This window comes from Stegostoma tigrinum, chromosome 25, assembly GCF_030684315.1.
Source record: "Stegostoma tigrinum isolate sSteTig4 chromosome 25, sSteTig4.hap1, whole genome shotgun sequence".
Lineage (NCBI taxonomy): Eukaryota > Metazoa > Chordata > Chondrichthyes > Orectolobiformes > Stegostomatidae > Stegostoma > Stegostoma tigrinum.
The window spans coordinates 51,097,454-51,385,811 of NC_081378.1; the positions used below are offsets into that span (position 1 = coordinate 51,097,454).

Genomic DNA, 288,358 nt, shown 5'->3' on the forward strand with positions numbered 1-288,358 from the left:
CCTCTCTCCCTCCCTCCCTCCCTCCCTCCAGTACACACCCTCTCTCCCTCCCTCCCTCCCTCCAGTACACACCCTCTCTCCCTCCCTCCCTCCCTCCAGTACACACCCTCTCTCCCTCCCTCCCTCCCTCCCTCCCTCCAGTACACACCCTCTCTCCCTCCCTCCCTCCCTCCAGTACACACCCTCTCTCCCTCCCTCCCTCCCTCCAGTACACACCCTCTCTCCCTCCCTCCCTCCCTCCAGTACACACCCTCTCTCCCTCCCTCCCTCCCTCCAGTACACACCCTCTCTCCCTCCCTCCAGTACACACCCTCTCTCCCTCCCTCCAGTACACACCCTCTCTCCCTCCCTCCCTCCCTCCAGTACACACCCTCTCTCCCTCCCTCCCTCCCTCCCTCCCTCCAGTACACACCCTCTCTCCCTCCCTCCAGTACACACCCTCTCTCCCTCCCTCCAGTACACACCCTCTCTCCCTCCCTCCCTCCCTCCAGTACACACCCTCTCTCCCTCCCTCCCTCCCTCCAGTACACACCCTCTCTCCCTCCCTCCAGTACACACCCTCTCTCCCTCCCTCCCTCCCTCCAGTACACACCCTCTCTCCCTCCCTCCCTCCCTCCAGTACACACCCTCTCTCCCTCCCTCCCTCCCTCCAGTACACACCCTCTCTCCCTCCCTCCCTCCCTCCAGTACACACCCTCTCTCCCTCCCTCCCTCCCTCCAGTACACACCCTCTCTCCCTCCCTCCAGTACACACCCTCTCTCCCTCCCTCCCTCCCTCCAGTACACACCCTCTCTCCCTCCCTCCCTCCCTCCAGTACACACCCTCCCTCCCTCCCTCCCGTACACACCCTCCCTCCCTCCAGTACACACCCTCCCTCCCTCCTCCAGTACACACCCTCTCCCTCCCTCCCTCCAGTACACACCCTCTCTCCCTCCCTCCCTCCCTCCAGTACACACGCTCTCTCCCTCCCTCCCTCCAGTACACACGCTCTCTCCCTCCCTCCCTCCAGTACACACGCTCTCTCCCTCCCTCCCTCCCTCCAGTACACACGCTCTCTCCCTCCCTCCCTCCCTCCAGTACACACGCTCTCTCCCTCCCTCCCTCCCTCCAGTACACACGCTCTCTCCCTCCCTCCCTCCCTCCAGTACACACCCTCCCTCCCTCCCTCCCTCCAGTACACACCCTCCCTCCCTCCAGTACACACCCTCTCCCTCCCTCCCTCAGTACACACCCTCTCTCCCTCCCTCCCTCCCTCCAGTACACACGCTCTCTCCCTCCCTCCCTCCCGTACACACCCTCTCTCCCTCCCTCCCTCCAGTACACACCCTCCCTCCCTCCCTCCAGTACACACCCTCCCTCCCTCCAGTACACACCCTCCCTCCAGTACACACCCTCCCTCCAGTACACACCCTCTCCCTCCCTCCCTCCAGTACACACCCTCTCTCCCTCCCTCCCTCCAGTACACACGCTCTCTCCCTCCCTCCCTCCTCCAGTACACACCCTCTCTCCCTCCCTCCCTCCCTCCAGTACACACCCTCTCTCCCTCCCTCCCTCCCGTTCTCTCCCTCCCTCCCTCCCTCCCGTACACACCCTCTCTCCCTCCCTCCCTCCAGTACACACCCTCCCTCCCTCCCTCCAGTACACACCCTCCCTCCCTCCAGTACACACCCTCCCTCCAGTACACACCCTCTCCCTCCCTCCCTCCAGTACACACCCTCTCCTCCCTCCCTCCCTCCAGTACACACGCTCTCTCCCTCCCTCCCTCCCGTACACACCCTCTCTCCCTCCCCTCCCTCCAGTACACACCCTCCCTCCCTCCCTCCAGTACACACCCTCCCTCCCTCCAGTACACACCCTCCCTCCAGTACACACCCTCTCCCTCCCTCCCTCCAGTACACACCCTCTCTCCCTCCCTCCAGTACACACCCTCTCTCCCTCCCTCCCTCCAGTACACACCCTCTCTCCCTCCCTCCCCTCCAGTACACACCCTCTCTCCCTCCCTCCCTCCAGTACACACCCTCTCTCCTCCCTCCCTCCCTCCAGTACACACCCTCTCTCCCTCCTCCCTCCCTCCAGTACACACCCTCTCTCCCTCCCTCCCTCCCTCCAGTACACACCCTCTCTCCCTCCCTCCCTCCTCCAGTACACACCCTCTCTCCCTCCCTCCTCCCCTCCAGTACACACCCTCTCTCCCTCCCTCCCGTACATACCCTCTCTCCCTCCCTCCCTCCCTCCAGTACACACCCTCTCTCCCTCCCTCCCTCCCTCCAGTACACACCCTCTCTCCCTCCCTCCCTCCCTCCAGTACACACCCTCTCTCCCTCCCTCCTCCAGTACACACCCTCTCTCCCTCCCTCCTCCCTCCAGTACACACCCTCTCCTCCCTCCCTCCAGTACACACCCTCTCTCCTCCCTCCCTCCCTCCCTCCAGTACACACCTCTCTCCCTCCCTCCAGTACACACCCTCTCTCCTCCCTCCCTCCTCCAGTACACACCCTCTCTCCCTCCCTCCCTCCCTCCAGTACACACCCTCTCTCCCTCCCTCCCTCCCTCCAGTACACACCCTCTCTCCCTCCCTCCCTCCCTCCAGTACACACCCTCTCTCCCTCCCTCCCTCCCTCCAGTACATACCCTCTCTCCCTCCCTCCCTCCCTCCGTACACACCCTCTCTCCCTCCCTCCCTCCCTCCAGTACACACCCTCTCTCCCTCCCTCCCTCCCTCCAGTACACACCCTCTCTCCCTCCCTCCCTCCCTCCAGTACACACCCTCTCTCCCTCCCTCCCTCCCTCCAGTACACACCCTCTCTCCCTCCCTCCCTCCCTCCCTCCAGTACACACCCTCTCTCCCTCCCTCCCTCCCTCCAGTACACACCCTCCCTCCCTCCCTCCAGTACACACCCTCTCTCCCTCCCTCCAGTACACACCCTCCCTCCCTCCCTCCAGTACACACCCTCTCTCCCTCCCTCCCTCCCTCCAGTACACACCCTCTCCTCCCTCCTCCCTCCAGTACACACCCTCTCTCCCTCCCTCCCTCCCTCCAGTACACACCCTCTCTCCCTCCCTCCCTCCCTCCAGTACACACCCTCTCTCCCTCCCTCCCTCCCTCCAGTACACACCCTCTCTCCCTCCCTCCCTCCCTCCAGTACACACCCTCTCTCCCTCCCTCCCTCCCTCCAGTACACACCCTCTCTCCCTCCCTCCCTCCCTCCAGTACACACCCTCTCTCCCTCCCTCCCTCCCTCCAGTACACACCCTCTCTCCCTCCTCCCTCCCTCCAGTACACACCCTCTCTCCCTCCCTCCCTCCCTCCAGTACACACCCTCTCTCCCTCCCTCCCTCCCTCCAGTACACACCCTCTCTCCCTCCCTCCAGTACACACCCTCTCTCCCTCCTCCCTCCCTCCCTCCAGTACACACCCTCTCTCCCTCCCTCCCTCCCTCCCTCCAGTACACACCCTCCCTCCCTCCCTCCAGTACACACCCTCTCTCCCTCCCTCCCTCCCGTACACACCCTCTCTCCCTCCCTCCCTCCCTCCAGTACACACCCTCTCTCCCTCCCTCCCTCCCTCCAGTACACACCCTCTCTCCCTCCCTCCCTCCCTCCAGTACACACCCTCTCTCCCTCCCTCCCTCCCTCCAGTACACACCCTCTCTCCCTCCCTCCCTCCCTCCAGTACACACCCTCTCTCCCTCCCTCCCTCCCTCCAGTACACACCCTCTCTCCCCTCCCTCCCTCCCTCCAGTACACACCCTCTCTCCCTCCCTCCCTCCCTCCAGTACACACCCTCTCTCCCTCCCTCCCTCCCTCCAGTACACACCCTCTCTCCCTCCCTCCCTCCCTCCAGTACACACCCTCTCTCCCTCCCTCCCTCCCTCCAGTACACACCCTCTCTCCCTCCCTCCCTCCCTCCAGTACACACCCTCTCTCCCTCCCTCCCTCCCTCCAGTACACACCCTCTCTCCCTCCCTCCCTCCCTCCAGTACACACCCTCTCTCCCTCCCTCCCTCCCCAGTACACACCCTCTCTCCCTCCCTCCCTCCCTCCAGTACACACCCTCTCTCCCTCCCTCCCTCCCTCCAGTACACACCCTCTCTCCCTCCCTCCCTCCTCCAGTACACACCCTCTCTCCCTCCCTCCCTCCCCTCCAGTACACACCCTCTCTCCTCCCTCCTCCCTCCAGTACACACCCCTCTCTCCCTCCCTCCCTCCCTCCAGTACACACCCTCTCTCCCTCCCTCCCTCCCTCCAGTACACACCCCTCTCTCCCTCCCTCCAGTACACACCCTCTCTCCCTCCCTCCAGTACACACCCTCTCTCCCTCCCTCCCTCCCTCCAGTACACACCCTCTCTCCCTCCCTCCAGTACACACCCTCTCTCCCTCCTCCCTCCCTCCAGTACACACCCTCTCTCCTCCCTCCCTCCCTCCAGTACACACCCTCTCTCCCTCCCTCCCTCCCTCCAGTACACACCCTCTCTCCCTCCCTCCCTCCCTCCAGTACACACCCCTCTCTCCCTCCCTCCCTCCCTCCAGTACACACCCTCTCTCCCTCCCTCCCTCCCTCCAGTACACACCCTCTCTCCCTCCCTCCCTCCCTCCAGTACACACCCTCTCTCCCTCCCTCCCTCCCTCCAGTACACACCCTCTCTCCCTCCCTCCCTCCCTCCAGTACACACCCTCTCTCCCTCCCTCCCTCCCTCCAGTACACACCCTCTCTCCCTCCCTCCCTCCCTCCAGTACACACCCTCTCTCCCTCCCTCCCTCCCTCCAGTACACACCCTCTCTCCCTCCCTCCCTCCCTCCAGTACACACCCTCTCTCCCTCCCTCCCTCCCTCCAGTACACACCCTCTCTCCCTCCCTCCCTCCCTCCAGTACACACCCTCTCTCCCTCCCTCCCTCCCTCCAGTACACACCCTCTCTCCCTCCCTCCCTCCCTCCAGTACACACCCTCTCTCCCTCCCTCCCTCCCTCCAGTACACACCCTCCCTCCCTCCCTCCCTCCCTCCAGTACACACCCTCCCTCCCTCCCTCCCTCCCTCCAGTACACACCCTCCCTCCCTCCCTCCCTCCCTCCAGTACACACCCTCCCTCCTCCCTCCCTCCCTCCAGTACACACCCTCCCTCCCTCCCTCCCTCCCTCCAGTACACACCCTCCCTCCCTCCAGTACACACCCTCTCTCCCTCCCTCCCTCCAGTACACACCCTCTCTCCCTCCCTCCCTCCCTCCCTCCAGTACACACCCTCTCTCCCTCCTCCCTCCCTCCAGTACACACCCTCTCTCCCTCCCTCCCTCCCTCCAGTACACTCCCTCCCTCCCTCCCTCCAGTACACTCCCTCCCTCCCTCCCTCCAGTACACACCCTCTCTCCCTCCCTCCCTCCCTCCAGTACACACCCTCTCTCCCTCCCTCCCTCCCTCCAGTACACACCCTCTCTCCCTCCCTCCCTCCCTCCAGTACACACCCTCTCTCCCTCCCTCCCTCCCTCCAGTACACACCCTCTCTCCCCTCCCTCCCTCCCTCCAGTACACACCCTCTCTCCCTCCCTCCAGTACACACCCTCTCTCCCTCCCTCCCTCCCTCCAGTACACACCCTCTCTCCCTCCCTCCCTCCCTCCAGTACACACCCTCTCTCCCTCCCTCCCTCCCTCCAGTACACACCCTCTCTCCCTCCCTCCCTCCCTCCAGTACACACCCTCTCTCCCTCCCTCCCTCCCTCCAGTACACTCCCTCCCTCCCTCCCTCCAGTACACACCCTCTCTCCCTCCCTCCCTCCCTCCAGTACACACCCTCTCTCCCTCCCTCCCTCCCTCCAGTACACACCCTCTCTCCCTCCCTCCCTCCCTCCAGTACACACCCTCTCTCCCTCCCTCCAGTACACACCCTCTCTCCCTCCCTCCCTCCCTCCAGTACACACCCTCTCTCCCTCCCTCCCTCCCTCCAGTACACACCCTCTCTCCCTCCCTCCCTCCCTCCAGTACACACCCTCTCTCCCTCCCTCCCTCCCTCCAGTACACTCCCTCCCTCCCTCCCTCCAGTACACACCCTCTCTCCCTCCCTCCCTCCCTCCAGTACACACCCTCTCTCCCTCCCTCCCTCCCTCCAGTACACACCCTCTCTCCCTCCCTCCCTCCCTCCAGTACACACCCTCTCTCCCTCCCTCCCTCCCTCCAGTACACACCCTCTCTCCCTCCCTCCCTCCCTCCCTCCCTCCCTCCAGTACACACCCTCTCTCCCTCCCTCCAGTACACACCCTCTCTCCCTCCCTCCCTCCCTCCAGTACACACCCTCTCTCCCTCCCTCCAGTACACACCCTCTCTCCCTCCCTCCAGTACACACCCTCTCTCCCTCCCTCCCTCCCTCCCTCCAGTACACACCCACCCTCCCTCCGGTACACACCCTCCCTCCGGTACACACCCTCTCTCCTTCCCCATCAGGTACACACCCTCTCTCCCTCCCTCCCTCCCTCCAGTACACACCCTCTCTCCCTCCCTCCAGTACACACCCTCTCTCCCTCCCTCCAGTACACACCAACCCTCCCTCCGGTACACACCCTCCCTCCGGTACACACCCTCTCTCCCTCCCCATCAGGTACACACCCTCTCTCCCTCCCTCCAGTACACACCCTCTCTCCCTCCCTCCCTCCAGTACACACCCTCCCTCCCTCCCTCCCTCCCTCCAGTACACACCCTCTCTCCCTCCCTCCCTCCCTCCCTCCCTCCAGTACACACCCTCTCTCCCTCCCTCCCTCCCTCCAGTACACACCCTCTCTCCCTCCCTCCCTCCCTCCAGTACACACCCTCCCTCCCTCCTCCCTCCAGTACACACCCTCTCTCCCTCCCTCCCTCCCTCCAGTACACACCCTCCCTCCCTCCCTCCCTCCAGTACACACCCTCCCTCCCTCCCTCCCTCCAGTACACACCCTCCCTCCCTCCAGTACACACCCTCCCTCCCTCCCTCCAGTACACACCCTCCCTCCCTCCCTCCCTCCCTCAGTACACACCCTCCCTCCCTCCCTCCAGTACACACCCTCCCTCCCTCCCTCCCTCCAGTACACACCCTCCCTCCCTCCAGTACACACCCTCCCTCCCTCCCTCCAGTACACACCCTCCCTCCCTCCCTCCTCCCTCCAGTACACACCCTCCCTCCCTCCCTCCAGTACACACCCTCCTCCCTCCAGTACACACCCTCTCTCCCTCCCTCCCTCCCTCCAGTACACACCCTCTCTCCCTCCCTCCCTCCCTCCAGTACACACCCTCCCTCCCTCCCTCCCTCCAGTACACACCCTCTCTCCCTCCCTCCCTCCCTCCAGTACACACCCTCCCTCCCTCCCTCCCTCCAGTACACACCCTCCCTCCCTCCCTCCCTCCAGTACACACCCTCCCTCCCTCCAGTACACACCCTCCCTCCCTCCCTCCAGTACACACCCTCCCTCCCTCCCTCCCTCCCTCCAGTACACACCCTCCCTCCTCCCTCCAGTACACACCCTCCCTCCCTCCAGTACACACCCTCCCTCCCTCCAGTACACACCCACCCTCCCTCCCTCCCTCCCTCCAGTACACACCCACCCTCCCTCCGGTACACACCCACCCTCCCTCCGGTACACACCCACCCTCCCTCCGGTACACACCCTCCCTCCGGTACACACCCTCTCTCCCTCCCCATCAGGTACACACCCTCTCTCCCTCCCTCCCTCAGGTATACACCTTTCCCCCAGGTACACACCCTGTCTGTCTCCCTCAGGTACACACCCTCTCTGTCTCCCCAAGGTACACACCTATCCCTCATTTACACACCCTCTCCCTCAGGTACACACCTATCCTTCAGGTACACACCTATCCTTCAGGCACACAAATGTGTCTCATGTACACACCCTCTCTGTTTCTCTCTCTGGTACACTCCTATCCCTCAGGTACACATCTATCCCTCAAGCACACACCCCCCACTCAGGTGCACACTTATCCCTCATGTACACACTCTCTCTCTCTCTCTCTCTCTCTCTCTCAGATACACAGCTATCCCTCTGGTACACAACTATCCCTCATGTAGACACACACACTCTCACTCTCTCTCTCTCTCTCAGGTACACACCTATCCCTCAGATACTTACTCACTCAGTCACACACTCTCTCTCTCTCTCTCTCTCTCTCTTTCCCTCCCTAGGGTACACACCTATCCCTCTCTTACTCCCTCCCTCAGGTACACTCACTCTCTCTCTCCCTCCTTCCCTCAGGGGTCCACCTCTCCCACTGGCCCGTTAATTGCAGGCACGCCCACATGCGCAAATGTGGAACGTGATTGGCTGTTGCTTGGAGGGCTGGATCAATCGGCGCTCTGATTGGCTGATCAATGCAGGTGGGCGAGACCTTCGCTCCGCGCGAACCAATTAGAATCAAAACAATTGGCGCGAGGAGCAGAGACTCAGTTAGTAATCTGCCTGGATACCGGGCAATATATCGGCTATCCTGCTCAGAGATATCCCGAATATTTCTAATACAAGTGCGCAATTTCTAGAATCAAGAAGCACAAATTAAAAATTAAGAAACTGCCACTTAAGTCCGAGATGAAGACGATTTTTCAAATTTATCTGTGGAAGCTGTGTCTTTTGAGCATGTTCAAGTTTGAGATTAACGGCTTCCTGATGACCAATCCTGTACAGGGTTATCCTGTTGTGGGGGGGAAGAAGGGATTTAAGTGCTCAGTCTGCCATGATAGTATGAAAGGCAAGGCAGCCTCCATGGGCTGAATGGCCTACTCTTCCTATGTTCCTACCTGCTTTCGGGTTAAAATATGCATTCTCCATTCCAGATTTATATTATAAGCTCCCTGATCTCTGGAAAGAAAACACCCTCTCCCTCTCCATCAGGTACACACCTGTCCCTCAGGTACACACGTTCCCTCAGGTACACACCTATCCTTCAGGTACACACCCTCCCTCAGGTACACACCTATACCTCAAGTACAAATCCTCCCTCAGGTACACACCCTCCCTCAGGTACACACTTATCACTCAGGTACACACCCTCCCTCAGGTACACACCTATCCCTCATGTACACACCCTCCCTCAGGTACACACCTATCCCTCATGTACACATCCTGCCTCAGGTACACACCTATCCCTCAGGTACACACCCTCCCTCAGGTACACACCTATCCCTTGGGATAGGGGCTGTTTGCCTTGTAAGCAACAACAGATTTACAGTCAATGAACGATGACTTGCCCAGCTCCAATCTATCGGAAGAGAGTGTCCATTAAGTCCAATCTTGTTGCTGCATCTGATGCTGTACCACACTTTCACTGTGATGGTAATGTTCCTTCTGCTTTCCAGAGACATATTTGGCCAAATTTTAACAAAAATCAGGTAAGTGTCAATTCTGAGTAGTTTCATGAAGGGTTTCTTCTCTGCCAACTCTCATGTGTATCTTAAGCAATTCTACAGTCCTCATTTTATGCTCTATGTTAGATGCCCCACCAGCACTGTGCTCACATGGTCATTGTCTCACCATTGATTGGAAGTATTCACCAGTTCCAAATGGATTTCTGCCACCAGCATCATGTATAAAACTCAGCTGGGTACACTGCCAGCTAGAATGGCCCTTCACTGTACACACAGCGAGAGGGTAACAAAACAGTAAAGCTCCTGAGGGCACATCATGGCACAAGCAAGGCCATGCTGGAAGTAGGATCTCATAATTATGAATCATCACCCTTCTGATCAACTGTGGTAGTAACTGAAGCTGCAAGAATAAAGCGTGGAATCAAACCCAGGTCCCTGGGGTTGTGAGGCAGCAGTCCCCATACCATGTTAGACCCTGTCTAAAGGAGTGCTACTTCTTGCCTATGTTCCAGCACAGACTAACATCTTGCCTTAGAATCATAGAATCCCGACAGTGTGGAATCAGGCCATTTGGCTCATTGAGACAACACCAATCCTCTGAAGAGTATCCCTCCCAGACCTACCCCCCCCCCCATCCTATCCCTGTAACCCTGTATTTCCCACGACCAACCCAGCACAAGAGCTGACGTTTCGAGCCTAGACTCATCATCAGAAAAGGGAGATGGGGAGAGGATTCTGAAATAAATAGGGAGAGAGGGGGAGGCAGACTGAAGATGGATAGAGGAGAAGATAGGTGAAGGGTCTAGGCCTGAAACGTCAGCTTTTGTGCTCCTAAGATGCAGCTTGGCCTGCTGTGTTCATCCAGCCCCACACTTTGTTATCTTGGATTCTCCAGCATCTGCAGTTCCCATTATCTCTGATCACAATTTTAACCTCACTGCAAAGCCTCTCCTAGGATGCCTAACCTGAAGAAGTTACCCTCCTCCCTCCGGCCCAACCTCAGGGGATCTCTCTCCCACTGTACCACCTATCTTCTCCTCTATATTCAGTCTGCCTCCCCCTCTCTCCCTATTTATTTCAGAATCCTCTCCCCATCCCCCTTTCCTGATGAAGGGTCTAGGCTCAAAATGTCAGCTTTTGTGCTCCTGAGATGCTGCTTGGCCTGCTGTGTTCATCCAGCTCCACACTTTGTTATCTTGGATTCTCCAGCATCTGCAGTTCCCATTATCTCTGATCTCCAATCCACCTAGCCTACATATTTTAGGACTGTGGGAGGAAACCAGAGCACCCTGAGGAAACCCACACAGGCAGAAGAATGTGCAAACTCCACACTGACAGACAGTCGCCCAAGCGTGGAATCAAACCCGGGTCCCAGGCATTGTGAGGCAGCAGTGCTAAACACTGAGCCAACATGCCACCCATTGTCATTTTTCAACTTGAATGCATTGCATGCAGTAAGTCCTTCAAATAACCGTTAACATTGACTTACTAAACAGAAAAACTGAAGAACGAACAAGAACAAATGTTGCATTTGCTTTTGGAATGAGTAGTGGCTGTTTGCCTTGTAAACAACAACAGATTACAGTCAATGAACAATGACTTGCCCAGCTCCAATCTACCGGAAGAGAGTGTCCATTAAGTCCAATCTGGTTGCTGCATCTGTTGCTGTACCACACCTTCACGGTGACAGTAATGTTCTTTCTGCTTGGAGTCTTCATTTCCTTCCTCCAGCTCTTCCTCCCAGCCTCCTCTGCCTTCCTGCTCTCCCAGCTCTCCAGTGTCTTTTGCATTCCCTTTCTCCCTGTGATGTTGACTTCTCCTTTCCCCCAGGTGCTGCCTGGCTTGCTGTGTTCTTCCAGCCTCCCATCTGTCTACATAGCAAAAAAAAGTTGATGAACAATGGCATTCATTTAAGTAAACATTTCATGGTTTACAACAAGGTGAGAAAGAAGAATTGTAGGAAGCCAATAAACGAACATGGTTAACCAGGGAAGTTAATGATAGCATCAAATTGAAAGAAAGAAACATATAATGTGTCAGAGATAGCAAGAACTGCCGATGCTGGAGTCAGAGATAACACAATGTGGAGCTGGAGGAACATAACAGGCCAAGCAGCATCAGGGAGCATCAGAGCATCAGAGGTCCTGACCCGAAACGTCAGCTTTCCTGCTCTTCTGATGCTGCCTGGCCCCTGTGTTCCTCCAGCCCCACACTGTGTTATCTCAACATATAATGTGTTAAAGATTGGCAAAGGATTGTAAGGATTGGCAAAGTTTTAAAAAAAAGCAAAAGATGATCAAAAAATAACAAACAGGGAGAAATTAAGCTTTGAGAGTAAACTTGTCAGTAATATAAAAAATAATGGTAAAAGCTTCTTTAATTATATAAAAAGGAAGAGAGAGTCCAAAGTGAACATTAAGAAAATAAGACTGGGGAAATGATAATGGGGTATTAAGAAATGGCAGAGGAGTTAAAGAAATACAAAACATCAATCCTTGTGGTTGAATACATTAATAGCATTCCAAAAATACTGAATAAGCAAGGACAAAATGTGGGGATCAAATGGAAAATAAATACAACAACTATAACATGAGAAAGAATAATAGAGAAAGTAATAGAGCTTAAGGCAGATAAGTAGAATTCTTTACCATGCGGGGTTGTTGAGGCTGAGTCATTAAGGATATTGAAGGCTGAGATAGATTTTTGATCAGTAAGGGAATCAAGGAAAAAGACAGGAAGATGGAATTCAGGATTATCAGATCAGCCATAATTTCATTGAATGACAGATTAGACTCGATGGGCTGAATGGCCTGCTTCTATTCCTACATCTTATGGTCTTGTAGCCTTGTGGCAAAACAGAATTACTGTGATGCTGTAGTTGGTTCGCTCACTGAGCTGGTCCATTAGTTTGCAGACGTTTCATTACCCAGCTGGTAGTGATGAAGCGCTGTTGAGTTTTCCTGCTTGTTATTTAAACTCTGGGGTCCTTTGGATTTGATTACCTCATTTCCGGTTTTCCTTCTCAGTGGGGTATATGTAGGGTCTAGTTATATTTGTTTATTGATTGCCTTCTTGGTAGAGAACCAGGCCTCTAGGAATTGCCGTGCTTGTCTCTGTTTGGCCTGTTGTAGGATCCTGGTGTTTTCCCATTTGAACAGGTAGTTCTCCTTATCCGTGTGAATGGAGATGAGTGAATATTGGTCGTGTCTTTTTGTTGGTAGTTGGTGTTCACGGATCTTGTAGCCAATTTTCGTCCTTTCTGTCCAATGTAATGTTTGATGCAGTCCTGGCATGATGTTACCCAGCAGGTTAGTGAACTAACAAACCACCTCAGTGGGCGAACCAACCACAGCATTCACAACCCAAGCTACAAATCTACTTAAGAACCTTAGAAACACTGTGAACCTGTGAAGAGACTGTACAAATACTGAAGCAGTCCAGGTCCAATAAATGCTGCCCCAGCCATCAACAACCCTGTTCAAGAAGGGGAGTAGAGACAACCCTGGTAATTATAGACCAGTGAGCCTTACCTCAGTTGTTGGTAAAGTGTTGGAAAAGGTTATAAGGGATAGGATTTATAATCATCTAGAAAAGAATAAATTGATTAGGGATAGTCAGCACGGTTTTGTGAAGGGAAGGTCGTGCCTCACAAACCTTATTGAGTTCTTTGAGAAGGTGACCAAACAGGTAGATGAAAATAAACCAGTTAATGAGGTGTATATGAATTTCAGCAAGGCGTTCGATAAGGTTCCCCACAGTATGCTATTGTACAAAATGTGGAGGAATGGAATTGTGGGAGATATAGCAGTTTGGATCGGAAATTGGCTTGCTGAAAGAAGACAGAGGGTGGTAATTGATGGGAAATGTTCATCCTGGAGACCAGTTACTAGTGGTGTACCGCAAGGGTCGGTGTTGGGTCCACTGCTGTTTGTCGTTTTTATAAATGACCTGGATGAGGGCGTAGAAGGATGGGTTAGTAAATTTGCAGACGACACTACGGTCGGTGGAGTTGTGGATAGTGACGAAGGATGCTGTAGGTTGCAGAGAGACATAGATAAGCTGCAGAGCTGGGCTGAGAGGTGGCAAATGGAGTTTAATGCAGACAAGTGTGAGGTGATGCACTTTGGTAGGAGTAACCAGAAGGCAAAGTACAGGCCTAATGGTAAGATTCTTGGTAGTGTAGATGAGCAGAGAGATCTCGGTGTCCATGTACACAGATCCTTGAAAGTTGCCACCCAGGTTTACAGGGCTGTTAAGAAGGCATACAGTGTTTTAGCTTTTATTAATAGAGGGATCGAGTTCCGGAACCAAGAGGTTATGCTGCAGCTGTACAAAACTCTGGTGCGGCCGCACTTGGAGTATTGCGTACAGTTCTGGTCACCACATTGTAAGAAGGATGTGGAAGCTTTGGAAAGGGTGCAGAGGAGATTTACTAGGATGTTGCCTGGTATGGAGGGAAGGTCTTATGAGGAAAGGCTGAGGGACTTGAGGCTGTTTTCGTTAGAGAGAAGAAGGTTGAGAGGTGACTTAATTGAAACATATAAAATAATCAGAGGGTTAGATAGGGTGGATAGGGAGAGCCTTTTTCCTAGGATGGTGGTGGCAAGCAGAAGGGGGCATAGCTTTAAATTGAGGAGTGAAAGATATAGGACAGATGTCAGGTGGTTTCTTTACTTAGAGAGTAGTAAGGGAATGGAACGCTTTGCCTGCAACGGTAGTAGATTCGCCAACTTTCAGTACATTTAAGTCATCATTGGACAAGCATATGGACGTACATGGAATAGTGTAGGTTAGATGAGCTTGAGATCGGTATGACAGGTCAGCACAACATCGAGGGCGGGAGGGCCTGTACTGTGCTGTAATGTTCTACGTTCTATGCTCTAACAACCACATCCCATGAATGAATTAAAAACAAAAGCTCTGAATAAGGTGATGATGTGTTTAAAAAAAAGTAAATCAGATTTGCAGAGATAGTAGGAACTGCAGATGCTGGAGAATCTGAGATAACAAGGTGTAGAGCTGGATGAACACAACAGGCCGAGCAGCATCGGAGGAGCAGGAAAGCTGATGTTTTGGGCCTAGACCCTTTTCATTTTCTGAAGAAGGGCCTAGGCCCAAAACGTCAGCCTTCCTGCTCCTCCGATGCTGCTTGGCCTGTTGTGTTCATCCAGCTCTACACCTTGTTAAATGAGAGATGCAGTTAGCCTCCAAGTGAGCATCAAAAAGACAGAATTGTTGAAGAACATTTTTTAAATTAGTGTTTTAAAGGATTTCTCCGTGTCATGAAGGGCAAGTCATCAGACACTTAGGCAAGCATTGAACAAGCAGCAATTGAAGTGATTAATTTCAGGGGGTCAGCTACCTCAGTTGGCTGGGTAGTTTGTTTCAGATGTAGAGTGACGCCAACAACATGAGTTTGATTCCTGTACAGGCTGAGGGTCACCATGCTTCAGGAGCTGTGTCTTCTCACTGATGAGTCAGTGAACTTTCATTAGTGAAACAGACACCATGAGTCTCTTGTAAACAGTAGAAGCATCAGGAGGAAGATGATTGAACAGCAACACTCTGACCGGCGTAAGAATCAGAAGGATTATCTCATCAAACAGTGAACTGGAGTCACTGAACTGCCTTCAGCCTACATGGTACTACTTGCAGTAGACAGTGATTTTTGTTAGGCGGGATATGGTCTCCAACACGTGGGAGAGAATCATCAACTGGATCCAACTGCTCTACATCAACATTGTTAGTGCAGTCTCGATCGATAGGTGGGAATCAGAAAGTTTCCTGAGCAGACCTGGAGTTAGGCAGGACTGCCCACTCTCTCCTCCTGCCTTGTTTGCGTGTTGAGCCTTTTGCCGAATCCATCAGGAAGGACATGAGCCTGATAGGGGTGACTATTCTAGACAGCAGGGGCCTGCAAGTTAAAGCCTCCTTGTACATGGATGACATCACCATTTTCTGCTTGGATCCACTGTCAGTGCGCAGGCTCGTGAGCATCTGCAACCCCCAGTGTAAACTGGACTCAGGAGCGAAGGTAAATCGAGGCAACAATGAGGCCATGCTCTTTGGGAACTGGGCAGATCAATCCTTAATCCCCTTCACTGTCAGGCTGGACTACCTGAAGGTGCTGGGTATTTGGTTAGGAGGGGCTAGGGCGTGCAGCAAAACTTGGGAGGAGTGTGTCACCAAAGTGAAGCAGAAGCTGGTCTTTTGGGAGCACTGGTCCATCTCTCTTATGGTTAAAAACCTGTTCATCAGGTGTGAGGCATTGTCTCTGTTGTTGTACATGGCATAGGTATGACCCTTTTCCCAAACCTGCAACCGTTGCAGTCACTGAGCCATCTTCCAATTCATCTGAAGGTCTAAGATGGACTGTGCCCGCACAGGCACCGTGTACAATGCTCTGGATAAGGAGGTGGATGAATGTATCCAATCACCTTTGTGTGTGTCTACATCAAGCTGTGCACAGCAAACACCACTGTGTATTAAGGTTCTACCTGTCCCCGGTGTTGGGAAGGATGGGACTGGCCTCGTTGCTGTGAAATGCTCCGAGTAGTTGGGCCATTCTGTATCATCCATCCTTCCTGGAGGAATTTGGAAAGGAAAACACCCTTGACCACAAATCCATTAGGAAGTGTTCAGCATGTAGCATCCTTGAGATTCTGAAGGAAAAGGGGAGGGTACATCCTGTTGCATGGTTCCCTGAGCAGACTGTCAAAGCCATTTAGTAGAATGCCTCATTAGAACATAAGAACTAGGAGCAGGAGTAGGCCATCCGGCTCCTCGAGCCTGCCCCACCATTTAATAAGATCATGGCTGATCTTTTCAAGACTCAGCTCCACTTACCCGCCCACTCACCATAACCCTTAATTCCTTCAAAAACTTACCTAGCCTTGCCTTAAAAACATTCAGTGAGGCAGCTTCAACCACTTCACTGGGCAGGGAATCCACAGGTTCACAACCCTTTGGGTGAAGAAGTTCCTCCTGACCTCAGTCCTACATCTGTATCCTTTTATTTTGAGGCAATGCCCTCTAGTCCTAGTTTCACCTGCTGGTGGAAACAACCTCCTTGCCTCCACCTTATCTATTCCCTCTATAATCTTATATGTTTCTATAAGATCTCCCCTTATTCTTCTGAATTCCACTGAGTACAATCCCAGTCTACTCAGTCTCTCCTCATAATCCAAACCTCTCCACTCTGGAATCAACCGAGTGAATCTCCTCTGCACCCCGCCCAGTGCTAGCGTATCTCTTCTCAAGTAAGAAGACCAAAAGTAGAAGACCACCCTTTGAGGTCTTTCTGCCAAAGTATAATGACGTTCTGTTCAGGTATTGGACCCTCTTAAAGCCTCAGATATTATGGAAGTATAATTTTGTATAAGTAAATGCCTTTAGTTTGTTCGTTCTCCCTATGAAAAGACTGTCAAGAACCAAAATATTTCAGTGACTATTTATGTACATAAAGACTTTTTTTATGAATAAAATTTACTTTTGTAATTAAAGTTGTCAGTACATATACAGTGTTCTGAGATATAACAATCAATGGAGACACACTGACACACACAAGAGTCCTGCACAGTCTGCGTCATTCAGTCAACTCACTTTGAGTTCGAAGTTTCTTCATTGTCCCGTTAATTATTACTTTTATCCAAGCAGGCTTTTCTTTTAAACACTTTGCTGGTGGAGCCCTTTAGACGAGTCGTGGCATTTGAAGGCTCGGTGGGAATTTCCGATCTGTCAGCTCCTGGATCAAGTCTCACTTTGTCTGGAACGGGAGCGAGTGCCTGGGAGGGAACTGCAGAGTGAAAACTGGGAGAAAGTTCAGGGAGAAGGATCCTGCATCAGGGAGGGAGTGTGAGGGACTGAGAGAGGAGGGGATAGAGAGAGGAAGAGGGTGAGAGGTAGAGAGAGCAAGGGACTGAGAGAGAGAGTGAAGGACAGAGATTGTGAATGTGTGTGTGTGAGAAATGAGTGACAGAGTGCGTAACACTGAGGTTCGAGGAACTGCGTGTGAAGGAGAGGCTGAGGATGCGTGTGAGGGATGTAGTGAGTGAGAAAGTCCGAGGGATTGAGGGAGAGGGTGTCATTCTGAGGGTGTGAGGAGGTGAGGGGAAGATTTGAGGGTTTGAGGGGGTGAGGAAGTTGGGTGTTTGACTGGTTGTGAGTTTGAGTGTGGTAGAGTTTGAGGGTGTGAGGGTGTAGCTTTGGTGTCTTCTTGGGAGCTTAACCTCCCCTCACCATGCCGTGCCAGTGCAGGTTACTGGTGAGGAATGCAGCCCAGTTGGTGCAGGTCAGTGACAGTGGGGCCCAGTTCCTGGGCAAGGCTGAGATGCAGAGACTGGCCGTGATCACTGGGGGCAGCATTGTCGTCAATAGGTAAGAGCTTGCATGTGCACACTCACACACCCACCTCACTCACACTCGATACCCCTCTCGCACTCACCCCCTCACGCTCACACTCAATACCCCTGTCTCACACACACACCTCTCTTACACTCAATAACCCTCTGACAAATTTACCCCTCTGAGGCTCACACTCAATAGCCCTCTCCCTCACACACACCGCTCATACACATTTACCCCCTGTCAGTCACACTCAATACACCTCTCACACACATCCCTCTCACCCTCACACAAACCTCTCACACACTCACCCCTCTCACACTCACACTCAATACCCCTCACTCACACACAAACACTCACACACACATATTTCTCTCTTACACCCACTACACTCACATACTCTTTCTCTCTCTCTCACACCCCTGCCCCATGTATCTGCCTCCAATGAGTGATGGTAGTTTTCTGATCTCACTTTCCAGGGAAGGTGTGATTGAGGCTGTGGGGCCAAATGAGCTGATCCAATCCGAGTATAAAGGAGTTACATTTGACCAAGAAATCGATGCTTGTGGGATGTGTGTGCTGCCAGGTTAGTCTCTTGGGGTAGTCATATTTAATATTACCTTCACAGTGATGACATCTTCACATTCAAGAGTTTCTTCATGCTGTCTTCTTTTTTTCCTTCAAGGTCTGGTCGATGCTCACACTCATCCTGTATGGGCTGGAGACAGAGTTCATGAGTTTGCAATGAAGGTAATTTCATGAAGAAGATGAAACAACAAGTATGCAACCCAAACCAGCACGCAGGGCTCCAAACAGAGCGCAGGGCCCCAAACCAGAGCGCAGGGCCCCAAACCAGAGCACAGGACTCCAACCAGAGCACAGGGCCCCAAACCAGAGCGCAGGGCCCCAAACCAGAGCACAGGGCCCCAAACCAGAGCGCAGGGCCCCAAACCAGAGCACAGGGACCCAAACCAGAGCACAGGGCTCCAACCAGAGTGCAGAGCCCAAACCAGAGCACAGGGCACCAAACCAGAGCGCAGGGCCCCAAACCAGCACGCAGGGCCCCAGACCAGAGCGCAGGGCCCCAAACCAGAGCACAGGGCCCCAAACCAGAGCGTAGGGCCCCAAACCAGAGCACAGGGCCCCAAACTGGAGCGCAGGGCTCCAACCAGAGTGCAGAGCCCAAACCAGAGCGCAGAGCCCAAACCAGAGCGCAGGGCCCCAAACCAGAGCACAGGGCCCCAAACCAGAGTGCAGGGCCCCAAACCAGAGCACAGGGCCCCAAACCGGAGCGCAGGGCCCCAAACCAGAGCACAGAGCCCAAACCAGAATGCAGGGCCCCAAACCAGAGCGCAGAGCCCCAAACCAGAGCGCAGGGCCCCAAATCAGAGCGCAGGGCCCCAAACCAGCACGCAGGGCCCCAAACCAGCGCGCAGAGCCCCAAACCAGAATGCAGAGCCCCAAACCAGAACGCAGGGCCCCAAGCCAGAGCGCAGGGCCCCAAACCAGAATGCAGAGCCCCAAACCAGAGCACAGGGCCCCAAACCAGAGTGCAGAGCCCCAAACCCAAGTGCAGGGCCCCAAACCAGAGCGCAGGGCTCCAGCCAGAGTGCAGAGCCTAAACCAGAGCACAGGGCCCCAAACCAGAGCGCAGGGCCCCAAACCAGAACGCAGAGCTCCAAACCCAAGTGCAGAGCCCCAAACCAGAGTGCAGAGCCCCAAACCAGAGTGCAGAGCCCCAAACCAGAGTGCAGGGCCCCAAACCAGAGCGCAGTGCCCCAAACCAAAGCGCAGTGCCCCAAACCAGAGCACAGGGCCCCAAACTGGAGCGCAGGGCTCCAACCAGAGTGCAGAGCCCAAACCAGAGCGCAGGGCCCCAAACCAGAATGCAGAGCCCCAAACCAGAGCGCAGGGCCCCAAACCAGAGCGCAGAGCCCCAAACCAGAATGCAGGGCCCCAAACCAGAACGCTGTGCCCCAAACCAGAGCGCAGAGCCCCAAACCAGAGCACAGGGCCCCAAACCAGAGCGCAGAGCCCCAAACCAGAGCGCAGAGCCCCAAACCCAAGTGCAGAGCCCCAAACCAGAGTGTAGAGCCCCAAACCAGAGTGCAGAGCCCCAAACCAGAGTGCAGGGCTCCAAACCAGAGTGCAGGGCCCCAAACCAGAGCGCAGTGCCCCAAACCAGAGCGCAGAGCCCCAAACCAGAGCACAGAGCCCCAAACCAGAGCGCAGGGCCCCAAACCAGAGCGCAGGGCCCCAAACCCGAGTGCAGAGCCCCAAACCAGAGCGCAGGGCCCCAAACCAGAGCGCAGGGCCCCAAACCAGAGCGCAGAGCCCCAAACCAGAATGCAGAGCCCCAAATCAGAGCGCAGAGCCCCAAACCCAAGTGCAGAGCCCCAAACCAGAGTGCAGGGCCCCAAACCAGAGCGCAGTGCCCCAAACCGGAGCGCAGAGCCCCAAACCAGAGCGCAGGGCCCCAAACCCGAATGCAGGGCCCCAAACCAAGGCATAAGCCTCTGAACCAGAGTCCAGGCCCCCCGAACCAGAACATTAGGTTAAAACCAGAACACAGGGCCTGAACGAAAACAGAGGACTCAAACCAGAATGCAAGCTCCAAAATAGAGCATGGATTCCAAGCCAGAACATGGTTTAGGCCTGTTTAGCTGTGCTAGGCCCGTTTAGCTGGGCCAGGCCCGTTTAGCTGGGCCAGGCTTGTTTAGCTGGGCCAGGCCCGTTTAGCTGGGCCAGGCCCGTTTAGCTGTGCTACACCAGTGAGAAAGGACAGCAGCTGTCACTGGCCGAAGTTCACCTCAAAGACACTGTGACTTGGTGGGAAAATGGGACCATGCTACCCTCCATGAGCGTCAGCTCTGAGCATGTTCTGTACAAGAGTCATTTCGGACTTGAAATGTGAACTCAGTTTCCCTCTCCATCGATGCCGGCAGACCTGCTGAGGTTTCCCACCATTTTAATTTCAGATTTCTGGCATCTGCAGTATTTTGCCCTCATTTTGCTAATATTTAGCGAATTGAAAATGCGTTAACTTGTTTTCAATTTACACACAAGCTGACTGGAGCATCCTACATGGAGATTCACAAAGCTGGAGGAGGAATACACTTCACTGTTGAACACACGAGGAAGGCATCAGAGGAAGAACTCTTTGAGAGATTGAGAGGGCGGCTCCAGCGTATGGTCCGAGCGGGGACTACGCTGGTGGAGTGCAAGACCGGCTACGGCCTGGACCTGGAAACCGAGACCAAAATGCTGCGTGTGATTGAGCGAGCCCGAAGAGAGCTCGATGTCAGCATCTCCTCCACGTACTGTGGTGCTCATTCTGTGCCGAGGTAAATGTGTCATCCTGGTTCACGTGAAGCTGATCATTTCATCTGCCACTTACAGGAGGTCTGTATAATGTTTGCAGTACTGCCATTGGATGAGAAATTAACAGTGGACCTGCCTTTTGTTCTAGTTATCATATAACATACAAAACATTATTACAGTTAAGATATAATAATGCAGATCAGTCACAATCCTAACATGAAGGCAAACCAAGGTGGAAGGGCTGAATGGCTGATAAAAACACAGAAAGTAGGACCAGAAGTAGGCCATTCCACCCCTCAAGCCTGGTCCGCTATTAAATTCCCTACTCCATTTCCAAATTACCCCCACCCCTTCATCCCTTTAGCCACAACAAACTACAATATCTACTTCTTTCTTGAAAACACAATGTTTTGGCCTCAATCACTTTCTGTGGTAGTGAATTTCACAGGTTCCCCACTCTTTTTATCCTCACCTGAGTCCTAAATGTCTTACCCTTTACTCTTGAACTTTGATGCCTGATTCTGAATTCCCCCACCATCGGGAACATCCTTCCTGCATCTAACGTGTCAAAGACCTGTTGGAATTTGATAGATTTCCAAGACATCCCCCCTCATTCTTCTAAACTTCAGTGAAAATATCCAAACCGACTAAAGCTCTGCTCACACTCCAGTCCGGCCATCCCAGGTATCAATTTGGTAAACCATCACTACACTCCCTGTACAGCATTAGAGCCTTCTTCACATACGGAGACCAAAACTGCACATAATACTTCAGGCAAGGTCTCATCAATGCACTGTATAATTACAGCAAGACATCCGTGTTCCTGTTCTCAAAATGTCTCATTATGAAGACCAGCATACAGTTTGCCTTCTTTGCAGCCTGCTGTACCTGATGCTTACTTTCAGCATCTGGTCAAGGTCTTGCTGAGCATTCCTCACTCACAACTTACAGCCATTCAAATAATAATTGCCTTCCTAGTTTTGCTCCCAAAGTGTATAACCTCACATTTTTCCACATTATGCTGCATCTGACATGCTATTGCCCATTCACTCAGACTGCCCAAACCACACTGCAACATCTCTGCATCCTCCTCAATGCTCACCCTCCCTCCTGTTCCTGTAATACATATCACCAATTCCTGATGAGGTGATGTGGGGTGATAAGAATGAAGGAGCTTTCTCTCGCTTTTTGATTGGTGACCATCAGTCCCACACACAGGCTGGGATGTTTAAGGAACGTTTGGAGTTTTTCACAATGTGATTTATTTATAGAGCCAGAAAGCAGTTACTGCTCCATGGAGATCCACAGCACAGAAAAGAGGCCCTTCAGCCCATCATGTCTGCACTACTCAAAAACAAACACCTAAATTCTAATGGTGATAATGGGATGAAGGGTCTAGTCCGAAACGTCAGCTTTTGTGCTCCTGAGATGCTGCTTGGCCTGCTGTGTTCATCCAGCTCCACACTTTGTTAACCTAAATTCTAATCCTGTTTTCTGGCATTTGGCCCATAGCCTTGTCTGTCTTGGTGTCACAGGCCCACATCTAAATGTTTCCTTTAATGTTGTGACAGTTTCTGCATCATTTTTCCATCCCTACAGGCAGCGAGTTCCAGATTCAAACACCTTCTAGGTGAAAATGTTTTTCCTCACATATCCTATAAACCTCCTGCCCCTACCTTAATTCAATGCTCCCTGGTCATTGATTCCTTCACCAAGGGGAAATGTTTCTTCCTGTCTACTCTATCTGTGCCTGTCATAACTATATACATCTCAATTGTGCCCTCTCCCAATCTCCTCTGCTCTGAGGAAAACAATCCCAGTCTGTCCAATCTCTACTCGTAACTAAAACTCTCCAGCCCAGGCAACATCCTGGTAAATCTCCTCTAACCAACTCCAGTGCTGTCACATCTCCCCTAGAATGTGGATTCCAGAACTAATGTCCACAACAACCAGATTTGACTAGTTAAGATAGCAAGTGACTTTCTAACTAATCATAACTTCAACATGCAAAAATGTTGACAAGAATCAGGAGCAGGCTATTTGTCCCCTTGAACGTGCTCTGCCATTCCCATGAGATCAAAATGACCCAACTGTGAACAAAAATCAACATTCCCACCTATCCCTGATAAACTTCCACCCCCTTGTTTGCCAAAACTTTTGGCGTTTTTGGTAAGGCAGACAACAGCAGAGGTCATAATGGTAGGGTCATGGTGAATGTTTGTCAGTGTATTGAGTATGGGAGTTGGGAGGTGGTGTTGCAGTAATACAAGACATTGGTGGGCCACTTTTGGAATACTGTATTCAATTCTGGTCTCCCTGCTATCGGAAAGATGTTGTGAAAGTTGAAAGAGTTCTTACCCATTCTGCCAGCCCATTGATATAGTCTGCCAGTTGGTCACTTTTTTTGTTTGCATTCTTTCCTAAACCCCTGCATAAGTGTGAACAACTCCACATTTTGGTGAGATGGGCAAGGGCAGGTCTTGCACAGTTAATGGTAGGGCCCCGAGGAGTATTATCAAACAGAAACCCAGGGGGTCAGATGCATAGTTCTTTGGAAGTTGTGTCACAGATAGACAGGGTGGTGAAGGAGGCATTGGCACACTTGCCTTGATTGGTCAGTGCATTGAGTACAGAAGATGGATGTTATGTTGTGGTTGTATAGGACGTTGGTGAGGCCACTGTTGGAGTACTGTGTGCAGTTCTGGTCGCCCTGCAATGGGAAAAATGATATTAAATTGGAGAGGGTGCAAGAAAAATTTACAAGGATGTTATTAGAACTGGAGGGTTTGAGTTGTAAGGAGACGTTGGATAGGCTGGGGCTGTTTTCCTTGGAGCATTTGAGACTGAGGGGAGACCTTACAGAGGCTTTAAAGCCATGAGCAACATAGCTAAGTTGAACAGCAAAAGCCTATTTCCTAGAATAGGAGAATCCAAAATTGGACGGCATAGGTTTAAGGTGAGGGAAGAAAGATTTAAAAGATACCTGAAAGGACAGCTTTTTAACGCACAAGGTGGTATGTGTATGGAATGAACTGCCAGAGAAGTGGTAGAGGCTGGTACACCAATAATATTTAAAAGGCATCTGAGAGGGTACATGAATAGGAAGGGTTTAGAGGGCAAGGGCCAAAAGCTGGCAAATGAGACGAGGTTAATTTAGGATATCTGGTCGGCATGGATGAATAAGACAGAAGGAGCTGTACAACTCTATGACTAAAACTCCAGAGGGCATAATTTTAAGGTGAGAGGGGAAAAATTTAAAGGGGACCGGAGGGGCAACTTTTTCCACGCAGGAGCAAAAACAAAGTTACTGAAAAAACCCAGCAGGTCTGGCAGCATCTGTGGAGGAAAAAACAGAATTAATGTTTTGGGTCTGGTGACCCTTCCTCAGAACTGATGGTGGCTGGGAAAATTTCAGCTTATATGTAGAAAATAGGGAGCGAGTGGGGTAGGGAATAAACGATAGGGTAGAGCCCCAAAGAGAGAGAAAGACAGTCGGATAGACAAAGGAGTTGCTAATGATCAGGCTGGGAGGGTGAATAGTTGTTAATGGGGACTGTTAGTGACTAACAATAGGGGCTGTGTTGTGGCAGGCTGTGTGGTAACACATGTGGTTTCACGCAGACTGTGGTTAATATGTGGAATGAACTGCCAGAGGAAGTGATAGATGCAGGTACAGCATTTAAAAGATTTGGACAGGTGCATGAACAGGAAATGTTTAGAGGGGTGTGGACCAAGTGCATGCAAATGGGGCTAGTGTAGTTTGGGAAGCCTGGTTGGCATGGACAGAAGGCTAGAATTTCTGTGCTGTGTTACTATATGACTCTATAACTGTATAACTGTTACCAGCCACCCTTTAATAGTCTCTGTTCTAAAGGGAACAACTCCAGCCTCTCCCCAGATCTCCCATTTCTGCTGCCACCCTCATCAAACTCTCCCACAGCCTTTCCAAAGTCTTGGTATTCGTCTGAAAAGTCCGGTGCTCAGAATTCAATACCATACTCGAGATGAGATTAGGCTATAGGTTTTAAAGATTAACATAACCTTTTGTGTCCTCTGACTTTAAATTTGTATTGCCAACGACACTGAGAATTAGAGATAATGGGAACTGCAGATGCTGGAGAATCCAAGATAACAAAGTGTGTAGCTAGATGAACACAGCAGGCCAAGCAGCATCTCAGGAGCACAAAAGCTGACGTTTCAGGCCTAGATGAAGGGTCTAGGCCCGAAACGTCAGCTTTTGTGCTCCTGAGATGCTGCTTGGCCTGCTGTGTTCATCCAGCTACACACTTTGTTACACTGAGAGTTAGTTTCTTTCAACAGATTTCTCTCCTTGCCTTGCTGCCTTCTAAGATGTAACTAAATAATCTCTGGGATCTTACTCTTCCTTCTCACCCTTTAAAATTGTGCCGTTTTGTTTACAATGCCTATCCTCAATCCTCCTAGAAAATGAATCAATTCAGAGCTCGTTTACGTGAAATTTCTCTGTCACATTTCTTCCCCATTTCACCAGTTTGTCCCAGTCCTCTTAAAGTCTGTTGCAATCCTCAAACTGAGTTTTGGGCCAGCTACAAACTTTAGAATATGTATGAACCCAAGTTACTCATATACAGCTGAAAATAAGACACATTTTGTCAAAGGATTTCGAATTAGATTCATCAGGACATTTACAAGAATTACGAACTACAAAGGAGATGAATGTTTAATACTGTATGAGAAGAGAATGCTAATTGATAGGCAAGTGGACTGTGATGATTGAGACATTACTGTGGAGAATGCACCAGTTAGGGGCAGCATAGGTAGTTCCGTGGTTAACACTACTGTCTCATAGTGCCAGGTACCTGGGTTCGATTCCAGCCTTAAGCAACTGTGAAAACTCCACACAGACACTCTCCCCATGTCTGTGTGGGTTTTGTCTGGGCGCTCCGGTTTCCTCTCACAGTCCAAAATATGTAGGTTAGGTGGATTGGCTAAATTGCTCATAGTGTCCAGGGATGTGCAGGCTAGGTTGGTTAGCCATGGGAAATTCAGGGTTACAGGGATAGGGTAGGGGGATAGGTTTGGGTAGGATGCTATTTGAAGGATTGGCTGTGGACTGGATAGCTGAATGGCCTGCTTCCTTACTGTAGGGATTCTATGAGTTGCATCATGATTGACAATTAACTTCCAAGTTTTAGTAAAATGCGTTGATGCTGATTCACTAAGGTATTTCCTTGAGAAATGATCCAGAGAATAGGCTGTTTTGTTGAGTTGAACAAGTGTAGTGTGCGTACAGACGCTTCCTGTCTGCAAAGAACAGAACCCTGCTCATTAACATTTGTAGCATCCAGTACACATACGTTCACTGCAATGTAAGCCTGACTGGCAATTTCAAATTGGCCACCTGCATAATTCTTAGCACACTCTGGATTGTTTCACAGACAATGTCCAATTGTAGAATCACATCTAATCGAAAATCAAACAGTAACTCTAAGTCTCATTCATTTTTCCACGACATGATTATGATATGACAATAAATGAGGCAGAGGTTTTAATTTTAAACTGTAGAAGAACATAGGACTGTAATGAAAGTTCCTGCAGTAAATGTGATGTCTGTACACCAGAGGGAAGACCCTGGAGGAAACAGTGGATGATATCATCAAAGTTCAACTCCCCAAACTGAAGGAGATGATGGCAAACGGTGAATTTCACATCGATAACATTGATGTATTCTGTGAAAAGGGAGTCTTTGACCTGGATTCCACCAGAGCTATATTACAGGCTGGCAAAGAGATGAGACTCCAGATTAATTTTCATGGTGATGAGCTGTATCCGATGCATGCAGCAGAGGTAAGGTTGGACATTCAGTGGAAGCCTGTGATAACATGGATGTTATTGTCCAAAATATGAATTGCAAATCTGTTCCAGTGCAGGAGAAGTTTATTTTTAATCAAATCAGCGAGGTTTGATGCAATAGTAGTTAATTAATCTGTTTCAGCAATGAAGCAAATCAAGCATCAAAACAATTGACCCGATTCTTGTTCATTAGGCAGAATTAATGCTGTAAAGTATGCCCCTCACAGATCAATCAAAACTGGACACCAAACCACAGAAAGAGGTTTTAGACCAAGCGATAAAAAGTGGGTGAACAAGGTCAGTGTGAAGGAGAATGTTAAAGGGGAAAAGAAAGAGTGAGAGTCTGAGAGGTTCAGGAAAGGGAATTCTAGAGCTTGGAGGTTTCATAGCTGGCAGAGGTGAAGTGGGAAACGCTGGGGCTGGGCAGGAAGCCTGAACTGGAGGGCATCAGAGATCTCAGAGAGTTATGGTGCTGGAGAGAGAAAAAAAGAATGGACTTGGAACTTAGGAATTCAAAGTGGGAGTGAGCAATTCAGCCCCTCAAGCCCACTCCACCATTTCACATGAACTGTGGCTGACCTTGTCGTGATTTCAAATACACTCCCCTCCCTGCTGCACATAGTCCTCTATCCTGCTTTTCAACAAGAACATATCTATTTTTTTAAATCTGTTGGTTGATTCTGCCTCCACTGCGCTCTAGGGCAGTGAGTTCCACAGATTCTCCTCATCTCAGTTTCTCACTCTATATCGATGACCACTTGTTCCAGACTGTCCCAGAAAAAGACCACCTGTTCAACGCCCACCTTATCAATCCCTTTTAGCCTTTTATATACCTCAATCAGATCCTCCCCCCTCTCATTCTTCTGAACTCTCGTGAGTATGAGCCTAACCTACTCAACTGTTCCTCATACGACAACCCTGTTGACTAGTGGAGCAGGCTTGATGAAGCGTACAGCCTACTGCTGATCCTTTGGCCTTAATCGGACAGTGTGGGAGGGATGAGAGAGATGATGATGGGGTGGAACTATGTAGAGGAAGCAAACACATGGAAACTGAAGCTATCTTCTCTGATGTTACAAAGGGGCAGTATGTAGATGCGATAAAGGAGAGAGTAGACAGTAGTTAAGGTATAGGACAGAACGAAGCAAAAAGTAAAGCAACTTATTTGACCCAACAAGAGAATTAGAAGCTTCTAGGATAATATACGTAGATCCCTTGAATCCTTATGTTCCCAATGCAAGGGAGAATCAATGGGGATATCTTTAATCAGAAATGATAGCTACAAGGAAAGTCATGAGCTGACAGCAGCCATTGCTCCCATACTATCTGTCCCTATTTCAGTTTGGTCTCTTCCTTCCTCACTTCAGGATGTTCTTAGTGATGCTGTGGATTCTCGGATATCTGGTGTTGTTGTTGTGATGAAGGGTCTAGGCCCGAAACGTCAGCTTTTGTGCTCCTGAGATGCTGCTTGGCCTGCTGTGTTCATCCAGCCTCACATTTTATTATCTTGGATTCTCCAGCATCTGCAGTTCCCATTATCTTTGTTGTTGTGCAGTGCATCTTTATTAAGGCTCATTGACACAAACGATGGCCTTATGAACACATCAGAAACTTTCATTGAAGAATTTGCAAGTTATGATTTCAAGAAAGGTTTTTGGTGACTGATGGCCAGGGTGGGGGCCTCGATTCCTGTAGAGGTCCTTGGTGGGGCGGGGGGGTGGAGGTGCAGTTTGTATTCATTTGACCCTGTGCTGAGATGGTGCTGTGAATTAATGCTGGATGGGGATTTCCAATGCAGCACGGCCTGTACCTAATACATTTGCCTTCCTCTCCACAGCTTGGTGCTGAACTTGGTGCTCTCGCCATAAGTCACTTGGAGGAAGTGAGTGATGCTGGGATTGCTGCCATTGCAACTGCAAAATCATGCGCTGTGCTCCTCCCGAGCACTGCTTACATATTGAGGTATTGTGCGTCTGAATGGGTTGGGGGGAATAGAAAGATCGATGAGTAGAGATTCACAAATCATTAAAAATGCAAAGGCAAGTTAACAAGGTGATAAAAAAGAGAAGCAAAATAGGGGACATAATTTCTGTAGAAACAGGTGTGAAAATTTACATACATAGGTAGTTGGCACTTGGTAATAGAACCAGCACACGTTTGATGGGACAAAGGGCCTGCCACTGCCCTGTAACAAGATAATAAAATGTGAGGCTGGATGAACACAGCAGGCCAAGCAGCATCTCAGGAGCACAAAAGCTGACGTTTCGGGCCTAGACCCTTCATCAGAGAGGGGGATGGGGGGAGGGAACTGGAATAAATAGGGAGAGAGGGGGAGGCGGACCGAAGATGGAGAGTAAAGAAGATAGGTGGAGAGAGTGTAGGTGGGGAGGTAGGGAGGGGATAGGTCAGTCCAGGGAAGACGGACAGGTCAAGGAGGTGGGATGAGGTTAGTAGGTAGCGGGGGGTGCGGCTTGGGGTGGGAGGAAGGGATGGGTGAGAGGAAGAACCGGTTAGGGAGGCAGAGACCGGTTGGACTGGTTTTGGGATGCAGTGGGTGGGGGGGAAGAGCTGGGCTGGTTGTGTGGTGCAGTGGGGGGAGGGGACGAACTGGGCTGGTTGAGGGATGCAGTAGGGGAAGGGGAGATTTTGAAACTGGTGAAGTCCACATTGATACCATATGGCTGCAGGGTTCCCAGGCGGAATATGAGTTGCTGTTCCTGCAACCTTCGGGTGGCATCATTGTGGCAGTGCAGGAGGCCCATGATGGACATGTCATCAAGAGAATGGGAGGGGGAGTGGAAATGGTTTGCGACTGGGAGGTGCAGTTGTTTTATGCGAACTGAGCGGAGGTGTTCTGCAAAGCGGTCCCCAAGCCTCCGCTTGGTTTCCCCAATGTAGAGGAAGCCGCACCGGGTACAGTGGATGCAGTATACCACATTGGTAGATGTGCAGGTGAACATCTGCTTGATGTGGAATGTCATCTTGGGTCCTGGGATGGGGGTGAGGGAGGAGGTGTGGGGACAAGTGTAGCATTTCCTGCGGATGTGGACTTCACCAGTTTCAAAATCTCCCCTTCCCCTACTGCATCCCTCAACCAGCCCAGTTCGTCCCCTCCCCCCACTGCACCACACAACCAGCCCAGCTCTTCCCCCCCACCCACTGCATCCCAAAACCAGTCCAACCGGTCTCTGCCTCCCTAACCGGTTCTTCCTCTCACCCATCCCTTCCTCCCACCCCAAGCCGCACCCCCCGCTACCTACTAACCTCATCCCACCTCCTTGACCTGTCCGTCTTCCCTGGACTGACCTATCCCCTCCCTACCTCCCCACCTACACTCTCTCCACCTATCTTCTTTACTCTCCATCTTCGGTCCGCCTCCCCCTCTCTCCCTATTTATTCCAGTTCCCTCCCCCCATCCCCCTCTCTGATGAAGGGTCTAGGCCCGAAACGTCAGCTTTTGTGCTCCTGAGATGCTGCTTGGCCTGCTGTGTTCATCCAGCCTCACATTTTATTATCTTGGAATCTCCAGCGTCTGCAGTCCCCATTATCACTGCCCTGTAACAGTTCAGTAATCTTGGTTAAATTGTCCTGATAGCCCTCTAGAAAGCTCAGAAAGTATACAGAGCCATGAGGCAGGATGCAGCAAGGATAGTCAACATTAGACTAGAGCAAGCAGCAGGATCATCGGATAGAGGTCTTTAGTTTTGGGAAAGTGCTTGATAGAGTAGATCCAGAGACCAAGTGGGCAGTGGATGGGGCAAGTCCAAAATTAAAGGCCGTGAGTATGTGACGGTTCTAATGAACGGGCAATTCAAGAATTATTTCTGTGCCCAGAAAATGGTGGCAATGTGAGACAAGGAGGCATGGGTACATTTCGAGAGGAGGTTAGAGGAGTGTGTGAGGGAACAGGGAAGAGAAGGAGATGCTGACTGGGTGAGCTTAAAGGAGCTGTGAGAGGACACTTGTGGAGCAGGATAAAGGTGTACGGCTGGCAAGGTGCCCTGTGCCCTTCACTCTGGCTGTCAGCCGAAGGAAAGCCAAAGCTCACTTGGTTCAATAACCCACTGGGAACATCCAGCTCACATCACTTTGGTTTTCAATTTCTCTGAACCCCACAGGTCCCACACCTCATCTGAGGTCTCCTTCCATGTTGAGGGGCCTCCAGATTCTTACTTCTCATGTCCTGCCTTATACTAGCAACCTGCTTATGAGAGGCCTCGGAAAGGTGCCCCTGTTAGAGGTAATACTGAGGCTCCCCTCAGTGCCTCCTCAGTCTACCAGCCAGGATTTGATTCATGTCTGACCTGTGCCACCTGTCAGGTGCCTACATTGCTCTTCCCAACTCATGGAGTGTAGGCTGTAAAGGGTTTTAATTCACACATACGCTCCCTGCACTAACAGCAGGTGTCCATGAGTGAGAGTACTCAGTTCATCCAGTGGCTAAACACCTCAAGGGAAATGATCAAAGTTGAACTGAAAGCTTTAGGTTGACCGACTCTCAAATCCTCTCCTGTGACTGGGTAACGTTAGGGAAGCCAAACAATCATTTAATTCCCCTTCGTCTTCGTCACCTTATCTTTTAATACTTAATGTAACGCATGACCTTAAGCCAACTGATAAGGAGAATAGGCTGGCATTTTTATAGCACTGGGTGGAAGATGAGGATGTATCATAGCACTTTGCCAACAACGGAAGAATTTTTGGCATGCAGTCACTGGCACACTTTGGAGCCAATTGGGCACAACAAGCTCCCACATCTAGGACTGCGATAATGATGAGGTGAAACTGTTTGAGAGGGAGTATTGTCCCCAGTTCACAGGGGACCTTTCTCTGTGTTACTCTGAATGTAGTCATGGGGTTGTGGAGGAAAAGTCTCAAGACCCTGAGAGGGCCTGAATGGTGAGGCTCACTCAGTGAGGGAGCAGCTGCTCCCTCAACCAACATGTGCCATCTTTTAGTGTTGATGGAAGGAAGCGAGAATCAGCCAGTTCCCCTCACCCAAGGCCAGTCCCTAGTGATTGCAGGAGGTAACTGTGTGTGGAATAAGTCAAACAGAGCAGGACATCTCCTCCCCACTACACGCTCCATCCTTGGCTGGCCTCAATGGACAGGAGAATTTTGGGAATTGCGCCATTCAGAGTTCTCCAAGGGGGAGAGAGAGGGGCAGTTATGGCTGTCCCCCATGACTTGAGCTCAGGTGTGACCAAAGTGCCCAGAAATAAATCGCCATTTTGGCAAGATGCTAGAGAGCACCAACACTCACACCCCAACATGATTCATTCTCAGTATGGCTGTGTGGCTGGATCACCTGGCATTCTTTGCCCAGTTGCCCTGAGAAGTTAGTAGTGAGCTATCTTCTTGTGCCACTGCCGCCCGTAGGCTGTAGAAGCGTTCACCATCCTGGTTTCGAAGGGAGTTCCAGGATTTGACCCAGTGATGACGGAGAAAGAGCCAATGCATTCAGGATGGTACATGGGCCAGACGGGAACTTGCACGGCCTGGTGTTCCCATGTATCTGCTGTGCTTGTCCTTTGAGATGGTAGAGGTCAGTGGTTTGGAAGGTGCTGCCTGAGAGTTACTCTGTGAGTTACTACAGTGAACCTGGTACACTGCTGTTCCTTGTAACTGTCGGGTTCAGTAGTCAGCATGTTACACTGTAGGCAGCTTCTACAGTGTCCCCTTTAAGATACAGGACACGGTGCAAAATCATTTAAGCTACCATGTAATCAAATGAGTAGACTGCAGACAGCAAGAGGGGAGGCCAGTCTAACAATGCTCCACCAGTGGAAGGATGGGGCACTCAAGAGTCGTTAGTAATGTCCTGGATGGTGTCATCAATGTACTTGCAGTGGCTGGAGCCAATGGGATTGGCTTCCAGGAATCCTGGAAGAGAGGGTTGTACGTATAGGGTGGGAAATTCCAGGTTCCACACACATGCTTATGCAGAGGCGCGTGAACACACACAGACACACACACACACACACATAGGCACACACACACACACACACACAGACACACACACACACACACACATAGACACACACACACACACACACACATGCACAGACACACACACACACACACACACACACACACACACACACACAGACACACACACACACGTTCAGGTACAGGCTACACAGCACCAGTTTTTTGATATATTTTTAGTAGGCAAGGAACCATAGCCTAGAAAGGAGTGTTAAGATCTCTCTCCAGTAGAGAGAGGCAATTGGTCATGTGCAGCTTCAGGGTAATGTACCACAAGTGTGGGGCAAGGTAAGGAAACAGGACTTTCATAATCTACCGCAACCAGTACAGGACTGAACCGCCACTGTTGACATTACATTGTTAATAAGGATGAGTAGGCTATTTGACCCAATGTGCTTGAAATTCATTCGGATCATGGATGGCCTCAGTATCATCTCTCCACATTATTGCCAGATCTGGTATCTGATACCTTCATGTCCAGAAATATAAAGTTGGTTGGAATGTTTCACACTAAAGAGATTCAGAGGAGATCTGGCTAACACAACATGTGCACAATGCAACAAAAACAAAAACCTTGTCCGCCTTCCACAGGGACCGTTCCCTCCGGGATACTCTGGTCCACACTTCCTTCACCCCCAACACCTCCCCACAGCCCTACGGCACCTTTCCCTGTAACCGGCAAAGGTGCAACACCCGATCATTTACCTCCTCCCTCCCCAGTATCCAAGGGCCTAACCATACCTTCCAGGTGAAGCAACGCTTCACCTCCGCTTCCCAGAATCTAGTCTACTGCATTCGCTGCTCACAATGTGGTCTCCTCTACATTGGGGAAATGAAGCATAGACTTGGCAACTGTTTCGCAGAACATCTACGTTCTGCTCGCAAAGAAAGACGCTGAACTACCTGTTGCCTGTCACTTCAATGCACCGCCCTGCCCCCTGGCCAACATCTCTGTCTCTGGCTTGCTGCAGTGTTCCAGTGAAGCTCAACGCAAGCTGAAGGAACAATACCTCATTTTCCGCTTGGGGACCCTACAGCCCTCCGGACTCAATATTGAGTTCAATAATTTTAGGGCCTAAACTCTCCCATGTCACAGCCCCCACCCCCCTCACACACCAGGCCTTTTTACCACGTAGTCTGCCACTATACACCCCCTGTTGTTAGTCACTAACAGTCCCCCTTAACAACTATTCACCCTCCCAGCCTGATCAAGAGCAACTGCTTTGTCTGTCCGACTGTCTCTCTCTCTCTTTGGGCTCTATCCTATCGTTTACTCCCTATCCCACCCACCTCCCTATTTTCTGCATACAAACTGATGTTTTCCCAGCCACCATCAGATCTGAGGAAGGGTCACTGGACCTGAAATCTTAACTCTGTTTTCTCCTTCACAGATGCTGCCAGACCTGCTGAGCTTTTCCAGCAACTTTGTTTTCGTTCCTGATTTACAGCATCCATAGTTCTTTTGTTTTTTATGTGCACAATGCAAAACGTCTATGAAAATGAAGCTAATGTTTCTGTGTGTGCATGTCTGCCTGTCTCTGTCCGTATGTGTGTGGGTGTCCGTGCTTGCGCGCGTTTGCATGTATCTCCCTGTGTGTGTGTATCTACCTGCAAGTGTGTGTGTGTATCTGTTTGTATCTACCTGTGAGTGTGCATGAGCGTATCTATATGTATGTATCCACCTGTGAATATGTGTGTGTGTGTTTGTGTGTATGTATCTACCTGAAAATGTGTGTGTGTGTGCGCGCATGTATCTATCTGTAAATGCATATGTGTATCTACCTGTGCATGCGTGCATGTGCACATGCATGTATCTACCTGTGAGTGTGTTCTCATGCCTGTGTCTGCCTGTGAGTGCAAGTGTATGCATGCAAGTGCGCACCTTCCTATGAGTGTGCGCGTGCATGTATCTACCTGTGCATGGATGTATCTACCTTTAGGTGCATGTGAGTACATGCATGCACGTGTGTGTGTTTGTGTGTGTGTGTGTGTGTGTGTGTGTCTGTCTGTCTGTCTGCGTCTGTGGACTATTTGTGATGTAAATTTGTCTTATGACTGAGGACATTGCCACATTCTATTGCCTCTGGCAGTGTTTGTGGGAGATGATAACTTATCAGGAGTTTAAGACTGCATGGGTTATAGGTGAGCTATTTAGTCAATATTTGTCCACATAGTAAACAGGTTTTGCTGTTTACTATGTCTGCCAGTTCTCGGACTCTGATAAATATTAAATATGAAGCAGAGAGTAATGCTCTGTTGAGGTAAAGCTCACTGACCTTAACAGGCATGTGGAAACTCTGAGTTTGTTCCATGCAATTTTTTTTACTGTTAGTAAGTAGTCACCTGAAATTCTGTGGCCCACGATGGAGGAGTTTTGCAATTATTGGCAGTGTTAGTGAAACGTTACTTAAACTATAAGGGGGATGCTGGTGTGAACCATGAGGTGTATAACTCTGATATAATCCCAGCTCCCATGGTCATAAAATCCATAAACATCTACAATCCCACATAGCCCTGTTGAATGCCCAGAGTCCTAGAGTCTTCAGAGTCCTTCTCTGGCCTGGAGCCCCAGCTGCCAGGCCTCCATTAGACATAGGCCTCGTTTTCTCCAAACCTGATTCTGTTATTTCCTGTCAAATTAACTTTTGTCTTGGGTGGTTTCTACAAATCAATTACTATGTGGCTGGCTCAGCGGTTAGCACTGCTGCCTCACAGCACCAGGGTTCGACTCCACCCTTAGGGGGTGACTGTATGGAGTTTGCACACTCTCCCCAAGTCTGCATGGGTTTCCTCCCACAACTCAAAGATGTGCAGTTTAGGTGAATTGGCTATGCTAAATTGTCTGTCGTGTTGAGGGATGTGCAGACTAGGTGGGTGAGCCACGGGAAATGCAGGGTTGCAGGGGTGGGTGGAGGGGTCCTGAGGGGGGTGCTTTTCGGACGATCAGTGTGAATTCAGTAGGCCAAATGGCCCGCTTCCACTCCGTAGGGATTGTATGATTTGTCAGCATTTACAATGGGACCTGCCTATGTAAACATGTCACAGGAACTAGACCACACAAAGCAGATATTGAATGTGTCTGTAAGATCAGAGCCTGATGTATCTATGATCTCTGTGTACAGCAGTATTTAGGTATTAATATCAAATAAATAGGGATGCTATGATGTTTAGGCCTGAAGACAGTCTTTGATGTTGCTATCTCCTCAATCAGTCCATAAAGTTGGTGTGGCACCAATCACAACGTCAAAAGAGGAACGGGCCCTGATCACTACAAGATGAAAAATGCTACTGTGTTGGTTGGTATGATACAACAACAACTTGCATTTGTAAATCGCCTTTGTTTGGGAGGAACATTCACCTCAAATTGGATACCAAGCTAGAGAAGGGGATATTAGGAGGGGAGGCTAAAAATATCCTTGGGGGCAGATCTTTTGCAGGAAAAGGGGGAGGAGAGAGAGGCAAAAGGGTTTCAGGGGAGGGAAGTTCAACACTCTCAGCCGCTAACATTGGGGTGACAGGATGGCAAACTGAAGTCAGCGTATACTGGAGGGGACGTTAGAGTGCTACTGGTAAGCGATTTAAAGCTTATGCAATGTAAAATCATGTTGATAGTTACATTTCTAAAATGTTTCCAGGCTTAAAACACCACGAGCTCGAGACATGCTTGATGCTGGAGTGATTGTTGCTCTTGGTAGTGACTTTAATCCCAATGCATACTGTTTCTCAATGGTAAGTAAATCCATTATGTCATTATTTGATCCAGTGCCTCTGTAATAAACCTATAGCTTTGACCTGGAGACTTTGAAGTGAAAGACCCCATATTTGTCCGGTATTTTTTTCCCAACATCGGGAAGGACTTGTGTGATTTGGAAGTGTAGTCAATGTCATATTGTAGGTAACACAACAGACCATTTTCACGAGCAAAAAGCTTTCTGAAAATGCAGCTTGTCACAAACAAACCCCAGTGAGGTTCCCCAAGTTACAAACTTTTCAGACAGAAATACCCCAAATCGTTAAGCTCTGGGGGGAGGGGGGAGTGGACTGATTCCCACTGCTCCCTCAGCCGGTCACGATAAGGTTTGGTTTAAAAGGACTCCTCTGTGCGAATGCCTTTCTCCCCGACCAAATGAACTTATGTTTCAAAAAGAATTGATTTAACTGGGCTCACTAGAGTTAACAAAAGTGTGAGGCTTATTAGTTTCTACGTGAGGAAAGTATTAATAACACATTGGGAATAAGAAGAGGGTCTCAGAAAAAGGTAAAATTTAAAAGATATAAACAATCTAAAAGATTTAATATTTAATATCTAATATTTAATAAATTAATATTTAGTATTTAATAAAAACCTAAACAGTTTAAAAGATATAGACAATCTCTCTGGGTTGCTCAGGAAAGGTGGACGTGGAGCATTGATAGTTGAACAGGCATTTTTGGGATTTTAGTTTTCACAGGTTAGTTGATATCCTTTTCACTCTGTTTCCTTTCAATGGTGGTTACTTAGCAGCATTCAGAGCAAGAGAACCCTTCTGTCTTGTCTTCTGACATGTTACCTACCTAATTGGCTACTAGTGTGCAGAGTGAGAGATTGCTAGATCATTGCATTAGAGAATCGGACAGTTCAGGACCAGGCTCTTTGGCTCTTTGCTGCAAAAGTTACACTAAATCTACAGTCATCCCACTTTCCTGCACTAGTCCCATAGCCTTCAATGTTATAACATTTCAACTGCTCATCCACGTACTTTTTAAAGGTTGCAAGATTTCCCACCTCAACCACCCTCCCAGGCAGTGTGTTCCAGATTCTCATCACCCTCTGGGTGGGAAGAAAATAGTTTCCTTGAACCCTTCTAACCATCCTGCCTTTCACTTTAAAATTATACCCCCTTGTTATTGACCCTTGAGCTAGAGGGAACAGCTGCGTTTTATCCAAGCTGTCCATGCCACTCTTAATTGTAGACACCTCTAACAGGACACCCGCCCACCCCCAAATCTTCTGTGCTCCAAAGAAACCACCCCATGCTTATCCAGCCTCTGCTCATTGCTGAAATGTTACACCCCATCCTGGTGAGAGAAAGCTGAAATTTCTGGAGAAACTCAGTAGGTCTGGCAGTATCTGTGGAGAGAGAAACAGAGTCAATGTTTTGTGTCCAGTGACCTTCCACCAGAATAGATAGTTAGGAAAGGGTGGTGAGTATGTTGATGATGGAGGTGGGGATAAAGGAGTCAGCAGGCAGGTGGAGATTGAGCCCAGAGAAAGAGAAATAAAGTGAGGCAGACAAAGGAGTGGCTGATAGTAAACAAGAAAAGGGGTTTCTCCTGTTATTTTCCTGTAAAATCCAGCAGTTGGCTCAATCATGCCCAACCTTTCTGCATTTGAAACACACAGGCTTCTTGGCCTCATGTTTCCCTCAACATTGACTACATTAACTGTGAAAACTGGGCGGCATGGCCAAGTTGGGCTGAAGGACCTGTTTCCATGCTGTAAGTCTCTATCTTTCTACTTCCCTCTCCCAAGGGTGTTCAATTTTCCGTCACACCCCATCTCTATCAATGAGTGGCACTCATTGTGGCTAAGGCAGGGCTTCTTCTGGGACAAGGGTTTATGGGAAGTGATGACCTCGTGGCAGTTTCACTGGGCTGTTAATCCAGAGACCCAGATAAAATTCTGGAGGCCCAGGTTCAAATCTCACCATGGCTGATAGTGGAATTTGAACCCAGTAAAAACATTAATTAAGAGTCTAATGATGATTGTGAATCCATTGTTGATTGTCGGAAAAAACCCACCTGGGTTCACTAATGTCCTTTAGAGAAGGAAACTGCCCCAGCGGCCCCAGACCCAGAGCAACGTGGTTGACTCTGAACTGCCCTCTGGGTAATTAGGGATGGACAATAAATGCTGGCCTAGCCAGCAAGGCCCTCAGTCCCTTAATGAATTTTTTAAAAACTTCAAACCACTAACCTGTGTGGCTTCCTGCCTGGACGCAGTTACTCTTTCGAATTGTATCAGGGATAATGGGAACTGCAGATGCTGGAGAATCCAAGGTAACAAAGTGTGAAGCTGGATGAACACAGCAGGCCAAGCAGCATCTCAGGAGCACAAAAGCTGATGTTTCGGGCCTAGACCCATGGAATGGCTATGGCACTAACTGATGCACAGTTAACATCAGCTTTTCTACTGCTACGTATTCAGTGACACTCCCTAAGCAAGAGGGAGTAAACTTCATGCGCTCTCCCTGAAACGTTAATCTGCTGAGGCCAACGTTGGGCTGGCCATTTAACTGCTGTAATATCGGCTGGAAAGAAATAAGGAAGATTTCTACCTCTGCCTCCAAAAACCTAGAAATTGAATGAACAGTTTGAGCCAGTGTTGTTTTAGTTCACACTCCTTTTCCACACATTTTTCCTGAAATTCTCTCTCTTCGCTCCCTACTCTTTTTTTCTCCCTCTCCCACTTCTCTCTGTTTCTTCTTATTTTTTTCCTGAAATACTAGTTTCTGCTGCTCCATTTTTAATCTCTTTATGGCATGGTGCGTCAGTGGTTAGCACTGCAGCCTCACAGTGCCAGGGACCTGGGTTCGATCCTGGCCTCGGGCAACTGTCTGTGTGGAGTTTGCACATTCTCCTCGTGTCTGTGTGGGTTTCCTCCGGGTGCTCTCTTTTCCTCCCACAGTCCAAAGATGCGCAGGTTAGAGTGGATTGGCGATGGGAAATTGCCCGTAGTGTTCAGGGATGTGCAGACTGGATGGATTGGCCATGGGAAATGTAGGGTTACAGGGGTGGGATGGGATGGTGCGCCTGAATGGGATGCTTTCCACAGGATTGATGTGGACTCGATGGACTGAATGACCGACTCACATACTGTAAGAATTCTATGAACTCCTATTCTACCTGATCCGTTTCATCATACGCCGTTTCCACCTATAATCTCTTTGCAACATTTTGAGATTTCTGACTTTTGGATGACATTGTAGCAGTCCGACATGGTTTGGAATTAAAAGGATAAAAAAAGTCTCAGATTTGCGATCCATTGTCACGGATTCTTCCCATCCAGAGCCAGCAATCCGTGTTTCAAACATACGCAGCCTTAGCTGTGATTTCCAGTGATAATAGAACTGCAGATGCTGGAGAATCTGAGATAGCAAGGTGTAGAGCTGGATGAACACAGCAGGCCAAACAGCATCAGAGGAGCAGGAAAGCTGACGATTTCAGCCTAGACCCTTCTTCAGAAACTGGGGAGGGGAAGGGGGTTCTGAAATAAATAGGGAGAGAGGGGTAGGCAGATAGAAGATGGATAAAGGAGAAGGTAGGTGGAGCCTAGTGCATTTCATGGATCGTTCATTGATAATTTCGCTTCTTTAATTTCTGCTGGTTACACATGTTGTAATTTCCCTGGTAGCCAATGACCATGCACCTGGCATGTGTCAACATGAGGATGTCGATGAACGAGAGCCTGGCAGCTGCCACCATCAATGCTGCTTATGCCCTGGGAAAATCCCACTCTCACGGCTCCTTGGAGGTAGGGAAGCAAGGAGATCTCCTCATCATTAACGCACCAAGGTATGTCATGTACAGAAATTTCGCTCATCCAAACGAGCTGGCTGGTGACAGCATTCAGCAAACTTTGTTTAACCGTCAGAGATAATGGGAACTGCAGATGCTGGAGAATTCCAAGATAATAAAATGTGAGGCTGGATGAACACAGCAGGCCAAGCAGCATCTCAGGAGCACAAAAGCTGACGTTTCGGGCCTAGACCCTTCATCAGAGAGGGGGATGGGGAGAGGGAACTGGAATAAATAGGGAGAGAGGGGGAGGCGGACCGAAGATGGAGAGTAAAGAAGATAGGTGGAGAGAGTGTAGGTGGGGAGGTAGGGAGGGGATAGGTCAGTCCAGGGAAGACGGACAGGTCAAGGAGGTGGGATGAGGTTAGTAGGTAGCTGGGGGTGCGGCTTGGGGTGGGAGGAAGGGATGGGTGAGAGGAAGAACCGGTTAGGGAGGCAGAGACAGGTTGGACTGGTTTTGGGATGCAGTGGGTGGGGGGGAAGAGCTGGGCTGGTTGTGTGGTGCAGTGGGGGGAGGGGACGAACTGGGCTGGTTTAGGGATGCAGTAGGGGAAGGGGAGATTTTGAAACTGGTGAAGCCCACATTGTTTAACCGTCATCTTGTTACATGCCCTCTCGATAAACCGGCAATTACCGGTCAATTTCTCTAAATAAAGGTGCGAATGTAAAGGTTCTTTGACAGTACGTTATATTCAAGGCAAAGTTGCATAAGTATTCAAGTAATTTATGCTGTAAAATAGCTATAACAGTGATGTGTTTACCCCTGCAGTACGTTTCTAGCATTTAGAGCGTACGCCCCCTTGAATATCCGGCATATTGACCAACCGGCACATTACCTAGTCCGTAGTTGCCGGTTAATGAAAGGTTTGCAGCAATTACAAGTTAAAGAAAAGGGTAACGAGAAATTGAACCCTGTTAAAGGGAAATGTAAGATTTCTCACTTTTAGAGCTAATTCTCCCTGTCTTCACATTTCATCTGGAACTGGTCTGTGTTCTGCTCTTTGTTACCCCTCTAGTGAAATGGACTTTGAAACTTAAACTTCTATTCTACAAATCTTTAACAATTTCAGAGTACAGTTTGCTGAACATTTGTTGCTGGAATTTAGAGAAGTAGAGGAACTCCTCCGAATTGAAGAACAACTTCATATAAATGATCTGCAAGAATGACAGAATTGTTATAGTGCAGAAGGAGGCCATTCAGCTCATAGCACAACACTAGCTTTTCAACTGAGCATTGTTACTGAATAACAGAGATAGTAGGAACTGCCGATGCTGGAGAATCTGAGATAACAAGGTGTAGAGCTGGATGGACACAAAAAGAAGGGTCTAGGCCCGAAACGTCCTTCCTGCTCCTCTGATGCTGCTTGGCCTGCTGTGTTCATCCAGCTCTACACCACGTTACTGAATGCCAGTCTGCTTTCCCCCCACCCCCATCCCTGCACACCACTTCTATCCCAGTAATTAGCCAATGTCATCTTGAATGTCTCAATTAAACCTGCCACCACCACATTTCCAGGCAGTGCATTCTATTCACTAACTACCTACTGAGTGAAGGGTTTATTTTTAAATCGCATATCACCTTCCTTCTTTTGCACATCACTTTAAATCTGTGCCCTCTCGCTCTTGTTCCTTTGACAACCTACTCTGTCCGGCCCACTCATGATTTTGAAAGCCTCTATCAAATCTCCTCTCAACACTTTTCCCTCCAAAGAGAACAGACCAAGCTTCTTCAATCTATCGTCAAAACTGAGGTTTCTAGAACCATTCTTGTAAATCGCACTGTGCACACTCCAATGCGTTCACATTTTCCTCTAATGCGGGGCTCACACTGTACACCACACTCCAGCTGAGGTCTAACAAGTGTCTTATACAGCTCAGATATTGGCCCAAGCCTGGACATTGTCCAGATCTTATCACATTTGAACATGAACTGCTTCAGTATCTGAGGAGTTGTGAATGGTGCTGAATATTGTGCAATCATCAGCGAACATCCCCGCTTTGGACCTTATGATGGAGGGAAGGTCTTTGATTGCAGTGTTATAATCTTCATCCTAAATTTCCATTCCAGTGTCAAAATTCTCTATTTCTGTCTGTAATCCCCACTGCTTTTCTGCAGTTGTTTCCTCATTTAAACTCACCCAAACCGTTGGTCAGCTATTCTGGTAGAACATTACATGATTTTTCGTCAGATTCTGCTTTAAAATCACTCTCATGTTATGCCTTGTGGAGTTTCCTTAAGCTATAGGTGCTATATAAATAAAAGTTGCTCTTGCTGATACTTCAATTGTTTAAATTATTGGGTAATCCAGATTTGAAATGGAAAGCTCGGGATTATGTGTGTGTAATGGTTAGTGCCCAGCTTGTGATAAGGGAGACTGGGATTCAAGTCACTGTGGCAAGGCCATGATTTTAACTGTGGACCAGTGGCTGGCACAATCCAGTCTGAATCAGGAGATTGTGAGTTCAAGTTGCACTCTTGGTGTCAGTGCCCAATTTATAATAATTACAGGAATTAATAGCTTCATGCATGCTGAATTAAAGTGTTGATCTCTCCTATTGTCTCAAACCACTTGAAAAATTGCACTTTATACAAAGGCCCATTCCATAGTCTTGTTTACAGACTGGTGAGCAGATTGATTACTCATTATCTATGATTTCTTCTCAAGGTCAATGTAAAGAAAGAAGAGAGAGGGGTCAACTGGGGAAGATCTCTCTGCTGGTTATAGTCAAACTTGACACATAGGAAGAAGGTTGTGGTCATCTGAGCTCTGGGACAGCTCTGCAGCAGTTTCTCAGGATAGTGCCCTATGTCCAACCATCTTCAGCTTTCAGAAGTGGGGATGTTTGCTGATATTTGCACACTGTTCCCCACCATTCACGACTCCATGTTCAAATGCAACAAGATCTGGACAATATCCAGGCTTGGGCTGACGAGTAGCAAGTAACATTCACACAACACAAATACCAGGCATTGACCATCTCTAATAAGAGACAATCTAACCACCATCCCTGGACATTCAATGGTGATCTGATCACTGAATTCCCCCACTATCAATGTCCTGGGGGTTACCATTGAGCGAAAGCTCAAAGACCTCACATTTCTAACAGTATTGTGGGTTTGCCCACAGCATATGGACTGCAGCAGTTCAAGAAGGCAGCCCACCACCACCCTCTCAAAGGCAATTACGGACGGGCAATAAATACTGGCCCAGCCAGTGACTCCCACATCTCATGAATGTATTTTTTTAAATGCTAGACGCACTTGGATGACAGATGTTGCAGAGCAGGTACAGACAGACCATAGTGGGTGTATGAAGATGATACAAGTGTGGCATTTAAGGACTGCATATCTCCTGCAGGAGTAGCTGACAAACATCAGCAGCTACCAATAGTCCAAGAGGATGAACCAATGCCTCAGTGGGGACGACTCCTGCTTCTGATGAATTGAGACGATTGTATGTTCAAGTCCCAGTTTAGATGATCAAAAAATCAAGGTTGGAACTTCAGTGCAGTTCTTAGGGATTACTTCAGATGACCCTTTAACCAGGGACTTATCCACCCCCTTAGGTGGATGTACCCTGGCACCACGCAGAAGAAGAAGGGCAGTGTTAAGACAGGTGACCGCACTCATATTTATCGGCACCAGAAAAAGCAGATTCTCTGGTCATTTTCACCCTGGTGTTGATGGGGTGTCGCTTTTCCCATTTTACAGCAATAAGTTATGTTCAAAGCATTTCCTTTGCTGGAAAATGCATTCGGGAGACTTGTGGTTATAAAGGTGGTATATAAGTGCACGTCTTTCTTTATAAGAGTTACAAAATCTATAATATGCCAACAAACATAGCTTGTTATTTTTGCTCCTTTAGGGCAGAGCAATATTTTCGTTATGTTTTATCTGTTAATTGTTACATCTTCCTTTCTGGATCTAGGTGCAGTTTTCTTTTTTACACTTTGCTTCAACATCTGCAAATGCAGCTGATGTTTCCAAATTAAAGCTGTAATTGAGATTCTTTTGAAAGCTGCGGTGTGATTCATACATTGTCAAAGTAAATCCCTGTCTTTTGTTTTTAAGATGGGAGCACTTGATTTATCAGTTTGGAGGTCATCAGGATTTAATCAAGTGTGTCATCACCAAAGGAAAGATTGCATATGAAAATAGAAGCTGCCTGGATTATTAGCAGTTTTGTTTTTAAATGAGCAGCTAAATGATGTCAAACAATTCCGCAGGATCTGCATCCAGCGTATGAGCAGCTAAAACAGATCACCAACTAATAGCACCTTACCTGGTCTTTCATTATTTTGTTTGTTACTTTTTGTTCATTTTTGGCTTTGAGCTGTGACCGGTGAGCGGAGAACTGAAGGTGGCCTTTACACTGTGAGCAGCAGCTTATTTTAAAATAAAATGGAGAATGAGCTGGTATGTATTTATGAGGCCAGGCCTAGAGGATAATTTAATTGCAGGTTGATTCTTGGTCAAAGAACATTTAAGCCATTTCAGTTCTAGGGATACATTATGCTCAGAAAGATGGAAGATGTTGAATGTTAACGGGGGCCTCTCAGTGGGGTAACCTGTTAAAGAAAGACAGCCAAAGTTTGAATTGGTTTTTGAACTGTTTATGATAACAATTGAGGCTATGCAAGCTGCAGGATGAAGGTTCGGTTGCTCCCTGGTTATCCTCCCATTTTCATGTTACTGAAAGTTCAGAGAATGTAATCTCAGATATAAGAATTGAGTGAATATTCCTTAGAGCTTACTGGATGCTATTTGCATGAATCAGCATCTTCAGAGGCCAAGAAAGATACGACCCCATGTGCCTGTGAGTTTATAAATTGTGGAATCCGCTTAAGTGAATTGGATTGTTTCCTTTTGATTTATCCCTTAACTTTGTCTATTAGTCTGTCTAACTTTGTGTGAGAGTGGTGTCTAAAATCAAAGAAGATTGGGTTTATATCATTAACATTAATTAGATTATCTCATCTAACTTTGCTCTGCTCAAGCTACTGTATTATTAATAAATTGTTAAGTATTTTATTTATGCTATAAAAGTGGTGTCTAGTATTAGTTTATCACAATGTTTGGGACCAGTTATTTAAAAAGTATGATTAGTAGCCATTGGGATTAATTTTGAGGGTCACTTGAGTATATGAATTTTACTGAGTTGTAATTCCAGGGTCGAGTAAGCTGATTTCTTTTGGCTATCCATCTCCAGGTCAATAGCAAACCTTGTTTCAAGTTTTGGAGTGTCTTTGTAGCAAGTCCTAAATCAAGGCTACAATTAATTTGTAGGATCTGTGCTCAAATGTATCACAGGAAATATCTTAATGATACGTTATTAATTCAAAACTACTCTATCCTTTCACTGATAAGCTCTTAATTCAATGTAACACTGCAGGAAATTGTATTTCAATAAACTATTCGTAGAAAATGAACAAAAACTTCTTCCTGGATTTTGTACCTGGATTTTGTACCTGGATTTTGACAATCACAAAATTAGAGAAGGGTTAGGATGCACTAGGAGACCATTCTGCCCACTGTGTTTTCACCAGCACTCTGGGCATTTTGCCTTCATGCTAACCTCCTGCCTTTTCCCCCATATCCCTGCACATTATTTTTATTCAATAATCTTTCAATACCCTCTCGAAGACTCATTTGAACCTGCCTCCACCATGTTTCTAGGCAGTGCATTCTAACTACTTGCTGAACGATGAAATGTTATCTCAACTGACATTTGCTTCACTTTAAATCTGTACCCTGTCCTTTACAAACATCTCCCTGTTTACTTAATCCAGAACACTCCTGATTTTGAATGCCTCTGTCAGATCTCCTCCTAACCTCTCTCTTTTCTGTGAGTGTGGAATATGCTCATTCTGCAGCTAATCACAGCCAGTATTAGCACCAACTAAACTACTGGCTGACGGCACCTTGTGGTTTGACAGCACATCCCTGGTGACTGAGAATTGTCAGTTACGAGAAGACATATTCCTGCAGATTTCGTCACCTGAAATCCCTACCTGTAATCGACCTGTTGAGACCAACTATGACCACCCCACCATCTCTGATCTTTGAAGATATTCAAGGGCATCAGAAAAAGTGACAATTATTCTTTATGGCCCTCGAATTGACTGAAGCCATGTCCAAGAAGTGAATCTTACTCCTGGAGATAGTAGGAACTGCAGATGCTGGAGAACCTGAGATAACAAGGTGTAGAGCTGGATGAACACAGCGGGCCAAGCAGCATCAGAGGAGCAGGAAAGCTGACGTTTTGGGCCTAGGCCCATTCTAGTTCTGAAGACGGGTCCAGGCCTGAAACGTCAGCCTTCCTGCTCCTCTGATGCTGCTTGGCCTGCTGTGTTCATCCAGCTCTACACTTTGTTATCTCACTCCTGGAGACTGGTTTGGACAATTGGCAACCCAAATGATACCTTATAGGCCAGACCCAGCTGGGGAAACAGCACCGACTTTCCTGATTTCCAAATTGTCTTTTAAATGTTGTAACTGTACCTGCATCTACCCTTCCTCTGGCAGTTCATTCCACATTCAAACCACCTTCTGTGTGAAAAAGCTGTCCCCTAGGTCCCTTTCAGATCTTTCTCCTCTCACCTTAAAAATATGCCCCCCCCCCCAGTATTGAACAACGCCACCGTGGGGAAAAGACCTTTGTTAATCACTTTATCTGGGTCTCTCATGATTTTATAAATCTCTATAAAGTCACCCCGCAATCTCTGATGCTCCAGGGAAAAGTATCTCAGCCTCTATCAAACCCTCCAGTCCTGGCAACATCCAGGTAAATCTTTTCTGAGCCCTGTCCAATGTAATAATACCTTTCCTATAGCAGGGAGACTTGAGACGTACACAGCATTCCAAAAGTAACCTCACTAACATCCTGAGCAACCTTCCAACCCCTATACTCAATGGTCTGAGCAATGAAGGCGTGTGTTAATGCATATTGATCCTTATTTGTCCTGGAGAAAGTGGTAGTCAGCTGCCTTCCTGAACAACTGCAGGCCTTGGGATGTAGGAACATCCACAGTGCAGTTGGGAGGTACGGTGAGAGGAGAGTGACATTCCTTGACAGCAAGGCTGCATTTGACCAAGTGCGGCATCAAAGAGCCCTAGCAAAAGTAGAATCAATGGGAATCACGGGGGCAAACTCTTTGCTGCTCTACCCTGTGTTGTCTCTGATTCCAGCATCTGCAGTTCTTGCTATCACATGGGAACAACATAATCTTCAAGTTCCCCTCCAAGTCACTTGCCATCCTGACTTTGAAATATATTGCCATCCCCTCACTGTCACAGGGTCGCAATTCTGGCATTCCCTCCTTAATGACATTGTGGGTCAACCCACAGCAGGTGGACCACAGTGGGTCAAGAAGGCAGCTCCCCACCACTTTCTCAAGGGCAACTGGTGCAGGTAATAAATGCTGGGCCCAGCTAGTGATGCCCACGCCCCACAAGTGAATGAAGAAAACACTTCTCACCTCCTTTAGCAATGTACACCTGGGAAGGTCAGTCCATTGACATAAAAGCCACACTTTTGCAAGGTGAAGGGAAACTTAACCATTGTGTTTATTATTTGAATGATGCAGTGAGTCTCTGGTTTTTCTCAGTTAGTTCTGTCTTTCCAAAAATGAGTTGCATTCAGCTTAAACAGAGAGCAAAAACTTGGCAATTGCTTGTGAATGAATCAGGGTTAAAGTATATAAGGTGAAATGAGAAATTAAGTTCAAAGTTATTTTCAGTAAAACCTACAGTGATCTGCATTCTTCTAAGGACAAGAATGGCCAAACATAACATGGACAGCTCCCTTCACAACACACACCTAAGAGCTGTAATCCTGGGCACCCTGAGGACCAGCATAACAGTGCAGTGCTAGGTCAGAGAAATGAAATGACATGTGTTAATGGACCACTATCTTATTACCTTTCTAAATGCAGTATCTTGATCAAACAGATCGGCCGACATGATTAATAGTTCATCTGGGGTTTTCAAGACTTTGGATCAACAGTCTTCCTTGGAAAGTGTTAATTACATTGTGGTAAATCTGGCCAGTTTTCCCAGAAAGGTGGCATCACATCCAAAACAGAAGCAGACTAGTTAAGAATTTTGATTTGTCGGTTAAGCTGGTTGCATGTTGAGACTCAACCCAATGACTTTATTATAACTGAATGCTGTGATGAAACTTGCCTCTGAGGAAGTCTCAACGGCAAATAAAACAATGAAGAGATTAAATGCAGAAAACTGTACACTCCAGTTTTCAGTCTTAGATGACAGAAGAGAAATGAATTGGTTCTCTTTAGCAATGCCTCATGTTGCCAATCTTCCAGGTGTCTATTTATGTAGGCAGGGCTTCTTCATGTTCTTAGTGGGAAAGAGTAATAACTGTTGGCCTGGGAAGTGAAAAAAACAGAAAGGGGTGGTTACAAGTTAGCCTTAGCTGCAGAAACATTGCCTATAAGCTATAGGCTATGAGATATGTAGGATATAGAAGCCATGGATATAGGGTTGCATTTATCTAATATTCTAAATGGAATCCTATAGAAGGGAATTCTGAGAAACGTTTGCATCGAATATTATGTAGGTAACTGTCCCCTTTGAGACAATGTCTGTTTGACAAAGGCCTTCACTGAGCAAAGTTTTAAGATTGACCTTGCTGGCATAAAGAAAACGTTAGAGAGAAAAGACATTTCCGAAATAAAGAGGATTGACACGAGTCATCAGTAGTTAGATTGTTTCACAATGAGAAGTAGAAAAAAATAATTGGAGTGACATCTGTTGGTCAGTGGAATTACAAAGAACATGAACAAAAATCATTTTTTGTTGCAATTCTACATTTTTTTGCAGAAAGTAGTGGGAATATGAAAGTTTGATTATATCACTTGAAATATGTTCATTAGTTTTGATCCAACTTGATACACCTACACTCCATTCTAGTTTTGGCCCAATGCTGAATCAGCCAAACAAATAACTTGGCAGAAAGGTTCGCTCAGACAGCGAAGCATTCCTGAAAGGATCAGGATCACTATCCAATTATTGTTAAAAATCACACAACGCCAGGTTATAGTCCAATGGTTTTATGTGAGATCACAAGCTTTCGGAGCACCGCTCCCTCATCAGGTGCAGTGAGGGGAGAGTACACAGATGCAGAGCTTATGGGCAGAGAGATCAAAGGATCATACAACTGGTCTGAGTGGAGTGAGCAACCATAAAATTGCTGATGGAGAACTCTGTTGGAAAGGAGATGCAAGTTTCAATTGATTAAGATGCAAATTCCAGAATCTGTTTCAAGACATTGCCCTGAGGTAATTAAATATTTTATCAGCATCTGCCTAACTTTCCAAACTTCGATGAGGTGGAGATTCAAAAAGGTGACATCTCAGGTCAGACACTGAATTGTAGATATGAGGCCTTGTTCAGAATTTGTCTCTGAATTTTAATTTGGAATCAGGTTGGTTTTATTCCAAAAGCAGGAACTTATGAAAAGCTGACTGCCTGTAGTAACTACAAATTTGAACAAAATAGAATGTACTTGCAAATGGACAAACATCTTGGATGAAATTATTCACCCCACAGACTTATATGAATATATATGTATGTGCATGTGTGAGAGAGAAAGGTGATGCTATCAAAGCAGGTCAGTAAGGAAGACTTTACAGGTACAGAAGCATGGCTGGATCACCTGTATTGGAACACGAACCCAAGATCACAGTTGAAGCTGTCTTTGTAGGTATAGAATTTGGCTATCAGTCGCTGCTCAGTGATTCTGCGTTGTTGTGTATCCTGAAGTCCGCCTCAGAGGACACTTCTGTGAAGATCGGAGGCCGAATGCCCTTGGCCTTTGAAGCGTTCCTCAAAGAGAGGAAATATCCCTGTCTGGTGATTATTGTGCAGTGTCATTGCATCTGCATGGTCTTGCCAACATACCATGCCTCAGGGCATCCTTGTCTGCAGCGTATGAGATAGACAACATTGGCCGAGTCATATGAGTATCTGCCATGCTTGTGGTAGGTGGTGTTCTCACATGTGACAGTATATTTGTTCACGTACAGAACACAACTCACACTTCTCCAACATCACGCATGGTAAAGCATCAGTTGCACATACAATCCCTAGAGTGTGGAAGCAGGCCATTTGGCCTATTGAGTCCACTCAGAGCCTTGGAAGAAGAGCATCCCATCCAAACCCAAACCCCTACCCTAACACTATCGTCCCACATTTCTCATGGCTAATCCACTCTAACCTGCACATTTCTGGACACAATGGGCAATTTAGCACAGACAATCCACGTAGCCTGCAAGTCTTTAGACTGTGGAAGGACATTGGAGCACCCTGAGAAGACTCATGCAGAGACAGGGAGTACGTGTGAACTCGCCCGTGGGTGGAATTGAACCCTGGTCCCTGATGCTATGAGGTAGCAGTGCTAACCACTGAACCATCGTGCTACCCACAGCAATTGATTTACTGGAACCCCTCAAGACAAAGTGCACTATTGACAGGAAATAACAGAATCAGGTTTTGAAAGAAAAAGGCCAAATGCCATATTTTCCTGAAAGGTCAGGAAGTATATATGGTGAAAAGCCAACGTCTTTTTTTTGTAGGATAGGGAAAGCCCAAAACTAGCTGGCATAGGTTTAAGGTGAGAAGGGAAAGATCTGAGATCCGAAAGGATCTGAGGGATAACCTTTTCATGAAGAGGGGGGGTTTGTGTGTGTGCATGCGCGTGTGGAAGTGGAACAAGGCTACCAGAGGAAGTAGTGGAGGCTAGCACAATTACATTTATTGACATAGATAAGGTGAATAACCAAGGTCTTTTCCCTGGGCTAGGGGAGTCCAAAGCTATAGAGTATATGTTGTAAGGTGAGACGTAAAAAGATTTAAAAGGGACGTGAAGGGCAACATTTTTACGTGGGGATGGTTCGTATGTGGAATGAACTACCAGAGGAAGTGGTACAGTTACAACATTTAAAAGGCTGGATTGGTGCATGAGTAGGAAGGATTTGGGCCAAATGCTGGCAAATGGGACTAGATCAGACTGGGACATTTCCCTGGCATGGACAAGTTAGGTCTGCTTCCGTGCTATATGACTATAAAGGTGAATTACAGTTTACAAACATCCATCTCGCACATTCAAATAACCTTCTGTTGAAATTTTCTATAGATTCTGTTTCCACCAGCTTTTCAGGTTCTGTCTTCCACATTATAACAACTTGCAATGAAAAAGAAATCAGGTTTTTATGTTTTTGTTCTTTGGTTATGGTCTCTTCTGGCATTGGAAAGAACATTACCCTAAAAAACTCCATCAAAGCCATCAGGATTTGGAACACTTCTGTCAAACCTCCCTTGCCCTTCTTGATAGGAGAATAATCCCAGTTTCTCCAAAACCCTGCACATAACAGATATCCCTCAAACACAAAACGTCAGAGAAATTTAGCAAGTCTGGCAGCATCTACGGCAGGAGAAACGGAACTGAAGTTTTGAGTCTGGTTTGCCTGTTCTTCAGAACACTTCACAAGTCCCTCAGCCCTGCAGTGGAGGTTGTCCTGCTCCAAGGAAATACCAAGGCACAACTTTACATATGATACCTGGGGGGATCTCTGCACTGTTTGCTCAGCAAAGTTCTGAGGCTGCATTCCCACTGTCTCTCAAACAGAATGATGCCAATTATCAAAACCACTGGTGCCAGTTAGGTAAAGAAACATTCTATAAAAGATAAAAAATGATCACCAAAAACAAAATTGAGGAAGTTGAACAAAACTGGACAAAGAAGCAGAGCAGGGTAATATTTAAAACCTTTATTTTTTGCATTGAATTTTCTTAAAAAGGCTGTTGTACTGGTGGGACGTGGTGACACATTCCTCCATTAATATACCAGTAATACACAAGTGGCATCTTTAAAAGTATCAGGCAGGGAGCACTGACATTCCTGAAGCTATTCCCCAGAACTCTGGAAAACTCAGGCAGACTGCTGTTGTTAACCTTTGTTACTTAGGTATCACATTACAGAAGGGAGCCACATCTTCAACAATTTAATCACACGTAAAATTAAAATGCATTTCTGTTAGCTTGTAAACATCACTTTTAAAAATTGATCTGCACAGTTGTGTAAAAATGTTACAGAAAGGTTTACATAGAGCTCTAAACTGAAAACACAAAGTACTGAAAAACCTCAGCAACTTCCATCTGTTTCTGTCTCTGCACTGTTGTATTTCTCCATCACTTTCTGTTATCATTTCAGATTTATGGCATCTGTGGTATTTTTATGGTGTATGTTGTGCTCGTGTGGTAGTTCACATCAGGTGATTGCCTGAAGCAGACTGTGGATTACACTATTCAATCCGCGCTTTCTTGTGGGGAGACACTGGAGGTTCCAGGCTAAAAGCGGTTGGCGAAATGGGCCTAGTCTCTGGCAGGTTGGCAGATCTGTATTTCTCAATATAAGGGTGAGCCACCTCCCACACCTAAAAGGGAGAAGAAACCTAAATCAGTAATAGAAGCAAATCCAATCACTGCTCAGCAAAGCGTAAAGACACAAACACAGAAATTGCTGCAGAAGCTCAGCAGGTCTGGCAGCACCTATGAACAGAAAGCAGAGTTAACGTTTTGGATCCAGTGACCCTTCACCAGAACCAATGGTAGATGGAGATGGGGTGGGGGAAGAAGTAAGCGAAAGGTGAAGATGAAGCCCGGAGAGGAGGGGGAGGGAGAGAGAAGAGAGAGAGAGAGAGAGAGAGAGGGAACGCAATCAGGGAGACAAAGGAATGGATAAAAGTGAGCTGGGGAGAAATGAAAACTGTTAATGCAGACTATTAGAGGATGAAAATGGGTTGCTGTGCTTAAAGCAGACCATGTGCTGGCCAGGCCTGGTGTGGGGTGGTTGGGGTAAGGAGTTGGGAGGTGGTGCTCAGGCCCTAAAAGTACTGAACTCAATACTGAGTGCTGAAGGCTGCAGGGTCCCAGGTGGAAAATGAGGTGCTGTTCTTCCAGCTTGTGCTGAGCTTCACTGGAGCAAAACAGCAAGCCTGAGACAGAGATGTTGGCCAGGGAACGTGGTCGTGTGTTGAAGTGGCAGGCAACTAGAAGCTCAGGGCCATTTCTGCAGACAGAACACAGGGGTTCTGCGAAAGTGTAACGATAGTTGGATTTTTCTTTCAGGTAAAAATTTGCCCCAAAACCACAGTAACTGCACCAAATCAGTCAAACTCTCAGGTAGGTTCCACCAATCATTAGATGATAAATGTTTGAGGAATTATGCTGACAAATTTATAATGTAGTACACTTGGTTGCAACAGGGCCATGTATGTTATAACAAAGAGGCTTGTTCTTTACAGTTAGAAACAAGTGATTCTTGCACTGAGATAGCAAGAACTGCCGATGCTAGAGTAGAGAAAGCACAGTTTGGGACTACAGGAACACAGCAAACCAGGCAGCATCAAGGGAGCAGGAAAGTTGACGTTTCGGGTCAGGACCCTTCATCAGAAAATACACACATTGTGCCTGTTTCAACTGAACAAAACGGGCAGCAGCCATTGGCTAGTTCATTTCACAGGGTATCACCCTGACCAATCAGAATCAACCTGTTGGCTTTAAAATTGAAACAAAACCTGGGTCTTAATTGTCAATTAACTCCAAGTATCCACCCTCATGATTACCTGAGAAACTGAAAATCTGCCTGTTCAGTCTTAAAACATATTCAACAATGGAACATTCATATCCGTCTGTGGCAGAGGATTCCAAAAAAATTCAAAGCTAAAGCATTTCCCACAAAACAATTAATTATACCTGAGATAATGGGAACTGCAGATGCTGGAGATTCCAAGATAATAAAATGTGAGGCTGGATGAACACAGCAGGCCAAGCAGCATCTCAGGAGCACAAAAGCTGACGTTCTGATGAAGGGTCTAGGCCCGAAACGTCAGCTTTTGTGCTCCTGAGATGCTGCTTGGCCTGCTGTGTTCATCCAGCCTCACATTTAATTAATTACACCTGGTTGGGAAAGCGGTTAAGGAGCAGGAGACAGAGTGGGGACAGTGGGCATGTAGGCGATCAGCAGAATGCTTTCTATCACTAGCACTTATATCTTACAGCCCGATGCTTCAGGCTGCAAGTCGATGATTAAAGTGTGGTAGAAGCTTGTGGAGTTCTTTCTGTAAATAGCAGTAGGTGCAAGATAAATTGTTTTCTTTATTCTTCCTTGGAATGTGGATTTCATTGAGAATGTTATCATTTGTTATATGTCCCTCATTGCTCAAAGTGCAGTTAGAAGCTACCCATATTGCGGTGGGTCTGGAGTCACATGTAGGCCAGACCAGGTAAGGAAGGCAGATTTTCTTTCCTAAAGGACATAGACGGTCTTTATGATCAGTTACTGAGACTAGCTGGTAATTGCAGATTTGTTACAGAATTTAGGCTTCACCAGCTGTTGTGCTGGGATCTGAATGCAGGTCCTCAGTACTTTAGCCTATAGACTAAAAGATTATTTGTCTAGTCACATAGCCAACACACGACCACCTCTACTACATTTTTAATTTTAAGACTGTACATTTTAGAAGTGAGGTTGATCGAATTTTACCCCATATTAAGTGAATTGGGTCTAAAGCGGATCTGGAGACTTATTATAGGGCCGAGCCCTGATCTGACTGAACAAGCAAATGGTGTGAAGGAGTGAGAGACCATCTCCCACTCTGTGTTTCGAGGAGGAGCAACAGCCTGCAGTAATAAGAGTCCTGAGATAATGGGAACTGCAGATGCTGGAGAATTCCAAGATAATAAAATGTGAGGCTGGATGAACACAGCAGGCCAAGCAGCATCTCAGGAGCACAAAAGCTGACGTTTCGGGCCTAGACCCTTCATCAGAGAGGGGGATGGGGAGAGGGAACTGGACTAAATAGGGAGGGGGAGGCGGACCGAAGATGGAGAGTAAAGAAGATAGGTGGAGAGAGTGTAGGTGGGGAGGTAGGGAAGTGATAGGTCAGTCCAGGGAAGACGGACAGGTCAAGGAGGTGGGATGAGGTTAGTAGGTAGCTGGGGGTGCGGCTTGGGGTGGGAGGAAGGGATGGGTGAGAGGAAGAACCGGTTAGGGAGGCAGAGACAGGTTGGACTGGTTTTGGGATGCAGTGGGTGGGGGGGGAAAGAGCTGGGCTGGTTGTGTGGTGCAGTGGGGGGAGGGGACGAACTGGGCTGGTTTAGGGATGCAGTAGGGGAAGGGGAGATTTTGAAACTGGTGAAGTCCACATTGATACCATATGGCTGCAGGGTTCCCAGGCGGAATATGAGTTGCTGTTCCTGCAACCTTCGGGTGGCATCATTGTGGCACTGCAGGAGGCCCATGATGGACATGTCATCTAGAGAATGGGAGGGGGAGTGGAAATGGTTTGCAACTGGGAGGTGCAGTTGTTTGTTGCGAACTGAGCGGAGGTGTTCTGCAAAGCGGTCCCCAAGCCTCCGCTTGGTTTCCCCAATGTAGAGGAAGCCGCACCGGGTACAGTGGATGCAGTATACCACATTGGCAGATGTGCAGGTGAACCTCTGCTTAATGTGGAATGTCATCTTGGGGCCTGGGATGGGGGTGAGGGAGGTGGTGTGGGGACAAGCGTAGCATTTCCTGCGGTTGCAGGGGAAGGTGCCGGGTGTGGTGGGGTTGGAGGGCAGTGTGGGGCGAACAAGGGAGTCACGGAGAGAGTGGTCTCTCCGGAAAGCTGACAGGGGAGGGGATGGAAAAATGTCTTGGGTGGTGGGATCGGATTGTAAATGGCGGAAGTGTCGGAGGATAATGCGTTGTATCCGGAGGTTGGTAGGGTGGTGTGTGAGAACGAGGGGGATCCTCTTGGGGCGGTCTCCATCTCAGGCAACCAGCTTGTAACTGATGTCCATTTCAAGCCCACCGACTCCCACAGCTACCTAGAATACACCTCCTCCCACCCACCCTCCTGCAAAAATTCCATCCCTTATTCCCAATTCCTCCGCCTCCGCCACATCTGCTCCCACGATAAGACATTCCACTCCCGCACATCCCAGTTGTCCAAGTTCTTTAAGGACCACAACTTTCCCCCCACAGTGATCGAGAACGCCCTTGACCGCGTCTCCCGTATTTCCCGCAACACATCCCTCACACCCCACCCCCGCCACAACCGCCCCAAGAGGATCCCCCTCATTCTCACACACCACCCTACCAACCTCCGGATACAACGCATTATCCTCCGACACTTCCGCCATTTACAATCCGACCCCACTACCCAAGACATTTTTCCATCACCTCCCCTGTCAGCTTTCCGGAGAGACCACTCTCTCCGTGACTCCCTTGTTCGCTCCATACTGCCCTCCAACCCCACCACACCCGGCACCTTCCCCTGCAACCGCAGGAAATGCTACACTTGTCCCCACACCTCCTCCCTCACCCCCATCCCAGGCCCCAAGATGACATTCCACATTAAGCAGAGGTTCACCTGCACATCTGCCAATGTGGTATACTGCATCCACTGTACCCGGTGTGGCTTCCTCTACATTGGGGAAACCAAGCGGAGGCTTGGGGACCGCTTTGCAGAACACCTCCGCTCAGTTCGCAACAAACAACTGCACCTCCCTGTCGCAAACCATTTCCACTCCCCCTCCCATTCTCTTGATGACATGTCCATCATGGGCCTCCTGCAGTGCCACAATGATGCCACCCGAAGGTTGCAGGAACAGCAACTCATATTCCGCCTGGGAACCCTGCAGCCATATGGTATCAATGTGGACTTCACCAGTTTCAAAATCGCCCCTTCCCCTACTGCATCCCTAAACCAGCCCAGTTCGTCCCCTCCCCCCACTGCACCACACAACCAGCCCAGCTCTTCCCCCCCACCCACTGCATCCCAAAACCAGTCCAACCTGTCTCTGCCTCCCTAACCGGTTCTTCCTCTCACCCATCCCTTCCTCCCACTCCAAGCCGCACCCCCAGCTACCTACTAACCTCATCCCACCTCCTTGACCTGTCCGTCTTCCCTGGACTGACCTATCCCCTCCCTACCTCCCCACCTACACTCTCTCCACCTATCTTCTTTACTCTCCATCTTCGGTCCGCCTCCCCCTCTCTCCCTATTTATTCCAGTTCCCTCTCCCCATCCCCCTCTCTGATGAAGGGTCTAGGCCCGAAACGTCAGCTTTTGTGCTCCTGAGATGCTGCTTGGCCTGCTGTGTTCATCCAGCCTCACATTTTATTATCTTGTAATAAGAGTCCTGTAACTGCACTCCTGTCACAAACCCTTCATTCAAACCTCAAAAGGCCTGGACATACAGCAAACTCCTACTGAGCACATTGGCATAGTGCCATGGAAATGGCAATCTGTTCAAAACAAAACCTTGATATTTAATTTTATTAAATTAGTCAACTAAAAATGCCTTTAAAATGAAGATATTTCCTAACCAAGTTCTGATAAACGATCAAAACAGAACGAGGGGCTGGAATGTTATTTTGAATGTATTTTCCTGGCTCAGTTGTTAACGATTAAATGGTCTTATCTAACATAAACACCAACTTGCCTTTTGTTCCACCAATAATCGATGGACAACATCAATATCTGGTGCCATGAAACGATCTTTAATCCAGGGTCTAGAAAGGAAAGCAGTTTGAATAAAATAAAAATGAACCATCTGAACAGGAATCTTTCCAGGCACAGGATGTTGCTGGTTTAACCGTACCTCACCACCGTGCGGACCAGGTCGTAGACCTTTTCCAGGGGAGTTGTCGTCTTTAAGGGCCGTAAAAACTCGATACCCTGACATGCTGTCAGAAGTTCTATGGCAAGCACTGAGTGAAGCAAAAAGACTTGATTTAAATCATGAGAAATGACTAACTTTAGACATACACTAACCATCAAAATCAAAAATTTTAATGGACATTAGGACTAGAAACAGAGAGGTAAAGAGGTTCCATGAACATCTCCATCCCAATGTCAGGGAAGTGCTGAGTAGATGACTCATCTCTGAGCAAATGATAAGCAATAGGAATGGTTAGCACTGCTGCCACACAGCTCCACGGACCCAGCTTTGATTCCAGTCTCAGGCGACTGTGTGTGGAGTTTGCATGTTCTCCACGTGTCTGCATGGGTTTCCTCCAGGGGCTTCAATTTCCTCCCACGGAGATGTGCAGGTTAGGTGGATTGCCAATAATGTCCAGAGATGTGCAGGCTAGGTCGATTAGCCAGGGAAATGTGGGGTAATGGGGATTGGATGTGATGACGTTCGGAAAGTTGGTACAGACTTGATGGGCCAAATGGCTTCTTTCTGCACTGTAGTATTCTATTTCAACCTTCCCCTGTGCTTTCTACCCTCACTGATACCAGCCTTTAGCCAACCCAATTCGTTTCGTGTGAAATCAAGAAACAGTTGGAGAAACACTGGATACTGCAAAGGCTTTACTACTGGGCGGCATGGTGGCTCAGGTGGTTGGCACTGCAGCCTCACAGCACCAGGGACCCGGGTTCGATTCCAGCCTCGGGCAACTGTCTGTGCAGAGTTTGCACATTCTCCCCGTGTCTGCGTGGGTTTCCTCCGGGTGCTCCGGTTTCCTCCCACAGTCCAAAGATGTGCAGGCTAGATGGATCGGCTAGGCTAAATTGCCTGTAGTGTTCAGGGGTGTGTGGGTTATAGGGGAATGGGTATGGGTGGGATGCTTCAAGGGACGGTGTGGACCTGTTGGGCTGAATGGCCTGTTTCCACACTAAGGAATCTAATCTAAGGATCCTGACAACATTCTGGAAATAGTATTGAAGAGTTGTGCTTCAGGACTTTCCGCTTTGTAGACAACCTATTCCAGTACAGCTATAACACTGGCATCCAGCCAACAATAAGGAAAACTGCCCAGGCATGTCCTATACACAGAGCCAGACAAATCTAGCTGAGCCAGTCTTCTTGTGATTATTAGTAAAGTGACAGAAGGTGTCATCAAGTAGCCCCGGTCAGCAATAACCTGCTCAGTGACAACAAAGTGTGGAGCTGGATGAACACAGCAGGCCAAGCAGCATCTCAGGAGCACAAAAGCTGACGTTTCGGGCCTAGACCCTTCATCAGGGAAAAAAAAGGGGAGGAGGGTAACTTCTTCAGGTTAGGCATCCCTGGAAGAGGCTTCGCAATGAGGTTAAAATTGTGTCAGAGATAATGGGAACTGCAGATGCTGGAGAATCCAAGACAGAAGGGTCTCGGCCTGAAACATCAGCTTTTGTGCTCCTGAGATGCTGCTTGGCCTGCTGTGTTCATCCAGCTCCACACTTTGTTATCTCGGATTCTCCAGCATCTGCAGTTCCTATTATCTCAGATCACATTTTTAACTTGCTCAGTGACATCCAGTTTAGGTTCCAACATGGCCACTCAGCTCCTGACCTCAGGATTGATCAGGTTGGAAATGTTGAGATATCCTTTACCATCAAACACTTTGGTGAGGGTACAGCACATGCCAGATCATGGAAAGCACCATCTCATCAAACACAACCAGCGCATGTACAGCACAGGCTGGATACGGCAAAGGTCCAGCTACACCACCCCAACTAACAGGATTGTTACAGCACAGGGACGATATAGAGCAAGGCTTCTTCCAACATCCTTCTGCCAAACACACCTTGGGCAAGGAACAGCATTGTGAAATTACATAGGTCAATTAACGTCTCCCCTACACAGTCCCCAAACACTTCCAGGACAGACACGGCACTGGATTAGATACAGAGTAAAGCGTGCCCTACACTGTCCTACCAAACACCCCCAGGGCATGGTCAGCACAGGGTTAGATCCAGAATAAAGCTCCTTCTATACTGTCCCCCATTAAATACTCCCAGGACTGGGACAGCAGGGGGTTGGATACCCAAAGTAATGTCGATCTCTGTATTTTATCAAAGTTAAACATTTTATTATGATTCCCTGTCAAAACAACAAGATCATGTAGAACCTGATGTTAAAAGTCGAATATTGGTTTTGTCAGGCAGGAACATTCGGGGGGTGTTGTCCTGTTCAGAGCCCAGTGTGCCACACATGTGACCAACTGTACCCCTTAGTAATTCTGCCAAGCAAAACCCACCCTGTTTGACCTGAAGCTGAGCTGCAGTCCTCCTTTCCCAGAAATTTTCAACAGCATCATGTTTCATCTGTTTCTGCTCCAACTCCTGCTGTACCCCATTGCTCAGATAAGCTCTTGTAAATTCCATGCTCCCATCTCACAAAGTCTAGTGGTCATTTACAACCAGTCTCCTGCTTTTTCCCCATTTCTCTGCTGAGCAGGACGAACAGAGGGATCTTGGGATAATTATTCCCAAATCCTTGAAGTCAACATAGCATGTGACTAGGATAGTTAAGACAACATATAGGACACTTGCTTTCATCCATTGTGGCAGAGTACAAGAGCGAGGAGATAATGTTGCAGTGTGCAGAGCGTTGGTCAGGCCACAGCAGGAGTACAGTTCTGGTCACCTCACTACAGGAAGGATGGGATAGAGAGGAAGTTCATCAGGATGTTGCCTGGGATGGAGAAATTGTGCTGTAAGTACAGACTAGCTAGGCTTGGATTGTTTTCTTCAGAGCAGAGAAAACTGAGGGGGGCATGATTGAGGTGTATAAGATTATGAGGGGTTTGGACAGGATGAGTAGAGAGCAGCTGTTTCCCTTTGGTTGAGGGGTCAATCATGAGGTGGCACAGTTTTAGGGTAAGGGACAAGGATTCAGAGGGGATTTGAGGAAAATCCTCAGCAAGTTGTGGGAATCTGGAATGCAATGCCTGGGAAGGTCCTGGAGGCCAGAAACCTTTAAAAGATATCTGGATGAGTCATTCAAATATTGTAACATTCAAGGATGTGGGACAAGTGCAGGAAATTGGGATTAGGACACTCTTAGTGGTAGTTATGTCAGGGGGCCTTTCTGACTCGTGCCCCGACTCGTGCTTTGACCGTGTCCTCCTGCGTAATTTCTCTTCCTGTTCTGTTGCACCAGTGTGCAAGGTCTACAGCACTAGCATTAGGCTACTCTCTAATACCCTGTTCTTAAATGCTCTCCACCAATGCCCCCAAGCTACAAATGCCTCCCAACTGTTCTTTCCTCTTCCCCTACCTCCTTGTTCCTGTTAATTGTCTGCAATTTTAGAATCTACACGACAGGAGAGACCTTGAGGCAATGGGAGAATGAGGATTTCAACAAGCAACAGTGTAGAGACAGAGGGGTTTGGAAACCTGCAATACAGTTCCAAATGCGTTAGTGAGGTGGACTCCATGGTTAGAGGGGTTGACATGATTTATTTTGACAGCTCAGACTGAACAAACACAGAGTGTGCTGGAGGAACACAGCAGGTCTGGCAGCATCAGTGAAGAGAAAACAGAGTTAATGTTTCAAGGCAGTCCTCAACAATTTATTGGCTCCCTGATGTTGGGGTACATAGCACATTTTACAGCAAAGGTTGCAGGTGGCACATAGCTCATCACAGCAGCCCCTGTGGTGTCAAAAGACTATTACTTGATGTTTTGAGGAGATGTTTAGCTGCTGTCATTGTCTATCCTTAATTGCCCTTTGTTAGGCTACCACTGAGCTGTGGGGTTTGACATTTTGTATTCTGTACCCGGAAAGTTAAAGCAGTAAAACTTGTGAATGACATATATTGTTCCAAAGATGGTGGGAACTGCAGATGCTGGAGAATCCGAGATAACAAGGTGTGGAGCTGGATGAACACAGCAGGCCAAGCAGCATCTCAGGAGCAGGAAGGCTGATGTTTCGGGCCTCGACCCTTTTCTGATGAAGGGTCTAGGCCCGAAACATCAGCTTTTGTGCTCCTGAGATGCTGCTTAGCCTGCTGTGTTCATCCAGCTCCACACTTTGTTATCCCTATATTGTTCCAAACCTGTTTTTATACCTCAGAACAGAGCTCCAGGACATATGTTCCCAAGTCTGAAGGATTTTTCCCTTTTTTCTCCCCCACTAGGTAATGGTCTATGTCCAGGTTTGGATGCTGTATGACAGAGGGAAGCAAAATGACCCCCTGACATTTTCCAATGGTGATGCTGGAAGATTCTGAACCACTTGCTGCGGCGAATTCAGTAACCAGCAACCACTATCTAATGTGTAACTAGGGATACCCTCACTGGGTAAATGCCTCAGTTTACACAGAGGTCAAATATCTTAATGAAAAACTGTAAGGAATCAACACAACAATCAAAAACAAAGCCATTTTGGCTCATTTGTTACTTATCTTACAGATGGGAATATTGAATTGTTCTCAATATCTACCAATGTACAGAACCCTTGATAAGGGAGTCTTACCTTGCTCAACGTGCTCAATAACTCTCAATGCTTTCCTGGCAGCCCATCCGCCCATGGAGACATGGTCCTCAGTAGCAGCACTGGTGGACAGAGAGTCAATAGAGGATGGGTGACACAGCACTTTGTTCTCGGACACTAGGGAGATAATGAGGGTTACTTCCAGTTAACCTGCTGGCAAACTAAAATGGCAGCACTGGAGATTCAAATTTTCAGCAGTAGAAAAAGATTCACTCTTTCACACTCTGTAAATCAAGGAATAAATTATTTCCACTGAGGTGACTGTTACAAAAGCTTGCTTCTCCCTTTCCTTGTCACCAGTCAATCTTTTGCCCTTATAAATTATGCCCACTATTACAATGGAAATTCCTAATGTAAGCTTTTCAGGTTGTAACTTTGGGGTAGGTGAAAAATAGTGGTATTTTTGTTGGAATGTTAATCCAGAGAGCCAGTTAATGTTTTGGGGAGCTGGGTCTGAATCCCACTATGGCAGATGATGCAATTTGGAATCAGTAAATGAAAACTTCTAAATGAAGAGTGTAATGAAGACGATGAATCCACTGTCAATTGGTGGAAAAATCCATCTGGTTCACTAATGTCCTTCAGAAAAAGAAACTGCCATTTTACTTGGTCTGTTCTATATGTGACTCCATACCCACAATGTGGTTGTCTCTTAACTGCTCTCTGGGGAATTAGGGATGGGCAATAAATGCTGCCCGGCCAGCGACACCCCCGTCCTTTGAATGAATAAAGTAAGGTACACATTGCCAACACTAGTAGACACTGTACAGCCACCATTTCATACCTCCTAGAGTGCGAGCAACTCTGAGCTACCTTAATGCTCAGCCTTTCCACTTCACCTGAAAGCTACATCTGGTTCTTGTGTGGACCAGCACTACAAATCATTTCACTTACAAATGAAAACAGCTAATTCTTATCTAATTTCATGTCTTGCAGACTTCCTGTTCACAGGCCTGTTGTCATGGTTGTCTGTCAGTGTTTACCTTTGCAAAAGTAGGATGTCGATATTTTCTGATATTATATCCCCAATCACAGACCATTAGGTGATTGGGTGGACTGAGATTCCAAAGTTGCTGTTACCATTTTGTGTGTTACATTAAAGCTTGGACTCAGCAACTGTGTGTGTGTGTGTATGTCAGTGACATTCTTAGTGCGGTCACCAAACGGTCCCTGCCACTTTGGGCTTTACTGATGAAGATGGAGCAGCAACCATGGTGCTGTCAATCCCACATCATTTACATCTGGTCAAGTTGTAGGAGTAAGTGTCCCACCCTTCTGGGATAAAAGAGATGAGGTTTGTGGAGATGTAAAGACAAAGGAGCTTCCCAAATGTGCCCTTTTACTTCAAGTCCATGCAAGTGCACTTAGAAGATCGAGTGAAGGGACTTTTGTTTAAAAGGATGCTGAAAGACCCACATAGTAAAACAGGGAGAGGGGTCCCTGCTGAAGCCAAACAGAGCTTGAGGACTGCAACTCTTCCCAAAATGCACTGTAGTGTCAATGTGACCTGGGATTTTCAGTTGCTCGAAGAAGCCAACAGGGAATGCCTTTCCTCTAGATTAGTACATTAGTTGTCTGACTATTGTTCATTCAATGTTGATGATAGTTTGTTTTTACAAAAAAAAACTTTAAAATGTTACATCATGTTGATTGGGAAATTCTGCACGTCAGTCAGTTGGGAAATTCTCTCTCTCGTTAAAAGTTACTGGTCTCTATAGGGAACACAATAAACATTCGTATCTGTTTTTGATCTCACCAGTTCATCAACAGATGTTGTAAAATGATAAATTCATCTGCACACCTCACAAGTATATGTGTATTACAGACCCAATGATGTGTCTGTTACTTGGGTTTATTCACTGTCAAAAACACAAGCTTGTGCATCTCCATTTACCATTAACCACATGATCTGCACTGGCACAAGGAAGCAGAGAATTACATGATAGCTCTACACTTCCTCTCTTTTCCTCTACGTAACAGTCACAAACCGGGTTATCTGATCATCTGTCACACTGTGTTTGGGATAAGTTGGCTGCCGAGTTTCCTACACTCCACCAGCACCAACACCTCAAAAACATCCTCACTGACTGCAAGGCACTTTGGGATGGCTGGAAGTCTTGAAAAATGCTACCGAAATGCTAGGCTTACCTTCTTTCATTCCCTAATGAATATAATGATATTGAAAAGGAACTACAAACACATGCCTAAACAAGAAAAGGAAAACATTAGATTCCGAACACATGGCATTTTTATATTAATGCAGAACATTTAGCTCCAATAACATGGGTAACAGTATTCCACCGATGAACTGCTGAATCCTCAAACTCTCTTAACGCAGGTCTGTAGCAATGTTGAGAAAGGCTCTCTCTTTGCTGCATACATTATGTTAAAGTTTGTCATTGTGTTTTCTGATCTGCTGTTGTAGGCACTGTACTTTTATGGCTGTTCTTGTTGAGTTTCTGGTCAATAATAACCACCATCCACACCCTCCCGCCCCCGCCACCCTCCCATGCTCACCAACCCGGATATTGATAGTTGGGGGATTCAGTGACGCTGAAACAATTGAATATCAAGGAGGGTTAGATTCTCTGCTGTTATTGGAAAGGGTCATTGCCTGGCATTTGTCTGGCGTGAATGTTAGCTGTCACTTGTCAGCCCAAGTTCAGTTTTGTCCTAATGGACCAGAATTGACTGAACATCACTGAATAGCTGATTGGTCATTAAGTGCCGCTTTCAGCACTGTCAATAACATTGTTCATTTCCTTGCTCGGACCTTTGAGCATAGGACTTGGGAACGTGTGTTCAGGATGTACAGGACATTGGTGAGGCCTCTAACAGAAAGACTATTATTAAGTTGGAGAGATTCAGAAAAGATTTACAGGATGTTGTTGTGGGTGGAAGGTTTGAGTCAATAAGGAGAGGCTGGGCCTTCTTTCTCTGGATTGTAGGAAGTTGAAGGGTGACAATATAGAGGTTTATAAAATCATGAGGGGTACAGATAACGCGAATGGTAGATGGCTTTTCCCTACGGTGGGGGATTTCAAGATTGGGACATATTTTTAAGGTGAGAGAAAAAGATTTAAAAAGGAAATGAGGGGCAATTTTTTTTTAAACCCAGAGTATGGTCCATGTGTGGAATGAACTACCAGAGGAAGTGGTGGATGGAGGTACAGTTACAATATTTAAAAGATATTTGGGATAAGTACATGAATAAGAAATATTTGAAGGGATATGGGCCAAGCACAGCCAGATGGAACTAGTTTAGCTTGGGATTAAGGTCGTCATGAAATGGTTGGACTATGGGCCTTTTTCCATGCTGTATGACTCTATGAATAGATTGAAAGGGCAGTATATGGGTCAATTTGATTTGTGGTGTTTTCTTTTTATGGACTGGATAATTGGGCAATTTTCCACATTGACAGGCAGATCCCAAAGTAGTAGCAATTCTGGAAGGATTTGAGCGGGGCATGGCCAGGTATTGAACAAAATTCCAACAGAATATTTATTACACATTGCGTGGGTTTGGATATCCTGAAGGCCTTTTTCCTGGTTTATATTCAACGTTCCAATTAGTCCATGTGTTTGGGATGCTCCACTGAGTGAACACCGGATCAGACTCCTATACCTGCCAGTCATACAGCACAGATTCAGACACTTTGGCCCAAATCATCCATGCCGACCAGATTTTCAAAACCGAGCTAGTCCCATTTGCCTGGATTTGGCCTATATCCCCGTACCTGTCCAAACATCTGTTATACGTTGCAATTGTACCCACTTCAACCACCTCCTCTGGCAGCTCATTCCATACAAATACCACCCTCTGTGTGAAAAAGTTGCCCCTCAGGTCCCTTTTAAATCTTTACCCTCTCACCTTAAACCTATGCCCTTGAGTTTTGGACTCCCCTACCCTGAGGAAAAGGCTGTGACTATTATCACCTTATCTATGTCTGTCATGATTTTATAAACATTTATAAGATCACCCCTCAGCCCCTCTCTCTCACACACACTCACACACACACACACACACACACACACACACACACACACACACACACACACACACACACACACACACACACACAAAGTACAGCCCACTGACTATCAAGTTCCCACTCACTCTGGACATCCAACTAATGAAACAGCCACACATGCTGGACCTGACTGGAGTGACATACCCAAGGCAGCTGCTGTACAGTGAGCGATCATGAAGCCTGAGTTCAGACCTCCCTCATTAACCAAGAAGGCAGGCAATTCACTCAGGGATGGGTTACACAGTCTCTCAATCCTCCTCTCACTGATAGCAGCAAGCTCGTGAACACCAATCGCCAGGTAGTCCAAGGCCTGTGAGATAACAAGAATTTCATTGATTCTGGGAGTGAGATGCCTGGTCTGAAACCAAACGATGTTGCTTTCTCACCTCTGCCTGGCATCTGATATTCTTTCGCCACTGAAAATTAATTGAATGAAAACAAAATGCATTCTTGTCCACATTAATACTTGTCATGATTTAAAAAATGTGGTAAAGTAATGAATATCTCCATAGAAAATGACCAACCAGCACTCTTCTCTTGCAATGTATAAATGTGGTTCTTCTCTTTATTTTGGTATTCTTATAAATTGTCCTGATGAGAAAAACTTCAACAAAATGTCTCTTCTTTCAGCAAGAAGTTCTATCTCAGTGAATGACTAATTAATATCCGTAATAACTATGGACTGTCCGTGTCTTAGAGCTTTATCCATCATTGGGAAGCTGAAGAATGACATGCAGGACCTAAATTATGAAGTTTAAAAAGAGTAAAGCATGGAAGGTGGCCATTCAGCCCACCTTCCATGTATTGTCGCCCTGTAAGAGCTATGCAATCAATCCCACTCTCGAGATTTTTCATCATACCCTTTCAGTTCTTCTATTGAAATGCCAGCTTTTATAAATTTTCTCTCCAACTCCAGTCAGGCATTGCACATCCCAGCTTCTGGATGAAGAATGTTCTCCCAAACTGTCTCCTCATTCTTCTCAAGATGAAAAAAATTGTCTGACCAACTCTTCCAGTGAAAATTATATTCCGGTTAAACTCCATTGAGCCTATTTCTAATTCAGAATGCCTGAATTGCTTTTCCCTGAACTTTATTCTGTTATTCTGAACTTTTCTTTCTTCATTTTTCTAATTTATTCCTATTATTTGTAAATGCTGCACTTTTATTTCTTCATTTTTTGAATTCTCTTTCCCCCTAAGAATTTGTACTGAAGAATCTGAATCTACATACCTTTGTACTTAAGATGGTGCTATAAATGCTGACTTTGTAAACTTTTCACTGTACTGATTTGAGTACGTGACAATAAAGCCAATTCTAAATTCTAATTTTTTATTCCAGCAATTTTGGTGAAGCAAAAATCTTACTTTTGCAGGATATTCTCCATGAAAGTTTCCACCAGAAATAGTTTCTCCTCTTTCTGCAAACACCATCTTAATTAAACAAACATATTAAGGTGTATAACTTCTGGAGATGAGAGTCACTGGGAGCCTAGTGCTAAAGCCAGACATATCCAACCACAGAATTAAATGTTGCACTGAGTCACTTCAAATGAATTTTATTTTCTCTCGGCACAAATCAATCCCAAAATCATCCCTGGGCACTATGGCCAAGCCACCTAGCCTGCACATCTTTGGAATGTGTTAGAAAACCACAGCACCTAGAGGAAACCTGCACAGACACATGGTTAATATGCAAGTGCCACACAGACAGTTGCCCAAGGTTGGAATTGAACCTGGGTCCCTAACACTGTGAGGTAGCAGTGCTAACCACTGCGCCACCATGCACCTCACATTGATTTGAAACCACTGACAATGGAAATGTTGAATAGCAGCTGTGGAAGAGAGAAAACGAACCAATGTTTCAGGTCTGTGACCTCACACCAATTCTCATTCTGACATACTGACTGCAGAACATAGGTTTTCTCTTCATTCTTTCATCACTGCAAGCTGCTGTTGGCTCGCTCTACAGCAATCACAACGTCACTTTTCACAATAGACCTCAGAGGATGCAATGTGCCTGATTCAGCTAAATCCCTGATTACAATGGACTCGAGTCTTTAAGCACTTCAAGCTGCCATCATCCCATTACAACAAACAATATTGGTGATGGTCTATTAACAGTTTCTCCAGTGAATAACGGTCAGATCCCTATCATGTGTAAACTCAGCAATAGCTTGACACTAAAGATCAGGACAAGGAATCTATCAGAACTTGGCCATCATATATGGTGACTAATAGTTATTATGGTATGACTGAATAACTCTATAGTATTCAGAGATAGTAGGAACTGCTGATGCTGGAGAATCTGAGGTAACAAAGTGTGAAGCCAATGAACACAGCAGGCCAAGGAGCATCAGAGGAGCAGGAAGGCTGACTTTTTGGGTCTGGATTTCCAAAGAAGGGTCTAGACCTGAAACGTCAGCCTTCCTACTCTTCTGATGCTGCTTGGCCTGCTGTGTTCATCCAGTTCCACACCTTGTTAACTCTATAGTATTGCAGTGATTCTCCCAATGGTCTGTAACAAGCAGCATCAAGGGGGTCAAAGATCACTGGGGGTAGTTGGGAGCTCAGGGCACATTAAGAACAGCCATGATCTTATCAAATGCTGGAAGAGGCTCAAAGGGCCGAATGGCCTATTTCTGTTCTTAATTCCTATTATTCCTCCCTGCTAGATTTACCTTTGATTGGTGGCTCAGTACATTAAAGCTTACAGTCAGCCTTTTTTTTTAAAACATCAAGTACCATTTACCTCCTCATATGTCATTTATCTCAATGAACATCCTTTACAGTAATTGGCTCACCTTATCTCTGCCCTTCTTTTGTTGTCTCTTTGGGCTACATGCAGAGTTGACACAGTATACAAGAACAAAAGTTCACAACATACTACACTAAACTCACAAAGGATACCGGGTTATCTGTTGCACTGTTAATCTCAGTCTCAATGATAGTTTTCACAAACGTGATCGTGTCATTCACCACGCCATGCACCTGTAAAGACAAAGCTGAATTAAATCCAAACAGTGTCAGCAACCGCTTGTTCTAGGTCAGTACTATAAATGCTTCTTTTTAAAATGCTTTCATATGTGCAGTGTTTTGACTTAGCCATCGCTGTACAAAGCAACAACGTGCACAGATTATGACCAAGGCAAATACGCTGGTATTGTAGATAACAAGGTGTGGAGCTGGATGAACACAGCAGGCCAAGCAGCATCAGAGGAGCAGGAAGGCTGACGTTTCGGGCCTAGACCCTTCTAGGCCCGAAACGTCAGCCTTCCTGCTCCTCTGATGCTGCTTGGCCTGCTATGTTCATCCAGCTCCACACCTTGTTATCTAAGATTCTCCAGCATCCGCAGTTCCTACTAACTCTGGTACTGTACTTGGTATTGTTGGTGCAGTCCCCTTTTTGGAGGAGACAGTAAACTTGGGAAACGTCTGTCCTCTCAAAAGATCCCATGGCACTAAGTTGTTCCCTATGGTGTCCTGGCCAATATTTATCCACTAATCAAAGTCCTAAAAACAGACTGTCCAGTTGCTATGACATGGTGCCTATTCCTAGCAACTGGCCCATAGGGTTTCATATGCATCACAGTGACTACTCTACAAAAGGCACTGCATTGACTACAGGGACTGTGAGGTTACAAAATATGCCATAGAAATTTAAAACTGTCTAACAGCAGAAAACAGAAAGAATCAGGTCAACAACAGCATTGTGGAACACATAATCTAGTTCCTTGTGGTTTAAAAATGTGAATTATTGTCGACAGGGTGGTGGAGGTACCATCTGGCATGCTTGCCTTCACTGGTCAGAGTATTAAGTGCAGGACATCATGTTTTAGCTGTACAAGACATTGGTGATCCCACTTTTAGAATAGTGCATACAATTCTGATCTCCCTGCTAATAGGAAGGATGTGTTAAACTAGACAGGGTACAGGGAAAAGTCTACAAGGATGTTGCTACGCCCAGAAGGCTTGAGTTACAAGGAGAGGCTGGGACATTTTTCCCTGGAGCGTAGGAGGCTGAAGGGTGACCTTAAAGAGGTTTAAATAAAATCATGAGAGGCATGAAAAGGGCGAATATCCAAAAACTTCTTCCAAGGGTATAGGAGTCCAAAACTAGAGGGCACAGGTTTAAGGTGAGGGCAGAGATTTAAAATGGATCTGAGGGGTAACCTTTTCACACCGAAGGTGACGTGTGTATGGAATGAGCTGCCAGAGGAAGTGGTAGAGGCTGGTACAATTACAATGTTTAAAAGTCATCTGGATGGGTACATTGATAGGAAAGGCTTGGAGGGATTTGGGCCAAACGCAGGCAAATGGGACTAGTTCAGTTTTAGAAACCTGATTGGCATGGACAAGTTGGGATGCAGGGTGTTTCCACGTGGTACGACTCTGTCTATGACTCTATAACTGCTGGCCTGAGCCTATAGTGGCAAAGGAGTCAGATGGGACTCCAACAGGTTCCAGGGAAGCATCGGGAGGTGCCTACCTGCGGGCAACAGCGGAGGGTGTAGGCATCCTGAACACGGTCACAGAACCGGTGGCTTTCTGTGAAGGGAGCACAATGTTACAGCAATGCGGAGACAAAGCTGCCCGAAATAAGCTGAAAAATCACCAATGGCCCCGTAGGTGGGAAGAGCTCACCTGCTATTTCTGAGGGATGGTGATCAGAACCCAGCAGTGACCGGAATCGGAAAGCCACCTCCATCTGGCCAGGATGAGGACGAAGTTCATGAATGTCTAAAACACATGGATAACAGCAGACTCAACACCTAACACAACCAGTGGTTGACAATTGTGTTCGATTTGTACAGAGGCCTCTATGGCCTGTCATCAAAAGCTCATTGAAGAATGCAACTAGCCATAGATCCACTGGATCTCATCGTAGTTACATTAGCACAATGTATGTCATATTGCTGAGCTTGTTCATTCAGATGTATTGCACTCTCTTTGCTAACGTGGGCAACAATCAGTGCAGTGAGAAAGGAATGGCTAGGAGACAGCTTTCCCTGAGCTGTGCAAACAGGCGGTATAATAGCTCACTAACGTAAAGGTCTTAGTGAACCTCTGTGCTGTTTAAGATCAATCTGTGGCCATGCTCCTGCACTTCTGTGGCCATTACACATCCTGGGGCAGAACTTAAACCTGGATTTTGTGGCCTGAAACATAGGGACTCTATCTTCTCCCAACAGACCCTCAGGGGCCAGGGGCTAACAAGGGGCCCCTCTATGATGAGGATAATGGTCTAGCTGTGGAATGGACATTGGCTGGTATCTTTATTTTAGAGCATTCTGGGACCTAGGTGTGTGTCAGTACTACGCATTTAAGAGCAATGTATTCTGTGTTGTTTCTCTTAGAGAGATGTTGTCACGGGGTGCAAGAATATCTGCTTCAGGAGCAGTGGGTAAACAACCTGGGCTTATCCCTGGGTGTTTTATTTTAAATGCAACAAAGGGAGCATGAATGGGCAAGGTCAGACCCAGGAAGGTTTTCAGTTAGAAGGAAGTTTCCTGCTGCTGGTACTGAAACTAAAAGCTTTAGTTCCAAGCTGCTAGGGTGTTAGAAAGTGAAGCTTCCTCTTAAAAATCAAACAGGGCAGATTATTTCTTTCCTCTGCACTGGAGAGCAACGGTACATGAGAATCAGAACTGTCTTGCCAAAGGGCATGCTTGTGGGATGCTGCCTATATTGAAACAGTTGATGATTAGTTGTTAAATTGTTTTTAGTCAGTCATTCTTGGAAGTGGACATTATTGGCCAGGCCAGTACTTCTTACCCATCCATGATTGCCCACAGGGCATTTGCGAGTCAATTACATTGCTGTGGTCTGGAGTCACATGTAGACCAGACCAGATAAGGATGGCAGTTTCCTTCCATAAAGGACATGAGTGAACCAGATGGGTTTTTCCAACAATCAGCAATCATTTCATGATCATTAGACTCTTAATTTTTTATTACATTTTTGTTTTATTTTTAATTCAATATTTTTTATTCTATTCAAATTCCACCATCTGCCATGCACAGATTTGAACCTGGGTCCTCAGAGCATTACCTGGGTCTCTGGATTAATATTCTAGTGATAAAACCACTAGGCCATCGCCTCCACCTTATCTTGTTAAGTATTTCTTGTTAAGATTGTGCAAATTTTTATTTGTTAGTTTAACTGAGTTGTAAGAATAAAGTATGTGTTTGATTAAATTGTAGTGGACCAATTGAATTACATCTGGAACACAGCACCTTACACTTGCTTTTAAATAAATATAAAGTTTAGGGGCCAGGCTATCTCCTTACAATACTTTGATGGGAGGGGAGGGAGGGAGGGAGGTCTGGTCTGGTCGAGGAGTCACTGGCAAAGCCAAATGTTTATTACAGGTTATCATGGAAGAACATCATACTTCAGGCCATCTTTAATAAATAAAGGTTGCAGCAATAATGAAGCATTGTAATTGTGTGACACAGAGTGCTGTAGAAGGTTAGCTCAGTATGTATTGAGTGTGTGTGCAATGTCTCAGCCCAGGAGTTAAAAGCCCACAACAAAACATTTGCTGCCAATGATCACTCACCACTATCGAAGGCTCTGGTGGTGCCTTTCAGAACTTCCAGGGTGAGAGCTGCTATGATATCTGCCTGTCTGGCTATCGCCGTTGCTCTCTCCACTGCCTCTGCACCAAGCGACGTGATCATCTGAGTGCCATTGATCAGGGCCAGTCCCTGTGAGAGAAACCAGCATGTCTCACAAACGGCAACACAATAGAGCCACATACACTGCCGCTACAGTAAAGGAGCCGCCAAGCAGGTAGCATCAATAACCCTTAGACTCAACAGTAACAGCCTCTCCGCAGAGACAGATTTACTAATCAACTTGCTTAGAGAAGATATTATACACCTCTGAAGCAGGTGAGACTTGAATGTGGGCATCCTGGCTCAGGGGTAGGGACACTGCCATTGCTCCACAACAGCATGAACAGAACAAGTGGGGAACTGGGCAAAGTTCACAATTCATCATCATTGTCAGTGCCCGTGACCCAACCCCCGGGGTTCATCCCCTCGTACTATCCCAATGTTACTCAGAGGGTATCCCCTCATTCGACGTCAGTGTTCTTTACTGAGCGCCTTGCCACATTCTCACCAAGTGATACTCACAGGCTCCACTCCCTCATTCTAACTCACTGTCAGGGTCTCATCCCTCATTCTTCTTCAGTTTTATTCATAGTGAGCCCGCCCTCATTTTCCCTCAGGATCACTCACAGGGTCCACCTCCCCCCTTTCCAAGATATAATTGGAAAGTGCTGTCGCAAACCAGACACAGGGCACAGCAGAGATAAAACAATGTGTGGCTGGAGGAATACAGCAGGCCAGGCAGCAGAGGAGCAGGAAAGTTAATGTTTTGGGTCAGGACCCTTCTTCAGAAATGGGGGAGGGGGAAGGGAGCTCTGAAATAAATAGAGAAAAGAGGGGTGAGGCTGGGGGAAGGTAGGTGAGATGGTGATGGGTGAGTGCAGGTAGGCAGTGGTGGGGATTGGTCAGTGATGTGGGAGGAACGGATAGATGGGAGAGAAGATGGACAGGTTGTGTCAGGTCAAGGAGGCGGGGATGAGTTGGAGGGTTGCTCACGGGATGAAGCTGGGGGGTGGGGGTGGGGAGATTTTGAAGCTAGTAAAGTCTATATTGAGTCCATTGGGCTGTAGGCTCCCGAGGCAGAACATGGGGTGCTGTTCCTCCAGTTTCTGGGTGACGTTGTTGTGACACTGCAGGAGGCCCAGGAAGGACATGTTGTCGAGGGAGTGGGAGGGGGAATTGAAATGACCAAACCTGCCTCTCATCCCCGCCTCCACGACCAAGCAGAACCTATCCATCTTCTCTCCCATGTATCCACTCCTCCCACCTCATTGACAAATCCCCACCACTGCTTACCAGCACTCTATCACCATCCCACCTACCTCCCCAGCCCCACTCCTCCTCTCTCTATTTATTTCCCAGCCTCCTTCCCCCTCCCCCATTTCTGAAGAAGCATCCTGACCCAAAATGTCAACTTTCCTGCTCCTCTGATGTTGCCTGGCCCGCTGTGCTCCTCCAGCACTACACTGTTATCTCTGACTCCAGCATTGGCAGTTCTTACTATCTCACAGGGTACAGCAGAGTGTGATAGGACTTGCAATACTGGTGCAGGTAGAGAATGTTGGAATTAAGTTCTGTTATATTTCAGGGACAGTTTACAGACTATATGCTCTGTGTTGGGGATCTTTTGCCTAATTCAGCTTGATATAGACAAAACCACATTTGTAAAGCTGGGATTTTACTGAAATTAATTAGTGGACTGTCACCAGAGGCTGGTGCTTGAGGGCACCTAGTTCGGTAGTGTCTGCCTGTCGTACCACCTGCCTCAGGCATATCGGAAACATTAACAAATTGAAACAAATCCTGTTTGGTACAAACACACTCTCTGTCACTGCCCAATCCTGGAGTGGGAGCTGAATCCAGTGCTTCTGTCTTAGAGACAGGGACAATACCCATTGCTCCACCAGAGCTCCTCAAGATTGAAGATTTGAGATGATAGATAGGAACTAACTTGCTCCTGTCTAGGGACTGAACAAAGTCTGGAATAAAGGGTACAAACTCCCAATTAAAGGTAGGCCATTCACAGTGATATCATAAACTACTTCCGAACTCAAAGGAGAGGCAACATTTAGAACTGTCACCCACACAAAGCTGTTGAGCTTTTCTGCAGGGGATGTGGTGAAAACTTATACTGGACACTGATGGTAATATATTAAGGGCGAACAAGTTGTGCCAGGATAATGTTAAGACCCAGACAATTTGATGTTTATAAATAATAAGATAGTCATGATCTCATTGAATGGAGAGACACTCTTGAGGGCCTGAATGGCCTTCTCTCTGAATTCCAGTGGTAGGGATGTAAAATGATCAGCAGATTCACAATCACTTGCTTTCTGCTCTGGGCCAAGGTCAGTTCATATTCTCTCTTGAGATATGGGTGTCACTAGATAGGCTAACTATTGGATTCCCACCTACAGTTGCCCTTGAGAAGGGGAAGAGTGATAATTTTCTAAGTAAGGGTGGTGAGTGGCTTGGAAGAGAACTTGCATCCATTACCCTTGTCCATCTAGATGGAAGTGGTCACCAATTTGGAAGATGCTATCTAATGTAGATTTCTGCAGTGCATCTCGCAGACAGTACACACCACTGCTACTGAGCGTCGGTAGTGGATGCTTGTGGATGTGGTATCAATCAAGCAGGCTGCTTAGTTCTGGATGGTGTCAAACTGGAGTGTTGTTGGAGCCACACCATCCAGGTAAGAGAGGAGTATTCCATCACATTCCCGATTTGGTGCAACTCCAACATTCTCCGTTGAATCAAGGTTGATCCCCTGGCTTGATGGTAACGTCAGGCCTTGAGGTTGCACATTGTGCTAGTGCACAGTTCTGCTGCTGTTGATGGCCCATAACATCTCATGGATGGCCAGTCTGAGTTGGTGGATGTGTTCAAAATCTGTCCCATTTAGCATGGTGATTGTGTCATACAACATGGTGGAGGTTTTTCTCAAAATGAAAGTGGAACTTGGTCTCCACAAGGACTGTGTGGTGGTCACTCCTTCTGATACCGTCATGGACAGATGCATCCACAGCTGGCAGACTGGTAAGGATGAGGACAAGTGTGTTTTCCCCTCTTTTTGGTTTCCTCACCACCAGCCAGAGACTCAGTCTAGCAGCTAAGGCCTTTAGGACTCAACCAGCTCAAGCTGGTACTGCTGCTGATGGACATTGAAATCCCCCAGCCAGAGTGCATTTTGTGCCCTTTCCATCCTCAGTGCTTCCTCTAAGTGTTGTGCAACACGGAGAAGTACAGATTCATCAGCTGAGGGAAGACGGTACGTGGTGATCAGCAGGTGGTGTCCTTGTCCATGTTTAACCTTAAGACATGAGACCGCAGGGTATCCAGAGTCAATGTTGAGGACTCCCAGGACAACTCCCTCCTGTCTGTATACCACCGTACAACCACCTCTGCTGGGTCTATCCTGCTGGTGAGTCTGGACATTTTCAGGGATGGTGATAGAGTTGGTGTCTGGAACATTGTAAAGTACGATTCTGTGAGTACGACCCTGTCAGGCTGTTGCTTGACTAGTCAGAGACAGATCTCCCAATGTTGTCACTAGCCCCCAGACGCTGGTCAGGATAACTACCAGCAAGCTCACAATTCTTTGCTTCAGTAAAATATTGCTCCTAAGGTTTGAAAAAAGTGTTTTGAAAGTACAATGAGGAACTCCCCCCACCCCCACCCCACCCCACCTCCCCCCTTCAGTTCTTTGGTTTCCCTCGTCACTCATATACCTGTCAGGTCAATGGTTTACAGAAATAGCCTTCAACTGCAGGCAATATTTGCACAACACCCAGGTCAACCCAGCTTAAGCCAAGCTTCAGCAACAAGTGACACTCGAGAATGAGATTTCCTGGGATGTCCTGTCATCATTAGAGAATACTGTGAGATGCTCAGGCAAAACCATGCAGTTGGAAATGCAGGTGGAGAGAGAGGTGCTGACCCACTATGCCCCATCTCAAATCTGGGCCATTTGCAGCCTGGCACCTACAGGGACAGAGAGTTCAATGGCACAGGCAGGGGCGGTGGGGAACAGGTACAACAGCTGCCAATATTCAATTGACTGCCTACAGTCTCTCATCAGCAACGCCCAGCACCTGTACACTGATCAGTGAGAGACCGCCCAGGTCCAATGTTGCTGCAGACCAGGATTCCTTCAGCTATGGGAAATGGTGGAATTATTAGACCCCTTCCCAATCTCCAACACTTCCTCCCCCTGTCAACATCATTGGGCTGCAGAGCAGCAGGGGCGCTGCAAGTGTCATTTCTGCTTGGGGCTCCGAGCATTCAAAACATGGACAGTGAACAGGGACCAGTCCTGATTCTCACACTACCCCCACCCTCCCCACCCCACACCACACACACAGACAGACAGTCACCACAAACACCCTGGACACAGATACATAAGTTACATTAATCATAGAATCCCTACCGTGTGGTAACAGGCCCTTCAGCCCAACAAGTCCATACTGAACCTCAGGACATCCCTTCCAGATCCATTCCCCTGTAACTGACTTAATCTACACACCCCTGATCACGATGGGTAATTTAACACAGACAATTCACCTAATCTGCACATCTTTGGACTGTGGGAAAAAACCGAAGCACGCGGAGGAAACCCACACAGACATGGGGAGAATGTGTAAACTCCACACAGACAGTTACCCGAGGGTGAAATTGAACCTGGGTCCCTGGTGCTGTGAGGCTGCAGTGCTAACCACTGAGCCACTGTGCCACCCCTAGCAGAACTCTCAAACCCGTTTGCTGTCTAATTCGGCACATTGATACCTTTCAGTTAAACAGCTTTTAGCCAGTTAGCTGCCAGCTGCAATCTCACCCAGATTTCCAAAATTCGGACTTTTCCCCAGCTGATCTGTAATTCAAAAGGATTTTGGATCAGTCTAGTCACACATTATAATGTACAGCTGGAGGGCACATGGGACAGGCCAGAGGGAGGAACACTACCGCTTCACCAAAAGACCCTTCGATTTGTATTCTACAATGAGTTTTCAGTGCACACACTCAAGTTGAACAAACAAATAATTTTATGTGATTTTACGTAATGGTTAAAGTTATATTCCCCTCAAGGTTGTACCAGGGCACACCTTCTCAAATGTGCACAGTTGATGATAGTTGTATTTTGGCCAGTTTATACCCTACTGGCTTCTCAAAGTTACAATTCCAGACTGTATATGATAAACCACACCCTGGTACAATATGAATGCAGTGTGACTCTAGTGTTCGTTGTGCAAAACACTGGCTCACAAAGTTCCCTCTTACAGTAAATTCTGTAACAGATTAGAATTCTGTATTCTGAAAAAAATATGGAGATTTATTGCCATAGTCATTGGTTAAAAGGCAAAATCAACCAGTGTTAACTATGGCTTAGCTGATAGCATCCTTGTTTCTGGGGTCAGGTGAACAGGTTTACCGTCACATGGTAAAGACAGGGTAAACAAAGGAAGGATGTTCCCAAAGACTGGGGAGTCTAGAACCAGGGGGTCACAGTTTCAGGACATGGGGTAGACTATTTTGGACTTCGATGAAGAGAAATTTCTTCTCTCACAGAATGGTGAGCCTATGGAATTCTTGGGGCACAGAAAGTGACTGAAGTCAAAACCTTGAATATTTTCAAGAAGTTAGATGAAGTTCTTAGGGCTAAAGGGAAAAAAGGATATGAGAAGAAAGTGGGAACAGGGGATGAAGTTGGATGATCAGCCACAATCAGATTGAATGATGGAGCAAGGTTGAAGGGCTGAATGGCCTACTCCTACTCCTACTGTTTCTAAGAGGAAAGCAGTGCTTTTTCAAACATCTCAACATTTGTCTGTAGGCTTCTCATCCTGCAGTCAGACTTCCTTCCAAGTTTGGAATCTGTTTCATCCAAAACTGTGCCAACTGGGAATGAAAATATTTCCCCTCCTACCTTGTATGGATTGATCTCTGGTTACTGATTTACCTGACAGTAGAAATAAGGTTTGTTTTCCCTCTGTTTGCTCGCTTGAAACCTCACATTGTGTCGAAACCCTTTATTTGTAGCACAGTTGGCAAAGGTGTCACAGCAGAGGGCTGTCGGTTCAAGCCGTCTCGTCTAGTGACCTGAGGGGGGAATTCCAGGCTGATCAATACACCCAGTGCATTAGCAAGGGTCTACAGCAGTGTTGGAGCTGTTAAACCAAGATTATGCCTGCCCTTGGGTGAACATAAACTTCAAGCAACATTTACACACTAATGATACTGGGAGCTTGCTGTGTGTAAATTGACTACCAGGTTACCCACTATACATCAGCAATTACAATTCAAAAGTAGTTAATTGGTTTTAACATTTTGGCAATGGCCTAATGTTATGAAGTCTACTGCATCTAAACACAGGCTCCTCCTTGAAGCAAGCATCAGTAGATCAGATAAGACTATTTGCCCACCAGAAAAGCTCCTGAAGAGATTACTGCCAGTTGTAGAGAGATAGAGAGCAGTCAGAAATACAAACTCTGGGATTACCTCTTTTGGTTTCAGTGAAACAGGTTTCAGCCCATGTGCTTGTAAAACCTAAAGAGAAGGAATTCTGTTATTATGGCAGATATTTCCAAGAGGGCTCTTGAACTGAATGTGTAAAAGAGTACTACATTAGGGAACTTTTCACAAGATACTGCTGTCAATTCAGGTCAGCACTTAGTGACTTAAATCTACACCATGTAGCAGCCAGGCTGAATACCTGCCCAAAAACAGGATTCATCTCAAAAACAGGAGCTGAGGGCATTGCAAAAATACAGAATGGGTTCATTTTCTTGAACCCAATTCAGTTACCAATGAGCCCAGCTTAGAAGGTCGTACACTAGACTCAAAATATTAACTGTTTCTGGAGTTGTTGGTTCACTCACTGAACTGACTGGTTTTTGTGCAAACATTACGTTTCCCTTTTAGGTGACATCTTCTGTGCTGTCTAGCCTGTTTCTCTCCGCACAGGTGCTGCCAGACCTGATCAGTTTCTCTAGGATTCTGGATTTGCTTTTGTCTAACAGGATGGAGGCCAGTCTGACTGTCAGCTCGATTAGCCAGGAACTGTTGGAAATGTAATGGGTCATGATTTTTTGGCCATCATTTGTAGAGATCGGAGCAGCAATTTTAACTCTGACCTCCTAGTTGGGGCGGGGGGGGGGGGGGGGGTGCACGGTGTGGAAGGGGTGAGAGTTTGGGCAGTTAAAATATGACCAGGTCTTTCTGACAAAGTCTCACCCACCACATCTTTAATGGCCAGGAGAATCCAATCACAACGAAGAGACAAGCACAGCATTTTTCAACAGCAGGGGTGATAGCAAGTAAGAATACCAGAGCAATGTTGTCTATGAAGAGTTCAGGATTTATTGTGCTAATGTAGAAATAAGACTAGGATATGACGTTAGAATGAAAGACATTGGGTTTGCCAGATGGAGACTCAGTAATGGAGAAGATATGGGAGAGACTCGAGCTACAGAATGCTGGCATGGAGTCACCAAGACTAAACCATAGCGGGAGCCAGGTGAAATCTTTCCTTTTTCATTCATTGGAAGTGAGCATTTTCAGACATTTCCAACATTTGTGTCCCATCCTCAGTGCCCTTGAGAAACATCTTGAAAAACATTAAAATACTTGTAGATAAGTCCCCATGGCCTAATGGGACCTATCCAAGGATACTGAGGGAGGCAAGGGAGGAGATTGAAGGCTTTGGCAGAGACCTTTGTCTCCTCCTTTGTCACAAGCAATGGTCCAGAAGATTGGAGAATACCCAATGTTGTTCATTTGTCTAAGAAGGTGAACAGGGATAATCCAGGGAATTGTGGGTTGGTGACCTGGACATCAGTGGTACGGAAATTATTGGAGAAGATTGTTAGGACACGATTTACTCCCATTTAGAGAAGAATAGACTTATTAGGGATAGTCACATGGCTTTATGTAGGGGAGGCTTTGTCCCAAACTTGATTGAGTTTTTTTCAGGAAGTGATGATGATGATTAATGAGGGTAGGAAAGTGGATGCTGTTTACATGGACTTTACTAAAGCATTTCACAAGGTCCCTCTTGGAATGCTGGTCCATGAGATGAAGTCTCACATGCCCATCTTGCCAACACACCTTGGATTCCAAAATTGTCTTGGTCATAGAAGATTGAGGATAGTTTTGGAGGGGTATTTTGTGACAGGAGGTCTGTGACCAGTGGTATTGTACAAAGATCAGTGCTGGGATCTGTTTGTAAAAGTAGGTGACCTGATTAGTAAGTTTGCAGATAACACAAAAATGGATGGAGTTGTGGATAGTAAGGAAGATTGTCAAAGGATACAGCAGGAAATAGATCAGTTGGAAAGCTGGCCAGAGAAATGGCAGATGGAGTTTAATCCAGAAGTCAAATACAAGGGGAAAGTGTGCATGAAATGGCATCACCCTTAGGAGCACTGATGCACAGGGGGATCTTGGAGTGAGAATCTGTAGCTTCCTAACAATGACAACGCAAGTGGATACGCAAGTAAAGGAGGTGTATAAGTATGCTTGCCTTCATTACTCTGGGCATTGAGCATAAAAGTTGGCAAAGGACGTTGAACCTGTATAAGACTTTAGTTAGGCCACATTTGGCATACTGTATTCTGTTCTGGTTGCCACATTATAGGAAGGATGTGGAGACTTTGGAAATGGTGCAGAAAAGACTTACCAGGATGTTCCCTGGATTGGGGTATATTAACTATAAAGGAAATGTTTGACAACTTGGATTATTTTTGCAAGAGCATTGGAGGCTGAGAGGGTGACCTGGTGGAAGTGTATAAAATTATGAGGGGCATGGATGGGGGGGGATAATTGGAGACTTTTCCCAGGTTGAAAATGTTAAATAGAAGGGGGCATAGGTTTAAGGAGAGAGGGGGAAAATGTCTAAAAGGAGACGTGTGAGAAAAGTTTTAAAATTACACAGAAGGTGGTAGGTGCCTGGAAAAGGTGCATAAGGAAGGTGGAAGAAGCAGATACAATAGCAACGTTTAACAGGCATATAGGAAAACAAATGGACAAGCAGGAAACAGAGGGATACAGATCATGTGCAAGCAGTTTAGAAAGGCATCATGGTTGGCACTGACATGATGGGCCAAAAGGCCTGTTCTTGTGTTGTACTGTTCTACATGTTCTATGCACGATCGAGAAGGGGCGAATAAGGGTACCAGTTGGTTGGTTTTGATGAGTCCTACTTTTTGTGGACAGAAGACAGCTGATCAATTTGCCTTTCACTGGGAATATCGTTGTGTTGTAACTGCATGGAATAGCCTGGTTAGGGGTACAGTAACACCATCAGCCTTCATGTTGTATTTTTAGACATAAGTCAAGGCTGCCACCAGGACAGGACTGAGGGAGCCATCCTGCAGATCAGACATTAAAAGGCAACACTTGTATGTCTGGTTGGTGGCCGTGAATGATTCCAAGACAATGGTTCAAAGAGCACGGGGAGTTACCCTCAGTGCCCTGACCAATGCCTGTCCCCGAACCAACCTCAGTATTGTAGTCACATAGTAAGGAATGCAGATGCTGGAGTCAGAGATCACAATGTGGAGCTGGAGGAACACAGCAGGCCAGGCAGAGAAGCAGGAAAGTTGACAGTCTGAAGTGGACAACCCATGCTCCTGTTATGCTGCCTGGCCTGCCCTGCTCCTCCAGCTCCACACTGTTGTCTCAGTATTGTATTGATGCTTTGGGAGTTGGCTCTGCACAAACTGACAGCAGCTTTTCCTACATTCCAACAGTGATTCCAAGTCAAAAGGAGTTAACTGGCTGCAAAGCACTTTCAGATGTCTGTTGGTTGTAAAGAAAACTATATAAATGCAGATCTTCCATTTTGTTTCATCCAGTGTCTCCAACCATTTCATCAGATCACGTGGGGTGAGCCGAATTGGTTGAACACTGGTAAACTAGAAAAGGGTGCAGAAAGATTTACAAGGATGTTGCTGGGACTGAAGGGTTTGGACTGTAGGGACAAGCTGGACAGACTGGCGCCTTTTTCCCTGGAGTGGAGGCCGAAGAATGGCCTCAGAGGTTTGTAAAATCATGAGAGACATAAATAAGATGAACAACCGAGGTCTTCACCACCCACGCGCCCCCCCCACTCCTCCGCCACAAGGGTAAGGGAGTCCAAACTGGAGGGCATAGGTTTAAGGTGAGAAGGGAAAGATTTAAAAAGGGACAACTTCTGCACACAGAGGGTGGTGTGCATATGGAACGGGCTGCCAGAGAAAGAGGTAGAGGTGAGTACAATTACAACAATTAAAAGGCATCTGGACATGAATAAGTAATATTTACAAGATGATTATGGGCCAAAAGCAGGTTAGTGGCACTCGTTCAGTTTACTAAACAACCTGGTCGTCATGGATATGTTGGAGCACAAGGGTCTATTTCTGTGCTGTACGACTGACTGTAATGCTGGCGGCATCTGGAGCAGGCCAACATGCACTTCTGGCTGAAGATTGTTGCAAATGCTTAAACTTTTGCACTAACGTGTTGAATCTCACCCATCATTGAAGACAGGGCTATTTATGGAGCGTCCTCCTCCAACAAGTTGTTGCTTTATCCAATACCAGTTTTGGCTGGATATGGCAGGACTGCAGAGCTTAGATTGAATCCATCGGTTGTGAGATTGCTTAGCCCTGTCTGTGATCTGCTGCTTGTGCTTTTTGACATAAAGCTAGTCCCTGTATCGTTGTTGTTTCTTTGCAGAATCACAAGGTATAGGATCTTCAGTTCCTGTCAGGCTTAGTGACTGTGAAGCAAAAACAAACTGTTGGAAAATCTCAGCAGGTCTGGCAGCATCCGTTGGAAGAAATCAGAGTTAACGTTTCAGGTCCAGTGACCTTTCCTCTGAGCACAGTCATTCCTGTATTATTGCTATGGATCTTAATGTACACATCAGATCCAAATGCTGTTAAACTATCGTCAACTATTTGAGAATCAGAGTCAGAGTCATAGAGTTGTACAGCATGGAACAGATCCTTCGGTCCAACTTGTCCATGCCAACCAGTTATCTTAAATTAATCTAGTTCCATTCGAAAGCATTTGGCTCATGTCCCTCTAAACCCTTGCTATTCATATACCCATCCAAATACTTTTTAAAATGTTGTCATTGTACCAGCCTCCACCACTTCCTCTGGCAGCTCATTCCATACACACACACCACCCTCTGCGTGAAAATGTTGCCCCTTAGGTCCCTTTTAAATCTCCCCCTCCCATCTTAAACCTATGCCCTCTGGTTTTGAATTCCTCTACCCTGGGGAAGAGACCTTGTCTATTTACCCTATTCATGCCCCTCATGATTTTATAAACCTCGATAAAGGTCACCCCCTCAGCCTTTGATGCTCCACGGAAAATAGCCCCAGCCTATTCAGCCTCTCCTTACAGCTCAAACCCTTCAATCCTGGCAACATCTTTGTAAATCTTTTCTGAACCCTCTCAAGTTTCACAACTTTTCCTATAGCAGGAAGGCCGGAATTGAATGCAGAACTAAAATTTTAATAACCTTAACACTGAATAAAATAAAAAGGAGAACTCACGTATTTGGCATCTGCCCAGCCACTTTTGGGTGACCACATTTTGCCTTCACCCATCAGCCCCAGAGCAAGATGGGCAAGGGGAGCGAGATCGCCACTGGCACCGACTGTCCCCTTCTCTGGGACGTAGGAGAGGCAGGAAGCTACAGGGGCAGAACACATCAAGTTAAAATATCCATTCACCGTAGCCCAATGCATACAGTTATTCCAAACGCCTCTTCAAATACAGCCTTCAATTTTTTAACATCAGTATTCTTAAAATTGCCACAGATGATCCCAAAGCTCTATTTATTAGTTCTTGACATTTAATGCTCTCAAACATTTCACACTGTGCACTGGTAAAGAACAATTGAGACCAATTTTCTCTTTATGGATTGAATTGAATCCATGTCCTGTCACATAAAGTGTTCCAAATCTAACCACTCAAAAAGGTTTTCCCTCATGTTCTTCCTGGTTCTCAATCATTTTCAGTCTGTTCCATTGAAGATATATCCTCCTCTTTCACGATTTTGAACAATGCAAATTTCATCATCAAATCACCTTAGTCTTCGCAGCCCCCCACAACATAGCATTGTTGCGGTGATAACATGGGCTATCTGTGAGCGACATTCATATTCAGCTCTCTGACCATCTTGAAACTCTCATGTCTTCAGTACAGTAGGATATCCAGAGTTGGCCAGGACATCACTGTCTTATTGGCCCTCACCAGCAAGTGGTCCTGGCAGGAACCATGTGAAGACAGGGACTCTGTCTGCATCCTAACCTTAACGTTAATAGGAGCCAATCCACAACACTCACCAATGTACCCACACCGTGAGCAGTCAGTGCCCCACACTTATCAATGCACCCACATGGTTGATCAGTGTGGGGCACTGACTGCCTAACTATCTAACCCATGGTGTAGATACTTAAGACGGGCTGGGGTCACATGTAGGTCCAGACCTGGTAAGGACAACAGATTTCCTTCCCTAAAAGAACATTAGGGAACAAGATGTTTTTGTAACAATTTATGATGGCTTCACGGTCACCGTCACTGAGACCATTCATTGAACTCAAACTACACCAACTTCTTGGGTGGGCTTTGCAGCCAGACGCCTAACAGCATTAGTCTGGGCCTATAGATGACTGTTCCAGTGACATACCACCACATCATTATTTTCCCTATATTAGGGAACAGAGTTCCATAAACAGCCATAACCCATCACAGATTAACCTACAGTACCATGAGTTAGTCATCCAACATCAAGGATCCCATAGCAATATCAGTTAATACTCCAGCATAAAGTGTTATCAAACAGCAATGGAGGAAAAATGTTCAAGGAACTGGATTTAATCCAGGATCATGAGATGTAATGCATCAAAACTAAGGACAATCCAGCACTGGCAGATGATAATTCAAACATTCAGCCGCAAACTCGTAATGAAGTCATTTTATTTTTTATTACAGCAGCCTAGAGCAGTCCTCCCTGTAAATGGCACTGATAAAACCAATATGCATTGCCCATCCTGAAACTGTCCCTGGGGAAGGTGGTATATAGCTGTCTCCTTTAACTGGTGTGGTCCATGTGCTGTACCTGCACCCACACTGTTGTCAGGGAGGGAGGATTTTGACCCATTCCAAATGGAAACTGCAATAAAGAAACTTATTTCAGTAAAGGCTGGGATAGCAGCTGTAAAAGGGCAAAGGGGGGGAAACATTTCTGAAGTGTGTTCAGGAGAACACTCCAGGTTAGCCTGTTTCTGGGTAAAAGACGACATTATTGGGTCTGGCTCGAGAAATGAGGTGGGTCAACTGGATCAACTGTCAGCAAGAAAACAGCAATCACCACGTCATAAGATTCAGTTTAGCTATAAAAGGTAGGCTTGAAGTAGTTAGTCGGGGGAATGGGAACCTGAACAAGGTCAGGCTAATAACAGGAAGTAAACAAGCCACGAGGGAGGGTAGAAAACAAGAAAAGCAAAATTCAGCCAAGTGCACCTCAAATGTAGAATATCAAAAGATGACGTGAAGATATAATTGTTACGATAGAAACATGGCTGCACGGTGACCAAGATTGGGAACTGAATGTCCAAATTCATCCAGCTTTTAGGAAGGGAAGTCAAAAAGGAAAAGGATGTGGAGGAGCTCTGATAATAAGATCAGTATATTAGTCAGGGAGGATCTTTGATTGAAAGAACATTGTGTGGATTCTGTTTGGGGTGGAACCAGGAAACAGCAGGTGGCAGCAGACATTGGTTGGAGGTATATGTTATACTTAAAAGAGAGTGACAGAGCGCGTGTGTAAAGTGGATGTTTCCCCTTGAGGGGGCAATCTAGAACAAGGGGCCTTAGTTTGTGGCAAATTTAAAATAGATGAGGAATTATTCCTTTCAAAGGATCATGAATCTGCAGAATTCACTACCTCGCAGGGCAGTGGACGCCAGTATAGATTAAATGCAAGGAGAAGGTAAACATTTTTACTTAACAACTGGTTAAAGAACTATAGGTGGCGAGCAGGGAAATGGAATTGAGGCCGAGAGGTGACCAGTCATATGATGTGAAATGATGAAACAGGCTCAAGAGGCTGAATTGCCTATTCCTGCTCTAGTTCTTACATTCTTGAGGCTGAGCAAACTGGGCCTGTATTCTCTCGAGGAAAATGGCAAGTAACATTCTTGCCACACAAATGCCAGGCTATTACCATCACCAATAAAAGACAATCTAGCCACTGAATCCCCCACTATCAGCAACCTTGGGGTTACCACTGACCAGAAACTCAACTGGACTCGCCACAAACACAGAGCAAGTCAGAGGCTAGGAATACTGCCATGAGTAACTCACCTCCTGTCTCCCCAAAGCTTGTCTGTCATCTACTAGGCTCAAATCAGGAGTGTGATAGAACACTTCCCTCTTGGCTGGACGAGTGCAACTCCAACAACCCTGGAGGAGCTTGACACCATCTAGGACAAAGCAGCCCATTTGATTGGCACCACATCCACAAGCATTCACTCCCTCCACCACTGCTCAGTAGCAGCAGCGTGTACTATCTGCAAGAGGCACTGCAGAAATTCAGAGATCCTTAGACAGCACCTTCCAAATCTACGATTGCTTCCATCTAGAAGGAGGACAGCAGATACATGGGAACATCAGCACCTGCGACTTCCCCTCCAAGCTGAAACCATTCAGGCTTGAAAATATATCACTGTTCCTTCACTGTCACTGAATACACAGCACATGGAATGCAGTGGTTCAACAAGGCAGCTCACCAACACCTTCTCAAGGGGCAACTAGGGATAGCCCAACTAGTGACACTCATATCCCACCAATGTAAATAAAAAATGACCCCACCACAAAGTCTCTCAATCCTCTCAGAAAAAAACTTCCCCTTAATTCTATGGTTAAAGGCTGATTCCCTTAGACGGGAAAATTTGCACATTACCATTAAATGCCTGGATCATTTGATTGAGGGTCTCCAAAGAGATTCCACTGTAACCCTTCGCGAGGACATTGATTCGGAGAGCCAGCAGCATCCGGGATCTCTTTGGGGATAAGGGTTTACCGACACCTAATGGGCAGAGTTAGCAACAGATCAATTAACCACATGGATGTGAAACAGAAACATTGAACAGTCTATTAGAACTTTGAGTTGAATGGCCCATACCAGCAGAATGGGAACGGACAAGGTTTTCTTGGAGTTCTCTGGATGGAGAGCAGAGAAAAGATTACACATTGGAGCAATCCTTTATTTTCAGAATAAATAAATAAATAATCATTATTTCTACATTTTGACACAGGGACAGCAAGTTGTAAAATGCTTTCCCAAGTTGTGGGGAGTCTCAAATCCCTGATCCTGAGTGAGCTGGGGAAAAAAAAAATTCAGACACAGATTAGTCTTCAGAAAGACGGAAACCATTATGGGGTTTGGAATTCCAACTGTGTCATCTTCCAGAGTATGTGGGAAGGTGGCGGGCCAGAAGTGGGAACAGGTCATTCAGCCCCTTGAGAGTATTCCACCATCAAATGAGATCGGGGTCTGGTGGGCTCAGATGTCCGGCCTCCAAGCAGTCCTCAGTGTCCACCATTACCATGGCAACACAGGGTTTTGGATAAGTTCTTCTAGGACACAGAACTGTGGGAACAAGCCCTGGGAGGAGGACGGTACCGTAAGGAAGAGGAATACAATGACCGAGATTCCGAGATGTAAAAGAGAGTGTTTTAATAGGCACAGAAGTTTCTTGGAAGTGATCCCACTCTTTATGGCTGGCTAGGGTTTTGGAGCATCGGTTTCACTTTGAGAGAATTTACAGGTTGGGCAGCAACCATTTCAAGCATATTCCTAGCCTAAGGCCACGAATGACAATCATGAGAGTACGTCTGTAAGGTTAGGGTTTTCATTTTTTAAAGCCTCCAAAGAGGGCCACAGGATCAGACAGAATGCTGGTTTGATACCCAAAGCTGGTATTAGTCTGTACTGATTTTAAACAGCAAGTCAAATCCAGCAGGGTGTGCAACTACATCCCATCACCGTGCTGACAAGTAGTTCTGGCTAGAAGTGTTGAACAGAAAGGTACAGAACCAGATCCACATTGGCTACAGAGAGTTAATACGATCAGCCATTCACTCATAAAACAGTAAAACTCACTTGAGCTTGTTGTGCGGGATAACAGTCCGAGCAAATTTCCCAAAGCCTGTAGTTATCCCATAGACAACTGAAAGAAGGATGGAGGTCAAAAATATCATTTTCTTGTATTGTGCTGGGCTGTTACGTTTTATTAGTACAATAAGTAGCAAGTGCAAAAGTGCAAAACTTTATAACAGAATTCAGTCAGAAAGGTAAACCGGTTAAACTCTTGCAAAATATCTGGGAAGACCTGTGTTTGGATTTAATGGGTCCTCATTATCATTCAGCCACCCTGCTGCCTCGGTTTTCTCTTTTTCAACATACCTTTATTTTCTTTCACAATGCTTTCCAGAAGTAACCTTGACTGTTTGATCCTTTCCTCTGCTTCCGCAGTTAGCTGGGGGAGGTGGGAGAAGGTAAGGTCAAGACACTGTCATTCTGCTGATCTGGTCTATTGGAATCCAAAACTATTAAAGCACACATCCAATAAATACTCTCACCTTGATCTTGTAAAGTCCTCTTCCCAACTGAACTAGATCTTCTATTGTTAAATGTTTTCCATCTAAACAAATATACTGAAAGAATGTATTTTTCCTTTAGAAACGTTTGATTAGCACTGAGCAAAGTACGAAAACAGAAACATTGAAAATAGGTTCAGATATAGTAGGAACTGCAGATGCTGCAGAATCTGAGATAACAAGGTGTACAGCTGTGTGAACACATCAGCCATTTCTGAAGAAGGATCTAGTCTTCCTGCACCTCTGATGCGGCTTGGCCTGCTGTGTTCATCCAGGTCTACATGTTGTTACATTGAAAATCTGTGCAGGATTAGGCCATTAGGCCCTTCAAGCCTGTCCCATCCTGCAACGTGATCATGGCTGATCATCAAAACTCAGTCCCTTGTTCCTGTATTCTCTCCATGCTCTTTGATTCCCTTAGCCCCATGATCTATTTCTAACTCCTTCTTGAAAACATTCAATATTTGGGCTTCAACTGCTTTCCATACCAGAGAATTCCACAGGCTCACCACTCTCTTGGGAAAGGGATTTCTCCTCATCTCAGTTCTAAATGGCCTCGCCTGTATCCTTACAGTACAGCACCCTGGTTCTGGATTCCCTGGAGCAGAAACATGCTTCTTGTATTTCCCCTGTGTAATCCTGTTGCTTTATCCCTAAGAGATTCCCCCTCATTCTTCTAATCTCTAGTGGACATAGTTCTAGCCGATCCAGTCACTCTTCATACGTCAGTCCTGTCATCACAGGAATCAGTCTGGAAAACCTTTGTTGCATTCCCTCCATAGCTAGAGCATCCTTCCTCAGAGATCAAACTGCACACAATTCTCCGTGTGTGGTCTAACCAAAACTCTGTACAATTGCAGCAATATGTCCCTGCTCCTGTACTCAAATCTTCTCACTATGAAATCCAACATACCAACTTTACTGAAACTGCATACTTACTTGTAGCAACTGGTGTACAAGAACATCCAGGTCTTGTTACACCTCCCACTTTTCCTCAACTATCACCATTCAGATAATAATTCACCTTCCTGCTTTTGTTACAAAAATGTATACTCTCACAAGCATCCACATTATACTGCATCTACCATGCATGTGACCACTCACCAACTAGTCCAGACGTCACCGAAGCATTTCCGCATCCTCTCAGTTCATCCTCCCACCCAGCTTTCTACTGAAAATATTACATTCAGTTCTCTCATGTAAACTATAACTATAAATTGTAAATAGCTGGGGTCCAAGCTCTGATCCCCACCAGTCTGCCATTCAGAAAATATCCCAGTTATTCCTATTCGATTTCCTGTCTGTTCACCTGTTCTCTATCCCTTTCATTACAGTGACCCAAGCACTTCTCCGACTGTCAACATCAGGCCAACTGTAATTCCGTTATATTAGAGATCAGCACCTTTTCACATCGGGTTAAATATCAGCTTCAGTTATGACATTTCAAGGTTTGACTTTCCAACGCAGTACAGTACCTGTGCTCGGCACCTCTGTAGCAGAAAGCTCTCATTATAATGTGAACAGATACTATAACCTCTTAATTGGAACAATCAAAACCAACCACCATTTGAAAAGGACCATTGTACATTGTGACAGTGCATCAGGCTTTTTTTTTTCTTTATTTATTCATGGGATAAGGCCAGCATTTATTGTCCATCCCTAATTTCCCTACAGGGCAGTTAAGAGTCAACCACATTGCTGTGGGTCTGGCGTCACATGTAACCAGATGAGGTAACGATAGCAGTTTCTTTCCCTAAAGAGCACTAATGAACCAAATGGGTTTTTCAGACAAACAGCAATGGATTCATGGTCATCATTAGACTCTTAATTCCAGATGTTTATTGAATTCAAATTCCACCATCTGTCATGGCAGGATTCAAACCCAGATCCCCTGAACATTGATAACAAAGTGTGTAGCTGGATGAACACAGCAGGCCAAGCAGCATCTCAGGAGCATAAAAGCTGACGTTTCGGGCCTAGACCCTTCATCAGAGAGTGGGATGGGGAGAGGGTTCTGGAATAGGGAGAGAGGGGGAGGCGGACCGAAGATGGATAGAGAAGATAGGTGGGGAGGGGATAGGTCAGTCCAGGGAGGATGGGCAGGTCAAGGAGGCAGGATGAGGTTAGTAGGTAGGAAATGGAGGTGCGGCTTGAGGTGGGAGGAAGGAACAGGCGAGAGGATGAACAGGTTAGGGAGGCGAGGACGAGCTGGGCTGGTTTTGGGATGCAGTGGGGGAGGGGGAGATTTTGAAGCTTGTGAAGTCCACATTGATACCACTGGGCTGCAGGGTTTCCAAGCGGAATATGAGTTGCTGTTCCTGCAACCTTTAGGCGGCATCATTGTGGCACTGCAGGAGGCCCATGATAGACATGTCGTCTGAGGAATGGGAGGGTGAGTTAAAATGGTTTGCGACTGTGAGGTGCAGTTGTTTACTGTGAACTGAGCGGATGTGTTCTGTAAAGCGGTCCCTAAGACTCCGCTTGGTTTCCCCAATGTAGAGGAAGCCACACCGGGTACATTGGGTACAGTATACCACATTGGCAGATGTGCAGGTGAACATCTGCTTAATATGGAAAGTTCACTTTGTTATCTTGGATTCTCCAGCATCTGCAGTTCCCATTATCTCTCCCCAAAACATTACCTGGTCTGCGGATTAACAAACTAGCAATAATGCGACTAGATCATTGTCTCCACTAATCATCTTAAATCCTTGCAGGCTGGAATTTTGAAAATTGCACTTTTGAAATGTTTGAAGGAGAGTGATTTAGAGAAGTTAACCGACCAAGCAGGAACTGTATCTGTTGACAAGAGCACTGTATGTCCTGACTCTATTATCAAGGCAAGAGTTCCTAATTAGCATGAGTTTTATGTGTTAAGACTCTTCTTCAATTCAACTGCAGTAAAACTGACTGTCACCTGCTCAGTGTGAAACCATTCTAACCTTATTCAACCCTAAACTCAGTTTAACTTCTCACATATCATCCATTACCTAGATCACTTTACCTCTAGCACTGGCTCCCTTCACCTACTCCAAGTTCCAACGCCCAGCAGAATGTCTCCTGGTTTCTGTCCCTCTATAATCCAGTCTGAAATGTAAACTGTCGACATATTCTGGTCCACCAGGAAACTCCCTCACCTTCTCACTCTCCTAGTTAATCATCACTGACTCCGAACCCTAGGTTGGTCATAACATTTTTTCTGTCTATGACTCGATCCCCGAATCCCTTTTACTCTCTCATCTTCTCTCCGCGCCAAAGTCCAGAAACTCTGATTCTTCCCCAATCCCTTCAAAATGCATTTGACACCACTCACTGAAATCTCTTCAAGAAGTTCCTTTATTTCCTTTTCTATATTTTAATGACATCTCAAAAACAGAATTTGGGACCGATTTCATCAGTTTTCCTAATTCCTCCCAAAGGCCAAAGTCCCTTCCTTTATTCCTTGTCATGGTATCCCTCTTCCTGTGTTAAGGACTCCATTTCCAACGTTCCTTTCCTTTCAAAGAGGCAACTCTCAAAACTAGAGCCATGGAAGGGAGCCATTTGGCCCATTGAGTCTGCACTGTCCCATCCTAGAGCACCCACCCAGCATCTATGAAGAAAGAGAAAGAGAGAGAAACTAAGTGAACATTTGAGATTTGAGGTCACAACTACAAGACTGGACGATATACACAGGAGCAGAAATTAGGCCATTCAACTCTTCAGGTCTGATCTGCCAGTCAACCATGGTTGATAAGGTTCTCAACACCATTCTCCCACTTTCTCCTCATTACCTTTGATCCCCTTGATAATCAAGAACCTAATCTATCTCAGTCTTTAATATACTCAAATGACCTGGCCTCCACAGCCTTTGGTGGCAGTGAATTCCATAGATTCACCACTCTCTGGCTAAAGAAGTTTCTCCTTATCTCTGCTCTAAAGGGTCTTCCCTTTATCCTGTGGCCATAGTCTTGTGTCCTAGTCTTTCCTGCCATCTTCCTAACGTACACTCTCTCCAGGCTGCTCAGTATTCTGAAAGTTTCAATTAGATTCCCCCTTCATTCTTCTAAATTCCATCCAGTATTGACAGAGTTCTCAAACGTTCCTCATATGTTAGGCCTTTCGTTCTCAAGGATCTCCTCTGGACCTGCTCCTGGGACAGTACATCCTTCCTGAGATATGGGGCCCAAAACTGCACACAATACTCTAAATGTGGTCTAACCAGAGCTTTACAAAGCCTCAGAAGTCCATCCCTGCTTTTATATTCTCATCCTCTCAAAAACGAATATTAACGTTGAACTTGTCTTCCTAACTATCAACTCAACCTGCTAGTTTACCTTAAAAGAATCCTGGACTAGGACTCCCAAGTCCCCTTGCACTTCACATTACTGAATTTTCTCCCCATTTAGAAAATAGTCTATGTTTCTATTCTACCTACCAAAGTGCATGGCCCCACAATTTCCCATGTTAGCAAGTTTTGAGAAGATTTGTAGCTCAGGTTGAGGTTCTGGATGTGAGTTTGCTCACTGAGCTGGAAGGTTAGCTTTTAGACATTTTGTCACCATTCTAGGTAACATCAGTGAGCCTCCGACGAAGCTTCATTGGAGGCTCACTGATGATGTTACCTAGAATGGTGATGAAACGTCTGAAAACTAACCTTCCAGCTCAGCGAGCAAACTCACATCCATTTCCCATGTTGTATTCCATCTGCCACTTTTTTGCCCCCCTCCTAATCTGTAGATCCTTCTGCAGCCTCCCCGCCTCCTCAATACTATCTGTCCCGCAACCTATCTTTGTATCATTTGCACACTTAGCCAGAATGCTCTCAATTCCTTCATCTACATCATTAACGTGTAAAATGAAAAGTTGTAGTCCCAAAACTAACCCTTGTAGAACACCACTAATGACTGGCTACCAGCCTGAGAAGGACCCTGCTATCCTCACTCTCTGCTTCCTCCCAGACAGCCAATTTTCTTTCCATGTTAGCACCTTGCCTCTAACACCACAGGCAGCCTCCCGTGGGAATCTTGTCAATCCAAGCAGATAACATCCATTGGCTCCCCTTGGTCTAAACCGCTCATCATCTACTCAAAGAATTCTAGCAGATTTGTCAGACATGATCTCACCTTTGCCCTATTTTAGCATGCACTTCTAAATATTCAGAAATCTCATCCTTCACAATGAACTCCAAAATCTTACCCATGACCAAGGTCAGGCTAATCAGCCTGTAATTTACTGTCTTTTGTCTTACTCCATTACGTTAGCGATTCTCTAGTCCTCTGGCACCCTCCCTGACTCATTATTCCTGGAAGATCACCACTAACACCTCCACTGTCTCTTCAGCCATCTCCTTAAGAACTCTGGGGTGTAGCCCATCTGGTTGAGGTGATTTACCCACCTTCCGACCCTTCAGTTTTTCTAGCACCTACTCCTTGGCGAGAGCCACCATACTCAACTCTACTGCCCCAAACACTTGAATTTTTGGGATGTCACTCGTGTCTTCCACTATGAAGACTGACACAAAGCACTTGTTCAGTTCCTCTGTCACTTCTTTCCCATTACTACTTCTCCACCGTCATTTTCCAGCAGACCAAAGTCCACTTTTCCCCCATCTTTAGATATCTAAAGAAACTCTTGCAATCTTTTATAATACTAGCTAGCTTACTCTTATATTTAAACATTCTCCCTCCTTATTTCTTTTGTCATTGTCCTCCATTGGTCTTTGTAGGCTTCTGAATCCTCTGGCTTCCCACAAACCTCTGTCACAAGGTATGCTTTCTCTTGGTTTTATGCTGTCCCTGAGTTCCCTTGTCAGCCATGGTTGCCTCATCTTCCGTTTAATATACTTCTTTCTGCTAGGGACTAAAACGTTGCCGAGTCTCCAGATTGCTGCCAGAAACTCCTGCCGTTGCTGTTCCACTGTCTCTCCTATTAGGCTCCTCTCCCAGAGGATTCTGGTCAGCTCAAGACTCTGTAGTTGCCTCTATTCAACTGTAATACCATTATATCTGATTCCACCTTTTCTCTCTCAAATTGCAGGGATATTTTATCATGTTATAGTGACCGTCCTAGAGGTTCCTCCACCTTAAGCTCCCTTATCATCAAGTCGGCTTCATTACACATCACTAAATCCAGAATTGCCTGTTCCCTCCTGGCGTATAGAACATTACAGCACAGTACAGGCCCTTCGGCCCTCAATGTTGTGCCGACCCGTCATACCGATCTCAAGCCCATCTAACCTACACTATTCCACGTACGTCCATATGCTTGTCCAATGACAACTTAAAATGTACGTAAATTTGGCGAATCTACTATCGTTGCAGTATCGTGTCCCATAACCTGACTATTGATTGGAAGCGTGTATATAACTCCAATTACGTTTTTTTCTTTTACATTTGTGGTTCCTCAACTCTACCTAGAGATTCTATATCATCTGACCCTGTTATTGTTTCTTCCTCTTGATTTAATTTCATTTCTTACTAATAAGGCATCCCACCCCCTCTGCCTACCAGCCTGTCTTTTTGACAGGATGTATATCCTTGGATGGTTAGCTCTCAATCCTGATATGCTTGCAGCCACATCTCCATGATGCCTACCACATCATACTTGTCAATTTTGATCTGTGCCACAAGCTCATTTACCTTATTTTATATACTATGTGCATTCAGATACAACACCCTCAGTCCTGTATTTACCATCTCTCTTCTCAGTGCCATCTGAGCAAGGGGTCTGGGTGGAATAATTACAACGACGGTCTGTGATTGGAGGGACTAGGTTACAGGGGAAATTATATTCCAGGGAGAAAAATTGAATAATAAAGAGGTGAGAAAAGAATGTGACAGGAGCAAGCGTGCTATTGTGGGAAAGCAGAACTCAAAAAGTGAAACATCAAAAGAAAAAGAAACAAAATGGGACAGAGTTTAGATTCTGAAATGGCTGAGCTCAGTATCGATTCTGGATAGCTGTAATGAGCCTAGCAATGAGATGAGGTTTTGCTCATTAAGCTGAGAGGGACCCTGACTGGAACAGCACAGTATGTTGAGGACAGAAAGGTCAGTGAGAGAGTGAATTGGAGAATCCAGGGGTGGTGGGTCTGGAATCCTCTCCCTTGGACAGCTGTCGTAACTCAGTCATTAAGGAGGTTCTAGACACAAATCAACAGGTTTCCAAAGACTAATAACATTAAGGGATATAAAAGGTAGCAGGCAAAAAACAAAAACATGCAGAGATCATGCATGATCTTTTTGAACAACAGATCAGGTTTGATGGGCTGAATGGCCAACTCCTGTTCCTATTCATGTGTTTATTATGAAAACAACAGGTTGCTGGAAGCCAGGAGCAAGCTTGTGGGCAGAACAGAGGTGTCACTAATATTTAGTCTCCCTTTCCAGTGTAGCAGAGACCACACTGGCAGCAGAGAGTACACCAGAGCAGATTGAAAGAACCATCTCTGCTTCACCCAAAACGAGTTACAGCATTTGAGTAGAGAAGTATAGTGAGAAGGAGATGGAGGTACAGTTTAACAAGGAGTGGATCAGAGACAAGACTATTGGTCACTGACTGAATGATCCATTTGGAACTATTTAGGCATTCCTGGCCATGATTCCACATTCTAATGTCAGTCAATCCAAGGACATCCAAACTGCTGTCCTGTTCCTAAATTATACAAAGATCAATTCATTCTCATTAATCACATCAACTCATTCTTCACTCCCTTTCCCCAAATGCTGGTCTACACTGTCTCAACTTCTGGCTCTCTTCCTACCAGTCTGTAAATTCCTCCAGCTTTAAAACCCTCAAAAGATATTTGCACCGCTCTGAATCTAGCGCCTTGAGCATCCCTGATTGTCAGCACTCTACCATCAGTAGTCATATCTTCAGGTGCCTAGGTTCAAAGTTCTGAAATTTCCCCCAAAACACCTCTCTTTCCTGTTTTAAAATGCTCATTAAACCCCATATGACCAGGGTTTGGTCAACCCTAATACTGCACGCAATTCAATGATGCATTTTTCCTTTATAATGCTCCCCTAAGAAACACCTAGCCTTGTTACATACCACATAAATACAAGTTGCTGTTTCTATAATACAAAATGCAAATTGAAAACTGGTTAGAATAAAGATAATAAACTACTGCAGATGTTGGAAATCTGAAACAAACACAGCTAATGCTGGAGAAACTCATCTGTGCCGATGCTGAAGTCACAACAGATTCTATATCTCTGCAAAGGCATAGCCAGCCCTGTTGAGTTTCTCCAGCATTCTCAGAGTTTGTATGAAAGTTAAAACATATTTCCTAAGTGCTGAAAGGGACTGAGAAGTGGCAATGAAGTTAAAGCTGTGATGAGCATGAGCAAGAGCAAAACATGTTTACTTCAGTTGGCTCCTGGTACTTGCTGTATCTGGGCAAGTGACTGGTTAAGGCATTTCAAACCCTGTTGAAATCTTCCATTCTTCCAGCTAAAGCACTGGAAACATTTATGGAAAATGCAGGTCACGTTTCCACCAAGTTAGCAGTGGGACCAGCTCTGAGGAGTTGCAGACACTAAAATCACCCTTTACTGCCCACCCACCCCATCTGCTCTCTTGGTGGCAGTAAGAGGGCACCTTCTGGGAGGGTGTCCTGAGCTTCCAAAAGGCACTATATAAATGCATCTCTTTGTTTTCAATGTAAGGATACTGGTGAATCCTCTCAGGCTGAGAAGGGATAAACTCTGGAGACATCACATCTTCTTCAAGCACTGGATGTGTGTGTGTGAGAGAGAGAGAGAGAGAGAGAGAGAGAGAGAGAGAGAGAAACTGAGATTAGTTCCTTCATCACTCAGTGCAACAATGAATTGATGAACGTTTAATTGAATTAATGAGCTGACTTGTTGAGTCTTTGGTAACAAAAAAAATCCCAAAAGAACCGCGGGTGCTGTTGCGTCAGGAACAAAAACAGAAGTCGCTGGAAAAGCTCAGCAGGTCCGGCAGCATCTGTGAAGAAAAACATTCAGAGTTAATGTTGCGGGTCCGGTGACCGTTCCTCAGAACTCATCCATTGGTGAGTTGGTTTATTTAAGCAAGTGAATCAATTATCAAGTGGGTTCATTAATTAGTGATTTAATTAATTACTGAACTGATTGTAATACAAAGTTGATTTGTCAATTAGAACTAATTGAATTATCAGTGAGTTGATTAATTACTGAGTTGATGGGTTCCGGGCAGTGAAGCTCTAACCCAGCTCTGCCCGTTTTCTTACCGATCTCGATAAACTCGTTATCCTCCAGCACATCGTGAACTACATCGTCCAGGTCTAACGAGCCAAGTCCCTGACAACGGCGGACCACAAACCGGGGGCTGGAGCCGGCCTTTATGCCGCCGCTGTCCGGCTTGTTCTTCACATAGCGGCGGATCGCCTCTGCGGCCAGCCACGCCACATTGACCGAGGTGTCCTTACAGGGCACGGTCAGCCACTCACCCCGGACATGTACCGTGAACCGGGCCATTCTGCACGACCTCCGCCCTCGGGACGGGACCAGCACTAACCCCCCCCCCGGACCATGTGTGAGATCCCCTTGGAGACCACTCCCCGCCCCCCATTGGGCAAGCCCCAGACGGGCCGCGCCCCCACCACATCGGTCCCGCCCCAATTGGCACGCCCCAGACCCGACACGCCCCCTAAGGTCCCAGTCCCGCCCCAATTGGCACGCCCCAGACGGGCTACGCCCTCTAGGACCCAGCCCCACCCCGTTGGCCCGCCCCGGACAGGCCACGCCCCCACACCCCTGCCTCCATTGGGCAAGCATCTGCCAAGCCCCGCCCCTACAAACCAGGACCCGCCCCTCCCCTCCAAGCCGGACACCGCCAGACCCGCCCCCGCTCCCCTCACCGCCCGGGCTAGCCCCTCTCTTCACACGCGCACACAGTGCCATCCAGGCTCCAGTCCCACCTTTCTTCCGATCCCTCCTCCAGAGTCAGCTCCTCTCCCCTCCCTCCTTCAAGCATAAAAGATCCAGCCCTTCGCTCAGAGCCAGCCAAGCTTGGCACAATGGGAACAAAACGGCACAAAAGCTGACGTTTCGGGCCTAGACCCTTAGGAAACGTCAGCTTTTGTGCTCCTAAGATGCTGCTTGGCCTGCTGTGTTCATCCAGCCCCACACTTTGTTGTCTCGGATTCTCCAGCATCTGCAGTTCCCATTATCTCTTGGCACAATGGTAAATGTGTTGATCCTGCCAAGCCCTCCTTATCTACATCTGGGTGTAGTCCCAAAATTGGGAGAATTGCCGTAACAGCCTGACATTGTCTGTAAGGTATGACAATGTCCCAGACATCATTGTCTTGTGAACGTAGTGCTGTAGCGTTCAGCTGTGCTGGAAGTCCTCTAGATACCCCGAACACCAATGGCACTAGGTTAAGCATGGACAATTCTGCTGATTCCTCCCTTGCTGCTGAATCTATATAGCTCCATGTTGAACAACACTTAAATGAAACACAGAAGACCTGTTGTCTATTCCTCCTTTGACATGTTAGACAACTCGAACCAGAATCTTATGAATGAATTTGCCCAGATATCCCACAATACAGTAGTAGTCAACTCACTATAAACACAAGCTGGTACCAATGCAAAACAGTCCCAATTTTATTATGAAACAAGTTACAGCAACTTTTACTCCAAAACAATACTATCTCTAATCCTTACAGAGATAGTAGGAACTGCCGATGCTGGAGTATCTGAGATAACATGGTGTGAAGCTGGATGAACACAGCAAAATTTTCGTTTGGTTTCCCCGATGTAGAGGAAGCCACAACGGGAACAGGGGATACAGTATATCACATTAACAGATGTGCAGATGAACATCAGTTTGATGTGGAAAGTCTTCTTAGGGCATGGGATGAGGGTGAGGGGAGAGGTATAGGGGCGGGTGTAGCACTTGCTGTGTTCACCCAACTTCACACTATTTCTAATCCTATTCAGCCCCTTAAGTTTACAATACTTCCCAAGTCTCTTGTAAATTTGCGCAGCTGTGCTCTCTCCTCTGTGGAACTTTGAAGCTGTTTTCTCTCTGCCTTTAGCTATGCTGGTCTCCTCAGCAGTTCAAGAGATTTGTGTGCAGGTGAATCCTGTTTTTGTACCTTTTTGATGAATGGCCTAGGCCCGAAACGTCAGCTTTTGTGCTCCTGAGATGCTGCTGGGCCTGCTGTGTTCATCCAGCCTCACATTTTATTATCTTGGATTCTCCAGCATCTGCTGTTCCCATTATCACTTTGTACCTTTTTGGATGGTTTTCTGGAATTTCCTATAGTTGGCCATTCAGGGAGACACATATACTATAGACAAACAGGAGGTTGGAAGAACACAGCAAGCCAGGCAGCATCTGGAGGAAAGAAGCAGCCAATGTTTCAGGTATTACCCTTCTTCGGGACTGGATGTGGGATTATGTTGTGGTGTCAGGAAGGGAGGGTCAGAAGGTGGAATGGAAGGGAGGAGGTGGAGCTGGAAGAGTTTGTGCCCAACTCCACACCAACCAGTTCAACCCACCCAGTACCTTCCCCATAACCTAAAAAATGCATCACTTGCCCTTACACCACCTCCCTCACCACCATTCAGGGCCTAAACTGTCCTTCCAAGTGAGACAGAGCTTTACCTGTACCTCCTCCAACCTACTGCATCTGGTGCTCCCGATGTGGTCTTCTCTACATCGGTGAGACCAAACGTAGACTAGGTGACCATTTTGCCAAGCATCTTTGCCTGGCCCATAATGCTTCGTCAAAACCTGAAGCTTCATTGAAGGCTGCACTGATGATGTTCCCCAGCACAGTAATGAAACATCTGCGGAGCAATAAACCAGCTCAGCGAGCTAACCAAACTCAACACCCACAACCCACGCTGGAAATCTACGCCAAAACCTCAGTCACCTCCCCATGTCAGGTCTCCGCCCCACTCCTCCTCCAGCATTAATGTCCTTGGCATCCTCCAGTGTTGTAGTGACTCAGAATGCAAACTTGAAAAATAACACCTTATCTTCCACCTGGGCATCCAACAGTTCAGAAGACTCAACATTGAATTCTCTAATTTCAAATAACCTTCCCACCCATCCCTCAGATCCCTTTTCAGCCTCACCTCCTCCCTTCCATTCCACCTTCTGACCATCCCCTCCAGCCACCAACCAGACTCGTCCCTTCTGTTGGCCAACCAGGTTGTACCTACTACCAATGTTCACCTATCACCACCATTCCAATTCCACCTCTACCCCCACCTCCAACCACCACGTTCATCTGCAGCTCCTCCTACCCCCAAAGCCGGTCCTGAAGAAGATTAATACCTGAAATGTTGACCGCTCCTTTCTTCCAGATGCTGCCTGGTTTGCTGTGTTCTTCCAGTCTCCTGTTTGTCTAGCTTGGATTCCAGCATTTGCAGTTTTTTTGTCTCAGGACACATATAATAGTTTGAAATATTGTCAGTCATTTGGATGGCTTGCTACTGTTAGTTTCTTTGTGTAGCAGGACCTGGTACCCATCTTGTCTGGGTTTTCCTTTGTTTGGTGGATAAGTTGTTGGGGGTGTCCGTCCAAGATAACTTGCCTTTTACATTATACTAATGTCATTAGCACCTGGCTGCTGTATCTAGTGTGTGAGTTTTATGATTTCAGAGTCTTGCTTGTCTAATCTATCCAGCATCCCTTGCTGTTTGGCCAAGTTAGCAATCTATTTATGTTTTAGCAGCCTGCGGGCTGCTACTTCCAAGGGCACAGAATGTACTGTAGGTGGGATTTCAATGTCCACCACCAAGAGTGGCTCAGCAGCAGCACTGCTGATCGAGCTGGTGGGGTCCTAAAAGACATAGCTGCTGGACTAGGTCTGTGGTGAATGGAGAGGGAATCAACAAGAGGGAAAAATATATTTGACTTCATCATCACCAATCTGCTGACTGCAGATGCATCCCTCCATGACACTATTGGTAAGAGGGACTACTGCACAGTTCTTGTGGAGATTAAGCCTTCACATTGAGAATACTTCCCATCATATTGAGTGGTACTATTACCATGTTAAAAGGGACAGACTATGAACAGATCTAGTGGCTCAAGCTTGGGAATCCATGCGGTGCTATCGGCCATTTACAGCAGCAGAATAACACTCCAGCAGAATCTGCACTCTCATGGCCCGGCAAATCTCCCACTCAACCATTACCAACAAGCCAGGGCATCAACCTTGGTTCAATGGAGAGAGCAGGAGGGCATGCCATCAGCAAAACTGTAGGCTCTTGTACATTTTATCCCACTCCCAAAACAAAATGTTATTTAAAAATCAATGAAGTCAGACAGATTGATTGAAGAAGTCTATATTAATATTGACATGTTAATTAAATCGTGCTGGCTGATTGAGTTATGGGCACAAATGGACAACATTTTATTTTTTTATTTATATACCTGTCACTCCAATATTGACACACAAAAAGAATGTTGTAGGCAATTTTGTCAACACCTTATAGAGACAAAGAAAGAAAAATGGCATATGCTGCAATCAAAAAAAAATTGAAAAATTGAGCAAGGCTTACTGACAATGTGTCTGCGTGAACAATAAAAAATCTGACCAACATTCCCACATTTGCATGCTGCGCAAACATTTAGAGTGCCACATTGCATTGTTTCTAGATTTCCAGAAAGTTGTTCGGGAAGTTGAACATGAAAGGCTGCTTTGACTATTGAAGGTTTTGAGTAAGTCAGTTCAGTGAGAGATTTGGAAAAAAAGTGTTTCAAAGTAAGAAAGCTCCAGCCTCAAATGTTGGTCTGGGGGCAGGCACTGGGTTAGGTTATTAGAAACTGGTGACAGAGCCCTACATTTTATCCATATAAAGTACCTCCACACAGTAAACAACTCACGCCAGTTTGCAGGAATGATTATTAAACAAATGGAGACATTAGGATAGATTTGCAGAGTTGCAAACATAGCCCAGTGCATTACACAAGCTAGCCTTCCAGCTATTGACTCCATCTATACTTCTCGCTGCCTTGGGAAGACAACACACATAATCAAAGACCCCTCCCACCCTGGTTATACTGTCTTCCAACCTCATCCATCCGGCAGAAGATACAAAAGCTAAAACACATATCAATAGATTCAAGAATAGCTTCTTCCCCACTATTATTAGACTTCTGAGTACACTTCTCAAACTTTAAATTTAATGTTGATCTCGTCCTTTGTGCACCTTCGCTGCAGCTGTAAGATTGTATTTTTCATTCAATTCAACTACCCTCACACACTTTGTATAGTAATTATCTACCTGTACTTGACACAAAACAAAACTTTTCACTGTACCTAGATACATGTGACAGTAATAAATCAAATCAAAATTGTGGTCAAAGAGGTAGATTTTAAGAATTTTTAAAAGGGATAGGGATAGAGAGATGAAGAGATTGGGAAAAGAGAATCTGGAACTTAGGGTACCGGCAGCTGAAGGTACGGCAAATAATGGTGAAGCAATGAAAATCAGGGATGAGCAAATTGGAAAAGTGCAGATATCTCAGTCAATATATGTCTACAAGGGAAGGGATTCGTTAGGAAATGGGCAGCAGTGTTTTGGATGTGTTGAAATTTATAGAGACTGAGAGATGGAAGTATGACCAGGGAGTGTTGGAAAGGTCAAGACTAGAGGTAAGAAAAGCTGAATAAGGGTTTTGATAGATGGGCTGAGACAGACACGGAGTCTGACAGTGTTAGGGAGGTGGGAATAGGTCTTAGTAATGACAGATTAATAAATGTAAGACTGATGTTGTAGAGTGCCAACAGGAGTATCAGGAGACACAGGGGAGACAAAGGGAAAGACTGTTGCAGAATATGGCTGAGATAGCCCCAGTGTCAGATGTCACAGTGAAGAGGAAAGGTTAGAATCTCAAGGGTCTTCATTGTTGAAAGATTAGTGACAGAGTCTGGCCTTCTGGAAATATGAGATATTCAAGTGGATAGAAGCAAGGTAAATCTGAATTGTGATTTAATTTAACCTGCAATTAAAGAAAAGTGAACATCAGTACAAGGGGTCGCCAGTTTATGAATGTTTGTACACTTGTCCCTATGAACGAGATCGTATATTAATTTTAAGGATTTGACATGTGAACAGTTGTTTGTACTAGTGACCTGCTGTTTTATATCGTGCTGTATTGTGTTTTGACTTGCATAGAAACTGATCTATCATCCTACTCAAAAACAGAGAGTTGTTTGTAACCTGGGGTCTGCCTGTGCAAACAGGGAAGAGAGACAATCAGGAATGAGTGGGCAGACCAAGACCACACACAGACTGCAACATGTCAAGCAAGTGGCCCACCACCAAATTCACGGAGGTCTAGTGATGGACAAGATGCTTAGTCAGTTACCTGGTTCCAAATATTCTCCCTTTGGATCTTCAAGTGAACAAAAGTTCCTTGGGGGAGAAAAGAGACAGCAGGCAGATGGGATTAGTTTTGAACAGCATATGGTCAGAATAGACATTTTGGGCCAAAGGGCCTGTTCCTGTGTTGTATTGTTCTATGTTCTATGTTCAATGCGAGTGAATTTTTAACAACATTAATACCTGGAACAAAGTCTGGAATCAGAAGCAAAATCTCAGGAATCACCATGCTGTTGCTGAGAAGGGAGACTAACAGTCTCCACTGTTTCAGACTAAACGAGCTGTCCAGCTTCCCTTCACTTGTGCTTTTTAGATGCTGCAAACCTCCGTCACTGTTTGTTAATTTTTCTGATCATGTTGTATTTATCATAGGGGCTCACACCTATCGATGGAACAGATGGACTCTGTACTCGATCTACTCTGCAGTTTGAGGTGAATCACTGTGTTCAATGTAGTGTTGTACTGTTTTCCAAACCTGTCAACAGAAACCATTATGGATATAACAGTTAGAGCAACATTCACAAACTTGTTAAGAATCACTGCACAAGCTTCCTGCTTCTGGGTTGGAGCTGAACCCAATCCCTCAGCAATTTACTGGGACATTGCTGTATATCTAAGAAATAATGTAACACAACCACCAAACTGTCCAGCCAGAAATCACCCAACTGTCATAGTCAGTTGTTGAGTTTTACTTTGCTCACTGACCTATCCATTCTTTCAATGTAAATTGTAAACTCCTGACCACAGTGCAAATCCCAACTCCAGGATCCACAGCTACAGTGGAAAGCAGATTTAAGTGGGGGGGGGGTTTAATTCCTTTTGTTTATTCTAGATAAACCTTACATTCATACTTAAAAAAAACAGCAAAATTCACAATCAGGGCGTTAATAGCAGACTATTGGGCAGTGAAAATAGAAACAAAAAACAATAATGTGTGCCCTGAAATACACTTAGATTAGATTAGATTCCCTAGAGTGTGGAAACAGGCCCTTCGGCCCAACAAGTCCACACCGCGCCTCGAAGCATCCCACCCAGACCCATCCCCCTATAACCCACACACCCCTGAACACTATGGGCAATTTAGCATGGCCGATCCAACTAGTCTGCACATCTTTGGACTTACACTGAAACATACACACATTGAAACAAACACAAACACATATGGAATAACACACACTGAAACAAACATGGAAAGACACATTGAAACACACACACACAGAAATTCAGACAAGCTCAGACATACAGGAAGCTAGATTCATTGTGTTTATCAGCAAAGGACAGTATTTCAAAAGCACCTTTCACATCATCATCAGATCCTAAAGTTCATTAGTGTTAATGGATTGGCTTCAACACTGTTGTATTGTAGGAATCATAGCAGCTAATTTTCACACACTATAAATTCAACAAGATCAATGAGAAAATGACCGGATAATCTGTGTGCACGCGCATGTATTTGTGCACGTGTGATTGAGTATGCGCATGCGTATGTGCATGCATGTGTATGTGTGTGTGTTTGTGTGTTCATACATATGTGAGTGCATGCGTATGTGAGTGTGTGCATGTGTGGGTCTGCATACGTATATGAATGGGAGAGAATAAACAGGCATATGCATGTGTCCGAGAGCACATGTGACTATGAGTGAGGGGAAGAGTGAGTGTGTGATAGTGAGAGTGAGTGAATTAGTGAGAGGGTGTGTATCAGAGACCATGTGTGAGAGAAAGTGTCTGAGAGAATATGTGTGAGTGTGAGAAAGTGTGTGCAAGAGAGAAATTGTGTAAGAGAGACAATGTCAGAGGGTGTGCAAATGAATGTGAGAGACGGAGTGTATGTTAATGAGTGTGTGAGCCCAAGCTGTTCAGATAGCCACACTTCACCTCCTCCTCCCTGCCTTCCCCAAACCCTATCCCAGTCTGAAAGCCATACAAGCCACTCCCAACATACCACATTCATGTGAATTCCACTGGGCCAACCCAGAGTTCAGAAGCAAACAAAGGTCAGTATGAGTTAAACCTAACAGCTCAGGCCTGGGGCTCAAACCCGTTCCTCAGTGATTAGGGCTTGGGCTGAATCTTTCATTTCTCTCTAGCACCACATTTGAATTGAAAAAGCAAACAAATGTTTTATTAGTTGCAAAAACAGTAATCGCTAGAGAAACTCAGCAGATCTGACAGCATGTGTGGAGAGAAAAAAGGAGTTAACATTTTGAGCTCCCTGACCCTTCTTCAGAACGGGGCAGAACTGGAGTAGGCCATTCAGCCCATTGAGTTTGCTCTGCCATTCAATGGGATTGTGGCTGATCTGATCATCCTTAACTCAACTTTCCTGCCTTTTCTCCATAACCCTCGACTCCCTTCCTGATTGAAAGTTTACTGATGCCCTTTTAAGGAAGGAAATCTTCTGTCCTTACCTTGTCTGGCCTACATGTGACTCCAAACCCACAGCAATGTGGTTGATCCTTGACTGCCCTCTGAAATGCTCTAGAAAGCCACTCAGTCCAAGGACAATTAGGAACGGGCAACTAATGCCACTGGCCCAGACCTGATGAAGCAAATAAGAAGGAAAAATAACTCACCTTTTCCTCAATCAGCAGCTTGTGAGCAATTTTAAAATCAGGGGCCATAAATCGATCCTTAACTAAAGGCCTGCAAAACAGAAGCAGAAAGACAACAAGGAAGATTTAAATTTCAGAGTCTAATATAGGATCTGGGTTGTTTTCAATTACGTCTGAGGGTCTGAACAGCATTGTTGAATGGTGGCTGGTTATGTCAGTCTGGGTCTCTGGTACCTGCCTGGTTAAGGTCAGACAGCTTCATGGGTGTGAGATCAACAAAATTTGAGCTGAACATGTTTGATCCAAAGAATCATTTCCTATTGTTGGCTCAAAACAACACATGGAACACTTAGAAGTTTGTGCAGGATAGAATGTGGGAGACTAGTCAGGAACATGCTTGGATAATCACTCTCAGAGAGTACATAGAAGTGGTTTTCGGCAGCGAATCAGCTGAGTCCTAGGGTGCAGTCAGGCAATGTCACAGCGGTCTTAGAGAAAGCCTCAGTGGGTCAATGCTCCAATTGTGGTTGTGAACAGATTGGCTTCAACTCATTCTGTAGCCCAGGAGAAGGCTTGGTGTTTGAGGCTAGGGAATTGAATGGGGACTGAAAACAATGGTTGCAATCTTCCCTCTGTTTAATTGGAGGAAATTTGAGGCACATATTCCACATGTCCTCACTAAGCCACATAGCATCATTCTTTGGACTGGACACTTTTTTTTCTATTCATTTGTGGGATGCAGGTGTTGCTGGCTGGCCAGCATTTCTTGCCCATCCCTAGTTGCCCTTGAGAAGGTGGTGATGAGTTGCCTTCCTGAACCGCTGCAGTTCTCCTGCTGTGGAGTGACCCTCAACACTATTAGGGAGCGAATTCCAGGATTTTGACCCAGCTACAGTGAACGAATGGCCATCTATTTCCAAATCAGGATGGTGAGTGACTTGGAGGGAAACTTGGCGGCAGTCATGTTCCCATATGTCTGATGCCCTTGTGCTTGCTGAAAGTGGTTGCAGTTTTGGAAGGCGCTGTCTAAGGATTTTTGGTGAATTTCTGAATTGAAGTGTATTGATCTGGTTATCCATTTCTATTGTGAACACAGGTTGTAAACACTTCGGGGTCCACATGTTTCATATGTTAGCTCATTCTCTTTTCTATTTGCCACTTTCATTCTGGAAGTCTACTTGAGCAGCAGATCAGGGACCATTAATGGCAGAATTGCTTCATTTTTGGACACACAAACAGTACTGATTCTTGATTCCTCAATGTTTAAGTTGAACTAGTAACTTACTTCACCGCTAAGCGAACCAGCTTGTAGACCCTCTCCAATGGCTCCGTTGTGTGCAGTGGGCGCAGAAACTCGAGGCCCTGACATGCTGCAAGGAGCTCGATAGCAAGAACTGGAAGAAAATTGATCTCACAGAGGAGTTAAATTTAGAATTGTCAATCTAACTTTTAGCCAATTCAGTCTGATACCAACTTACCAACTTTATATTTATAGAGTGCCTTTAAGTTTCTGAGGAATGTTATCAACAACATATTGGCACTGTGCCAAAGAAGGAGTCATTATGGTAAGGTATCGTTGTTGTTTAAGACACTTGCTAGACCTGAAACTATTCCTGTAAATCACTCCCGCATTCTCTCAAATATATTGACATCTCCCCTGGAGCTATGATGGCTGACCTTTAACAACCACAACCATCTTCTTTTGCACCAGGTATGATTCTAACCAGCAGAGAGTTCCCCCCAATTGACGCCTCTCTCACTCTCCTTTATTCACATTGACCTTGAGAAGAGATCATAGATAATGAGTAATCAATCTGCTCACCAGTCTGTAAACAAGATTATGGAATGGGCCTTTGTATAAAGTGCAATTTTTCAAGTGGTTTGAGACAATAGGAGAGATCAACACTTTACTTCAGCGTGCATGAAGCTATTAATTCCTGTAATTATTATAAATTGGGCACTGACACCAAGAGTGCGACTTGAACCCACAATCTCCTGATTCAGACTGGATTGTGCCAGCCACTGGGCCACAGTTAAAATCATGGCCTTGCCACAGTGACTTGAATCCCAGTCTCCCTTATCACAAGCTGGGCACTAACCATTACACACACATAATCCCGAGCTTTCCATTTCAAATCTGGATTACCCAATAATTTAAACAATTGAAGTATCAGCAAGAGCAACCTTTATTTAAATAGCACCTATAACTTAAGGAAACTCCACAAGGCATAAAATGAGAGTGATTTTAAAGCGGAATCTGACATAAAATCTTGCAATGTTCTACCAGAGTAGCTGACCAATGGTTTGGGTGAGTTTAAATGAGGAAACAACTGCAGAAAAGCAGAGGGGATCACAGACAGAAATAGAGAATTTTGACACCGAAATGGAAATTTAGGATGAAGATTATAACACTGCAATCAAAGACCTTCCCTCCATCATAAGGTCCAAAGCGGGGATATTCGCTGATGATTGCACAATATTCAGCACCATTCACAACTCCTCAGATACTGAAGCAGTTCATGTTCAAATGTAATAAGATCTGGACAATGTCCAGGCTTGGGCCAATATCTGAGCTGTATAAGACACTTGTTAGACCTCAGCTGGAGTGTGGTGTTCAGTGTGAGCCCCGCATTAGAGGAAAATGTGAACGCATTGGAGTGTGCACAGTGCGATTTACAAGAATGTTCCAGGAATGAGAAGCATCAATTATAAGGATAGATCAGAGAAGTTGGGAATGTTCTCCTTGGAGGGAAGAAGACTGAGAGGAGATTTGATAGAGGTTTTGAACATCATGAGTGAGTTGGATAGAGTAGCTAGGGAGAAGCTATTCCTGTTCATAAAATGTGTACATTCATCAGTCTTTTCTCTTGGCACTTCTAAGCTCTGTTTCTGGAGCTTTTTTCTTATTAACTTTGAAGCCATTTCAGAGTTATTTCCTTCTGCCCTGACCATTCTGGAGACTGCTAATCAGCACAGCTGCTCTTGGAAGCCTTCCTGTCTGAATGACCTGCGTCTGTCTATGAAAGAAACCATCAGACTCATTACCCTTCAGATGGTTTTTTCTGCTGCAAAGGAAATTTGTTTCTGGCTCATTCGCCTTGTGTCATATAACACCTTGTCATGATCAGAGTCCTTTTTTTCCTCTTCTACCCTTGTTTCCAAAAGTACTAAACTATTCACCTCAAAGGCTTTTTAAAGACTTCAATTAAATACAAATAAACAGACTCCAGTCACTAAGATGAAAAACAGAACCTGAAACCATTCTTATAGTCCCCTACAATATAGAAATGCAACTCAAATCTAAAACTATACTTCCTTCAGGGATAATGGGAACAGCAGATGCTGGAGAATCCAAGATAACAAAGTGTGGAGCTGGATGAACACAGCAGGGCAAGCAGCATCTCAGGAGCACAAAAAGCACAGGCTCTCTGACGAAAGGTCTAGGCCCGAAACGTCAGGTTTTGTGCTCCTGAGATGCTGCTTGGCCTGCTGTGTTCATCCAGCTCCACACTTTGTTATCTACTATACTTGCTTCAGTCCACTTTAGAACCTGAGTTTTCAAATAATATCACAAAGTTTCATCACTCGTACAAGTGTATGTAACCATTACATCTCAGACTTTCTGAGCAATATGATAGGGGGCCCTAATGAATGTCAGTTATCTTCAGGGTCTCAAGAAGCAAGAATTGGTCTTTTTGGAGTACAGAGGGTTAAGGAGAACTAAATTAGGGTAATCAACATTATGAAGGGTATTTTTAGAGTAAAGGAGATGAAAGTATTTTAATTGGCAGAAGCCTCATTATCTAAAACATACAGATATGAAATGATTGGCTAAAGTACTAGACAAATGTACCCATCACATTTGGTTAAGGTTAGTGTTGGGACTGGGGCTGCAGTAGAACTGGGTAATGGATTGAAACTAGACCAAGTGAGCTTTTCTCCTTTTTTCACATGACATGGTCTAATATTACACATCCTCCTCAAGCTTAGCTTGTTTGCCATCATTGGTACTGAGTCCTATTATCTAAGACACTGAAATACTGGGAAGTGTGGATGTACAAAGTGATCTGAGCATCCTTGTACACCAGTCAATGAAAGTAGACAGGCAGGTGCAGCAAGCAATTAGGAAGGCAAATGGTATGTTGCCCTTTGTTGTAAGAGGATTGGAGTTCAGAAGAAGGGATAGCTTACCACAGTTATATTGGGCCTTGATGAGACTATGCCTGGAGTATTGTGTGTATCTTTGGTCTCTCTACATGAGAAAGGATATACTTTCCATAGATGGAGTGCAGCGAAGGTTCACCGGCAGGATGGCAGGACTGTCCTAGGAGGAGAGGTTGGTTTGACCGGGCCAGTATTCACTCGAGTTTGGAAGAGTGAGAGGAGATCTGATTGAAATGTATAAAATTCAAACTCAATTGTACAGTTTAGATGAAGGAAGGATGTTTCCCCTGGTTGGGAAGTCAAGAACTAGGGGACGCAGTCTCAGGATATAGAACCATAGAATACCTACATTGTGGAAGCAGGTCATTCGCCCATTGATTCCACATCGACCCTCCAAACAGCATCCCACCCAGACCCACCCCCTACCCTATCCCTGCAAACCTGCATTTCCCATGGCTAATCCATCTAACCTGAAAACAATGGACCATTTAGCATGGCCAATTCAACCTACCTGCACATCTTTGGACTGTGCAGGAAACTGGAGCACCCAGCAGAAACCCACGCAGACACAGGGATAATGTGCACACTCCACACAGATAGTCACCTGAGGTTGGAATTAAACCCCAGTCTCTGGTGCTGTAAGGCAGCAGTACTAACCACATGGGGTAGACTGCTTTGGACTGAGATGTCAAAGCATTTATTCAGTCAAAGGGTACAGATCCTGTGGAGCTCTCTACCTCAGAAGGCCAAGTCACTGGATATATTCAAGAAAGATAAATATCTAGATATTAAAGACATCAAGGAGTGTGGAAAGGCAATGGGAATATGACACTGTGCTTGAGGATTAATCATGATTCTATTGAATGGTGGAGCAGGCTTGATGGGCTGAATGGCCTACTCTTCCTCCTAGTTTCATTGTTTGACATGACAGCCCTCGAGACAGAGTCTTACCTTGCTCAACGTGTTCAATAACTCTCAATGCTTTCCTGGCAGCCCATCCACCCATGGAGACATGGTCCTCAGTGGCAGCGCTGGTGGACAGAGAGTCAACAGAGGATGGATGACACAGCACTTTGTTCTCGGACACTAGGGAGATGAGAAGTTATTGCCTAGTGACTGGATGTTCTCAGTGTTTCAGTGTTGGTGTGTAAGTACTGAACAACTCATCATTGCATTGGTAATGAAGAAATCTCGTAACTTGTTCAAAAGGAAAGTGAAAAATAGTATTACTGTAGCGCTTTTCATAGCTGACCAATGATAAGACCACACTGAGAGTACTGTATGCTGTGTACATTTGAAGTAATTCAGAGAGAAGTCATTGGACAGATTCTTGGGATGAGGTATTTCTTGAAGAGGTTGTATCTATACTCATGGGAGTTTAGAGGAATGAGAGGTGATCCTATTAAAACCCAAATGAGAGTTTGAAAAGGTTTGATGGGTTGGATGCAGTACTGGGGATACTGGCTTTGAAATAAGGGGTCTTCCATTTAAGAGAGAGATGAGGAGGAATTTCCTGACTGGATTTTCTTCCATGATTGTTGGCTTATGGAATTCTCTCCCCCCAGACACCTGTGGAGGCTGGATCACAGAATATTTTCCAATCTACCTTAGACACATTTTGAGCAGAAGAACTCAAGGATTTTGGGAGGGACAGACAGAAAAGTGGAGTTGAGGCCACAATCTAACCAGATATGATCTTATGAACCGGCGGAGCAGGCTTGAAGGACCGAATGGCCTACTCCCACTCCTGCCTGTTTGTTTCTTTTTTACATGACCTCCAGACTTCCTAAAGCATTTCACAGCCACTGCGTTAAAGTGTAGTCAGTTTTGTAAAGTAGTAAAATCAATGGCCAATTTGCACACAGGAAGATCCTAGACACAGCGATGTGATATTGAGCAGGTCATTTGTTGGTTGATGGGTAAATGTTGGCCAAGACAATTGGTGGGGCCCCTTCTCCATGACCAGCCTCATCCCTACTCTTCTTGAAAACAGTGGAATCCTTTACACCAACCTGAGAGGGAAGGCAGGACACTTGAGAAGATGACACCTCTGACAGTGCAGTACTTTGGGGAAATGTCAGTCTGTGTTAAATCTGTGTTCACCGGAATAAACAAAATGTTACACAAATGGTTGCAAATTGCTGATTCTGGACACACTTAGAAACCAAGCAACATTGATGAAGGGAGTTAGTGCTTCTTGTAAAAGGTCAATGATGAGAAATGGTAACTTTTTCATCTTATCCCCAGATACTGGCTGACCTGCTTGAAGCTTCTAGTACTTTCTGTTTGCATCTTTATACAATTCATCCCTTTCTGTTCTACATTTTCCTTGTCTCCATCAGCTAATGCTACAAGGACTAAGGGACATCTTTTGAAGGTTCAAAGGTGAGTTTTTCAATATTATTTCATGCAACATGGGCATAAGACCATAAGACCATAAGACATAGGAGTGGAAGTAAGGCCAATCGGCCCATCAAGTCCACTCCACCATTAAAATCATGGCTGATGGGCTTTTCAACTCCACTTCCCTGCACTCTCCCTGTAGCCCTTGATTCCTTCTGATATCAAGAATTTGTCGATCTCTGCCTTGAAGGCATCCAACGTCCCAGCGTCCACTGCACTCCGCGGCAATGAATTCCACAAGCCCACCACTCTCTGGCTGAAGAAATGCCGTTTCATTTCAGTTTTAAATTTACCCCCTCTAATTTTAAGGCTGTGCCCATGGGTCCTAGTCTGCCCGCCTAACAGAAACAACTTCCTAGCATCCACCCCTTCTAAACCATACATTATCTTGTAAGTTTCTATTAGATCATCCCCTCGACCTTCTCAACTCTAATGAGTACAATCCCAGGATCCTTAGCCGTTCATCATATGTTAAACCTACCATTCCAGGGATCATCCATGTGAATCTCCGCTGGACACGCTCCAGGGCTAGTATGTCCTTCCTGAGGTGTGGGGCTCAAAATTGGACACAGTATTCTAAATGGGGCCTAACTAGAGCTTTATAAAGCCTCAGAAGCGCATCACTGCTTTTATATTCCAACCCTCTTTAGATAACGGACAACATTACATTCACTTTCTTAATCACGGACTCTACCTGCAAGTTAACCTTTAGAGAATCCTGGACCAACACTCCCAGATCCCTCTGCAAACAAGTAACGTCCCCAGGCTGAGCACTAAACTGACCAGGAAATAGGCTGCTTCCAGCCCTGAACTCGGATTGCAGCGGTCAGAAACCCGTGTGCTCACCATTCTGCCACGGCATTGAGATTTATTGCCTGTCCCTAGTTGCCCTTGAGAAGGTGAGTAGGGAGCTGCCTTCTTGAACTGCTGCTGTCCGTGTGCTGTAGGTCAACCCACAATGCCCTGAGGGAGGAAATTCCAGCATTTTGACCCAGCAACGGTGAGGGATGGCGATAAATTTCCAAGTCAGGATGGCGAGTGGCTTGGACAGGATCTTGCAGTTTGAGATGCAGAGGGCTGATGATATGGGGAGAAATGTAAGCAGGAATTATCGAAACAGAAACAATTGATGATAGCACTTTAGGGAGAATGGTGGGGACAGAGTAGGGGAATGGGACCGACTGAACCACTGTACGGAGAGACAGAATGGAACTATTGGGCTGCATGCCTTCTGTTTGAGCTATAATGATGACAGGGGAGGATTTTCCTAATCTTAGGGAGGCGGGCTAGAAAGCCAGGCGAATAATAGGGATTCACAACAGGAGCAGTTCAAAGACACATTCTCACTTCAGGGATATCTTTCTGGGTTTGATGGGAATAGGATTGGGGTTGTGGTGTCCGATATGCAGTATGTATATTTAATCCTCAATTTCCAAACATTTAGACTGTTGTGCAGCACAGTGCCATCGTTACACAGGTGACATACCCTGGGGTATCAGCCGCTACAGGCAGCAGCAGGGGCTAAATCGCTGCCAAGCTATTCGTTTTCCCTTGAAAAGGAGTAATAATGACCTTCCCCTCTCCAGTCACATTGACTTTGAGGCACCTTCACATTCTCCTGCTCTCTTCAGCAGCACCCAGCTCTCTCAAGAGTAGCTGTCCAGCTTCCAACATCGTCTGCCCTTTGCCTGGGGGCCAGCAACAGGGTCCCATACCTTGGCTGCCTGCCTCTGTACTGGCCACCAGCTCCAAGTCAGTGCTTCTGAACAAACAGCTGGCCCAGCAAGTGTGAGCTCATTTGGTCCCAACATCAAATTCCTGAAAAACATTAGAAATTCTGTTTCTGTAACTCTCAAACTATGGCACTCAGTTAAAGAAATTGAAATGTTATTCTGTGTCTGGCAAAATCCACTACATATTTGCTCTATTTGAGAGATGAGATGGTTTAGAATTGGTTCTGAAGAAGAGTCAAACTGAACTCAAAATATTAACTCCACCTCTCTCTCTTTCTCTCTCTCTCTCTCTCTGCCTCTCTCCACACAGATGCTGCCAAATCTGTTGTGTAGACAAGATGTTCCCTTATATGGGGCAACCTAGAACAGGAGGTGAAATTATTTCTCTCACAGTGAATCTGTGGAAATCATTCCCCCAGAGTGCAGGCATTGCTGGGAAACCAAATAAATTTAAGAAGAAGACAGATTTTTAATTAATAATAGGTTGAAGGGTGATGGACAGTGGCACGAAATCGGAGGCCATGTTAAATGGCAGAGCGGTCTCGAGGGACTGAACTCCTGCTCCGAGCCCTTACATTTTTATCTTACTCCTGCATTCTTTGTATCAGAGATAATGGGAACTGCAGATGCTGGAGAATCCAAGATAATAAAGTGTGAAGCTGGCTGAACACAGCAGGCCAAGCAGCATCTCAAGAGCACAAAAGCTGACGTTTCGGGCTAGACCCTTCATCAGAGAGGGGGATGGGGTGAGGGTTCTGGAATAAATAGGGAGAGAGGGGGAGGCGGACCGAAGATGGAGAGAAAAGAAGATAGGTGGAGAGGAGAGTATAGGTCGGGAGGTAGGGAGGGGATAGGTCAGTCCAGGGAAGACGGACAGGTCAAGGAGGTGGGATGAGGTTAGTAGGTAGGAAATGGAGGTGCGGCTTGGGGTGGGAGGAAGGGATGGGTGAGAGGAAGAACAGGTTAGAGAGGCAGAGACAGGCTGGGCTGGTTTTGGGATGCAGTGGGGGGAGGGGAAGAGCTGGGCTGGTTGTGTGGTGCAGTTGGGGAAGGGGACGAACTGGGCTGGTTGTGTGATGCAGTGGGGGAAGGGGAGATTTTGAAGCTGGTGAAGTACACATTGATACCATTGGGCTGCAGGGTTCCCAAGCGGAATATGAATCTTTAGATGACATGTCCATCATGGACCTCCTACACTGCCACAATGATGCCACCTGAAGGTTGCAGGAACAGCAACTCATATTACGCTTGGGAACCCTGCAGCCCAATGGTATCAATGTGGACTTCACCAGCTTCAAAATCTCCCCTCCCCCCACTGCACCACACAACCAGCCCAGCTCTTCCCCTCCACCCACTGCATCCCAAAACCAGCCCAGCCTGTCTCTGCCTCCCTAACCTGTTCTTCCTCTCACCCATCCCTTCCTCCCACCCCAAGCTGCACCTTCATTTCCCACCTACTAACCTCATCCCACCTCCTTGACCTGTCCGTCTTCCCTGGACTGACCTATCCCCTCCCCACCTCCCCACCTATAGTCTCCTCTCCACCCATCTTCTTTTCTCTCCATCTTCAGTCCGCCTCCCCCTCTCTCCCTATTTATTCCAGAACCCTCACCCCATCCCCCTCTCTGATGAAGGGTCTAGGCCCAAAATGTCAGCTTTTGTGCTCTTGAGATGTTGCTTGGCCTGCTGTGTTCATCCAGCTTCACACTTTGTTATCCTGCATTCTTTGTGTTTGTTTTTGATTTCCAGCATTCATAGCATTTTTGACTTTATACCAATGTTTTCAAAAGGGTGCCTGTCAAACTCTCACTGTCGGTAAGTGTTCATACCTAATGCGGCCGCTGTACAGTGAGGCATCATGAAGCCTGAGTTCAGGCCCCCATCACTAACCAGGAAGGCAGGCAGTCCACTCAGGGATGGGTTACACAGTCTCTCGATCCTCCTCTCGCTAATTGATGCCAACTCGTGGACACCAATCGCCAGGTAGTCAAGGGCCTGTTCCAAGGAGACGAAGGTCAGTCTGTTTGTTGTATGGGTGATAATCATTACACCATAACTGCTTTCAAAACAATACTGGTGGCCAGCTCTTTAGCTGATTAAATCACCCCCAGAGCATCGGCTTCCAAATGACTGCCAATGACATTGTCGGATGTGGTATGGGGAGGGTGGGCAGGTTGTAGGCTTGTGAGCAGGAACTCTGAGCAATGTGCAATGTGCCTGCCCAGGGGTCTCTGTGTCACACTGTCTGATACAAGCTGTTGGGGCTCACTCCCAGCCCATCTGCCAGCTGACTGCCAACGCTGTTTACAGACAAAGAACTGGACTCCCACTGACACTGACCAATCGGGGACTCCCACTCCTCCACTCTTGAGGGCCTTTGCCGAATTGGGAACCGGCTGTGGTTCCCCCGCTCAGTGCATCCTCAGGGAGTGGGGTCCTCTGTACATCACTGAGTATCTGACAAAGGTGATGCTGCTTCCTGGGACAGGTCAGCCATCAGAAATAAACAGCGGAACAGTCCCCTTCGATTACAATGCTCAATCTTACAGGTTCACTGAGGATGTGATACAATAAAAACGCCTCTTAAAGCACTTTCCGAATTGCACTCTCTCAAGCTATTTTAATACAGCCTTATATTCCTGTGACAATGCCATCTGAGTGAATTAAATTCTTGGATATTACTGCAATAATTTCCAGACCCTCATTTTTGAAATCTTCAAATCCTCCCCTTCTAAGAAGGTGGTTGTGATCATTTAAGGCTATTCACCTGAATCCCATCACTGAAGTAGTATCGTCAGGCTAGTGCCCTAGGCTCAACCATCTTCACCTTTCCTCCATCCTAAGGTCAGAAGGGGGAACATTTGCGGATGATTGGACAATGCTCAGCACCACCCAGGACTCCTCAGACACTGCAGCAGTCCACCCTTAAAGGTGGCAAAACCTGGGCATCCAAACGTAGATTGATGTGTGACAAGTAATACTTGTGCCACACAAATGTCAGGCAATGACCATTTCCAAAGAGAGAGTGTAATATTCACCCAAAGCCTGTCCACCATCTACAAGGCACAAGTTAGGAGTGTGATGGAATACTCCTCGCTTGCCCGGATTGGTGTATTTCCAACAACACTCAAGAAGCAAGGCACCATCCAGGAGAAAGCAGCTCACTTGGTTGGCATCACATGCACCACCTCAAATCTGCTCTCATTCTGACACCAAAGAACAGTCGCGACGGTATGTACTAACTCACAAACCCTCTTTTGAGAACATTTTCCAAGCAAATGCTCTCTACCGTCTGGAAGGACAAGGGCAGATTAATGGGAACGTCATCCCCTGCAAATTCCCTTCCAAGCCACTACCATCCTGTCTTGTAAATATTATGCTGTTCCTTCACTGTCACTGGGTCAGAATCCTGGAATTCCCTCCCCTAAGGGCTTTGTGGCTCTAGCTGCAGCGGTTCAAGAAAACAGCTCATCACTACCTTCTCAAGGGCAATGAGGAACGGATAATAAACACTGGCCTAAACATTGACACTCATACCCATGAAGAAATAAAGAAAACCCCCCCAGTAATAAATTATAAATGGCTGAAGATAGTTAATTCATTTTATTGAGCTACATATTTTAGGGACTCTGTTATTTGTATCTTCCAGTAGTGGTGTTTTTGTTCACTTAGAAGTCTGTAAAATCTGATACTGGACAAAACCATGAAATGGTCTCAATTGCCTAACACTTACTTTGGCAGGATATTCGCCATGGAAATTCCCACATGAAATAACTTCACCTCTGCCCACAAGCACAATCTGGAAACCGGTTAAGGGAAGAAAGTGTTCTGATTTTGAAGGATACACAAGAGGTTTCATACTAGAAGTAAAGCGAGGTTAGAATAACAATGTTTAAAATGGACCTTCTCTTATAGAATCATTGAGTCATACAGCAAGTAAACAGGCCCTTCATTTCAACCAGTCCATGCTGAATATAATTCCAAACTAAACTAGTCCCACCTGCCTGTGCCTGGCCCATATCCAGCCAAACATTTCCTATTCATGTATTTATCCAGTCTTCTTCCAATAGTGCCATGGAATCCTTTTTACCACCTTACAGAGCTTTCTTAAAAGTTTCATCTGACTTCTGAGATCTCCGACAATGCCAGATTCCCTCAGCGGCATACTGCGCTGTTGGCCTGGGATTCTGCCCTCAACACTCTGGAGTGGATTTTGAAAAGCCACCTTTCAGTGAAACATATAGAAACATAGAAAACAGGAGCAAGGGTAGGCCATTTGACCCTTCAAGCCTGTGCACCATTCGATATGACCACGGCTGATCATCCAACTCAATACCCTGTTCCCGCTTTCTCCCGTTGATTCCTTAAGAATTATATCAAACTCCTTCTTGAAAATATTCAATGATTTGGCTTTAACCACTCTCAGGGGCAGAGAATTCCACAGGGTCGTCAATGTCTGGGTGAAGACGTTTCTCCTCATCTCAGTCTGAAATAGCCTATCCTGATATCCTCGGACTGTGACACTTGGTTCTGGATTCCACCATCATGGAATATCTCAATCCATTTTAGTCTGTCTAGTCCTGTCAGAATGTTATAGGTTTCTGTGAGATATCCTTCGTTTTTCTCAAGTCCGGTGAATATAATCCTAAGTGATCCAGTCTCTCTTCATATATCAGTCCTGCCAAACCAGGAATCAGTCTGGTAAACCTTGACCACACTCCCACCATCTCCAGAACATCCTTGCTCAGATAAAGAGACCTAAACCGCACACACTACTCCAAATGTGTTCTCACCAAGGCCCAGTACAAATGTAACAAGACATCCCTGCTCCCAGCACTCGCTAAGAAGACCAATGTACCATTTGTCTTTTTCACCGCCTGCTGCTTACTTTCAATAATTGGCAAGCAAGGACCCAGGTCTCGTTGCACCTCCTCCTTACCCCAGTCTATTGCCATTCAGATTATTATCTGTCTTCCTGTTTTTAATACTTGCCCACAGTATACTTCATCTGCCATTGCATTTGCCCACTCACTCAACTTGACTGAGAAGGAAAAATGCCACTGGCCTTCGGAGCTAACACCTAAGTAAACACTGATGCCAAAACTGATCCATGTGCTGCCTTTTGAGTCGTCTTCATTCATTTGACTGCTGATTACTTCACACTGAAATCACTCTGTAAGTAAGAGCAGGCCTCTGCCCCATATGAGTTTGGCTTCATGAAAGGATACTGGGTTATCAGTGACACTGTTCATTTCAGTCACCAGAATCGATTTCACAAATCTGATCGTATCATTGGCCACCCCATGGACCTGGAAAACAGAATGCCCTGATCAGGAGAAACCTGTGCTCACTTGGCCACTTTGTTAAAAGTCGAATAAGACAGGAATCTGTAATATCTACCTGCGGGCAGCAGCGAAGGGTATAGGCATCCTGGACGTGGCCACAGAACTGGTGGCTTTCTGTCAAAGTTCCACAACATTACACAGTTAATAATTACATAGACCTTTCAAACAGCCAGAGAAGTCATTCCTACAACAAATCCAATGCTTTACCTGCAATTCCAGATGGATGAACGTCGGAATGCAAGACTGACCGGAACCGAGCAGCTACTTCTATCTGGCCTGGGTGAGGTCGGAGGTCATGGACGTCTGTTAAATGTACAAAGTGACAGCACCGTGTTAGCCAAAGGTCAAAGGTTCAAGCCCTCGTGCTGATCATTGGAAGCACCAGCATCAAGGAGCCCATTATTTCAGTCGATCAGTCCATATAAAGTCTGCCTAATGGTTCAGTTGAACGCCTTGTGGATACAGTCCCTGTCTCCGACCCAGCAGTTCTAGGTTTGAGTCCCACTCCAGAAGCTGATGACCAAGGACAGTGTGTTTCTAATGTGGTAGGACAGGCTCTGCAGCAAACTGTGTATCCTCCGATAGGTGCCACTGGCAGGCTGTGAGAGTCATGGAGACTCCTGGTCTGCAAAGGGATATTGAGATGGTACAAAACTGCAGCTTTCAACATCACTACACACAGCTCCAGGCTACAACATACAACAGCATGAGGGAGTGGCTGGGCAGCCAGGATGGCCAAGCTTGGTGCCTGCGCAATAGGGATAGATCCCTGTTGTGGTTGGGCCTGGATTCAGAAGCTGCCTCCTTGTCCTAACCATTGTAGAGACTACAATGCAGTCGGCCAGATCAGCCACTGGGCAGAGGAGGAGAATGAAGATCACTCACCACTATCAAAGGCTCTGGTGGTGCCTTTCAGAACTTCCAGGGTGAGAGCTGCTATGATATCTGCCTGTCTGGCTATCGCCGTTGCTCTCTCCACTGCCTCTGCACCGAGCGACGTGATCATCTGAGTGCCATTGATCAGGGCCAGTCCCTAAGTACAAACAGCCGATTGAACTGAAAATCATTTCAATATAAATTAAATAGAGTTGTCATTTGGGGATACAGAACTTGAAAAAGAGAAGTTTTATTTCACCAGGATAATTCCCAACAATATCAAAGTAAAGGAAAAACAATATTTACGCTGTATGAGGAGGGAGTGTTGATTGGTTGTCAAGCATGCTCAGATTGGTAGAGGAATTGCCATGGAGAATGCACTGGTTCGATAATGTTTGACAGTTAACCACCAAGCTTTGTTTAAATGTTACCAGCTAAATTGACTCAGTGGCATAAATTATCGATAAATCATTGTTTAATTTAGTAAATAAGGTGGCTGCAACTGTGGTAATCAGCTGTTCCTGGAACAGAAATAGATATTACTGAAACAGCTTTGTGGTTTCAAACTTTAAACAAACACCAAATAATTTGGCAAGTAAATGAATCTCATCAAAGGAAGGGAAGTCTTATAGATCTGCAGGATGTGGGACTAAATCCGGTGAAAACTTCCTTGCCAAATTCAATGAATAAACAGCCAGTAGAAAAAAATACAGAGAAGTCTCGCAATAGTAGCAATTAGATATATTTTTCACAATGATATAGGATTTGGTAATGCTGATAGATTTTTATTCTAATGCCCTTTAAATCCTGTTTCCTGGATAAGAAAATATCAGAACGTTTTCTTACCTCTTTTGCTTTCAGTGAAATTGGCCGGAGACCATGAGCTTGCAAAACCTGATGGAAAGAGGGTAGAGTCAGGACCAGTTTATCATCAAATCACTCAGAATCAAGGAATTCTCTCAATTCATATCTAATTGCATAACAACAGAGTCTTGCATTTGTATAGCACCTTCAAGGTAACAAAATATTGCAGTCAGTCATCAAGGCACCATAAACAGAATATCACACTGAGCCGTATAAACATACATTGGGGGAGATGAACACAAGTTTACTTAAAGATGTCATGTTTATGGAATGTCTTAAAAGGGGGAAAGAGACAGTGGGTTTAAGGAAATGAGAAATCTAGAGCTTAAGGCCAAGGCAACTGAAGACGTTGCTACCCTTACTGAAGTCCAGTTTATTCCAAAAAGGGTGGCTCAAGAATCCAGAATCAGAAGAACTCAAATATCTCGGAGGGTTGTAGTGCTGGAGGAGCTTAGAGATTGAGAAGTGCCAGGGCAGATATGGACTTATGACAAAGCAGCGAATTTTAAAGCTAAGGCATTGTTTAACTGGGAGCTGGTGCAGGTCAATGAACCCAATGTGAATTGGCAAACAGCAGTTGATGTAAGTGAGAGCACAAAGAGGTTTGGATGACCTCAAGATTATGGAAGGTAGAATGTGGCAGACCAGGCAGGAGTGCATTAGGTCCAGTTTTTGGGGATAAAGAGGGTGCTAACGAAGGTTTAGCAGCAGCTAGGCTGTGAAAGAGCATCAAAATGTGGTTAGAAGTTCATGTGGGATTAAAGATGGTGCACAAGTTATACACAGATTCAGAGTATCCAGAGAGACTATAGGCATTGGTTCCAGCCCTCCCAGTGTTAATTAGGGGATTTGAGTGTTCTGGATGACAGATCAGCTGTGGGCCAATTTAGGGGCTGTATTGGAGTAGGGCTAGTTGAGGGAGATGGCTGTGAGATAGAGTCGGGTTTGACAGTGTACATGTGGAGGCTGATGTCATGAAGTGGTGGCAAGAGGTTGGGAAATTGGAGAGCAGCAGGTGTCAGTCCTTGGGGGAATCTGAGGTAATGATGCAGAAACAGGAAGAGAGGCCAGTGTAGATTATTGTCCCACTCTGATTTGACAGAAGACACCAGACCAAAGGCGAGCGTAGTTCCAGCCAGCTAGATAACACTGAGAAGGTGAGATAACAAAGTGTAGAGCTCGATGAACACAGCAGGCCAAGCAGCATCAGAGGAGCAGGAAGGCTGACGTTTGGGGCCTAGTCAGCCTTGCTGCTCCCCTGATGCTGCTTGGCCTGCTGTGTTCATCCAGCTCTACACCTTGTTATCTCAGATTCTCCAGCATCTGCAGTCCCTACTACCTCTGAAACACTGAGAAGGTGTTGGGGGAGGAGGATGTGGTAAACCAAAGGCTGCAGAGAGTTCCAGATGGATGCCGAGAGATGTATTCCACTCAATAATTATTCTGAAACGTTAATGTTGAAGACCGCATTATGTCCCACCCATGTCACAAGGACTTGTGTGGGGAAAGATCCAGAGCTTCTAGAGTGAAGACCTTTAGCTCCAGGTCTCTCAGTGGTCTCGGTATCAATGTCAAGCTACTCATCTAACATGCATTTGATTGCCATTGTGCAATAAACAACGCTGTGTTTAAGATAAGAATTTCTTTAAGACTCACTAATTATTGTTGCTCGACCACTGCAAACCAGAAAGACCTTTAGACCCAGTCTAGGAAAGAGGATGTTAGCAACAAACTAGTCCAGCCTCAAGATGGCAATCACAACACACACAAAGAGATTAGTTTATATTTATCAATCATTTGTGACTTCAGTAAGAGTTTGTGCACTGTAATGGGGAAGAAAACTGACTAGAAGATTTCAACATGGATTTCAAGGAAAGATGGACATGGACTTTGGAGGGGACAATACGTTCAAGGATTTTGGAATGGAAAAGAAGTTTGGAGATGGGGCAGTAATTGTTAAACTTGGGGGTTCAAGGCTTTTTTCTGATTAATCACATAGGATGTTTAGGATTATGGATCATTTAGGATCATGGATGATGTAGAATCATAAATCATTCAGAATCATCGATTATTTAGGCTTATAGATGATAGAAGATCACAGATCATGTACAATCATTGATCAACTATGATCGCAGATCAGCACAGAAGGTTCCATCCTGTCCAAATGACAATTGTTAATTTTTTGAAATCTTCAAAAATAGTGAAAACAAATACTAGAGAACTCACGTATTTGGCATCTGCCCAGCCACTTTTGGGTGACCACATTTTGCCTTCACCCATCAGCCCCAGACCAAGATGGGCAAGGGGAGCGAGATCGCCACTGGCACCGACTGTCCCCTTCTCTGGGACGTAGGAGAGGCAGGAAGCTACAGGAGGGAAGGAAAGGGGACAGGGAAAAATCAGCTGGATCACTGATGAGAAAAATATGTGGCAGGGTTTTAATGCCCTCACCCAGCATGATGAAAATGGAGACCGGGAGTGACAGGCTGGGGAATCATGTTGGAAAGGCTCCAAAATGCGATCCCATAGCCATGTTGGCTTGGCTACCTGTTAACAGAGGCTGGCAGTGATCTGATTGATTAATGGCCCAATCCAGGATAGTTTTTCTGGGCCATTGACATTTTACAGCAGCTTGATGCACTCACCAAATGAAAAGTCCACTGGCTCTTTGGACCAAGTTTTCCAGCAGTTTTCCTGGGGGAAGGTGAGGGGAGAAGGGGTTGTGTATTAATGTCAGTAGTTCCTGGCAGAGGGAGGAGGTCACCAGCAGTAAGGATGACCCTGCAGCTCTCACACTGTGTTGGAGTGATCCTCCTTGCATCTCCATATGTTGGTGGGTTGGTTGTCAAAGATTTATTTGTTGTTCACTCAAACGGACCCCCATAGTCTCCTCACTGCCTGAGCAACACCGACATAAGGCCATTAGACATAGGAGCAGAAATCTGCTCCGCCATTCAATCATGGCTGATAAGTTTCTCGACCCCATTCTCCTGCTTTCTCCCTGTAACCTTTAATCCCCTTGATAATCAAGAACTTATCTATCTCAGTCTTAAATGTACTCAATGACCTGGCCTCCACAGCCTTCTGTGGCAGTGAATTCCATAGATTCATCACTCTGGCCTGAAGAAGTTTCTCCTTATCTCTGTTCTAAAGATTCTTCCCTTTGCTCTAAGGTTGTGCCCTTGGGGTCATAGTCTCTCCTACCAATGGAAGCATCTTCCCAACATCCACTTTGTCCAGGCCATTCAGTATTTTGAAAGCTTCAATTAGACCCCTCTCTCATCCTTCTAAACTCCAGTGGGTACAGTCCTAGAGTGCTCAAACATTTCTCATATGTTAAGCTTTTCATTCCTGGGACCATTTTCATGAACTTCCTCTGAACCCACTCGAGGGCCCATACATCCTTCCTGAGATATGGGACCCAAAATTGCATACAATATTCCAAATGTGGCCTGACCAGAGCCTTATAAAACCTCAGTAGTACATCTCTGTTTTTATATTCAAGTCCTCTTAAAATAAACATTGACTACTGACTCAGCCTGCAAGTTTACTTTGAGAGAATCCTGGACTAGAGCTCCCAAGTCTCTTTGTGCTTCAGACTTCTGAATGTTCTCCCCATTTAGAAAATGGTCCATGATTTTATTCTCCTTAACAAAGTGCATGAATCACACTTTCCCAAGTTTCACTCTATCTGCCACTTCTGAGCCCACTCTCCCAACCTGTCCAAATCCTTCTGCAGCCTCCCCACCTCCTCAATACTATCTGTCCCTCCACCTATCTTTGTATCATTTGCAAACTTAGCCAGAATGCCCTCAGTTCCTTAATCTAGATCATTAATGTATAAAGTGAAAAATTGTGGTCCAAACACTGACCCTTGTGGAACACCACGTCACCAGCTACCATCCTGAGAAGGACCCTTTTATCCCCACTCTCTGCTTTCTGGCAGAGAGCCAATCTTCTACCCATGCTAGCACCTTGCATCTAATACTATGGGGCCCTTATCTTACTCAGTGGCCTCCTGTGCAGCACCTTGTCAAAGGCTCCTTGAAGCCCAGGTAGATAACATCCATTGGCTCTCCTTGGTCTACACTGCTTGTTACTTCCTCAAAGAATTCTAGCAGATTTGTCAGGCATGACCTCCCTTGATGAAATGGCAGACCATGGGACATAGGAGCATAAGTGGGCCTTTGGCCCATCAAGTCTGCTCCGCCATTCAATGAGATCATGAATGATGTAATAATTCTCAGCTCCACTTTCCTGCCTTGTCCCCCATAATCCTTGATTCCCTTCCTAATTGAAATCTGCCTATCTCAGACTTGAATGTGCTTATTGACCCGGCCTCAACAGCCATCTGTGATAAAGAATTCCACAGATTCGCAACCCTCTGCAAAGAGAGATTCCTCCTTGTCTCTGTCTTCAATATGTGACCCCTTGTTCTGAGATGATGCCCTAGACTCTCCCACATGGCAAAATAGCCTCCCCATATCTACCTTGTCAAGTTGCTTAAGAATCTTATATGTTTCAATAAAGTCGCCTCTCATTCTCCTATCCCAATCCACTCAACCTCTCCTCATAAGACAGTGCCTTCATAACTGGTACCCACCTAGTGAACCTTCTCTGGGCTGCCTCCAATGCCAGTGGATATTTTTCCTTAGATAAGGAGCTCTAATCTTTTCACAGTACTCCAGCTGTGATCTGACTAGTGCCTTGAATAGTCTTAGCAAATCTTCCCTACTGCTATGCTCCATTCGCTTTGAGATAGAGGCCAACGTTCCATTTGCCTTCCCTATTACTTGTTTAATTTGAATGCATTCTTCTTGTGATTCAAGGATGAGGACTCCCTCTGTTCATAGCTTTCTGCAGTCTTTCTCCACATACAGCCAAGTCCCCAGAGCCCCTGTCCTCTAACTGACCCTGCAAAGCGGAAAAGGCAGCTCCCCTCCCTCATCAGGGTATGAAAAAATGCCTTGCTGGCAGAATTCAGTAACATACAAAGCATTACCATTAAATGCCTGGATCATTTGATTGAGGGTCTCTAAAGAGATTCCACTGTAACCCTTAGCGAGGACATTGATTCGGAGAGCCAGCAGCATCCGGGTCCTCTTTGGGGACAAGGGATCCCCGACACCTGGGGAAGAAGCAGAGGTTTATCTACCATCTCTCAGGCAACTAAAATGGTTAAGGCTCCTTGTAACGTGTAGGGGGGGATGGAAGGAGACTGGCTGTCTTGATTGAATCTGTCACATCAACGCCCAGGGCAGTGAGGAAAGCAGAGCAGAGACTGGGACATTTTCAAAGGCCTATTTTGAGCTGAAAAAGTGATTTCAACATTTAGAATTTTTGCCACTGTTTAAATTATCGGTGTGATCATACATAGAACGCAGTGTGTGGTTCAGGTCACCATATTATCAAGCAAGTTCCACATCTTATGAAAGGACACAGAAAGATAAACAAGCATGACTGAGGGGATGGGGGGATTGACCAATAATCAATTGGCACTAAAAGACAAAATTGTTTCAGTGATATAATTGGTGAATTAAGACTCTAAAATGACCAGATACTATAGATCACAACAAGCTGTTTCTTCTTGCACAGAACAACAGACTGGAGGACATAGCTTTACACAGGTAAATTGACAGAAACATTAACTCCAATTGCACACTCAGCAGAAAAACTGCTGGCCTCACTGTAAGCTAACCACAAAGATGTATAATTAATGGTAGGGCTTTAGGTAGTGTTGTAAAACAAAGTTAGAAATGAGAGATAATTCCAAAAAGATAAACATTAGAATTGAATCCATGTGTCTCAGCGGTTAGCACTGGTGCTTCATTGTGGCAGGGACTCAAGTTTGATTCGGCCCTCGGGCAACAGTCTGTCTGATATTTGCATGTTCTTCCTGTGTCTGCATGGGTTTCCTCTGGGTTCATGTGTCTAATTTTGTTATCTTTTTTCACATTTAAGTCACCAATAAACTCATTCTTTCTATAGCTCAAGAAAACCCAGATAAAATTTACATGAATCTAGTTCTATTTTAATTAATTTAACATAAAAATATATTTGGGCTCGGGATTTTAATCCACAAGGAAATGGGTCTTTTCTAACTTGACCTTGTTGCATCCAACAACGGGAGGAGGTTGAGTTAAGAAGGGGAACAGGCTCATCCCTCCTCACCCAGGGGCAAATTAAAAAGCAAATTAAATAGATTGAATTGAGAAAATAGCCTTTCCCGAGATGGAAAGTAAGTAATTTGGGACAGACTTGGGGTCGATGTAGCAGGCTGTAGAGGAACATGTGATTTTGAATCTACAGTTGACAAGTCGTGCCTTGATCTGTTGCAGACAAATTGATAGAAAGCGATTGGAATAGCTAGTCAACACCTCCATTGTTAATCTGAACCCTGGGTTATTCAGAGTTCCGAAGAAGAGCCATACCAGACTGAAAACATTAACTTTATTTCTCTCACCACAGATGCTGAGTTTCTCTTGCAATTTTGGTTGATTTTTTTCCATTCTTATTCCATTCGGCGACTAGCAAGTTGATAATAGCTGAACTCAGTGGAGCTTGGTTTTACTCATTTATAAATTCCTGTGTGGGAATTTTGCAGCTGCTTTCATCCCTCCAATGAAACAGCGTGAACAGATTTTGCTTTCAACAAAACAACTTTGACAAAGGTCCACCGTATCACCTGATAAATTTAAGTTATACTTCATTGATAATATTTTAAAGCAATGATGGCTGAGCAACATCAGGAAAGAGAGAAAAGAGTCACTTGCAAGTTTACAGTCTTAGCAAAATGTGGAATAAACAGAATGGCAATCAACCACCCTTTGTATGGTATGGTCAGCCTGTACTGAACGCAAAACAAAACTTTTCACTGTGCCCAGGTGACAACAATAAATCAAATCAAATATTTCTTACCTACTGCTGTAGAGAGGATAACATTCTCCTGTAGCTCTCTGTGAAAATAAAAGGCTTTAATAATGAAGAGAGCAATGGGATACAATCAAAAGTAACATCACTTTAGAATATACTCACTTGAGTTTCTCGCGGGGGATAACAGTCCTGGCAAATTTCCCGAAACCTGTGTTTATTCCATACTCCACTGTAAATTAAAACACTATGGCTAATAGCATCCATAAGGAACACAGGTTAAGTTGCTTCATAAGTTGATTATCTGATAATTTCATACACTGGATGGCGAGAGGTGCATCAAAATTCATGTCAATTTGTCACACAAAGGTTTTTAAGTGAAGTAATATATCACCTTGTTCTTTATTGACGATTTTTTCCACAAGGCCCCTCGATTCATTGACCCTCCTTTCTGCTTCTGAGGTAAGCTAAAAGACACAGGCACTTGTGTAATGACTCGCTGTGGTATGTTTTGTACACCACTTGAAACGGGAGTGGATTTCTAACTCACCTTGATTTTATAGCATGCTTCACCAAGCTGAACAAGCTGTTCTGTCGTTAAGCTATTTCCATCAAAGTCAATGTACTATATACAAAGAGGGAAAGATCAGTCAAAAGATGAATTGGAATCTGCTGTTCGAGACAAGTTATTATTGTTCTAGATTTGACTTCATCAGAATTATCCTCTCGCTGTTACTTCATACAAACTGGTTTTGAGTTATAAGGAGAGACTGGGATGTTTTTCACTGGAGCGTAGGAGGTTGAAGGGTGACCTCACAGAGGTTTAGAAAATCATGACAGATATAGATAAGGTGAATAGCCAAGGTCTTTTCCCCAGGGTAGGGGAGGCCAAAACTATGGAGTATATGGTTTAAAGTGAGAGGAGAAAGATTTAAAAGGGACCCGAGGGGCAATGTTTTCACATGGGGGTGGTCCGTATGCGGGATGACCTACCAGACGAAGTGGTAGATGCAGGTACAGTTATGATGTTTAAAAGACATTTGGACAGGTGCATGAATAGGGAAGGTTTAAGAGGGATATGGGCCAAATGCAAGCAAATGGGACCAGTTTTGTTTGGGAAACTTGGTCTGCGCTGTAGGGCCTGTTTCTGTGCCATGTGACTCTATGATTCTACGTTTACAGAGTCATTTGCCATATTGTTGTGACAGCAACACTGGACTAGTAACCATACAAAACCAAGCTAATTTCTGTGGATTTGAATCCCACTATGGCAGGTGGAGAAATTTGAGTTTGATTTAAAAATCTGGAATTAAAAAGCTAACCTAATGGTACGTTACTGTCAATTGTTGTAAAAGCTGACGTAGATCACTATGTCCTTTAGGAAAGGAAATCTTCCATCCTTACACAGTCTGGTCTATGTGTGACTCCAGACAAACAGCAATGTGATTTGCTCCTAACAGCCCTCTGAAATATTAAGCTATTCAAATCATAGGGCACTTAGGGATGAGCAATAAATGCTGGCTCAGCCAGTGATGCTCACGTTCAATGATGAATTATAACACCATTATTATATGTTACTGTTTACACCACAATCTCAAACAGGCACATGTTTAAAGGTGGAATTCAAATGCCAGACCTGCCCTCACTCACCTGCTGAGCCTCTTGATGTTGTCTATATTTAGTTGTTAAGAATATACCCATCAAATCATCAGTCTTGCTATTTACAATCTATACTCATGACTTAGACAAAGAGAACATTTTATATAAATATGAATATGGGCAAGCACATGCAGGTAGTTTGGGATTATGGTCAGCATGGACTGGCTGGACCAAAGGGTCTGTTTCCATGCTGTATGACTCTATGGCTCTATAACAAGAATAATGTATCTGGACTGAAGTCCAGTGAATATAAATGGACTGAAAGAAGGCTTTTGAGGAGGAACTAGAGAGGCTGCAAAGGAATATAGATAGGTTAAGTGAGTGGACAGAAAACTGGCAGATGGAGTGGGGAAATTCGGGGAAATATGAAGTGACTAACTTTGGTGTTAAGTTTTGATTCGGAGAATTTAAAAAAAAATGTAAAGCCTGCAAATGGTGATGTTCAGAGAAACTTGGGTGAACTCAGAAAAGCTTCCAGATAAAGTAAAGCAATAAGGAAGACAGATATCATGTTTGCCCATTTATTATGAAGGGATGGGAGTGCAAGAATGAAGAGGTTTTGCTACAACTGTACAGGACATTGGTGAGACCACACCTGGACAGATGTTCCATATCCAGTTTCATTTGAGCCCTTTTACATGGGAGTTTGATCAGCAGTTCCATGGAAACTGCAATTTTTTTTGGAACCTCAACATCTTGTCATCCTTAGGTCTAATGCAGATGGATTTATGCTCCCCAACCAATCTGTTCCACATGCTGTTACATTGGGAACAACCCCTATGTAACATTACACAATTAACTGGAGTGCGCACTAGTTTGATTGGATAGATACTTTAAAGACGCAATGAGCTGAATAGATTCATTCTCTGCTGAATCATTCAATGATTCCACGAAATGATACATACATGAAAATTACATTTGTCACACAAGGCATGTTGAATGCATGGAACTGATATTGGATAGAATAGTGGTTACTAAAATGAAGCAATGGGATGTTAAAATGAGAGACTTGGGGGCGTTTTCAGATGGACCAAGTCGCCTTCCACTTTTTGATAATCTGATGAATTATATGATTGCAAGAATCGAAATAGCATCAGACAAACAAACTCCTTAAAAATGAAGACACTGAGTGAAACAGACTTTTATATCAATTACTGTCAAGTGCAACTTCTAAGAAAAACGAGCCAAACCCCACAGTGAAACACGTGGAGGGGGTTTCCCTAAATGTTCGAAAGAAAGCCAATGGAAAGGATACTGAGAGACCATGTCAGACGTCAGTGGATCAATTTCATCAGTGTCCCCTTGGATAACTGTGATGGAGAAGTTTAGAATACACAATTAATGATGGTAAAACCTGTTTAACTGTTGCCATGTGCATATGCTAATGATATGACAATGTACTCTGACATTATACAGTCACATGCTATTGATACTCTAAGGGGAATGGAACTGTGGTGGATAGCTGGAAAACAGAGTCTTCACTATGATAGCAAGAACTGCAGATACTGCAGTCAAAGGTAACAGCGTGGAGCAGGAGGAACACAGCAGGCCAGGCAGCATCAGAGGAGGAGGAAATCTAACATTTAGTTTGTAAATAAAAGGGTTTGCAGGCACTCCCGGGAGTCAGGTAATAGTTATTCTTTTATAAGGCAGGGACACAGATGCAGCAAAATTGGTGTAGGGCCAGTCCAGATAAAGACAGGACTGAGCAGTGTGGGGCTGAACCCAGATATCAGGACCTCAGGGTGGGCACAATGAGCGAAGGCTCAAGACATGGGCTTGTATCCATGGTATTCGTAAACTCCATGGAGGCGAACGCATAAAAATGCTACAACAATTTCTTTTAATCGGAGAAAGTACATGGAATTACCAAATGTCCAACCTCAGTTACTCTGAAGTGGTGATGGAAAGGAGAATCTTAACATTTGTTGTGTCATGGAATTACTTACCAATCTGGACGAAATCGTTGTTTTCGAGGACATCCCTGATAGTGTCCCCAGGATCCAGCAGACCCAGTCCCTGACAGCGTCTCACTGAGAACTTCACATCATCTATGCAGTGCAGATCACCACAGTACACTTGCCTCTCTCTGTAGCGTGTCAGAGCCTCTTGTCCCAACCAGTGAATATTAAGGGAAGGGTCTTTACAGGGAATGATCATCCACTCCTGCCTCACACGGACAGTGAAACACAGCATTCCTGCAACGATTGTCAGAGTTCCTGGGCAGGATTTTCAAATATGTCCCAATTATAATTTATAAAGGCTTCTGTCAATGAATAAATATCTTAAAATTGATCAGTTTTTGCTGTAAAATCTAAAACTTTACTAATGACTTCAAATGTGAATTCTCATTTAAACTGTCAACCAGTGTTGGACAGAATCAGTGTAAGAACTAGTTTGGCTTTAATTTATTCTGAATTGGGTTAAAACCTAATTTATTATATTTTGGGTGTTTTCATTGACAGAGTGACTGGGACATGGCTTAAAATGACACAAGCAAATGTCTTTTGGTTGCTTCTGTTCCATGGTTATCCAATGAGAGGCTATAATATGTGGTATATGAATGCTACAACCAGGTGAGGAGGGCCAATATGCGCCTGTCTTTTTAACCCTCTCTTCGTCAGTTGCACAGAAAAAACCATCCCAGCACACAGCTTTCATTTCATAATTAACTCGATAAAAATGAAGGAGAAAAGTATGAGGTTTACTTGCGTGGAGGAATTTTATAATTTAGTCGCCCTAAAAATAACTAAAAACACAATGTTAAACACATTCACATGTAAATACAGGCACTAAGTTTAAAAACAAGAATGTGACTTCTGCAGGTAGGAGAAAGAGTCTACGCAGTTTATAAAAAGTCTTTGCTCTGTTAGATTTTAAACCTGGTGCTTGTTGACTTGTATTCTGCAACAGAGCTGACATCTGTAGGTTGTTGTTCCAAGTTGCTTTTTTAGGAGACTCTGACTTCAAGCTTGAAAGAGACAGGACAGAGGATCACAGTGTCTTGGCTTGTTATCAGGACATATTTCCTCCTCTCTCTGCTTTGCTGCTCAATCATATAATCTTGCTCCTGTCTCTCCAAACTGCAGGTATAATCTGCTGACAAGCTTTCTTTCTGCCAATAAACAAATTCATCATGCAAATGTTAATTAAACAAGAGAAGCACATTTTTGGGCACTGATTCAGTTACCTGTTGTCAGTCATTAAGCAAGATGATGACCTCAGTGCAGCTGGTTGGTTTATTCCGTATGGCTTCCTTGGACTTTCCTTGATCTGTGATCAGGTGATCACAGCAGCTATTTAGGGTCAGTATTTGTCCTTTCTCAAACAATTTTAGTACATGAAAGGTCTATGGCACAATAATTAGGTGATGGAAAGTGAATATTAAGTGTCCATTTTCTGTTACAATCATAACAATGAGTTCTGAAGGATTATATCTGTGGGTGAAGTCATCTAAAAAAATCACAATAGCCTGACTTTATATCATTTTAATAAAGGAAAATGTCTCAAAGTACTTCACAGAGGTTAACACTGACTAAGCTAAGGGCACTGCGAAAATCTTGACCAAAGAGATTAACCTTAAGCACCAGAAAACTGTTAATGTTGGAAAATAGAGCAAGAGATTAAACTTTTCAACAGGACTGGGAGAGGTTAGAGATGGAACAGGTTTTGAGGAAATAGAGGAGATGGGGGAGGGTGGGAAGAATGAAATGGAAGGTCTGCAACCTGTCCTGTTGGAAAGGAGAGATTTCTATATTCACGTTTCTGACATTTTCTATTTTCATTTCAGATTTGCAGTTTCTGAAGTTATTTTTTCTTTTGTACAGGTGGTATTTAAGATTACCTTAAAGAAGAAAGTGCAATAGAGAGGCAGATCATTTTAGGGATAGGATCTCTATCAGTTAGCTTGGGTGGCTGGTTTAAGATACAGTGATGCTAACAGCATGGGTTCAATTCTTGCCCTTGCTGAGGTTACAATGAAGGTCTCTCCTTCTCAATCTCTTGCCTGAGGCATGGTGACCCGTAGTTTAATCCACCACCAATTGACTCTCTCTCTCTCTGTCTCCTTTGAGAGAGCAACCCTGGGGTCAGGCAGGACTATGGCAATTTTATCTTTACCTGTACAACTAGCTTTGGAGTATAGAGAGCAGGCAATGTACAAGAGACCAGAGCTGAGATAACAGAGTTCTTGGAGATGCTTTATTCAGCATATTGGATGGGGGGATGATTAATGAGTTGGAAATGAAAACAAACTTACAGTCTCAGATAGTCCATGGGCCAATAATTCAAATGGATTCCAAGGACCTCCATGCTTTTCTGAACTGACTAACATTGGAAGAGATAAAGCACTTGTAATCACTCAAATTGTTCAATTGAGTGTAAGCAGCTTTTTTTTGGAGATAAAGAGGTTTCAGTAATGTTAAAAGAAAGAAATAGACTCTCTTAGTCCTCCAGATTCTCTGTCTACACTAGATGTAGCTGCTGTTTATTTGTCACAAAATGATTGTTTCATTTTCACAAATATAGAGAGGAATTTCAGCACAACTACATTCAGGCCAGAGTAGGCAATTAAATTATTCAAAGTAAATGGCTCTACCATCCTGATATAGGTAAAAGACACATGTCACTGAAGTGTGAGGGATTAAAGAATGTGAGTGAAAGTACACAATGGCACATGTGGAAGAACTCGGGAATCAGATTGAAGCATAACAGTACGATTGTCAATGGGGATCATCAACTCAAAACTCCACCTACTAACGGCTTCTTATTCATTCTTGGTATGTCTGGCAGGCCCTGGTTTATTGCCCATCCATGTGGCTGCCCTCCTGAAGGTGATGGGTCAGTTTCTTGAGCCACCGCTGTCCAATTGGTTGATGGTATTTCTTGCTACCTCCCACTGGCCTGTGATCCCACCAATCAAGCTCTTGTTTCCAGGACTATCACCGATCTTTCTCTGGAGATCTTCTTCCAACCTCGGACAACCCTCTTATACCTCCATCTGAACACCCAGAAGCAGAAATGCCTAGTTCAGGTTATTAGGTAGAGGTACAAGAATATCCCATCATTCTGTTTCTGTCTAGCTGAATGGAGTTCTTTCTAACTCTCATTTTCTCCCTTTTCCCAGTGTCTTCCCACCTACATCTGCAACTTCTCCACTGCCCATCATCACTAATAGTTAGCAAGGTGTAGAGCTAGATGAACACAGCAAGCCAAGCAGGATCAGAGGAGCAGGAATGCTGATGTTTTGGGCCTAGACCCTTTTTCTGAAACGTCAACCTTTCTGCTCCTCTGATGCTGCTTGGCCTGCTGTGTTCATCTAGCTCCACACCTTGTCATCTCAGATTCTCCAGCATCTGCAGCTCCTACTATCTCTGAAACAACTTTAACACCACTAACAGTTTCTATAGTTTTCTAGCCCTAACCATCTCTTCTTCACTATGACGTTCATTTCCTTGAAGACACTCTCTACTCCATGAAATTCTGGGAGCTCTAAACTCCTTGACTGAACAAGGGTAACTCAGTCACCATCCACCGACATCCTCCTCCATTGGCTGAACTTGGTTCTATATTAAACATAACCTTTAACTCTACTCACTTCTTGTTGGGGGAAAGTGCTGCTTTGGATACTTGCACAATTCCTGGCTATCAGTGCTCTTTTGTAGTACGCAAACCTTTGATCCAGTCCTGCTCAGCCCCCTCTTCCTCACCTCGACAACTGTGAAGAGAAATCAGAGTTAACGTTTCGGGTCCAGTGATCCTTCCTCAGAACATCTCATTTCTTTTCACAAATGATGCCAGATCTGCTGAGCTTTTCCAGCAAATTCTGTTTTTGTTTCTGATTTATAGTGCCTGCAGTTCTTTTTTTTAATTGAAAATAGATAATCCTAGTAATGGTGTTAATATAGTCAGAGGCTCATCTTGGAGACAAACATGCCACCAAGGTGGTGTGAAGCAGGAAGGGTGGCTGGCTGGGGAACAGATCGCATTTGGCTTTTCCAATACTGGCTTTGAGAGTTCTACTAATCTACTACTGAATGATGGGCAAGCAAACTCATGATTTAGAGACTGGAGGAGCTGAGAGAGAAAGGAGCTTACAAGCTTACACCAGAGACTGTCGTTGTACACATGGAAAATTTTTGTTTTGTTTTTGGACGATGTCACCCATGAGAACACATATTTGAAATCCAGAGGGAACGCAGATAGATCCTTAGGGAACAATCCAAGAAGCAAAAGGAGAAGGCATCTCAGGCTTCTCTGGTTCTGATTAGATAAATAAGCTTGGAAACAGGACAGTGCTGTACCCAGCCAAGTTGATGATGGGTGGAAAGGCATTGCAGGAAGATGGTGTGATCAAATGTGTTAAAGACTACAATAGGTCATATCTTACAAACAATGTCCTGGACACCACCATCACCATCCCTGGATATGCCCTCTTCCCGCCGGCAGGTTAGGCCCAGCAGAGGTGGCGGCACAGTGGTATATAGTCAGGATGGAGTTGCCCTGGGAGTCCTCAATGTTGGACAACGAAGCATGGAGCTGGACGAACACAGCAGGCCAAGCAGCATCTCAGGAGCACAAAAGCTGACGTTTCGGGCCTAGACCCTTCATCAAAGAAGCTGCTTGGCCTGCTGTGTTCGTCCAGCTCCATGCTTTGTTGTCTTGGATTCTCCAGCATCTGCAGTTCCCATTATCACAGTCCTCAATGTTGACTCTGGACCCCATGAAGTCTCATGGCTTCGCCTTAGACATGGGCAAGCAAATCTCCTGCTGATTACTATGTATCGTCCTCCCTCACTTGATGAATCTGTGCTCCTCCATGTTGAGCAATACTTGGAGGAAGCACTTAAGATGTCAAGGGCAAAAAATGTTACCTGGGTGGGTCATTTCAATTTTTGGTCCACCACCAAAAGTGGCTCAGCAGCAGCACAACTGATTGAGCTGACTGGGTTCTAAAGGACGTAGCTGCTAGACTGGGTCTGTGGCAGGTGGTGAGGGATAATCATACTTGACTTCATCCTTACTAATCTGCCAGATGCAGCTACATCTGTCCATGATAGTATTGGTAAGAGTGACCATCGCACAATCCTTGTGGAGACGAAGTTCCGCCTTCACTTTATGGATATTCTTCATTATATTGTGTAGCACTATCACAGTGCTAAACAGGACAGATTTTGAATAGATCTATCAACTCAAGACTTGAGGTGCTGTGAGCCATCAACAACAGGAGAATTGTGCTCCAGCACAATCAGTAACCCATGGTCTGGCATATACTCCACTCAACCATTACTACCAAGCCAGGAATCAACCCTGGTTCAATGGAGAGTGCAGGAGGTCATGCAGGAGCAGCACCAGGTCCACCTGAAGAAAAGGTGTCAACCTGGTGAAGCCACCAAACAGGACTACTTTCCATCAGCATAAGCAGCAAATAATAGACAGAGCTAAGTGCTCCCACAACCAATGGATCAGATCTAAGCTCTGCAGTTCTGCTACTTCCAGTCATAAATGGTGGTGGCTGATTAAACATCTCACTGGAGGAGGCTTCACGAATACCTCCATCCTCAATGATGGAAGAGCCACACATGAAATTCTTAAGGGGGAGGGACAGCAGATAGAGGTCATGGTGCACATTGGTACCAATGACATCGCTAGAAAGGATGAGGTCCTTGTAATGAGTACAGGGATTTAGGAAGGAGGCTGAAAAGCAGGACCATGAGGGTAGTAATCTCTGAGTTACTGCCAGTGCCACATGCTAGTGAGGCAATGAATAGAAAGATAGGACAGCTGAATATGTGGCTGAGGAGCTGGTGCAGGGGGCAGGATTTCAGGTGCTTCGATCATTGGGGCCTCTTCTTGGGCAGGAGCAATCTGTACAAGAGGGACGGGTTGTATCTAAACTGGAGGGAAACTGATATCCTTGCAGGGACGTACACTAGTGTTACTCTGGAAGGTTTAATTTAAAGTGACAGGGGGCTGACGAGAGCAGCAGGACAGCAAGTGGAAAGATTGAGGGGAAAGTGGATGTTAACACCAGTAAATCAGAAAGAAAGGACAGGCAGAGACAGGTAAATGAACATGATGGTACTAATGGGCTGAAGTGTGTTTATTTCAACACCAGGAATATTGTAGGTAAGGTAGATGAGCCTGGATCTGTGCATAGGACTATGATGTAGTTACAGAGATTTGGTTGAGAGTGGGAGGACTGGCTGCTCGATGTTCCAGGGTTTTGTTGTTTTAGATGAGCTCGAGAGGAAGTTAAAAGAGGTGGAGAAGTGGCATAACTTATCAGGAAAAATGCTACATCTGCACTCAGAGAAGAACCACTGGAGGGCTCATCCACTGAGGCAATGTGGGTACAGCTCAAAATTAACATGGGTGCAATCTCTCTGATAGCCTTATACTATAGGCCCCCCAACAGCCACCAAGAGACCGAGGGACAAATATGTAGATAGATTATAGAAAGATGCAATTAAAACAGGGTTGTCATAGGAGGTGACTTTAACTTCCACAATATTGACTCCCTTAAGGCAGGAGACTTAGATGGTGCAGAATTTGTTAGGTGCATCCAAAAGGGTTTCTTGAAACAGTATGTGGATAGTCCAATTAGATGAGGGGTGTACTAGACCTTGTACTGATTAATGAGCCTGTTCAGGTGACTGACCTTTCAGTCGGAGAGCATCTTGGAAACAGTGATCACAACTCCTTAAGTTTTAAGGTAGTTCTGAACAAGGTTAAGTCAGGACCTTGCAGGAAAGTACTAAATTGGGGGTGTGGTGGGGGGGTAGGAAAATTATGTTAATTGGGAAAAACTGTTATCAGGCAAGCCACATTTGACATGTGGGAATTGACTGAAGACCTACTGATGAGAGTTCAAGACCAGCAATGTAGGGCACCCTTGGATAACAAGGGAGGTTATGAATTTAGTCAAAAGTTTTTTTAAAAAAGCAAAAATAATGTTTAGGAAACTAAAACTGGACAGGACTCATAAGGAATACAAGAAAAGCAGAAAGGTATTCAAGCAGGGAATTAGGAGAGCAAGAAGGAGCCATGAAATGACCATGGCAAGTAGGGTTAAAGAGAATCTGAAGGGATTCCGTAGATGAATTAAATATAAGAGGATGCCTAGGGAGAAGGTAGAACTAGTCAAAGGATAAAGGAGGGAACTTGTGCTTGGAGGACCAGAATATGGGTGAGATCCTAAATGGGTAGTTTGCATTGGTATTCACCCAGGAAAAGGATATGGAGACAATGAGATTAGTGTGGAGTGTGCTGATACACTAGGGCATTTTGAGATCAAGAAAGAAGTGGCATTGGTTTGCTTGAAGAGCATTAAGTTGGGTAAGTCCCCAGAACACAGCTACGTCCAGTTCAGAAGGAAGCAAGAGGGGAGATTGCTGGGGCTTTGACTAAGATTTTTGTATCCTCGCTATCCACTGTTAAGGTCTCAGAGGACAGGTGAGTGGCTAATGTTTTTCCTCTGTACAAGAAGGGAAATAAGGATAATCCAGGAAACTGGTGAATCTCACATAGGCGGTTGGGAAGCTATTGGAGAGAATTCTTTGAAATAGGTTGTTGGCTTGCTCTCTGAGCTGTACAGATGTTCCATCACCATGCCACGTAACTTCATCAGTTCAGCCTCTAATGAAGCAATGTTGTTCCACTCTGCTTGGAATTTACATTATTTGGTCTGTTAAGTTTCCTTGTGTCATTTTTGGTTCTTTTCTGCATGGGTTTGTACATGGGTCTAAGTCCATGTTTGTTAATTGCATTACAGGTTGAAAACCAGACCTCTAGGAATTCCTGTGCGTGTCTATAGTTGGCTTGAGCTGGGGTAGTCACGTTGTCTCAGTTGAATTGATGGCCTTCATTGTTTGAGTGCACTGAGATGAAGGAAAGCTCATCCTTTTTTTTGCTGCTAGCTGGTGTTTGTGAATCCTGATGGCCAGTTTCCTTCCAGTTTGGCCAATGTAATGTTTGTGGAGTCATTGCAAGGTATTTTGTAATCTCTGCTGGTCCTGTATGTCATGGGTATAGGGTCTCTGGTCCTTGTGAGTGTTTGTCATAGTGTGGCAGTGGGTTTGTGTGCCACCATGATTTCTAGTGGTTGTAGGAGTCTCATTGTCAGTTCTGATATGTTTTTGACAGAGGGGAGTGTGGCGAGTGTGTTGGGATGTATTGTGTCCTCTTGGCGTTGTCTACCTAGTAGGCACCTGCGGATGAAGTCATTGAGATATCCGTTGTTAGTAAAGACCTTGCATGGGTGTTCTTCCTCCATCTTGCATAGTTCTGTCATGTTGCAGTGTGTTGCGGCCCATTTGAATAGTGTCCTAACATAGTTTTTTTGTGGATGTTGGGGTGATTGTTGTGGAAATTGAGGATGGCCTTCCTGTGGTTTGGAACTCCCTGTTGGTCATTCATTCTAACCTGACATCGAGGAACAGAAATTTGTTTGTTATCTTCCTCTTTTCTCATAAATTTGATCCCCATGAAAATGTTATTGATGAGATGGTGCTTCTTCTAATTTAATGACAACGAACGTGTTGTCCACACAGCAGATCCACAGTTTCGGTTGTATGAGGGGAAGGGAAGTGCATTCCAGTCTTTACAGACTGCCTCTGCAATAAGTCCTGAGATGGGTGATCCCATAGGTGTGCCATTAATTTGTTTGTATATTTGGCTGTGTGATGAAGGGTGTGGTGAGGCATAGGTCCAGCAGTCTATGTATGTTGTCCTTGCTGATGGAATGGTTTGGAATAGGGTTTACTGCTGCATCCAGTAATTGGGCCAAAGTAATGGACAATCAAGGACATCAATTTAGCTGGGACAATGTGACCATCCTAGCTCAAACCAATCACAGACACGCATGGGAATTCCTACAGGCCTGGTTTTCAACCCTTTTCACAAATGCTGCCAGATCTTGTAATGTAATCAACAAACATGTGGAATTAGACCCCATATACAAACCCATGCAGAAAAGCACCAAAAATGACACAACCAAACTTACCAGACCAGATCATTTAAATACCAAGCTGAGTAGAACAACATCACTTAATTGGAGGCTGCACTGATGATGTTACTTAGCATGGTAATGAAACATCAATAATTAGTCAGCTCAGCGAGCAAGCCAACATCCTCATCCACAACCCGAACTACTGATCTTCGCAAGAAACTTAGGGATAGGATTTACACACACTTGGAAAAGCATGGCCAAATTAGGGACAGTCAGCATGGCTTTGTGCAGAGCAGATCATGTCTTACTAACTTGATTAAATTTTTTGAAGAGGTGATGAAGGTAATCAATGAGGATGGAGCAGTGGGTGTTGTCTACATGCTTTTTAGTAAGGTTTTCAATAAGGTTCCTCCTGGTGGTGTCATCCAGAAGATTAAGATCCATGGGATCCAGTGACCTAGCTGCATGGATTCAGAATTGGCTTGCGCATAGAATACAGAGTGGTGGTGGAAGAGTGTTTTTCAGGCTGGCAGTCTGTGACTAGTGGTGTTCCATAGGGATCAGTACTGGACTTCTGCTGTTTGTGATGTATGTAAATGACTTGAATGGGAGGGTTAGTAAGTTTGCAGACAATACATAGGTTGGTGGAGTTGTGGACAGTGTAGAAGGTTGTCACAGGAAACATTGGGATATAGATCAGTAGCAGATATGGGTGGAGAAATGGAGTTTAATCCAGGTTAAGTGTGAGGTGCTGCAATTTGGGAGATCAAACGTTAAGGAAAAGTAAATACTTAACGGCAGGACTGTGAACAGCATTCACGTACAGAAGGATCTCAGGTTCAAGTCTATATCTCCCTGAAAGTGGCCATACAAGTAGATAGAGTGGGAAAGAATGCCTACCTTTGGTGATCGGGGAATTGAGTACAACAGTCAAAACGTCATGTTGCAGCTTTGCAAGACTTTGGTTAGGCCACACTTGAGTATTGTGTTCAATTATGTTCGTCACATTACAGGAAGGATGTGCGGGCTTTGGAGGGTGCAGAAGAGATTTACCAGGATGCTGCCAGGATTAGAGTGTATGAGCTATAAGGAGAAGCTAGAAAAACTTGGGCTGTTTTCTCTTGAGTGGCAGAGGCTGAGGGGAACCTTGACTGGAGCCTATAAAATTATGAGAAACATAGATTCTGACCATCAACCCTTTCTCCCAAGAGTTGAAATGTCTAATACAGGGGCATATATTTAAGGTGAGAGGAGCCAAGTTCAAAGAAGACCTGAAGGGAAAGTTTTTTTTTAAACATAGTGTGGCAGGAGCCTGAAACGCACTGCCAGGGATGGTGGTTAAGGCAGATATGAGTGGTGTTTGGGACTTCTAGATAAGCACATGAATTTGCAAGGAATGGAGAGATATGGTCCAACGGCAGGCAAAGGGATTAGTTTCATTTGGCATCATGTTTGGCACAACGTTGTCAGCCAAAGGACCCATTGCTGTGTTGTACTGTTCTAGAAGTATAAAACATTACACTAAAGCATTCACTGCAGTTTTCAGCCAAAAATGCCAAGTGGATGATTCATCTCGGCCTCCTCCAGTGGTTCCCAGCAACACCAATACCAGTCTTCAGCCAATTTGACTCACTAGGTGATACCAAGAAACTGGAAGCACTGAATACTGCAAAGGCCATGGGCCCTGACAAACGTTTGGCAATAGAACGAAGGACTTGTACTTCAGAACTTGCTGCTCCCCTAGCCAAGCTGTTCCTGTAGTTACAACACTGGCATCTAGCCTGACAATGTGCAAAAATGTCCTGGTCTGTCCTGTACACAAAAAGCAGGACAAATCCAACCTGGCCAATTACCATACCATCATCCAACTCTCGATCATCTGTAAAGTGATGGTAGGTGTCATCAACAGTGTTATCAAGCAACAGCTGCTCAGTGGTGCCCAGTTTGAGTTCCACCAGGGCCACTCAGCTCCTGACTTCATTACAGCCTTGGTTCAAACAGCTGATTTCCAGAGGTGAGGTGAGTGACAGCCCTTGACATCAAGGTTATATTTAACTGAATGAGGCATCAAGTCACCAAATCTGGAATCAATGTATATCAGGGGACAAAATCTCTGCTGGTTAGAGTCATACCTGACAGGTAGGAAGATGGTTATTGTTGTTGGAAGTCAGTCATCTTAGCTCCAGGACATCTCTGCAGGAGTTCCTGAGGGTAGTGTCTTAGCCCCAATCATCCTCAGCTGCCTCATCAACGACCTTCCCTCTATCTTAAGGTCAGAAGTAGGGAATTTTGCTAATGATTGTAGAATATTCTGCCCCATTCACAACTCCTCCAGATTCTGAAGCGATCAGTGTTCAAATGCACCAAGATCTGGACAACATCCAGGCTTGGGCTGACAAGTGGCGAGTAACATTAGGACCACAGAAAAGCCAGACAATGAATATCTTCAACAGGAGAACCTGATCACCACCCCTTGACATTTAAGTCTTACCATCACTGAATCCCCCACGATTAACATCCCTAGGGTTACATTGACGAGAAACTCAACTGAACTCATTACATAAATATAATGGCTACAACAGCAAGTCAGTTGCTAGGAATATGGCAGTGAGTAACTCACCTCTTGACTCCTAAAGCCTGTCCAGCATCTACACAAGTCAGGAGCGTGATGGAATATTTTCCTTCTGCTTGGATGGGTGCAGATTCAACAACACTCAAGAAGCTCAACATCATCCAGGACAAAGCAACCTGCTTAATTGGCAGCTTGTCCACTCCCTCCACCCCTAATGCTCTGTCACAGCAGAGTGTATTATCTACAAGATGCATTGCAGAAATTCATCATAAGTCAGCACTTTCCATACCCATTACCATTTTCACCCAGAAGGAAAAGATCAACAGATACGATTGGAACACCAACCCATGCAAGTTCTCCTCTTAGCCACTCACCATCCCAATTTGGAAATATATCACTCTTCCTTCACTGACACTGAATCAAATGCTAGAATTCCCTCCCCAAGGGCAGTGTAAGTCAATCTACAACACGTGGACTGTGTTGGTTTAAGGAGGCAGCTCACCATCACCTTCTCAGTCATACTAGCTGCCATTTTTGATTTCGTCAGGATCTGTTTTAGTACTGTGGGAAGGGTAGAATTCAGATTGGAAGTACTGAAACATGGAAATCAGGAAAAATGGGCATGAATTTGAGAGGCAACATATTCAAAGGTTTGAGAGGAAAGAGAGGTCAGAGGTGGCACAGTAGTAAGGACAGAGGGGCCAAAGTTTGATTTTTGAGCAGATGAGTGGTGACAGCAGATCTGAAGAACAGTGAATCAGCATGCAAGGGAAAAAAAAACTTAACATCAGCTAGCATGACAGCGAGGTGGTGAAGTTAGATGGTCAGAATCAGAATGTTGTACACAACTGACCTTGGAAAGAACATGAGGAAAAACAGGAGAGAAACTAGACAAGAAAATAAATTCAGAGCAAAGGCAACATAGAGCTTTACAGAAAGTTTGGCCCACGTTAGGGAAAGTGACCGTACTTGTTGGAGATCCAGATGAATGAGATAGGGAGAGAGATTTAAGCGTTTGTGGTACATAAAAGCCACAGATATCTTTGTATTCTAGGATGATCCTGGAAGTGAGATGTATTGCACAGATAAAAGCAGGCTTCACGATGCTTTGTATGATTTATCAGTTGTCACCATTCAAGCCTGCATCCTTTAGACTTTAGAAAAGACAAATGAAGAGAAACAAGTACAGATCAAAAACTTTATTTGAAACAATGCACTTACTGATTCCATGGAACAATGTAATAGTTTTTAAAATTCAACATTTCTATTAGAATTATTCTATTTCACCTGAAAACTGCTGAAAAATGATTGGAATCAACAAACAGATTTTTCATAATCTGCAGAGAAAGTATGTTAACCAAAGTTCTTTATTTTGTAGTGAAATCTGAAAAGAGAGTGCTACTGCCGTAATGGTCAATTATTAAACAAGGTGGAGGTCCTTAGCTACCAATGCAGCTGTGATTGGGTGCATACAGGGCTTGTTCTTCTTAAAGGTTTCAATCGTTTGCTCTCGTGCTTGTTCGAAGTTGTACAAATCTCTGTAACATTCAGAGCAAGCATAAAGTCAGTAAATTATATGCATAACATTAACAGACTGTCTAGGCATTGGAACATTACTGTATTTATAACATGTTTGCAATAAAGCATCTGTTTCCACATACATATTTGCTCATGTTTGCAACCTACATAATGTTAAGAGGGAAAACAAGTGACCCCCTTTCTCCTCCTAATGTACTGTTGCACAGTACTGACTACTTTTAGTTTACAATACCAAGATTAAGGAGAGGTGCTAAACATAGGCAACATTCATGGAGCAATGGACGACTGAAACAATATTATAATCATGATTTAAGACATCTGTATTTTGATGCTGGAACTTTTCTGTAGTGTATTCATAATTATAACATACAATGTGACATTCCTTGTGTGTGTATGGAAAGCTGGAGTCCCTGAAGGGCCTCACACTTCCCTCTCTTACTTCCCAACATTTATTTCCTCTAATGCATTTTGACTACAGATCTTCTCACCTTTAGTGGTCATACCTTCAATTGTCTTCAGGTCCAATGCTCTGTAATACCCTCTTTACACCTCTCACTCTACCTCACTTTTCCTTCTTGACAGCACTCCTTAGCTCCTAGCTCTTTGACCATGCTTTTAGGGACTTGACTAATCTCCTCCCGTGGCTTGGTGTCATATGTTGTGTTAAAATGCTCCTGTGAAGGGCGTTGGGAACTTTTAATGTGTTAAAGTCACAACACAAAATTGTTGAAGTTATTTTTCTTAAGTCATTGCTTCATTTCTCAGTAACTCAGTTTGTTCTTTAAAGATTCAACATGTTGATCTGCCACAATGTAGAGTTAAATATTTTTCTTTTCATAACATAACTGATTGTGATCATTTCAGTCAAAAACAGAATTTGGCAGAGAAGCTCTGTGGAAAAAAAAAAGCAGTCATCATTCTGAGTCCAGAAGTGGGTTCTGAAGATGGGGCAGTGAGCCTGAATGTTAACTCTGCTTTTTCTGCATGGATGTTGCCACACCTGCTGAGTTTCTCCAACAATTTCAGTTTTTGTTTTATTTTGGTCATTTGAGTCTTTGGCACATCTTGTTCTGTCTGTTCAAATGCAGTCCAGGCCAGCTTCCCACCGACTTGAGGTTATCCAAAGCTCTGCTGCCTGTATCCTGACTTGCAACCAGTCTCATCACCCGTGGTCACTGACCTACTGATTAAGTAACATCTTGGATTTAAACATTTATCCTTGTTTTCATGTCCTTCTAAATCAAAACCTCAAATCTATAATGTCCTGTAATTCTGGTCTCTCTTACCATCCCAGAATTTAGTATCTCCAGAAAGCTGTCCAAGCTCCAGGTTGTGGAATATCCTTCTAAACCTGTCCCCTCAGCCTCTCACTTTATTCTAAATACTGGTTAAAACTTGTCTTTTAGACCATATCTCATGGTCATTTGCCCTCACATGAAAGCCCAGAAGTTGCTGGTTCAAAATATTGCTAAACTTCAATAACCAACACTATTTGATTTAACTACTTTTATTAATGTGTTGCAGAATTAAAATCGGCTATGTTTTTAATGTTTAAACGTTTAAGTGGTCTTCTAGCTTACTTCTTTGCCTTTCCAACTTGTACCTCTCCTTCAAGATAATAAATAACAAAGTCAAGGATTAGCCTGAACATGACTCAGCAACTATTTAATGTTAAATTGAAAACCTACCTGTAAAGAGGACGAGTGAACTTCATTCTACCCTGCACAGTGACCATTTCCAAAGCAAGTGGAATGGCCTTTTCCCACTGAGCTCGGAGGCACAAACGTAACCATCTTAAGTGGAAGGAACAAATCCAAACTTTACAAACAAAAACTGAAGTAGTTTTATTTAAATTTCTATCATTAGATTCAAAGACAATGATTAAATAATATCAAGGGATATAGTTCACGTATAATTTAGTGGCCAATGGGGAGACTGCAGTGCAATGGGATTAGTTTGGGCTGTTGAACACAAATACAATGAAGCAAACTGCCTCTGTGGTTAATTTTTGCTATTGATATAATTTAATTCAGTAGCTCTTAACACAACTTGCTGTATTAATCTTTAAATTAAATTATTGGATCATTCATATTTTAAGCACAACATTTTGAATTACTAGGGTTAGTTTTATACTCCATATATGATGTCCTTAATTTATAAATAATCTCTATTTGCCCTCTTCAAAATAACAGAACCATAATTGTTTGAGGACATCTCTACTCTCCTCTCCGCTAAGTCCTCTGAAGGTGTTGATTCATATTGGGGTGTCTTTCTCCAGGCAGTATTAACCCTCCAGTACCCAATTCATGTGATCACTCCTCATGTGCAAGGTTCTATAGCTAGGGTTAGCAGGCTATTTGAAGCTGGGAAAGTGGATCTACCCTTCCTACCCTATCTAACATGGGTAAACTCCACAGACTTCTCAGCAGGGGTTCAAATGAATAGTCAGAATGGTTTGAACCTCTGGTTTATTCCTTAATACCGCATGGACACAAGCTGGTAGCAACACTCTACCAGTTCATAGCTTTCACTAAATTGTACCTGAATTTTATCTCTGCATTTTTGACACCGTTGAATTTATAAAGATCCTGCATTCGTTTCACATTGTTGAGACGCAGTGGAGGCTAAAGACCAAAAGGGAAGAGGTTACAGGAATGATTAACGGCACAGCACATTTATTAAGCATTGACTGAATTGCTGGGCAAGTTGGAAATCATTCTTGCATGTCCACATGCATTTTCTTTTGGTGGGAGAATTATGCAACAAAATTCCTCTTAAAATCAGTTTCCTTAAAATAATGTATTCCATCTTTTCAAATTGCTCCTAAGTAGTAATTATGCAATAGAATGATGTGCCTAAAGATTCTAATCACGGCACAGCATTTATCAATATATCATGAATGTAGCACTTTATAAACCCTCAACGAACAAAATCAATTTATAATCAAAGATATATAAATGCTGTGCTGAATTTAAGCGATGTTTTGGGGAAAAGGCAAACTGTTTAAATGAAGGGTTCTTAAACAAGTGTCTGATGAGATGTTTGACGTATTTGTTATAATTTGCCAAAACTCCCTTGATTTACCAATGGTTCATTTAGATTGGAAAATAGCTGATGTAATTCCTTTTCTTCTAAAAGCAGAAAACTACAGGCTAGGAGATAACACAGCGTGGAGCTGGAATAACACAGCAGGCCAGGCAGCATCAGAGGAGTAGGAAAGTTGACGCTTCAGGTTGGGAAGGGTCCCAACCCGAAACATTAACTTTCCTACTCCTCTGATGCTGCCTGGCCTGCTGTGTTCCTCCAGCTCCACAGTGTTACCTCTGGCTCCAGTACTGGCAGTTCTTACTATCTGAGTGAACTACGGGCTAGTTAGCTTAACATCTGTCACAAGGAAATCATTATGATGTAAGAGGTTATACCAATGTATTTGAATACGTTCAACAGAGATCAGTGGATTTACTGTACTAAGATATCTAGAAGGCATTTATTAGGTTGAAACACCAAAGGGTGATGCAGAAAATAAAAACAAAAACATTGTGTTGACATGTACAGAATATCAGCTGGCACAAGAAAATCAGAGGTGTAAATGATATAGCTAGTGTTACATAGGTTGGTACTGGAAGCTCAACTGTTGATGATGTATATATACTTTGGTTTATTATTATTAAGCATTAACTGACTTGCTGGGCAAGTTGGAAATCATTCTCTTACTCTTGCATTTCCACACGTTTTTCTCTTTTGGTGGGAGGATTAGGAAATAAAATTCCTCTTAAAATCAGTTAGTTACCTTAAAATAATGATCAGAGATAATGGGAACTGCAGATGCTGGAGAATCCAAGATAACAAAGTGTGTAGCTGGATGAACACAGCAGGCCATGCAGCATCTCAGGAGCACAAAAGCCCTATGTTTCGGGTCTCGACCCTTCTCTGATGAAGGGTCTAGGCCCGAAACGTCAGCTTTTGTGCTCCTGAGATGCTGCTTGGCCTGCTGTGTTCATCCAGCTACACGCTTTGCTACCTTAAAATAATGTATTTCATCTTTTCTAATTGCTCCTAAATAGTAATTATGCAATAGGATGTCTAATAGCAAGTATTAATGATGTGCCTAAAGATTCTAATCACTGCACAGCATTTATCAATATATCATGAATGTAGCACTTTATAAATCCTCAACGAACAAAATCAATTTATAATTAAAGATACTATAAATGCTGTGCTGAATTTAAATGTCATTTTGGTGTTTAAATGAAGGGCTCTTAAACAAGTGTCTAATGAGATGTTTGATGTATTTGTTATAATTTGCCAAAACTCCCTTGATTTAGCAATGGTTCATTTAGATTGGAAAATAGCTAATGTAATTCCTTTTTTTCTGAAAGCAGAAAACTACAGGCTAGGAGACAACACAGCGTGGAGCTGGAATAACACAGCAGGCCAGGCAGCATCAGAGGAGTAGGAAAGTTGACGCTTCAGGTTGGGAAGGGTCCCAACCCGAAACATTAACTTTCCTACTCCTCTGATGCTGATTGGCCTGTGTTCCTCCAGCTCCACAGTGTTACCACTGACTCCAGTACTGGTAGTTTTTACTACCCGAGTGAACTACGGCCTAGTTAGCTTAACATCTGTCACAAGGAAATCATAATGATGTAAGAGGTTATACCAATGTATTTGAATATGTTCAAAAGAGATCAGTGGATTTACTGTACTAAGATATCTAGAAGGCATTTATTAAGTTGAAACACCAAAGGATGATGCAGAAAATAAAAACAAAAGCATTGTGTTGACATGGATAGAATATTGGCTGGCAAAAGTAAATCAGAGATGTGTAAATGACATAGCTAGTGTCACATAGATTGGTACTGGAAGCTCAACTGTTTGTGATGTATATATACTTTGGTACGGTTGCCAAATTTGCTGATGATACAATGGTAGGTAAGAAAGTAAGTTATAAAGAGGACTTGAGGTAGCCATGAAAAAGTATTGACAGGATAAGTGAGTAGGCAAAAATGCAGCAACTGGGGTATAATGTGGGGAAATATGAATGTCTAGATTGACGGGAAGAATTAAAAAAGCACATTATCTAAAAATTGAGAGTCTGCAGAGCACTGATACAGAGATCTAGGTGCCTTCACGCATGAATCACAAATGCTTAGTTTGCAGGTATAGCAAGTAATTAGGAAAATCCGTAGGATGGTAACATTTATCATGAGGGAATTCAATACAAAAGCGGGAAGATTATGCTTCAGTTATACAGGGCACTGGTGAGAATGTGCACTAGAATAGTGTACATAGTATTGGCCACCTTATTTAAGGGAGGATATAATGAAGTAAACAAGTTCAGAGAAAGTTTACCAGACCAGTACTTGGAATGGGGAGGTTGCCTTATATTTGTATCAGTTGGAATTTAGGAGAACAACTTGGCTGAAACATAACATCCAGGAATGGGGTGGGGGGGGGGGGGGGGGGGGGGGTCTTGACAGGGAACATGTGGAGAACATGTTTCCTCCTACAGAAGTGTTCAGAACTAGGTGACACTGTCTAAAACTGGAGATTTCCATTTAATAAAGTGCTTAGGTGATTTTTTTGCCTCTTTAAAAGGTTGTTTTATGCAGCATTCTAGAATATTTTTAATTTAAGGCAGAGATGGATATGTCCTGCTTAAGCAAGGTTGGGGCTGGGGAAAGAAGTTGGACAGGTTATCGGGATAAGTTGGAATGCAGATTGAGGTTGGTTGGTTGGCTCGCCCAGCTGGTTGGTTGTTCCGCAGACGTTTCGTTACTGTGCTTGGTAACATCCTTAGTGCAGCCTCTGCTGAAACCCTTCTGAAGAAGGGTCCAGACCTGAAACATCAGCTTTCCTGCTCCTCTGATGCTGCCTGGCATGTTGTGTTCATCCAGCTCTACACCTTGTTATCTTGAATCTAACTCCATACTTAGTCTTACAAAGATTACACACAATTCTTCACAAGATTCAGAACTGAGTAAACATTTATCTCCACTTCAGTGAGTCAATCCAGGTAGTCATTTTCTTGACATCTTGCATTTTACCCCATACAAACCCAGATCCTACCTCCAACAGTAAAAGAGCAAGGAATTCAATCTTTTGCTGTGACGTCATTTCCTTTAGATCAGTTTCAGTAAAGCAGTCCAACTCAACATTGGTGGCCTGAAAACAATGGTTCTATTCAATTTCTATTCATTTTATTTTGAAAGAACAAACTTCACATTTACAAAACAGTATCATAACTGGTAACATATCTAACAAGACAGTTGTCAATAAAATAACAGTTTACAGAGTTAAAATTACAAACTAAAAGCAATATGGCTGAGGCAATGGGGCAATAGGTTCAGTTGCACATGAAACAAGTTGAAAGTAGGCTATTTAGAAACAAATCAAAGTCATAAAGAAGTTCAATTTTTTTACTTTAAAGAAAATATTGGATACAAAACTTATTTTTTAAAAACCCAAAACCTTTCACTTATCAGTATACGTGCTAAATTGATTAGTGCCAGAGGGTGAGCAGGTGGAAAAGAGATCGAAGATTTCAGACATAATTTCAAACTAGCAACCCAGTTCTTGCCTGCAGTGAAAGCAAGGCAACACAGTACTTCATTTTCCTAATTAGAAGTATGATGGCAGATCAGACACTATCTTAAATATTTTCTGTAGTTTAGCAAGTCCAATCACAGAAAATAGGTTGTCACTGAAAACAGAACCCTCAGTGGGTGGTGAATTATGAAAGCAATAGGTTTTCAATTTGTACAATTTTTGTCTTAAGCTTACATTTAAGCTTCTTTGGATCAAAAACAATGCCAATTTCCAGTAAGATGTATGTCAGCAATTGTGCACTGGGCAGTGTGATGAGATGAGAAATACACAGGCAGAGATAGATCATGGCAGTAGGTTTAGCAACAGGGTACACAGGAAGTATTTATGCCAGAATTTTTGAAATAAACTGCTCAGCCAGTAGTCGTGAAGGCTGACAAGACATTGATTTTTGGATGTTCAGCCATCACTGGAACCAGCTTTAATGCTATAACAACTGAAGGCTTACTGATGTGTATTTGCAGCATTTATAGTTTTGTCTTCACTTAAATAGAATAATTTACTCACTATGCTCCAACGCTTACAGAGAGATATGCAAACATCATCCATAGAGGTGTCATAGCTACAAAATAAATATGTTACTCATTAGCTTGTATCCTTAGAGTTGACACCAAAAGATCAAAGCAAACTGATTCAACAAACTATGTGATAGAAGCATAGAAAATAACTATCTTTAGCTCATGGAGACAGTGTTGACTGCAGATTCTGGAAGCCAGTGTCAATAGATGTGAAGGGTAGGTGGGATAGTGACAGGTGGAGGCAGGTAGGGGGCTATTATAATTGGTCAGTGGGAAGGGTGGAGCGGATAGCTGAGTAGGAAGATGGACGGGTTAGATGAGGTCAAGGAGGTGAGGAGGAGGGGGGTGGGCTGGATACGGGGTAAGGCTGGGGGTGGAGGGATTTTGATGCTCGAAGTCAACATTGAGGCCACTGGGCTGTAAATTCTCAAGGCAAAATATCAGATGTTGTTCCTCTGGTTTACATTTGGCCTCATTCTGCAGGTGGAGTTGGTCAAGGATGGACATGTCATCAGGGGAGTGGGAAGGAAAATTTAAGTGGGTGGCAACAGGAAGATCGGGTTGGTCAGCGCATGCAGAGCGCAGATGTTCTGTGAACCAGTCCCCGAATCTGCGTGTACCCTCAAATCCCACTCCCATCAACAAAAAGGACAGAATCCCCTCAGTCCTTATGTCCTACTCTACCAAATTCAAATCCAATGCATCAGCCTCTGATATTTCCAACATCTACAATCAAACCCCACACCAAAAAGATGTTTCCTTCCCCACTCCTGTCCGCTTTCCACAGGGACCGTTCATTCCGTGACTCCCTCGTCAGCTCAACACTTCCTACCAACCTCTCCACCACACTCAGTATCTTTGCCTGCAACCACCAGAGGTGCAATACCTGCCTTTACACGTTCCTGCTCACCTCTGTCCAGGGCCCAAACAATCCTGCCAAAACCAGCAGAGATTCACATGCACTTCATCCAACCTGATCTGTTGTATCTAAGATAACAAAGTGTGGAGCTGGATGAACACAGCAGGCCAAGCAGCATCTCAGGAGCACAAAAGCTAACGTTTTGGGCCCAGACCCTTCAGAGAGGTGCTTGGCCTGCTGTGTTCATCCAGCTCCACACTTTGTTATCTTGGATTCTACAGCATCTGCAGTTCCCATTATCACTGATCTATTGTATCTGTTGCTCCAATGTGGTCTACTCTATATCAGGGAGACTGCGCTCTGCAAGCACCAACAAACCTGACCTTCTGGTTGCCATCCACTTTACTTCCTCCCACTCCCCCTGGTGAAATGTCCATCTTGGGCCTTCACCTAGCCCATGTTCTGACCACCCCTTCCTCCTTACCTCCCTGACTTCCTATCACAATGACCCCTTACCCTTCCCCCAGCCCCAAGCCCCCCCTGCTATATTTACATCTGGGCTCTCTTCCCCCTCTTCAGTTCTGACTAAGAGTTTCAGCCCAAAACATTGACCTTCTTGCTCCTTGAATGCTATTATCAGCTCAACTTTGGGCACCTTTCATAGTATGAGTTTATAAGTAGTGTTTAAAGACAGAGTCAGAGTCAGAGTCCATATTCCTCTAAACCCTTTCATCCAACGACCTATCCAAATGTTATATAAATGTTGCCACTGTACCTGTCTCAACCACTTTCTCTGGCAGCTCATTCCATATACGCGCCACTCTCTGCATGAAGGTGTTACGCTTCGGGTCCTTCTTAAATCTATGCCCTCTCACCTTAAACCAATGCCCTCTCGCTTTCAATTCCCTATCCCTGGGAAAAAGACTATACACATTCAGCCTATGTCCCTCATGATTTTATACACCTCAATAAGGTGAACCCTCATTCTCCAACGTTCTAAGGAATAAAGTCCGATTGTGGCCAACCTCTCCCTATAACTCAGGCCTACTAGTCCTGGCAACGTTCTTGTAAATCTTCTTTGCACACTTTCCAGTTTCACTATGCTTTTTCTATAAGAGGGTGACCAAAACTGAACACAATATTCCAATGCAGCTTCACCAACAACTAATTCAACTGTAAAATATTGCCCCAACTCTCATACTCAATGCCTTGACCGATGAAGGCCAGCATGCTAAATCGCTTCTTCATCACCCCATCCACATGGGACGCTATTTTCAACGAACCATGTACTTGTACTCCTAGGTCCCTCTGTTCCACAACACTCCTGAGGACTTCACCATTTACTTTAGATCATAGATTATAGAATCCCTACAGTGTGGAAACAGGCCATTTAGCACAACAAGTCCACATCTCCTCTCCAAAGAGCATCGCACCCAGACCCATTCCCCTTGTTTCCCCCATGTCTAAACCACCTAACCTAAACATATCTGGACACTATGGGCAATTTAGCATGACCAATCCACCTACCCCGCACATCCCTGGACTGTGGGAGAAACCCATGCAGACACAGGGAGAATGTGCAAACTCCACACAGACAGTTGCCCAAGGCTGGAATCGAAGTTTAAATATAATGTATAAGTCCCACCTTGGTTTGATTTTCCAAAACACAAGGTATTCAATACACCTTATATGTATTGAATTGCATTTGCCAATCCTCAGCCCAATTCCCCATCTGATCAAGATCCCTCTAATCTTTGAAAGCCTTCCTTGCTATCAACAATACCACCTAATTTTGTTTCATCCGCAAACTTAACAATCATGCCTTGTACATTCACATCCAGATCATTTATGTAAATAACAAATAACAAAGGTCCCAGCACCGACCCCTGTGACCCACCACTAGTCGCAGGCCTCCAGTCTGAGAAACAATCTTCAAACATCACCCTCTGCTTCCTACCATCGAGCCAATTTTGAATCCAATTAGTTAGCTTTCCCTGGATCCCATGGGACCTAATTTTCATGACCAGCCTATTGTGTGGGAAGTTGTGTTATGGTCATGGACCCAAAATGCTCTTCAAATGACACTTCAGTCACTTGCCTGACCTCGTTTCCGAAGAGGAGGTCCAGTGTTACACCATTCCGAGTAGGGCCCTCTACATATTGATTTAGGAAACTTTCTTCAACACATTTGACAAATTCCATCCGGAGATCACAAGCTACCTCTGATCAATAAGACCATAATCAAAATGAAGCCAAAATGACAAATGAACCTGCAAATCATATAAAATGGAAGTTTCACCCCTCAGGTAGAGGGAACCTCAGCAGCACGCACCATTTTACTGTGTACACTTCAACATGTAAGAGTATATTTGTTTAAATGAAATTTGAATTGTGTAATTTTTCACCTATGGTGATAGGTTCCATCAGTAGCAATGTCAACAGAAGTTGTTCTGGTCGTTGAATAATTCTGATTTTCAGATCTCAGAGACAATATGCAGAAATTTTCCAAAATGAGCAAACAGTACAGCTTTTTAGTTGTGCATTTTTCACTAGGACCACATCTTGAGAAGTGAATGAATTTAAGGGAATGGATAATTAGATAAAGTTTAATTTGGAAGTAATTTGGAGCACAGAGCACAGATTTAGTTTATAAAGTTGAACAGAACTTTCTTTTTTGTCAAAAACCATTTAAATTGGTGACATGGTGGCTCAGTACTTAGCACTGCTGCAGCCTCATACAGCCATGGATCCAGATTCGATTCCATCCTTGGGCAACTGTGTGTGAAGTTTCCATGTCCTCCCCGTGTCTTATGGGTTTCCGCCAGGTACTCTGGTTTCCTCCCATAGTCCAAAGATGTGCAGGTTAGGTGGATTGACTATGCTAAATTGCCCAGTGTTCAGGGATGAGTAGGGTAGGTGTACTGGCCTTGGGAAATGCAGGGTTACAGGGAAAGGGTAGGGGGATGAGTCTGGGTGGGAAGCTCTTTGGAGGTTCAGTGTGGACTCATTGGACTGAATGGCCTGTTTCCACACTATAGAGATTCTATATCTATACCAGCAACACAGGCACATGCAAATATGGTTTCAGTTTGTCTGATATTTTCAAGCCAGGGATTCCCAAGAAAGCAGTTCAGCACCCCAAATCCATAAAATCTGATCAATTTAAATAAAAGATAAGCAAGGTAGTTGACGATGAAGGATATGCAGCTGGCCTTATTGCCAAAAATTAAGTAGAAATTATTAGTGCAATTTAGTGAAAAATCACACCAAACTTCAGTTTAATATTGTTGAGGTGACATGCTGCTGATTACACTATATTCACAACACACATTTCAAAAGGAACAGCGGGTTAGTGGGGGAGCGACGACAAGTCAAATTACGTTTTGAATTTCCTTCCTCAGAAGAGAACACCAAGCTCCTTTTGATCAAGATGGCCATAATCAAAATGAAGTGAAAATGACAAATGAACCTGCAAATCATATAAAATGGAAGTTTCACCCTCAGGTAGAGAGGACCTCAGCAGCATGCACCATTTTACTGTGCAAACTTCAACATGCAAGAGTATCTTTGTTTAAATTGGCTCACTAATTTCTAAAATGATTTCCTAAATTCAGTGATTGAAGGTTTTCAATTTAATGTAGGAAATTTTAAAATTTGACAAATTATAGGATTTTGAATTGTTTTTGGTGTGAACCATCTTTCCATTTTATTTACAAAGTGTTAGCCTTTTTCCATGATTATTCACATATGTTATATAATATTAAGTTAATGTAGTTGTGATTAAATGCTGAAATCCCACTCATAGAACATAGAACAGTACAGCACAGAACAGGCCCTACAGCCCACGATGTTGTGCCGACCATTGATCCTCATGTATGCACCCTCAAATTTTTGTGACCATATGCATGTCCAGCAGTCTCTTAAATGTCCCCAATGACCTTGTTTCCACAACTGCTGCCGGCAACGCATTCCAAGCTCTCACAACTCTCTGTGTAAAGAACCCGCCTCTGACATCCCCTCTATACTTTCCTCCAACCAGCTTAAAACTATGACCCCTCGTGTTAGCCTTTTCTGCCCTGGGAAATAGTCTCTGGCTATCAACTCTATCTATGCCTCTCATTATCTTGTATACCTCAATTAGGTCCCCTCTCCTCCTCCTCTTCTCCAATGAAGAGTCCGAGCTCAGTCAACCTCGCTTCATAACATAAGCCCTCCAGTCCAGGCAGCATCCTGGTAAACCTCCTCTGAACCCTCTCCAAAGCATCCACATCTTTCCTATAATAGGGCGACCAGAACTGGACGCAGTATTCCAAGTGCGGTCTAACCAAAGTTTTATAGAGCTGCAACAAGATCTCACGACTCAAACTCAATCCCCCTGTTAATGAAAGCCAAAACACCATATGCTTTCTTAACAACCCTGTCCACTTGGGTGGCCATTTTAAGGGATCTATGCATCTGCACACCAAGATCCCTCTGTTCCTCCACACTGCCAAGAATCTTAATCCTGTACTCAGCTTTCAAATTCGACCTTCCAAAATGCATTACGTTGCATTTATCCAGGTTGAACTCCATCTGCCACCTCTCAGCCCATCTCTGCATCCTGTCAATGTCCCGCTGCAGCCTACAACAGCCCTCTATACTGTCAACAACACCTCCAACCTTCGTGTCGTCTGCAAACTTGCTGACCCATCCTTCAATCCCCTCATCCCAAGTCATTAATAAAAATTACAAACAGTAGGGGCCCAAGGACAGAGCCCTGTGGAACACCACTCACCACTGACTTCCAGGCAGAATATTTTCCTTCTACTACCACTCGCTGTCTTCTGTTGGCCAGCCAATTCTGTATCCAGACAGCTAAGTTCCCCTGTATCCCATTCCTCCTCACCTTCTGAATGAGCCTACCAGAGGGAACCTTATCAAAAGCCTTGCTGAAGTCCATATACACCACATCCACAGCTTGACCCTCATCAACTTTTCTAGTCACATCCTCAAAGAACTCGATAAGGTTTGTGAGGCATGACCTGCCCCTCTCAAAGCCGTGTTGACTGCATTTAAACAAGCCATGCTCTTCCAGATGGTCATAAATCCTATCCCTCAGAATCCTTTCTAACACCTTGCAGACGACAGACGTGAGACTTACTGGTCTGTAATTGCCAGGGATTTCCCTATTTCCTTTCTGGAATTTAGGAATTACATTTGCCTCTCTCCAGTCCTGAGGTACGACTCCAGTGGAGAGTGAGGATGCAAAGATCTTCGCAAGTGGCAAGGCAATTGCATTTCTCGCTTCCCAAAGCAGCCGAGGACAAATCTGGTCCGGCCTGGCGACTTGCCAATCTTAATGTTTGACAAAATTTTCAGCACTTCAGCTTCCTCTATCTCTATCCATTCCAGCATGCACACCTGCTCTTCAAAGGTTTCATTCACTACAAAGTTTGTTTCTTTCGTAAAGACAGAAGCACCGAAACAGACCACATATCTTTCCCCTCTCACCTTAAACCGATACCCTCTAGTTTTGGACTCCCACATATATCTCAATCAGAGCCCCTCTCATCCTTCTAAACTCAAAATGTATACAAGCCCAGTCACTCCAATCTTTCAACATACGATAGTCCCACCATTCTGGGAACTGACCTCGTGAACCTACGCTGCACTCCCTCAATAGCAAGAATGTCCTTCCTCAAATTTGGAGACCAAAACTGCACACAATACTCCAGGTATGGTCTCACAGGGCCCTGTACAGCTGCAGAAGGACCTCTTTGCTCCTATACTCAATTCCTCTTGTTATGAGGGCCAGCATGCCATTAGTTTTCTTCACTGCCTGCACAGTAGACTCCATAAACATTCCCATCCTCAGCTATGGGGGAACCCTGCATACAAGTGCAAAAGTTAAGGCTGAAGCATTCAAAAACCTGTCTTCAGACAGAGCTGCCAAGTGCATGATCCATCTTGGTCTCCTCCAGAAATCCCGTACAAAAGATGATCAATTTTAGCCAAATCGATTCATTCCACGTAAATTCAAGAAACGGATGAAGGCACTGGATACTGAAAGGCTATAAGCCATGACAACATTCTAGCAATAGTATTGATGACTTGTGCTCCCGAACATGCTATGTCCTTAGCCAAGCTGTTCCAGTACAACTACAACACTGGCATCCACCCAATATAAAACTGCTGATTTGTTATCAGCCAACTGGATGGATATTTTGCAATGCTTGGGTTTATTCACCACACCATCTGACATTACGCTGAAGGTACCACTTTTTCAACTGTGCCCCTTACCTAAGGTATGGTGACCCTCAAATTAAACCACCACCAGTCATCTTTCTCTAAAAAGAAGAGTGCAGTTGTCCTCAGGGGCTATGGCAACTTTATTATGTCCTCAGTTTTAGAAATGTTAACCATTTGCATGCCATGGCTTAACTTCAGAAATCATACTGAAATATGGAAGAAGAGACTCACTGTGGTGTGAATGGTGGAATTCCAGGAGAATGGAACCAGGTATTCCAGTCAACTTTATTTAAAATCGCAGTCTGGTGAAAAGTAAACATTTCAATGAAATAGTCCTGCAAAACATGTTTATTGTTCAAAGTAAAACAAAGGGGTGTGTGGGTCTGGGTGGGATGCTTCAAGGGGCCGCGTGGACTTATTGGGCCAAAGGGCCTGTTTCCACATTGTAGGGAATCTAATCTAATCTAATCTAAATGTCCACCTGCTTCTTTTTCAGGATTGGAGTGGGAAGGATTTGATGTGAGCGTTAGAGATGGTGGCTGAAAGGTTCAAGACAGAACAGTGCTTGGCAGTGTGTTATGGAAGGTTCGAAAAGTTGGGGCACGTTCACATGTTATGTTGTTTGGCAGTAAGAAAACAATCCCTCCTCCTGGGTTGTGTTGTAAAGGCTCTTAACTAGTGGATCCAGCTCTTCTCATTTTCCACTTGTTAGATTTCTGAAGGTGCTGAACTCCCAAGCACATGTTAAAGATAGAATCCCATTTTTACCAAGGCCTCCCTATTTTTATATGCCATTACCTTTGAAACAGAGGCCAACGCTCAATTTGCCTTCCCTGTTAACTACTGAAATGTATGCTAATGTTCTGAGGTTTATGGTCAAGGACTGCCAAATACCTCTGCTATGGCTTTCTACAGTCTCTCTCTATTTAGATAATATACTTCTATTCTTCCTGACAAAGTGCATAACCTCACATTTTCCACATAATATTCCACCTGCCCACTCACTTAATCTGTCAAGATCCCTCTATAGATGGTGATGTCCTCACTACTTGCTTTCCCACCTATTTTTGCATCATTTGCAAATTTGCCTTTATTCCATTAACTTTCCTCATCCAAGTCCTCAATATATATTATAAATGATCATAGCCCCACCACAGATTCTGGAGAATTCCACTGGTTTGAAAGGTTCCAATCCTGAAAATGGTTCCTTTATCCCAACTCTGTCTTTGATTAGTTAGCAATCCTCTATCTATGCTAATACACAACATTCAGGGCTTTTATCTTCAGCAGCTTAACATGTAGTAGCTTATCAAATGCTTTCTAACAATCTAAATATATTATATCTACTACTTTCCCTTTATCTATCCTGCTTGTTACTTCTTCAGACAATTCTAATAACTTGTCAAGCATGAATTCCCCTTCGCAAAGCCTTCTTGATTGTATTAGGTATTTCTAAATGCTCTGTTATAACATCCTTTATGACGGACTCTAACATTTTCCCAATAACAGACACTAAGCTGTACAGACCTATAGACACCCATCCCAGTCTCCTTCCCTTTCTAAACAACGTTGTTACACTGACAGTTTTCCTAGTCCTGTGGGACTTTTACAGAATCTTGGAAGATAAGTATCAGTGCACCCACTTTGAACCCCAGTAGTTCCCTGGCATTTGTTCTCTCGTGATAGTAGTGGTGTTTATTCCTTCTCCTTTTGCCCCTTGATTGTTCGGCAATTTTGGAATGCTGTGCATATCTTCTACCGTGAAGACTTAAGGCTAACATCAAATTGAAAGAAACAGATACAATGTGGTAATCTAATGTCAGTTAAACGTGGTTGGCTTATCCTCTTCCTAAAATCCTTCTTTCTCACCGGGTGTAGGTTTGCCGTAAGTCACGAAATATTTTCTTAAATGTTTACTCCAAAGCTGGGTGGGAGGGTGAGCAGAGAGGAGGATGCAAATGCAAGGCAGATAAAGTGTAATGTCGATAAATGTGAGGTTATCCATTTTAGTAGCAAAAACAGGAAGGTGGATTATCTAAATTACAACAGATTGCGAGGAGTTCAACAAGACCTGGGTATCCTTTCTACACCTGTTGCCGAAAGCATGCAGGTACAGCAAGCAGTGAAGGTAACTATGGTGGCCTTCATGGTGAGATAATTCCAGTACAGTTACAGGGATATCTTGTACAGGACTATGGCCAGACTTCACCGAGAGTACTGTGCACAGTGTTGGTTTCCTTAAGTGAGGATGGATGTTTTGGCAATTGGATGAAGAGCACAAAAGGTTTACCAGACTGCTTCCTGGTTTAGCAGGATTGACCATAAAAACAAACTGGATCTGTAAAGACTATAATCTGGAGTTTAGAACAACGAGGGGGGAAAATCACGTAGAAACCTATGAAAATTTCAAGAGGACAAGACAGGGTAAATGCAGGAAGTACGTTCCCAATGACTGGGGTGCTCAGAACCAGGGGTCTCAGTCCAAGGGTCCAGGATAGGCCATTTCACACCGAAATGAGGATAAATTTCAACACCAGTGGTGAGGCTATTGAATTCTCTGCCACATAGTGGTTGAGGCCAAAGCATTGACTGCTTCAAGGAGGAATTAGATATAGTTCTTACATTTAAAGGAATTAAAGAGAATGAGAAGAAAGCAGGAACAAGGGACTGAGTTAGATGACCATCCATGATCAGAGTGAATAGGACAAGCTAAAGGACTTAGAAGTCTACTCCTGTTTTACTTTCTACATTTAAAAATATTAGCTAGAGGTGCTGCATTTAAGGTGGTCAGGTAGTTTCTATGACAGCAATTTTGTTAAGTTAACCTTGGTAGGTTATTCTGTCATTATGACGTAGCTTGGACCATTCCATGGTACAAAGCTACTTTGCGGAAGAGGGACAAATGGAAGCCGACATATTACCTGAGGGACCACTGTTTTCTTTTAAGCACATGTATACATATATGAAATTAACTGCGAAAACTTCAAAACAAATCAAGACTTGCATCTATAAACTGATAACTTTAGATACATATTTTACTGGGATTATTGACGAGATGCAAGAAGGCTCAAATTAAAACAATGACTAAATCAAATATTATTACATTATTGATCTAAATGCACTCACTTTATCACTAAAATGTGTGTACAGGCATTTCTTCCAGTCTTCCGTGGTTACACTGCTGTAGGCAAATGTTTGAATATAAGCTTTGAGGAACCCCATGAAGATATCTAGCATTAAGATCAGAAAAAAATTCTTCAGTTTAACAAATCCACAGACTTTCAAAGCAAAACTTATAAACCTGAATAATGGCTTTGTAACATGTTGTACAGGGCTTCCAAACTGCAGGTCATGATTCCTAGTTGAGTTGGAACACAAGAATTTGGGATTGCAAGCTCTGAAGCGGCACTGACTGCAGTGGTACTTGGGATGATTCTAACAGCTCTGTTGGTCACTCTTTTTTCTAAATGCTGCAGGAAAAGGTACATGCTCATTTTTCCTGCATTTTCATCATCTGCCCCATGAGGGAGATGGGAAAAGGATGCGGCGGGGGGCTGAAGGTGGGGGGGGGGGGGGGGCGGGTGCTGGCAAAGGGAAGGGAATAATGTGGGAGGTTGGTAAAGTGAGGGGCTGAAGGGGTTGATGGAGGACTTTGGTGAAAGGAGGGAGGAGGTGGGGGGGCATTTGGTGAAGGGAGGAGGCTCACTCAACATTGTTCACCTCTGCTGCACCAGAAGTACTGCCCAATTCACTTTAACAGTCCCTTCAACAACACCAGGGTTCCGAAGTTTTCAGCCTGGGTCAAATAAACTGTGAATTGTAGAAATGGGGGTCTCACAAATTCTGAGGTACAGAAATGATGTCACACCAGGAGAAAAAAAAAATGTGAAGCATACTAGCTTGCATCTCAAGCAATAATGAGACAGACAGCTTAGTGGCATGGTGTAAAGTCAACAATTTCTCACCTGGTCATCGACTTTAGGAAGTGGGGTGGAGGATGCACCCGTTTGTATCGATGGTGCTGAGGTGGAGGTGGTAGAGAGCTTTAAGTTCCGAGCAGTAAATATCACCAATCTATCCTGATACAGTCACACTGACACCACGGCTGAGAAAGCACACCACCACTCTACGTTCTCAGAAGGCTAAGGAAATTTGGCATGTCCACAATGTCTCTTACCAATTTTTATAGCTGCATCACAGAAAGCAACCAATCTGGTTGTGTCATAGCTTCGTTTGGAAACTGTTTTGCTCAAGACCACAGGAAATTATAGAGAGTTGTGAATGCAGCCCAGTTAATGAATAAAAACTGGCCTTCCCTCCGGTGACACTGTCTATACTTTCTGCTGCCTTGGGAAAGCACCCAATATAATCAAGGACCCCTCCCACCCTTATCCTTTCTTCCACCCTCTTCCATCAGGCAGAAGATACACAAGTTTGAAAACACAAACTAACAGATTTAAGACCATAAGACAGAGGAGTGGAAGTAAGGCCATTCGGCCCATCAAGTCCACTCCGCCATTTAAATCATGGCTGATGGGCTTTTCAACTCCATTTCCTTGCACTCTCCCCGTAGCCCTTGATTCCTTCTGAGATCAAGAATTTGCCGATCTCTGCCTTGAAGGCATCCAACGTCCTGGCCTCCACTGCACTCAGTGGCAATGAATTCCACAAGCCCACCACTCTCTGGCTGAAGAAATGTCGTCTCATTTCAGTTTTAAAATTTACCCCCTCTAATTTTAACGCTGTGCCCACGGGTCCTAGTCTCCCGGCCTAACGGAAACAACTTCCTAGCATCCACCCCTTCTAAGCCATACATTATCTTGTAAGTTTCTATTAGATCTCCCCTCAACAGATTCTTTCCCATTGTTATCAGACTTTATGAATGGGCCCCTCACATTTGGGTTGACCTTTCCCTGCACCATCTCTGTAGCTTAACGCTATTTTCTGCATTCTGTTCTATTACCCTGATATACTTATGTAAGGAATGATTTCTCTGGTTGGAACACAAAACAATACTTTTAACTGTATCTCGATACATGTGGCAATAATGAACCAAATCAAAATGTAGCATTTACCTGGTCCTCCAAGCTGTTCCTCCAAATGATAGAGTAAAGCGAACCCCTTTTCATATGGAACAGATGAAAATGCATCATCAGGGTCAGTATCACACAGCCTGGGGACCAGGCTGGTCAGGAGATTAGTAGCACCAAATGTCTCAATCTAACAAAAAGCATGAATTTAAATTAGATATGTTTCTGAAAAGAAACTACCTATTGACGTGAGCAGAAACAAAAAGAAAATAATAGAAATAGTAAGCCAAGCAGCATTTGCAGCAAGAAACAAAAGTCAACTCCGAGGTCAGGGTGAAAGTCTTTTTCACGAGGGAATTTGAGATTTCTCTTTATGAATGTGCTTAAAATAGTTATTAAAATGCAAATTTTTCCAAGCAAAAAGTATGCAGTTATATATTAAAGAAAACCCATACAGTTTTAATCTTCAACTGTAGTGTCCTAGAGTAAACGATCCTACCGCTACGTTGAGAAAAGGTGCTTTTTTGATGTAAGTCTCAAAGGCTGCTGCATAAGATCAAAGATAGTCACATTCCATCCTAACTTTATTCAAACCAACAGCTTTCCTCCAACATTGCTGTTGGTGAGCAACCATCTTCCCAAGATATATTTGTTACAATTCAGCCTTCGGATCAACAAATTTGCCTTGTCTTCAAGGCAAAAGGATTGTTTTGATTAAAAGATGGAATCTGTAAATAAAAACAGTGTTCTTCCATGTAACTGATAATCTGCCCAGAGTTAACATTCAACTCTAAATTTCAGCACTTCTGGAGACCAGGTGGGATACCGATTAAATTCTGCTAAATATTTCTGAACACATAGGAAATAAAGGTCAGAAAACTAAATCTGGGTTAGTGACTTAGAATTGATGCTGATTATAGGTACACAGGATGAATGCATAGAAGCTGTGAAACAAAGTAAATGCACTTTAAAAACATGTATATGAAAGTAGTTTTCACTGGATCAAAAAATCCTTTGTGGCCATTCCTTCACAGCTTTGTTAGCATGTGGATTTCTGGATAGAATAATCCTTTATAGATCTGCACAGTTTGACTGATTGATTGATTGATGTATTGTCACATATACCGAAATACAGTGAAAAGCTTTGTTTACGAGTGATACAGGCAGGTCGCAGTAAGCAAAGGATGTACAGATTAAACAGGCTTCGAGGCATACAAGTTACACCATTTGAGGCGAGAGTCCATTCAACAGTCTGATAGCGGCTGGAAAGAAGCTGTTCCTGAAGCTGCTTGTGCGAGTGTTCAGGCTTCTGCATCTTCCAGGTGAAACAATACTTCACCTGCACTTTCCAGAATCTAGTCTAAAGCCTTTGCTGCTCACAGTGTGGTCTCCAATACATTGGAGAAATGAAGCATAGATTTGGCGACCACTTTGCAGAACATCTATGCTCTGTTCGCAAAAAAAGACCCTGAACTACCTGTCACCCTCCACTACAACGCACCACTCTGCTCCCTGGCCAACATCTGTGTCTCTGGCTTGCTGCAGTGTTCCAGCGAAGCCCAACACAAGCTCAAAGAACAACACCTCATTTTCCACTTGGGGACCCTACAGCCCCAAAACTCAATACTGAATTCAATAGTTTTAGGGCCTAAACTCTCCCTTGTCCCAGCCCCCTACCCCACACACCATGCCTTGTTATCACATAACCTGCAATTACACACTGCCAGTTGTCTCTAACAGTCCCCCTTAACAACTATTCACCCTCCCAGCCTGATCATTAGCAACTTCTTTGTCTGTCCAACTGTCTCTCTCTCTCTTTGGGCTCTATCCTATCATTTACTCCCTATCCCACCCACCTCCCTATTTTCTGCATATAAACTGATGTTTTCCCAGCCACCAATAGTTCTGAGGAAGTGTCACTGGACCTGAAATGCTAACTCTGTTTTCTTCTTCTTCACAGATGCTGCCAGATCTGCTGAGGTTCTCAAGCAACTTTGTTCCTGTTCTGCATCTTCTGCCTGATGGAAACGGTTATAGGAGGTCATTACCAGGGTTCAATGGGTCTTTGGCGATGTTGGCTTCCTTTCTGCAGCAGTGAGCCACGTAAATAGAGTCCATGGATGGGAAGCTGGCTTCTATGATGGTCTGGGTTGCACACCACCTTCTGCAGTTTCTTACGGTCCTGCAACTGGACAGTACGCTTTCAATGGTGCATCTGTACAAGTTAGTGAGGGACCTTATGGACATACCAAATTTCCTGAGCGACCTGAGGAAGAGGAGACATCGTTGTGCCTTCTGATTGTTATACTTATGTGGGAAGTCCAGGATTGGGAGTCGGATTTTATCACTCCAAAGATGCTTTCACTCTCAACCTTAGTTCCATTGATGTAGATGGGGGCGAGTTCTTCTTTCTTTCTGAAGCTGATGATCAGATCTTTAGCTTGCCGACATGGAGAGACAGATTATTTTACTGCACCATGTCACCATGCCCTCTAGGGACCTTCTGTAGTTTGGCTTGTCATTGTTAGATATCTGTTCCACAACGGTGATGTCACCAGCAAACTTGTAGGTGCAAGGTGTAGAGCTGGATGAACACAGCAGGCCAAGCAGCAGAGAAGCAGGAAGGCTGACATTTCAGGCCTAGACCCTTCTTCAGAAAAGCTCTACAACTTGTTATCTCAGATTTTCCAGCATCTGCAGTTCCTGCTATCTCTAAAACAATTTATAGATGGCGTCATTCAGCATTTGGTAACACAGTCGTTGGTATACAGAGAGTACAGTAGGGGGCTGAGAATGGATCCTTTGACAGCAAATGTCAAAGATGCAAATCTCAGCAGGTCTCCAGAATTTAGATCTCTAGCAGAAGTAAAGACGAATAACTTCCTGGTATGTAATTAGTGAAAGGCTTAACTATGCATCCTATCTAATTAAAAATACAAAGTGTAAAGCCAACCCATTTAATACCAAGCAGATGCTCACATACACTGATTTGAGAATCTATTAGCAAGAGAAATAAAGTCTCCGTATCATGACGACTTGCTAGACTAATCTTTCAGCCTCCACTGAAAAGCTAAACTTGAGGAAGGTACCTTGTTAAAATATCAATGAAGTGGGACATAGAACATCCCAGACATACTCTGGGCTGAATTCCTTGTGGTGAATTTTGCTGATGCTGTTCAGAAGGCTTTAAACTAAATCAGCAAGGGTGTGGGATCAAAAGACAATATTAGAATAGAATCTCAGGGTGCACTAAATATTTGGAGACACACATAGCTCTAGTATAGTCAGCTGGTGGAGTTGGAGCAAGGGGGTGCAATGATGAAGTCTAAATCAGAGTTACTGTGCATATATGTGAATTGACATTATAAACAAAAATGTGGAACAACAAGCGCAGATTGCCATGTCGAAATATGCTGTTGTTGTGACACAAGAGTGCTGGATCAAGGAAGGGCAGGAGTAGGTGTTATTATTCCTGATACAAGGTATTTAGGTAATATGGGAAAGGAAAGAAAGGAGGGGTGGTGGTAACGATGAAGGATAGCATTGTGGTGCTGGAGAATAAGGATGTCCCAGAGAGTTCATGGACAGAAGCAATTTGGACAGAGCTGAGAAAAGAAAGGTACAATTATATTGCAAGATGTAGTGGTGGACCACCAATTGACAAAGTATGTAGAGGTCAAATATGCAGTGAAATGACAGAAATGCAAACACTATATTAATTGTATCGGAGAGCTTTATCCAAATGTAGACTGGACAGTGGTAGCCTAAAGGACAAACATTCCTTTGTGTGTTCAGGAAAATTTTCTGCAGCTGTAAATGCCCAGTCCAAGAAGAATGAATGCATATTGGGCCTGGCTCTTGGAAACGAGATGGACCAAATGGATCAAGTGTCAAAGGGGGAACATTTAGGAGACAATGATTATGATGTTGTAAGGTTTAAGATAACAATAGAAAAGGACAATCTAGGTAATCAGTGTAAGAATAGTTAGCATGGTGAGAACTAATTTCAATGAGGCAAGCACAGAAAAGGGCCAACAAGAATGGAACAAAGGATTAAAGGGAAAATCTGTGGCTGTTACCCTAAAGAAAACGTTTCAAGCACAGTCAAGGTGTATTTCCTCAAAATAAAAGCTAGGGCAAAAAAATCCAAGCTTCCTAAGTGAAAAAAAGAGAGAAGTTAAAATAACATAGTAAAAGTGTGTTTGTCACAAGTATCAATAAGGAAATGCAACTGAGAACCATGGGGAGGTTCAGAAGAGAAGCAAAAAAGTACATCAGAGAACAGTGATGTAAAAAGGTTGGTCCGCATAAAGAGCATCCCAAATTCTTCCTTGGACATAAGTGGTAAAAAGGAGAAGTTGTGATAACTAGAGATTTATAAAAGGGAATGTACACAGAGGAGTTCTTTTAAAATTAATTCATGGGACTTGGGCATCACTGGCATGGCCAGCATTCATTGCCCATTACAGAGGTCAGTCGAGATTCAACCACATTGATGTGGGTCTTGAGTCACGTGTAGGTGAGGCCAGCTAAGGATGGCAGATTGCACTCCCTAAAGGGTATTAGTGAGCCAGATGGGTTTTTCTGACAATTAGCAATGGTTTCATGGTCATCGTTGGACTCTTAATTCAAATTTCACCTTCTGCCACGGTGGGATTTGAAGCCAGGTCCCCAGAACATTACCTAGGTCTCCGGATTAATAGTCCAGTGATGATACCACTAGGCCATTGCCTACCTATGTGGATGTTAAATTGTGACAAAGGAAGAAGCAATGTCACAAGAAATGTTCAAAATTGACAAGGTGAATTGTTGATGGATTGACAGCAGCTCTGAAGAAGGGCCACTGGACTTTCTCCCAACAGATGTTTCCAGACTTACTGAATTTCTCCAGCAATTTCTGTATTTTATTCTAATTGCCTTCCATACTACCTGCAGAGCTTGGATGACAGCTTTTTGTGATTTATGTACAAGGTCTGCTAAATCTCTGTGTTGCAGATTTCTGTACTCTTTCCCATTTAAGTAATAGTCAGATCCTCTATTCCTCTTGCCAAAGTACACAACCTTATTTCTGACCACACTGGAGGAACATTTGTATTTGAGTTACCCAAAGGTATAGGGACACTTGCTTTTCCCGGTATATGTTAACAATCTAGATCTTGGCATGACAATTTCCATGCTTGCTGATAAAACAATGCGGAAGCATTACAAACTGTGCGGAACAACATAGGACTTAAAAAGTAAACATGGAAAATAGGTGGAGTAGGCCATTTGGCCCTTTGAGCCTACACTATCATATGATCATAGCTGATCATTCAATTTCAGTACCTCACTCCCACTTTCTCTCCACACACTTTGATCTCTTTACCCAAACGGGCATGTCCATCTCCGTCTTGAATATATCCAATGAGCCGGCCTCCACAGCTTTCTGTGGTAGACAATTCCACAGATTCACAACTTTGAGTGAAGAAATTCTTCTTCATCTCAGTCCTGAATGGCTTACCCCTTACTTTCACACTGTGACCCCTTAATCGGACTTCTCAAACATAGAACAGTATAGCACAGTACAGGCTCTTTGGCCCACGACGTCGTGCCAAGCTTCTATCCTAGTCCTAAGGTCTATCTAACCTCCACTCCCACCTTATACTATCATCCATAAATCAGGAACATTTTTCCCCACATCTAGCAAGTCCCATCTGCATTTTGCATATTTCGATAAGATCCCCCCTTCACTCTTCTAAATTCCACTGAGTACAAGTCCAGTCAATCCAGTTTTTCTACATATGAGAGTCCTACCATCCCAAAAATCATTCTGGTGAACCTTCACTGGACTCCCTCAATAGGAAGAATGCTCTTCCTTAGATTAGAAGACTAAAACTGCACACAAAACTTCCAGGTGCAGCCTAATCAAGGCAAGACATCACTACTTCTATACTCAAATCCTCTCACTACAATAGCCAACAAGCCATTAACATTCCTCATCACCTGCACACCAACCTTCAGCGACTTTCCACAATGACACTTGGGTCTTGTTGTACCTCATCTTTTCCTAAACCGCCACCATTCAGATAATAATCTGCCTTCCTGTTTTTTTGCGACCAGAGTGGATAACCTAATATTTATCCACATTACATTGCATTATGTTACTTAAGCACGTTGGTGGAGTGGCAGAGGGATACGAGAGAGAGCTTGATGCAAAGTACAAGGTGAAGCATTTAGATAGGAAGAACATTATCAGACAACATAAGAGCAGAGGAACCACGAAATATATCTGCATTGACCACTGAATATGGTCAGGCAGGTGGAGAGCAGTTAATAATGCATAGTGTCCCCGGCTTTATTAATAGATGCACAGAGTACAAGAGTAAGGAGGTGATGCTGAACTTACACAAGGTAGTTTCTAGATCTCAAGCTACAGGACTGTGCAAAGTTCTGGGCAGGAAGGATGTGAACCTATCAGAGACTGTGCAGACCGGCTTTGCAAGAATGGTTCTGGTGTTGAAAAATTCCAGTTATGAAGGTAGAATGGAGGGAATGGGACTATTTTCCTTGGAGAGGTGGAGGCTAAGAGAGATCTGGTAGAAGTTTTCAAAATCATGAGAAGTCTGGATAGAATACATGAATTCCTGCTCTTAAAATGATCATGAATGAGAGGGCACAGACAAAGATTTTTCAAAAGTAGAAAATATGATGAAGAAAGAATTTATTCATGAAAAAAGTGGTTCTGGTCTTAACACAGTACTTGGAAGTCTGGTAGAAGCAGGTTCAATTGAAGCAGGCAAGAGGGTATTGTTTCTTTGCAAATAATCATCCAACATTCAGATGTTCAAGAAACATGCAAGAGAATATCACCTAGCCATAATGCTCATTTGGAGAGCTGGTACAAACACAATGTGCCTTATGGCCTCTTTCAGTGCAGTAATGTATCTGCGGTTCTCATTTGAACTGATCTGTGTGTGCGTGTGTTTTTGCCTTGCTTTTTATTTTCAAAGCCAGAAAATTTACCAGTTAATTCAGCTTGGAAGATTGGCCAAATGCCGTTAAAGGATTTAAATAAATCCAATTTTAAAATATCCAAGCACAAATTGCCTCTGTTGAAGTTACAGCTGCATTAAGGTATTAGAACTCATTTAACCATTAAATGACTCGTAACTTGTTCTTTTATGTTTGGAGATATAATCACAAACTTCTATACCATTTAGAAAGTGGAAATTAAAAAACGTGTACACAGGCAAAGCAAGAATACAAGTTTTTAGAGATAGTAGGAACTGCTGATGCTGGAGAATCTGAGATAACAAGGTGTAGAGCTGGATGAACACAGCAGGCCAAGCAGCATCAGAGCAGCGTGAAGGCTGACGTTTCGGGCCTAGACCCTTCCTCAGAAATTTTCTGAAAAAGGGTCTAGGCCTGAAATGTTAGCCTTCTGGCTGCTCTGATGCTGCTTGGCCTGCTGTGTTCATCCAGCTCTACACCTTGTTATACAAGTTTTTAGTTCTATTTAAAATTGAACAATTTTAAGAATTCTACACCAGCTTAAAGTCTGAAACATTTAAATAAGGCAATAGTACCATCCATTGAAAGAAAGGCGTACCTGAAGAAACAAAATAGAGTTTCTGAATGTTAACAAAATGCTGATCCAGGTTACAATGGATGCTTGGCTATTAACATCCATTCTTTTGTGCATGTCACACCATTGTTAGAGAGCTGTGGAAGGCTGAATGTTTTAGCCTCTTCTCTCTCTCGTTGCCTCCAAAACACTACTTAAAATGTTACACTTTAGCAAAGCTTTTGGTCACCTTTCCTAAAAGGCTACTTCTTTTGGCTTGGCATCAATTTCATTCAACTACACAGAAACATCGAAAATAGGAACAGGAATAGGCCATTCAAATCATTGAGCCTGCTCCACCATTCGCTATGATCATCCAACTCAGTCCCCCGTTCATGCTTATACTCCATATCATTTGTTCCTTTAGGGCTAAGATCTATATCTAACTCCTCCTTGAAAACATTTAATATTTTGGCCTCAACTGCTTTCTGTGGTAGAGAATTCAACAGCTCATCACTCTCTGGGTAAAGAAATCACCTCAGTCTTAAATGTTATACTTGTATCCTTAGGGGAACAACTTGACTGCCTCCTCAGTCATCCAGAACACCCTTCCTGAAGTTACGTTCTTTAAGTCCTGTTAGAATATCAAAGGTTTCTATGTGATCTCACTATACTTTTTGGCTCATTGGTGTTTCTAAGCTTCTACCCAGGTTCCACTCCATCAGAGCTAATATTTTTCCTCGCTATTGTGTTAATGTGCTCTTCAAACAACAATGCTACCCTAACTCCTTTTCCTCATCATCTGTTCTACCTAAACACTGGTTTTCAGTTTCCACTCTGAGTCACCCTGCAGCAATTTCTCCATAATTCAACTATATTAAACTATATATAAAATATATTTATATCTATTTCTGCAACTACTTTACTCACTTTATTGCTAATTGTCCGTACATTAAGATACAAAGCCTTGTTTCTTAATCTATTCAGTCCTGTCCCTACAAACCCGTGAAGCACCCTGTGAAATTTCTGAAACAGCCCAAATGCTGTAAAAATGCAAGCTGCAGTTATGATCATTGCCATTGCTGTTTGTCATGGGGAATGCTTGATGTTATCCTCATCAGCTGCTGCCAATATCAGACTTATTCCTTGCACAGGCATCTCAATGGTTAGCTCGAGTCTCAACACTAGCTCCAGCTCCTGCTAAATCCATAATAAATCAACAAAGTAAGAAAGTAAGCGTAATCACAGATACAAAGGAGACCAGAGGCTAGAGACGGGCAGAAAGAAGGAGGCAACTAAGATGCTCTGGTCAGCAGGGTACAATGTTGTACCAAGAAGCCAAAAGGTCTCAATTTTTAAAAGTAAAGTCATAATGTAATCAGAAACATCATTAACCATGACATTCAGCATCCTGTAATTATTGGATGAGTTATTTCAGCAATTAATTAACTCACCGCTTCAAGCAGATCTTTCCAGCCTCCAATGGCTGCAAATTGCCTGTGCTTTTCACCAAACATGGAACGGGCGATCATACGCTCCAAGTACACTGTATGACCTTCATTTAACCTAGTAGAAATACATCTTCATTTACCACAAGTGTGTTCAAAAGCTGCGCTTACTGTCCATTTTTAACCAAATGTCAACAAATTGTTTTATGAATGGGGTTGAACTGTCTTTTTGAACTGCTACAATCCATTCACTGTAAGCACATACACAGCATTGTTCAGGAAGGGGTTCCAGATTTTGACCTAGTAACAGTGAATGAACAGTATTATAGTTACAAGTCAGAATGCAGAATGGCTTAAAAGGGAGTTTGTAAGTGGCAATGATCCCATGCATTTGCTGCCCTTGTCCCTCTAGATGGCAGCTGTTGCAGGTTTGGAAGGCTATGCAACATTGCTTTATTTCTGCAGTGCAAGTTGTAGATAGTACAAATGCTGCTACTACATTGGTGGTGAGGGAATGAATATTTATGGAGGTGATGTTTGTCTTGGATGGCATCAAGCTTCGAGTGTTTTTGTCACACTGAAGTAATGAATGGAATAATGTCTACAGTGTTATTTGTATGGGCCACCAGAAGACATTAGCTAAAGTCTCTCAGAGAACATTACCTAACGTTGAAGCTCATGTAATTGAAAATATTAATAAAGCAACTTTGAACTCAGGATCTGTTGAGCTGAGTCCTTTCAATACGGTGAATAGCTAGTAACAGCGACAGTTCAAACTATCGGGGGATGGTCCATTAAATTGTCATGGACAATACAGAAATTAAATCAAGGCTAATGGAACACTGTAAAAAGTCTTGTTTAAAGTTATACCTTAAGAAGGGTAAATTGGTCTTGTGGAAGTGAAGCATAATGTACTGGAATGACATGTAGAATCAAATGAGTTAAATTCCAAAAAAATTTAAAATGCTAGAGATTTCTAGAATTTAGAAGGTTAAGGGGTTGAAAAGAACATCTTCTCAACAGCAATTCAGAACGGGCAATAGATGCTGGGCAGTAAAGCCTATGAATGAAAACAAAAGTACCTCTTCAAGAGCTTCAATCTGTTAGGTATTACGTCCCTTCACAAAGCCATGTCGGCTCTGTGATTAGCCCAGGCTTTTCAAGGTGTTCAGTTGTGTTATTATTAACTTAGCTTAACAACAATGATTAAAGACTAATTGGCGTCTAAATTCCCAGGTTTACATCTCTCACTTTTCCTAAACAGGGTGACATATTTTTTCAACATAAAAATATAGTTGCTGAATCAAGGCAACTTTTGATTATAATTAGGATATCTTCACTCAACTCCTTTTAAAAAGAAAAAAGATTTTTCATCACTGGGTTTTGCTTACATTAATATCAATGAGTCTCATTCTGATGCAATATTGGTTACCTTGAGATTTCTAGTATATTATCCTTCCTCTCTATTGTAAATACTGATAAAGTTATGATTCAACGTACTTGCCTTTTTCCAATTTTAATTTGTGATATTGTTTACTAATTTACATTGTTCCTCTCCACTCTTTCCCGCAAAATCAAAACAATTTTATCCTTTCATCAAATCTCTCCTCAGCCTTCGCTGCTCCAGAGACGAAACCCAAATTTTTCTAGCCTCTTCTTATAGCTCATATCCTCTAATCCAGGCAACATCATCTTCTCAACCCTCTCCAAAGCCTCCACATCCTTCCAGTAATGTGGTGACCAGAACTGAATGCCATACTCTTCCCAGTGGCCTTTCCAAAAACTTATAAAGCTGCAACATGACACCTTGACTCTTTTACTCAGTTCCTCGACCAATAAAGGCAAGCATGCCATATGCTTCTTTACTACCCAGCTACTTGTGTGGCCACTTTCAGGGAGCTATGGACTTAAACCCAAAGATCCCTGTGTATATCAATGCTGTTCACAGTCCTGACATTAACTGTATACTTTTCCTTAATATTGATCTTCCACCTCACACTTACTTGGATTAAAGCCCATCTGCCATTTCTCCACCCATATCTGCAACTGATCTATATTCCGCTGTATCCTTTGACAACCTTCTACACTATCCACAACCCCACTGATCTTTGATAAGAGATAATGGGAACTGCAGATGCTGGAGAATCAGAGGTAACAAAGTGTGAAGCTAGATGAACAGGGCAGGCCTAGCAGCATCTTAGGAGCACAAAAGCTGACGTTTCGGACCTAGACCCTTCAGGGGTCTAGGCCCGAAACGTCAGCTTTTGTGCTCCTAAGATGCTGCTTGGCCTGCTCTGTTCATCCAGCTTCACACTTTGTTATCCACCAATCTTTGTGTCGTCTGCAAACTTACTAACCTACCCATCTACATTTTCATCCAAGCCATATAGATACACATATATATCACAAACAGCAGAGGTCCCTCTGGTTACGGACTTTCAGCCAGAAAACACCCTTCCACCACCACTATTTGCTTTCTATGGGCAAGCCAATTCTGATCCAAGTCACCATGGATGCCATGCATCTTAATTTTCTGGATGTGCCTACCATGAGGGACTTTGTCAAAAGCCTTACTGAAATCCATTGCTCTACCCTCATCACCTCCTCAAAAAATTTGATCGAGTTAGTAAGACATGACCTGCCCAGCACAAAGCCGCATGCTGACTGTCCCTAATTAGGCCACGCTTTTCCAAATGTGCATAAATCCTATCCCTAAGAATTCTCTCCAAGAGTTTCCCAACTACTGATGTGAGTTTCACCAGTATACAGTTCCCTGGATTATCTCTATTACCCTTTTGCACAGAGGAACAACATTAGCTACTTGCCAGTCCTCCAGGACTTCTCCAGCAGCTAGTGAGGAAATAAAGATCTTGACCAAGGCCCCAATAATCTCCTCTATTATCTCTCCCAATTTTTTTTATTCAAAAATAAACTGTGGTAGCTATCATTGGGCCCTTAGTGCTCAAGAGACCCAACAACACTTCCTTCGCTACCTAAAATATAAGCACAATCCACACTAATTTCACTATCCCCATATCCATCTTGTGAGTGAATACTGATACAAAGTACTCATTTAGGATCTTAGCCACATCTTCTGCCTCCAAGCACAAATTCCTTCCTTTATCCTCTAGTGGTCCTACCTTCTCCCTACTTATCCTTGTTTTTAAAGGTACCTGTAGGATGCCTAGGGATGCTCTTTAAACCCACTTGCCAAGATCATTTCATTGTCCGTTCTTGTTCTCCTAATTGGCTATTGGAGTTCTTTCCTCCTTTATATTCCTCATGGGCCCTTATCTGATTTCAGCTTCCTAAACTTTACATATACTTTTTCTCTCTTGACTAAATTCACATCCTCCCTCATAATCCAAGAGCCCCTTACCTTGCCAGCCTTGTCCTTCCTCTATACTGGAATATGTCAGTCATGACCCCTTGATCAGTAGGTATTTAAACAACTTAAATGTCAAATGTGGACTTGCCCGTTAACTGCTCCTCCCAATTAACATCCCCCTAACCTAATATTGATGTATTTTGCCCTTGTCGAATTTAATACCTTCCCTTCAATATATAGGGAAATCACAAATAGGTGTAAGAATAATAGGGTTGTAATAGTAGAGGATTTTAACTTTCCAAACGAAGTGTTCGGGGCTTGGATGGGGAGGAATTTGTGAAGGGTCTTCAAGAAAACTCTCAATCAATATATATAAAGGCCCTCATGGAGAAGGGGCAAAATTTGACCTCCTCTTTGAAAATAAGGCAGGACACATAACTGACATGTTTAGTCAGGGGGCACTTTGGCACCACTGACTATAATTCTATTAATTTTAAAATAGTTATAGAAAAGGATGGATCTGATACACAAGTTAAAGACCTACATTGGGGCAAGGCCAAATTTGATGGTATTAGGCAAGAACTTTCAAAATTTGACTGAAGGATGCTGTTCGCAGGTAAGGAGACACCTGGCAAGTGTGAGGTTTTCAAAAGCAAGAGGAGAGTTCAGGCCAGCATGTTCCTGTTAGTGTAAAGAGCAAAGTTGGCAGGAGCAGGGAAAACTGGATGACTAGAGATATTGAGGCTCTGGTCAAAAGAAAAGGAGGCATATGTCAGGTATAGACAAGCTGTGATCAAGTGAATCCTTTTGAATAGGATAGTGTGCAGGAGTACACAAGACGGAAATCAGGAAGGCAAGAAGAGGACATGAGCTCCGGCAGATACAGTAAAGGAGAATCCAAAGAGATTCTACAAGTATATTAGGGGAAAGAGTAACTAGGGAGAAAACTGGGTCCCTTAAAGATCAAAGAGGTCGTCTATGTGTGGAACCACAGGAGATGGATGAGATCCTGCAAGCATTTTTGCAGCAGTATTTACCACGGAGAAAGCTATACGAGCTAGGGCAATAAATACTGACGTCTTGAAAAGAGACCAAATTATAGATGAGGTTGTGCTGGAGGTCTTAAAATGCATAAAGGTAGTTAAATCCCTGGGACTTGATCAAGTGCATCCCAGAACATTGGCAGAAGCTATGGAAGAAATTGCAGGGGCCTACCGGAGTTATCTATAATCATTGACAGCCATGGGTGAGGTGCCAGAAGACTGGAGGGTGACGAATGTTGTGCTATATTTAAGGGCTGCAAGGAAAAGCCAGGGAACACACAGACCATTGAACATAACATCAGTGGTGGGTAAGTTGTTGGAGGATATTCTGAGAGACAGGATCTACATGCATTTCGGAAAGGCAGGGACTTATTAGGGATGGTCAGAATAGCTTTGTGCGTCAGAAGTCATTTCTCACAAACTTGATTGAGTTTTTGAAGAAGTGACCAAGAAGATAGATGAAGGCAGAGCAGTAAATATTGTCACAGACTTTTGCAAGGTATTCAACAAGATTCCATATGGTAGTTAGTAAGGTTAGGTCACAAGGGATCGAGGAAGAACTATCCAACTGGATATAAAATTGGTTTGATGGTAGGAGACAGTGGGGGGGTGGGGTGGTGAAGTGTTGTTGTTCAGACTGGAGACCCTGTGACAAGTAGTTTGCTGCAAGGATCAGTGCTGGGTCCACTGTTGCTCATAATTTATATAAATGATATGGATGAGAATACAGAAAGCATGGTTAGTACGTTTGTGAATGTCACCAAAATTGGTGGAATAGTGGACAGTGAAGGCAGCTATCAAAGAATACAATAGGATCTCTGTCAACTGGGCCAATGGGGACAAGGAATGGCTGGAGTTTAATGCAAATAAATAAAACGAGTTGCATTTTGCAAGACAAACTGCGGCAGAGCTTACACAGTTAATGGTAGGCCCCTGAGCAGGCTGTCAAACAGGCAGACCTCGGGGTGCAGGAATATAGCTCCTTGAAAATGGCGTCACAGATAGTGAAGGCAGATTTTGGTATGCTTGTCTTAAATCGGTCACAGCATGGAGTGCAGAAGTTGGGACATCATATTACAGTTGTACAAGACATTGATAAGGGCACATCTGAAGTACTACAGACAGGTTTAGTTGCCCTGCTACAGGAAGGATGTTATTAAACTGGAAAGAGTGAAAAAATGATTTACAAGGACTTTACGGAGACTTGACCCGAAACATCAAACTTTCCTGCTCCTCTGACGCTGCTTGGCCTGCTGTGTTCATCCAGCTTCACACTGTTATCTCTGATTCTCCAGCAGTTAGTTCCTACTATCTCTATTACTGAGACTGCCAGGTTTGAGTTAAGGTGCAGTTGGATAGGCTACGACTTGTTTGCTGGAGCTTAGGAGGTCATCAGGTGACCTTGTAGAGGTTTGTAAAATCATGAGGGAATAAATAAGGTGAATAGCCATGGTCTTTTCCCTGCAGTAGGGGAGCACAAATCTATAGGGCTTAGGTTTAAGGTGAGAGAGGAAAGATTTAAAAGGGACTTGAGGGACAACTTTTCCACACAGAGGATGGTGCATATATGGAACAAGCTGCCAGAGAAAGTGGTAAAAGGTGGGGCACAATTTTGGTCAAGTACATGTTAGGAAAGATTTAGAGTGACATGAGCTAAAGCAGGCAAATAGGGTTAAGTTCGATTTAGGAAACCCGGTCTGCTTGGACGAATTGGGCTGTTTCTGTGCTGCATGACATTATGATTCTACGAAGAGGTCCAGATGCTGAAAATTTGAAACAAATTCAGAAGTTAATGGAGAAACTCAGCAGGTCATGCAGCATATGTGGAGACAAAGCAGAGTTAACTGACTTTTCTTCAGAACAGATCTGAAGAGGAGTCACTGGACTCAAAATGTTAACGTTGCTTTGTCTCCACAGATGCTGCCAGGCCTGCTGGGTTTCTCCAGCAATTTCTAAGTTTGGTAATAATGCCCAAAATTGGGATCACTGCTGCTTCCAAATTTATATGAATGACAGGGTTTAGAAATTCAAACCAAATTTAGTGTAAGTGCAGCTTACATTTAATTAAAAGAGAAGGTGCAATCTAAGCAGGCAACCCAGCGTGTCGGATAAAATATGCAGGTCAACTGAAAATTGGCTGATGACATTAAAGCTGATATCAAGCACGACAGTAAAAAGTGAAAGCCTTCAAAAATTGTGTTAAAATAGCTCAGAAGGAAAGTTAAAGAGACCAAAAATTGGAATAGACTGTACATTTATGCGCTACCAGAGCAAAGCAGCAAAACTCCAATTTTTTTCGGTTTGCAGTATATTGTTTTGGCTCTAAGCTCAGTTGGTTTTGTTGATTGTGGCTTTTCATTGAATTAGCACGCTAAGCATGGAATGTACAAAGCTTCCAGGGTCTGAACAGCTTCTGTAAAAGCTTCCAGGATGCTTCACAAGATAGGTCTCAAACAAAATATGAGATCGAGCCATTTAAGAATATTATATCAATGAGGTAGGATTCAAAGAGTATGTTAAGCAAGAAAGATGGTTAGGGGGCATAGGCAGTGTATTGCAGAGCTTAGGGACAAGGGAACTGAAGGCATTGCGTCAATAGTGGAAGGATTCAAGTTTGTGATGTGCAGGAGCTTAGCACTGGAAGAGAGTAGAGATCTTGCAGATGTGCAGCAATAAAAGTCACTTAATAAAGGATGGATGAAACATCAGAAGGCTTTGGATAAAAAGGATGACTTATTTATTTACAGTTGAGATATTGGCAGACTGGCAGCCAAGTTTACAGAAGTGGAAGATAGGAGACCAACCAGGATTGGAATAGTCACACAGAAATAACAAAGGCATGAGGAAGGGTTTCAGCAGCTAATGGGCTGGGGCGAAGCAAAGTCAGGGAATATTGCAGGGGTGTAAAGTCAGTAAGTTAGTTCCTACAGCAGATATTCAATTAGAAGTCCTCTATGGATTAAATGAAGCATCAAGGTTGAAGTAACTTGGTTCACCCTGAAACACTTATAAGGAAAGAGGGATATAAATTGGTACCTGCAGGAACAGAATTAACATCAGGGACCAAAGATAATGGACTTGATTTTTCCAATATTTCTGCTCATCCAGTACTGGATGTTGAACAAGCTGTGTCGTAAATCTGACAGTAAAGTGGTCCACAAAGGTTGATGGCAACATACAGCATCAGGAATGTGGAACCTGACAGTTTATTTTTAGTTGATGTTGTTACATGCTTGTATTCCTGAAATAGGAGGGGGCCAAGTTAAAGCCTGAGAGCCTCTACAGTTAACAGTAAACAAGGAAGAAACCATTGTAGTTAATGTTCTGGCTACCACTAGGTGAGCAAGGACAAAACCAAGTGAGCATAGTCCACCCTACTGGGCAATAAAGACAGGGGACTGCGGAGAATGGTGTGATCAACAGCATGAAACACTGAAGTCAAGAATCTTTAGGATGAATGGTTCAACAGGATGTTATTTAAGATTTTACCAAGATCTGTTTCAGTACTGTGGCAAGATGGAAATCCGATTGGGAAAAATCAAGCATGGTGTTACAGGAAAGACAGATACAGATTTGGAAAATGAGAACATGTTCACTCTTACTTATTCCAACAACCTAATTATAAAAATACTGGATAAGCAAGTGTGAAGCTGGGTGAACACAGCAGGCTAAGCAGCATCTCAGGAGCACAAATACTGGTCTCTCTTTCCTTGTTGTACTTCATATTTGTCAGCATTAAAATTCATCTACAAGTTTCCTGTTCACACATATGTAGCATTTTGATTTTTTTCTGAACTTCTTGCTATTTTGGTGGTATTTACATGTATGACCAACTTGCATTTAGTTCTAAAGTCAAGTCATTGTTCCCTCTGCACAGATCAAGGAGATAAGTTGGCAGAGCCTGACCTCAGTTGAAAATACCTAACATTTATTCCTTTAATATCAATGGCAACTCAATCTACTTCAAAATGTAAATTTAGGAATCGCTTCCAATTTTGGTGAATTTTGAAAATTTAAGAAACTGCATCATTTCTGCAAACGTTTAACTTGCGTGATTATGAATCAAGATGAAACAAGAGAATAGTAGTTACTGGATTTCCAGACATTATGCATGTACATACCAGAAATCCTCCCAGGTTTTGTTGGTGACTAGGTTTCCTGTCCAACTGTGGGAAATCTCATGTGCAATTACCTAAAAATACAAATGTTTTCCTGTTCAGTCACTTAAACCTCTGACATTCAATCACTAATGTTTGTGTATTAGAATGAAAGCAGCTGTACTAGCAGAACTGGAGAGGGTCTTCATTCATGGTACTTCGAACAGCCTGTAATCAATGGCAGCTGGACAAGAATTGCTGCCTTCATTTTACTTCCTCCCCATCCTTCCTTTCTCAAAAAATGACAAACATCATTAAAGCCTGAAAACAATTCCAACATAACTATAACTCAAAATGGCAAGCAAGAAAGAACATGCCTTAATAGTCAATAGCAGAGGTGTTTTGCTAAAGTTGTAGTGAGCATTAGTGAGGCCACGTTTGGAATACTGTGTAAGGCTTTTGTTTCATTTGTGCAAATGCATTTGAATCAGTTCAAGAAGATTTACTTGACTGGTACAGGGATGGCGAGCTTACCTTATGAGAAAAGATTAGGCTGGCTGGGCCTCATATCCAGTTGGAAAAATGAGAGGTGGTTTTATTGAAATATACAAAATCCCGAAGAGATTTGACGAGGTAGTTGAAACTAGAGACTAGAGCTGGAGGACAGTCTAAAAATAAGAGATCTCCTGTTTAAAACTGGGAGGAGGTGCTTTCTTTTCTCCCAGATTGTTGAGTGTCTTTGGAACATGCTTCCCCAGAGATCAGTGGACACAGAGTCATTGAAAACTTAACAGAAAGGTAGATAGATTCTCAAAAAATAAGGGACCAAGGGCTATTGAAGACATGTGTGGTTGAGGCTTCACTCAAATCAGCCCTGATCGTTTTGAGTGGCAGAGCAGTCTAGAGGGGTTGAATAGCCTATTCTAGCTCTTAATTCATATGCACATGGCAATTAGGACACAAGCAATTAAGAACAAAAGGAAAGAGAAACAAAAGCAGGCCACATACCTTTTCAAGCCTGCTCAGCCATTCAATAAGATCATTAATAAATTTGACATTAACTCCACTCTCCCACCTATTCGTATATACTTTTATTTACTCAGTAGCCACAAATGTCTCAATCTCAGTCTTGAATGCACTTATATCTGATCATCTGCAGCCCTCTGGAAGAGAGGATTCCATAGTCTTACAATCTTCTAATAGAAGAAATCTTTCATCTCAGCACAGCATGCCCTCACATTTAACATTGTGGTTACTTTCGGGAAAATTGCAACTCAAAATAGTGCAGCAATTAAATGAATCATGGTTTCCCATAGGAATCAACATTAAATTAGCGTTAGGTTCACTTGGACGTTTCTCACCCAGAAAAAAATGCCGAAGCTGAAATACTGTACTGTACCATACTCCGTGGCAGAGGTTGGACGCCCAGAACTACTTCCGCTGACTGATTTCTGCAACTAGATGGAGCCCAGCATGTCAGGGCAATTCAGGAGGGAAGTCAAGAACAGATAGGAGCAGACATGGAGTACAAGACAAGAACAGAGGCAGGAGGTGAGGCTGGGGCAGAGCAACAGCAAGAAGTGACATGGAGCTAGAGGATAGTCGGGAGACAAGGCCAGGGGAACAGCAGGTCTGGTGGAGAGCTAGAGAAACCATGATGTGTAAGGCAGTTCCAAAGATGGTTGGAAAGGTGAAGTGGGAACCAAGCTAGGGGAAGGCAAGGCCAGAGGAGAAAAGACCAGGCTAGACAATAAAGTCAGGACAGATGCAACACCAGGAGACAAAAGGTCCAGGGGAGAGGCAAACTGGAAAACAAGGCCAGGAGACAAGGACGTGTGGGTAGGAGAAAGAGGGGGGCTAGAGAGAGGGAAAGGGTCTTCTGAGCAGGCAGGCCACAAGCTGTGAAGTCTGCCAAACAATGTTAAACTGAAACTGACAGCTTTAACTAGTTACACTTACATTAGTTTATTAACATCCTGATACCATGTTAACTGTGTCATTATTAAGTGGGGCCTTACTATACTGAATGGTTGGCCACTTATCCTGAAGTAATAACCACTAGTTCTAGGCTTAGCCAGGGAGAACTACCCCCCAGCATTTGACTTGTCAAGCCTCCAAAGCTTCATACATTTCTGAGAGATCAGCTCTCATCCTTCTGAGGTCAAAATGTATTCACGCTTTCTTTTCAGATCTCTATCAGATCACTTGTTGAGTAAACACTTTCTACATAACTAAAAGTCACATATAAAAGATAGGCCTCTCAGTTCTGTCAGCAAGTGACAAAGAGAATTACTGAGTAAGCTCTACATTAATAAATAACAGAATATTGTACTTACACTAGAAAGACTTCTATCACCAGCCTAGAACAAGATAAAAATTATATTACACATTTGGCTAAAGCTTGCACAATGAACTAGAATTGAAAGCCTATTACATGTTATCACTGTGTTAATTACCAAATAAATATGCAATAAAATTCATGTTTCACAGACAGCATCAAATAACCATTTATGATCAGAAATTCAATTCTGATCATTAATTTGAAGAACATATGTATTTTGAAACAACTGTTGGAAAACCAAAGTACACTTCATTCCTTACCAGCAGAGTTGGTGTTACAAAAGTCAGGCAAGGGTTCTCCATTCCACCATAAGGAAATGACGGAGGAAGTACAAGCAGATCATATTGTCCCCACACATATGGGCCCATAAGTTCTTCAGCTTTCTTCAGCATGGTTTCAGTCTGTCACCACAAATAATGCATTAGTGTATACATACAGTAGAGTGTCAAGAAGGCATTTCATTTGATCAGCTACAAATACCAGGAGATGCAACACTTGGTCAAGAGTCAGTATGTTTTGCGTTTAACTTGGTAACAGGTTCTTGTTTCCTCCCTTACCCATGTCCCAACTGCTGCTAGTTTAACACCAGATGCATTTCCACCAATGCTGTTTAAAGTGAACGCTAGGTTATTTAAGAAAATGTTCCCCTACAAACATCTCACTAATTTTGAGACCAGAAACGTCAGCTTTCCTGCTCGGCCTGCTGCGTTCATCCAGTTCTACACCTTGTTATCTCACATTCTCCAGCATCGGCAGTTCCTACTATCTCTCTCTAATTTCCTGTGTTTCTCTATAGCGAAAATGCCAGGCCTAAAGATCTAGCCAAACGCTAATCAAAGAGCAAAATTTAAAAATAGGATCTTAAGAAATTGAGGTTGAGTAATACTGGTGTTTTACGGAGGGAATTTCACAGTGTGGGACTTTAGGCTAAAAGCATGGTTACCAATTAAAAAAGTATTCAAGGTGGGAAGCGGAACCAAGGTGTTAGAAAGACAGGATTTGGGGAGCAGTTGGAAACAGTTAGAAGAATGGGTAAGGGCACATTTATTAGGAGAAAGAACTTTAAATTTGAGGCATTGATGGGACTGATAAAGAGTACGACCAAGAGTGACAGGCAAGCAGAGCTGTTGCAAGTGAGTGAAGCAGCGAAGATTTAAACTAGCTGAAGTTATGAATTTCAGCCACAAGAACATTCGAATTTCTGCATTTAGAGGTGACAAAGGCACATATGTAACATTTGGGCAGATGAATGAAGGGCAGGGATAGATGATGTCAATAGAGAATTTGTAATGGAAAGTGTGTAGGGTTGTAAGCAAGCTTAGCATTTAACAGATTGCCGAGAATCTGATTCATTTTGAAAAATGGTTGGGAAGGAGGACTGAATTTGTTTTGAAGGTGCAGAGCTTGTGGCAAAAGCTAAAAACTAAACATATGAATAAGCAAAGGTTTTTGTCAAGTAGTTCATTCATTCTATTCATCATGTCTATTCAAGCAGAAAAGCAGCAATCCAGCCTAATCTTGCCTTCTGGCTCTTGGACCTTGCAGCTTGTAGGTTACAAACTCAACGATATGTTATATACAAAGAGATTGAGGTTTCAGCCTCAATTATCCTTTCAGGCAGTGTGTTCCAGATTCCCAATTTTCTCTGAATTAACTCCTTTAATTCTTCCTCCAATTATTTTCAAGCATGATCCCTGTTTAATGATCTCTCCGCTAATGAAGATTGGTCCTTTGTGGGCATTATATTATTTTATGGATCTCAATTAAACCTTCCTTCAGTTTCCCCGATTTCAAGGAAAACAATCCCAGCCTATCAAATCTTTACTCTTGGCTAAAATTCCATATTTCTGGCAACATCCTCAGTAATCTCTCCAATCACCCTCTACTCCAACATATTCCTCAGGTAACAGTGACCAGAACTCAGCTGGTGCTTCCCTAGTTTAAAAAAATATACCCTTGGTCTATCTTTATCTTTTACGCAGCTCCTCTAAATCGAACAGAACTTTCAAACTATTAAAATAATCTCCCACTATCCAGATTCAATCCCTAAAACTAAATTCAGAACTGCCCCTTCTCCTGCTGACTTGGCTCCATATCGGCTAAAAAAGATCTCCTCTAGGCATTTAAGAATTCTGCACTTTCTATCTTTTATGCTGAATTTATCTCAGCTAATATTGATTATTGAAATCCACAACAACAGCCTTTTTAGTTCGATACTTCTCAGCAACATTGACATATTTGCCCTGCTCTCACCCTCTGTTTGGAGATCTCTTTTGCAATTTGATTGCTCCTATTTTGCTCCACACATCAACCCACAAAGCCTCATTTGATGCTTCTCATGTCATTCCTGCTCACAGTTCAAGCTTTCTCATGTTTAGCTGAAAGAAATGTAGTTTAACATGATACTTTCTAGCAAACTAACTTAAATAAAGAGACAATGGTGTGGTTGGGAAGCTGACTGTGTGTCTTTGGGAGATGCAATGTAGGGCCTGCAGGCTGATTAGGATTAAGTCAGTCAAGCAGATAAAAGGTGAATAAGGAGAATTCCAATGAGCTAGACAGCAAATGAGATGTGTTAAGGCAGGACTGCACTGTTGATCATTCAAAAGTTGAAATAGCTGGTGGGAATTCAACTGCACTCCTGGTACAGACTACTGAAATACAAGTGAAAAGCATCTGAAACAAACCTCTTCAAATTCATATGCAGCAGCATCCACCATCTCTTTCTCTGACCAGACTCTAGATCTTGGGCCAATTACTCTGAAAAGCAAATTCATCTTATAAAACAGCTTTAAGGATTAAGTTTGATCAGTTTAGCAACTTCACTTCCTTTTAATCTCCGGTCTTTCATTGTGTGAATTGGTAATGCCTGAATTTAAATAGTATGAAACGTCTTGCAGATCCTCCAAAGGGCATCAATGGATTGTAACACTGTAGCACTCAATCTTTTTGTTAATACTCTCTCCCATTTTTTATTTCAAGCTTTTGGCCCTCTATTATCAAATGGATTAACTCCAATGAGGAACAGCTGCACACGGTCTCTAAGATCTCTGGTACCTCACCGAAATGGGACTAAAAGAACAAACCAGATTACCGCTTCTTTGTAACGACAGAAATATTGACCAAGATACGAGAAGGGTTCCCTTCTCTTTGAATTATGTTTTTAGGTTACTTTTAACTTAACCTAGGGGAGGGGGAGGGAGGGGAGAGACAGAAGACTAGAAGGAAAAAAGGCAGTTCAGTTTAGCGTCTTAACTGCCGAACATCCACTCAGCCTATAGTCCATTGCAATAAAATTTCAGCCAAGATTATACTGAAGATGTTAGAAGTAGCTTAAACTGTCAAATTCAACTCAACATCACTGTTGAGCCAAGTCTGACAACTCCATGTATATTGCGCATGAGAAAATGTGGTAAATGTGAGTAGAATGATGTTGCTGTATCCTAATCATGAATTGTAACCCATATTTGCCTCCTTGTTGATCCTGGAATGCTTAGCCAATTGTAGTTCTCCTCCTGTAATTCCAGCCAAGAGGGGTTAATCTACAATTGTTGAACCTTTTTTAGTCCTCAATGTTACATTTTACGGCATTTCGTGCTTCCGCGGCTCCAAAACAAATCCGACAAGCCATTACATCACCATCCACTAGATTAACGGCTTGGAAAATAAGTGATCAAAAACAAATATTCCTGCAGCATTCAAACACAGAAACGCTCAACTCTACTAAGAATGATGCATAACAATGGCACACTTGACCTCGTACCTAGAGACAATATGGACTGTAGAAGTGTCATACGCTCATTACATATGTTCTATCTTGTACCGGCAAGACTACCAAATTCAAAGGGTTTTTCCCATCCCCGTGGTACCAGGAAGATTATAGTGGCCAATCTACCTTTCCTACGCTGCCCTCTCAGGCAACTGATACAAAGCCAATTAAAGCAGATTTTCTACTGAACTACTTTCTGCACACAAAGACATATCAACACACTGAGTGAGCTCCAGACAGTGCATTAAAAGGCAAAAAGTCCAGAATCTTTTAAGAACCAATTAGATGTAATGAGCGGAGCTAGATGAAGAAACAAACAGAGGCTGAGTGACCCTCAATGATCACATTGTCCTATCCAGCTTCATGTTTCTAATATTAGAAATAGTTACTGTCACCCACATCAAGGTTTATTGCCACAATATACAGCGGTAGAAATCAGGTTATCTCACTGGACAGCATAAAACAATGGTTTGCACATACTTTCATACTGTTGAGAATGATAGGACCAATTTCCCTTTGCATCTCTAAACTTGTTTGTACACAAGATACATCAAATACAAGAAGGTCATTATTTTAAATGATCCCTTACAAGGCAATAGATTAATAAATAAATGTAAATAAGTTATGAAATCAGAAGATTAAATAGTTGATCTAGCTCAACTAACATATTCTGAGAAATACAGCCTGTATCAAGGTCCAAGGTCAAGCACTGAAATAAGAAGGATTTCTCCCTTCCTAAAGCTCATATGAAACCACAATTATCAACTCCAAAAGGAAAAAAAACTGGTTGCAGAAAAACCATTCTTGGAGCTGCTTGGGAAAGTGATTGCCAGTGCCAAACTTAACAAAAAACAGATTCAAGAAATCAGCAGGAACAACGATAGAATCAGCATGCTCTTACTCTAATTCTTGGAAGCTAAATGGTCAAACAACCAGACAGAAATGGCAAAAGAGTAACATTGTACTTCATAGAGTCATATAGTCACACAGCACAGAAACAGGCCCTTTGGTCCAACTAGTCCATACTGAACATAATCCCAAACTAACAAAGCGTGGTGTGTTCATCCAGCTCCACACTTTGTTATCTCAGATTCTCCAGCATCTGCAGTTCCCATTATCTATAATTCCAAACTAAACTAGTCCCACCTCCCTGCTCCTGGCCCATATCCCTCCAAATCGTTCCTACTCATATATCCATGGAAATGTCTTTTTAAATGTTGTAATGTTACTTGCATCCATCACTTTCTCAGGAAGTTCATTCATACATGGATCAGTGTAGAAAATCTGCCTCACGTCTTTTTTAAATCTCTCTCCTCTCACCTTAAAAATCTGCTCCCTTGTCTTGAAATGCCCCATCCTAGGGAAAAGGCAACAATCATTAACGCTCATTACTTTATAAACTTCTATCAGGTTGCCCCTCAACCTCTTATGTGCCAGTGAAAAGAGGCCCAGCCTATCCAGACTTTCTTTATAACTCAAACCTTCCATACCTGGCAATATCCTGATAAATCTCTTTTGAACCCTCTCCAGCTTAATAATACCCTTCCTGTAACTGGGTGACCAGAACTGGCCACAGTATTCCAGAAGAGGCCTTACCAACGTTCTGTACAACCTCATCATCACTTCCCAACTCCAATATTCAAAGGGCTGAGCAATGAATGCAAGCGTGCCAAATGCCTTTTTAACCACCCTGTCTATATGTGACACAATTCACGACATAAGTGGACTGAATATTTTACACTTCCTAATGTTATCATGCTTTCAGTAAATATTAGATTGGGAATTCAAGTCTCTGACTTAATTATTGCAAATATTTTAAAACATACCTGCTCTCCAAAGATCCAACAACTAGTGCAATTAAGTAGCTTGGCATTGGAACCTAGAGAGAAAAATATTGTTCAATGCTGGAGAGAATAACATTTTGTATCTACTGATTGTTACAGTTGCTCTTGCCACAGGCAAATAGTGATGATTACAAAACAAAACGTAAATGTTTATATAGAAAACATCACGTTATAATTTTGTTTTGCCTCAAATAAGTTGCAAATTTGTGGCATGGTTACTGTGAGGTTGTTTTCACTGTGTTTTCTGTTCAAAGTTTTGTCAATAATCGGTTAAGGACAAATTAATCTAAGTGTGCTGACAATCAAAACAGCATTTTATACTAAGTCATTCACCGAGATAAAGACAAGCCAGCCGGGAGTAGGAATCATTTGTTCATAGTGCAGAATGCAATTATATCTCAAACAATCCCAGTGCTTTATCACAGCTTGAGTAAGATCTTTTAGATTGTATTTCTTTACATCTCCTTTCAATTTTATTCAGTCTTCCTGTCCTGGGTTATTTTGAAACATGGGCGTAGAAATTAGTCTGGATCCTAAATTCAATGCCCCTTGTCCACACCTTAACAAAGCAGCTGATCATTTCACCCTATGGCCTCACCAACATACTTCGGACAATAGTGAGACTCAAAGTGCTTTACCACAGATTTTGTAGCTCTCACTATATATCCTTAATATTGTTTTTTTTTAAATTGCTTTGCAATATTTCCTGGATAATAAACTTTGTTGAAATACTTTATATTTATTCATTTGTATTTTCAATTTCATTAGATATTAAAATCTTTACAGTAATTTAGATGGGTTTTTAATTTCTATTTTTCCCATCACCTTAAGATTTTTGTTTAGCTCAGTCAGTGTTATAAAGTTGTGTAGAATAATCATGAATCGGAAGGCAGGAAGACAGAATGTGTTTATAAAGCATAGTGAAACATAGAAGAGTGTGTAGGTCCTTTAAGAGGTAAAGTGCTTTTCTAAGCTTAGAGATTTATACAGAAAAGTGTCTGTATGTAGTTGAAGATGTACAGCCAGTTCTGAAATTTAAACGTGTATCAATTAGCTGCATGATTTGAAACCTGGCTTGTTTTGATGTTTTGGCAACTAGCAATTGATTTAAATTGAATTTAAATCTTATGGTTTTGACAATCTTGGACATATAGTATTGTTAAGAAACTCGATACGGCAGTCAAGGTATATAACGATAGGGTTTTCAAAAATTAGATGAAAGCAAACTGCCATCTGAGAAATAAGCATCTAGCTCACACAAGAAATTGCTGAGCTCTGTAAGAAAGTGCCACCAATCCATAAAAGGTACTGTGGCACTTCTAGCTAAGAGTCCTCATAGAAGGCTTCACAAAGAAGACATTCCTGACAGCTGAATCAGCGAAAGACGGGTGTTTGAGTTGAGAACAACAGAAAAATGGCGTGTAGACTTTGAGAGACTAAGTTATAATTTATTTTCTTATTACTTGGGTTTATATAAGTGGGACTTGTATTTATTGGAACAGCATTCCAGAACAATTCAGTTCAGTTATGGAGAAGTTAGTAGTTAAGGAGGGATCGTTCGGTTTGTTAGTAATGCTGTTAATTTGTTCAGTGTTAAGGTTAAATAAATAAACTGTTACTTATTACTTGTAAAATGACTAGAAAGGATTCTCTTTCATTTAATCACTCTTTTTAATAGATTATAAAGGACAGGCAAACTTCTCTGGGTGTTTCGGGTTTAATTATTAGAAGGGAACCTCTAATCCCGCCATAACAGATTGGGGACTTCTGTTTTGATTCAATTATCAGAGGGGTTCGACCTCCCTCTCTGTAACAGTCAGGTAGGAAGATTACGAAAGTTATATATTTTTACACTGGCCATTTTCTTATAACCATAACATATCTTGGTGTCATATTGAAAGAAAGAAAAGATCAAGATAGCAAAGCAACAAAAGCTAGGAACTTTGACTTCAAGGTCCCACACCTGCCACTACAGTATTCCATTGACCCAAAAAAAATTAAGAATGGGAATAAAAAAACTCAAATGCTTAATTAGACTTTTTTGCCCTGTACTGCATCAAGGCTTCTACTACGTTTGCCAACTGTATTAAATAGAAGAATAACAGCACAAAAGCAGCAATGTTTCTGGTGCCAAACATTCCCTTCTAAAAACATTACTGTTGTATTCAGTGCCCAGCAACATAACAATACACACAGAAAATAGGAGCCATGTAAAACATTGCAGATGGAAACTTTGGGTTCCAAATTCCAACCAAACTGAACTATTAGATTAAATATTTTAATCATTTATCCATCAACTTGTTGTGAAGTCCAAGTGTTACAGAGAATGCAGAGGTAAATTGAATTCCTTTTTCTTTCTCCTCTTCTGTCTGTAAACAGAGGTATTTTACTTCATTTTAACTTAGACTGTAGCATGTTTCCCCCAAATTCAATTTAAAAATAACCCACAACAATATCTTTCAGGCTAAAACATGTTATTTATTAATGTCTATCAACACCTTCAAACTGAGTGGATGGTGTACAAGCACAAAGCAAGAGTCAAGGAATGGGGATCAAAATAACTAAAAAAAAGGATATTAATTTGTAATGTTTGCCTGAGATCCAAACATTGGTATCCAAGGAAGGGGTTTTTTTTAAATTTATTGGTGAAGTATAGATTTTAAAAATAATTCTGACCTCATTCAAGACCTGACAGAAGTATCATCCATCCTTGCTTACCATTTGCTGAAAACAGCAAATCTTTCTGCTGTCATCTTTGTCATCAACCAACTCCCCATCATGGTTTGCACTCATAAGAGCAACGAGTTCTTTTGGAACAGAGACCTAAATGCAGGGGGGAAAAAAACAACAAATTGGCCACTTATCTCAGTAAAAAAATATGGTATAAGAATAAAAACACAGAAACACCACAGATAATAAAGCAGTTGTTTCAACAGAATTTTGAAGTAAAAAAGTTAACAAAAAACCTCCAACTAAAATCATGGAATTTTACAACATAAGAGGCCATTCAATCTATCGTGTATGTGAGGTTTTTGAAAGGAACTATTTGATTAGTCCCTTTCCCTGCCCACCACCATGCAGGATTTTCTTTTCTTTATCAGGGATATGTCCAATTTTCCTTTGGAAGTTACTATTGAATCTGTTTCCATCAGGCAGTACATTCTAGAGCAGAACCTGCTGCATAAAAATCTCATCCCCCTCTGTGGTGATCTGTCAACTATCATTTCATCTGCATCCTCTGGTTACTCAGCTTCTGCTACTGGAAAGAATTTCTCTTTCCTTCATCAAAACTCCTCAAAACTGAATATCATTAAACGTCCCCTAAACTTTCCCCACATGACTGAAAACTCTCACCCTTGCGTCATTTTAATGTTTTTGATAGGTTTATCTTAATTATATTGTTTGTACGTGTGATGCCTCTGTCTATACACACAAGGGCCTTTCTTTGGGATGGGCAACAAATTCTGGCCTTGCCAGTAACTTGTACATCCTATTAAAAAAAATGAATTATAATTAAAAACGTGATATGACCCAAAGATTTTATTACTTTGCTCTGCCACCTTTAAAGATTTATCTATGTGAACGAACAGACTTCTGATTTTGTATTGCCTTAGAAATGTGCTACCATTAAATTTATATGATCACTTCTTCCAAAATTAAACTCTTCAAGCTATGTTGCATTAAATTTCATCTGATATCTACCTCAGCCTCTTTGTTGTTCTGGGTATTTACAGGTTTGTGTTAATCATTTGTATACTTTGCAATTACAGCCTTCTACACAAATCAAAATCATTAATACATGATAAAATGCTAGCCCCCTAGGGCATTCTAAAGCATACTCAGAGAATACATGGCATTGAAACAGACCATTTGGCTGAACAAATCCATGATGGACTCCACTGCATTTTGAGAAGTGACTGTTCGTCATTATACTCTCCTTGCACCCAATACCGTCACTGTCTCCTTAACTAATTTGGTGACTGTGGGATTAATGTTGACAGATCTACCGAAACAGCAGCAGGAAGACTAGTTCACACCCTGTGTTATAGGCAGAGAGGGAATGACCAAGGAGGGAAATTACCAACAGATATGTCATCACGGATTATTCTAATATGTCTAGTGGTGTTTGACTTCAATACTCCAAAGTTACTGCCTAGGAACAGATTGCTTCCTCAAATTGGAGTTAGGGATGGTAAAGAATGGGTGTCAAAAGAGGCAAGAGAATAGAGAAGACCCTGTTGAGCAGCATTGGTCCATCAGAAAATATAGTGAATTGCAAAGTGAAATACAGAATAAAATAAAAGGTTAAACATTTAGTAAAGTCATCAATGGTCATTTGGGTGGTAAAGCAGTTTTTTTTAACATTTAATATTACCTGCAGTCAGATAAAATGATCACATTGGATATTATCTAGTATCCTCACTATGGTTTTTTACTGACATATTCCCCTTTTTCATCCCATAAGTGACGTTCAGTTCTACTTTATGTTTCAAAAAGCATATGAAAGGCTAAAGGAAGTAAAATCTGTGCCAAAGGAGCATTGTCAAGTTTCAACAAACGTCAGCTTTTATCTTTCGGATCATGGGCGACTGAAAATATTTTGGGATGGTGCATGGAGAGTTGATCATACCCAAGAAACACTCTGTCAAACAAGAAGCAGGCTTGGACTTTTACAGCTCAGATTACGTGACCTTGACAGCCAACAGGAGATACAAATTAAGGCACAAAGTTCAGCACTGTTACAAAACTGGCTGACTGAAAGTTTACAATGAACTTGTATAATGAAATGCAGGGGAATTCTTTCTACACAAATTGACAACTGCTTAAACCTGTAGGTACTGAGCAAAACGTTGTGGTGCCCTGGTCTAACAACAATGCAGGCAAACAAATCATCAACCTTTTGTCATATTTGAGAAATTAATTTCCATTACCAGGTCTACATGGTTACATACCCGAGCATAGTACGTGCTTTTCACAGACGGTGTGTCCTGGCAAGGGACCATGCTTCTGCAATGTATAGCCTATAAATATATTTTAAATAAACACAATAAAAATTACACAGTCCAGCCATTAAAACACAACTTTAATAGATATAAATAATCTAGCACCTAATCAGTTATACGATGAAACAGCAAAAATACAAGTCAGCCTCACTCTGCAGTTTTTAGATTAAGAATACTCAGTTAAGTCTAGTTCCAAAGCCATGATTCTGAACAGTAACTTATTAGAAGGCCCCTTCCTTGGAGCCAACATAACTAATATTAATGCTAGTGTCATTAAGGCAGTTGTTTGTAATGACCCTGAGCCCCAAAATGGGTCATTTTAGCCATTTTAGAAAATTAACAGAATAAATAAGGGAGTAGACCACTCAGCCCCTTGAACCAGCGCCACCATTCAAGATCATGGCTAAAACAAATAATAACAGAAATTGCTGGCAAAATTTAACGGGTCCAGCAGCACCTGGAGAGAAACAGAATTAACGTAGAATGCAGTGACCAGTCTTTAGAACAGGAACAAGATCATGGATGATCCAATGTCACCTGAACTTTACTTACTGCTTGTGCACAATAACACTCAACCGTCAACCAATATCTTGTCTCGCTCAGCCACACTCACATTCAATTACCCAGCTTCCACTGCTCTGCTCGCCACAGAATAGGAATGTTCTAAATGTACACTGATGGTATTCGATTCTACCTCATTTCCACCTGTCTCATCCCCTCCACTGTCTCTAAATTAAACTGCTTTTCTAACATCTATTAGAAAATGAGCAGAATCTTCCAACTACATAGAAGACAGAAGGCATTATCTCTGCCTCTGTTGCAAACCCTTCCTCAGCTGGCAATTCCTCTCAGAGGCTGAAACAGATGGTTTGCAACATCAGTGTCATGTTTGTCCCAGCTTTCTTTACACATTCCCTGAAAGATTGTCTATTTCTACCCAAGTAACATTGTCCAACATTGCCCTAAGTGTTTTCTTCATCCCTGCTTGGCCTCGGGTTGATTACTTCATCTGGCTGTCCTAACTGCCTCATTCAAAACTCTAACCTCTACTTAACACTTACTGAGTTCTGCTCACCTTCTCCCTCTGGTTTGCTGGCAATTAAGCAATTCCTTCACGTTTAAATTTTCATCCTTACTGTTAAAAGCATCAAACTATGGTTATACTCTCCTGTTTCTTACTCCAGCACCTTCGCTTCTTCCTTATTAATTTGTGGGATGTGGGCATCACTGGCTGGCCAGCGTTTCTTGCCTATCCCTCGTTGCCCTTGAGAAGACGGTTGTCGGTTGCCTTTTTGAACCGCTGCAGTCCTCCTGCTGTACGTTGACCCACAATGCTATTTAGGGTGGGGAATTCCAGGATTTTGACCCAGTGACAGTGAAGGAACGGTGATATATTTCCAAGTCAGGATGGTGAATGGCTTGGAGGGGAACTTGTAGGTGGTGGTGTTGCCATACGTTTGCTGCCCTTGTCCTTCTAAATGGAAGTGGTTGTGGGTTTGGAAGGTGCTGTCTGAGGAGTTTGGTGAATTTCTGCAGTGCATCTTGTAGAAAGTACACACTGCTGCTACTGAGTATTGGTGGTGGGTTGGGGGGGGGGGGGGAGGAGGAGTGAATTCTTGTGGATGTAGTGTCAATCAAGCGGCTGCTTTGTCCTGGATGGCGTCAAACTTCAAGTGTTGTTGGAGCTGCACTGATCCAGGCAAATAGAGTGTATTCCATCACACTCCTGACTTCTGCCTTGTAGAGGGTGGACAAGCTTTGAGGAGTCAGGAGGTGAGTTACTCACCGCAGTATTCCAAGCTTCAGGCCTGTTTTTGTAGCCACCATGTTAATGTGGTGAGTCTAGTTGAGTTTCTGGTCAATAGTAACCCACAGAATGTTGATAGTGGGGGATTCAGTGATGGTGGCACCATTGAATGTCAAGGGGCGGTGGTTAGACTGTCTCTTATTGGTGATGGTCATAGCTTGACATTTGTGTGGCGCAAATGTCACTTGCCACTTGTCAGCCCAAGCCTGGAAAAGGTCCAGATCTTGTTGTATATGGATGTGGACTGCTTCAGTATCTGAGGAGTCATGAGTGATGCTGAACATTGTACAATCATCGGCGAACATCCCTCACTTCTGACCTTCTAATGGAGAGAAGGTCATTGATGAAGCAGCTGAAGATGGTTGGGCCGAGAACACTACCCTGAGGAACTCATGCACAGATGTCCTGGAGCTGAGAGGATTGACCTCCCACAACCACAACCATCTTCCTACGTGCCAGGCATGACTCCAACCACTGGACTGCTTGCCCTCGATACCCACTGATTTCAGTTTTGCCAGGGCTCCTTGATGCCACACTCTGTCGAATGCAGCCATGATATCAAGGGCTGTCACCTCTGGAATTCAGCTCTTTTGCCCATGTTTGAACCAAGGCTGTAATGATATCAGGAGCTGAGTGGCCCTGGTGTAACCCAAACTGGGCATCATCGAGCAGATTATTTCTGAGTAGGTACTGCTTGATAGCACTGTTAATGACACCTTCCATCACTTTACCGATGATCGAGAGGAGACTGATGGGGCAGTAATTTGCCAGGTTGGATTTGTCTTGCATTGTGTGTACAGGACATACTTGGGAAATTTTCCACATTGTCTAGTAGATACCACTGTTGTAACTATACTGGAAAAGCTTGGCTTGGGGAGTGCCAAGTTCTGCAGCACAAGTCCTCAGTACTATTGCCAGAATGTCGTCAGGGCCTGAGATAACAAAGTGTGGAGCTGGATGAACACAGCAGGCCAAGCAGCATCTTAGGAGCACAAAATTTAATATTTCGGCCCAGACCCTTCATCAGAAAAGGGGGATTGGGAGAGGATTCTGAAATAAATGGGGGGGGGGGGGGGGGGGGAGGAGGAGGAGGAGGAAGAGAGGCGGCGGACCGAAGATGGATAGACAAGATAGGTGGAGAGAAGAATGTAGGTAGGGAGGGGATAGGTCAGTACAGGGAAGCAGGACATGGTCGAGCAATTTCAAGGCCGAAGAGATTACAAGGGAGTCGCAATGGGAGAGAGATCCCCTGAGGTTGGCCCGGATGGAGGAGGGTAACTTCTTCAGGTTAGGCATCCTAGAAGAGGCTTCACAGTGAGGTTAAAATTGTGATCAGAGCTAATGGGGACTGCAGATGCTAGAGAATCCAAGATAACAAAGTGTGGAGCTGGATAAACACAGCAGGCCAAGCAGCATCTTAGAAGCACAACAGCTGACGTTTAGGGCTTAAACATTACATCAGAAAAGGGGTATGGGGAGAGGATTCTGAAAACCATGTCCTGCCTCCCTGGGCCGACCTATCCCCTCCCTACCTATACTCTCCTCTCCACCTATCTTCTCCTCTATCCATCTTCGGTTTGCCTCCCCATCTCTCCCTATTTATTTCAGAATCCTCTCCCCATCCCCCTTTTCTGATGAAGGGTCTAGGCCCGAAACGTCAGCTTTTGTGCTCCTAAGATGCTGCTTGGCCTGCTGTGTTCATCCAGCTCCACACTTTGTTATCTCAGACTCTCCAGCATCTGCAGTCCCCATTATCTCTGTTGTCAGGGCCCATTGCCTTTGCAGTATCCAGTGACTCCAACTGTTTCTTTATATCACATGGAATGAATCAAATTGGCTGAAGACTGGTATCTGTAATGCTGGGAAACACTGGAGGAGGCCAAGATGGATTAGCCGCTCAGCACTTCTGGCTGAAGATTGCTGCAAGTACCTCAGCCTTATCTTTTGCACTGACGTGCTGGGCTATTCCATCATTGAGGATGGGGATATTTCTGAAGCCTCCTCCTCCAGTGAGTTGTTTAATTGTCCACTGCCATTCACAACTGGATGTGGCAGGACCGCAGAGCTTAGTTCTGATCCGTTGGTTGTGGGTTTGCTCAGATCTGTCTATCACTTGCTGCTTTTACTGTTTGGTATGCAAGTAAGTCCTGTTTAGTGGCTTCACCAGGTTGATACCTCATCTTCAGTTATGACTGGTGATCCTCCCGGCAGGCCCTCCTGCACTGTCCACTGAACCTGGATTGAGCTCCTGGCTTGATGGTAATGGTTGAGTGTGGTTTATGCTGGGTCACGAGGTTGCAGATTGTGCTGAAGTACAATTCTGCTGCTGTTGATGGCCCACAGCGCCTCATGGATGCCCAATCTTGAATTGCTGGATCTGTGCGAAGTCTGTCCCATTTAGCATGGTGGTAGTGCCACACAACACGATGGAGGTTGCTCTCAATGGGAAGGAGGGACTTCACTGCCCCAAGATTGCCTAGTTTTGCCAATTCTAGCCCTCAAACTACCCTGTTTTTATCAATCCATTACTGGCAGACATGATTTCAGAAGTCAATACCCTGTGATCTGCCATTTCTACCCAACACACATCTTCAAAAGACTTCTTTTCCTTCCTTCAAGCTGTTCATTAAATTCTACTTCTTTAACCAAACACTTGGACATCTGCCTAAAATATTCTCTGACTTGGTGTTAAATTTGACATGAAAGATGCCTTGGGGGTCCACCTTTTATTACGTTAAAAGCATTAATTCAGTGATATTGTTGAAATGCATACAATTTAAAACAATGTAATTTAGAAAGCCAGCTCCAAGGCAAAGCGTGCATGCCAGAATGATATTTCATAATACCATTGCAGTAAAATACAGAACTACCAACTAGTACAGATTAATTGTGCATGTCCAACAATAAATTCTGATCAAAGACTCACAGCCAATCCACAAAACTACTTTTTTTAAAGTCAGGAAAGAAAGTTCATTAGTGAAACATTTTAAGTCAGATTTGAGCATTTGACATTTATGCATACTAAAAAAGGTGCCCTCGTTTTAATTACCTTGAAATAAAGAGGCACCATTTTAATACTGAGACGAGGATAACTTTATTTTGTCAGTGAATGGAGTTGTTTTGAACCTTGCCAGAGTCACTCATAAGGGTAGAGTCTTAAAGGCCGAGATAGATAGATTTTCGATCAGCAGGGGAATCACGAGTTACAGGGATAATGCAGGAAAACGGGCATGTAGTACATTCAATCAGCATGTTCCTATTGAATGGCAAAGCAGGCTCGAGGGACCAAATGGCTTACACCTATTCCTAATGATCTTATTGAAGCATTTTCAATTATTCCCAATAAAATGTCTAAGTCAAACTCAGCAGCAATGATGCACTAGGGCTTTTTATTAATTTCCAGATTGCTGTTCCCAGGTCTGAGTAAAATTCTCTTCAAAACCAATTATGAGTAGTATAGCCAAACCAGAGTTTGGAAAATTGTTCAAGCATATTCTAACTATTAACACAAATGTCAACTGCAGTCAAACACACAGAAGTCCATTGCAAGATCGTAACTTAAAAGAAAAGTCAGGTATTCTAAGTGTTGTACCTGACATTGGCTAAACAAGTATGGGTGCTTCTTCCCAGCTGTTTGCTCAGCTGTGAGCCACTGCAAAGCTGAAGCTTCTGGTGATGTCTCATAAGTAACCTCCACCACTGTTTGCTGGCCCCTGTAAAATTAGAAATTGTACAAATCAATGCCGCACACTAACAGTCCGACATCAATCCTCCAATAGTGTAGTGCAAGGCACATAGGCTTGAACATCCCTTGAGTAGGGGATCACATTCTTGCAGGAAGGTGGGTGAGAGGAGGTGTAGTCTAGGTAGCTGTGGAAGTTGGTGGGCTTGAAATAGACATCAGTTTCAGGTGGTCACCCGAAATGGAGACAAAGAGGTTCAGGAAGGAGAGAGAGGTATCAGAGACGGTCCAGGTGAACTTGAGGTTGGGGTGAAAAGTGTTAGCGAAGTTGATGAACTATTTAAGCTCCTCGTGGGAACACGAGGTGGCGCCAATACAGTCATCGATTTAGCGGAGGTAGGGGTGGGGGACTGTGCCAGTTACACTGTGATCCCCTACTCCCAATTCCTCTGCCTCCACCGCATCTACTTCTAAGATGAAGCATTCCTCTCCCAAACAGCCCAGATGGCCTTGTATTTCCAGGACCTTAACTTCATCCCTACAGTGGTCGAAAACGCTCTCAACTACAACTCTTGCGTTTCCTGAACCTCAGCCCTCACACTCTCTCTCCGCAACAAAAACAAAGACAGAATACTCCTGGTCCTCACATAGCACACCACTGTCCTCCAGATTCAACGCTTCATTCTCCGCCACTTCTGCCACCTGCAATCTGACACCACAACCAAGGATATATTTCCCTCCCCACTCTTATCTGCTTTCTGGAGAGACCACTGTGTCCGCATCTCCCCTGTCCGCTCCACACTCCCCATTAGCTCCACCACACCTGGCACCTTTTCCTGCAACCACAGCAAGTGCTGAACATGCCCCAATACCTCACCCCTCACCTCCATGCCAGACCCCAAAAAAAATTCCAGACAGATGTTCACCTGCACATCCGCTAACATGGTCTATTGCATCCGCTGCTCCCGACGTGGCCTCCTCTACATCGGGGAGATCAAGCAGAGGCTCGGAGACCGCTTTGTACAGCACCTGCACTCGGTTTGCGACAAACGACATCTTCCAGTCGCGAACCACTTCAACTCCCCTTCCCACTTCCTGGACGACATCCTCCAGTGTCACAATGATGCCACCCGGAAACTGGAGGAGCAGCATGTTATATTCTGCCTTGGGGACTACAACCCAATGATCTCAATATGGGCTTTATTAGCTTCAAAATGTCCCCACCCCCGGTGTCATCCCATAACCAACCTTCCCTCTCATCCCCACCTCCTTGACCTGTCCGTCTTCTCTTCCACCTATTTGCTCCTCCCACCTCACTGACCAACCCTACCATCTCGTACCTGCACTCACCTATCACCACCCTACCTACCTTTCCTAGCCCCAACTTTCTTTATTTCAGAGCTCCCACCCCTCCCCCATTTCTGGAGGGGGGTCCCGGCTCGAACGTCAGCTTTCTTGTTCCTATGATGCTGCCTGGCCTGCTGTGTTCCTCTAGCTCCACACTCTGATATCACTATCTAGAGAAGTGAGCGCGCTTTTCATGAAAAATACCTGCTCCTTTGTCAAAATTAAAATAGATTATCCGATAAATTATTACAATTTGCTGTGTGTAAAATTAGGTGCCTTCAATCACTGGAATGAATGCTTCAGAACTAAGACAGGTGCTAACGGGAGGTGCCCCAGTAACATGGAAGGCATGTTAGAATTACACGTTAATTTCTCCATTTTTACTCCATGAAACTACTTTTTCATCATTTTAAATTTCTTAATTCCTCATCCTTCTGAACTGAAAAAGGATGGCAGAATAGGAAATATTGGCACTCATGTCACACAGTGGTTTTACAGCATTAACTCTAGGTCTCTGGATTAACTAGTCCACTGACCAGTCTATGATAGTCCACAGGAGAATAGAGCAGATGAATCTGTGGCTCAAGATTTAGTGCAGGAGGAAACGTTTTAGATTCCTGGATCACTGGTATGTTTCTGGAGAAGGTGGGACCTCTACTTTGGGGATGGTCTGTACTTGAACAGAATGGGAGGAACAACCTTGCAGGGTGCTAGTGCTATTGGGAGGAGATAATTCAGCAGGAACAGAGTTCACGATGCATTAGTTCAACAGTGCCATAGCACAACTTATAAAAGGAACCAAAGAAGAGTGAATTCAGCCATGTGATGCCTCAATGGAATAAGGCAAGATTGGATGTCCACTACTTTAATGCCAGGAGTCCTATAGGTAAGACAGACAACTTAACAGCACTGATGGACACATAGAATTATGGTATTATTGCTAGGAATGTGGTCTTGGGAAGACAAGATTGGCAACTTAACATTCTGTGGCATTGGACCTTCAGGCAGGACAGGGGAGTGTGGGGAAGTGGAGACATGTTGCATTATTAAAGACTCAGTTACTGTAGTAAGAAAGGATATTATCTTGGAAGGGTTGTCAAATGAGACTTTGAGATTTGAATTTAGAAATTAAAAGGGGGCAGTCCACTGTTAGCAGTGTATTATAGGCTCCCAGTCAATAGTCAGTTGAAGAGCAGATATGTAGTCAATTCACTAAGGCAATTAAAAATAACAAATTGAGTAATTATGTTGGGGGATTCCAACTACTCCAGTATTAATTGGGATATCACAGTATAAAAGGTTTAGTGGGGCAGATGATTTTAAATGCACACAGGACAGACTTTTCCATCAACATGTAAATGATCCTACAAGGGACAGTGCAACCCTGGACTGAATTCTGGGGCAAGTAGCTAGAGAGGTGTTCGAGGTGATAGCAGAGGAGCATTTCAGTGACAGTGAGCACAATGCTGTAAATTTTAAACTTTTTACATGCAAGGAGCAAGATAGTCTGCAAAAAAGGATTGGGGTAAGGCACATTTTATTAAAATAAGGCATAATCTGGCCAAAATAGACTAGTACAACTATTGGAGGGTAAAGCTACAGAAAGTAGTGGGAGGCATTCGAAAGGGTGTTGGGACGAGTACAGGGCCGACAGGTTCCCTTAGGGTAAAATGTAGGCGCAGCAAGCCCAGAGAACCTTGGGTATTTCGGAATATTCAGTACTCAATAAATGGCAAGAAGCTAGGAAGCTGAGGAATCTTGGGGTTCTTGTCACAGATCCCTGAAGGTGATAGGACAGGTTAATAGGGTAGGTAAGATGATATATGGGACACATGCCTTTGTCAGTTGTGGCAGAGATTATGGGAGCGGAGGGGGTCCAGGTTGGAACTGTACAGAACATTGGTTAGGCTACAGCTGGAGTATTGTGTGCAGTTCTGGTAACTGCACTTATAGGGTGGAAGCAACTGCACTGGAGGTGGTGCAAAGTAGATTCACCAGGATGTTGCCTGGAATGGAACACTTTAGCTATGAAGGGAGGTTGGATAAGCTTGGATCAGAGATAACAGGAACTGCAGATGATGGAGAATCCGAGATAAAAGGTGTAGAGCTTTGCGAACACAGCAGGCCAAGCAGCATCTTAGGAGCAGGAAAGCTGATGTTTCGGACCAAGACTGTTCATCAGAAACGGGGGAGGGGAACGGGGTTCTGAAATAAATAGGGAGAGAGGGGGAGACAGATAAAAGATGGATAGAAGAGAAGATAGGTGGAGAGGAGATAGAAGAGTCAAAGGGGCGGGGTTGGAGCCAGTAAAGGTGAATGTAGGTGGGGAGGTAGGGACAAGATAGGTCAGTCCAGGGAGGACGGACAGGTCAAGGGAGCTGGATGAGGTGAATAGGTAGGAAATGGGGGTGCGGCCTGAGTTGGGAGGAGGGGATAGGTGAGAGGAAGAACAGGTTAGGGAGGTGGGGACAAGCTGGGCTGGTTTTGAGATGGTGTAGGGGGAGGGGAGATTTTGAAGCTGGTGAAGTCCACATTGATACCATTGGGCTGCATTGTTCCCAAGCGGAATATGAGTTGCTGTTCCTGCAACCTACAGGTGGCATCGTTGTGGTACCGCAGGAGGCCCAGGATGGACATGTCATCTGCGGAATGGGAGGGGGAGTTAAAATGGTTCGAGACTGGGAGGTGCAGTTGTTTAGTGCAAAAAACAAAACAACTACAGTAAACAACTGCACCTCCCAGTCGTGAACCATTTCAACTCCCCCTCCCATCCTACGGATGACATGTCCATCCTGGGCCTCCTGCAGTGCCGCAATGATGCTACCCGAAGGTTGCAGAAACAGCAACTCACGTTCTGCTTGGGAGCCCTGCAGCCCAATGTGGACTTCACAAGCTTCGAAGTCTCCCCTCCCCCACCACATCCCAAAACCAGCCCAACTCGTCCCTGCCTCCCTAACCTGACCTTCCTCCCACCAGTCCTTCCTCCTACCTCAAGCCCCACCCCCATCTCCTACCTACTACCCTCATCCCGCCCCCTTGACCTGTCTTGCCTCCCCAGGCTGACCTATCTCCTTCCTACCTCCCCACCTACATTCTCCTTTCCACCTATCTTCTCTTCTATTCATTTTCAATCCAACTCCCCCCCTCCCTATTTATTTCAGAACCCCCTTCCCCTCCCCCATTTCTGAAGGAGGGTCTAGGCCCAAAACATCAGCCTTCCTGCTCCTCTGATGCTGCTTGGCCTGCTGTGTTCATCCAGCTCTACACTTTGTTATCTCAGATTCTCCAGCATCTGCAGTTTCTACTATCTCTGAAACAGGTTTAGAAGGGATTGGAGGAGAAGCCTTTTGATGGTAAGGGGTCTGGAATGCCTGGCTAGGGAGGGTAGTTGAAGCGGGAAATGCACAACCTTTTAAAAAAAACTTGGAGAAGTACTTGAAGTGTCATATATTCAAGGCTATGGACTTAGTGCAAAAAAGTGGGATTTGTATAGGTAGGGTTATATTTTTGATGGTACAGATTTGATGGGCTAAAGGGCCTCTTCTGTAACTACTTACCCCAGTAAAAATAAGCACTATATAAAGTGTGAGAAAAGAGTTAACATTTCTGTTTTTTTACTATCTGTTTATTTCAGATTTCTACTGTCAACAGCATTTTGGTTGAGTTATGGTCAATTATGTACCAGATCAAACACACAGATTCAAGTTTCAAAAAGAACTGCAATAAGAATGGGTGGGTTAGATGCGAGAGGTGAGGAAGTGTAGTGATTGTTACATGGTCAGCCAAGTGAAATTTATAGAATAGGAGTTCTCTGACTAGGGTTGTAAATCTGGTCCAATTAGGAAGCCTTGGCAGACAGATATAAACTGGCCGGGAATAACCTCATCATTTTCACTAAATTCACAAACTGCGGGAGAGAGGCAAGGGTTAAAACTAGATGTTTCTATAACAAAGAAAACAAATGTGAAAGAAGTCAGAAACAAATAGCTTTAAAAATATCTCTGGTCCTGTGTAAACATGCCAGTTGATGTACGAATTACAAATCTGGGCGTGAATGGAATTATAAGTGGAATGGCTAACCAATAACTTTAAAAACAAACTTGAGTGAAAGAGCTATTATAAAAGTCTTCATTCCAGTTTGTTATCAGACATTCTGCTCCATAAGGGTGCAACATCACTGGCAGGAGGGTGTAGTTAAGGTGCAACTTTTCTATTAGTTAGTTTCATTATGAACATAGACATGGAAATCTATAAACACAAGGACAAATTCTACATCTTCAAAATAAGTAAATCCAATAATTTTGGCCCAATTATTTCACTCTTTTGACCATGCCACATCTGAAAATTTGACTTCCACCAGCAACTCTATGTGAAATTAGCTAGTATTAAACAACAAGATTTGACACCAATTATTGAAGGATTAAATGACGCAAAAAGATTTACTAGGTTTTAGCTTCATACCGCAGCAATTTATATGGAAGAATAATCGTCAAGGGTGTTCCTTTGTAAGAGTGCTTATTTCCAAGTGAAAATTTGACTTCTTGTCCATTGACTGTAGCCTTGAGTATTTTAAGGTCTCTTGTATCCAAGACCTATAAATAAAATGTAATAATCAGTTATGTACCAGCTAGATTGGCTTAATAGTTGTGCAGATATATTAAACTGTAAAAGCTGAAAGCATGGTTACAACTACATAACTGGGGAGGCGATATCCTAGTGATATTATAACTAGGCTATTAACTCAGAGACTCGGGTAACGTTGTGGGATCCCAGATTCAAATCCCACCATGGCAGGTGGTGGAAATTGAAATGAATTAAAAAATCTAGTATTAAGTGTCTAATGATGGCAGTGAAACTGCTACTGATTGTTGGAAAACTCATACAGTTCACTTATGTCCTTTTAGGGAAAGAAATCTGCCATTTTTCTTGTTCATCCATGGGATGATGGCTTTGCAGGCTGGACCAACATTTATTGACAATCCCTAAATGCCCAGAAAGCTGTTGAGAGTCAACCACATTGCTGTGGATCTGGAGTCCCATATAGGCCAGACCAGGTAAGGATGGCAGGTTTCCCTCCTTAAGTCATTATTGAACCTGTTGGGTTTTTTCAATAATTGGAAATGAATCCATAGCCATCATTATATTTTTAATTTCAGATTTTTTTATTGAATTTAAATTCTGCTGCTGTGGAATTCAAATCTGGGTACTCAGAACATTACCTGGATCTCTGGATTAATAGTCTAGCGATAATACCACTGGGCCATCGCCTCCCCAAAGTTTGGTCTGGTCTACATGCGACTCCAGACCCATATCAATGCGGTTGACTCTCACCTGCCGCCTGGACAATTAGGGGTGGGAAATAAACATTGACAAGTTGCGGAGGTCACTGGCCAAGCCAATCAATTTTTAAAAAATGAAAATCTTCCATTTGTAAATATAGTGCTCAAATGCAAGATTTCCTTTGTTTGCTAGGTTAACAAAAACTACAAATCCTACGATATTGTAACTAATTCTTTCACGTGAGCACAAATCTATACACATCTTATACAGAAAAGAAACTACAGGCAGAACTTCTGTCATTAGAAGGGAAGTGAAAATTGGAAAAGAAAGCAATGGTAGAAATACATGCTCATTTTTAAACCACTGCTAACTTTGCTTAATTTATTGCAGCGTTTCAACAGCAACAGCTTATCAGGATGAGGAAAGGGATAATAAATCGCTGATTTCTATTAACATTATATTACCCTCAATTCCATATCAGCAACATTGGGATGTAATTATCATGACATATCAAAGTCCACATACCAAGGTTCTGTACAGGAATTGATTTGCCAAAGTAGCTCAATGACTTTCACATCTTAATTTTGCTACAAACATTCACAAAGTTTTCCATTCAGCTGGAGTAGCGCCATGTGTACCAAGATTTAAATTCAGGGTAACCAACCACAGGAGTCAGAAAAATATCTGTTTTAATGCATCAAAAAATTGGTCTCAAATGAACAATGTCTAAAGCTTTATCCTGGGTGTTAAGACTATTTAATATTACAACAGTTCAACAACCGATCCTATCATAAATTTACTACTGAGCTGCAAGTTTGTCATTTATATAAATGATCTGGATGTTAAAGTAGAAAGTATGGTTAGTAGGCTTACAGATGAAATCAAAATTGGTAGTGTAGTGGACAGTGAAGGTGATCTCAAAGTACAATGCGATCTTGATCAGATGGGTCAATGGGCTGATAATTTGCAGGTAGAGTTTAATCTAGTTAAATCTGAGGTGCCACGTTTTGCGAGGGCAAATCAGTGCAGGACTTATGCAGTCCTAGGGAATGTTGCCGAAAAAAGATTCATAATTCCCTGAAAGTGGATTCCCAGGTTGACAGGGTGGCGAAGGTGGCATTTGGTATGCTTGCCTTTATTGGTCAGTGCATTGCGCATACGAGTTGGGAGGTGATGTTGCAGTTGTACCAGACTATGGCTAGGCCACTTTTGGAATACTGCATAAAACTCTGATTTCCATGCTAAAAGAAAAATGTTATGAAACTTGAAAGGGTTCAGAAGTGATTTCCAAGGATGTTGTCAGGGTTGGGGGGTTTGAGCTACTGGGAGAGGCTGAATAGACTGGGGCTATTTCCCTGGAGCGTCTGAGATAATAAAATCTAGAGGGGCATGGACAAGGTGAATAGTCAAGGTCTTTTCCCCAGGGTAGGGGGTCCAACATTATAGGGCATAAGTTTAAAGTAAGAGGGGAAAGATTTAAAAGGGACCTAGCTTTTTCACACAGAGGATGGCATGCGTGGAATGAGCTGCCAAACAAAATAGTGGAGACTGGTACAATTATAACATTTAAAAGGCATCTGTATGGGTATATAAACAGGAGGGGTTACAGGGATATGGGCCAAATGCTGGCAAACAGGACTGGATTAATTTAGGGTATCCAGTCGGCATAGATTGTCAAACCAAAGGGTCTGTTTCCATTCTGTCCATCTTTGTGATTCTGTAAGTTAAATTTAGCAATTATGTTAGCGCATAAAACTATAGAAGTGGTAATAATCAAGTGCTGTCACATTACCTGGACACAGACACATATCCATCACATCTTTTTTAAACTATTTCACTTTGGTCTCCTGTTTTAAGATATTCATCCCCCAACTAATGTTTGATTATCCAATATCTACATCTTTTAGCATCAGATTTTGTTTGACAACATTACTGAGAAAAACATATCAAGGTGCTTCCATGTTAAAAGGTGCTACATCAATGCAAATAGACTGCACTGTAAGTAGTGATTGCATTTTGCTCCTACCACACTATGCTGCTTACTCGAAGGCATTCAGGGATCTCAACTGTTGATATCTCCCCTTTACTGTTGCTGTTCTTCAAGAACTGGCTGATGGGGCAGTTACTGCCCTGGTTGAATTTCTCGTGCTTTTATTGAACAGAATATACCCAGACATTTTTAATGTAGCTTGCACAGTGAATAAAATAATTTCCAAAACCAATTTCCTCAGCACCATAACCAGCATGTTAGCATGGCCCAGTATCTCTGTTGCATTTAATGCATTCAGTCATTTCTTCGTAAGTGGAGTGAATCAAACTGACTGGTTCTGTGATGTTGAGGTTCTCAGGAGGCTAAAAATGGTCCGTCCACTTGAGATTTACTATTTACACTATTAGGTTCTGTCATCAGGATTTAAAGGAAATAACCTGGAGCTAACTCATACTGGTAGTCTGCATGTCAGTAGTCCTGTGTTGTTGTTAAATCAGATTAGCAACCAGTTTTACAGTGGTGCTCCTGCCACACTCTTGTAAACCCTTCGTTGAATCAGGGTTAGCCATCTAGCTTGACGGCACCATTGGATTTGATTTGAATCTACTCCATTTAACATAGTGGTAATTTCACACTACCAAACTGACATCCTCAGTGTAAAAGCAGGGCTTCATTTCCACCAGAACTGTTCAGTGCTCACTCCATTCATTACTGTCATGGACAGATGCCTCCGCAACAGGTACATCAGTAAAAACTAGCTAAAATAAGTTTATTTCTCATAACCCACCATACATTGGTATCCTTGCCAACAGCCTTGTCTGACAGAAGTATCATTACCAGCCACTCTTGGTCTTAGGCAACTAAATATGTTCTATGCCCACTCCACCTTCAGTGCTTCCAAGTGGCATACTGATTCATAGATTTTTTAATTCAACCTGTGCAGACATGTTACGACACATTTGGAGGAGTAGAACTTGAGACTGGACAGTTTGGCCCAGAGGTAGACTTGCTACCAATGTGACATAAGAGCCGTCTTTGAAATCATATTTCACTATATGCCATGGTGTGACATGAACCCATTTACACAGATTATTCTGAGATTTTGGATTACTATATCAGTGACATTACAACCATGCCATTACATCCTGTTCCATTCTGATCATAAACTGAGGAAGGGTAGTAGCAAATCGATTAGCATGAGGCAACCTGACTCACGTTTGACCCGATGCTCTGAGTTTAACGGTAATCCAGAGTCAACGTTGATGACTCCCACTACTGCTTAGTTCCGAGGGGTACTGGCACCTCTGAGCTGGGTCTGTTGTGGTTTTGGTACTGGACATGTCAGAATGCAGCGATGAAGGATTAGGAAACATCAGCTGAAGGATTGGAATTTGACCACGTCAGGCTGTTGCTTGTCTGATGTGTGGCCGCACACCCAAATTTGGCTTTGAAAAACATTCAACTGGCGTTCAATTCCATTTTGACTCATTGCAAAAAGGTAAATTTGTCAAGCATCACAGTACCAAATCAACTACAATTCACTATCCATGCTAATGGAGAGACAGCACAAATGCTCCCAGGTCCACACCCACCCCCTGGGATCCCCTTCCCATGACAAATGCCCCCAGGTCTCCCCCACCACCCGCCATCACAAACACCCCCAAGTCCACCCCCATCCCCTGGTCACAAATACCCCCTGGGATCCCCTCCCCATGGCAAATGCCTCCTGGTCTCTCCTCCCCATAAAACTCCCTCAGGCGTCTCTCCTCCCCATAAAACGCCCTCAGGCCTCTCCCCTCCCACCCCGTCACAAACGCGGGCCGGGCTGGGCTCCCCTGGGCTAGGTCCCCCTCCCCCTGTCCATCCCCCTCCACTCCGACATCGCTCTCTCTCCAGCCGAGGAAAACATGGTCCCCACCGCCGGGGCTTACCAGAGCCGACAATCCATCGCGCAGAGCTTCGACAGTGAGCGCAGCTGAAGCGGCGATGCGGCAGCTCTGGAAGTCCACCCTCAGGCCCAGCACTAGGTGCCGGGTGGTGAAGTCCGCCGCCGATGTAAACGAGCTGCTGTCCATCGACCCAGCCATGGTCCGGCTCCCACACACACACACACTGAACCGACAGCGGCACTGCGCAGGTGTCCAACCGGCAAGGCCGCAATGCGCAGGCGCCGGGCCGGCAAGACCCGCCGGCAGCACTCGACTCCTGATTGGTCATCGCTGACACCTTCCCAGGATGCGCTGCATCACAGACCCAAAGCTCAGCACGTGGCGGCGGTGGTGGTAGCACGTGATGGGCCTGACCAATGGCGTGGCCCGCTAGTCTGATCGCCGGGGGGGGCGAGTGGCCTTTGGAGACAGGGAATGGTGTTTGGAGTCATTGGCACAGAAAGAGGTAACAGACCAAAGGAAACAGTTTCGTCTCCGCTGCTCAATTTTATTCGTTATTCTGATATGGGTGTCACTGGCTAGGCCTACATTTATAGTCCTGAAGGCAATAAGAGTCAACCACATTGCTGTGGGTATGGAATCATATGTGGGCCAGACCAGGTAGGTATGGCAGATGCAATAGAGTTCGGAGCTAGAGGAGTAGAGCATCAAAGCAACAGGAAAGTCAATGTTTTGTGTTTTATATGCTTCATCAGGATGGTAGATTTCTTCCCCTGAAGGACATTAGTGAACCAGATAGTGATTTCATGATCATCATTTAGACTCTTAATTCAGATTTTTTATATTGAATTCAAATTCTATCATCTGCCCTTTAGAAGGGATACCATCCCCCTATATCTTTTCATGTCTCGGAAAATGCCATGCCCACTAATGCAGTAATTCGAATTTCAGTGAAAATACTGAGTTATTTCTGTCACAAAGGCAACAGAGCGCTCTGGCACAGTTCCATTTCCTAAACCTGTCTGTACTCTTCACATTTGTATATTCCTAAATTAACTCCATGAGGTGGCAGCAAGGGAAATTCATCCAATGTTCTCAGCCGATGAAAGTTTAGCAAAGTTATTCAAGAGTAAACTTTTCACATAGATCGATGTGATCAATTGCAAATTCCTTTGACTGAAAAGAAAACGTTTGAGCAGGTCCAGTGTTTCTTACTGTGGTTATGAGTTTATATGAATAATTTGAAGAAGATTGGGTTATCTTTCATTTTGACAAAAATCTTTGTATCTCTCGTCAAACTAATTACCTGTTGTGCAGCACTCACAACCGTGTTTACCTCCGGTTTTCTAGTTGTAGTTAAAGTTAAATATGGTCTGTACTATTTACCTTTTGATTTTCCGTTCAGGACTCACTGTTATGAATCCCAACAAACAACAAATCCATGAGTTCCCTCACAACTTTCAGCATTCTGAACGAAGGTGTGTCCAACTTTATTATAATGGAAAGACATTAGCCTTTGATTTTTACCATCATACTCAGCAACTTCCTTTCTGATCTGAGGAAGGGATCTTGGGCCATTTTCAGCTATCCATTCTTTAGGAATGCTTAATCTATTACCACTGTCCCATCCTATATCCTTCTCAACTTCATGAGGATGACAGGAAAAAGATGTAGTTCTGTGGATCAACTCATAATAATCTGACATTCATGCTGCCTCTCTGATTATCAGCAGGGTGGATAAATTCCTAGGACCTGACCAGGTCCCAGAACTTTGTAGGAAGTTGGGAAAGTGATTGTATGGCTCCTCACTAAGTTATTTGTATTATTGATTGCCAAGGGTGAGGTACCAGAAGATTGGAAGGTGGCTGATGTGGTGCTATTGTTTAAGAAAGGTGGTAAGGAAAAGCCAGGGAACTATTGACCAGTGAAACTGCCATTGATGCTGGGTAGGTCATTGAATGGGATTGACATGTATTTGGACAGGCAAGGACCAATTAGAGATAGTCAACATGACAGACCAGGGAGAATATGCAAACTCCACCCAGACAGTCACCCAAGGATGGAATTGAACCTGGGCCCCTGATGCTGTGAAGCAGCAGTGCTAACCACTGAACTGCCATGTCATCCAAACTTGATTGAGTTTTTTGAAGAAGTGACAAAGAAGCTTGATGACGGCAAAACAGCAGATGTTGTCTATATGGATGTCAGCAAGATGTTCAACAACGTTGCGCATGGTAGACTGATTAACAAGGTTAGATCCCATGGAATAAAGGAAGAGCTAGCCATTTTGGATACAAAAGTGGCTTGAAAGTGGGAGACAGAGGCTGGAGATGGAGAGTTGCTTTCCAGACTGGAGGCCTATGGCCAGCGGTGTGCTGCACAGATTGGTGCAGGGTTCACTGCTTTTAATCATTTATATAAATGATTTGGATGTGAGTACAGGAGGAACGGTTAGTAAGTTTGCAGATGACATCAAAATTGGAGGTGCAGTGGACGGCGAAGAGAATACCTCAGAGTAAAAGAGGATCTTTAAAAGATGGGCCAAGGACTGGCAAATGGAGTTTAATTTAAATAGATGTGAGGTACTGAAGAAGGCATTTGGTATGCTTGCATTTATTGGTCCTTGCATTGAGTATAGGAGTTAGGAGGTTATGTTATGGCTGTACAGGACATTGGTCAGGCCAATTTTGGAATGCTGCATTCAATTCTGGTCTGTTTGCTATATTGTCTGAAAGCTTCTGAAATGTTTCAGAAATGATCTATAAGAATATAGCTGAGGTCAGAGGGATTGAGCTATAGGGCGAGTCTGAAAAAGCTGGGGCTATTTTCCCTGGAGAAATGGAGTCTGAGGGGTGACCTTATAGAGATTTATAAAAACGATGAGGGGCACGGGTAGGCTGAATAACCAAGGTTTTTTTCCCAAGGTAGAGGAATCCAAAACTAGAGGGTGTAGGTTTAAGGTGAGGGAGAAAGATTTCAAGGGGGCAGCTTTTTCACAAAGGGATTGGTGCCAGAGGAAGTGATTCCAGAGAAAGTTACAGCGTGATAAAGGCACCTGGATAGGTGCTTGAATAGGAAGGGCTTAGAGGGATATGGGCCAAATGCTGGTAAATGGGACTAGATTAATTTAGGGTAACTGGTTGGCATGGACGAGTTGGACAGGGTATTTTTCCATGCAGTACAATCCTGTGATTCTATGATTTCTAGTCTTCAACTTGGCGTCTTATTACAATAAGCTTCAAATTCTTCCAACAGAATTGTTTCACTGAGAGCTTAATCCAAGGCCTTATGCCAAATCCATCTGTTTAAACTAAATTGCTTTACTGTTTCAAGTTCGATATAGGTTTGCTCAACTGCTTCCTCTAATTTCTAAACTTTTGCCTGTATACTTAAGGAATGAACTCATATGCAGCCAGACTAGCTTTGATTATAGCATCATAATTCATAGAAACTTCCTAAGACAGTGATTCGTAAATTTCAACATTCACAATGGCTCAGTGATTCAGATTGCTGCATAACCGCGGCAAGGATGCAGGTTCGATTCTAGCCTCAGGTGACTGTCTGTTTGGTGTTTGCACGTTCTGCCTGAGCCTGTGTGGGTTTCTGCCGGCTGCTCCAGTTTCCTCCCACAGCCCAAGGATGTACAGGTTAGGTGGAATGGCCATGCTAAAATTGTCCTGTAGTGTCTAGGGATGTGGAGGCTAGGTTATTTAGCCATGGTAAGTAAAGGGATGGGGCTGGGGCTGTTGCTGGGTGGGTTGCTGTTTGGAGGGTTGGTGCGGACTCAATAGCCAAATAGCCTCTTTCCTCACAATAGGGATTTTGTGATTCGTGTGCTGTATCTTGCAGTTTTTTTTGAAAAATGGCCAGTTTTCCTTTGAACACTTCATGTTTTCCCAACTGACATAGAGAATGCCTCCATGTCCTTTCCCTCAAATTTTGGTAGTGACTGTTCAAGTTTAAACATTTCTTTACTGTAATTTAGATCGTGACTACAATTTTGCCCTTCAGAGCTTTTGCCAGCATCCAATGACTTCCATAAACGACATAATTTTAAGCCGGTATTCCCTGGCTGTCTCCACTTTCCCCCTTTCTGAAATTCAAGTTCAAGCTCTATTATCTCTGTCTTCTGCTTTTTAAGTGGCAGGTAATGACTGTCTACACCGAGACAGAATCTGATCACCATACATTGAAATTCAATGGTATCACCAATACTCATATCCTACTATTAACATCCTTGAAATTACCATTGGCCATATAAATACAGTGGCTGCAAGAGCAGGTCGGAGACTAGAAATGCTGTTATAAGTGGAGGTTGATTCCCCACTTCCTGAGAACTAAAACCAGAACATCCAAAGAGGAGCACCTCTCCCTATAGTCTGTCAAAGGACTGTGAAAGTTGGTGTAACCTGCCTTTCAGCAACTTCTCGTGGTTAAATGAAATAAGTCCTGACACTCAGTTTACAATCGACAAGGAACAATTCATTTAGCTAACTCTAACAATGAATAAATTAACTAATCTATTAGCTAACCAAATAAATCCATTCCAACTACTAACTATTCCCTAATAAAACAGTAAAATAAAAATAAAAAACAATAAAAATAGTAGCATGCTATTCCAATAAATATAAGCCCCACTTATATAAAATAAAATAAAAAATTGGAATTTAGTCTCTTGAAATTACAGCCAGGTTGCATGTTGTCGGGAATACTCTGTGCCTTCTCCGTCGATTCTTCTGTCAGGAATATTCAGTAGTTGTCCTGTGGGTAGCTTTGTTCTTTAGATGATGCTTTCTCTAAGATTAGAAGAGTCTGTGAGAGCCAGCATTTCTCTCTTGAGAACTGAGGACTGCTAACTCTGGCAAATGGCAGTTAGCTCTCCTGCCTTTGCCCAACTGCCCCTTCTTTGATACCCTTGAAGACATCAATTTCTTACAATAGGATTGGTCCTATATTGTCAAAACCATCAGATTTAAATTTAGCAGGCCAAGCAGCGTCAGAGGAGCAGGAAGGCTGACATTTCGGGCCTAGACCCTTCAAAATAAAATTCTGAAGGGAGGAGGGTAACTTCTTCAGGGTGGGTATCCTTAGAAGCGGCTTCGCAGTGGGGTTAAAAAGTGTTTCAGAGATAGTAGATTCTTCAGCATCTGCAGTTCCTGAGATAACGAGGTGTAGAGCTGGATGAACACAGCAGGCCAAGCAGCTTCAGAGGACTAGGAAGGCTGATGTTTTGGACCTAGACCTTTCTTTCCAGTGTAGGCATCCTTAGAAGATGCTTCTTAGAAGAGGATCTGGGCCTGAAACGTCAGCCTTCCTGCTCCTATGATGCTGCTTGGCCTGCTGTGTTCATCCAGCTCTACACCTTGTTATCTCAGAGTCTCCAGCATCTGCAATTCCTACTATCTCTGAAACAGGTTTAAATTTAATTGGTTTTTGGTATTTAAGTGCCTGGTTCAAATTAACTGGTTAAATTCAAAACTTGTTGTCTTGGTAAAAATTGCTGTTTGGCCTACGAACTGTTCGGTCTTTTGATACAAATGTTTCAATTGATGCGCTGTTTGTGGGCTTGCAGTTTTCAAGCTACTGCTCACAGACATTTTAAAATTTCTTACCATAGAAAAAGCACATAATGTTTTAAAGGACCACGCAATACTTCCCTCTCCACCCTAGCATTTTACAAACACCAAAATCCAACTTCCTGCCCAATCCAAGGTACTTGATCTAACTTTGCAACATCTCCCCCCTTAAAAAAACCCATCATTATGAAAAGATGGCTTCATTTTTCTTCTTTTAAAACTTTAACTCCATTATATGATTAGATCCATACCTCATTAATCTAGATTGACAGTTCATTGTAATTCTATATATGTAACGTTGAACACTGTCATTTCTATCTTAAGTAAACATTTCTCTTTTAGATTTGCGATAAAACATCTGCAATAATATTTTCACAACCCACAACATGTACAATCTGTAAATTCAATGCTTGTAATATGAGACTCCAATGAAATAATCAGCTGTGTTTGTCCTTAAATTTTTCCAGAAATGTCAAAGGATTATGATCAGTGTACACAATCGTCTCTGATGTATTGTTTGTAACGTGAATGTTAAAATGTTGTCAGGCTGTTACCAAATGCAATAACTCTTTTTCACTGGTTGAATACCTCTTCTGGTAGATATTGAGTTATGTTTGAAAAATAACCAATTGGCCTTTCAATTCCACAATAATCCTCCTGTAAAACGCAGCTGTAACACCGACATCACTTGCATCGACTTTGAAGGGCTTCAAAAAAATTTGGCATGGCTGAAACTGGTGTGGAGATTAACACCACTTTTAAATTTGCAAATCCCTCTGGAATTGTTCTGTCCACTGGAATTTCATATTCTTTTTTTAACAAATCCATCAATGGTACCACTACACTTACTAAAGTTTGGTACAAATTTCCTGTAGAATCCGCTCAATCCTAAAAATTGTAGTATTTCCTTTTTCAAGGATGGTATGGAAATTCCTCGATGGCCTTCGTCTTCATGTTACTTGGTGCCACCTGTCCATTGTCCCCTAAGAATGTCATTACCATGTTCATGAATTCTGTTTTCGCCAAGTTTATGACCGGTTTTGTCTTCCATAGTCTCTCAGAGCTCTGCCAAATTCTCCATGTAATCTTCCCATGAATGTTTAAAGACCACTAAGTCAGCACAGTTCGTCAATCCTACAACAGCTCTGTTCATAAGACTTCGGAAGTTGTTGGTGCATTGTTGATTCCAACGGGCATTACTTTAAATTGATAGAGCCTGTTGGGGTTACAAAAGCAGAAATTTCTTTTGCTGTCTCTGACAAAGGAATTTGCCCGTAACCCTGAAGTAAGTTTAACTGTGTGATATAAGTGGCTTGTCCTACTTTTTCCACCCAGTCTTCAGCCTTGGAATTAGGTTGAGTCAGATTTGGTTACAGCGTTGATTCTCCCACAGTCTATGCAGAATTGTTGAGTACCAACAGGTTTGGGAACGAACATGATCAGCAAACTCGACTTGACTCAACTGTATGATGTCTTCTTGGAGCATCACTTCCATTTCATTCTGAACCTGCACTGCTTTGAGAATATTAAGCCTGTAAGGAGTACTGTTTTAATGGAACGGCATTTCCCTACAGCAGTGTCATGTTTTCTCCTATCTAGTGAATCAGAGGGCGGCTGAGAGTCACCACAGCAGAATCCTGGGAGACATCGCCACAGTCAACATGACTGTGCGGAAGACCTCAGCAGGATACCCTCCATGAGATGGCGGAGGGGAAGCAAATCAGAGGGTGGCTGAGAGTCACCACAGCAGAATTCTGGCAGATGTCGCCACAGATATCACTGAGAAGGAAAATCGAAAATAAGGTTTCCAGAAAATCAAATCCAGTGGACCCTAGAGTTTAAATACCAGGCAGGAAAACACAACAGTGCATCATCAGAGGCTGCACTGATGATGTGCAAATATTTCCATCTCTTACAATTAGAGACTGACCAATTCCTTTATCTCAATATTTTTACTTCCTTACTGACACAGGCAGGTGCTATCTTACTATCCAACCCATGACTACCCTTTCTACTCTCCTGCAGCTCCTCATGGGATCCTCTTGGGATTTCCTTCACGACCTCAAATAATCCCACTGCATTGGCCTGTTTTACCACATCCTTTTTCACAGTGCCTTTCTTAAATGACCAGCACTGTGACTTTGTGTCCTACCTTATTACAGTGAGAACATCTGAGGTCTTTCACCTCTTTTCCACCCTCTTGAGTTTCTTTTTTCAAATGTGGTAAACTGTTCTCTGTGTGATCTACTTTTTGTTTATCATTGAAGGAACACCTTTTTCCCCGAATTTCTATCCCTCACGGAATGAAATTGCTGTTGGAATCTAGATTTCGAACTGTGCATTAATGCGTATTCATCCACCACCTCTGCAGTTCTTTTCACTGTTCTAACTTTCTGTTCCTTAACCTGAGTTCTTATCACTTCTGAAAGTGAGTTTTTAAACTCCTCCAGCAGAATAATATCTGTAAGATCTTCATATGTCTTTTCTATCTTTCAATCAAGGTTGCTGTATTTAATTCTTCTAAACTTGAGTTTAAGTCTGACCTGGTTCCTTTCTTATATTTCTGAACTTTTGTGTATATGCTTCTGGTACTAATTTATAGGCACACAAAATACCCTATTTTACTTCTTCATCTTCTCTTGACAATTCCTCCGACAGTGCTGCAAACACTTCATTAGCCCTGCCTATAATGTTGGTCTGAATTAACATTACCCAGATAGTCTCTGGCCAGTTAATCGGTTTAGCCAGTTTCTTAGAGGAAATGAAGATGGGTTCTACGTCTTTTTCATCGGATTTTGGTAACGATTTGACATGTTTGTATACATCCTGTTATGTCGACTTTCCTTACCAGTTGTCAACTTCTGAGTTCAAACTCTGTCTCTCTTTTTCTTTTTGTTCTGCTTTTAACTGTAATTCAAGATAGAACAAAGAAAATTACAGCGCAGGAAGGGTGCTTCGGCGCTCCAAGCCTACGCCAATGGAGATTCTCTGTCTAAACCTGTCATCTATTTTCTAAGGGCCTGCCCATCCATGTACCTGCCCAGTTACATCTTAAAAGACATTATCGTGTCTGCGTCTACAACCTCCGCTGGCAACGCGTTCCAGGCACCCACTACCGTCTGTGTAAAGAACTTTCCACGCATACCTCCCTTAAACTTTCCTCCTCTCACTTTGAACTCATGACCCCTAGTAATTGAGTCCCCCCACTCTGGGGGAAAAAGCTTCTTGCTATCCATCCTGTCTATACCCGTCACGATTTTATAGACCTCAATCAGGTCCCCCCTCAATCCCTGTCTTTCTAATGAAAATAATCCTAATCTACTCAACCTTTCTTCATAGCTAGCGCCCTCCATACCAGACAACATCCTGGTGAGCCTCCTCTGCACCCCCTGCAAAGCATCCACATCCTTTTGGTAATGTGGCGACCAGAACTGTACACAGTACTCTAAATGTGGTCGAACCAAAGTCTGATACAACTGTAATATGACCTGCCAACTTTTGTACCCAATACCCCGTCCAATGAAGGAAAGCATGCCGAATGCCTTCTTGACCACTGTATTGACCTGCGTTGCCACCTTCAGGGAGCAATGGACCTGAACAGCCAGATCTCTCTGTACATCAGATCTGCCCAGGACTTTTCCATTTGCTTTATAGTTCACTCTTGAATTAGATCTTCCAAAGTGCATCACCTCGCGTTTGCCCGGATTGAACTTCATAAAGATGTTCCAGGTCCTTTCCCTTCTAACTACACTCGTCTCTCTTGAAATTTAGTTTTTTCTAACTTCACTGCACTTGCCTGTTTCTTTGATATGCCTAAATGCTTGGCTTACGCTGTTTCAATGTCAGCTTTCCTTAGTTAAACCCAATTTTAGTCTGTCTGCTAATTCTAAAAGTGTCCCCTCTCTTTCCAAACTTCCATGGCAAATTTGGGAAGCATCTTCAACTGCCAGAACCTCTTTAGCAATGTTAAGAGGCATGTCCCCACTTTTGATATCACGAACAACAAGCAACCGAAATTAAACAGATTTTCCACTCTCACTTATGTTTGATTTAAAGATCTAGGGCACTGTTTAAATCTGCTGGGACCTCTGCTGCATCTGCTCCCAAAGTGGAGCGTTCCACTTCTGGACATCCCAGATGTCCTCCTGTTTCAAGGATCACAACTTGCCCCCTCTGGTGATCAAAAATGCCCTCAACTACATCTCTTGAATTTCTCACACTTCTGCCCTCGTACCCCCTACCCCCCTCCAACAAAAATGAAGACAGAATGCCCCTCGTCTTCACAAACCACCCCATCAAACCCACACCCAGCAGATCATTCTCTGCCACTTCCGCCACCTACAATCTAACCCCACAACCAAAAATACATTTCCCTCCCCACCCCTATCTGCCTTCGGTAGGGACTACTCACTCTGTGACTCCCTTGCCTCTCCACACTCCCCACCAACTCTACCATCCCCAGCACCTTGCCCTGCAACCGCAGGAGGTGCTACACCTGCCCCTACGTCTCCCCTCTCACCTCCATCTGAGGCCCAAGACAAACTTTCCATATCCGACAGGGGTTCACCTGTACATCCTCCAACCTGGTCTATTGTATCATTGCATCCGAATTGGCCTCCTGTACATCGGTGATTCAGTGACCAATTCGCAGAGCGTCTGTGCTCTGTATGATTGACAGCACCTTGAGGTCACCAACCATTTTAACTCCCTTTCCACTCCCTGAGTCACATGATCATCCTGGGCCTCCTCCAGCGCCACAATGACACCACCTGCAAACTGGAGGAGCAACACCTCATATTCCACCTCGGGAACCTACAGCCCAATGGCCTTAACATAGAATTCACCAGTTTTAAAATCTCCCCACCCCCTGGCCTCATCCCATGCCCAACCCTCCCTCTCATACCCATGTCCTTGACCTGACCCAACCTGTCCATCTTCTATCCACCTATCCAGTTCCTCTCACCTCACTGACTAATCCCCACCACTGCCTACCTGCACTCACCTACCACATTCCACATTCCTTCCCCAGCCCCACCCCTCCTGTCACTCTATTTATTTCCCAGCTCCCTTATCCCTCTGCATTTCTGATGAAGGGTCCTGACCTGAAACATCAACTTTTCTGCTCCTTGGCCCGCTGTGTTCCTCCAGCTCCACAACTGTTGACTCTGACACCAGCATATGCAGGTCTTGCTGTCTCATTCAAAACTTATTGTCTTGGTAAGAACTATTGCTTGGCCTGCTAACTGTATGGTCTTTCGATACAAATGCTTCAATTCATATTGCTGTCTGTGGACTTGCAAACTTTCAGGCTGCTGCTCACAGGTGTGTATTTTTTAAATTTATAAGCATAGAAAAAGCACATCATCTTTTACAGGGGCCACACAATACTTCCCCAAACCCCCACCCCCCCCCCCCACACACACCCCCCCATTTCACAAACACCAGATTCTAACTTCCTGCCTCCAAATCCACAAGTACTCTACTCAACTTCGCAACAATACTGCATCAAGTAACTCGCTTCCTGAGTGCCCAAAACCTGTCCACGATCTACAGGAGTGTGATGGAGTATTCCCCATTTGCCTGGGTGGCTGCAGGTCCAACGGCACTTAAGAAGCTTGATGCTCTCCAGGACATAACAGCCTGCTTGACTGGCACCATATCCACAAACATCTATTCTCTTTACCACTAACTCAGTAGAGCAGTATGTAGACTTACACAGCACCTACCAAACCCACGGCCACTCCCAGCTAGAATGACAAGGGCAGCAGATGCATAGGACCACCACTCCCTGCAAGTTCCCCACCAAGCCACTCACCATCCTGACTTGAATCTTGCCGTTTCTGTGTCAAAAACCTGGAATTCTCTCCATAAGGGCATTGTGGGTCTACCTACAGCACGTAGACAGAAGCAGTTCAAGAAGGCTCAACTGACCACCACTTTCTCAAGGACATCAATAAATAATCCACATGTAAATAGATAAAAGTTAATAAGAGACCAGAGGCAGCGCTCTCCTTGCTCTGGGATGGATAGATTTTTCAGCAGGTCCCATTTTGGGGGCATATACTGAGGGGTTTGAACAATTTGTACCGTGAAAGGGCAAGTCATCAGGAAAGTTGTGGGCATTTATGTTAGGTGCAGGTCTGAGGAATGTCTCATACCTTGCATCCAAATGACAGTACCAGGTAACATAAATATTAGCTGTATCATATAAACAGTGTACCATACTGTAATGTATAGGACTCACTAATACTCAAAATTCCTGTGACCAATGTGAAGCCAGTTTTGAACTACTACACAGATACTTCAAAGAGTCTTGAAGTTTATTTCAGTGAAATGTTGGAATGTGTGTTCTTGCAACGTTTTGCACAGTGAAAGACAACTTAAACATCTCTCAAAAGATGCTTTTTGAAGATGTGATCATTTGCTGCCCCCTTGTGGTCAAACTGAAGTTTGCATTAATTCTCTATGAGCCAGTCGGCATTTACTGCTGAGGTGTACATATACAGCCATAGAGATGTACAGCTTGGAAACAGACCCTTCTGGTGCCATGGATGAGTTGGACTGGTATTCTAAATTAATCTACTCTCATATGCCAATGTATGGTCCATATCCCTCTACACCCTGCCGATACGCATACTCATCCAGTGTCTTTTGAAAGGTAATCCATGATGGAGGATGGGAAAAAATGTGAACTGCTGCTTTTTTCACAGTATTTTCAGTGTTGAAGCCATTGCATTGTTTTGGAAATTTGGGGGAAAAATATCCAAACAACGGCACTTTGAGACGGAAGGAAGACAGACAAAGTTAGTGATCGCATGGGAAGTAATTCAAACAGAGAAAGAAGCTTACAGTGCTGTGTGACCTAACACTGAATCTGCACAGCCTCTACTGTTTGATTTCAAGTATCTCTGGACATCAGAGTTCATCCAAGAAAAATGAACAAACAACAAAATTCACAGCTGACCTTGGAGAAAGCTGTGTCGCAGAGCTGACAGCAGTGGAGTTGATAAGTGCCTTATAAAGTGTGACCTTACCATTTATTTTGTGAAGCTACAATGGGTGTGGGTAGAGTGTGTTCTATTTTAATTATGTCTTTTTATTGAAATCTGTCTCTGGATTAAACTTTAAAAATATAAAACATAGGTACTAAGTTGGCCTAGAGTAGTTTTTTTTAGAGCAGTAAGACTGTGCTATTTTCTGGTTCCGTAGATAGTTAAGGTGCAAAAATGGCCTTTAGTAGAATGATGTGCTCTTCCTGTCAGATATGGGAGATTTGGGAGAGCTTCAATATTTCTGGAGACTATGTCTGCAGGAAATGTGTTTGGTTGCAAATCCTAGTGGGTGGTATGGATCAGTTGGAGCGGCTGTTAGAGGCAGTAAGGAATTTCCAGAAGCTGGGATCTTGATGGGTGGCAGCTGTAGGAAGGGAGAAAAACTGAAGGTACAGTCAAGTAGATAGGTTACTTCCAGGAGAGGGAGGCAGGTAGTGCAGGTGTCTCCTGTGGCTATCTCTATCTCAAACAAGTATGCTGCTTTGGAAAATGTAAGATGTGCAGGCTTGTTGGATTGGCCATGCTAAATTGCCTGTAGTGTTCAGGGGTGTGTGGGTTATAGGGGGATGGGTGTGGGTGGGATGCTCCAAGGGCCGGTGTAGACTTGTTGGGCCGAAGGGCCTGTTTCCACACTCTAGGGAATCTAATCTAATCTAATCTAATGGACACTCAGGGGAATGTAACACTGACAGCCACGTTTCTGGTACTGAAACTGGGTTTATTATAATGAGGGGTACGTCACATTCTAAGTGATCGATAATGATGGGGATTCCTTAATCAGAGGCACAGAGGTTTGCGGCAGACCGCGAGGCATCAGAATTGTGTTACCTCCCTGTTGCCAGGATCAAGGATATCTTGGAGAAGGTGCAGAGTATCGTCAATAGGGAGAGGTGCCAGCAGGATGGTGTTAAACGCAATACAACTAGCAAGATAGGAGGAGAAAATGATGAGATTCAAGGAAAGAATTTAAGAAGTTAAGTAAGAATTTAAAAAGATGGTCCTCAAGGGTAGTAATATTTGCATTACTCCCAGAGCTACGAGAGGTGAGGGTAGGAATGGGAGGAAGAGCAGATGAATGCATGGCTGAGGAACTGGTGTATGGGAGATGGATTTACATTTTTGCATCATTACAATCCCTTCTGAGGTAGAAGTAACCTGTGTAAAAGGGATGGATTGCACCTGAATTGAAAGGGGACTAATATACTGGTGGGGAGATTTTCTAGAGCTGCTCAGGAGGGTTTAAACTAATAATGGTGAGGGTGGGGTTTGAGAGCCCAGGCAGATAGTGAGAAAAGAGATCAGATTTTGACAGGTACAGTTGGGAAAAGGAGCAAATCAAACAGGGCAAGCAGGAACAAAACAGAGAAGAAGGTTGGACTGATAAATTAAACTGCATTTATTTCAATGCAAGTGGCCTAACAGGTCGGGCAGATGAACTGAGAGCATCGTTGCAAACATGGGACTGGGATATCATTACAATTGTAGAGATATGGCTTAGGGATGGACAGCACTGGCAGCTTAATGTTCCAGGGTATGGTTGCTTTTAGAAGGATAGAAAAAAGTTGGTGGGGGGGGGGGACAGCAAGAGAGGTTGTGGAATGGTGTCTTTGATTAGGGGTAGCATCACAGCTGTACTTAGGGAGGATATTTCTTGGAAAATATCCAGTCTTTGGAAGGAATTCTGAGGGACAGGATTTACATGCATTTGGAAAAGCAAGGACTAATTAGGGATAGTCAACATGACTGTGCATGGGAAGACTTATCCCACTAACCTGATTGAGTTCTTTGAAGAAGTGATGAAGAGGATTGATGAAGGCAGAATGGTGGGCATGATCTATATGGACTTCAGTAAGGTGTTTGACAAAGTGTCTCCTGGTTAGCAAGGTTAGATCACATGGAATACAGGGAGAACTAGCCATTTGGATACTGAACTAGCTCAAAGGTGAAAGATATAGTGTGGTTGGTGGAGGGTTGCTTTTCAGACTGGAGCCTGTGACGAGCGGTGTGCCCCAAGGATTGGAGTTGGGTCCACTGCTTTTGTCATTTATATAAATGATTTGGATGTGAACGTAGGAGGTATGGTTAGTAGGTTTGTAAATAACACCCAAAATTGGAGGTGTAGTGGACAGTAAAGAAGGTTACTTTAGAGTATAACAAGATCTTGATCAGATGGGCTAATGGACCAAAGAATGGTAGATGGAGTTAAATTTAGACAAATGGGAGGTGCTGCATTTTGGAAAGGCAAACCAGGGCAGCATTTATGCATTTAATGGTAAAGTCCTGGGGAGTTTTGCGAAACAAAGAAATCTTGGAGTGCAGGTTCATAGTTCCTTGAAAGCGGAGCCGCAGGTAGATAGGAAAATGAAGAAGGCATTTGGTATGGCTGCCTTTATTGGTCAGTGCATTGAGTATAGGAGTGGGAGGCCATGCTGCGTCTATACAGGGCATTGGTTAGGCCACTTTTGGAACACTGTGTGCAGTTCTGGTGTCCCTGCAATACGAAGGATGTTGTGAAACTTGAAAAGGTTCAGAGAAGATTTACAAGGATGTTACCAGGATTGGAGGGTTTAAGCTAAGGGGAGAGGCTGAATAGACTGGGGCTTTTTTCCCTGGAGTGTCGGCGGCTGAGGGATAACCTTGTAGAGGTTTATAAAATCATGAGGGGCATGGGCAGGGTAAATAGACAAGGTTTTTTTCCCTGGGGTGAGGTAGGCCAAAACTAGAGGGAATAGGTTTAAGGTGTCAGGGCAAAAATTTAAAATGGACCTGATGGCCAACTTTTTCACAGAGGGTGATGCGTCTATAGAATGAGCTCCCAGAGGAGATGGTGGAGGCTGGTACAATTATAACATTTAAAAAGGCGTCTGGATGGGTGCATGAATAGGAAGGGTTTAGAGCCAAATGCTGGCAAATGGGACTAAATTAAATTAGGATATCTGGTCGGCATTGATGAGTTGGACGGAAGGGTCTATTTCTGTGCTGTATATCTTAATAACCTTATTTACGACTGTACGTTGCTCTATGTGATCACAAGAAACACTTGGAAGCGCTGTATAGTTCAAAGACTTCTGGCCCTGCCAACATTCCAGGAATACTACTGAAGACGTGTGCTCTGGAACTGTTGTACAATTGACTGGTCGTTAAAGGATTCATACTGAATACTGTATTGGGTTCCAATCTGCTAATGTCATGAAGACATCGGTGGGCAGAACTGAAGTGATTTCAAAGCAGACAAATCATCGAGGGTCAATGCTTCATTTTCTGTTCCAGCATGTTAGTGTTTAAGTCTCAATATTGGGAATCCACAGCTTCAGAACCTGATCCCTTGCCTTGTTTGTGCCTTGTTTATTTTGTTGTCAGTGGAGTACCAATTTTTACCTTTTGCTTCTGAATTTACACACATTCTACATCTATATTTCACTTTACCAATTAGCAATCCCGTTGTCTTTTGTACTGACTCCCAACATTTTTGGTTCTCCTTATCTGCCGTTTTTAAAATGATAAAAACAATTGTTTTCTAATCCCTTCCAGTTATGAAGAAGAGTCATATCATACTGAGAAAGTTAACTATGTTTCTGTCACCACAGATGCTGCCAGACCTGCTGAGTTTTTTCAGCATTCTCTATGTTTGTTTCAGATTTCCAGCATCTGCAGTATTTTGCTTTTATTTGAACAATATTGTTATGCTGCAAAGTTAAAAGTTTGAAATATAAAATGCCATTGTTGTACAGTGGATTTAAAAGTCTTTTTAGGCAATGAAAGTAAAGCACCACTGAAACATTGCAGAATTGAAGAGCTTTAAATAATAAATGATTGCATTAGGAAGAAATGCCCGGAGAAATAATATTGCTAGGAAGATATAATTTCAAAGATGCGTCAAAAAGACACGGATTTGGACATCCTAGAGAAGTAGTTCTTAATGTAAAGAGTTGCTTCCAGATGAGACACTAAATCTGCAGCTGAACAAATAAACACGCTTTTGTATTCAATTGAGATAATAGCTGATGGTGCTATAACTCTGTAAGGCATTAAAGAAAATGTAAATGCTTTCAATGAAGTTCTACAAGCTTTTGACAATTATTTTGATCTTACAACAAATGATGTATTGAAGAAGGAAGGTTTATCTCTGCGGGATGGGAGGGATTGGCGGGGTACATAAATAAATTCACTAACATATAGATAGTGGAGAAATGTGATAATAGAGTTCTGAAATCAAAATTCATAAGAGACAGAATTGTTGATGGAATAATTGATGAGTTTTCAGCAGATTTAATACAGTCCAGAGAAAATTTGACTTCAGAGAAAGCTTTCAGATGGTGGTGGGTTCAGAAATCAGAAAGAATTAATCCCAAGGAGACAATTAGTCTTGTCATGAGAGAGCAGCAGAATCTAGCACTTTGTAAAGTAAAAAAGCCTTAAAGACCTCCCCAACATGAGAAGCCAGCCCAGAGAATAGGCCGGACAGCAGATACTAAGAATTGATTTTCATGGAATATGTAAGCTTCAGTCACAGACAGTGCCCAGCCACTATTAGTTCACTTCCAAAAGATATGCAAAAGCAGAACACAGTTACAGAGCAGCAAAAGGGCAAATAACTGTTCACATGAATATTTTGGAGAGGTAGAACAACCTGCTAAAAAATCACATCCAATAAATTCCTCATGAAAGTTTGTGGCCCAATCAGTTCTTTTTGATGAGACGCAATTTATGTCAATGGATATCTATTTTAAGCTGAATAATGGTGAGAGTGGCACTACATTATCACATTATAAATCTTGAATAAAGAAACTGCTTACAATCTACAACAGTGCAATCACATGATCAAGGAACTGTACCACTTAAGACTAAGGGTACAAGCAACTCCACAATACAGTGTAAGAAGGTAGAAAATATACATGTAATTGACAAGAAAGAATTCTCACCCTTGACCATGAGTACATATGTTGACCTTAACTTTATTCAAATGGTGGAAGAAATTCAACTATTTACAGGTGGCAGTGAACAGGTTAAAAGTTCATGAGTTATGCCAAGCTTATTCGGAGAGATGTCAGTCAGACATCAACTGATTAAGGGGCTGCCAGTTATGGAACTATGACTTAAGGAAGTGTTTGCCATTGAATAGACAATTGGGCAAGGAGCAGCTAGTAGAAGATTTCATTGGGCTTTCTTAACCTATGGCAAAGCCCAAAACAAGGAAAGAACCTGTTCAGATTAGCAATTAGGCCCCTCAAGCCCACAGCACCATTCAATACGATTGTGACTGATCCCACATTCCTCACAGCCACTTTCTTGCTCTTCCCCTGTAACCCTTGTTATGCCTACTGATCAAGAATCTAACTCTGTCAGCCTTAAATTTATATAAGGATTCTTTGCCACAGCACAAGTTCTAAACACTCAAAACCATCTGAGAAAAGAAATTCCTCCTCATCGCAATCTTAAATTGGTGTCCCTTTTCTAACGCTATGTCTTCTGGTCCTAGACTGTCCCATAAGGGGAAACATTCTCTTAGCATTTACTGTGTCAAGTCCCTGAAGAATCCTATATGTTTCAATGAGATCACCTTTCATTCTTCTAAAATCCAGTGAGTAGAGTCCCAGCCTGTTGGCTCATAAGACCATACCAGTGATCCATCCTTGTGAACCAACTCTGAATGAACTGACTGAAATGAAATGATACCTTTCCTGAAATAAGAGAATGAAAATTCCTCAGAGTATGCCAGATGTGGTCTCACCAACACCTTGTACATTTGCAGTAAGGCTTCCCTATTCTTATACATTTATCGTGGCTCAGAGGTTAGCACTGCTGCTTGGATTTGATTCCACCTGTCTGTGTGGAGTTTTCACATTCTCCCTTTGTCTGCGTGGGTTTCCTCCCACCATCCAAAGAGGTGCAGACTAGGTGGATTGGCCATTCTAAATTTCCTATAGTGCCCAGAGCTGTGCAGGATAATTGGATTAGCTATGTAAATGTGGGATTACAGGGATAGGATGAGGAGGTGGGACTGGGTGGACTTGATAGACTGAATGTAGCATACCGATCAGGTAATGTGTACCTGATTGCTATCGTAAAATAAACTACATCTTGTTTAAGACAAAGACCTCTTCTCATTAGGCTATGTCATGGTTTTTTTCTACCACAGTAAACAAAGCAAGACTTCTGGATCCTAAATTGGTCAAAAAAAGGAAGCATGCATAAAGTCTAGGTCTACGGAACTGATAAAACCCTGAAAGTATGTAAGGAAAGTAGGAAAGAACTTAAGCAAGGAATTAGAAGGGCTAAAAGGAGTCTTGAAAAGTTATTAGCAAACAAGATTAAGGAGAATCCTAAGGCTTTTTATACGTATATGAAAAGCAAGAGGATAGCCAGGGAAAGGGTTGGCCCACTCAAGGACAAAGGAGGGAATCTATGTGTGGAGCCAGGAGTGGTGGGTGACGTCCTAAACAATTACTTTGTGTGGGTATTCAGTAAAGAGAAGGAATTGGTGGTGGATGATCTTGGGGAAGGTTGCGTCGAATTTCTTAACCATGTTGCTACTAAAAAGAGGTGAACTCGGTCTTAAAAAGTATTAAGGTAGATAATCCCGTGGGCCCTAGTGAGATCTATCCCAGAATATTGAGTGAGGCAAGAGAACAAATTGCTGGACTGTTGACAGACATCTTTGTATCGTCTTTGGCCACAAGTGAGGTTTTAGAGATTTGGAGAATAGCCAATGTTGTCCCATTGTTTTAAAAGAGTAACAGAGATAATCCAGGAAATTACAGGCCTGTTTGCCTCCTGTCAGTGGTAGGGTAATTATTGGAAAAGTATCTCAGGGACAAGATCTATATGCATTCAGAAGCAAATAGACTTATTAGTGATAGATATCACGGTTTTGTGCAGGGGAGGTCGTGCCTCACTAACTTAATAGAGTTTTTCAGGAGGTGACAAAGATGATTGAGGGGCAAGCAGTTGATGTTGTCTACGTGGAGTTCAGCAAAGCCTTCGACAAGGTCCTTTATTGAAGATGAGTTCAAAAGGTGAAGTCATATGGTTTCAGGTGTGAGCTAGCAAGATGGTTACAGAACTGGCTCAGCTATAGGAGACAGCAGGATGCTTTTCGGAATGAGGGTTGTGACTAGTGGTGTTCCACAGGGATCAGTGCTGGGACCTCTGCTGTTCATGATCTACATAAATGATTTGGAAGAAAAGTAGCTGGTCTAATTAGTAAGTTTGCAGACGATACAAAGATTGATGGAGTTGTGGATAGTGAGGATTGTCAGAGGATACAGCAGGATATAGATCAGTTGGAGGCATGGGCAGAAAAATGGCTGATGGAGTTTAATCTAGACAAATGTGTGGCGATGCATTTTAGAAGATCAAGTGCTGGTGGAAATTATACAGTGAATGACAGAACCTTAGGAGTATTGGTATGCAGAGGGATCTGTGCAGATCACTGAAGGTTGCAGCATGGGTAGATAAGGTAGTAAAAAAGGCCTATGGCATGCTTGCCTTCATTGGAAGGGGCATTGAATATTAGGAAAGGCAAGTTATGCTGCAGCTTTATAGAACTTTAGTTAGGTGACACTTGGAATATTGTCTACAGTTCTGGTATCCACACTATCAGAAGGATGTGGGTACTTTGGAGAGGGTACAGAAAAGGTTTGCTAAGATGTTGCCTGCTGTGGAGGATTTTAGTTCTGAAGAAAGACTTGGATAGACTGGGTTTGTTTTCACTGGAACACTGGAGATTGAAGGGTGACCTGATTGAAGCTTATAAGATTGAGAATGGCATTGGTAGAGTTGAAAATGTAAGGCTTTTTCCCGTGATAGAGGGGTCAATTACTAGACAATGTAGGTTCATGGTGCTGGAAGGTTGAGGGGGCGGGAGGTGGTGCTGCAGTTTCAAAGAAATGTATGAGGCAAGATTTTTGCACACGGGGTTGTGATTACCTGGAGCTTGCTGCCAGAAGTGATAGTGGAAATAGACACAATAGCAGCATTCACGAAGCACCTGGACAAATACATGAATAGGAAAGGGAATAGAAGGATATAGATCCTGTAAGTGAAGACAGTTTTAGTATGGAAGGACAAAATGTGGCGGTGCGGGATTGGAGGGCTGAAGGGCCTGTTCCTGTGCTTATTGATCTTTGTTCTTTGGTAAAAGATGGCAGAACTCTACCCAATAGTGACCAAGAGTCTAGCTGACTCATGCAACACGGATGTAAGGATTGGTCACCTAAAGATTTAGCCTGGCTTCACCATAATAATAACTATACATGTCTCTAGCCAAGCTGTTCCACAACAGCAGTAATAGTGGCATCAACCCAACAATGTGGAAAATTGTTGGATATGTCCTGTCTGTTATGTTACAAACAGTTCCTGGATGAGGTTCCCCAATTTGTTATAGTTCCAGACAGAATACCCCAAATCATTGCATCCCAGAGTGTGGAACAGTGAACAGGCTCCCATTCATTACTCACCCATCACCCCCCAGTGTTGGTTGCAGCAAGGTTAATTTTGAAAATGATCCCTGTCCTTGCAGATATATTTCTCCCAGACCCAAATGAACTTATGTTTTAAAAGGAGCTGACTTAACCAGGTTTTCTAGAGTTTATTAGAATTTTTCATTCATCCGTGGGATGTGTTTAGACCTGAACTTAATGCTAATCCATAGTTGCCTTTGAGAAGGTGGTGGTGAACTGCCTTCTTGAACCACTGCAGCCCATGTACTGTAAGGTAATCTATACTGCCCTTAGGGAGGGAATTCCCGAACTGACCAAGCTATGTTGAAACAACGGTGATGTATTTCCAAGTCAAGATGGTGAGTGGCTTGGAGGGGAACTTGCAGGGGGTGATGTTCCCATGTTTCTGCTGCTCTGGTTCATCTGGATGGACGTGGTGGAAGTACTATCTAAGAATCTTTGGTGAATTTCGGCAGTGCATCTTGTAGTTAGTACACACTGAGCATCAGTGGTGGAGAGAGTGGATGTAGTGTCAATCAAGTGGACTGTTTTGTCCTGAATTCCTGAATGGTGTCAAGTTTCTTGAGCATTGTTGAAGCTGCACTCATCTAGTCAAGTGGGCAGTATTCCATCATACTCCTAACTTGCGCGCTGTAGCTTTTGTGGAACTCATTATCTTTCAGGCTACCACTGTCTGGTCAATATTCACACCACTGTTTGTATTGTAAAATTATTTATCAACAGTACCAGTATATTATAAGTATTACACATAAATGTCAGAACCAGAGATATGTGGGGTAGATTCATCACCAGTCTTTCTTGCTGGTATTAGACTAGGCTAGTGAAACCATCTATGTGGGAAAGGATGCTCCCTTGACACTTTGACTAAAGATAGGCTTTGTTTTAATTCACAGTAAGGGTTTATTACATTTCATATAAAGGAGACAGTCAGGCCCAGTATAAGAGTGCAGTAACAAGTGGACAACACATATACAGATGTATGTACAGAAGACTGATAGATCAGCTGCTGATGGGTGGAGCTTACTTGTGATATTAGCTAACTCTTTCGGTCCCATTGATTCACACAACATTCTTTGAAGTTTCTATTTCCTACTGAGTGTGTGCCAAATTTATGCAATCTGTCTTCATATCTCAATTCTCTCGATCAGTCTAGTTTCTCTTCTGTATCCTTTCAATTGTTGAAACATCCTTCAGGCAAACTTGCTTGGTGACCGGAACCGGACACAGGATTCTACATGTGGTTATAATTATTGGTATAGAAGGTGGCAGACTTGTTTCACTATTGTATCTCACTATTGACTACTTTATACACCCCAATATCTGATTTACTTTCCTCACTGCTGCTGTGAATTGTTGTGACAGCTTCAATTTTCTATAAAATGTCAAGTTGCCCTCAATATTTCAGCACCATATGGACTTTCAATATGGCCCAACATCTGGTTTGTTTACTGACTGCTACCAAGCATTATTGTGTTTGTTTCATTTTGTTGTCCACTATGAACCCCATATCTCTTTTATTTTCGGCATGTAACCATTTTCTTTCCCTGAGACATCTCAAGATATTACAAAGTAGTCTGAACACAACTTTCTACTCAGCTACTGCATGCTGATGGTCAAGCTGCACACAAACCTACACCTATTCCTCTCCATTTACCTCCACAACCTTTTCCTTGTTTCTTTCTTCCTCGTGTGTTTATCTAACATTGTCTTTAATGCAGCTATATGAGTCACCTGAGCTATTTCCTGTGGGTCACAGGTTTCACTGCCTTATCGCCCTCAGGGTAAGGACATTTCTCTTGATTTTTCTGTTAACTCCTTAAAGCCTTATTAATCTGCCTTGTTGTATTTGGAAATTTATATATCTGTTGTTCTGACCAACTGATAAGAGATAAGTTGGCTGCCCTCTGTTTAAACTCCTTCCAGCCAGTCAAACATTAATCTTTACTTATTTTTTAGCACAAAGCTATAGTATCACACTTGGAATTTAAAAGGTCACAAGATCAAAATGAAAGAGCCAAACACAAGGTTTGCTTGAGTGAAAGGAAGAAAATTTGGTTACATAGAACATAGAACATAACAGAGCAATACAGGCCCTTAGAGAAAAGTAATTAAAACATGATGCCAAACACACAAACACAAGTGATAAGTTTAAAAAGGAGATTGTTCCTGTGTGAGAGATGATGGGAACTGCAGATGCTGGAGATTCCAAGATAATAAAATGTGAGGCTGGATGAACACAGCAGGCCAAGCAGCATCTCAGGAGCACAAAAGCTGACGTTTCGGGCCTGGACCCTTCATCAGAGAGGGGGATGGGGGGAGGGAACTGGAATAAATAGGGAGAGAGGGGGAGGCGGACCGAAGATGGAGAGTAAAGAAGATAGGTGGAGAGGGTGTAGGTGGGGAGGTAGGGAGGGGATAGGTCAGTCCAGGGAAGACGGACAGGTCAAGGAGGTGGGATGAGGTTAGTAGGTAGCTGGGGGTGCGGCTTGGGGTGGGAGGAAGGGATGGGTGAGAGGAAGAACCGGTGAGGGAGGCAGAGACAGGTTGGACTGGTTTTGGGATGCAGTGGGTGGGGGGGAAGAGCTGGGCTGGTTGTGTGGTGCAGTGGGGGGAGGGGATGAACTGGGCTGGTTTAGGGATGCAGTGGGGGAAGGGGAGATTTTGAAACTGGTGAAGTCCACATTGATACCATATGGCTGCAGGGTTCCCAGGCGGAATATGAGTTGCTGTTCCTGCAACCTTCGGGTGGCATCATAGTGGCAGTGCAGGAGGCCCATGATGGACATGTCATCAAGAGAATGGGAGGGGGAGTGGAAATGGTTTGCGACTGGGAGGTGCAGTTGTTTGTTGCGAACTGAGCGGAGGTGTTCTGCAAAGCGGTCCCCAAGCCTCCGCTTGGTTTTCTGCAAAGCGGTCCCCAAGCCTCCGCTTGGTTTTCTGCAAAGCGGTCCCCAAGCCTCCGCTTGGGGACCGCTTTGCAGAACACCTCCGCTCAGTTCGCAACAAACAACTGCACCTCCCAGTCGCAAACCATTTCCACTCCCCCTCCCATTCTCTAGATGACATGTCCATCATGGGCCTCCTGCACTGCCACAATGATGCCACCCGAAGGTTGCAGGAACAGCAACTCATATTCCGCCTGGGAACCCTGCAGCCATATGGTATCAATGTGGACTTCACCAGTTTCAAAATCTCCCCTTCCCCCACTGCATCCCTAAACCAGCCCAGTTCATCCCCTCCCCCCACTGCACCACACAACCAGCCCAGCTCTTCCCCCCCACCCACTGCATCCCAAAACCAGTCCAACCTGTCTCTGCCTCCCTAACCGGTTCTTCCTCTCACCCATCCCTTCCTCCCACCCCAAGCCGCACCCCCAGCTACCTACTAACCTCATCCCACCTCCTTGACCTGTCCGTCTTCCCTGGACTGACCTATCCCCTCCCTACCTCCCCACCTACACCCTCTCCACCTATCTTTACTCTCCATCTTCGGTCCGCCTCCCCCTCTCTCCCTATTTATTCCAGTTCCCTCCCCCCATCCCCCTCTCTGATGAAGGGTCTAGGCCCGAAACGTCAGCTTTTGTGCTCCTGAGATGCTGCTTGGCCTGCTGTGTTCATCCAGCCTCACATTTTATTATCTTGTTCCTGTGTGAATTTGGCCACTTTGCGGGTTAAAATGTTTAAAAGCCCTTGGAATCTTTGCGGTATTAGATTTTTAACCTCAGATCAAACTTGTTTAGTTGTTGACTGGTATCCTCAGCAGCAGAGTGGTTGGTGGAAATAACTGTGAATGATTGTTTTCACAATGTTCTTTTTCACCAGACACTATTTTCAAGATTCCAAGGGAAATGGGTAGGAAAAGAGAGTCCTCTAATCCTTGCCTTTAAATTCAATTTTCCTTCTCTCTTCTGCTGCACAAAGAAGCTGCTTGAAATATTGTTCAATTTTCATTCTTGAATATGGCTTCATAAGCTAGCAAGCAAACCTTTCATCTCCTAATCTGAGACATTATCACACAAGTGTCAAGTAACCAGGAGACACAAACTCCTTGACATTGACTAAATTGTCTATTTAAATATCTTTTGATAAAATGGTGATTTCAGTCCAGATGATTTTGTTTATTCCACGTGGATTTCTTGTACTTGTCTAAATGTGTGGCCAGGTGATCACAGTAGCCATTTTAAACCAATTTTTGTCCATCCTTTAAATAAACATTTTGGCCCACAAGACGTAGAACAAACATATTTTGCAAGTCAAATGTTATAGTTCATGTTTACCACTATTGTATACAAAGATTCAGAGATTTTATTGGCACAGGAGGTAGGGTTCCTGCCTCTGAGTTATAAACTTCACATTCAAGCTTTACTCCAGGACTTGATGACCAAGGAAGATATGTTCGGAATGTATTCATACAAGGTAAATGTCAATTCGTAAATTCCTCCCCATACATACGCCAGTGGCAGGTGGAGAGATTCTTGTTAGAGCACAAGAAGTTATGGTGAATTACCAAACTCATTACAACTTGTGAGAATATCCTTATTTCTTTTCAGTCATCATGAGAATTTTCAATGCTAATTATTTTGTCTGTTCTCTCTCTAGTGATAGTGAGCTAAATTCCAAAACACTCCTTTATAAATTGAAAATAAACAAAAATAGCTTTAATATATTACACAACACACACCCTTGGTACAGTACACAAAACACCACTCATATAAGTACTCTAACACGAGTATTGTATCTAATCCTCAGTATGTTTAAGTCACTTGTAATTTCAGTTTTTAGACTCAATCTGCTTTTTCCAGGTGCTATCATATACTTGTGCTTCAATGTAATCTTCAGGGTTTTACCCTAACACTTCTAGTACTGGAGCTAACTTTTCATTTCAAGTAATCTAAATCACCAAATCTGTAATCTCCTCCTCTGTCATACTAATTAGACATTGAATTACAGAGCAATAATTCATACATACCACACGGTTTCTGACGTGAACTCGCGATAGAGCTTCTACAAAAACAGACATACTGTTTTGCATACTGTTGGTAGGGATAGTTTCTCAGGGGAGTATAACAGCAGCAGCCGGACCTGTGGTACCACAACTGATTCTGCTGTAGAGCAGGATTGGACAGGATCCAAGCGATTGATACGGGACAGAGACTCGATGGTTAGGGGCTAGATAGGTGTTTCTGTGGCTGCGTTTGAGACTCCAGAATGGTGTGTTGCCTCCCTGCTGTCATGGTCAAGGATGTCTCTGAGCAGTTGCACAAAATTCTGAACGGAGAGGGTGAGCAGCCAAAGGACATGGTGGACATTGGTACCAATGACATCGCTAGAAAGGATGAGGTCCTATGGAGTGAGTACAGGGAATTAGGAAAGAGGCTGAAGAGCAGGACCTTGAGGGTAGGAATTTCTGTGCTACTGCCAGTGCCACGTGCTAGACAGGCAAGGATTAGGAAGATGAGACATATGAATTTTTGGCTAAGGAGCTGGTGCAGGTGGCAGGGTTTCAGGTTCTTGGATCATTGGGACCTTTCTTGCGTAGGCATGACCTGTACAAGAGGGACAGGTTGCACTAAACTGGTGGGGCACCAGTATCTTCACATGGAGGTTCGCTAGTGTTACTCAGGAGGTTTAAACCAGAATAGCAGGGGGCTGGGAACCAGAGCAGCGGGTCAGCAAGTAGATTGAGGGGAAGGTGGTTATTAAGACCAGTAAATTAGAAAGAAAGACAGGCAGAGACAGGTAAATGAACATGATGGTACTAATGGGCTGAAGTGTTATTTCAGCACAAGAAGTACTATAGGTAAGGCAGATGAGCTTAGAGCCTGAATCTGTGCATAGGACTATGATGCTGTTACAGAGATTTGGTTGAGAGGGGGACAATCTTCCAGGGTTTTGTTGTTTTAGATGAGATAGGAAGGTAAAAGAGGTGAGTGAGCTGCATTGCTAATCAGAGAGAATGCTACATTTGCACTCAGTGGATGTACTGAAGGGCTCATCCACTGAGTCACATGGGTACAGCTCAAAATTAAGATGGGTGCAATCTCTCTGATAGCATTACGCTATAGGCCCCCAACAGCCACCAAGACACTGAGGGACAAATATGTAGACAGACAATGGAAAGATGCAATTAAAACAGGGTTGTCATAGTGGGTGACTTTAACTTCCCCAATATTGATTGGGACTTCCTTGCAATAAGAGGCTTAGATGGTGCAGAATTTGTTAGATGCATCCAAAGGGTTTCTTGAAACAGTATGTGGATAGTCCAACTAGATGAGGGGCTGTACTAGACCTTGTATTAGTTAATGAGCCTGGTCAGGTGACTGACCTTTCAGTGGGAGAGCATCTTGGAAACAGTGATCACAACTCCTTAAATTTTAAGGTAGTTCTGAGCAAGGATAAGTCAGGACCTTGCAGGAAGGTCCTAATTTGAGGGGGAAGGCAAATTACATCAGTATTAAGCACGACCTTGGGAGTGTTAATTGGGAGGAACTGTTATCCAGCAAGACCACATTTAACAAATAGGAATTGTTTAAAGACCTATTAATCAGAATTCAAGACCGGCATGTTCCAGTAAGGAGGAAGGGCAAGAACGACAAGGTAGGGTCTCTTGGATAACAAGGGAGGTTGTGAATATAGTCAAAAGAGAAAAAAGAAACATATAGAATCATGGAGATATACAGCATGGAAACAGATCCTTCAGCCTAACTCGCCCATGCCAACCAGATATCCTAAATAAATCTAGTCTGATCTGCCAGCATTTGGCCCAAATCCCGCTCAAACCTTCCTCCTCATATGCCTATCCAGATGACTTTTAAATGTTTTTATTGTACCAACCTCCTCCACTCCCTGTGGCAGCTCATTCCATACACACGCCACCCATTTTAAAAAGCCACTTAGCTGTTCCCCTGATGTGACATCCTACAGACAGGTTCTCTGAGGTCAGCTGTGAATTCGCCCATTTGTTTATTTTTCTTAGAAAGAACTCCAATGCCCAGAAATACTTAAAACCAGACAGCAAAGGCATTAGCTGTGCAGGCTACTGCTGGGTCAGACAGCAGTGTAGGTTTCTTTCTCTGTTTGAATCACTGCCCAAGTGGTCACTGCTTTTGACTTTCTTCTTCCTTCTTAAAGTGCCATTGTTTTGATTTTTTTTTCTCACCCAAAGTTCCAAAACAATGCAGTAGCTTATAAAACAATGATTACTGCTCCATGAATTCAAGGAAATCAGCTCCAACAATGAAAATACCTCAAAAAAGGAGCAGTTCATACAGCCAAAATTGTTTCCTGTCCTCCATCAAGGTGAAACTTGGTCTTGCCCTCAGTATGCCTAAGTAAGCCAACTTAGCCTTTATGAATTCCCTCAGTCAAATTTATAACCAAATATGTCAGCCTGAGTTTTCGTAATGTTTAAGTAATTTGTCATTAGAACTTCAAGTGTCATTTGACAGATTTCATTATGAGCAAGTCCTTTGCCCAATCCCCATTGGCTGCTGTTTGATGTGGTCTTCATTTCTCATTAAGACATTACTTTTCAAATAATTTTGAAAAGATTTCAAATTTTGTTTTTGTTTTGGATTCTGAGTAGGTGGCTTGGCTATTCTGAAAATTGTCCCACGGTGTCTAGGAATGTGCAGATTTGGTGGGGTGAGCCATGTGAGCTTATGGGGGTGGGGTGGTGGGCTGCTCTTCAGGGGGTCGGTGCAGATTCAGTGGGCCAAACAGCTTCTGTATGCGCTGTTGGGATTCTGTGATTCTAGTATTGTTTGACATTATACTCTCCATTCCAAATCTGTTTGTGGATTTACTGTAAAAGAAATTGGGCTAAACAAAGTTTATGCCCTGTCTGCCCCAACCATTCGCCCACTCCCCCCACCCCCGCACCCCCCAGGCATCATCTGCCATTCACTAGGATCTTGACTAATTTAATGAAGAATAAATCTATCTCTGGCTTAAATATACACAAGGACTGTACCCCATGTTCTCTGAGGCAAAGAGTCGAAGACTCAGGCCCTCTGAGAGGAGAAATTCCTCCTCATCTCAGATTGGTGCCCCTTAATTTGGAGACTATGCCCTCTGGCCCTAGACCCTCTGGCCTCCCATGAGGGGAAACATCCTCTCAGCATTTATCCTGTCAAGCTGCTTAAGAATCCTATATGTTTCAATGAAATCACATCTCATTCTTCTAAACTCCAGTGAGTAGAGTCCCAAAGTGTTTAGCCTTTACTCCTAAGACATTCCCTCCATACTGGGGATCATTCTAGTGAACCTTCTCTGAACTGCCTCTAACGAAGTGATATCTTTCCTTAAACAAGGGGCCAAAACATTACTCCAGATGTGGTCTCACCAACATGTAGTGAAACATCGCTACTCTTATGTTCTAGCCCCCTTGAAATAAGGGCCAGTTCCCTGTTTTCTCTATAGTTGCCTTTTTTTAAATAATGGGGTAACATTAGTTACCTGTTATTCATAGGAACCGATAGATGACTACCAATGCATCAACTATTTCCAGGGCCACTTCCTTACGCACTACAAGATGTAGATATTTGGGCCCAATATATCAGGATCTAAACTAAATAGTTGGGGAGTGTTCAGATGCATGGAAGCTTATGGAAAAGTGGGGGCAGGAGGGCTCAGCAGGGCTATTAAACATTCCAGAACAAGTAATAGGACTGAGCAATTGGAAAGAATCAGGAATCTAACTTCAGGTACAGCAGACTATGGGTCAATTATGAGAAGGAAGGTGGTCAACACAGGACTGAGGTTATTTTACTTAAATGTGTGCAGTGTATGAAATAAGGTAAATGAGCTTTTAGTGCAAATTGAAAGGGAAAGTTGTGAAGTTGTGGGCATCACAGAGATGTGGCCATGAGAGCATGGTTGTAAAGCAGAGGTTGAACCACCCCTGATAACTAAACGAAAGCAGCTAGAGAGGCTCACATCGCCCTATAATCTGTTAAAAGAAGTGTGAGAGGTGGTATGACTTTCCTCTCACCCCCAGTCTGTTATAAAGGAGAGGTTAAATGGAATAGACTTGTGACAATCTGTCTATAATTAACAAGAAACATTTTATTTATCTGACTCCAGCGGTGAACAAATTAACTGAACTGTTAACAAACCAAACAAGTCCCCTCTAATGACCAACTGTTTCCCCAAATAAAACAAAATTCTGATGGTATGCTGTTCCAATAAATACAAGTTCCATTTATATAAACCAAAATTTAAAAAATTAGAACTTAATCTCTTGAAATTACAGCCAGGTCACATCTTCTAGAATGTTCTGTACCTTCTCCGTTGGTGTTCTGTTAAGAATATTTTCTGTGAATTCTTCTGTCTGGAGTATTAGCTAAGAGTATCGCAGTACCTTTATTAATTAGATAATGCTTTTTCTAAGAGCTGAGAGAGCTGATCTCTTATCAAATGGCAGTTGGTTCTCTCCTGATCTTCCAAATGCCCTCATCTTTTATACCCTTGATGACTTATCAATTTCTTACAATAGGATTGGCCCTCTGTCGTCAACACCATCACATTTAAATTTTAATTGGTTTAAATTAATTAGTTAAATTCAAATGCTGCTTTGCCTTATGATGCAAATGTTAAATTCAGATGCTCGGTGCACCTGCAAACCCACAAGCTGCGCACAGACCTTTCTTTTTCTCTCCTAGCCTAGGAAAAGCACGTCATCTTTTAAAGGGACCGTGCACTGCTTTCCCCCCTATCATTTTACAAACATCAACATTTTAAAAACACCAAATTCTAACATCCTGCCTTCTAATCCACAAGTACTCTACCCAACATTACAACAGCATCAGGGCTGGGGACTAAACATCTAAAGATGTGTATCCTACTGAAAGAACAGGCAGATGGGCAGAGGGAGTGGTGTTGCGTTGTTGGTAAGAAATGAAACTAAATCAAAAGCAAGAAACAGTTTAGGTTCAGGTTGACAGTGGATTTCAAGAGAAGGAATTTGTGGAATGTTTCCAAGATGTTTTGTTTTGGAGCAGCTTATGGTAGACCCCAATAGAGAGCAGCAGTTCTGCATTTGGTGATGTACAGTGAAGTAGACATGATTAGACAGCTTAAGATAAAGGAACCCCTCGGGGCAGTGGCCAAATATGACAGAATTCACCGTGGAGTTTGAGAGGGAGAAGCTGGAATTCAATGTATCTATGTTACAATTGAGTAGAGGTAGCAACAAAGGTATGAGGGAGGAGCTTGCCAGAGTTAATTAGAAAGGGAGCCTAGCAAGGAAACTAATGGAGCACCAATGGAAGACACTTCTGGGAGGATTTCCGGATGCAGTAAAAATTCATCCCAAAGGAGAAGAAGCATACTAAGGGGACGATGAGGCAACCATGGCTGACAAGAGACGTCAGGGTCAGCATAAAAGCAAAAGTGTACAAAGTGCTGAGGATTAGTGGGAAGTTAGAGGATTTGGAATCCTTTTAAAAAACCAGCAGAGAATAACAAAAGCAATAAAAAGGGAGAAGATGAAATATGAGAGTAACTAAGCTAGTGATATAAAAGAAGATTGCAACAGTTTTTTAAAGATATATAAAAGGTAAGAAAGAGGCAAGAGCAAACATTGAATTGCTGGAGAAGTAATAATGGGGAACAAAGAAACGGAGGAGGAACTGAATATGTACTTTGCATCAGTTTTCACAGTTGAAGACGTCAGCAGCAAATTAGAACTTCAAGAGAATTGGGGGCAGAGATGAGTGTAGTGGCTATCACTAAGGAGTAGGTACTGGGGAAGCTGAAAGATCTAAAGGTGGATAAATGACTTGGACCGATGGACCACACCCCCAAGTTCTGAAGGAGATAACTGAGGAGGTTGTGGAGGCACTGGTCATTCAGGAACGACTGGAGTTAGGGAATGTCCCTGAGGATTGGAAAATGGTTAATGTAACACCCCTGTTTAAGAAGGGAAGGAAGCTGAAGGCAAGAAACTACAGTCCAGTTAGCCTGACTTTGGTCAATGGTGAGATTTTGGAGTCCGTTACTAAAGATGAGATTGTGGAGTAATTGGAAGTGAATGGTAAAATAGGGCTGAGTCAGCATGGCTCTGTCAAGGGGATATTATGCCAGAAAAATTTGTTAGAATTCTTTGAAGAGGTAATGAGCAAGTTAGACAAAGGAAAGCCAGTGGACGTGATCTGTTTAGATTTCCAGAAGGACCTTGACAAGCTGACGCACAGGGCAATGCTAAATAAGGTAAGAGCCCATGGTGTTAGGGACAACATACTGGCATGGATAAAAGATGTGTTAGTCAGCCAAAGACAGAGAATGGGGATAGAGGGATCTTGTTTTCAGGATGGCAGTCTGTAACTAGTGGAGTTCCACAGGGATCAGTGAAGGCACCATAACTGTTCACATTATACATAACAATCTGAATTAAGGAACTGTGGCATTGTTGCTAAGTTTGCAGATGAAACAAAGGTTGGTGGAAGGGACAATGTTGAGGAAGTGCGGAGGCTGCAGAAGAACTTGGGCAGGCAAGGAGAGTGAGCAAAGAAAGGGCAGATGGGGTACACTGTGGGAAAGTGAGAGATTATGCACTTTGGTCCAAACAATAGAGACATAGACTAAGTGGGGAAAGGCTCTGGAAACCTGAACCACAGAGGGATTTGGGAGTCCTGGTTCAGGATTCTCTTAAAGTTAACATGCAGGTTCGGTTGGTAGTTAGGAAGGCAAATACAATGTTAGCATTCATTTCAAGCAGGCTAGAATATGAGAGGAGGGATACGGAGTTGAGGCTTTGTAAGGCTCTAGTCATACTGCATTAGGAATATTATGAGCAGTTTTGGGACCCTAATCTAAGGGAGCATATGCTGGCATTGGAGGGAGCCACTGGAGGTTTACAGAATGATCTCAGAGATGAAGAGCTTGCCATATGAGGAGTGGTTAAGGACTCTGGGTCTGTAGTCAATAGAATTTTGAGGGATGAGGAGGGATGTCATTGGAATTTACAGAAGCCTGGATAGAGTGGATGTGGAGAAGACAATCCCACTAGTAGGAGAAACTAGGACCAAGGGTGAAAGGACAACCCTTTAGCATTGAGATGGGGAGGAGTTTCTTAACCCAGAGAGTGGTAACTCTATGGAACTCATTGCCACAGAAGGCTGAGGAGGTCATGTCATTTAGTGTATTTAAGACAGATAGATAGGTTCTTAATTAGTAAGGGGATCAAAGGTTATGGAGAACACAGGAGATGTGGGTTAAAAAACATTTCAGCCAGGATCAAATGGCGTAGCAGAATGGGCCTAGTGGCTTAATTCTGCTCCTATGCCTTTGGGTATAATGGCCCTAGGGATTTATCGGCCTTTAATCCCATCAGTTCCCCACTCCATTTCCTTACCAAAACTGATTTCTTCAGCTCCTCCCTCTTACTAAACCCTGTGTACCCCAACATTTTTCGGACATAATTTGTGTCCTCCTTTGTAAACTAAAATGTTTATCCAATTGGTCAGCCATCTCTTTCTTCCCCATTATAATTTACCCTGTTTCTGAGTTAAAAAGATCTCCATTTGCCTTTACCAATTTTTCTCTTCATATACCTAAAGACATTTTCATAATCATTTTGTACGTTCACTGACAGCTTAGTACCCTGTTTCCATTCTTAATCAATCCCTTAATCAACTTTGCTGAAATCTAAACTGCTCCCAATCTTCAGGTCTGCTGTTTTATTTGGCCAATTTGTATGTCCCTTCTTTGGATTCAATTCTCTCCCAAACTTCAGTTGAAAGCCATGGTCAGCTCACCTTTCCCATTTCATTCTCTTAGCTTTCATCCCTTTTCATTAAAATTTATCAAAAATTGTATTTGGTAACTGAGTTGCCTAATGTTCTCCCTGTGTCATAGACTATTTTACTTCCTATCTTATCTTATGGACCTGGGATCAGGGATCAGGTCACAACACAGGAAACAATCCAGAATGTTTAGTTTTTAACATTTCAGTTTTTTTTATATCTCTGCTAGTCATTATTGGTTGTTAACTGCCTTATTACCAGGCCAACCTGCCTCATTAATATTCAGTCTCCTATTTCACCAAACTCCCATTTAGGCTTGACATCTGAAAAACTCAGTGAGGAAATCGGAGAGACCCCTCAGCAGATTCAGTTCCAAGGAACATCCATGTTGGAAACTAGAAGCGAGTGTCTCATGGTACACTTCATGGTCACCAGTCACACACGCGCCATGCCCATTTTTCTTTAAAACTCCATCTGCCACATTGTGGGCTGTTTTCCTAGCTCATTATCTCCATTTGTCTCTTCCAGATGCTGCCTGGACAGATAAATAATTCCATCAGACAGAACCTGTGTACGCTTCTCCAGGAAACTACCGTGGGACTTTAAGCAGCCAAAAGTTTAATGTCTCATCTGAAAGCAGCACCTCTGACAGTGCAGCACTCCCTCTGCACTGCACAGGATGGTCACGTGGATATGCACTCAATTCTGCAATGTGGACTGAGCTCTCAATGCTTCAAATTCAAGCTACGAGGCCATGAACTGAACCATGACTGAAACATAAGGTGTAGAGGAACAATGTCTTTGTCATATTTTGAAAGCAAATGTGACTGCAGCTGACTCAAGACTGCTAAACAACAAGACTCACAATGAAGAAAAGAATCTCAAGACACTGGTGATTGGACAAAAGGAGGAATGCAAGAAGTTACAGTGAACCATTAGAAAGGAACTATCAACCTTGGAGAGTTCAGTCAGACGCAATTCACTAAAAATAGACAAGCCCAGAATGAGATTAGGCAGACACAGTGAGAATCTAGGTAGATACAATGTGAACCCAGACAGATGCATTGCAAGTCCAGGCAGTGCCAAATATCTGTCAGACATCACATTTGACAGACTGAATCCTTCTGCCTTTCTGCATTTTTCTGAACTTACCACATTTGATCTAAATTGCTACATCTGTCTGACCTTGCTGTATTTGTCCACACAAGTTGGACCTGTCTGAATTTACTGAATCTATTGATCTTCCTGCATGTACCTGAACCTGCTTTATTTGTCTGAATTTGCTGCATCTGTCTGAACATGCTGTGTTTGCCTGAACTTGACACATTTATTTGAACCTGTTTCAATTTGCTTAATATAGTCTGAAGCTACTTGCTTCGCCTTCTGAATTTGCTGCATCTCTCCAAACCTTTTGCATCTGTCTGAAATTGCCACATTTGTCTAACTTGCTCTATCTGTCTGACCTTCCTGCGTCTTTATGACTTCTTTCTGAGATAGTAGGAACTGCAAATGTTGGAGAGTCTGAGATAACAAGGTGTAGAGCTGGACGACCACAGCAGGCCAAGCAGCATCAGAGGAGCAGGAAATCTGATGTTTCGGGCCTAGACCTGTAATGTCAGCCTTCCTGCTCTGATACTGCTTGGCCTGCTGTGTTCATCCAGCTCTACACCTCGTTATCTTGTTATCTCTTTATGACTTGTGTCTGCTTGTACTTGCTGCATCAGCTTGTCTTGCTTCTTTTATCTGAACTTACTGCATCTGTTCAACTGCCTGCATTTGTCTGAACATGCTGCCTCATTCCGACAAGCTGTGTCTTTCTCAACTTGCTGCATGTTTCTGACTTGTTGCAGTTGTCTGAACTTCCTGCACCTGTTTGAACATGCTACAACTGTCTGAAATTACAACATTTGTTTGATTTCCTGCTTGATATCTGCTCTTGATGCATCTGTCTGGACTTGCTACATCTGTCTGGACTTGCTGCAACAGCCAAAGCAAATGTGATGTGAGTTCCGAGACAGTGAGCTCAGAAGTGATTCCTGAACTCCAGTAGCACTGGTCTGCTTTCCATCAAGCCTATAAAAGTAATTCAGCGCTGTATACTTTCTATACCAATATGTCTCAATCATCTTTTATGTCTTGGTCTTGGAAATGCACCCAGACCTAAGCACTGTTGTGAAGAGAGAGATGAACTGTTTTTCCTGCCGTGTTGTCATATGGTTGAGACAGAAGCAAGGGTTAGCAGAAAGGAAAGAGGCTGCTTCTCATGGCATGTGATACATACACTATCTCTAACCAATAACAGGAAGTTCGCATTCCTGCAAGTCAGACTGAAAGATCACCAAAGGTTAATGAACAGCAGATGCCTGTTGTTGCTTGGTCCATCTATGCCTGAGATATGACTTAACATTCAACACAGCTTCATACAGCCAGGTTTAGCATCTTGCAGCAACGATAAATAACGTAAATTCTAATTCAACATGTGGGCACAGTATCCCTGGGATAATGCAAAAACACCGTTGGGAAAAAGAATAATGAATGAAGGCTTAATTTAAAACAGAATAAATGCTGGTACTTAAAGGGATTGCAAGTCCCACAGGAGAGGCATCAGAATCTTAAACTCATGAATGTTTGCTTGCAGAAGCTGTTAAAGCGGTTTCTTGTGCAGTTTTCATGTAAATCTGTTATCTTGATGAAGCCGGGATATAATTCAATCAAATGGATTTATGTTTATTCAGTTTTAACTTGAATTCCTCTTGGTTTCGAATTTCTCTTGGTTTCAAATTTCAGACAGAAAGATTGTCCCTGTAGTGAGCTACTCAAACCCCACCGTTGTGTTACAGCAATGCAGAGACTGCACTCCTGCTTCAGAATCAGGGCTTAGTGAGTGGATTTGCAGTTTGAATCCACGCATTAGTGGAATGAGAAGAGTAAGAGTAGAGTGAGATCCACTCCACTTCACTTTAGAATCACTGGGAGCCTTGATTTATATCAGGTTTACATTCGCATTGTATTAATCTTTCATAAATCAGCATTCCGTTGGTGCTCCCAGGAAAGGAACAGTATGGAATCTGCATGAGTATGTTGGAAAGGGAAATGCTGATCTTCCTATGTAGTTCCAGTAGGAGTCCCCACAACCCCCAAAGTAACCATACCTCATCCAAACCAATCTCAATAATCCCATGTGCATACAAACAATAATGAATGGGAAGGGAATGACCTCCATACTCCAACCAGCCTATTGTACTGAATGTTGGGATCATAAAACATACTCTTTCAACTCTGTGCACAACCATGTGATCTACTGGGAGAGGCAAAAACCAGCAAACAACCCAGGACAACCTGGGAGATCAAAATCAGGGAAGTCCATCTTCAAACTGCATCAGTCTGTGTGACTGGAGCAACTGCAGGAGATCATCCTGGTCTCAAGAGGCGTAAGTTACACATGTGAAAACATTACTTTGTCCTTCTAAATGATTTATTTGCTTCAGTAACATGATTGAGCTGATTTTGGTTGAGGAGAGAAACCCAGCAGAAATTTGGAATTTCTGCCAATACTTCACAGCCTGAGCACTGAGTTGCAGTCTGTATCTAACGTCAGTCTCTGCTCAGCTTTATCTCTACATCAACAGCAAATAGAATGTGGGCCTTAACACAACAACTCAGATCTTCACAAAACGAAACTGCCTAATTACTTCTTTAAATCCAAACTTCTGATGGTGGATCCAGCTGAAATTGCTTAGTGCAGAAATCTATGGATATACCAATGAACAAGATCAGCAGAAGATACTTTTATCATAAAATCAATTGCCCATGCAGGTATGTATTTACAGATCCCAAAGCTTTACAGTAGTTTAGTGATTGACTCAGAATAAAACAGGACTGCCTTCTTGGACTCACACCTTGCAGGGTGTTGCAAATTTGGTGCTACCCTAAAGGAGGGACAAGAATCAACGTCAAAGGTACAACATGAGAGACAATCTGTAAGAAAGAGGCCAGTAATTGGGAGGTATTGGTGGGGGAGCTGTTTGCTAAAGATGAATTCAAAGGTGTGAATGCAAGAATGTTTACATAGTGCTTATGAACATAGCAATAAGAAGTCTTTTTAGCAATGGGATATGTGAAAAGAATCAAACAGTAACAGACAAAATGGTTCATGAGCCTTTGGCATATTGTCATCCGCACTGGTGTGGGCTAAGGATTTGCAGCAGGTGATGGACGACTCCAAATACTTGGTAAAATAGGGCTGATCTGGGACAACTTCATCAAGGAGAGGTCCTGCCTGATAAATGTTAGAATTCTTTGAAGGAGTAATGAGCAAATTAGACAAAGGAGAGCCAGTGGACGTGATCAATATAGATTCCAAAAGGCTTTTAACAAGCGCCCTTGCTGCTAAATAAAATAGTCTTTGGGCAAGGTACTAGCATGAATAGAGGATTGGCTGACTGACATAAGGCAGAGAATGGAGATAAAGGGTCTTTTCAAGATGGTAGCCAGTGCCTAGTGGCGTTCCAATGGAATCGCAACTATTCACGTTACACATTGACAATGTGGATGAAGGGAACTGAAGGCATTATTGCTAAGCTTGCAGATGACACAAAGATACGTGGATGGACGAGTGTTGTTGAGGAACTGGGGAGGCTGCAGAACAACTTGGGCAAGCTAGGAGAGTGACCAAAGAATTCAGCAAATGGGCAGATGGAATACAATGTGCAAATGTTTGAGGTTATGCACTTTGGTGGGCAGAATAGAAGGAAAGACTATTTTCTAAATGGGGGAAGGCTTTGGAAATCTGAAGCACAAAGGGACTTGGGATTTCTAGTTTGGGATTGTCTTAAGATTAACAAGCAAGCTCATGGCTGCTAGGAAGGCAAATTCATTAGCATTAATTTTGAGGGGGCTATAATACAAGAGCACAAAGGTACTACTGCTGAGGCTGTATAAGGTTCTGGCCAGACTGCATTTGGAATATTGTGAGCAGTTTTGGACACCATATCTAAGGAAGGATGTGCTGACAATGGATGTGTTCATCATTGGATCGTTGAGGTTTGGAAATAATTCTTGGCAAGGTATCTGAGTGAGTTTCCTGTGAATACTGTCAAAATAATGTGGGCGCATCTTTTAAACAATGGGCCACGGGCAAGACATGGGTGATGAGTTGACCTGATCTCCTAACCATTGGAATTTCAAGCAGGGGTGTAGTGTTAACTCTGTGTTTGTAGGTGTTGAGGACAAATGGGACTGGTTACTGAAGGACTACAGTATCTTCAATGGGCAGGAAATAGGTGCAACTAATTAAGTGTGTAACTAATCTAAAATGCTATAAGTATCAACATTGATAAAATTTCAGTGTAAAGAACCAGGATGAGAACGAATGATCTTTGGGTCATAATCTAACGGAATCTGACTTGTGTGTTTAGTGCCTTGATACTTGATGCACAAAGAACTTTAAATGTGAAGTTACTATACAAGTAATAAATATTATGGATAATAACATAATATATAATGAAATTTGATTTATAAAGAAGCTCCAGCCACTAGCATTAATCAATACATATGGTGATACGATGGTCAATGGATAGTAAGCCAAGGGCCCAGACAGTAATTCAAGGGCCTGGGGTCTTGGGTTCAAATCCCACTGCATGAGCTTGATTCAGTTAATGAAGCTGACCTAGATGCTGAATTATGATACAATAGAGCAAGATCTAGAATGAAAAATAATCAAATAGTAACAATGTAACCACTGTTATTGTAAAAACACATCTGGTTTATTGATTTCCTTTAGAGAGAAAACCAGCCACCTTTACCTGGACTGGCCTATATGTAACTCTTAAATGCCCTCCAAAGTGGCCCAGCAAGCCACTCAAGTCAAAGACAACTAGGGATGAATAAGATATGCTGGCCTAGCCAGTGATACCCACTACCCTGAAAGAATAAAAACAAACCGTGAGCCTCCTCAATTTAGCCTCAGAATGTAGACTTTATTGGCAAGCCCAGTCTGTAATATCCATTTCTCATTCTGGCCATATTGTTTGCTAAGTCACCCCTGAAGGCAGTTAAGAATCAGGATGAGAATGAATGGTCTTTGGGTCATAATCTAATGAAATCTGTAAGGAGATGTTGAGAGAAGTGATTAAAAGCCTCAGATGAAAAAAGAGAACAAGGAGCAAGAGTAGGCCACCATTCAGTAAAATGGTTGATCTGATTTTAATCTCAAATCCACATTCCTGGATATCCCCAATAATCTTTCATCCCCTTGGTCATCGGGAATCTGTCGACTTGTGCCTTAGCCTTGCTCAATTCAACCAAACTCATCCATTCTTCCTTTAATGATGTATGGGCATCCTTCCCCATTTAGAATTGGTAGTATAAACTAATGCTTATAAGTGAATCCTGGGATATCCAGAAACGTGGATTTGAGATTAAAATCAGATCCACTTATAAGTGAATCCACCCTTCGTTTCTCACATAATATTTGTGGACACAGTCACATTGAATAGTTCTTGGTAACTCCACTGGGCACTGTTCCGGCAGTACATTCCTCCTCCCGGTGACTGCTGAGCAGAAGAATTTCCAGCCTCTGATTGGCTAGCAGCTCTCAGTAGGCAGGATCCCTGCCCTTGAGGTGCTGGCCCCAGGAAAGATCTACTGGTGTCCTGACTGGCATCTGATTCAGGGGGCCTTCCCCAAATGAGGCTGAATCTACAGTCAGCAGACAAGCACTACTGACTCCACAAAACACTGCTCATAACGTCCTGAAATCTCCTTATTAGCAGTCGCTCTAAAATAATTCCTCATAAATATATTGAATCAAGATCTACTGATGCATGGTAGGATCTGGTTCTGGATTTACAGCCAAAGTGTTGCTCCAAGTGTCATCATTGGCCTCACTGTTTATAAAAGGCCATGATTTCTGATTGTTGAGCAACACTTTGTAATAAAAATATTTTTGAGTGTAGTTACGATACTGTTGTTGGCTTCTCAATTGTTGAAAATAAGTTAATCTGAGATCTGAAACATCAAAAGCTTTTCCGCATAGAGGCGTAGAAGACTAACGGATACAGCAGCAAGTCACACTTTGCCAATTTCACTTAAACCAAAGGATATCCAAAGGGAAGAGGATGGCTGATTGAATCCCCAGCATTGTTCCTTTGTTATTGCTGCTATGTCCCATTCTTTTGTGGCAATATAGAAAAGGATGAGGAAGTTCAGAGTTAAACTGGAAATCAAGGGAGGACCTTGTTAATGGGCTCAACAAGGGAATAAAAAGAAGGAAAGAAATTATCACTGAACTATACCAGCAGGAACTATTGTAACACTGTCCAGTTTTCACTGATATGATTATATTGAGAGAACATTTAATTGTACTTCAGAACAGCTGGCATTTAATATTTGTGCCTGCATGTAAGTCAAAAATACATTTTAGGAAAGCTGCATCAGGGAAATTGTATTAACTCTGACCCTACAATTGTACCGAAGTTTATGTACAGAGTTTACGTTAATAATATTCATTAACTGCGTTCAATTATCCAAAGAACTGCTGAGACAAAATACAAATCAATTCATCAATTGTCACAGTGGTGAGACAGGCATCTCAGAAAAGAGGCCATTTAGCCCATTGAGCCAATTAGAGACTTACTATATTCGAATAATGCCACTTCCTTTCTTTCCGTGGTAACAAAGTGTGAAGCTGGATGAACACAGCAGGCCAAGCAGCATCTCAGGAGCACAATAGGTGACGTTTTGGGCCTAGACCCTTCATTGGAGAGGGTTCTGAAATAAATAGGGAGAGAGGGGGCGGTGGACCGAAGATGGATAGAGGAGAAGATTGGTGGAGAGGAGAGTACAGGTGGGGAGGGTATAGGTCAGTCCGGGGAGGATAGACAGGTCAAGGAGGCGGGATGAGGTTGGTAGGTGGGAAATAGAGGTGTGGCTTGAGGTGGGAGGAGGGGATAGGTGAGAGGAAGAACAGGTTAGGGAGGCGGGAACGAGCTTGACTGGTTTTGTGATGCATTGGGGGAGGGTACGAGCTGGGCTGGTTTTGGGATGCAGTGGGGAGGGGGAGATTTTGAAGCTTGTGAAGTCCATATTGATACCATTGGGCTGCAGGGTTCCCAACCACCTACCAACCTCATCCCACCCCCATGACCTGTCCGCCCTCCCCAGACTGACCTATCCCCTCCCCACCTCTACTCTCCTCTCTACCAATCTTGTACTCTATCCATCTTCAGTCCGCCTCCCCCTCTCTCCCTAATTATTTCAGAACCCTCTCTGATGAAGGGTCTAGGCCCAAAATGTCAGCTTTTGTGCTACTGAGATGCTCCTTGGCCTGCTGTGTTCATCCAGCTCCACACTTTGTTGTCTTGGATTTTCCAACATTTGCAGTTCCCATTATCTCCTTTCTTTCCCTGTAACCTTGTAAATTATTCTTTCCAAACATTCAGATGATATTGATTGAATGGCACTGAACATTTTCTGCATTTTTACGTTACGTTTCAGTGATTAATACAACAAAAACTGTGTCTGAAACTGCACTGAAAGATACCTGAAATGATTTTTTTTATTTAAAATGTATTCGATATTTTTTATTTTTTATTTATTAATCTTTTTTATCCTATGGGATGTGCAGACTGCTAAGACCAGAATTTATTGCTCATCCCATTGACTTCAATGAGGTAGTGATGAGCTGCCTTCTCAAATACAATAGCATGGATTAGCAGGCAGTGAAGAACTGACAACTTCACTATTCTTCTGCCACATTATTTAAAAATATTGTTCAAAAACAAAGTAGGAATAAGGCAGAACAAAACATTGTAGTTCACCCACATTACTCTTACTGAAATATATATTGTGGACCTGAGTTTCAGAATGCATCTGCTCCCCACCCTACCTCCAATCCTGTGTCCTTCCTCTCCTTCCTTAATCAAGGACACATCCGTTTCCTTCTCAAATTGTTCAACTGCCTTTGTGAAAGCTTCTGCACAAAACGTGACAAGGCTTTACCTCAACTTACATTCAGCCCCTATCTCACCAAAGCTGTATAGCTGATACTGCTTCTCTGTAATCTCTCTCCATATCTTAATCCAACTTTCTTGATTTTTTTAAACAGCTTCCCATCAGAAACAAAGAATTAAAGCTACTTGGGTCCTTCCAGTAGATCTCCAGAATACAAGAAATGAGTTTTGACTCCCTGGAATTGGTGATTCAGAGGCAAGTGGCCAGTTAAACTAAACAATTTTTACAACCATAATTCAGATGCAACAAGTTCATTTTCAGGTTCAGCTAATGCATGTTGATACCTGAATCCACTACTTACTGAATTTGGAATTTTAAGCAAGTAAATAAATCATTATTGGCAACAATTGATTGCGCTCATCTGGAGTCAGTGTGAATCGGGGAAATCTCTTTGTTGGTTGGACTCATATCTGGAAGATGGTTGTAGTTGTTACGGGCCATTCATCTCACCTCCAGGATATCTGTGCTGCAGTTCCTCAGAGTAGTGTCCCAGGCTCAACCATCTGCATCTACTTCATCAATGACCTTCCCTCCACCATGAGGTCAGAACTGGAGATGTTTGATGATGATTGCACAATGTTCAGTACCCATTTGTGACTCCTCAGACACTGAAGCAGTCCATGTTCAAACGCAACAATATCTAAGCTTGGGCTGACAAATGGCAAGTAATATTCACACCATACAAGCAGAAGTCAATGACTGTCTCTAACAAGAGAGAAGCTAACCACCTCTCCTTGACATTCAATGGCATCAACATCACTGAATGCCCCACTATCAACATCTTGGTGCTTACCATTGACCAGAAACTCAGCTGGACTCACCATTTCAATATTGTGCCCACAAGAGCAGGCCTGAGGCTAGGAATACCACAGTGAGTAACTTACCTCCTGATCCCCCCAAGCCTCCACCAAGGCTCAAGTTGGGAGTGTGATGGAATGCTCCCCACTTGCCTGGATGAGTGCAGCCCCAACAACACTTGAGAAACTTGACACCATCCAGAACAAAACAGCCCACTTCATTGGCACCCCCGCCACTCCCTTTATCACCAATGGTCAGTTGTAGCAGAGTGTACTATCGACAAGATGTACTGCAGAAATTCACCAAGGGGTTGCTTGGACAAGGGCAGAAAATACATAGAAACACCACCACCTGCAATTTCCCCTCCAACCTACTCACCATTCTGACTTGGAAATTTATTACCATTGCTTCAGTGTTGTTGGATCAAAATCCTGGAATTGCCTCCATAATAGCATTGTTGGTCCACCTACAGCACGTGGAGTACAGTAGTTCATGAAGGCAGCTCACCACCATCTTCTCAAGGGCAACTGAGGACAGGTAATACATGCTGGCCCAGACAATAAAACCCATCTCCTAGGAATGAATTTTTAAAAATCCAGCGAGACTACATATCTTGGTAACTTTTTGTTCTGATTGGGAGAACATAAAACTCAATTTTAAATACTTTCTTAACATCAAACATTGAAACATAGAAGACAGGAGCAAGAGGAGGCCATTCAGCCCTCTGAGCCTGTTCCACCATTCTTCACATTCATGGCTGATAATCTAACTCAATAGCCTAATTTTGCTTTCACCCCATAACCTTTGATCCCATTTGCCCAAGTACTTTATCTAGCCCCCTCTTGAATACATTCAATGTTTTGGAATCAACTACATCCTGTGGTAATGAATTCCACAGGCTCACCACATCTTTGGGTGAAGAAACATCTTATCATCTCTGTCCTAAATGGTCTACCCTGAATCCTCATACTGTGACCCATAGTTCTGGACGCACCCACCATTCGGAACATCCTCCCTGCATCCACCCTGTCCAGTCCTGTTTGAATTTAGTAAGTCTCTATGAGATCCCCCCTTATTCGTGTGAAGTCTAGCAAAAACAATTCCAACCTATTCAATCTCCTCATACGTCAGTCTCAACATCCCTGGAATCAGCCTGTTAAACCTTCACTGCTCTCCCTCAAGAGCAAGAACATCCTTCTCCAGAAAAGGAGACTAAAATTGCACACAATATTCTAGGTAGGACCTCACCAAGGCCCTATACAACTGCAGCATCACATCTCTGCTCCTGTACTCAAAACCTCTTGCAATGAAGGCCAATACACCATTTTCCTTCTTTACCACCTGCATACTTACCTTCAGTGACTGGTGTACAGGGTGTGTCCTGCTACACACTCCCCTCTCCCAATTTACAGCCATTCAGGTAGTAATCTGCCTTCTTGTTTTTGCTTCCAAAGTGAATAACCTCACATTTATCCAAATTACACTGTATCTGCCATTGATTTGCCTACTCACCCAACCTGTCCAGATCATGCTGTAGGATCTCTGCATCCTCATCACAGTTCACCCTCCCACCCAGCTAGGTATCATCTGCAAACTTGGAGATGTTACATTTTGTTCCCTCATCCAAATTATTGATAGACATTGTGAATAGCTGGGGTCCCAGCACCAATCCCTGTGGCACCCCACTAATTACTGCCTGCCAATTTGAAAAGGATCCATTAATTCCTATTTTATGTTTCCTTTCTGCCAACTAGTTTCCTATCCATCTCAATACACTTCTTCCAATCACATACACTTCAATCTTGCACATTAATCTCCCTGGGACTCAAAGTGAGACGATGTCAAACACTTTCTGAAAGTCCAATTATACTACATCAATTTGCTCCCCTTGTCGACTCTAGATTTTGTTCACATCTGTCCAGCACTCTCAGCGTCTCCATTCAAAGAATACTATCTCCTTTCACCACATGTTTTCCAATTCTCACATAAAGAATGGGGTATCACACATGCAGATTCATGGCCCAATCACCCCAATGCCATAATGTAGGTAGGTCTTCATGTCATTGTTTGAAACACGCTTCATATTGGCTGTTTAGGGCTAAGATAAGATATTGTTTCATTCTGAAGGGTATGAAGCTTTGGCATTCCCTATCCCAGCAGGCCATGGATATTCAGCCGATGAGAATATTTAAGATTGAGATCAATGTATTGTTGAATACAATGGGGATCCAGGGTTTTTGTAGCAGGGCAGGAAATTGGATCAATCTACAATTCTCCCAATGATCATATTGAATGGTGGAACCATTTGGCCCACTCCTGTTTCTGTTTCACCAGTTCTTATTACTGGTTTATCCTGCAAATCTCCCATCCACAGATAATGGTACAAAACCCATCTGAAAGCCTTGATTGAATCTGCCCCAACTACACTGTCAGTGTATTCCCAAATGTAAATGCTCACAGAGCGAGAATGTCCTCACGTCGCTAATATTTCCTTTGTTAATTGTTGTAAATCTGAAACAAAAAGAGAGAATGCTGGATAAACTCAGCAGGTCTGGCAGGACCAGTGGAGAGAGAGACCGTGTCAAGTGTTTTGAGTCCAGTATGACTTTCCTTCAAAACCTTAAATCTGAGTCCTTTGGTTCTCAATCTTCACTTCCAATGCAAAACCATGCAAGGCTATGAGTCAAGTACTGAAAAATAGGAGTAGAATGGTTAACTGCTTCTTCTTGACCAGCACAGACTTGGTAGGCTAACGGCCTTTTTTCTATGCTGTAGACCACTATGATTCTATCCTTCCATTTTCCATCAAATCTCTCTTCATCTTCCCTTCTCTAATGGGAATGATACGGTGCCTCACGGGAGGCTGCTGAGCAAGGTGAGGGCCCATGGTGTTCGAGGTGAGCTACTGGCTTAGATTGAGGATTGGCTGTCTGACAGAAGGCAGAGAGTTGGGATAAAAGACTCTTTTTTGGAATGGCAACTGGTGACAGTGGTGTCCCACAGGGTTCAGTGTTGGGGCTGCAGCTGTTCACCTTATACATTAATGACTTGGATGAAGGTACTAGGGGCATTCTGGTGAAGTTAGCTGATGATACAAATATAGGTGGACAGGCAGGTAGTACTGAAGTGGTGGGGAAGCTGCAGAAAGATTTAGACAGTTTAGGAGAGTGGTCCAGGAAATGGCTGATGAAATTCAATGCGAGTAAATGTGAGGTCTTGCACTTTGGAAGAAAGAATACAGGCATGGACTATTTTCTAAATGGTGAGAAAATTTTCAATGCAGAAGTACAAAGGGATCTGGGAGTGTTGGTCCAGCATTCTCTAAAGGTTAACTTGCAGGTAGAGTCCATAATTAAGAAAGCGAATGTAATGTTGTCGTTTATCTCAAGAGGGTTGGAATATAAAAGCAGTGATGTGCTTCTGAGGCTTTATAAAGCTCTAGCTAGGTCCCATTTAGAATACTGTGTCCAATTTTGGGCCCCACACCTCAGGAAGGACATACTAGCCCTGGAGCGTGTCCAGCGGAGATTCACGCGGATGATCCCTGGAATGGTAGGTTTAACGTATGATGAACGGCTAAGGATCCTGGGATTGTACTCATTAGAGTTGAGAAGGTCGAGGGGAGATCTAATAGAAACTTACAAGATAATGTATGGTTTAGAAGGGGTGGATGCTAGGAAATTGTTTCCGTTAGGCCGGGAGACTAGGACCTGTGGGCACAGCCTTAAAATTAGAGGGAGTAAATTTAAAACTGAAATGAGATGACATTTCTTCAGCCAGAGAGTGGTGGGCTTGTGGAATTCATTGCCACGGAGTGCAGTGGAGGCCGGGACATTGGATGCCTTCAAGGCAGAGATCAACAAATTCTTGGTCTCAAAAGGAATCAAGGGCTACAGGGAGAGTGCAGGGAAGTGAAGTTGAAATGCCCATCAGCCATGATTTAAATGGCGGAGTGGACTTGATGGGCCAAACAGCCTTACTTCCACTCCTATGTCTTATGGGAACAGACCCCTCTTTCAGAGCTGATAAATAACTGAAAATTCCCATCCTAGGAACGCACTTAGAGAGGTTGTAGAAAAGATGTACAAGATTACTTCCATGGATGAGAAATATCAGTTATGTACAAACAATGGCAACAATTGGATTGTTCTCTCTGACGAAGGGAAGATTGAGAGGAGATTTGATCAGGATTTTCAAAATCCAGTCCAAGTAGACAGAGAGAACTTATTCAAACTGGCAGAATGATTGAAAAACCAACGACACAGATTTCAGATCAGTTGCAAAAGAACAAAAGGCAACGTGTTGGAAATTTTTTTGATATTGGCAAATAGTTGTGGCAGGGAACGCACTGCCTGGGAGTGTGATGAATGTTTGACTGAAGCTTTCAAATAAGATTTAAATTATTATCTGAAGCAACGAGATTGGCAGAACAATAAGGAAGAAGCAGCGAAGAGTGTAAGATAACACAGTGTGAAACTGGATGAACACAGCAGGCCAAGCAGCATCAGAGGAGCAGGAAAGTTGACGTTTTGGGTTGAGACCCTTCTTCAGAAAATGGGAAGAGCGTTACACATGTTTGATGGACTGAATGGTCTCATTTTGTGCTGTAACCATACAATGAATCACGGTGGTCCATTGTGTTCTCCCCCAGTTTGGGGTTGGGCTAGACTTTTGAGGTTTTGACAACCCATTGGATGAGTGACTCCGAGATCTTGTAGCAGGATATAAACACTCGTCCTGCTGCTGGTATCTGACTGGGCTTAGAGATCACAGTTGGGCCTTTACAACCGGTCAGCTGTCCCTGGCAAAAATGCCTCAAGAACAGTTTAATTCTTGCAGCAATAACACTTCTTAGCTTCAATAGTTGTCTTTCTGAGTCTCTGAATTTATTGGTATCACCGGAGCACAGCAAGATTCTTAGACTATCACAGGGATAGGAACTGGAGCAAACCACTCAGCCCCAGGAGCCTATTCCACCACTGACTTGGAGCACTGTTGCTCTGCAGCGAGCTCCATTTCCTTTAATGTTTTCTTTAGCAAGGAACCATTCAGGTTTAAAATTAACATTTCATCTGGCATCAGTTGTCATTTGCAGAAGAGAATTCTAAAGTTTAACCACATTTTTTGAGAAACTGTTTCATAAGTTCACTCCTGAAAGATCTGACTGCATTCTTTAGACCTGGCCTGCTAGTGCTAGATGCCAGAACCAGCAGAAGTAACTCCTCTCCATCTAAACCTTCAGTTCTCCTTAATATCATGAAAACTTTGACCAAACCCTGACTTAACTTTCTAAATTCCCAGGAATGCAACACTACTTGTTTAATCTCTCCTTGTAGTTTAACCCTAAGGCTTGGATTTTCTCTGAGTTGAGATGACTCAGGAACACTTTATAGATGGCAGGGGTGGGGGGGTTGGTGGTGAGTGGGAAAGGGGAGGTCCCAATTTGAGGACTCTTGCCCCCATTCCAGGCTTTCCAATTTTCTTCCTGACAGTTTAGAAGGAGTTTGACAGAGCAGGCAATGCCCCTCCACCCGACCCATGGTCCCACATGACCCCATGCCAGACTATCACACTTCCATGCCTATCCACCCACCAAACACTGTATGGGAGCAATGAACCCTATAATGACTGCTGCACGTGTGAAAAAAACACTTTAAAACAGGAACTGATTGAGAACTTCCCACTAAGCTACCTGTAAAAGTGTTAATCTTCCAGAGTCTTTAAAGCTTCATTACTTGGAACTGCAGGCAGATGAAACCTTTTAACTTTGTGTAAATCAACTTTGTGAAATTGATAGCAGAGAATAGTTAACCAGGGATATCATTCAAGCACAAAAACAAAGTTGCTGGAAAAGCTCAGCAGGTCTGGCAGCATCTGTGGAGGAGAAAACAGTTAACATTTCAGGTCCAGTGACACTTCCTCAGAACTATTGGTGGCTGGGAAAACATCAGTTTATATGCAGAAAATAGGGAGGTAGGTGCGGTAGGGAGTAAACGATAGGATAGTGCCCAAAGAGAGAGAGAGACAGTTGGCCAGACAAAGAAGTTGCTAATGATCAGGCTGGGAGGGTGAATAGTTGTTAAGGAGGACTGTTAGTGACTAATACCAGGGGGTGTGTAGTGGCAGGCTGTGTGGTAAAAAGGCCTGGTGTGTGGGGTGGGGGCCTGGGACATGCAAGAGATTAGGCCCTAAAATTATTGAACTCAGTATTGAGTCTGGAAGGCTCTAGGGTCCCCAAGCAGAAAATGAGGTGTTGTTCCTTCAGCTTGCGTTGGGCTTCACTGGTACAAGCCAGAGACAGAGATGTTGGCCAGGGAGCAAGGTGGTGCATTGAAGTGGCAGGCAACAGGTAGTTCAGGGTCTTTTTTGCGAGCAGGGCATAGATGTTCTGCGAAGCAGTTGCCAAGTCTACGCTTCGTTTCCCCAGTGTAGAAGAGACCATATTGTGAGCAGCGAATGCAGTAGACTAGATTCTTGGAAGTGCAGGTGAAGTGTTGATACACCTGGAAGGTATGGTTAGGCCCTTGGATACTGGGGAGGGAGGAGGTAAATGGGCAGGTGTTGCACCTTCACTGGTTACAGGGGAAGGTGCCGTAGGGCTGTGGGGAGGTGTTATGGGTGAAGGAAGTGTGGACCAGGATGTCCCGGAGGGAACGGTCCCTGCGGAAGGTGGACAAGGGAGGGGAGGGGAATATGTGTCTGGTGGTGGCATCTTGTTGGAGGTGGTGGAAATGGCATCTGATGATTTTCTGGATGTGGATGCTACTGGGATGGTAGGTGAGGATAAGGGAAACCCTATCACTGTTGCAGGAGGGAAGAGAAGGGGTGAGGGCAGAAGTGCGGGAGATGGGTCGGACCTGGTTGAGGGCCCTGTTGACAATGGAGCTGGGGAATCCTTGGTTGAGGAAGAATGTGGATATTTCGGAGACTCCCTCGTCAAAGTTCGCCTCATCTGAACATATGCGATGAAGATGGAGGAACTGAGAGAATGGGATGGAGTCTTTACAGGATGTGGGGTGTGAAGATGTATAGACCGGGTAGCTGTGGGAGTCAGGTTTGTAATGGATATTAGTGGCCAGTCTGTCCTCAGAAATGGAACCAGGAAAGGAAGAGTCAGAGATAGACCAGGTGAAAGTGAGGGCAGGGTGGAACTTGGAGGCGAAATTGATGAAGTTTTCCAATTCTAGATGAGAGAGGGAATCAGCACCGATGATATCATCGATGTATTGGAGAAAGTGTTGTGGGTGGGGGCCGGAATAGGACTGGAACAAGGAATGTTCCACGTACCCCACAAAGAGACAGACATAACTAGGGCCCATGCGGGTGCCCATGGCAACCCCTCTTACCTGAAGAAAATGAGAGGAGTTGAAAGAGAAGTTGTTGAGGGTGAGGACAAGCTCAGCCAAGTGGAGGAGGGTGGTGGTGGGTGGGGATGGTTCAGGTCTTTGCTCCAGGAAGAAGCAGAGAGCCCTAAGACTCTCCTGGTGGGGAATGGATGTGTAAAGGGATTGCACATCCACAGTAAAGAGGAGGTGGCTGGAGCCAGTAAACTTGAAGCTTTGAAACCGATGTAAGGTGTCAGATGAATCATGGATGTATGTGGGTAGGGATTGGACTAGGGGGGAGAAGACAGGGTCAAGGTAGGAAGAGATGAGTTCTGCAGGGCATGAGCAGGCTGAAACAATGGGTTTGCCCGGACAGCCGTGTTTGTGGATTTTTGGCAGGAGGTAGAAACGAGCTGTTGCAGGGTTGGGGGACTATTAGTTTGGAAGCGGATGGAGGGAGAAAACTGGATGAAATGAGATCCATAACCGTAGCGAATACCCTGGCCTGATGTGCCATAGCGGGGTCATGGTCCAGGGAAAGGTAGGAGGAGGTATTTGAGAGCTGGCACTCAGCCTCTGCAAGGCAGTGTAGGCTCTATCCTATCGTTTACTCCCTACCCCACCCACCTCCCTATTTTCTGCATATAAACTGATGTTTTCCCAGCCACCATCAGTTCTGAGGAAGGGTCACTGGACCCGAAACATTAACTCTGTTTTCTCCTCCACAGATGCTGCCAGACCTGCTGAGCTTTTCCAGCAACTTTGTTTTTGCTCCTGACTTACAGCATCTGCAGTTCTTTTGATTTTTATGTCATTCAAGCAGAGGTTCAGGAGTTTTAAGAGATTGTAATTGATGTCTGGGCAATCAGCCAAGGCTTATTACGTATTGAAGGTGAGAGGGAGAGGAGCTCCACTGATCAACCTCTCAGGAAAGGCCAGGAATAGTTTCCTAGTACTGGATGTGTCTTCTTCAGACTTTCACCATGAGTAAATAAAAGATTTTAATCCTGAGATGCTGCTTGGCCTGCTGTGTTCATCCAGCTTCACACTTTATTACTTTGAATCCGATGTAATGTCAAGCAAGAAGTAGTGATCATAAGTGGTTGAAGCTACTGACTGTTAAACACAAGGCACCAGATCATTTGCCACAGTTAAGAATGACAGAGACTGAAGGGGATTTGAGAGGAAACAGGACAAATTTTAGTGCCATGATAACACTGGAGGACAGTCCTTGACCTGGCTGACAAGCACGTATTTGGAAATGACCTGAAGATGGAGAAGGCTTGAATAGCTGTTGATTCTTCTGGCCAGGTATGAATTGATAAAAGACTCTGGTGATCCAGCTGCTGTCTAAACTGTTAGTTATGTGGAGTCAGACCTCTGTACCATGTTGTATTAGTCCTTCCACCCATTACTGAATTGATGTGGACCTGATCAGCTGCTGGAGGGGTCAACATAAGAACATTGTGTCTTCTAGTACAGTAATAATTTTCTTGAAGCATTGCCTCTGAGAAAGACAAGCTCTAAAATTATCAGACAAATTAAAAGAGGATGTGGTCTAGGAAAGGGATTTGAAATAACAGATGAACAGATCAAAGCAATCTCTTTGTTACCAAACTTATGAAAAACCTTGTACTTTGTTTCATGATTTGGAAAGAAGGATCTCCAGGAACCATGCTCAAACCTTTATAACTTCATGGAGAGGTACAGTAAAGTGGATTATATAAAACAGTGACTACACTGTTACCAACATCATGATCTGTCCATCAACCTTTATGCATTACACATAGTTGGATCAACTTCACCAGTGTAACTTGGAGTACCTTGCAAGTTCGTAAAACAAAATAGGTGACATATGTCCCCATTCTGCTACCATAGTCAACATTAGCATTTGTAGAATTAATGATTATTATTAAATTTAGACAAAACAGATCAGCTGTACTCGCAGAAGTGAATTAGTGCTTATATGTTTGTTGTTTAGGTAGTTTCAAGTTAAAATAAGGACTTTTGTTTTAAGGGAGGGAAATCATAGAGTTCAATTATTCTGTTTTGGACTGTTGCTGTTGATAAACTCCGCCCATATTCATGCTATCTCCTGATTTCCTGAGCCAAGATCCTTTCTCACTATAGTCATTGGGTTAGCCTTTACCAGCAGAAATATCCCTCCTGCCTTGCCATCCTGCCTGTCTTTTGAAAATGGTGGATATCCAGGAATATTTATTTCTAAACCTTGGTCACCTTGTCTCAAAGGGTCTCAAACTGGTTTAAGTCAAGTCCTTTCCAGAAAAGTAGCTCTTTCTTTCCCCAGTATTGGTGTCAGTTTCCCATAAACCTAAACCCTCCTTCCCACATCTTCCTGTAAATTATACATTTAACTCTCTAATCTGCTTGCCCTGGTGCCTTTTGGTGTATAGCTTACATAACTATCAATAGATTTGATTCTCTGCATGTCAGTTTGGACCGTAACTCTACAAATCCTTTTGACAGCATGTCATTCCTACTTCTCCTTATGTCGACAGCAACTGGATCCTCCTAATCCCACTTTAGGTTTGGCTCTCACCCTGAGAAAATGCTACAGGGCAGTCAATGCAACCTTCAGCACACCCAGTCACTGCTACAGAGAACATAACCTCTCAGTGTACCCTATCATTACTACAGTCCTTTTCTCATACTCTTCTTGAGTGGGTTCCTAGAGTGTGGAGTCACAATCGGTTCCCCATCTACCCTGCAGTTCTTGTTCTCATGCACACAGGCAGCAAGTTCCTCATATCTATCAGTTAGAGACAAGGACTGAGGCCCCGCCATTACGACATGACCCATTCCTCTCCCTGACTCGCAGACACAGTCTCCTGTCCCTTTCCATTGTCTAACTTTAGAGCTCTGTTTAACCCAAAGGATGGGACTGCCTCCTGGAACAAAATGTCCAGGGACCTTGCCTCCTTTCTTATGCTTTGTGATATCAACAACTCGGTGTCCAGCTCAGCAGCTCCTCACTCCTGACCTAATGACAGAGGGAAGGTAATTGATGAAGCAGCTGAAGGTCATTGACCCCACTATCCTGAAGAATCCATGCAGTGTTAAAACTGCCATTTAGTCCAACAAGTCCACACCAACCCTCCAAAGGGCATCTCACCCAGACCCATCCACCCTATCCTATTCTATTCCTGTAACTGTACATTTCCTATGGCTAATGCACCTAAATTGCACATCCCTGAACACTATGCACAATTTAACATGGCCAATCTACCTAACCTGCACGTCTTTGGGAGGAAACCGGAGTACCCAGAGGAAACCCATGCAGACTCAGGGAGAATGTGCAAACTTCCACACAGTCAGTCACCTAAGAGTGGAATTGAACCCGGGTTTCTGGCATTGTGAGGCAGCAGTGCTAACCACTGTGCCACCGTGCTATCCCTGCAGAGATGTCCTGGAGCTGAAGTGACTGACCTGCAACAACCATAACCATCCTCCTGTGTGCCACGTGTATGACTCTAACCAGTGGAGACTTTGTCCCCTATACCTGTTGATTCCAGTTTTGTTAGAGCTCTTTAGTAACACATTCAGTCAAATGTGGCCTTGGCATGAAGGCCTGTCACTCTCACCTCACCTCTAGAATTCAGTTCTTCTGCCCAAGTTTGAACAAAGGCTGTAATGAGGCCAGGACCCTGATTGAACCCAAACTGGGCGACACTGAGCAGGTGTTGCTGAATAGCCCTGTTGCTGACACCTTCCATCACTTTACTGATGATCAAGAATACACTGATGGGGCAGTAATTGGTCAGATTGGAGTTGTCCTTCATTTTGTGGAGAGATTACAATGATTTTCAGTGATTAAGGATGGTTGTGGATCAGGATGGGAGAAGGTGGGACATCCTACTGCTGTAGTTAACGTTTGTAGCTAGGGACTACTCCAGTCTGTGATCAGAGTTGTTGAATGGGTGTCAGCCTTACAGGATCCATTGTGTCGTTGAACAGGAATAGCAGGAATCAGAGAAGTGTTACAGTGCAAAAGAAGCCATTCAGCCCTTTGTGACTGCTGCTGCTCTCTGACTGAGCATGATTACTGAGTGCAATCCCTGTCCTTTCCTGATAGCTCTGCACTTTGTTTCCATGTAAATCATGACTGAATGCCCTCTTGAATACCTCAATTGAACAAGGCAGTCGCTCAATTATTGAGCAGGTAGTGATGTTCACTGGAAGAAGAGACATGTTGCACTCATCAGTACATGCACAAAAATGCAAAATTTCAAACCTAACGCAACAATATAAAATATAGGAAGAAAAAGGGTGCTGATTAGTCGGTGTTGCCAAGGAGACAACTGGGGAGCTTTAGGCTCCTGAGCTTCCAGACAATCCATTGATGTAGAGAAGAGTGGATGGAGGATGTTGCGCCCATAGTGAGCATTATCCTGAAGTGGATGCAGGAAAACCAGTGACCCCATCAGAATAGAGGCTGCGGTCAGGAAAATTTACAGGAATGTTGTCTTCATGCCCAAAAGCAAGCACTTTCCACTGTGACATGGCCCTTGAGCTTTGGACCCAGTGAAGTGGAAGGTCAGATAAATTCTGATAGTACTGTGAACAAGTCTATCTTCTGAAGCCAGTGGCTCTCGCTGTCAAGGAATAGTTGATCCCTGACCCCAAGTTTTATACATTTCAGTCAGATCCCCTCTCATCTTTCTAAACTCTAATGAATACAAGCTCAGTTAAACAAATCTCTCCTCATAGGACAGTCTTGCCATCCTCAGTGTCAGACTAGTGATGCTCTGCTCTCCTCCCTCTGTGGCAAGTATATCCTTTCTGAGGTAGGGAGACTGAAACTGCACGATATGCTCCGGGATGTGGTCTCACTAAGGCTCTGTATAACTGCAGCGAAACATCCCTACTCCTGAACTTAAATCCTCACACAATGAAGGACATCATACTGATTGCCTTCCTAATTGCTTTCTGCACCTGCCTGACCACCTTCATTAACTTGTGTATAAGGACACTCAGATCCTTTTATTTGTACACACTTCCCAATATACCACCATTTAAATAATGCTCTGTCTTTCTGTTTTTCAGGTTGAAGTGTGTAACTTTACATTCAGCCACATTGTATTGTATCTGCCATGTGTTTGCCCACTCACTCAAGTTGTCTAAAGCACCTTGAACCTGCCTTGCATCCTTCTCACAACTAACAATCCTGCCCAGTTCTCTGCCATCAGCAAACTTGGAAATGTAGCATTTGGTTCTCATCTAGGTCTTTTATACATACCATGAATAGCTATGGCCTAAGCACTGACCCCTACAGTACATCACTAATCATGGGCTGCCACTTGGAAAAAGACCCATTTATTCCCACTGTCTATTTCTGGGCTATCAACCAATTCTCAATCCATGCCAGTATATTACCCCCTATCATGTGTTTTAACTCTGTCCACTAACTTCTTATGGGGGATCAATCAGAGGTGCTCTGTAAATCTGAATACACCAGATCCACTGGTTCCCCTTTATCTATTTAGAAGTTACATCCTCAAAAAACTCCAGGGGGTTTGTTAAGCATAACTGGCTTTTTATAAACCCATGCAAACTCTGTCTGATCCCATTAATGCATTGTAAATATTCTATTATCATGTTATCATGTCTTTATTATAGACTTGAGTATTTTCCCCAATACTGATGTTAGGCTAACTTAACCCCCTCCAGTCTGTAGAATTTTGGAAGTTGGCCACCAATGTGTCCATTATTTCTAGGACCACTTCCTTTAATACTCTGGGATGTAGATTATCAGGCCCTGGTGATTTGTTCGCCTTCAACACCATTAATTTTCCCAGCACCATTATCTTACTAACACTCATTTTCTTCACTTCCACCCTTCCACCAGAACCTTGGTTCCCTGTCAATTTTTTTTTCATAAAAGAGGGAACAAATAACATCATGGGAATTCCAGGGGAATAACACTTTAGGATGGTGGAGACTGAATGCTCAGGATGGGAATAGACAGTAAGGAGCTGTCTTTAGTGTCTTTATTTATTTTGTACTTTGTGATTGCAATGAGGTCAGCCAGGTGGACCTCATACAATATAAATTCCCTGACTGGGGATGTTAACCTTGTCCTCTCAGGGAAACCCATGACTGACAGATATAAACAGGTGTGTTAGAGGTGTGGCACATTCTGAGAGCTGGCTCTGATGTAGCTGAATCAATGTCAAGGACTTTCCATGTGTAAATAAAAGGTGACTTGGTGACAGGATACCAGCCTCTTGTGGAGTAAATGCAGTGGTGATGAGAGCAGGATTCATGATGTAACCATGCAAAAAGCGGGCATTACAACTGGCTTTGTCATTGGAAAATTCAGCAAGTGGAGCATTATCAGTTGCAGCGTATTCTGATGAAAGTGGACACTCTCTCGCCGGTCCAACTGAGCTTGCGGAGCACCACTCGAGTGAAGACAATTGAACAGCCCCACTCAGGACACACCCTGAACATACCCTGACCCTAGGTCAGCCCAAGCAAAATCTCAAAACAAAGCTAAGCCTCAAGCAAACAGTTAAAACTTCCTTTAGGATCCGGGCTGGTTAGCCATTGTAGTTGCTGCTGGTACGCAGACTTGGGACAACAAAAGAGTCCCACTAAACCTAAACTGAGTAAGAGAACTCCTAGGCTGGTATCCAGGAGAGTGCACACCCTGGAAGTCCACCTACATCTGAGTTAGAACAGTTAAATTACATAGCAACATCCAAATCAGAACCAATCAAAATAAATATCTGGTTATATGGTTACCCAATTCTAATGAAGATCAATACTGGCGTGGCCATTTCAGTGATCACAGAACTAGTCTTTAACAAAATTCACTGTGGACTCCAATTCTTAATATTTGCAAAACCTCAGCTGGACTGAGAGCCTGTACCGGGAGCCTTTATAGATTAAAGGTACAACTTTGGTTCTGGTTTCTAATGAGAAGCAGCTGGTTCAGTTACCACTGACTATAGTAAAAGGCTCGGGCCCAGGCCTATTGGGGCGAAATTGGTTGAGAAGGATTCACCTTGATTGGCTCAACATTTTTCAATTAGAAAATGGCTGCCTGAGGGAAGTCCTAATGAAATACCCAGAAGTTTGTCAGAAAGGCCTAGCGACTATCAAAGACTGGAAAATAAAGGAATCATCCAATCAATCTAATTCTCAGAATGGGCAGCACCAGTTGCACTGGTTGTTGAGCCTGACAGGTCGGTTCAGCCTTTGGGGGATTTTAATCAAAGGGTAAATCGTTTTTTGCAGCTGAATAAATGCCCAGTCCCTCATATAGAGGATTTATATACAAAGCTAGTGGGCAGGGGGTGCGCTCCTTCATGAGCTGGACATGAGCCATGCATATTTGCAATTGTGGTTGGATGACAAATCCCTGAAGTATGCTATAATTGATACCCATTAGGGTTTGTACTAATACATGAGCCTGCCATCTTGGGTATCATCAGTCTGTGCAATTTTCAGTGCATGATGGAGAATATTTAACAAAGTCTAGCCCAAGTCGCCATTTAACTAGATGATGTGCTAATAACAGGGAAGTCTAATAAGGAGCACTTAGAGAACTTGGATATAGTCCTGTGATGTTTCTCCCTGGTGGGCACATGCCTTCGAAGAAAAAATTGTGTGTTCCAGGCACCTCAAGTGATCTACTTGGGCTACAGAGCCAATTAAGACCGGGTTACACCCGTTGGAAGATAAAGTGAGGGCAATCAAAGATGCTCCGGCTCACAAGCCAAGCCATCGCTTTGAGAGAAGTGAAGAAACAGCTATCATCCTCTAAGGTGTTGGTACACTATGATTCCAAGTGCGACCTGGTATTGACATGCGATGCCTCAGGGTGGTATTAGCTCATAGATGGCCCATTGGAGAGGAATACCCAACAGGATTTTGGCTAACACAGAGTGTAAATATGTTCAGATAGAGAAGGAAGGTTTGACGGTCATGTTTAGAGTCAGGAAGTTCCACCAATACCTTTACAGATATAAATTTATAATAATAATGGACCAAAAGCCCCTGCCAGGTGTTCTTAAAGAGGACTACGCAGTACCACCTGTAGTTTCCGGCCGGATTCAGCAGTGAGCTTTAATTCAAAGTGCATATAATTACAAATTGGAACACTGTCTGGTGGGTGAAGTAGAAAATGCAAATGCATTGAGCCATCTCCCAAGAGCAGGTACACCACCTGTACTGGAAGAGTCTGTGACAGTTTTAATGTTTCTGGACACACTTCGAGTCACAGCTGACACTATCAGATATTGGATGCAGAAAGATCCATTCCTGACAAAACTGAAACAGCTGATGGTGATGGGGGAAACCAAAGGGCCATCACAACCAGGATTGAAACCTTTTAGGACCCGGAAAGTCCTGATCACAGTAAAGGATGGCATATTATTATGGGGAGGAAGAATGATTGTCCTGAGCAAAGATCACTGCCAGATACTGGCTGAATTCCACCAGGTCATCCAGGGGCCTCCAAAATGAAGATGTTGGCAAGAAGTCATTTCTGGTGTCTGGGATTGGATGCAAACATAGCTGTGTTAGTGGGGCAGTGCCCAGAGTGCTAGCAAGAACAAAAATCACTGCCAGCAGCTCCACCACACTCATCGAATGGCCGCATAAACCCTAGACTCAGTTACATGTCAACTACACAGGTCCTTTCATGGGCTCAATGATTTTAGTCAGTGTGGACATCCACTGAATGGCTGAACGTGCATTAAGTTCATTCATTAAATGTAGGGATGATGATAGAGAAACTGTGCACGTCTTTTGCAATACACAGACTCCTGGAAGGGCTGGTCAGAAATAACAGGCCATTGTTTACTATCAGGGAATTTGAGTATTTCCTAAATTCGAACAGCATTTGTCATATAATCATAGCTCCATACTATCATCATCCAACAGTCTGGCATGAAGAGTAGTCCAAACTTTGAAGGCAGGCTGAAGGAACCAGCCCACTGCTTCACTCCATACCAAACTGTCCTGGTTCCCTCATGCAAATTCAGAGATAACTCCAGCAGAGTTGTTAATGGGGAGAAGACTCTGCAACAGATTAAATCTCTTCCTGGACCTTGGGGGCAGATGGTGAAATGATAACAGGAGCACCAATGCCTGACACAAGACTCCACTAAGCAAGATAGTTTACTTCAGGGGCTGACGTTTGTTGCAGGAACCAAGGGGAATAGCCCTGTGTGGGTAAAAGGCATGGTTGATGCAATGTCAGGTCCAGTAACATATACAGGTTAGGTAGCTGCAATAGTCCTGAACAAGCATATGGTCCATATGACAGTTGCAAATTCGCAAATGGAGCAGAACATTCCCTGCTCCTCGACTGCCTTGCCTACTGTTCCAGAACCCGTGGCTTCTCCCTCTCCATCAAGCGTTTAAGATACCTTAGAATCTGAGATGGATAAAGTGAATGTTGCTGCCTCGATGCCTTTGCTGCCTGAAGAGGAGAGTGAGTTTCTTCTGAGACGCTCTGGATACAAAAGGCAAGCTACTGTGCATTACAGGCCATGTATAACAGAGGCAGAATTAGAGGAAGCTGACACGATGTTAAAACACCCCTGGAGGAGCTACAAAAATAAAGAACTGGCCTATACCCTCAAACTCAGAGGGGAGGGATGTACTGATTGTAATGAGGTGAGCCAGGTGAACCTCAAAGAATGTGTTCTTGATTGTGCCTATTAATCTGGTCCAATCAGGGAGCCTGGACTAACAAATATAAACAGGAGTGTCAGAGATTTTGCTCACTATGAGAGCTGGTCATGAGGAAGCTAGATCAATGTCAAGGACTTGTGACATGTAAATATATGTTGACTTGGTGATGAGGTACCAATCTCTGTAGAGTTATGTCAGCTATGCTAACTGCCTCCCTTACCAATCTGTCTGAAGTGAAGGCACTCATCTGAACTAAGTGCTGCATTCAGTGCCTTTGGCCAAATACAGCATCAGAATCTAATTGCTCATGGTACCTGATATTGTTTTGCAACTGAGTGCTGCACAGTGGGCAGGTTTGAGAATTGTACGAGAAAGGACATTCCATGGTGTAAATGAACAGACCTCTCTCTGGACCTCCTCCATTGAGGACCTGGCATGAATGTCCTGTCAGAGGTTCTGAAGCCAGTCCCATCTCCAGATTCCTTGCCTTTTTTTTTGCAGCCTGGATGGCTTCTATATGGACCTAGTGTAAGGTGTTTCTGTCCCCTTTCAGTTCTATTCCCCAGATCTTTGGTTGGGTGCAGGAGAGGGGGGAATGCATATCTTCTGGTATTGGATAAGGTGATTGTCCATGCATTTGAACAATGTCCACAGACCAGAACTCTGCACATAGTGGTGACTACTGTATAATGATGCCTTCTGTAGCCAGTAGCTGCTGGAGTGACTGGGGTTCTCTTTAATTTTTTTGTGATTGTGGGTATTGCTATCTAAGCAGCATTTGTTGCCCTTCCCTAATTGCCCTTGAACTGACAGGCTTTCTGTGCCATTTCAGAGGGCAGTTAAGGGTCAGCCACATTGCTGTGGGTCTGGAGTCACATGCAGGGTAAGATGGCAGAGCTCCTTCCCTGAATGATATTGGTGAATCTGATAGGTTTTTATGATTGAGGATAGTTTCATGGTCACCAGTACAAAGGCTATTTTCATTTGCAGAATTAATTAGAAGTTCCACCTTCTGCTATGATGGGATTCAAACCCATGTCCTTAGAGCTTAATCTGGGCCTCTGGATTACTAGTCCAGTAACATTACCACCACTTTGCCATCATCCCAAAAACCAAATTTCAATTTAATTAACGTTCTTTTTTACACTTCTTGATATGCCTTTAAGAAGGTGGCATCTATTATCACTTAATCAGTAAAAACGTCTCATTTATGAAAAGAGATAGAAAACGCTTGCCCAGGAAGTGGTGATACACTGGCTCCCTCCCTGATGCTCTAATATTAATTTGTCTTCTTGCTGTGGTGAATTTTTCTGGGATTCTTTGCTTTCTTCCTCCCTAATTCTCAAAGCTGTGCCAGGCACAGTGAGCTGTTTCATGTAATCCCCTGCTCTTTCATGGTGGAGTGAATGGGATAGGGCTTGGCTGATGACAGGAGGACAAAATCTCAAATTCAGTTATGCTTCCTGGTGCAGTGATAGTGTCCCTACCCCTGGACTGGAAGGCTCACATTCATATCCCTCTGGCCTAGAGATGTGTCATAACAGCTTGGTGAAAAAAGCATTATTTTATTGCTGTTCCACTCTTAACCTCCAATGTTGGAGAAGATGATAAGTTGCACACCACTGGTACGTGTTGAGCAGTGTCTTGTGCTGCTATGTTGTTTCTGGATTTGTACTTGCTGAATGTGTCTGCATTCAGTGTATTTTCGCAGTCAGGAAATGTGGGTTAGGGCCACTGCCTAGACTCTGAGACCAACCTGCACCCTCCAAACCCCAGCTCACTGCAAGTGCTCTTAGCATCTCCAATGTTTACTTCAAACCAATGCTGTTACCAAATTCAAAGAGGAAAAACAGCCGATGAAAATCATTTGCCCTGATTATAGTCCCTGAAGCTATGGTCAAAAACTCCTCCTCCCACAAATAGCCTCATTAGGAAAAGAAAGTGGAATAATGTATTTTGTCTAACTTTAAATGCACAACAAGGCTTCAGCTGAACAAGCTAGGATTCCCTTCTTCTGTTTAAAAATAATTTCTGATGTAAAATGCTACATACCTGTTTGATTGTAATAGTTTCCAAGGTTCACAATAACAGTAGACAGTAACATAGTTCCCAGGATCATTCCTACAGATGGTGCAACATGGGTTAATTTGTCAATGCAGTAACCATTTGTGAATTTTTTAAAAAAATACTTCTTGGAATATGTGGAGATGGACAGGAAAGCCTCCACGGAGGACCCGAGGGATCAGGGAAGTGACAAGTGCACAGGGGACGAATGAAATGGATGTGATGAAAGAAATAAGAAACTAACACAGACCTAATATTTGGAAACATATCAGAGGATCAACCTTAGACACTTAATCATTTGTTTCTACATTTGACAAGCCCCATCAGCTAGAAAACATCATAGACTATAGAACTGTACAGCATAGGAATGGGCTCTTCAACTCACAATGTTGTGCTGAACGTGATGCCAAATTAAAATTATCCTTTCTGCCTGCCCTTGGTCCATATCTCTCCATCCCTGGCATATACATTCGCTTATCTAAAAGTCTCTAAAACACCCCTATCATGTGTGCTTCCACTACTACCCCTGGCAGCACCTTCTAGACTCCTGCCACACTCTATGTAAAAATCATGCCCCTCACATCTCCTTTGAAGTTTCTCCCTCTCACCTTAAATGCCTGCCCCCTGCTTTTAGACATTTCAAATCTGGGAAAAAGATTCTGACTGTCAACCCTATTGATGCATCTCATAATTTTATAGACTTCTATCAAGTCTCCCCTCAGCTTCTGCTGCTCCAGAGAAAACAACCTGACTTTTCCTAGTCTCTCTCCTTGTCTTCAGGAAGATAAACCAGAGGATTCACCGTAACAGTAGCATGGTCCTTCTGAAGAAGAGTCATATCAGACTTGGAATGCTAACTCTGTTTCTCTCTACACAGATGCTGTCAGATCTGCTGAACTTCCCCAAGCTTTTTTTTTCAGATTTCCAGCATTCACGGTATATTGCTTTCAAGTGAATCAAGTGAGCCCCAGCTATGTCAGTCTTAGAAAATACAGCATTTCTCTCAATCTTTTAATACCAATTAATTGAGGAACGTGATATAAGTAACAGAACAAAATGGAAATTCAGTATCACAGCAAATAAATGATTGAAAAGCAAAATAGATGGGCAGTCTGTCAGAGTAAGTTCAAAGCAATGAAGAGGAGGCAATGGCTTGGTGGTATTATCGCGAGACAATTAATACACACACCCTGGTTCAACCCCCACCATGGCAAATAGTAGAATTTGACTTGAGTAAAAAACTCATGGATCAAGAATCTAATGATGATTCTAAAATCATTGCTGATTGTTGGGAAAATCCCATCTGATTCACTAATGTCCTTTAAAGAAGGAAATCTGCCATCTTTACCGGCTTGGCCTTCATGTGACTCCAGACTCGCAGCAATGTACTTGACTCTTAATTTGCATTGAGAGCAATTTGGGATGGGTGATAAATGGTGTCCAAGCCAGTGATACCCACATCCTGTGAATGAATAAAAGCATTAAAGTCTCTATGGGTGCATACCATTCACAATGAAAGAGTACTGTAGCCTTGCCATCTCCTCTCCAACAAACTACCTCCAGTGTGATTTTAACCCTGACTCTAAACTGTGAAGGTGTCACTGGGCAGTAACACTATCAGGTAAAACTGATACTCAGCTATATATGGAGATACAGGGAGAGACATTGCGCTGGTTCCCAGGTGCGGAGGGCTGAAGAAGTAGAAAGGCTTAGGGAGACAATGTCAGAGTGTCCAGGACTGAGATTTCTTAAGGCATGGTCACCATTGAGGGACCAAAGGGAGGGAAGTGGGGGTGCAAGGGGCAGGATTGGAGCAATGTACAGTTTCCAAAGGGTTACAGGGATGGAGAAAGTTACAGAGACACCGAAGATTGAGGTCACGGGAGTTTTTAAACAATTACATATCTAAAACTGAGGAGTTGCAAGATCAGGAACTCATGCAGACCAAGTAGTGAAGTCTGAGCTGGATTTTGTTTTTGGCATTTGATGGGGATTTATTCATTTGTAAAATCAAAGCAAAGGTTTAAGGTTTAGAATACACCTCCTCCCACCCACCTTCCTGCATAGAATACACCTCCTCCCACCCACCCTCCTGCAAAAATTCCATCCCCTATTCCCAATTCCTCCGCCTGCGCCGCATCTGCTCCCAGGATGAGGCATTCCACTCCCACACATCCCAGATGTCCAAGTTCTTCAAGGACCGCAACTTTGGCCCCGCAGTGGTCGAGAACGCCCTTGACCGCGTCTCCCGCATTTCCCGCAACACATCCCTCACACCCCGCCCCCGCCACAACCGCCCCAAGAGGATCCCCCTCGTTCTCACACACCACCCCACCAACCTCTGGATACAACGCATCATCCTCCGACACTTCTGCCATCTACAATCCGACCCCACCACCCAAGACATTTTTCCATCCCCACCCCTGTCTGCTTTCCGGAGAGACCACTCTCTCTGTGACTCCCTTGTTTGCTCCACATTCCCCTCCAACCCCACCACACCCGGCACGTTCCCCTGCAACCGCAGGAAGTGCTACACTTGCCCCCACACCTCCTCCTTCACCCCCATCCCAGGTCCCAAGATGAACATAGAACATAGAACTATACAGCGCAGAACAGGCCCTTCAGCCCTTGATGTTGCACTGACCTGTGAACTAATTTAAGCACATCCCCCTACACCATCCCTGCCTTCATTGTTCAGAGCATTGAGTATAGGAGTTGGGATGTCATGTTGTACAGGATGTTGGTGAGGCCACTTTTGGAGTACTGTGTACAGTTTTGGTCACCCTGCTATGGGAAGGATATTATTAAATTGGAGAGTGTGCAGAAAAGATTCACTAGAACGTAGCTAGGACTGGAGGGTTAGAGTTTTAGGGAGAAGCTTGAGAGGCTGTGACTTTTTCACTGGAGCGTAAGAGATTGAGGAGTAACCTTACAGAGGTTTATAAAACCGTGACGGTCATAGATAAGATGAATAGCAAAGGTCTTTTCCCTAGGGCAGGAGAGTTAAAAACTAGGAGGCATATTTTTGAGGTAATGGGAGAAATTTTTTTTAAAAAGGACCGGAGGGGCAACTTTTTCACGTATTGGGTGAATTGTATGTGGAAAAAACAGGCAAAGGAAGTGGTAGATGCAGGCGCAGTCACAATATTTAAAAAACATTTGGGCAGTTGCATGAATAGTAAAGGTTTAGGAGGGATATGGGCCAAATGCTGGCAAGTGAGACTAGTTTGGGAAACTTGGCTAGCACAGACGAATTGGACTAAAAGGTCTATTTCCATGCTGTATGACTATGACTTAGTCTTTGTTGTATTCTTGTGGCCAAAGAATTTCATATGGAGGGTTAAGTAATATTTCTCATCATTGTAACCCTCCATGATGTTGATTGTGGAGGAGAGTCAGTGATGGCAATGCTGTTAAACGTCATGAGAGAACTGGAAATTGTGGAGGGCTACCCACAATTAAGGATGGGCAGATTTGTGAAGCCCCTACCCCAGCAAGTAATTGTTAACCACCATACATGATTGGCTGTGGCAGGACCTCAGAGCTTAGATTTGATCAGTTGGTTGTAAAACTGCTTTGCCTTGTCACATGTCTCATTGTTTGGCACACATGTAGTTTTTTGCTGCAGGTTCATTCTTCAGGTGGCCAACTAATTCTTTGGCCTGCCTGAAAATACTCCCGGTATGCTGTCCTATATTCTTTATTGAACTAAATTGATCCATTCGCATTATGGTGATAGTAGAGTAGGGCACATGTCAAGTTGCATACTACAGTAGAATATAAATCTGATGTGTGTGCTTCGTGAATCTTTCTGAATCGATCCCATTTAGCACAATAGTAGTGCCACACAACGCAATGGACAGCATTCTCAGTGGGAAGATGGAACATTATCTTCACAAAGCAAATTATTCAAAAAAAAGGCCCTTTTCTCACCAAAACATACACCTGGTAATGTGAATGCATTGAATCCACAATGTCAGAACACACAATAGAATTTTAACAGAAAGAATGCAATTAAATCAGAATAATAAAACTATGAAAATAAAGTTTACTGTTACATAAACACAAACTTTTTTCAACTTTTAGTGACACATAGACCATTCTTAAATATCATAACTGCATGTTACTGCCAAAGGTTTGACATTCTGCTGTGATCATACAGACCGACATTAATTATTTGACCACATGATTTTCCAACCACACATTTCTATCATCAACAAGACTACTTATATACACATCAGTATCATTGTGTGGCTTCACCTTACCTCAACACATCTCCTGAAACCCCTACCTATGTCATACCTATCTGTATAGTAGACAATTCCAATATTCTTTTAGCATGGCATAAACTTCAGCTCATGCAAAATTCTGCAGCCTTCTTCTTTGACAGCATTTTCTAAACCCGTGAACATGTCCACCGTGAAGAACTAAGGCCCTGTGAACATGTCCACCGTGAAGAACTAAGGCAGCAGAAACATCAGAACACCACCAGCACAAGCTTCCCTCCAAGCCACACATGAACCTGATTTGGAAATTTATCATTGTTCCTTCATTGTCATTGGCTCAAAATCTTAGAACGTCCTTCCAACAGCACATGAACTACATTGGTTTAGGAAGACAGATTATCACCAGACACTGGGGCAATTAGATATGGACAATTAATGCTGGCCTAGCCAGCAATACCCACATTCTGCGAATGAAGTTTAGGAAAACTCTCATCAAGTGGCATTCACTCAACATCACTGTCCTCGCCAACCTGTACAGGCCCAAGTTCCTCTTAAGCATTGTAATCTTGGGCTTTAAATCCCTCTGTAGCTTCATTTCTTCCTATCACTGCAACTTCTTCCAACATAGTTCTCTTAACTACTCCAATTCTGGTGTCTTTCATATTACCATTTTTAAGAACTCTATCAATGGCAGTTGTGCCTTTAGCTGCTTCAGCTCTAAACTCTAGGATTCTATCTCTAAATTGTAAATCTCCAGAGTTCACTCCATCTGTATTTTTGTTTAAGACAAATTTAAAACCTTTTTTGTTCAAGCATTTCACTGCTTGTCCTAAAATCTTTTTATGTTGCTCAGCATCAAATTTTCATTGAACCACATATTCAATGCAGAGGAGGCCATCTAATCTATCAAGTCTCTGCAACAGTAAGACCAACTGAGCAAGTCACACTCACCCGCCTTTTTTTCATTGTCCTGACAGTTTTTTTTCTCCCCTCTCTTCAGATGAATATGTAATGTTGTTTTCAAAACCTCAACTATATTTGCCCACTCCACCTTTTTGGGTAATACTTTGCAACATCCAAACAATGAGCTACTTACTGATATTTAATTTCACGTTTGGCTCCTCTGTCAAGCAGGGTGACGCTCCCATGAATTATACCAGGACATTTTTCTACATTCTTGGTTCTCATACAATCGCAAATTGTTATTTACAACTGCCACTCAGACTCACAAAAATGGTGTTTGTGAAACATCCGAATAACGTCGAACTTAATAGACGAGATATTCAAATTAAAGATAAAATCTTCCCAACTTTCTTTAAATATAAGAATGTTTCGCTTTTTAATGTTTCCATCGTTTTCAGACTTTATTAAAACTCAATCAAAATATCCGTGATAATGGGAACTGCAGAATCTAAGATAACCAAGTGTGAAGCTGGATGAACACAGCAGGCCAAGCAGCATCCCAGGAGCACAGAAGCCGACTAGGCCCAGGTCTAGATCTAAGCCCGAAACGTCAGCTTCTGTGCTGCTGAGATGCTGCTTGGCCCGCCGCGCTCATCCAGCTTCACACTTGGTTATCAATCAAAATATCCTGTGCTTTTAAATACGTAATGAAATCTGGTTTTAGCGACTCAGAGGAGTCGTTCTGCTTGAATTATAAGAGGGCAACAATATTCACGAATAAAATGATGGTGTGCACGGAGAAACTGCTCCTCACACATTCCTCTGAAATGAGGCATTATTAATTTCTGCACATTGTATAGTAAATGGAACAGAGACTGGACTAAGCAAATTGACTGATCAGATTAACCAAATATTATTGTGGGAAGTTAAATGACTATGACAATACAACAGGATATCATGCAGCAACGTTGGAATTTGAAACTGGGTTCTCGTTTGCACGACAAAGCAAAGACCTTGCGCTTACCTCCAACACCAGATCCTCATCAAACTCTTCAACAACCGCCATTGAAGTGGATGAATGCAACTTTCCATATTAAGCAGAGGTTCACCTGCACATCTGCCAACGTGGTATACTGTATCCATTATACCCAGTGTGGCTACCTCTACATTGGGGAAACCAAGCAGAGGCTCTGGGATGGCTTTGCAGAACACCTCCGCCCAGTTCGCAATCAACAACTGCACCTCCCAGTCACGAGCCATTTTAACTCCCCCTCCCATTCCTCAGACGACATGTCCATCATGGGCCTCCTGCAGTGCCACAGTGATGCCACCTGAAGGCTTCAGGAACAGCAACTTATATTCCACTTGGGAACCCTGCAGCCCAATGGTATCAATGTGGACTTCACCAGCTTCAAAATCTCCCCTTCCCCCACCACATCCCAAAACCAGCCCAGTTCGTCCCCTTCCCCACTGCATCCCAAAACCAGCCCAGCCTGTCTCTGCCTCCCTAACCTGTTCTTCCTCTCACCCATCCCTTCCTCCCACCGCAAGCCGCATCTCCATTTCCTATCTACTAACCTCATCCCACCTCCTTGACCTGTCCGTCTTCCCTGGACTGATCTATCCCCTCCCTACCTCCCCACCTATACTCTCCTTTCCACCTATCTTGTTTTCTCTCCATCTTCGGTCCGCCTCCCCCTCTCTCCCTATTTATTCCAGAACCCTTTCCCCATCCCCCTCTCTGATGAAGGGTCTAGGCCCGAAACGTCAGCTTTTGTGCTCCTGAGCTGCTGCTTGGCCTACTGTGTTCATCCAGCTCCACACTTTATTATCAGAGGTTTAAGGCAGTTTGTTTTATTGTCAGGACTTCTTGTGAGCGGAACTTATCACATGATGTATTCTGGCGTGGTCCTATCATATCACCCATCTTGTCAAGAGGTGAGGAAGGCGCTGAGGTAACTTTGCTGCTGCAGGAAGTTGAGGGGATGCATATTCTGGAAGTACCAGAAGACTGCTTCGGCTGGTCCAGGTGCCCAAGGGGTTAAAAGAAACCTGGTAATACTCAGCAAAGGTTGTCTGCCCACTGAGAGGCACCATGAGTCTCTTCCCAGTCTGTGTGTATTCACACAGGGGGTAGCAGTGTAGACAGAGCATGTTACACTGTCTGGCCCTTGTGTCAGTTTTTAGTGAGAGGGAGGAACATCAGGCTGGCATTTAACTCCTCCCTTGTGATGTTAAGGCTTGAGTGGTAAAGGTACTGACGTCAAGTGGAGGTGGGAGTGCTGAGTGTGGACACTGGGCAGAGAGGAGGAGAAGGGGAAAGACTTGTTTACACAGACTGCAAAGAGCCTGGGGAATAATGCGGAAAGGAAGTAATCCGGAGCTCTTGTCTGACTGATCCAGCTTCCTGCTCAGCAGGATCCAGTTACAGCAGCGGAACATTTCAGACCCGTGTGAGCATGGAAAAAAGGAGCAGTTTGCATCGGTGATCGGATCGAAGGGGGCAACGGATCCACAGACAATAACAAAGGGCTGCAAGTGTCGGGTATGTGAGCACTGACTGTTCCCCGGGTCCAGCCTGTTACAGCAGGGGGAAAGGGGCCGGATGGCCTGATTAAAGTTACAGCGGGGAGCAGGCTGACTGTCTGGGCAAGTGGTTCTCTCTCGCTCTCTCTCTCTCACAAAGTTTTGCCTGGGCCTGTAGAAGCAGGCAGGGAGTTAGACAGAGCAAGGACAGACTTACTTTACATTTCTGACTAGACTGATTTGGGGAAAGGGGAGTCCCAAGTGAAAGTGTGAGGAGTGTCTGGGGGCATGAGTCAGACACGAGCAGTGTGTGAGACACAAGGAAGTGGTTAATGTTGTTGGGGTGGGTGATGGTGAGGTTGGTAATGTGTGTAGGATTTGAATGAGGAGGTGTATGTGAAGTTGACGGAGGATGCATGTGTATGGTTGAGGTGTGTATGTGTGTGTGAGGGGGACGGAGTGTGTGTGGGTTTAAAGTATGCACGTGTGTGTGTATGCATGTGTATGTGTGTCTGTATGTATGTATATGCGTGTGTCTGTATGTATGTATGTGCGTGTACATGTGTATGTGCGTGTACATGTGTATGTGCGTGTACATGTGTATGCGTGTGTACACGTGTATGTACACGTGTGTGTGTGTATACGTATGTATTTGTGTGTGTATGTATACATGTGTGTGTATGTATGAGGTTGAGGGGGTGTGAAGTTTTGTGTGTTGGGGTGAGGTTGTTGAGGAGTGTGTGTATGTCTGAGAGGGGCGTGTGGGCTTGGGTGTGGGTGAGTGTGGGGTTGAGAGAGGGTGCATGTGTGGGTTTCGAGGGGGTGTGTCTGTGGGGTGTGAGTGTTGGATTGCAAGGGGTGTGTGAATGGTGGGCTGCGGAGGTGTGCGTGTGTGTGTGGAGTTGAGTGTGTGTCGGGGGAGGTTGAGAGGTGGTGAGTGTGTGTGGGGCTGAAATGGGTGCTGTTTGGGGTTTGAGGGTGTGTCTGTGGGGGTGGCTAAGGGCAGGTTGTGAGAGTGTGTGGGCTTGAGGGGTGTGTGTGGTGGGTTGAGGGTGAGATGGAGTGTGTGTTGGGAGGAGGGGTTATGGATGTATGTGGGAGGGGCAGGATAAGTGTGTGGAGGGGGCTGTTGAGGACGTGTGTGGAGCGATCATGTGTTGAGAGAGGGTGTGTGTGTGTGTATGGGGGTGTTTGAGGATGTGTGTGTGTGTGTATGGGGGGGGTTTGAGGATGTGTGTGTGTATGGGGGGGGTTGAGGATGTGTGTGTGTGTATGGGGGGGGGTTGAGGATGTGTGTGTGTGTATGGGGGGGTTTGAGGATGTGTGTGTGTGGATGGGGGGGTTTGATGGTGTGTGTGTGGATGGGGGGGTTTGATGGTGTGTGTGTGTGTATGGGGGGGTTTGAGGGTGTGTGTGTGTGTGTATGGGGGGGTTTGAGGGTGTGTGTGTGTATGGGGGGGTTTGAGGGTGTGTGTGTGTATGGGGGGGTTTGTGGGTGTGTGTGTATGGGGGGGGTTTGTGGGTGTGTGTGTATGGGGGGGTTTGTGGGTGTGTGTGTGCATATGGGGTGGTTTGAAGGTGTGTGTGTGCGTATGGGGGGGTTTGAGGATGTGTGTGTGTATGGGGGGGTTTGAGGATGTGTGTGTGTATGGGGGGGTTTGAGGATGTGTGTGTGTGTATGTGGGGGTTTGAGGGTGTGTGTGTGTGTGTATGGGGGGGTTTGAGGGTGTGTGTGTGTGTTGGGGGGGTTTGAGGGTGTGTGTGTGTGTGTGTGTGTGTGTGTGTGTGTTGGGGGGGTTTGAGGGTGTGTGTGTGTGTGTGTGTATGGGGGGTTTGAGGGTGTGTGTGTGTGTGTGTGTGTATGGGGGGTTTGAGGGTGTGTGTGTGTGTGTGTGTGTGTGTATGGGGGGTTTGAGGGTGTGTGTGTGTGTGTGTGTGTGTATGGGGGGTTTGAGGGTGTGTGTGTGTGTGTGTGTGTGTATGGGGGGTTTGAGGGTGTGTGTGTGTGTGTGTGTGTGTGTGTGTGTATGGGGGGTTTGAGGGTGTGTGTGTGTGTGTATGGGGGGTTTGAGGGTGTGTGTGTGTGTGTGTGTGTGTGTGTATGGGGGGTTTGAGGGTGTGTGTGTGTGTGTGTGTGTATGGGGGGTTTGAGGGTGTGTGTGTGTGTGTGTGTGTGTGTGTGTATGGGGGGTTTGAGGGTGTGTGTGTGTGTGTATGGGGGGTTTGAGGGTGTGTGTGTGTGTGTGTGTGTATGGGGGGTTTGAGGGTGTGTGTGTGTGTGTGTGTGTGTGTATGGGGGGTTTGAGGGTGTGTGTGTGTGTGTGTGTGTGTGTATGGGGGGTTTGAGGGTGTGTGTGTGTGTGTGTGTGTGTATGGGGGGTTTGAGGGTGTGTGTGTGTGTGTGTGTGTGTGTATGGGGGGTTTGAGGGTGTGTGTGTGTGTGTGTGTGTATGGGGGGTTTGAGGGTGTGTGTGTGTGTGTATGGGGGGGTTTGAGGGTGTGTGTGTGTGTGTGTGTGTGTGTGTGTGTGTGTGGGGGGGGGTTTGAGGGTGTGTGTGTGTGTGTGGGGGGGGGTTTGAGGGTGTGTGTGTGTGTGTGTGTGTGGGGGGGGGTTTGAGGGTGTGTGTGTGTGTGTGTGTGTGTATGGGGGGGTTTGAGGGTGTGTGTGTGTGTGTGTGTGTATGGGGGGGTTTGAGGGTGTGTGTGTGTGTGTGTATGGGGGGGTTTGAGGGTGTGTGTGTGTGTGTGTGTGTGTATGGGGGGGTTTGAGGGTGTGTGTGTGTGTGTGTGTGTGTATGGGGGGTTTGAGGGTGTGTGTGTGTATGGGGGGTTTGAGGGTGTGTGTGTGTGTGTGTGTGTGTGTGTGTGTGTGTGGGGGGGGGTTTGAGGGTGTGTGTGTGTGTGTGTGTGTGTATGGGGGGGTTTGAGGGTGTGTGTGTGTGTGTGTGTGTATGGGGGGGTTTGAGGGTGTGTGTGTGTGTGTGTATGGGGGGGTTTGAGGGTGTGTGTGTGTGTGTGTGTGTGTATGGGGGGGTTTGAGGGTGTGTGTGTGTGTGTGTGTGTGTATGGGGGGTTTGAGGGTGTGTGTGTGTATGGGGGGTTTGAGGGTGTGTGTGTGTGTGTGTGTGTGTGTGTGTATGGGGGGGTTTGAGGGTGTGTGTGTGTGTGTGTATGGGGGGGTTTGAGGGTGTGTGTGTGTGTGTGTATGGGGGGGTTTGAGGGTGTGTGTGTGTGTATGGGGGGGTTTGAGGGTGTGTGTGTGTGTGTGTGTATGGGGGGGTTTGAGGGTGTGTGTGTGTGTGTGTATGGGGGGGTTTGAGGGTGTGTGTGTGTGTGTGTGTGTGTGTGTGTATGGGGGGGTTTGAGGGTGTGTGTGTGTGTGTGTATGGGGGGGTTTGAGGGTGTGTGTGTGTGTGTGTGTGTGTGTGTATGTATGGGGGGGTTTGAGGGTGTGTGTGTGTGTGTATGGGGGGGTTTGAGGGGGTGTGTGTGTGTGTGTGTGTGTGTGTATGGGGGGGTTTGAGGGTGTGTGTGTGTGTGTGTGTGTGTATGGGGGGGTTTGAGGGTGTGTGTGTGTGTGTATGGGGGGGTTTGAGGGTGTGTGTGTGTGTGTATGGGGGGGTTTGAGGGTGTGTGTGTGTGTGTGTGTGTATGGGGGGGTTTGAGGGTGTGTGTGTGTGTGTGTGTGTGTATGGGGGGGTTTGAGGGTGTGTGTGTGTGTGTGTATGGGGGGGTTTGAGGGTGTGTGTGTGTGTGTGTGTGTGTGTGTGTATGGGGGGGTTTGAGGGTGTGTGTGTGTGTGTGTATGGGGGGGTTTGAGGGTGTGTGTGTGTGTGTGTGTGTGTGTGTGTGTATGTATGGGGGGGTTTGAGGGTGTGTGTGTGTGTGTGTGTGTATGGGGGGGTTTGAGGGGGTGTGTGTGTGTGTGTGTGTGTGTGTATGGGGGGGTTTGAGGGTGTGTGTGTGTGTGTGTGTGTGTATGGGGGGTTTGAGGGTGTGTGTGTGTGTGTATGGGGGGGTTTGAGGGTGTGTGTGTGTGTGTATGGGGGGTTTGAGGGTGTGTGTGTGTGTGTGTATGGGGGGGTTTGAGGGTGTGTGTGTGTGTATGGGGGGGTTTGAGGATGTGTGTGTGTATGGGGGGGTTTGAGGATGTGTGTGTGTATGGGGGGGTTTGAGGATGTGTGTGTGTATGTGGGGGTTTGAGGGTGTGTGTGTGTGTGTGTATGGGGGGGTTTGAGGGTGTGTGTGTGTATGGGGGGTTTGAGGGTGTTTGTGTGTGTGTGTGTGTGTGTATGGGGGGGTTTGAGGGTGTGTGTGTGTGTGTGTATGGGGGGGTTTGAGGGTGTGTGTGTGTGTATGGGGGGGTTTGAGGGTGTGTGTGTGTGTGTGTATGGGGGGGTTTGAGGATGTGTGTGTGTGTATGGGGGGGTTTGAGGGTGTGTGTGTGTATGGGGGGGTTTGTGGTTGTGTGTGTATGGGGGGGTTTGTGGGTGTGTGTGTATGGGGGGGTTTGAGGGTGTGTGTGTGCATATGGGGTGGTTTGAGGGTGTGTGTGTATGGGGGGGTTTGTGGGTGTGTGTGTGCATATGGGGTGGTTTGAGGGTGTGTGTGTGTATGGGGGGTTTGAGGGTGTCTGTGTGCGTGTGGGGGGTGGGGTTTGAGGGTGTGTGTGTGTGTGTGTGTGTGTGTGTATGGGGGGTTTGAGGGTGTGTGTGTGTGTGTGTGTGTGTGTATGGGGGGTTTGAGGGTGTGTGTGTGTGTGTGTGTGTGTGTATGGGGGGTTTGAGGGTGTGTGTGTGTGTGTGTGTGTGTATGGGGGGTTTGAGGGTGTGTGTGTGTGTGTGTGTGTATGGGGGGTTTGAGGGTTTGAGGGTGTGTGTGTGTATGGGGGGTTTGAGGGTTTGTGTGTGTATGGGGGGTTTGAGGGTGTGTGTGTGTGTGTGTGTATGGGGGGGTTTGAGGGTGTGTGTGTGTGTGTGTGTATGGGGGGGTTTGAGGGTGTGTGTGTGTGTGTGTGTATGGGGGGGTTTGAGGGTGTGTGTGTGTGTGTGTGTGTGTGTGTGTGTGTGTATGGGGGGGTTTGAGGGTGTGTGTGTGTGTGTATGGGGGGGTTTGAGGGTGTGTGTGTGTGTGTGTGTGTGTGTGTGTGTGTATGGGGGGGTTTGAGGGTGTGTGTGTGTGTGTGTGTGTGTGTGTGTGTGTATGGGGGGGTTTGAGGGTGTGTGTGTGTGTGTATGGGGGGGTTTGTGGGTGTGTGTGTGTATGGGGGGGTTTGAGGGTGTGTGTGTGTGTGTGTGTATGGGGGGGTTTGAGGGTGTGTGTGTGTGTGTGTGTGTGTATGGGGGGGTTTGAGGGTGTGTGTGTGTGTGTGTGTGTATGGGGGGGTTTGAGGGTGTGTGTGTGTGTGTGTGTATGGGGGGGTTTGAGGGTGTGTGTGTGTGTGTGTGTATGGGGGGGTTTGAGGGTGTGTGTGTGTGTGTGTGTATGGGGGGGTTTGAGGGTGTGTGTGTGTGTGTATGGGG

General features: G+C 44.2%; 5 protein-coding genes across 18 annotated transcripts in view; 2 read left to right on the forward strand and 3 right to left on the reverse strand.

Moving 5' to 3' along the window:
* The first annotated feature begins 16,996 nt into the window (after nt 1-16,996).
* On the forward strand, nt 16,997-45,790 carry amdhd1 (amidohydrolase domain containing 1). 3 transcript variants are annotated; one of them, XM_048553666.1, is made up of 9 exons: nt 16,997-17,712; nt 18,159-18,265; nt 18,365-18,429; nt 20,746-21,023; nt 26,601-26,826; nt 28,670-28,794; nt 36,456-36,549; nt 40,214-40,374; nt 44,450-45,790. In XM_048553666.1, exons 1-9 carry the CDS (start codon nt 17,576-17,578, stop codon nt 44,553-44,555), a joined length of 1,299 nt encoding a protein of 432 aa, XP_048409623.1. In that variant the 5' UTR covers nt 16,997-17,575; the 3' UTR covers nt 44,556-45,790. The 3 variants fall into 3 exon arrangements, with proteins under 3 accessions (XP_048409623.1, XP_048409624.1, XP_059510724.1); XM_048553667.1 differs by lacking the exon at nt 40,214-40,374; XM_059654741.1 differs by lacking the exons at nt 36,456-36,549; nt 40,214-40,374.
* A 6,362-nt stretch (nt 45,791-52,152) lies between these two features.
* On the reverse strand, nt 52,153-99,484 carry hal (histidine ammonia-lyase). Of its 4 annotated transcripts, XM_059654742.1 has the most exons (21): nt 99,181-99,289; nt 98,810-98,915; nt 98,620-98,680; nt 98,314-98,341; nt 89,946-90,020; nt 89,770-89,842; nt 89,467-89,533; nt 88,486-88,523; nt 88,264-88,389; nt 84,848-84,987; nt 79,800-79,847; nt 73,250-73,397; nt 71,332-71,427; nt 71,177-71,235; nt 69,598-69,678; nt 68,056-68,121; nt 66,835-67,000; nt 62,642-62,776; nt 58,052-58,160; nt 57,893-57,962; nt 52,153-52,833 (listed from the first exon to the last, which is right to left on the reverse strand). In XM_059654742.1, coding segments are annotated over exons 2-21 (1,719 nt in total). In that variant the 5' UTR covers nt 98,811-98,915; nt 99,181-99,289; the 3' UTR covers nt 52,153-52,701. The 4 variants fall into 4 exon arrangements, with proteins under 4 accessions (XP_059510725.1, XP_048409875.1, XP_048409876.1 ...); XM_048553918.2 differs by lacking the exon at nt 98,810-98,915 and having other exon boundaries at nt 99,181-99,484; XM_048553919.2 differs by lacking the exons at nt 68,056-68,121; nt 98,810-98,915 and having other exon boundaries at nt 69,589-69,678; nt 99,181-99,484.
* A 3,765-nt stretch (nt 99,485-103,249) lies between these two features.
* On the reverse strand, nt 103,250-134,147 carry LOC125463255 (histidine ammonia-lyase-like). Of its 9 annotated transcripts, none has more exons than XR_007249795.2 (20): nt 133,720-134,147; nt 133,026-133,080; nt 131,762-131,783; nt 130,662-130,736; nt 130,506-130,578; nt 130,277-130,343; nt 130,160-130,197; nt 128,244-128,369; nt 125,468-125,607; nt 123,224-123,271; nt 122,387-122,534; nt 121,709-121,804; nt 121,557-121,615; nt 121,385-121,465; nt 119,890-119,955; nt 117,986-118,151; nt 112,972-113,106; nt 109,142-109,250; nt 107,713-107,843; nt 103,250-105,779 (listed from the first exon to the last, which is right to left on the reverse strand). XR_007249795.2 is itself a non-coding variant. In XM_048554288.2 (20 exons), the coding sequence occupies exons 1-20, from the start codon at nt 133,964-133,966 to the stop codon at nt 105,720-105,722; spliced, it is 1,881 nt and encodes a 626-aa protein (XP_048410245.1). In that variant the 5' UTR covers nt 133,967-134,144; the 3' UTR covers nt 103,250-105,719. The 9 variants fall into 9 exon arrangements, 7 of the variants coding, with proteins under 7 accessions (XP_048410245.1, XP_048410246.1, XP_048410248.1 ...); XM_048554288.2 differs by lacking the exon at nt 107,713-107,843 and adding an exon at nt 107,878-107,947 and having other exon boundaries at nt 133,720-134,144; XM_048554289.2 differs by lacking the exons at nt 107,713-107,843; nt 112,972-113,106 and adding an exon at nt 107,878-107,947 and having other exon boundaries at nt 133,720-134,144.
* Nucleotides 134,148-146,474: 12,327 nt separating this feature from the next.
* lta4h (leukotriene A4 hydrolase) lies at nt 146,475-212,747 on the reverse strand. Its single transcript, XM_048554337.2, has 19 exons — nt 212,524-212,747; nt 207,784-207,914; nt 201,886-202,006; nt 196,436-196,504; nt 194,202-194,306; nt 191,466-191,518; nt 188,558-188,630; nt 186,131-186,271; nt 185,866-185,889; nt 183,554-183,624; nt 175,068-175,179; nt 166,116-166,260; nt 164,167-164,270; nt 161,272-161,342; nt 153,943-153,997; nt 152,899-152,994; nt 149,371-149,453; nt 148,518-148,622; nt 146,475-146,828 (listed from the first exon to the last, which is right to left on the reverse strand). The coding sequence occupies exons 1-19, from the start codon at nt 212,677-212,679 to the stop codon at nt 146,711-146,713; spliced, it is 1,833 nt and encodes a 610-aa protein (XP_048410294.1). The 5' UTR covers nt 212,680-212,747; the 3' UTR covers nt 146,475-146,710.
* Nucleotides 212,748-282,466: 69,719 nt separating this feature from the next.
* elk3 (ETS transcription factor ELK3) overlaps nt 282,467-288,358 on the forward strand; it is a 122,763-nt gene continuing 116,871 nt past the window's right edge. The window contains exon 1 of the mRNA XM_048554544.2: nt 282,467-282,855. The gene's annotated coding sequence lies outside the window, so the exon portion shown is untranslated. The remainder of the gene's footprint in view (nt 282,856-288,358) is intronic.

What these genes read in the sequence shown, in the direction of transcription:
- amdhd1 (XM_048553666.1), top strand. Translation starts at nt 17,576, where the DNA reads ATGCCGTGCCAGTGCAGGTTACTGGTGAGGAATGCAGCCCAGTTGGTG. An exon ending in GGCAGCATTGTCGTCAATAG is followed by an intron (nt 17,713 to 18,158) that starts GTAAGAGCTTGC and finishes CTCACTTTCCAG; the next exon opens with GGAAGGTGTGATTGAGGCTG. An exon ending in CTCATCATTAACGCACCAAG is followed by an intron (nt 40,375 to 44,449) that starts GTATGTCATGTA and finishes TTTGTTTTTAAG; the next exon opens with ATGGGAGCACTTGATTTATC.
- hal (XM_048553918.2), bottom strand. Translation starts at nt 99,427, where the DNA reads ATGGCCCGGTTCACGGTACATGTCCGGGGTGAGTGGCTGACCGTGCCC. An exon ending in TTTCACTGAAACCAAAAGAG is followed by an intron (nt 73,398 to 79,799) that starts GTAATCCCAGAG and finishes TTTCTCTCACAG; the next exon opens with GGACTGGCCCTGATCAATGG. An exon ending in CTGGTCCGCACGGTGGTGAG is followed by an intron (nt 57,963 to 58,051) that starts GTACGGTTAAAC and finishes TTTCCTTTCTAG; the next exon opens with ACCCTGGATTAAAGATCGTT.
- LOC125463255 (XM_048554288.2), bottom strand. Translation starts at nt 133,966, where the DNA reads ATGCTGTGTTTCACTGTCCGTGTGAGGCAGGAGTGGATGATCATTCCC. An exon ending in ACAGTGTCACTGATAACCCA is followed by an intron (nt 119,956 to 121,384) that starts GTATCCTTTCAT and finishes ACCGGTTTCCAG; the next exon opens with ATTGTGCTTGTGGGCAGAGG. An exon ending in ATGGCGAATATCCTGCCAAA is followed by an intron (nt 118,152 to 119,889) that starts GTAAGTGTTAGG and finishes TCCTTGGAACAG; the next exon opens with GCCCTTGACTACCTGGCGAT.
- lta4h (XM_048554337.2), bottom strand. Translation starts at nt 212,679, where the DNA reads ATGGCTGGGTCGATGGACAGCAGCTCGTTTACATCGGCGGCGGACTTC. An exon ending in AAAGCACGTACTATGCTCGG is followed by an intron (nt 194,307 to 196,435) that starts GTATGTAACCAT and finishes CCCTGCATTTAG; the next exon opens with GTCTCTGTTCCAAAAGAACT. An exon ending in AATGCAGAGATAAAATTCAG is followed by an intron (nt 148,623 to 149,370) that starts GTACAATTTAGT and finishes CTTCCACTTAAG; the next exon opens with ATGGTTACGTTTGTGCCTCC.